Source organism: Dryobates pubescens, chromosome 4 (assembly GCF_014839835.1).
Source record: "Dryobates pubescens isolate bDryPub1 chromosome 4, bDryPub1.pri, whole genome shotgun sequence".
Taxonomy (NCBI): Eukaryota; Metazoa; Chordata; class Aves; order Piciformes; family Picidae; genus Dryobates; species Dryobates pubescens.
In genome coordinates, this window is record NC_071615.1 from 33,018,708 (window position 1) to 33,299,952 (window position 281,245).

At 48.1% G+C, this 281,245-nt stretch overlaps 9 protein-coding genes across 14 annotated transcripts in view; 5 read left to right on the forward strand and 4 right to left on the reverse strand.

Annotated features, from left to right (window-relative positions):
• The first annotated feature begins 4,576 nt into the window (after positions 1-4,576).
• Positions 4,577-26,584, forward strand: PIK3R4 (phosphoinositide-3-kinase regulatory subunit 4). The gene is made up of 20 exons (XM_054161054.1): positions 4,577-4,683; positions 4,907-5,688; positions 6,953-7,086; positions 7,258-7,840; positions 9,520-9,654; positions 12,818-13,039; positions 13,368-13,541; positions 14,712-14,857; positions 15,592-15,795; positions 16,530-16,731; positions 17,117-17,316; positions 18,195-18,405; positions 19,268-19,433; positions 20,073-20,237; positions 21,434-21,645; positions 21,899-22,030; positions 23,110-23,210; positions 24,285-24,373; positions 24,764-24,872; positions 25,987-26,584. Exons 2-20 carry the CDS (start codon positions 4,959-4,961, stop codon positions 26,155-26,157), a joined length of 4,086 nt encoding a protein of 1,361 aa, XP_054017029.1. The 5' UTR covers positions 4,577-4,683; positions 4,907-4,958; the 3' UTR covers positions 26,158-26,584.
• Positions 26,585-27,705: 1,121 nt separating this feature from the next.
• On the forward strand, positions 27,706-50,519 carry CAPN7 (calpain 7). 3 transcript variants are annotated; one of them, XM_054161056.1, is made up of 21 exons: positions 27,706-27,889; positions 29,532-29,640; positions 30,957-31,114; positions 33,287-33,354; positions 34,422-34,622; positions 35,269-35,355; positions 36,355-36,481; positions 37,134-37,219; positions 38,288-38,381; positions 39,927-40,073; positions 40,529-40,635; positions 41,658-41,778; positions 42,001-42,145; positions 42,537-42,636; positions 44,133-44,268; positions 45,077-45,152; positions 46,033-46,178; positions 46,806-46,868; positions 48,014-48,144; positions 49,050-49,142; positions 49,224-50,519. In XM_054161056.1, exons 1-21 carry the CDS (start codon positions 27,788-27,790, stop codon positions 49,366-49,368), a joined length of 2,442 nt encoding a protein of 813 aa, XP_054017031.1. In that variant the 5' UTR covers positions 27,706-27,787; the 3' UTR covers positions 49,369-50,519. The 3 variants fall into 3 exon arrangements, with proteins under 3 accessions (XP_054017031.1, XP_054017033.1, XP_054017032.1); XM_054161058.1 differs by lacking the exons at positions 44,133-44,268; positions 46,033-46,178; XM_054161057.1 differs by lacking the exons at positions 27,706-27,889; positions 29,532-29,640 and having other exon boundaries at positions 31,039-31,155.
• Positions 50,520-52,335: 1,816 nt separating this feature from the next.
• On the reverse strand, positions 52,336-97,602 carry SH3BP5 (SH3 domain binding protein 5). The gene is made up of 9 exons (XM_009908005.2): positions 97,495-97,602; positions 95,269-95,331; positions 86,326-86,454; positions 65,139-65,303; positions 57,487-57,617; positions 56,345-56,387; positions 55,560-55,779; positions 54,383-54,643; positions 52,336-53,743 (listed from the first exon to the last, which is right to left on the reverse strand). Exons 1-9 carry the CDS (start codon positions 97,573-97,575, stop codon positions 53,562-53,564), a joined length of 1,275 nt encoding a protein of 424 aa, XP_009906307.2. The 5' UTR covers positions 97,576-97,602; the 3' UTR covers positions 52,336-53,561.
• A 14,947-nt stretch (positions 97,603-112,549) lies between these two features.
• Positions 112,550-119,100, reverse strand: METTL6 (methyltransferase 6, methylcytidine). The gene is made up of 5 exons (XM_009908003.2): positions 118,718-119,100; positions 117,957-118,091; positions 116,668-116,838; positions 114,540-114,681; positions 112,550-112,957 (listed from the first exon to the last, which is right to left on the reverse strand). Exons 1-5 carry the CDS (start codon positions 119,012-119,014, stop codon positions 112,809-112,811), a joined length of 894 nt encoding a protein of 297 aa, XP_009906305.2. The 5' UTR covers positions 119,015-119,100; the 3' UTR covers positions 112,550-112,808.
• A 362-nt stretch (positions 119,101-119,462) lies between these two features.
• EAF1 (ELL associated factor 1) lies at positions 119,463-138,834 on the forward strand. The gene is made up of 6 exons (XM_054161059.1): positions 119,463-119,905; positions 123,166-123,260; positions 126,882-127,018; positions 128,935-129,101; positions 133,749-133,979; positions 135,888-138,834. Exons 1-6 carry the CDS (start codon positions 119,803-119,805, stop codon positions 135,932-135,934), a joined length of 780 nt encoding a protein of 259 aa, XP_054017034.1. The 5' UTR covers positions 119,463-119,802; the 3' UTR covers positions 135,935-138,834.
• A 7,303-nt stretch (positions 138,835-146,137) lies between these two features.
• On the forward strand, positions 146,138-159,360 carry MTURN (maturin, neural progenitor differentiation regulator homolog). Its single transcript, XM_054161060.1, has 3 exons — positions 146,138-146,480; positions 151,978-152,100; positions 158,877-159,360. The coding sequence occupies exons 1-3, from the start codon at positions 146,319-146,321 to the stop codon at positions 158,985-158,987; spliced, it is 396 nt and encodes a 131-aa protein (XP_054017035.1). The 5' UTR covers positions 146,138-146,318; the 3' UTR covers positions 158,988-159,360.
• A 39,323-nt stretch (positions 159,361-198,683) lies between these two features.
• ZNRF2 (zinc and ring finger 2) lies at positions 198,684-249,564 on the forward strand. Of its 3 annotated transcripts, XM_054161062.1 has the most exons (5): positions 198,684-199,314; positions 225,786-225,881; positions 242,726-242,831; positions 243,541-243,618; positions 245,563-249,564. In XM_054161062.1, the coding sequence occupies exons 1-4, from the start codon at positions 198,852-198,854 to the stop codon at positions 243,596-243,598; spliced, it is 723 nt and encodes a 240-aa protein (XP_054017037.1). In that variant the 5' UTR covers positions 198,684-198,851; the 3' UTR covers positions 243,599-243,618; positions 245,563-249,564. The 3 variants fall into 3 exon arrangements, 2 of the variants coding, with proteins under 2 accessions (XP_054017037.1, XP_054017038.1); XR_008462229.1 differs by lacking the exon at positions 245,563-249,564 and having other exon boundaries at positions 225,786-225,892; positions 243,541-243,557; XM_054161063.1 differs by lacking the exons at positions 242,726-242,831; positions 243,541-243,618; positions 245,563-249,564 and adding exons at positions 217,892-217,908; positions 220,676-220,802 and having other exon boundaries at positions 225,786-225,843.
• Positions 249,565-250,188: 624 nt separating this feature from the next.
• Positions 250,189-272,268, reverse strand: NOD1 (nucleotide binding oligomerization domain containing 1). 2 transcript variants are annotated; one of them, XM_054161064.1, is made up of 13 exons: positions 271,947-272,268; positions 269,615-269,789; positions 267,223-267,984; positions 266,181-267,096; positions 265,348-265,431; positions 264,280-264,363; positions 262,224-262,307; positions 260,212-260,295; positions 257,506-257,589; positions 256,858-256,941; positions 255,747-255,830; positions 253,493-253,719; positions 250,189-250,555 (listed from the first exon to the last, which is right to left on the reverse strand). In XM_054161064.1, exons 1-12 carry the CDS (start codon positions 272,148-272,150, stop codon positions 253,647-253,649), a joined length of 2,718 nt encoding a protein of 905 aa, XP_054017039.1. In that variant the 5' UTR covers positions 272,151-272,268; the 3' UTR covers positions 250,189-250,555; positions 253,493-253,646. The 2 variants fall into 2 exon arrangements, with proteins under 2 accessions (XP_054017039.1, XP_009906304.2); XM_009908002.2 differs by having other exon boundaries at positions 266,181-267,984.
• Positions 272,269-278,288: 6,020 nt separating this feature from the next.
• Positions 278,289-281,245, reverse strand: part of GGCT (gamma-glutamylcyclotransferase) — a 6,124-nt gene continuing 3,167 nt past the window's right edge. Inside the window, exons 3-4 of the mRNA XM_054161065.1 lie at positions 280,347-280,482; positions 278,289-279,288 (exon numbers count right to left, since the gene is read on the reverse strand). Coding sequence (XP_054017040.1) covers positions 279,139-279,288; positions 280,347-280,482 — 286 coding nt within the window. The 3' untranslated portion in view covers positions 278,289-279,138. The remainder of the gene's footprint in view (positions 279,289-280,346; positions 280,483-281,245) is intronic.

Below are 281,245 nucleotides of genomic sequence, written 5' to 3' on the forward strand. Positions count from 1 at the left end.
AATAATTTAGAAAAATACCCTATGGGCTTCTTTTTCCCTGCCCATTCCTGGGTTAACACTCCATAGGCTGTCCCATCATTAATGTTTACAAAGAGATAAAATGGTCTCTTCAAATCTGGCAAACTCAAAACTGGGGCGTTGACCAGGTTGTCCTGTAATACTCTCCTCTTTTCTTCATCTTCCTGGCCCCAGGTAACAGCTCCATCTATTACCAATTTTTGATATAAGAATTTAACCTTGCTACTATAATCTTCAATCCATTGTCTACAGTACCCCAATAATCCCAAGATTTGTCTTATTTGTCTCTTGTTCTTTGGAATTGGCATAGCTAAAATTCCTTTAACCCTTTCTGGATCTATTTTCTTTTCACCTTTGTTAATGTAATGGCCTAAATATTTAACTTCTTCCTCAACAAACTGCAATTTTGCTTTAGAAACCTTAAGACCCTTCAAAGCAAGAAAATTAAGAAGTTTAATGCTTTCTACTCTTACTCGTTCCTCTTCTTTTCCTGCAATTAGCAAATCATCTACATATTGTATCAATGTAATTCCTTCGGCAGGGTGGTATTCCTGTAGTATTTGCTCTAAAGCTTGCCCAAACAAATTGGGGGATTCCGTGAACCCTTGTGGTAAAACAGTCCATCTTAGTTGTTGTTTCCTCCCCGTGTCTGGGTCTTCCCATTCAAAAGCAAAATAATCTCTACTAGTCTCATCTAGCGGGCAAGCCCAGAATGCATCTTTTAAGTCTATAACACTGTCCCACAAATTTTCAGGACCCAATTTACTCAATAACGTATATGGATTTGCAACCACAGGGAAACGAGAAACTCTTCTTTTATTTATTTCTCGTAAGTCATGCACCAAACGGTATAGAACATAGAAACATAGAACATAGAAACATAGAATAAACCAGGTTGGAAGAGACCTTCAAGATCATCGTGTCCAACCCATCAACCAATCCAACACCGCCCAAACAACTAACCCACGGCACCAAGCACCCCATCAAGTCTTCTCCTGAAAACCTCCAGTGATGGCGACTCCACCACCTCCCCAGGCAGCCCATTCCAATGGGCAATCACTCTTTCTGTATAGAACTTTTTTCTAACATCCAGCCTGAACCTCCCCTGGCGCAGCCTGAGACTGTGTCCTCTTGTTCTGGTACTGCTTGCCTGGGAGAAGAGACCAACATCCGTCTGTCTACAACCTCCCTTCAGGTAGTTGTAGAGAGTAATAAGGTCACCCCTGAGTCTCCTCTTCTCCAGGCTAAGCAACCCCAGCTCCCTCAGCCTCTCCTCGTAGGGCTTATGTTCCAAACCCCTCACCAACTTTGTTGCTCTTCTCTGGACTCGTTCCAGCAAGTCAACATCCTTCCTAAACTGAGGGGCCCAGAACTGGACACAGTACTCGAGGTGCGGCCTAACCAGTGCAGTGTACAGGGGCAGAATGACCTCCCTGCTCCTGCTGGCCACACTGTTCCTGATGCAGGCCAGGATGCCATTGGCCCTCTTAGCTGCCTGGGCACACTGCAGGCTCATGTTCAGTCTACCGTCGACCAGCACCCCCAGGTCCCTCTCAGCCTGACTGCTCTCCAGCCACTCTGACCCCAGCCTGTAGCTCTGCATGTCCCATTCGGTTTCTTAACCGGTAATATTGGAGTATTAAATGGGGACATACAAGGTTCTAATAATCCTTGGTTTATCAATCTCTCTATTTCAGGCTTTAATCCTTTTCTACCTTTTAATGAGATCGGATATTGCTTGACAACAATTGGGTCTTCGGGGTCCCGTAACTGAACTTTAAAAGGAATAATGTTTAATTTCCCCACCGTTTCAGGGGTGTACCATACTTCTGGATTTATTCGTTTTTCATCCTCTATCCTTAAAGGACAGAGTTTAATCTTAATTTCTTCATTTTCTATTTTTAAATTTATGCCTAATTCAATCATTAAATCCCTTCCTAACAGATTATATTCCGCTTCAGGTACTATTAAAAAGTTACCTATCCCTATTTTTGTCTCTGTTTCTATTATTACGTCTTTAACCATCCCTACTTTGAAAGGTTCGCCTTTTGCTCCTACCACTAGTGCAGTGTCTGCAGACTTTTCACATCCTAGTGGTAGTTTCTGAATCGTTGATCTTTCAGCACCTGAGTCAACTAAAAATTCTACTTCCTCCAGATGGGGAACCTATTTTTAATTTTATCAAGGGCTCATGATGTTTTCTTGTCCCCAGAAGATAAAGCCCCTGACTCCCCTAATCTTCTCTAAACAATTTAATCGTTCTAACCATTCATTTGGAGACTCCTCCTTCCGTTGTCTCTCATTAAAGGCTTTATTGATATTTTGCCCTCTAGGGACAGATTCTCTAATTCCTTGGATAACTATAGTTCTCAAATCTTGCATATGTGTCCTATGATTAGGATTTTGATGGTCCCACTGGGGTCTTTGTAATGGCCATTTTGTATCAGCCTGTGGGCCCTGTACATATTGAGCATCCCAAATTCTCATGCCTGCAGTTCTTATCATATTTTTTTTTCTTCGGTTGTGAAAAGAATATTCAAAATGGACTGCATTTCATCCCATGTGTATATATTAGGACCCAAAAACTGGTCTACTTTTTCTGCAACTCCTAAGGGATCTTCCAATAATTTGCCCATTTCTTTTTTAAATTCCCTTACGTCTCCTGAACTTAGGGGCATTGAAATGAATCCCATTTGGGGATTTGGCCCTCCCATTGGAACTTCTCGTAAGGGAAATAGATTTTGTTGGCGTGTTCTACTTCTGGTACGGGGTCCCTCCTTAAATTCTAAATTTCCATCATTTTCCTCTAATGGAAAAGGAGGGGCTTCTGGTTCTGCCACATATGGTGGGGGTCCCACTGGTATTTCCTCAGTTTTTCGAGGTTTTTCCTTTTTGTCATCTTCCTCTACCTTAGATAGTGTAAAGAGGGATACTCCCGGTCCTCCGGGTCTAGTAACCCATATAGCAGCATATTCACTCTCCTCTTGACTAAAAGGAGATTTGTTATTAACCCATATATTCAACTTTTGCTGTACCCAATCTTCACTGGATCCAAATTTTGGCCACCAAACGGCCTGCCCAATCTTTTGTCCTCCCCAGACATCTACACAGTAGTGTATCATTTTAGATTTGCTCTTATTCCCTGTCCCGGGATAATATTTCCACATTTCTAACATAAACGCTAAAGGAGAGTCCTTCGGTATAGAAGGACGTTTCACAGGCTCAGGAGTCTTACTTGCTCCCTGACCCATCTTCCGGGGCGTTTCTTTCTCACAAGTTCAAATGCTCCCCCTTGGTCGTGGCTCCCGCTCTCGCGAGCAATGAGAAACGCGCTACTGAAGGGTCCACACTCGCTTGGGTTAGTCCGGACTACCGGCTGCCTCCCATTCACGCACACTCAACACCCCAGGAAATCTGACTCCGACCGAACGGATACCCCTACTAAATAGCAGTTACTTACGCGTCCTGCGTCTTCGTCCGGACTTTTGTGCACAAAATTTAAGGAGTCAACCGGTTTTTCCTCTTACCCTTCTATTTCAATTTTTCGGATCGTCAGTTAGAGACAAAACAGTTATTGAAAAGGAGGCCCACTGAAATCAGTGAGGGCGCCCACCTCCTTTTCGATCATTAGTTGTTGTCTCTATCCGAGTCACGGCACCAAATTGTTATAAAGGACCCAACTAGCCTTTGAAGTTAACAAATATGAATTTAATAATCAACAAAATAGAGCAGGGTAAGACAGCGCTGGGCGACAGGGGAATCACCGTTCCTCCAACTGCCGCAAGACAGAGCGGTTTCAACAGTCCTTGTATCTTCCTTTTACTTCCGTATTCGAGTCTTAGAAGACTCCTCAAGGCGCATGTCCAAGGTGTTGCTAAGGGGTCTTCTTCTGCCTTCTAGTGGTCTCTGAGGCTGAAGTTAGTAGTCTTCCTCAGGATCTTCTCATTAGTCTTTGTCAAACTATTCTAGGTAAGCAGTTGTTTGGCAGACTTCTACCGTGCGTTGCACAGCACCCCCTTTCAACATCCTCTTGCACAATACATTGACATGTAAGGGTTTACCTTGGCTTCTACTCCTACTATTGGTTACAGGTCGTGACCACAATACATCCTATGCTAACATAGATTGCTAACTCTATTGTATAATAAAACAATGGACAAACATTTTCTATAACAAACACAAGGGAAACTCTTCATCTGGACTATCAGCCATAGGAATCCTGTCCCCAGGGCAGTGGTGGAGTCCCCAGCACTGGGCATTGTTGGTACTCAGCTGGGCAGGGTGCTGGGCCAGCCTGTCTAGCGCGGGCTGTTCCCAAGTACGGCTGGGCCAGAGATCCCTGAGGCCCCTTCCAGCGCGGGGTTCTACGACTCCGGTGACTATAACAAACACCATCCAGGCCAGACCACAGTAAAAGCCCAAACTACGTGACCGAGCCGGGTCCGAGCGCCAGACCCCGAGCCGGCCGTCTGCAGGCTGCGGGACAGCCCCGCTGGCTGCCGGCCCGCCGCTCCCTCACAGCGCGGCGCAGGATGTGAGCTCACGGCCCGCCCCTTCCCGCCACCGCACGGTGCCGGTTCCGCCGCCCTGAGCCCGCCTCGCTCGCTCCCGCCGCCGGGGCTGGAGTCCTGGCTCTGCCTGGGCCGGGCGCCCAGCACCGCGCCGGTGAGTGCGGTGGAAGGGGTCCGGCGCGGCCCCGGTCCCGGTCCCGCCCAGCGCTTGCTGGGCGGCGGGGAGGGGTGGGCGCCGCGGCCCGCCGGAGCCCAGGGGCCGGGGGAGCGGCGGGCCCGGGGCAGAGGGGCTGGCGGGAGTGGGGCGGTGGTGGGGCTAGGCCCGGGGCAGCGCAGCGGGCCCGCGGGTTGTGACATCCGCGTTGTGTTTTGCGCAGGCCGGGGCGGGAGAGCCGCGGTGCGGGGCCGCGGCTGGGAGGAGGAGCCGCCATGGGGAACCAGCTGGCCGGTATCGCCCCCTCGCAGATCCTCTCGGTGGACAGCTACTTCTCGGACATCCACGACTTCGAGTACGACAAGAGCCTTGGGAGCACCCGCTTCTTCAAGGTGGCCCGGGCCAAGCACCGGGAGGGTCTGGTGGTCGTGAAGGTGTTCGCCATTCAGGACCCGACCTTACCCCTGACCAGCTATAAGCAGGAGCTGGAGGAGCTGAAGATCAGGTTACACTCGGCACAGAACTGCCTGCCCTTCCAGAAGGCCACCCTGACCGAGAAGGCTGCCATGCTCTTCAGACAGTATGTGCGGGACAACCTCTATGACCGAATCAGCACCAGGCCCTTCCTGAACAACATCGAGAAAAGGTGGATTGCTTTCCAGATCCTGACTGCCGTCGACCAAGCACACAAGTCAGGTGTCCGCCACGGGGACATTAAAACGGAGAACATCATGGTGACCAGCTGGAACTGGGTTCTTCTGACTGACTTTGCCAGTTTTAAACCAACTTACCTTCCCGAAGACAATCCTGCTGACTTCAATTACTTCTTCGACACGTCGCGGAGGAGGACATGCTACATCGCTCCCGAGCGCTTCGTGGATGGCAGCATGTTTGCCACCGAGCTGGAGAACATGAGAGACCCCTCAACCCCTCTGGTAGACTTGGCAAACAGCAACCAGAGAACCAGGGGAGAGTTGAAACGTGCAATGGACATCTTCTCTGCAGGTACATGGAGCCATCAGGAGCAACCAGTGTGTGGTTGATGATTGTGTATTGGGGTGCAGGAAAGCTTATTTGTTGGGTTTTTTTCTGGTTTGTGGTTCGGGGTTTTTTGTTTGTTTGGTGGTGGGTTTGGGTTTTTTTATTGTTGGGATTTTTTTTCCAGTGGGCTTAGAGAACAGCATGTGGAAACAACTGTTAATTCTAAGTGTAAGACCCCAACCCCAAACCTTTCCATCACAGAAAAAGCACAGACATAATCAGTACGGTACATAACTCACGTGCATCAGCATGTTATCTGAGGAGGGAAGTCACAAGCTGTCCCGTTACGGCTCAGCCCTGCCCTGCGAGAGAGATGGTTTTGCAAGCTACAGGCCATCAGACACATAGCTCCTGCCTCATGGGACCCAAGGGGAGGAAACAGTCAGTGATTCACCCGAGGTCTTAGCCAGCTTTTGGGGTAGTTTGTCAGCATTGGCTTTAGAAGCCTCTTGCCGTTCCATTTTCCTCGCAGGCAGGAAGTTGGATCACTAAGTAAATTTCTGTTGTAGTCCCACTCATAAGTACGAGTCTGACTGTGGAAGCCTGTCTCGGGCTTGCCTTGAGCAGATTGAAAGCCATAAGTTTGGCCTTTTTTTGTTTTGTTTTTTGTTAGCCTGAATGTAAAGGTAGCAGTGGCCTCAATTTATGAGCTGCTCTTACAGCCACGCTTGCAGGGTACTCCACTGATAAGATGCCGACTGGTAGGAGCGAACTGCAGGAGTGGGACCTTTGCAGAGCATGTGCGATGTACACAGCAGAGGGGCTGTAATAGGCACTGGTGTTTCTGGCAGTCATTTCTCCCTGTGATCATGAGCTTGTGTGAGTGAATGTGTGCTGCCTCCCAGCATCACTGTGGAAGTAGAGCTTCTTTACCTTCTGCAGCAGGGCAGCTCAGTGTGGAGCTGCTGCCTGATCCACACTGGCTTGCTGGCACTCTTCCCCCCCGTGACAGTGGTGTGGGTTCCTTTTCTGGTGGTGTGTTTTCCAGCTGGCAGGTGGCTGAAGCCACTGCCTCCTGTTTCCCAGATGCAAACTCCTCTGCTGTTGGTGTGTTTAAAATAAAATATTTGGGAGCGTAAAAGCCAGGTTATGGAGCTGTGTCAGCTCTTCTCCAGCAAGCTAACAGGCATGTAGGGTTTGCTCTTGTTTGCATATAGAAAGCAAAGGCAAAATGTCTGTGTATAACCTTCTGACATCTTTGACTCTCTTGTTTTGGTTTGCTCCCCAGGCTGTGTAATAGCAGAGCTCTTCACAGAAGGTGTACCCCTGTTTGATTTGTCCCAGCTTTTGGCTTACAGAAATTGCCTCTTTTCCCCTGATCAAGTCCTGAACAAAATTGAAGACCGCTGTATCAGAGAGCTGGTAAGGATGGGCGTTAGAAGCATTTTTGTGGCCTGTTTGAGGTTTATTTCACCTGCTTTGGTGACAAACTGCCCGTTGTTTGGGTTTGGGATGTTGTTTTATTTTGCTATAACAGATGTCCAAGCCTTTCACCTTTCTCTCCCGCCCCCTCCTACATTTGCCTTTCTCAAGGTCACGCAGATGGTCCATCGCGAGCCAGACAAACGTTTAGCAGCTGAAGATTATTTGAAGCAGCAACGTAACAATGCATTCCCTGAGATCTTCTACACCTTCCTTCAGCCTTACATGGCCCAGTTCGCCAAGGAGACCTTTGTGTCGGCAGACGAGCGCATCTTGGTCATACGCAAGGACCTGGACAACATCATTCACAACCTCTGCGGCCACCACCGCACGGAGAAGGCCGAGGGAGAGGCAAAGGAGAACGGGCTGGTGATCCTGGTGTCTGTCATAACATCTTGCCTGCAGACTCTCAAATATTGCGATTCCAAGCTGGCTGCTTTGGAACTGATTCTTCACTTGGCACCGAGATTGAGTGTGGAGATCCTTCTGGATCGCATCACCCCTTACCTGTTACATTTCAGCAACGACTCGGTGCCCAGGGTGAGGGCAGAGTCCGTGAGGACACTCACCAAAGTGCTCGCTCTCGTCAAGGAGGTACCACGCAATGACATCAACATTTACCCTGAGTACATCCTGCCAGGCATTGCACACTTGGCCCAGGACGAAGCCACCATCGTCAGACTGGCCTATGCTGGTAAGAGGAAGTCCAGTCAAAACTCCAGACCTTGGGCTTTGGAGTGTTTCCTTAACAGTGCTCTCCTCTGCTCAACATCACCACATAGCAGTTGTTTTTGTGTCAGTGAAGCTCCCCAGAAGGCTCAGAAGTGCCTGCAGGCAAAGAGATCTGTAGTCACTTCAACTGACTTCAGGTTGCCCAGGGAGATGCCCCCTCCCTGGAGGTGTCCAGGGCCAGGTCGGATGAGGCCTTGAGCAACCTTGTCTAGTGGGAGGTGTCCCTGCCCATGGCAGGGGCTTGGAACTAGGTGATCTTTAAGGTCCCTTCCAACTAAAACCGTTCTATGCAGCTACAAAACTATGAACTAGTGCAGGTCATGGCAGCTATGTCATGAGTGGAGTTACCTTAACAGGTGAGTATCCAGTGTGGATCTGTACCCAAAGTCAATAACCACATTTTAAAGAGTTGTCAAAGTGTGTTTGCTCTCTGCTAGATGAACTAACACTTTTTAAAGCTGCCATTTGTTGTTCTCTGTAGTTCTGCACGTCAAAGTGCTGGCCAAACATGGAGCTGTGCTTTGGGCTGTGGCACACAGCAGCTCTGCCCACTGCCAGCATAAGGAGAGGCAGAAGTTACAGCCCCAGAGAAGCAACCTGGGCTTTATTCCCTGAATAAGCAAGAGGGAAACCAAGAAAAGTTCTCCAGGTAGTCTTTGTGTAGCCTGTTTTGTGAGCAAGACTTCCTGAGCTTGCCCACCCTTTGCTGCTTTTATTAGCTTTATCTTCACTGGCATTTTATTAGCTCAGATTACTTAGAGTGGCAAGATTGAAGTGAATAAATATTGAAACTCCCTTGAAGCACCAGTGCTTTCAGAGGAATTCTTTCACAACATGAAATTTGATGTTCAGGGGCTGAAATTACCTTACTTGCTATGCAATAGACCAGCTTATGCCATAGCAGATGTTTTCTTCATACCTAATTCAAACACAAGAATTCTGCCTGGCTCAGGAAGAGGCTTTGAGGCCATGCCCATAGTTGCTGCTGTGATTAACAGATTTTAAGGATGTTTTGTTGGCTTTGTTATTAATGCTGTAAATGCAGAAGTCAGTGGAAAATATTGCAGGTGATGTTTTTGTTTACAAGGCAAGCTGATAAAACTGATTATAGACAATATCAAGCTGACAAATAGAACCCTTTGCTTTTGGTCACCTTGATCTTCCACATTTAAGGCTTTATGAAAGAACTATTTTTTCATGCCTCACTTTTGTTTGTAGATTAGGGGGGAAAAAACCCATCTTTTCCAGTCTATTCATAACTAGTTTTGAAATGGACTCATATAAAGCTGACCTTGTTAAATAAACTGAAATGGAAGAAGGAAAATGGCCTTTAAGTTCTATCAAGTTATTTAGTCATTAGCTTGAGATTAGGTGGGATTTAGGGCTAGTCCTAAAAGGCTGAAATTAGTCCTTGCTGCATTTGATATCCTCACAAATTTTCTGGTTGTTTACATGACAGAGGGACTGTGGGATTTGAGGTATTTGGTAGCTCCAAGCTGTTCCAGGATCACTTTGTGTCATTTCAGTTCCATTTGCCCCTCATGGCTGATACTGTCAGTAACCTCTCATCAGGTGGGATCATCAGGCTGTTGTAAATTGGCCAAGCAGAGCAATTCTTATCCAGAATGTTTTCCTTTGCAGAAAACATAGCACTGTTGGCAGAAACAGCTCTGAGATTTCTGGAGCTAGTACAGCTGAAAAACCTGAACATGGAAAATGAACCAAGTAGTGAAGAAACAGATGAAACATCTCACCCTAGTGACAACTATGACACAGGTAATGCCACTTCTGTTTACTTTGCCTGCTTATAACAGCAAGCCATGGGCCAAGGCTCCTCACTAGTACTCATCTGAGTCAACAACTCAACTGAGCCAACAGTGTGCACTTGCAGCCCAGAAGGCCAATGGCAGCCTGGGCTGCATCAAAAGCAGCATGGCCAGAGATGGAGAGAGGGGATTCTGACCCTCTGCTCTGGTCTGGGGAGGCATCACCTGCTGTGTCCAGCCCTGGAGCCCTCAACACAGGAAGGACATGGAGCTGATGGAGCAGGTCCAGAGGAGAGCCCCCGAGATGATCAGGGGGCTGGAGCCACCTCTTCTAGGACAGGCTGAGGGAGTTGGGGTTGTTCAGCCTGGAGAAACCTAACAGCAGCCTGCCAGTACCTGAAGGGGCTACAAGAAGGCTGCAGAGGGACTGTTTGCAAAAGCCTGCACTGGCAGGACGAGGGACAATGGTTTGGAATGAGAGCAGAGCAGATTTAGATTGGATGTTAGAAACAAGTTCTGCACTGTGAGGGTTCTGTAACACTGCAACAGGTTGCCCAGGGAGGCAGTTGAGGCCCCATCCCTGGAGATATTCAAGTGAGGCTGGAAAAGGCTCTGAACAAGCTGATCCAGTGGAGGACATCCCTGCTGACTTCAAGGGGCTTGGACTGGATGACCTTTGAAGGTCCCTTCCAACCCAATCTATTCTATCTTCCTCCTCTCCAAGAGCTCAGCCTTCCTGTTGAATGGGAAGAAAGGTTTGCCTCAACCAATATGAAAGCCTGTGTGTGACAGCTTCCTGCAGAAACAGACACCTCTCTTCTGGATATTGTGAAAGACAGAAAGTACATCAATGAGTACACTTTTCTTCTCCAAAAGTTCTCAAGGCATCATTTGGCTGTGATTCCACCTGCCTAGTGGCACATCCATCTCCACTCAGGGCCCTGTAACCCAGTCAGCTGCAGATCATGGCTGCATTCCAGAGACAGCTTCCCTTGAAGTGATAAGAGCAGTAACTTTGGGAAGCCTGTCAGGTGCCAGGTCACAGTGCTGTATTTTCAGTCATCCTCCTTTTCGTGTTCCTGTGCCTGGCAATCCTTGTGGCTTTGACTGCAGCTGCAGTGAGTGGATGCTGTTGCCACTGCAGCACAGAGCATGAGTTAACATCCTAAGGATGGCTTTGCTTTCTCTTTGGAAGGAGGGAAGGTAATAAAGGGCCCATGTGTCAGCTCCAGAGCCTTATAGTGATGCACAGATTTCCAGGACAGTGCTGGGCAAGTCTGCTAAGCTGGGAAGAGTTCGTGGTTACCAACTGTCATTTCTCTTTTGGGGTGAATGGATCAGTCTGTGACTAACCATGCTTGGTAACATCCCACACATACTCGAGTTGGTAGGGAAAAAGGTGTTGTTTTAGTTACCTCTTAGCTACATGCAGGATGACACTTCAAGAAAAAAACAACAACCTACCAGGACCAGACATAGGTAATGCTGTGAGTTCCTTCATAGGAAGCATGGGATGCTGAGAACGGCTGAGGAGTGAGAGGAAACTCCATTGTGTGGGCTGTATTTCTGACAGAGACTCTCTTCTATCCCTCAGAATAGCCTGGAGATTAGTAGCAGAAGGAAGAAGTTTCAATGGTTCCATTCTTTTTAACCTTTAGAAACCAAGCATGAGAAATTTGAACCCAGAAGGCAGCTTTTTCATGTGACTGACAGTCACAACAAAAGCGAGTGATCTGGTGTCCTGACTGCAGCAGCCTGCAAAGCCAGGACAGTGAGAGCGGGGAGCGTTGTGCTGGTTTGAGAAGCTCTCCTGAGCAGCTCTCAGCAGACCCAGTGCATTCACTCTTCTGTTACAGCCCTTTCATAGAGAGAGTTTTTCAGTTGCATCATGGAGCAGAAGCCATGGGGAAGGTCATCCTCATGTTTCTTATTGATCTTGTAAGGATAGCTGCTGATAGGGAATGAAACTGGAACTCCTCACTTTTTCAAGTGTGGCAGTGCCAGCGACGAGCAGTGTGAGCAATCTGGCAGTGCAGGCCTAGAGCCTGACATGGTGGTAGGCCATGCTCAGCATAAGTGCAGAGCCAGCTAGCAGTGTAGCAAACAGTGCTGTGCCTGCAGCATGTAAGTAAAACAAGACACTGGTAGCTATAAACATAGCAAGTTATCTCGGGACAACAGGACATGCACCCGCACCAACAAACCTCGCGTGTCATCAGGAGTTGGACCGATAATCTATTATAGTGTGATGTGTGGTCACTCATAGGGCGCCAATGAGTCCATGCCAACGAGGCACTCCGAGTTTATATAAGTTGTAGAAGTTCCCTTGCTGTGCACTTCTGCCTTTCCTACCCCTTCTTCTTCCATGCTATACTTTACTGTGCTATACTCTCACCATAGGCCTGTGCCATAGGCCTGCAATACTGGAACAATAAAGGAACGATACTAGATCATGCTGATCAGCTGTATTGATTCCAGTCTCCACCGCCGATATTTCAAGTGCTGTGTATTCCTCTCTACTCTTAGTGAATCCACTCTACTATCTACTTACTTGCCTGAAGACATCCTCTTGATCTGTTTTCAGCTCACAAATGGGAAACTGATGGTCAAAGAAACATAGCAGACCAGAACTGCCCTGAAGCATTTTGTTTACTGTTGTAATACTGCTGCTGGCTCATTTTGATGTTTCTTCACACCTGCATTTCACACACATATCAATAAATACATAAAATCAGCTGTCTTGTTTTAGTTGAAGTTATGAGAAGTTAGAATGTACTGATCTGGTAAGAAGGTCTCATATTTGTCTTTACTGAAAGTCAGGCATTGGAATAGGTTCCCCAGGGAGGTGGTGGAGTCACCATCCCTGGAGGTGTTCAAGAAACATGTGACCATGGCACTTGGGGACATGGTTTAGTGGCCACAGTGGTGTTGGGTTGATGGTTGGACTGGATGATCTTAGAGGGCTTTTCTAACTGAAACAGTTCTATGATTCTATGATTTCTGTACTCCGGTTTTGCCACCACCTCATGCCTAGTCTGAAGTCTTTGACTGGAGCTGTTGAGCTTCTGTTACGCTGCCCATCTCAGCAAGTTGGATGCTCTTAGGAAAGTCTGCCAGCAGCAGGACATAATGATTCTCATCAACCCAAATGCTCATTCTATTATCTCTTGCAGAGCTGCAAGCCTTGCATGAAATGGTCCAGCAGAAAGTTGTGACTCTGCTAAGTGACCCCGAGAACATCGTGAAGCAGACACTGATGGAAAATGGCATCACGCGTCTCTGTGTCTTCTTTGGGCGCCAGAAGGCCAATGATGTCCTTCTGTCCCATATGATCACCTTCCTGAATGATAAGAATGACTGGCACCTTCGAGGAGCTTTCTTTGACAGCATTGTTGGTGAGTGTTTGCCCTCAGCCAAACAGAAGAGGGAGATAATACTGTCAATAAATTAATTGTGATGTATCCTGGAAGCTGTTGACAGTCACATGAAAGTCTTGGTGAGACACTGGAACAGGTTGCCCATCTGTCCTGGATGCCCCCTCCCTGGAGGTGTTAAGGGCCAGGTTGGGTGAGGCCTTGAGTAAATTGGCCTGGTGGAAGGTTTCCCTGCCCATGGCAGGGCAGTTGGAACTGGATGAACTTTAAGGTCCCTTCCAACCCAACTGGGAGAGGAGAACCAAGGAAGAGCTGCTCTGGATTTTGATGTGTTCTTTTCCTGTTCCAGGTGTTGCTGCTTACGTTGGCTGGCAAAGCTCATCGATACTGAAACCTCTGCTTCAGCAAGGCCTCAGTGACGCTGAGGAGTTTGTCATCTACAAAGCTCTCAATGCTCTTACTTGTATGTGTCAGCTGGGGCTCTTGCAGAAGCCACACATTTATGAGTTTGCTTGTGACATTGGTGAGTTGAGGTGCTGGAGGATACCTTACTTTCCTGGTTAGGAAGAGAACTCTCAGTACTACATAAAGCTTCACCATAAGCCTAACTATCCAGTATGCAAACCTGTAGAATCAAAATTCTGTTAATGAGCTGTTGCTGGTTGGACTATGTCAGTGCTCAGAGCTCTGAACTAATCATTCTGGTGGAACAGATAGGAAGTATCCTCTGATTTTATACAGGACAGCAGCAAACAACTCTTAGCCCACACTCTGCTTTAATATCTTTCCTTGTTCTTCATGCAAACCTCTACAAGGATAAACTCCTGGTTACTCCTGAAGTTGATCAGGCACATAATGTGCAAATTCTTATTGGAGGTGGGAATCCAGTCCTGCAGACCATGCACAATCCTTCCTCATCCTGTTTCTAACGCCATAAAACCTCACTTAACAGAGCCTTCAGTACACAGTTGATCTCATTCCTCATTACACTTAGCAGTTTAATTAGGATGTGCCCAAGATTTAGCAGCTATTTAGGGAAAAGCAAGTACCAGCTGATCTTTGAGATGTAGCCTGCTTCTCCTTAGTGCTGTGGCTTTTCATGTGCACCTGGAATTCACAGAGTCACAGATTGCCTTGGGTTGGGAGGGGCCCTCAAAGCACATCTTGTCCAACCCCCCTGCAGTCAGCAGGGACACCCACAGTGATCAAGCTGTGATTATACCTCATGACTAGATTATGGTCCCTTGGTTATAGCCTAATAAAACCCATGAAATTGAGATGGACTTCTGAGTCTTGAGTGTTTTCAATATAAATAATGGCTGCTTGAGGGAGAGAGAGAAAGGAATGAAGTGTTTACCTAAAACCAGAAAAGTAAATCACTGGTATTAGGGATTCTCTATAACTGTCCAAAACAAGGTGAAGATTTACTCTTGGATTAGTTTCCTTTGCAAGTCTGGAGATGACAGGGATTGAAGTGCATATATAGGAAAAATATGGGGTTTGACACCAGCACAGGCACAGCAAAATCCATAAAAGAATTCCCCCAGTCTGAGTGTTTTAACCTTGGTGCCCTGCAGGAGGGAGGGCTCAGATTGGGGGTGGTTCTAGGGAAAGGAATTGTGTCACAAACTGCCATTTCCATGGCATGCACTTAATATGAATGCTATATTTTAACTGCCTGGTTTTCTTTCAGCACCTTTCCTGTGCCATCCCAATCTTTGGATACGTTATGGTGCAGTGGGATTCATCACAGTGGTGGCCCAGTATTTGAACATTGCCGATGTCTACTGCAAGCTGATGCCATACCTCCACCCTTTCATCACACAGCCAATAATACAGGTGATCCTTCAAATAGTGTGAATATATCTCCATGTGAATCATATCCTGGGCTGCATCCAGAGGAGTGTGGCTCGTAGGGCAAGAGACAGGATTCTATCCCTTGATTCTGCTCTGCTGAGACCCCACCTCCAATCCTGCCTCCAGTTCTGGTGCCCCCAGCATAAGATGGACACAGAGCTGTTGGAGTGAGTCCACAAAGATGATCCAAGGGCTGGAGCCCCTCTGCTGTGAGGATAGGCTGAAGAAAGCTGGGGTTGTTCAGCCTGGAGAAGAGAAGGCTCCAGGAGGACCTCATAGCTGCCTTCCAGTACCTGAAGGGGATCCTACAGGAAGGCTGCAGAGGGACTTTTCCTGAGGGTGTCTAGAGACAGGACAAGGGGGAATGGTTTGAAGCTGAGGCAGAGCAGGGTTAGACTGGAACTTAGGAAGAAGTTCTTAGTAGGAGGGTGGTGAGACTCTGGAATAGGCTGTGGCTGCTGACCTTGGGGGTGTTGAAGGCCAGGTTGGATGTGGCCTTGGGCAGCTGAGTCTAGTTGAGAGGTGTCCCTGCCCATGGTGGGGAAGTTGGAGGAGATGATCTCTGAGGTCCCTTCCAACCTGAGCCGTTCTGTGATTTTGCAGTTGTCCAGTTACTTTAGGTGCCAGCACTGTAGGGATGAGATGACAGGATTTACTGCTATCTTTCTGTGTTTGTCATCCTGCTCTGTACTGACTGGCCTCTTTTTGAATTGCAGATAGATAAAGAAATAGTGCTGCTAAGTGTACTGAAGGAGCCTGTCAGCCGCTCCATATTCGATTATGTCTTGAGATCAAAGGACATCACCAGCCTGCTCCGACACCTTCAGATGCGGCAGAAGAAGAGGACTGGCGTTCTCCCTGACTGCCCACCCCCAGAGGACCCTGCCATTGCACAGCTCTTGAAGAAGCTGCTTTCACAAGTGATTGGTTTTCATTTGTACTTTGAAAGCCAGGCTTGAGATTCTTGGGTGCTCTGTCCCCCACAGACCCTGAACTTCTGGTTGCTGCTCTGAGGGGCTTCCAGTTTGAGGTTCTGATCCTGCAAACCATTGACTTCATTGATTTCAGAATGCCCTTGTAGGACAAAGAATTCAGAAGTTAAGGGAAATATCTGCCGGAAACAGGGCAGCCTTAGGTTTGGTTTTCCCAAATGCATCCTCTTTGAAAGACTTCAGTTGTGTGTCTCAGGATTCTGACACATCTGTGATGGTGCCAGTGTCACAGAACATGTGCTGTGTGCTATGCTGAAGGGAAGAGTAGCATTTGCTGGAGAGACCTGCAAGTGACACTGCAAAAGCCACAGCGAGCTGGGAAGTGGTGTGGTTTTATGTGAAGAGTGGAACAGTAAGAATCACCCATGCAAAGTAGTGAGAATTGGGAAGAGGAAGGACTGCAGCTGAGTGTGCATGTGGGGTTTCCCTCCATTTTTCACCTGTGGGCTGCTAGCATGGCCTGGGTGGCAATGAAGCAGGTTGCACCAATATTAGATGCTCTCTTGCCCTTGCACAGTTCCTGAGAAGAAACAATAGCCTTACACTGCAGCAACTTGCCCAGAGTTTTGTGTGTCTTGAGTTCTGGGGGTATGTTGTCTTCATGCCTGGATGCATGTTCTTGGTCAAAAGTAAATCACAGTATCTTTTCTTTTGTTCTGTAGGGGATGACTGAGGAGGAAGAAGACAAACTGTTAGCACTGAAAGATTTCATGTTGAAATCAAATAAAGCCAAAGCCAATATAGTGGATCAGAGCCACCTGCATGACAGCAGCCAGAAAGGGGTGATTGACTTGTCAGCTCTGGGAATAACTGGCAGACAAGTGGACCTTGTGAAAACAAAGCAGGAGCCTGATGACAAACGTGGTTGGTATATTTTGGGGTGTGTTTAGGTACAGTATAGCCTTCCTTTCAGGGTCAGGACACTAAGGCTTTGCTTTGCTTGGCAAGTGTTGCCAGTAATTCAGCCTACGTAACCATCCTGCAGCCTTCTAGACAAAACTTCCCTGTCTTGGAGTGATTTATTGCATGAGTCAGCTGCAGGATTAATAAGGTGTAAGCAAAGCATTTACCATGTCTGTTCTGTCTGACTCCTAAGTCCCTGTCAGCTGCTCCAGCAGCCTGCAGCACATTTCTGTCTGCTCACTGTGTAAGCAATCAGTTGGCAGGTGAGCAGCAGCCCTGCACGTAGTCTGCAGGTGAGGACTAGCCTCAGTGATGTTTTTTTTCTCTCCCTCACAACTGCTTACAGCTAGAAAACATGTAAAGCAAGATTCAAATGTAAATGAAGAATGGAAGAGCATGTTTGGGTCCCTGGAACCAACTAACATCTCCCAGCCAATACAAAAAGGACATGGACAAACCACTGACCCTGAAGCCATGCAGGCTGGGAAGCCACTTCGTTCAGAGTCCTCAGCTGGCATTGGTGCCAGTCTGTCATCCTCCCCACAGGTACTGCTGGAAAATACTCCTTGCATCTCAAACTGAAGTGATTCCTTTGTTTTCAGGCCAAGTGGGACTAGAGGGATGTGGTGTTCCTGTTTCTTTGGAGGTTATTTTACACTGCTGCTGTTCCCTAACCTCTTCTGCAGCACAGCATCTGACTTGTGAAGCCTTGCTTATAAAACAGGATGGCAGCAAATTTAGTCACTGGAAGAGAAGATCTTCATTACCAGAGGGATGGGGTTTTGCATGAAGGGATGAGGTTTTGTGGATCAGCCAGGTATTAGGTAGGCTGGGAGGGAAGACTTCTCAAACTGCATGCCCTGCTAGGTGTTGAGGAAGAGAAGAGGTGTCATGATTTGAACTTGAAACCGGTGTCACATCAGAGCTGCATTTACACATCCTGCACCTGGAATGCCTACAGCAGGGTGGGCTGGAGGCATCTCTTGACACAGAACACTGTTTCCTGTTTGTTGACTAGTTGAGATTGACTTCTGCTAGCTTTAAATGAGTGTCTACTCTGAACTGAGAGGGAAACTGCACACTTTGAAAACCCAGAATAAACGAAGAGCTAACCTGGAATTCTGTTAGCCTTGAGAGCAGTGGATGCTTCTGTAGCAATCCCACTGAGAGGTCTGCACAGAAGATTGGCTCTTACAACTAGAACAGAGAACAGACTAGGCAAACAGGGAAGAGGAAGGAATGGTTAAGATTTTCTATGAGCAATCCCTTCCACTGTTTTTAATTGTTTTCATGCTTGATTATTTTCTTAGTGCTAATTCCTTGCACGTTGATTCAGTAAGAAAGATTTCTCCATTTCTCTCCAGTACTCTAAAGAGCAGGATTGATGTGTAAGGCATGTATGTGTAAGTGCTGCTGTGTTGCAGGCATCAGATGGGACAGTGTCTCAGCCCAGGAAGCCAGCCCTGCAGGTGCTGAGCAGCTCAGCCTCCCCCTCTTCACACCAGCTGCGTGTCACCACCTGCAAGTCCCAGCTGCAACAGCTGATCCAGCAGAAGCGTGAGCAGTGCAATGCTGAGAGGCTGGCCAAGCAGATGATGGAGAATGCTGAATGGGAGAGCAAGCCCCCACCCCCAGGTAAAGCACAGGCCACTGAGGTTATTGTACACACACACAAAAAGACTTAATTTGAGTCAAAATATCATCAGCTCAAGGCAAAAATGCACAAGAGGAGAAAGGGTGGCCATTATTATTTAGCTGCCTTTGACCAAGCTTGGCTCAGCCACATGTTTGCCTTCTGAAGGGAGTTCTACAGCTATGGAGCAACATCTGCCAGTGCAGGTAGCTGAGTTTCTCTGCCACTTGAGTGCGTGACAGGAAAAGGTTCCTAATCTGTGTCATGTTCTGAAATGTGCTGTGGTTTGTCCTTGGTTACCTTCATCTGCTGTTGATTCTTCACAAAGGCAGATAGAGGCCTGCTGGAAGTGCAACAGGTATGTCTGCAGTGTTGATTTTAGAGGAAAGCAGCTAAATCTCAAGTTCTCTTTGAAGGACTGGAGCTGTGGGATTCAGAAGAGCTTTTCCTTTCTCCTCACACCTAGGTGGAACCTCCTGGGTTCCGGCTTGTACCTGTTATTCCTTGTTCTGTCGCTGTGCACCACTGAAAAGAGCCTGACACCTTCTTGACACCCACCCCTCAGATATTTATAGACATTGATAAGATCCCATCTCACCCTTCTCTCCAGATTAAACAGCCCCAGGGCTCTCAGTCTTTCTTTGTGGAGATGTTCAAGTCCCCCAATCATCCTCATAGCCTCTGTTGGACTCTCTCCAGCAGATACCTGTCTGTCTTGAACTGGGGAGCCTAAAACTGGACACAGTATTCTAGGTGTGGTCTCGCCAGGGCAGAGTAGGAGAGGAGAGCCTCTGTAGACCTGCTGGCCACATTTTTAGTTCATGAAATCAACACCAAGCCTCCTGGTGTTGTTTGTCCCTGCAGGATGGCGTCCCAAAGGACTGTTGGTAGCTCACCTGCACGAGCACAAGTCTGCAGTGAACCGCATCCGGGTCTCCGACGAACACTCCATTTTTGCCACTTGCTCCAATGATGGCACAGTGAAAGTCTGGAACAGCCAAAAGATGGAAGGAAAAACCACTACAACTAGGTAGCTTTCAAACTGAGGAGGTTTGGGGACTTCTGGTTTAGGGTGCCAAAGAAAGTAGAGCAGAGAGCAAAAGATGAATTGCTTGTGGGTGTGCAGGAAACATCAAGTCATCAAATAGCCTGGTGTTGGTCTCTTGGCATACAGCTGGAAAATAGCAGTTTCAGTTTGTTGATATATATTGAGATTAAAAACTCACCAGCAGATGCAGAGGGGCTGCCTCACAGATGTAGTAATTACAGGCTTTTGGGTTTCCTTTCTGTGCACACAGAAATATCTCCTGGTGCTGCTGCTCTACGCCCATTGGACTTTTTGTGTCCTCCACTGGGCTGGGGTGCAGGAGAGCTGCATTGCTGGGGAATCTCAGGAGGTGTGGTGTGCATTGCTGCTGTGGTACAGACCAAGCTCAGGCCTTCATTTTACTGGCAGGCAAATGCATGCTGCTGTGGCTGGAGCCTGTCACAACCTAGAGTCCACACAGGCTTTATTGCCTTCTGACCTGGGAGCACTTAGGAAACATTATTTTCAGAGGTCTCTCCAGAGCTGTTGGGTTTAAACAGGTGTTTGAGAGAAGTAATTCTTATTCTTTTGAAGTGCCACCAAAACATTTCCTCTCTCTCTCCCTCTCTCTGTGCTGTGCAGGTCCATCCTGACCTACTCTCGCATCGGAGGCCACGTGAAGACGCTGACCTTCTGCCAAGGCTCCCATTACCTGGCTGTCGCTTCGGATAATGGTGCCATCCAGCTTCTTAGTATTGAGGCTTCAAAGCTCCCTAAATCTCCTAAAATTCATCCAATACAAAGCAGGTTTGTACCCAGAGCAGCTAAATCTCACTGCAGAGGTCAACCTTCTAGGATATTCCTCCCTTAGATCCCTTGGTTTGCTCTTTGTGGCTGAGCCAGGCTGAACTGAAAGGTTGCAATCCATTATCTTGCCCTGCTTCATAAAAGAGGGGTGAAAGGCCACCTTGCAGGGCTGAGAATTGATAGCTTTTTGTTCTTGGCACCTCCTGTGTCACTGGACTCATGAAGAGCTTGAGACACTCAGTCCTCAGTTGTCTCATTTATGCACTGGGGTTGGTAGTTTGTGACCATCTCAGTCACAGTGCTCATACTTGTGTCGTTTGGGAGATTCTTTAATAGGGCACTGGATAAATATTTACAAATGTACAGCATGTGGCTTGGCCCCAAGACTGCCATTTTTTCACCCAGGTTTTTAATGTGAGTAAGGTGGTAAAGATATGGGAGATAGGATAATATTGAGGGGAGTCACAAACCAAATTTTCCCTTTTGGTGTACGCTGCCTTTGTGCCTGAGGGGAGAGTCCCTTTGTACACACAGTGACTGGTGACAGTGCTGGCAGAGTCACATGGAGAGGGATGTTCCTGCCTCTAAGCTCAGGGCAGATGAATGTCTCATAAACATGGACATGAGTGGGAGAGAAATGTCTTGTACACTCACATCCAGAGCACACAGCTGTGTGTGTGCAGGAGCTGCTGGCAGCAAGTTAGTGGCCTGTAGAAGGCTCGCAGGTGCTGTCAGCAGAGGGGTTTGAGGAAGCACAAGCATCATTTGTATTGAAATGATGGAGTCATAGAATCATAATGGCTGGAAAAGACCTTTGAGGTCATTGAGTCAAACTGTAACCCAACTGCCATGACCACTAAATCATATCCTGAAGCACTACATCTACAGCTTCTTGAACACCCACAGGGATGATGACTCCACCACCTCCCTGGGCAGCCTGTTCCAGTGCCTCACCACTCTCTCAGTCAAGAAGTTTTTCCTAATGTCCAATCTAAACCTCCCCTGGTTCAACTTAAACCCATTTCCTCTCATCCTGTTGCTGGTTAGTTGGGAGAAGAGACCAGAAAACTGTTTCTGGCAGATGCCTTGGGAAGAGGCATGAAGAGGAAAACTGCTCAGGATTGGCTGTTGGAAGGAGTCTTAAACTTGGAGGGAGTCACATCTCTTCCTAAATCAGTTTTTTTTTGTCAACCCAGGTCCTTAGATCTGAAGGATGATGGCTGTGTGGTAGACATGCATCACTTCAACTCAGGAGCCCAGTCAGTGCTGGCTTATGGCACCGTTAATGGCTCTCTGGTGGGGTGGGATTTGCGATCGAGCAGCAACGCATGGACACTGAAGCATGACTTGAAGCTGGGCCTCATCACTTCATTTGCTGTGGACATACACCAGTGCTGGCTGTGCATCGGTGAGCCCCTGGTCCTCCTCAGCTTCCCTCTGCACTTTCTGCTTTTCTTGTGCTCAGGCTTTTGCTTGCTCTTGATTGGACTGGAATTCAAACCAGAGGAGAGAAATAGCTCCTGGTCTGTTTGTGGGAGCTGTTCTGCCCTCTAAGCATTGGTGGCTGAAGTCCACCTCCCTGAGCAAGATACGGGCACAAGGATACGGGCCAAAAACTGCCTGCTTAGCCCCTGATTATGGGGAGCTTTCTCTCTCCCCAGGAACGAGCAATGGGACCATGGCATGCTGGGACATGAGGTTCCAGTTACCCATCTCCAGCCACTCTCATCCCTCCAAGGCCCGGATCCGGCGCCTGCTCATGCATCCTGTCTATCAATCCTGGGTGATTGCAGGTAAGAGATGGCTCAGACTGACCTTACAGGGGCCAGAGGCTGTGACTAAAGCAGCCTCTGCTCCAGCTTTTGCTTCAAGTCCTGGGAGGGGTTGAGGCTTGGGTTTTTTTTCCCTTTCTTGTGTTTTCCTTTATGCTTAGCTTGGAGAGAGGAAAAAGGGAGGGTTCCAGCTTGTGTTCTGCCACTGTGCCCTTCCTGGCTTTGTGAAATTAAATGAAAGAGGGAGTGGGTTAGGTTGAGAAGGTTGCTGTAAAATATGAGTCATTTCAGTTTCATATTTTATTACTTCTTAGGCATCATTTCTGGGAGATAAAACAAATTTCTTGGAAAGCCATAGAAATAAAGCAAGCTCCTCTGTGCTTTCTGGTCTCTTTCTCCTCTGCTAAATAATAAACAAGTGACAAAGTGCAGCACTTGGAAATGTTATTAAAAAGTCCTTGCTGCCAGGCATCTTAGGCAATCCCTTGGACAGAATTCCTTACCTGTCCACACTAAACATGGATGTGAGACATCATAATAGCTACTGGACTCTCTGACTTTGCATTGCTGTCTTACTTGCCCAGGAGTAATAATTTTAAACTGGAGCAGGGCAGATTTAGGTTGCACATCATGAGGAAGTTCTGCACAATGAGAGTGGTGAGAGACTGGAACAGGTTGCCCAGGGATGTGTCCCTTGAGACATTCAAGCTCAGACTTAATGTGGACCTGGGCAGCTTGATCTAGTTGGAGGTGTCTCTGCTGACTGCAGGGGGGTTGGACAAGATGGGCTTTGAGGGTCCCTTCTAGCCCAATGCAATCTGTGACGTCCCTGGTGACCATCAATCCTTCTCAAAGAAAGATGGGAAGTTCCCTAGGGAGGAAACTGAGGGTTTAGTGCCTTTTAAAGAGGGTTGAAGATAAAAGCAAGTTTCATCTGAAATCTTAAATGAGTTAAACAAACAAAACACATACATGGCTTTACTGCCAGAGTAACCCAGCAGAGAGCAAGGGGGAGGTGTCCCTCTGTCACCCCCTCAGCAGCACACAGGCAGTGAGAGCCAGCCAGCCTGCTTACCTTGTTTCCTTGGGCTCCCCTGCAGCTGTCCAAGGCAACAACGAGGTCTCCATGTGGGATATGGAAACCGGCGATCGGCGCTTCACGCTGTGGGCCAGCAGCGCACCTCCGCTCTCTGAACTGCAGGTCTGGCCTCTCCTCCCCTTTCTTCTGTAACCAGGGCTAGAGCCACCCCAGACTCCATGCTGTGTGTCGTGCAGTCCCCTGGCTCCTGGCCCTGCCAGTTTGATGCCAGGAGCTTGCCCTGGGATTTGTTTTGGCACCATGGTTTTTCTGCTGTCAGAATTAGAGCTCTTTTCTACAACAACAGTGTGACTTGGATTTCGTTGGCATCTTCCCCTACCTGTGGAATGTACTTGCAACACTTGCTAGATCCAGTCATGTTCTCAGAAAAACCCTGGAAGGACTAAGGCAGAGCCAAAATTCAGGGTGTGACTCCTTGCTGTTTCTGGGGTGGTCAGCATCTGCTTCTCTGCAGGTTCTTTCTGTCACCCAGTGCCACTACTGCACTTCACTGCTGCTGCAAAGCATCAAGTTGCTCTTCTTCAAGTTGCTAATTGGGGAAGGAGCAATCTGAGCTCTCTCTCTTAAAACACAAATACATGCACAGAGTAACCACAGCTGCTTCTAGAAATGTCACTGCCGATCCGGAACTTTCCTAGCCTGAAATTTGTAGGTGCTGCAGAGACTGCAGGCTGAGTTCCTCTTGGTCACACACTTTGCATGCAGGGAACTTGAGATTCAGGCTAGATTTGTCACATGCCTGTCCCATAATGCCCTCATAGCAGAGAAGTTGAAACATCCGTGTGCTGTGCAGGTTGGTTTGCCTGCCTGATCATGTTAGGAACAATCTTTCTCATTTGCCATTACTGAGAAAGTAATGTCCAAGAGTCTAGAAGAGCTTTATGCAGAGTGCAATCTGGTGCACTGCTCTGTGAAACAAGGGATGAGAGGAAGCAGTTTGCATGGACACATTGTGTAGCCTGTTAGCAAGGCAACGGGCATTTGTCAGAGACATGGGGAAATGGGATGGGGAGTGGCTGGGTGGATGCAGATGAGTTGGTGGGTGGGTATGTGGATGGATGGGTGGGTAGATAGATGGATGGATGGATTGATGTGGTGAAGAATGCATTCCCTTTGTGAAGCATAGCAACAGCTGTTATTGATCATTTATTTTCCTATATCCCTTTTCCCTTCTAGCCTTCTCCTAACAGCATCCACGGCATATACTGCAGTCCAGCATCTGGCAACCCCATACTGCTGACAGCAGGCTCAGACATGAAGATAAGGTAGCAAACCTAACACCATTTTGTTTGACGCCTTCTCCTCCACCCCTGATGCTGTACTGAGTGTTGCTGAGCATTGAGTAAGCAAGCCCCAAGAAGTCAGAACAGCAGTGCTGGGGTGTGCAGCTTAGCAAGCACCCATGAGCTCAGCAAAGCAGTGCAGAGCTCAGTGCTTCTCTGAACTGTGTGCCCCTTTGTGAAGTCTTGATGGACTGTTTGGAGCAAATCAGTAACTCCTGTAAGCTTGGCATGAGTGGGGGTTCCTCTGAAGCACTACCTGCCACTGAGTGTGTAAGGATTTGTGCCTACTCATTTTCCTCATAAGGGCAAGGCAGCATCTGAAGTGCTGATAAAATTTAACATCTCAAGGTGCTTTTATGTCTCTGTGTCTAGGTTTTGGGATCTAGCCTACCCTGAGAGATCCTACATTGTGGCTGGAAGTTCCAACTGCCCATCCGTTTCCTACTACAGGAAGATAATTGAAGGCACGGAGGTGGTGCAGGTACCTGGCTTGCTTTGACAGCTTCCTGCTTGGCTTTTACTCTGCAGGTTTTGACTTTCTGGAAGGAGCAGCGCTGCTGGAGGGGTTTTGTTTCAGTTTGTTTTGTTTCAGTAGAGTTAAATAAATGCTACTTCAAAAGCTGACTGTCAGAAAAAAATCCAAGTCACTGAGGGTATACTCATGCACTGTGGCTGCTGAGTGCTTCAGGTGGAGTTCTTAATGATATTTGTGCAACTCAGTCAAACTTTGTCAAACCCCTGGGAAGCTAGGATGTATGTCTGGCTGTAGATTATTTTTTTCCCCTAAAGGACAATCAAATCTTAGTGTCATTGACAGAAGTGTGAGAAAAGAACCTATTCCTTTCCTAGCCAGAGAGCTGTAATAAACGTCAGTTCAAATCCTGCCTCCAGTTCTGGTGTCCCCAGCAGAAGGACACAGAGCTGTAGGAGTGAGTCCAGAGGAGGCCACAACGATGATCCAAGGGATGGAGCACCTCTGCTGTGAGGATAGGCTGAAGCAAGCTGGCGTTGTTCAGCCAGGAGAAGAGAAGACTCAGGGGAGACCTTAGAGTTGCCTTCCAGTACCTGAAGAGATCCTACAGGAAGGCTGCAGAGGGACTTTCCCTGACGATGTCTAGAGACAGGACCAGGGGGAATAGTTTGAAGCTGAGGCAGAGCAGGGTTAGACTGGAACTTAGGAAGAAGTTCTTCAGTAGGAGGGTGGTGAGACTTGGGAATAGGCTGCCCAGGGAGGTTGTGGCTGCCTCCTCCCTGGGGGTGCTGAAGGCCAGGTTGGATGAGGTCTTGAGCAGCTGAGTCTAGTTGAGAGGTGTCCCTGGCCGTAGTGGGAAGATTGGAGGAGATGAGCTCTGAGGTTCCTTCCACCCTGAGCCTTTCTGTGATTCTATGATTCAGGCTTGGGTTGTCTTTGCTGAAAAGAAGTGAACCAAGGAGTAATCCTAAGAAAACCATCAGAGAATGGATGAGTTGGGGTTGGTTGGTTGAAGAGGTTTATTTCACAGCCGAACCTCGGTGATGCCCCTCTGCAAATGCTTGCTTTTCTCTAGATGGTATTTCTCACCTTTGTTTTGTTTTTTGGTTTTGTTTTTGTGCAGGAAATTCAAAACAAGCAAAAAATGGGTCCCACTGATGAGACCCCTCGGAAGGGTCCGGAGTCTCTCCCTGTTGGCCACCACGATATTATCACAGATATTGCCACTTTCCAGACCACGCAGGGCTTCATCGTCACTGCATCCAGGGATGGGATTGTCAAAGTGTGGAAATGAAAGCTGTACTAATATATGTCTGTAAATATTTGTAATAAAGAAATAGTGTTACAATGAAGTTTTCAAGGACTGTTTCCAGGTCATGGAACAGAATGGACTTCATAAAGGTGAGGATAAAATGGGTTATCTGTATCCATCACTGCCAGCACTTCTTAACCACTTCTTCTCTTCAAGATGTTTGGTATCCACGTTTCCTTGACATACCAGGCAGCCTCTGAAGAAACTGTTCAGCCTGTGTTTGCCAACGTTGTTCTTCAGGGCTGTCTGAAGACCTTCCATATTACACACTGGAAATGTGCAAAAAAGCAAAGAGCTGGTGCAAGTCCTTCCACATCTGACTGCTTCTACGCTGAGTGTGAGGAATGAAGCAAGAGCCAGGGCACCCATGTCCCTGTACCTTCTACTAGCTCTAATAAAGTCCACTTGAGCTTCCCTCTCTGGTGCTTGGGTCTCTTATCTCTTGTTTTTCTGCAGCTATCCTGTGGCTTCAGCTGCCAGAGCCTTTGGGCTGTTCGTTGCACTTTGAGATCAGCTTCACCTCGGATCAGACCCTCAGCTGTGCTTCGGGCCTGGCACCCAGCTTGCTGTTGGTGTGAGTCTGATTCTCAGCTCTGCTGTTCTGGGAACCCAGTACAGCACCTCCAGGACTCCCAGAAATGGCCACAATGTGAAGCTTCGGAGGAAGCTGTTTGTCTATGAGAGGCAGCTCTTGAGGCCAAAGCGAGCCGTGCCCACGGACGGCTCTCCGCCCACTCAAGGCACTCAGCCCACTCACGGCTCTCCGCCCACTCACGGCTCTCCGCCCACTCACGGCACTCCGCCCACTCACGGCACTCCGCCCACTCACGGCTCTCCGCCCACTCACGGCTCTCCGCCCACTCACGGCACTCAGCCCACTCACGCCTCTCCGCCCACTCACGGCTCTCCGCCCACTCAAGGCACTCCGCCCACTCACGGCTCTCCGCCCACTCACGGCTCTCCGCCCACTCACGCCTCTCCGCCCACTCACGGCTCTCCGCCCACTCACGGCTCTCCGCCCACTCACGGCTCTCCGCCCACTCACGGCTCTCCGCCCACTCACGGCACTCCGCCCACTCAAGGCACTCCGCCCACTCACGGCACTCCGCCCACTCACGGCACTCCGCCCACTCACGGCTCTCCGCCCACTCACGGCTCTCTGCCCACTCACGGCACTCAGCCCACTCACGCCTCTCCGCCCACTCACGGCTCTCCGCCCACTCAAGGCACTCCGCCCACTCACGGCTCTCCGCCCACTCACGGCTCTCCGCCCACTCACGCCTCTCCGCCCACTCACGGCTCTCCGCCCACTCACGGCACTCAGCCCACTCACGGCTCTCCGCCCACTCACGGCTCTCCGCCCACTCACGGCACTCCGCCCACTCAAGGCACTCCGCCCACTCACGGCACTCAGCCCACTCAAGGCACTCCGCCCACTCACGACTCTCCGCCCACTCGCGGCGCCCCGCCCCTTACGGTGCTCGCTCAGCCCATTCCCGTCTGAGGGCCGCGGCGGGGCGGCCGGGGCCAGCGGCGGGAGGCGGCGGCGGGGCCGTGGGCTGGGAGTGGCCTTGCGGCTGCTGCGGGTGGCAGGAGCGGTAGGTAACCGGCCATGGACGCCAGCGCGCTGGAGCTGGACGCGGTGAAGTTCGCGCAGCTGGCTGTGCAGCGGGACCAGAGCGGGCGCTACCAGGAAGCGGTCTTCTACTACAAGGTACGGCGGGTGGCGGCCACCGCTTCCTTCAGGGCCTTGGTGTCCCAGTCCCTTACCACCCCGAGGTCCCGCTAGTGCTGGTAGTCCTGTGCCCTGGCCGCAGCCCCCCGAGGGCCGGGGCACTAAAGGGGAGAAGCGCGGCCCGCCGCCCCCCTGAGGCCAGGCCTGGCCCGGCCTTGCCGGCAGTACGGCGCGCTGCCTCTCCCGACCCTTGCTGGGCTTGCCCTGGGGACGAGAGCGCCGCTTGGAGGCGCTTTATCCTCAGCCCCGGCGGTTCCGCGCTCTGCTCCTGACAGCTCCCCGCCGGGCCTGGCGGCTCGGCCGGTGTCGGTCGCGCTGAGCGCCCTGGGAGCCGCGGGCGGGGCGGGCGGCTGGAGGCCGGAGTGAATCATCTCTGATTCCTGTGCAGCTTCAGGCTGGTGCAACCAAGGATGTGACGAGGCTGATCCGGTGCCGCTCAGTATCTGTAGGCAGCAGCTGGTGTGTGCTGACTTTGGTGCGCCCATCGTGCGTGTTTCACCAGTGTCGGGACGCTCGGGTTGTTAGGTTTACGTTTTGCGAAGTTGTGTTAAGGTTCCATACCCTCTGCCTTCACTTCTGCCTTGCCAGCGGGGGTTCCTTTGGAGGCCGCGTTTGCCCTTGCTGCAGTGCCCATGCCACAGCTTCCATCACCTCCCAAAGCCGTTTCCAGCTGTGAGGGGCCCTGTGCCTGGCCTTGGACTTCCAGAGCACTGGGGGGTCTTTGAAACGTGTTGTGGTGGTGGCCTTTGCATGAGTGTGGAAAGAGAGGAGGAGGAAGAGGTGGATTTGTTTTTAAGCTGGCTCTTAGCTTGGATGAATGAAGTTTACGTATGTGAGGTCTAAGTGCACAGTTCTCCAGGTGCTTCTGAGACTGTGGCAGCTCTGGCTCTTTGTTCCAGCCCTGCTGAGCCCTGCATGGTTTTCATAACTCTAGTGACTGGATGGGCAGCTTGGGCAACTGCAGGTGGCTGTGTGCAGTGTGGAGAAAGCCTTAATGCAGATAATGGGGGTCGGGGCCCCCTCCTGACAGGAGACTGCCATCAGGAGCCCGTGCTTTGTGTACATGCAAACATTCAGAAAGCACAGCTTGAGGAGCTGGGCAACTTCAAATCTGTAGATGTGATCTGACAGATTGATGTGAGCAGTACTTAAATAGAAGATTTTCCTAAACCAAAGTTCCACTGGGATTTGAAAAGCTTTTGTGTTGCTTTGCTCTCTTTTTTAGCAGATTAAATGCAAATAATGTACAAGTAGATCTGGTTTTTTGTCCCAACCTTAAATCCACATCTTTGAAAAGAAAAAGCAGGTTTTGAGCTTAACTGATTTCAGTGACTGCTTTATCTCCTAATTCTATGCACTGCTATAGAGACAGTCCCAAGATCCAGCCTGACAGACCTTCAAAATATTGCTTTATAGGTTGTCCCACGTGTGAGCAAACAATCCTGAACTCCTTCAGAACTTGCAACTTGTTCTTTCCGTCAGAGTTTTCCTGCTCTAAGGCTTATTGCAGATGTGGGGTCTGGCTTCTGTGCAGCGTGTGCCTGCTGTAGGCCCCCTCTTTGTGGCAGATAATTGTCTAGGCAGCAAACATTAACTTTGTCTCCAATGCTTCTCCCTGCAGGAGGCTGCACAAGCCTTGATTTATGCTGGGATGGCAGGGTCCAACTTGGAAAACATTCAAGAAAAGATAAATGAGTACTTGGAGAGAGTTCAAGCTCTCCATTCAGCAGGTGGGTAAGGAGCTTTCTAATTAAACTTCTGCTCAAATTAATGGAATGGAAAACCTTTCGGTGCTGTGAATTATGTATCAATAATCTCTGCTCTGGTTTTCATTGCTCTGGGTTTCTTGTCCTTTGTGAAGGAGCACCCCACTACAACAGGCATGTCAGTGCTGATGCATCAGAAAGGAAGCAGAGACTTCCTCCCTGAGGGCTTGGGTATGGGTGTGCTGTTCTTCTAAATATTCTTAGGAACCACACCTGCAAGCAAACCTGGGAAAGCAATTGAAGTATAGCAACAGAAATTGATCAGGAACAAGTCAGAAGTCACACCTGAGGCTCAGCTCATGGTGGGGTTGAAGCGAGTGGGTTCTGGTGTTTGTGTGGAATTGCCAACCAGGAGGGTAGAAGAGCTCTTTGCTCTTGAAAGGATTTCCTTGTCTGATCTACTTTCAGTGTTTATGCTTAGACCAAAATGTCACATTTTTGGACACCTGCAGCTCTCAGGATCCTAGAATCACTTGGCCAGAAAGGGACCCTGGGAGGTCTCTAGACCAGTCTCCTCCTCAGGGCAGGGCAGATGCTGATGTTTTTGACCAGACTGATTAGGTCTTGAAAAAGCCAAAGGAAAGAAATTCCCTGGTGCTGCTGTTTCCAGGTGCAGTTATCCTAGGGACTTGATTATTTTTATTTAATATCTAGCTGGATTCAGTTGACAGGCACTGGCTCTCACTCCCTTTATTTGCCTAGTGGTGAAGAGCCTGAATCTGTTTTCTTGCTGACCTTGCAGCTGCTGCCAGGTTGCTGTTGGGTCCCTCACAAAGCCATCTCTCCTGGCTGGAGAGGCCATGCTCCCTCAGCTGCTTTGGCTTGTCTAGGTCCCTTGGAATAGCTGCTGTGTGCTGGAGGGGTCAGTTTGGTGAGGTCTGCAGCCTTGGTGAGGGGTGCACTCCCTCTCCTCCTTTGGGGCATCAGAATCATAGAATGGTTTGGGTTGGAAGACCCCTCCAAAGGTCATCCAGTCCAACACCCCTGCAGTCAGCAGGGACATCTTCCACCAGAGCAGGTTGCTCAGAGCCTTGTCAAGCCTTGAATATCTCCAGGGCTGGGGCCTCAACTACCTCTCTGGGCATCGTGGGCAACAGCAGAGCTGTTAGATGAGGTGACACCTGAGGAACTTGTCCTGCCCAGGAGTGATACGCTTGCACAAGTGATGCAAAGTTTTATGTTAGTGAAGGTGTAAGAAAGGGACTATAGCATCTGCTTCAAGCTGCTGGTGTGCCAGTGCTGGTAAGGGAGTAAAACTAAACCCTTTCCCTTTCCTTTAGTTCAGTGCCAGAACACAGACCCCCTGAAGTCCAAGCAGCAGTTGGACCTGGAGCGTGCTCACTTCCTGGTTACCCAGGCCTTTGATGAAGATGATAAAGGCAATGCAGAGGAAGCTGTGGAGCTGTATACGGAGGCAGTGGAGCTCTGTTTGCAAACAGTATGTTAAGCCCCAGGGTAACTTGGTTGAATTACGTGATGGTAAGAAATTCTTCCACTTACACAAGTGACTGACCCTTAAGGGCTGGCTTAAAAACAAAGTACCTGGATTTCTAAAAACCATTGTAAAAGACTTTTTTTTATTCCTCCCCACTGTTTTTCAGTGTTTCTTCCAATCTTTGTAATCTTGTTATTTAACAACCTGCATTTATGGGGCCTTGTGATTTGGTTTTTTCCTGAGCCATCTTACATTAAAGACTAGGAATAGTCTGGATTTTTTTTTTCCCCTTCCCCCATGTATTCTGGAATATTTTTTTCCTCCCCCATGTATTCTGGAATATTTCCATGCCCCCTCCCCACTTCCATGTAAGCTGCATGTTTTTCCCCATGCTAATTTTGGCTGTGGAGCAAATACAACACTAAAACAGAAAGGAAACCCAGCTCAAGCTGAAGGTGCCTTGCTGATGTGTCGGCTCTATTACTTTATGACTGCATTAAAGGAAGTAACTGAAGGGACCCTTTTTGTGTAGCACTTTCTGAAAACATTAGTAGTAAAAAATACTACTTGATTACTCAGTCCTCAGCACTAAAACTGTTAGGAGTGAATTGAGTTCACACTGAAATTAATGACAAGAATGACCTGGCCATTATGTGAATGATGGAGGAGGTAATTACAGGTACTGCTTTTTTCCCTCGAGTCCAGTTGACTTCACTAACTCTTTACAGGAAGAGCTCACCATCATAATGTAACTCCACCAAGTCTGTTTTTCCCTTCTTTGCCCTTTTTGTCATATAAATATACCTGGGTTGTTGGGAGGGGACTGCTACTTTTGCTACATGTCAGAGAAATCATTCTCTGAATTCTGTGAACTGGTTTTCTGGAGGGTAAGAAGCCCTTGGTGATAGTGTAACCAGACAGAGGTGATAGAGCTGCCCTAGTTTTTCCACCTGAGCGGTTGGAACAGAATATTTTCAGTCTATCAGATAAAATCTTCCCTGGCAGCACACTCCTCTTCCTCTGCTGTGTTCCTGCTGCTGTGTCAGTGCATGCAAATATTGCTTGGAGATCTTGAAGTTAACCTGAAATTGTCTCTTATTAACTCACCTGCTTTTGTCAGGTGTCTCATAAGATACAGATGCTGCTGGAGTTTCTTTTAATCTTGCTTAGCATATTATTTTGTTGAGGTGACTCTAGGCTTTGTCCCTGGGGGTGATGAAAAGATGGAAGAAACTGCTCTCTTGAAGTTTTGCTGCTTTCTCCTTAGTGGAGAGATTTGTTTCTTCCTTAACTATGAAGTACTCAGAGAGCAGCCATTCTTCCTCTCCTGTGGCTGGCTCCTAGATGAAGGTGCTCCATCTCCACTGCTTGCTTTCATATATCTTCCAGAGTCTTTTCCAGTCAGCAGCTCCAGAGTGTTTCTAGTGGTGTTTCTCAGGGTGGAAGTAGCTTGCTTTTGTTTCCTCAACTGACCTATCCAAGTTGGAAAGATCAGTCATGGAATAAAGCCAGAACATGAACCCTGCTCATGGGTGCCACAGGAGAGGCCACCCCTCATGCTGAGCCTCTCACAGAGAGCTTAGCTTGAGCTGTCATAGCTGCCCTCCCAAAAGGCAGCAGCAGAAGTTGGCACTCTTGTGGTGCCCTGTCAGATTATTCTATGCAAGAACAAGATTGCTAGCTTCCAAGCAATCCTGTTCTGTATTTTATGAAAATAAGCCCCCAAAATTTTTTTCTGAAGTTACCCATGGCTTGACTCATTTGGGGAAGAGAATTGGAGCACCTCTAAGCTCAGCAGCATACCTAACTTCTGGGCTTGTCTTCTTTCTGCCCATATTGTGTTATGGTTAATTATTCTGGCAGATTTTGTGTGTACAGTGTTGCATACATAAAAAAATATCTGCCAAAATAATTAACCTTAACAATGAAGGCTTCCAAAATAACCACTGCTGTTGCAGGAGCATTCCCCAGATCAGCAAAATGATGCCTTGCTTGGTATGCTTTTTGTGCTGAGATTTAAGAAAAGACTTCTCGCCTCAAAATCAAACTGGGTTAAAAACCCAGCCAGTTATTGTTTGCTGTCATCTGTTTAAGTGTGCAATTGGGCAGACTGAGCCTATCAAACCTGTGGGTTTGGGGATTTTTTGATGTGTGCCTTTTTCTTTTGCACCTAAGGCTACAGAAACCTCAGAAGCAGGCCTGCAGTTGAAGCTGAAGCAGCTGGCTCGGCAGGCACTGGACAGGTGAGTGCTGCTTGCTGGCTCTGGGGTGCTGTGTGCTGGGCTCTGGGCAGAGTTGGCTCCTCTGCAGTCCCAGCAGCACTGCTGGAGGCAGCAGCTGGGGTGCCAGCCCCCTGGGCATCCCAAGACAGGCAGCCAGGAGAGGGCTGTGTGTGTAGGTTAGTGCCAGTGTACACCTTTATCTTCAGAGAGATAAACTGGGAGTGCTCTTCCACAGCTTTGAGCTTCTTTGGGGCTTTAGGTTGGAGAACGGGAAAAATTTCTTTGCTGCAAGAGTGGTCAGGCATTGGGACAGGCTGCCCAGGGAGGTGGTGGAGTCACCATCCCTGGAGGTACTCAAGAAGTGTGTAGATGTGGTGCTTTAGGAGTTAGTGGTCATGGTGGTTGAGTGATGGTTGGACTTGTAGGTGTTTGCCAACCTTAATGATTCTCTGATTCTGTGAAACCAGGGCAGCACCAGGGTGTCAGCATCCCTTCACAAGGCAGCAGCTTGGAAACTGGGACATGCCTACCTTGGGTGTGACAGTCTCCTTGTGTGGGCTGATCTAGTGGAGTTTCTACCTGGAATGAATTGCACAAGTGTAAGTTCAGTGTAACTTGTCCCACACCATCTGTGTGATGGCAAATGAAAGGCTGCCTTGGGGTCAGTTCCAGTGTAAGTTTTCAGCACTCCGCAGTCTGCATTGAAACAAAGCCCCTGTATTCTGCACATGTGGGACTGTCCAGCTGCTTAATGCAGCAGCAGCAAAACCTGGCTCCTGAAAACACAGTCTCCAAGCAGTTGAAAAGCTGGGCTGTGAGGGTGCTGGTGGGTTCTTACTGCTGTTGTGATAGACAAATCCTGAAGCAGAGGACACAAATTAGTCTCCTCTGTTTTGGTGGGCTTGTTCTGAGAATGAAGGAATGCTGGCATCAGAAATGGGCTCTTCTTAGGAAAAGTGCTATTGGTCAGCTTGGGCTTTGTTCATTGTTCATTCCACTTCACATGCTGGAATGTGAACCAAGCAGAGTTGAACCAGAGCAGCATTTTCATCACTGTTGTACACCAAATGCATTTTTATTCACTTCAGAGCAGAGGCACTGAAGGAATCTATGTCCAAGTCATCTCAGAAGGAGAAGTCAACGGCAGCTAAACCAAATCAGCCAGTCAGAACCTTCTTTCCACTGGGACCTGATTTCTCTTTGAATGACAAGCCACAGACCATCAGAGCAGTACAAGCCAGTGAACCTCAAGGTCAGAGGTACACTGCAGAGGAGATAGAAGTGCTCAGGTAAGCTGGAGATGAGTTCTTCCAAAGTGCTTTCATTTGTGCTCATGTCCTTTGTGCATCTCACACAGCTGAAGCAGGAGGTGTAGAACACAGGTTGGAAACCCAGGTTCTCCAAAGCCCACTGGGCAGTTACCCACACCCAGTGAATCCCTGTGTTCTCTCTGCTGATGTAAGCAGTGGCTGTCATTCAGAGCAGACTTTCCAGAGTGTTTTTAAACAACTTCTTGCAACTGCCTGCCAGGATTACTTCCCATAGCCTCACTAACCCTGCTCATTGCAGGGGGATTGGATTAGATGGCCTTTGGAGGTCCCTTCTAACTCAAACCATTCCATGATTTTGGTGTGTCGCCCATAAGCTACCTGACTGAGCTCATGAGAGATCTGTCTCCAAGATGCCAAGGTACAAAGATTCGTAGACTGCACAACTGCCTCTTCACTGGCAATTGAGGAAGCAGAGTGTTTAAAAACTCATTTCTGTTACATCCAATATCTTTTGGTGTCACTTCCATTCCAGGTGGAGTGTCTTGTCTTCAGAAGTGCTGTCTTAGCTTTTCAAAACTCACTTTGTTGTTACTTTCTGAAACTCAGCCTTTGAAAGATGATAGATAGGTTTGTAACAATCTCTCTGTTGTCTTATGTCTGGTAGGAAAACTTCCAAAATCAATGGCATTGAGTATGTCCCTTTCATGAGTGTGGACCTGAGGGAACGTTTTGCCTTCCCCATGCCGTTCTCGTAAGTGTCATTCAGTTACTGAACTCTTGGGGTTATTTCCAAAGCTCTCCCACTTTGGCTGTTTCTGGGTTTTCTCCTTCAGAGTTTGACACTAAGCTTTTAAGCATAATTCAGGAAGAGATAATTGTTTCCACTTCCCTTCTTCCAGTCTGATCTTAAACTGTTTAAACTTTGAGTCCTGAGTTCAGTTTTGGGGCTCTCAGTCCAAGAGGGATGCTGAGGCACTGGAGCACGTCCAGAGAAGGGCAGTGAGGCTGGTGAAGGGTCTGGAAAACATATCTGGTGAGGGGCAGCTGGGGTTGTTTAGCCTGGAGAAGAGGAGGCTGAGGGGAAACCTCATTGCTCTCTACAGCTCCGTGAGGAAAGGTTGCAGTGAGGTGGGGGTTGGCCTCTTCTATTTTCAGGTGGTGGAACAAGAGGAAATGGCATGAAATTGTACTAGGGGAGGTTTAGGCTGGACGTGAGAAGAAACTTCTCAATTGAAAGGGTTCTCCAAGTTTGGTACAGGCTCCCCAGGGAGGTGGTTGAATTCCCATCCCTGGAGGTGTTTCCAAGAGGCAGAGATGTGGTGCTGAGGGACATGGTTTAGCACCAGCCTTGGCAGAGTTAGAGAATGGTTGGACTCAATGAGCTTAAAGGGTTTTTCCAACCCAAACCATTCTGTGATCCTATAATCAAAGCTTATCTTGCTGTGCAGTGCTTCTGCATCTGTCTCTTCAGGCTGTAAGTATAAGGCTGAAAGTGGCCTTTTGGAGCTCTGGGCTGGCAGCTTGGGCCCATTTCCTGCTTCTACTGTGTGCTCATGAGCTTAGCTCCCTCTGCCTCAGCTCCCTGTGAAGAGAAGGTTGTGACTGGAATGTTTTCCAGCTCTGTGATGATTCTGAAGGTATTTTGCATCATCTCTCAGACATGTGTAAGCCTGGACATACCATGAAAAGTTTTTTCTGATCTGCTGTTGATCCATTTCTACTGTTTTTTCCTTTCCCCTCTTAAATCCAGTGATAAATGTGGGAAGTTACCCTTATCCCCCAAACAGAAAGCAATGTTTGCCAGGTGGGTGCGACCGGATGACATCACCAATAACCCCACCATGATTTATACTGTGTCCAGCTTCAGCATCAAGCAGGTGAGTTGTTCTTCAAGAGGCACCTGTGCCAGTAGCAGGTTATTGCAGGCTGTGTGAGCCCACCTTGTTCAGAAAGGAACACCCTGATGTGAGGGTGATTCCCTTGGCTCTTTATTTAAGACAGTGTCACTTCAGATTCCATGTGGAATAAACAGGTGTTAGCAGTGGCAGTGAAAGGCAGGAATTCCAGCTGGAAATCCTCTTTTCCTGGGGTGGTGCTGAGGGTAGTGTTTAAAAAAGCCAAGCTGTACTTTGCAGCAAATTGTTCACTTAACTGAACTGACTACATGGAAAAAAACAAGGGCAAGATGTTGATGTTTGAATTGGACAAGAAGCAAAGTGGCCCCCTGAGAAGAGTGGAAATGCCTTGTTCAGTGCAGAGCTGCGGCTGGCCCAGGCTGCTCTGAAATCGGCACTGGAGGGGGTTTGCCTGACACTGTTTTGGGAGGCAGGGAGTGGGTGAATGCTGAGGTACCTGCACTTTCTTCTGATGGCCATGAAGAATCCAAACTGGCTTGCTTTGGAGGGGGCTCACACTGAGCAGTTCCTCTTGGTTCAAATCCTTCCCCTTTTTCCTTCCCTCTCCTCACCCCCTTTGTCTTTTAAGTATCCAAGTGATTAGTAAATGTTCTCACTGCTTTCCTTTCCACAGACAATAGTATCAGACTGTTCCTTTGTGGCATCACTAGCTATCAGTGCAGCATATGAGAGGAGGTACAACAAAAAACTGATCACAAGGTAAAGAGCTGTTGCTTCCTGAGACCTTTTCAGACTTATCAGAACCACAGAACTGCTGAGGTTAGAAGAGACCTTTGAGATCAAGTCCAACAACTCACCTAGAGCTCACAATCCCACCACATCCACTCATCTTTTAAACCCCTCCAGGGCTGGTGACTCCAGCACCTCCCTGGGCAGCCTGAGAAGCCTTGCTGGGAAGAAAATTCTTAATATCCAACTTAATGCTGCTGAGCTTTTGCAATATTTCTGTGACAGAGTGAAAAATAGCATCTATGTCACCCTCACCTTCCTGAGACTCGTGTGAGAGGGCAGCCACCTTTCTACAGGGGCATGTACAGACCCTGGAGTCTAACTGCAGATGTGCTTTGGAGAGGGAATCAGTAGTATGGAAACTTTTGGTTTGGTTTTAGTAGAAATTTTACTTTCTTTCTGGGTTTCTTTTTCTACTTGGCAATGCCAGCTGCTGTGCAGTACACAACAGCCCCATCTCAGTCCCACTCAGCTGGCCCCTGTGATAAATCGTGCCCAGGTGTAGGAGGCCCTGCTGGGAGCCTGCTGGCAGACCAGTGTGTGGATGTTGTTCCTGGGTTATTTGGTGGTTGTTTTAACCTGTGCTGTTCAAATGGAACTTGTGTTCTTTACTGGAGCAGTCATGCACTGACTTCTCCTTCCAGTGTTTGACCTATTCAGGCAAATATTGTGTTTCCTCTGCAGAGATGTAAATATCCATTGTTTAATAGCCAGATAAATCTATGTGCCTTGCTTCTGTTGCCAGAACAGATGGGTTACTTCTGATTTATTATTTTTTTTCTTAACTATATAAACCAGAAAACTGCAGCAAGAGCCAGGCCTGGAAATTCAAACCTATTTAACAATCCCTGCCATTTTTACTAAGTTTGAGCTATTTCATTCCTATTTCCATCTCTCTGCTCAGTGTAAATTCCAGGCACAGGCTTTGTTAATCCCACTGGGTATGTACAGCAGTGTCACTTATGTCAGTGTCCTCCAGCTGTTGGTTGTTGATTTCTGTTTGGGCTTGTGTTTTTGTTTGTGTGTTTTTTTTAACAGCATAATTTACCCTCAGAATAAGAAAGGAGAGCCAGAATATAATCCATGTGGCAAATACATGGTGAAGCTTCACATCAATGGTGTGCCTAGAAAGGTAAATGGCTTGGGGGTGACTTCATACTGCTTAAGGCAAATATTTGAAAGGCTTTGTCTGCTTTCCTCTGAGGATGTCTGCACAGCAAAAACTTTAGATATGTTTTGTTGGCAAGTGGTGTTGAAGGAAAAATGGTACACTTTGGCAGCTGCTGCCTTGGGTGGTTTTTCCTTTCCACAAGAGAAATGTAAACGTGGAGCTAGACACTATGAAAGGGCTGTGATAGAACTTGTAGGGATCCTACAGGAGGGCTTCAGAAGGACTTTTCCTGAGGGTGTCTAGAGACAGGACAAGGGAGAATGGTTTGAAGCTGAGGGAGAGCAGGGTTAGACTGGATCTGAGGAAGAAGCTCATCAGTATGAGGGTGGTGAGACTCTGGAACAGGCTGCCCAGGGAGGCTGTGGCTGCCTCCTCTGTGGGCATGTTCAAGGCCAGGCTGGATGAGGCCTTGAACCGCTGAGCCTACTTGAGAGGTGTCCCTGCCCATGGTGGGGAGGTTAGAGTAGATGAGCTTTGAGATCCTTTCCAACCTGAGCCATTCTAGGATTACAGAGAAACAGCTGCTGGCTGCCAAGCACAGTCCATGCTCTGTTTCCTCATTAGGTGAGGAATATTTTGGTTTTTCTTCCCTTTTGATGCTGGGCTTTTCTGCAGCTCCTTACAACAGGCAGGAGACACATCCCAAGAGCATGCTTTCACCACCACTGTTTTGCACAGGGAGGAGCAAGGCAAGTGATCCCAGGTCTCCCAGTGTGAGCCAGGGCAAGTCAAAGCTGGCAGCAGAGCTCCCACTGTGTAGACCAGCAGCGGGTGGAGAACCATGGTCAGGTCTGGCTGTGTATGAGGAGCTGCATGTTAATGAGTTTGGGTTTTGAATTCCTCTGTTCTCTGACTCTTGAAACAGACATGCTTAGAGAGGGGGCATTGCTCCATTGGGAGCTGGGTGCCAGGCACAATGTTTTCACAGATCTAGCCTGCCTACCCAGGGCTCTCCGTGGTTGCTTTACAAGGCAGTACCTGTCAGACACACATCTGCCTCCTGCCTATCCCATAGCCACAGGTTTGCACAGGTACAGTTTAACACATCTGTGTATTTCCATCCTGCTGCATTGGCAAAACACTGACACACCTGTCTGGGTCTGTGGTGGTCATCTGGGGAAGCATCCCCTTCCCCACATCATCCTTTTATGGTGGTGAGTCTTTTCAGGACAACTAAATGTTCATTGAACTCAGCCAGGTTCCTAGATAACAATAAGGATCTTCCTTAACCATCAGCTTTTCTTACCTGGCATTGGTTTGCACATTTGCTGCGTGCTGAGCTGATCAATTCCTTAGCTTGTGTCTCCTCACCCTGGTTTACAACGTGTCCTTCAAGATCAAAAAGTTGCTAACTCACTCCCTAGGTAGATGTTAAGGCATTCTGGAGGCTTGGTGCAGTTAACAGAGAAACTGTTACACATCTGTTCAGTCAGAAACACTTTGGAATGCAGCCTCAAGGTAGCACTTCCAAGAGACTTGATGATGCCTTCTGTCTCTGGCACACAGGTGATCATAGATGACCAATTACCTGTTGATCACAGTGGGGAACTTCTCTGCTCTTACTCTAACAACAAGAACGAGCTGTGGGTGTCACTGATAGAAAAGGCTTACATGAAGGTCATGGGAGGATATGATTTTCCTGGATCCAATTCTGTAAGTGCCTATTGCTGCTTCCTGTCCTGCTTCTCCTTCACCAGCACCCCCAAGTCCTTTTCTGCAGAGCTGCTCTCAATCTCATCACCCCCAGCCTGCAGTGATATCTAGGATTGCCCTGACCTAGTTGCTGGACCTTGCACTTTGCCTTATTGAACCTCATGAGATTCTCCTCAGCCACCTCTCCAGCCTGTCCAGGTCCCTCTGAATGACATCCCATCCTTCAGAATTATCAACCACACCACTCATGCCTCTGCTACTCTGACATTCCACTTTGTTTCATCAGTTCACTTGAGGTTTTGGGTTTCTTTTCTTTGTTATTTGGACATGTTGTCCTAAACTAATCAAATAATGTCATTGTTTGGGTGTTGTTTGGTTTTTAATACAGTCTTAATCTTGAGCCTTTCTGTGCAGAGCTGTACTGTTACTGTGTGCATTTGATTTCTGTCTTTCAGAACATTGATCTCCATGCCCTGACTGGCTGGATACCTGAAAGAATTGCTATGCATTCTGATAATCAGGCTTTCAATAAAGACAGCACCTTCAGAATGCTTTATCAAAGGTCAGAGTTGGCTCTTCCCCAAGTCATGCAAATGCTTGCTGTGTGGTAGCTGTGTTAGCACTGCAAAAGCAATGCAGTGGCCACAGAGAGCATCTCAGTACTGCTAAAGCTGTGCTTTCTGGAAGAAGAAACCTCCTGGAGGAGGAGCAGCAGCATATCAGGACTGCAGCCAGAGCAGTTTCCCCTATGGTAACAGCCACAGCTGGCCTTGTAAATGCCAGTTCTTGAGCACTTTGACATCTTCCAAAGCAGTTTTATGCAACCAGTTTCTGATACATTTCAGTGCAACAGCAGGGAATGCTCTGTGGAGTGAAACATCCTTGAGGAGGGTGGATTTAGACTGGAGATTAGGAAGAAATTCATGACAGTGAGATGGGGGAGACACTGGAACAGGTTGCCCAGGAGGGTTGTGGATGCCCCCTCACTGGAGGTGTTCAAGGCCAGGCTGGATGAGGCCTTGAGCAAGCTGGGCGGTGGGAGGTGTCCTTGCCCATGGCAGGGGGTTGGAACTGGGTGATCCTGAAGGTCCCATCCAACCTAAACCACTCTATGAATCTATGAATTCTCTGATGGTAAGAGAGCATGACTCTTTCTACAGCTGGGAGAAGCTCTCAGCTGGTTGTCAACAGCTCTTCAGACATTGCAATTTGGAGGTGTGACTGCAGCTGGGGTGGGATCTAGCCATTATAGCATCACTGGTGTTCACCTCTGCTGAACTGGCAATGTGTTGATCTGTGATCCAGTGGCATTGCATGTGCTGGGATTTTAGCTGGGCAACAGCTGCTGTGTTTTCACAGCAGCAATTGCTATGACATTAACAACTGCAGAACTTGGTGGCTGTGAGCTGACAATTCAGGCCCTGCAAGGCCTGTGCCGGGGGGGACACAACTTCAGTGTAAGCATCTGCAAAAGTGTGGAAGCATCAACTTCTCACTCCTCAGCTTTCTTACAGTGCCTGGAAAATGGTAGTTTGCAACTTGGAAGCTTTTTAATTAAGCTCTCTTCCACCTCTCTTTGAACAGATTTCACAAGGGAGATGTCCTCATCACAACAGCAACAGGAGTGATGTCTGAAGAGGAAGGAGAAAAGTGGGGTTTGGTTCCAACCCATGCATATGCAGTGCTGGACATAAGAGAGTATAAGGTATGGAGTGAAACTGAGGGTGCCTGTTGGCTCCCTGTCTGTGATGGGTGGCTGCTGGGCTAATACAGTTTGTTTTGAGCTCCACTGGGAAATTCCAGGAAGCTTCATGATGCTGTATTTTTCTGGAGCTGTTGGTCCACCTTCCATGTATATATACCAACACAGGTACAAAAATCACCTTGAGAAGATGAATGCAGCCCATTTTCTATTGTACTTCTCTAGGGACTTCGATTTCTGCAGCTGAAAAACCCCTGGAGCCACTTGCGCTGGAAGGGTCGGTACAGTGAAAACGACACCAGGAACTGGACCCCAGACTTACAGAAGTACTTGAATTTTGATCCCAGAACTGCTCAGAAGATAGACAATGGTAACAGGCCTTTGAAAGTTACCCTCTTTTCAGATAGTCCCTTCCAACCTGAGCCATTCTAGGATTTAAAGGCAAGACCAGCAGACAGGGTCATCTACTGATGGCTTTCAGTACACCCGATCCTGTCACACCTGCTTACTGCTTGCAAACAAACAGTGCTCTGACAGCTTCAGCCAGTCCCCATTAAGCAGAGCCTAACTTGTTTTTCTTGGTTTAATTTGCTTTGTTGGGGTCTTAAGGTTCAGTTCAGGGGTTTGAGCAATGCAGACACTGAGTTTCCAGCAATGTTGGTTTGTATAAGCTGTGTCATTTGCCTGGAGAGAGATTTCTGAAAGGCAAGGTAAACTCAGGGTGTCTGGGAAGGCAGCAGTAACAGCATGTTCCTTTGCAGGCATTTTCTGGATCTCCTGGGAGGACCTGTGCCAGTACTATGATGTCATTTATCTGAGTTGGAACCCAAGTCTGTTTAAGGAGTCTACATGTATTCACAGGTTGGTCCAAGAGATAAAGCTGTGTGCCAGTGTCTCCCAGAATGTTGTGATGTGACATTTCCTTTCGTTCTTCCTACTTACAGCTGAGCAGGTTGCTGGCTCAAGTTCACACCTTTCAGTCTCAACCCAGACTTTGCTTTTGGTTACATCTGTAACATCCTTCAAACTCCAGTGACCTTGATGTTGCTGTGGACCTAAATCTGTGTAACCAGGCTCTGACCTCAGCCTCACATCCCTCTGCTGGAACAGAAAGCAGGTCTTTGACCAGTCCACCTCTAAGCAGTGAGCCAGCTGCTGTTTGAGATGCCTTTTCCCAGCCAGCTGCAGTCTGTGCAGGGTGTGTTGTCTCCACAGGCTGTGTTCTCTGATGGCACAGGAGTTTCATACCACTTTCACCAGCTGTAGTTACCACAAATAACCTTCTTTTCCTGCTAAACTTTTGTGAATGTGATCACAGAATGGTCTGGGTTGGAAGGGACCTCCAAAGCTCATCCAGTCCAACCCCCTCAGCAGTCAGCAGGGACATCCTTCATTAGATTAGGTTGCCCAGAGCCCTGTGAAGCCTCACCTTGAATATCTCCAGGCATGGGACCCTCTCTGCTACTCAGTATCTGTGACATCCAGGCTTTTTTGTCACCCAGTTTGAGGGTAAGGCTGTGTTTCTGTTCCAGAAGCTAAGGCTTTCTCTATTTTTCCACTGCATTTTGCCATGGCTTCCATGCTGGCTCTGTTGGCTCTGCACAAGCTGCTTCACCCAGAGTACAGCTGCTGAGCTGATCTGTAAAGGCTCCTTCCAGCTCTGTGTCCAGCTGAAATGTCCTGTGGGGGTGTGGCGAGGTGAGGGGTTTGCTGTGCCAGTGTCTGTCCTCACACTTGGTGGCTGTTGAGCCTCTGTGTCGGGAAGTGCCTGGCACAGTGACAGCTGCTGTAAAAAGTGGAGCAGTGATGGTGGTAACTTGAAGCTCAGTTGATGTTACTGCCTTCAGCCTGTGCTGTTGAGTTTAAAGGTGTGGGAGGGCCAGTGGGCCCTAGGAACAGCTTTGTCCACATCTGCATGCTTTGCCAGCACTTTCTGGTTTGCCACACCCGACATCCCTTCTCTAGGCAGCTCATGAGGTGGCAGCAGAGTGCCTCAGTTGTTCTTTGGTGGGGGGTTTATTGGTTTGGGTTTTCTAAGACTTCATGCAGGCATCCTTACAAACAAACCAGATGGTTTTTCTCCTAAGGGTCAATCTGAATAAAGTGGAGTGCTTCCCATGGCTGCAGTCCCCCAGCACCATTCTGCCTGGGTCCAGCAGCCTGATGGATCACTCTCCTGGTGAAGTCATCTCTGAACCCAGCCTGCAGTGCTCTGATGTGTGGTGTCAGCCCTCTTGGCTTGCAGTGGGAGGCAGCCATCAGTCACTTGGCTGCTGATCAGGGTGGCTGTGTGTTGGGTGCCAAAGCACAAGGCAGTGTCCTGCTCACCTGCTGGTGTCCATCTCTCTGACTTGCAGCACCTGGGATGCAAAGCAGGGCCCAGTGAAGGATGCCTACAGCCTGGCCAACAACCCCCAGTACAGGCTGGAAGTCCAGTGCCCCCCAGGGGGCGCTGCTGTCTGGGTCCTGCTCAGCAGACACATCACAGATAAGGTGAGGGGGCAGAGGGGTGGGTTATCAGCTGTTCTGTGTGCTGGGGGCATCCTCTCTAAACCTCTCTATGTGGTTTTCTGTGCTGTCAGTTGGGGGTCTTCAGCCTGGAGAAGAGAAGGCTCCAGGGAGACCTTGGAGGAGCCTGCCAGTACCTGAAGGCCTACAGGAAAGCTGGGGAGGGGCTTTTTAAAAGGGCTTGTGGGGATAGGATGAGAGGAAATGGATTGAAGGTTGAGGAAGGCAGATTGAGACTGGAGATTAGGAAGAAATTCTTTCCAGTGAGGGTAGGGAGACACTGGGACAGGTTGCCCTGGGAGATTGTGGATGCCCCCTCCCTGGAGGTGTTCAAGGCCAAGTTGGATGAGGCCTTGAGCAAGCTGGGCTGGTGGGAGGTGTCCCTGCCCATGGCAGGAGGTTGGAACTGAATGATCTTTAAGGTTCCTTCCAACTCATTCTATGAAGCTGTGAATTCATGTGGCTCTGCTTGTATCAGCAGGTTCCAGTAGCTACTGGTGTGTAGAGGTGTGCTTCACATTCAGCAGGTACACAGCTGGGTATCAGAAGATTAAACCCCCCCAGCACAGGTGTTCTGCACCAGAGATGCTGCAGTATCTCTGAACTGCTGCAAGTGCAACCAGAGGCCATTCATTTGGTGTGAGTTTTGAAGAACTGGCTCTGCACCTTAGTGCCTGCAGGCAGCAGATGACAGCAGGTGGTGGTCCCAGGGTTGATGAGTGCACAGGGGGCTGTGTGTAGCCACGGTCATAGCCCACAGAGGTCTCATCCCCACCTGATTTGTTTCCTGCAGGATGACTTTGCACACAATCGGGAGTTCATCACCATGGTGGTCTACAAGACAGATGGCAAAAGAGTTTACTACCCAGGTGAGTGTCCCCTCCTGCCCAGGGCTGATGGCTGAGGTGAAGGAAGAATTGCCAGGGACTTTGTGAGGAGGGAGGGCACTTCCTGCTTTGAAACCAGATACCTCACTCAGAACAGCCCTGAAGCAGCTCTTCAGCCCTCTCTGACCACCACTTCTAATCTCATGAGCTCAAAGCCCTTGAGAGTCCTTTGCTGTGGAAGTAGCTTGGTCAGGCTGCAGGGTTACCTTTGCCAGCTGAATGAAGCAGGTTCAGTCCTTGGCAGTGAAGCTGAGGTCTCCCCTCCCTAAGATCTTCATGGGTTTATTATTAATCCCTTCCCCTCTCCACTGTTGCTTTGTGTAAGAAAATAAAAGGACCTCATCCTGGACCTGTTGAAGGAATTGGCTGTATTCATTCCTGCTCCACTGAAATGGAGACATCTGGGAAGAAGCAAGTAGAGGCCAGAGATCAAAGGTCTAACTGACAGCAAATACTGAGCTGTTCAGAATGGGTCCTGCATGGGCATTGGTGCTGGGTGCAGCTACACTTCTGTTGTCTTTCAATCCCAACAGCACCACAGGCAGTTTCCTTTGAGCAGTGACACTGGTGGGAGATGGATCAGCAGCTCTGGCAGGGCTTTAAACTGTACTTCAGGTACAGAAGGTGTGTCCTGTCCTTTGTGGTGGACCTCTCTGGAGAACCAGAGCTGCACTGAAGATGATCTGTCATTTAGTGAGCGAATCTTGAGGCTCTGTTCTTCTGAGAGCACTCAGGTCTGCTTACAGCTTACCCTTGGCACCAACAATCCCACTCCCCTGGCCAAATCCACTGGCACAAAGCAGTGCAGAAGTTTTCCAGGGGAGTTTTTGGCCAAGAAAGTGTTCTTCCTGTTCTCTTGCAGCGGATCCTCCTCCCTACATCGATGGCATTCGCATCAACAGCCCTCACTACCTGACCAAGATCAAGCTGACCTCTCCAGGGCCCCACACCTTCACCTTGGTGGTGTCCCAGTATGAGAAACAAAACACCATCCACTATACCATCAGGGTATGTGCTGAGGCTCTGCTGAGTGCCAGGCTGCCCTTTATTTGCACAGCTTCTGGGCTGGTGCTGTTCTTGGGAGGGGGCTGTGAGTGATGGAGCCCTGGCTGCAGTGGTGGATCATGTTCTCCATGTGTAGCTAAGACAATACAGTGAGGGTGGGGTTAGTAATGGAAGCAGCTGGGAAGCATTTGTCTTTCCTAGAAGAAAAACATTTCCTGTCTCAGAAGAAGCCTATTTTAGGTCCCAGTGAAGATTTAAAGTTTCTTGACTTCTCCAAGCCCTTGCACCCAGTGTTTGGGTTTTTCTGTAACTGCAGAGTCCTGCAGTGGTTGGACTCGATGACCTTAGAGGTCTTTCCCAGCCAAAACAATTCTGTGTGGTGGTGGATGTGAGATGTCTTTGCCACTGAGAAAAGAACCACGCAGATTGTTCCCATTTTGATGGGTCTTTGAAGAAAAACTAGGCAGGACAAAGTCCTGTTGGTCCCAGCACTGCCCTGACAGGGTTATCTGAGGGGTGATATCATGGTGAGCAGCTATCTGAGAGCCCTGTGGAGGCAGCTCTGCTCATGTCAGGATTCCATATGAAGAGTACAGGACTGTGTGTGACCTGCTGCTGCCTTTCTCACAGGTGTATTCCCTCTGCAAGTTCACCTTCTCCAAGATTCCAACACCTTACACCACCTCCAGACGGGTGAGGAAGTGCTGCCTGCTGGGGGTCTCTGGGGGATGGTTTTGGGTTGGCTTTGCCATAGCTGGGACGTGCAAGGTTTTGAAAGGCACTGCTGCCCAAAAGCCAAGGGGGACCTGAGATTGTGGGCAGGGGCCATGCTGGCATGCAGTTGGGCTCTGGAGCTCAGGCACTGTGTGGTACCAGCTGCTGTTTCCAGAGCAGCCAGTGGCTGCAGAGCTTCCTGGGAGCAGTGAGATGATTCACTTGGTTCCATCAGAAGCCTCTTAAAATGGGGCTGAGTTTGGGGGAATGCTCACTGCAGGCAACCATGCTGGGGCAGGACCTCTGTTTGTTATGTTTCAAAAGAAGATGAGGTCTGTGGCTGGAACCCTCTGTGAATGAGTTGAAGGTGGCTGTTGGGTGGCTAACCACATGGAGCAGGCTCAGGTTACTGTGGATGGGGCAGGGGGCAGGGTAGGATTCTTGCCCTGTGGAGGAGTTTTGGGCACTGGGTAGGGAAATTAAATCTCAAGTTCAAATGTCGCTCCTTGCTGTGCTGATCTGCCAGGGAGGGGAGGGAGGTAAGAGGAGAAGGGGCTCTCAGCTCTGTGTGTGTGTGAATGCCTGGCCTGTGCCACAAGCCTGACCTTTTCTTGATGGCTAGCAGAGGACCCTGGAAACAGGTGGCCTGTTAAAGCTGAGCAGTGCTTGTCCTCCTGCATGGCTTTGTCCTTGCAGCCTCTGTCCCTGGGGGCATCTTGTCTCTGTAATGCTGGTCCTGAGTGTGGAGAGATGAAGGCTGGAGGCAGCACCTGCAAAGGTTACAACATGGGAGTGTTGTACTCATGTGCAAGGAGTGCCTGAGCCAAACACTGACAGGGGATGGGATGGGATGGGATGGGATGGGATGGGATGGGATGGGATGGGATGGGATGGAGGGGAGCGGGTCTGGAGTGAGATGCAGTCTGGCATAGCAACAAGCACTGGTTACTGAGTTAATGTAAGCTGAGAAAGTGCAGCAGCCTCTGAAGGAGCCAAGGTTTGGGCACTTGTGCTTGCCCAGCAGAGAGCGTGCTGCAAGGGGAGCAGCCTCTGGCTCTGGGTGTGTGCAGGAAGGGGCAGCACAAACCCTCAGTACTTCAGGTGTTTCTGTGCTCCTGTTTCAGGTGAATGGGCAGTGGAAAGGGCACAGTGCTGGAGGCTGTGGGAATTTCAGAGACACCTACAAGAACAACCCCATGTACCAGTTCCAGCTGGACAAGGCTGGACCCTTACTGATCGAGCTGCGGGGACCAAGGTGGGTAGAGGACAAGCAGAGTGTCACAGCCCTGCCAGCAGCCTCCTTCACCTGAGGGAGAGCAGGAGCCTTCTTCCCCTTCATTGTCAGGTCTGAGCAGAGCCAGACTCTTCCTTCCTCTTCCACTCAACAGTGATAATTGTTTTGCTTTGGCAGCAGTGCTAATGCACAGGATACCAAACCCTTGCAGGCTCCCAGACAGGGGCCTGAGCAGGTGCTGCAGCTCTGCAAGGGCATTGCCCCTGCCACTAATAGGCCAGGAGAAGTGTTCCTGTCAGTGCCCTGCAGAGTGGTGCTTTGACAGCGTTAGTGATCTCAAACATCAGTGCTGAGTGCTGCAAGGCAGTAACTTCTGCCATGCAGGCAAGTGTTTGCCTCTTGCAAAGCTGTGCACACAATGGCAGCACTTCTCCAGCCATCCTCCCCTCCTTGAGGAGACCCCTCTTCATGAAGTGCAGAGGGATGGCTGTGGATTTGTTCTGCCCTTGCAGCTCTTGGGTGGTTGGTCTGCACTGGGCTCATGGCTTAGCAGGTAGCAGCTGAACTGTCCCCACTTCTAGTGCAACAGGAGGAATTCCACTGAGCTCACCACTGTGGATTCCTCTGACAGAAGCTAGGTCCCACCCCAGGCTCTGTGACACTGGCCTGGCACCAGAGCTATCACTGCAGGATGAAGTGCTTGGCATGCTCCTGGCAAGTGTGCTTCATAGAGGCAAGTTCTGAACCTGACCTCTTCTGTTTACCTCCAAATTCTACACTCCTTGCAGGGGAAGTTTGACTTAACCTTTGTGCCACAACTGTGACAACACTTCTGGATGTGCTGCAGTGACACTGTCTGGTTTTGGTACTACTGTTCCTGGCCCCCTGCTGTCCCCCAAGACTGAGCAGTGTCATGTCTCTTGCAGGCAGTACAGCGTTGGCTTTGAGCTCATCACTGTGTCTACTGTAGCAGATCCTGGCTCCCATGGCTTCCAGAAGAAGAGCAGTGGTGACTACAGGTAATGAAGAGTTGATTTAGCCTTCCAGGTGTGAAATACACTTCAGAGCTTAGTTCTAAGAGGGAATTTCCTTTCTCCTAGGTGTGGATTTTGCTACTTGGAAGTGGAGAATATCGTTGCTGGAGTTTACAATGTTATCCCCACCACCTTCCTGCCCCATCAGGAGGGCCCTTTCTTCTTAGACTTTAACAGTACCTCTGCCCTGAAGGTGTCACAGCTGCAATGAGGAGACAAGCTGTGCTTTGCTGGTCAAAGAGGTGGCTTTGAGCTGTCCTGCAGTCTTGGAGCAGGTGAATAACTCTTACTGCACACAGGCATAAAAGGAAGGGATGTCCCATGCTAAAGGCCAAGCCGTGGGATCGCTGCTGGCCCCATCAGTTGTGGGGGGCAGTCGGCTGTGGGTTTGCTGCTATGGTGTTGGAGCAGGCACTGCTCGGCTGGCTCCTGAGCAGGCTGCAGTGCTGGTGGTGACATGAGCTGGCAGAACTCCATTTATTGCTTTTCTTACTTCAAATCAAAGCCCAGTGAGCTAAGGGAGTAACACTGAGATTCTCCTCTCCCGAAATCCAGGGTTAGGGGGTTAAGATTTACTTCAAAGTAAACATGTGAGGAAAAGTATTCTTGTGTGTTCTGCTTCTTCAGTCTCAGCACCAAAGAGCTTTCACTGCCTGCTTCTGCTGCTATCTTGAGGGCTTTTAGCACTGAAGTAGTTCTCTCATGGCAGTGCACAGTTGCTGCTGCTGAGGGCTGTGCTCAGCTGCTCTACAACATGAGGAAAGAAGGGGAAGGAGCTAGCTTTAGCTGAGGCCTCACTCCGGTTACTCCAGAGCTGTTACCTCATCACACAGTGGTACAGTACAAGGTACTCTGGGAGTCCTCCCCAGGGGCATTCAGGAGCTGGGCAGCAGAAGTGGGCAGCACACCCTGCAGCATTAGTGCCAGCTCTGCACCCAAAGGAGCACTCAGAGCCTGGCAGTCGCCTTGATGGCCCCAGGAGGCAGTGTACTCCCTACCACCAGCACAGGTGACAGGAACAAAACTTGCCTGTTGGGGAAGGAGCGTTGGAAGCCTGTCCCTCAGACCACAGCTGCAGAAGATGCACTTGCTGGTCCTATCAGAAAGTACAGCTTTGGAAAGGTGCCTTTGTCCTTGCAAGCTGAAGCCACTGAAAGACATTTGGCCAGTGGCAGCAGCAGGGTCAGAGCTCTTCAGGAAACAGTCAGCAGTGAGAGGAGTGCAGAAGTAGAGTTTGTAGGAGCCTGTTCTGTGCTCTTTCTCTAGGAGATCTACATCCAGTGCAGCTGAAGAAGATAGCAAAGCCTTGAATTTAAATTCTGCCTCACTGATCCTAAAATGCATTGGGTTTGTCTCCCCACCCCACCCCCAGGGTTTTGTCCCTTTTTTTGCACTGGGTTTTGTCTTTTTGCAATTGCACTCTATTTGACACAGGCCAGGCAGTGGATGGGGCTCACCCCCACAGCTGCAGCTGGTTCAAGCACAGTATGGGTGTCCCTTGATCACCCAAGCTCCTCCTCTATTGCACATACCCAGACTAGCATGTCCCTTCAGGACAGGACCCTTGAGTGAAGAATTGGAAAGGAAATACACAAACATTGTTACAGACTTTAGTCTACAGCCTCTGGCTGTGGCAGATTAATTTTTCCACCAGGATTTTCTTGCCTTTTTCCCCAGAAAAGCCCAGTTCTGGCAGCCCTCAGCTCAGAGCAGTGCCAGGCTTGGACAGAAGCTGTCCAATTGTTTCACAGAAGATTCCAGGAAAAGAAGGGGGAAGTGAACTCCTGCTCCAATTGCAGCACCTAGGCTGACCTTTTCTTTCCTCTCTGCCACGAGCATTTCTTGAGCCCTGTCATGAGGACAGTGGTTGTGTCACCTCACTTCCAGGCAGCCACTCATATACCTCTTCACCCTTAGGTCTCCTCTGCCTTTAACCATGCAATTCAAGCTTTTGAGCATGAAAAGACACAACCTCCTATGATATCCCAAGGGACAGCTGAGGATGGAAAGGAAGGATTTCATTCTCACTGATGGTGCAGGGGGATAACTGCAGGGAGCTGCTGCACAAGCTGACATTTTCCTTAGGACAAGAGCCAATGGTTTGAAAGGAGAGCATTCTAGGATTTCTCTTGTTTTTAATCCCACTTCAAGGCTACAGCCAAGCCCCAGTGCTGCTGCTGGCTGTAGCTCAGGGGGGCACAGAGCCTGCTGAGTTGTGTCAGACAGACACAGGTCAGTCCTTGGTTACTCTTGTGCAAATAGTTCTCAGACTGGATGAGAGGCAGGGCTATGGGTGAGGGGTACCAACAGCTTCTCTTCCCTCAGTCCTGCTCCCTGCAGGTTTCATCCCTCTGTTTGTACAGTGATGCTGCACCTGACCACAGGTCTGTGTCCTGTTAGGGGTAGGTTGTGTGGACATACCAAAGAAGAACAGCTCCAGGGTACCATTTGCTTTATACCGTCTCACTTCAGAGCAGCTGAAGTGGTCACACACACTTTGATACACCAGAGGCTTATTTTTATACCCATAAAGGCAGCCCCTTTCCCCTTACACTGCAGAATGCAGAGAGAGCTCCAAAGAAGTGGGAGTAGGGAGAGCCTGTCCCTTTGTCCTCCACCTGTCACTCTGTCCTTTCCACTGATGGCTTTGATGAAGTGTAAAATAAAAGGAATTTTCCACTGATTGATCAGAGATGCAGTTCTGCCTGTTTGCTTGCATGGGGGAAGGGGAATTTACCTGCCAGGCCTGGTGGACTGTGCCAAGATCCTTAACCCAAGCCAGAGCTGAGCCTGCAGGTCTTCAGAAGATGCCAAGGGACAACAGTGGAAGGCTGTGGCAGCTATCTCGTGTGGAATCTGCTTGTGGAAGCAGGTTTACTCTCCTCCAGTTCTGCATGGCTGCAGCAGGGGAGCACAGAGGTGTGAAGGGACAGAGCAGCTTCCTCTTTTCTGCCCTACAAGGCATTTAGGGAAACTTGACTAAAGCTTGGGGATAGGAATGAAAACTGAATCACCTGTGCAGGGTTCAGGAAGCTGGTAGGATGCAGCAGCTGTTCACACACCGCAGAGGATTCCAGTACCGCGAGGAGCTGGTGCCAGGCAGGGCTCTTGGCTGGAAGGGGGTACTCCAAGACAACACCTGCTGCAGGGAAAGATCTGGTTCTCAGCACCTGAGACGCACTTAGCTTGCACAGACTCAGAGTGAAAGGTGGAAAACAAAACTGTTTACTGTAGTGTGAAGAGGTTTACATGAACTGGAGAGGAGATACACGAGCTGTGGCGGGGACGAAATACAACAGGACTGCAAAAACAGAATAGAAAAGACCTGGGTGGGGCAATACTAAAAATCCCATCCAATGAGCAATATAAACTGACAGCTCAGATAAAAGGGGATCTCAGAAACGCTGAGCCACCAAAAACCAATGAGTCCTAGGATTTTTACTACCACTTATTAGCATAATTACCAGACACTACTACTGCCTAACGGCTGCTGGCAAAACACGCCTGAGCCCTCTCTAGTTTTTCTGGAACACTCCCTGCAGGGCACAGAAAATCCCCAGCCCCTGTCACAGCCCCCACACAGCACAATCTACAGAGAAGCTCAAGAACACAGAATCAGCTACACTGGAAATCCCTTTTTTCTTCATGCAGATGGCAGGGCAAAGCCCTGAGCAGAGCTGTCCTGAACACATCAATGACTCCCAGCAGCGAGCAAAAGCAAAGGGCTGGAGAAGAACACTTCCCAGGGCAGGGCAAGGGGCCAACCAACTCTTTGTTTTTGGTCACTGGAATCACTCTTGGTGTCCCAGCCAGACTCGGGCAGGCAGCTGGAAGGGGCCCAGCACCCTGAGCATTCCCATCCTGTCCATCTCTCCACACCAGTTCTTACAGATGTGACTCCACCACCAAGGGAGGAGCAAAGGCTGTCAGACCCCACGCATGCAACAGCTTTCCTAGTTCAGTGTAACACAGACAAACACAGGAGTTCAAAGACTATGCCACCTACATTCCAGAAATCCACAGCTATCTACAGACCATTCCATCCTACAAACCTGAAGCCAAACGTCTGGCTTGAATTTCAGCCCCCGCGCCAGGCACGAGCTGACACGGGAACTTCACTGGTTATTGCTTCAGCCAGGCTGCTACAAAACAATTTACAAAGTCTGTGAACTATCAGCACAGCTTCAATGCTGGGGAACTCATCCAGCCTACAAAGGAGTCACTGAATAAAGCCTTCAGCCCCCCACAGCGATTGGACGTCTTAAGTGCAGCTTCACATTCTGAGAGGAAAGGCTTAAGGTTTGGCATCTGGTATTGGCACAGGGTTCTTCAAACACTCAGAAGGTCCTCTAGAAATATTGATACTGCCAGTCATCAGGACAGAGGACAGGGCAGGAGGAGGCCTCAGCCAATTTGGGCAGCCTTCCTGCCAGCACAGATGCCCTCTTTGATCTTCATGCACTGCAGGGAGAGCTGCTTCATTCTGTTCTCCAGAGCCAGCCCTTCCGCGGAGCCGCTCCGCACGCCGCTCCTGCTCTTGCTCGCTCTGTCGCCTGTCTTGTTCTCAGCCCCTTCTGCCCTATCTCCTGCAAAGAAAGGATTAAACCAGATGTTAAACCTGTCTTTCATTCCACAGCTCCAGCCTTCAGCATGTGCTTCTGCAGCTTCCTTTGCCAAATCATAAATAGATTAAAATGATAAAAACAAAAGCAGCAGGAGCAAGAAGCTGTAACCAAGCCGAAGTCAGCCCTGTCTTCTGCACCACATCAGCAAACTACAGCATGAGCAGCCCGGGGTGGTGGCAACCCTCTAGCCTGAAGGGATTTGCCATCAAAGGCTGGCAGAGCCTGCAAGAGGCTCCTCTGGGCACATTATTTATTTTCTATTTCCCCTGGAAACAGCCTTAGAAATTCTCTGATTTTCAGCAAGCAGGGCAGTAATCAACAAACAATTAAATGCAGATTGTCCTCGACAGAAATGCACCATCAGAACCCCAAGCCTCTGCACAGCCAGAGCTGGGGAGCCTCCCAGCCAGCAGCAGAATTAAACCATGTCAGATGCCATCTGTAGGGCACAAGCTCCCAGGAGCTGCCCTCCCACGATGCCCCAGCAGGTCGGAGCTCAGGGAGCTGGTACCGAGCCCAGGGCATCCGAGGAGGTTTCCCTGCTCGCTTTCTGAAGCTGGGAAGCATCAGCCCGGGGCAGCCCAGCCAAGCCCTGCCTACCTCGCTCGGCCTCGCACTCGGGGGAGGAGGCGCCGCTGCACTCGCTGCGGGGCCCCAGCACCGGGAAGATGGCCCCGAACTCGGAGAGGGACACGGGGCTGGGCAGCTCCAGGCTGCCGGGTCGTGTGGCAGGAGGGAACTGAGCGGGCACCTCGCAGGGGCTCGTGGGGCCAGAGCTGAAGCTGGACACTGACTGAGTCTCTGAGTCTTCTTCAGATACCAGGCTGCTGCCGTTGTCATCCTCAAACACCTCCGAAGCCACTGCAAGGATCAGGAATGCTCCGGTTAGCAAAGCCCGGCCGCTCCTCTCCTTCCCTGTCCCCTCTGCCAAGCCTTGCCCCAGCATTTCACCAGCACCACACTCTGCTTTGAGGAAGAGTACACTTGCCAGCCTGCAAGACATATGCCCTGCAAGACCAGCTCTGCACCACCTGCTGCTGCTTCTCCTCCATGCTCCAAGATGTTCTTTAGGTCCTCACTGTTCCTGCTGCCCCTCTGCCCAGCTGGTGTTTTGTTCTCTCGATTTGAGCCCACCTCAGTCTGCAGCATCCTGATCCCAGCCCAGGCTCCTGGTTATTCCAGGCATTAATTAAAAAGCACATTGCTCCCACCTCTCCTCCCACCTTCACAGTTAAAATCCAATGTGAACCCCAAGATGTCTTTTTGGATAAGCCTCACCAAATGACACCAAATCAAAAGTGCCACACCCCTCACACCCCCAGATAAATTACCCTGCTCATCTTCACTCAAGCCTGGATTCTAATCAAAGCAAACTAATTCCACTGTCTGCCTAGAAGGAGCTGCATGCTCTTTGTTAGCAACAGGAGGAGGAATCCATTAAAAAGGTTCCATTTTGTACCATGCAGGGGTGCAGTTTCTGCTGAAGTTTAACATTTTTTCAATCATTGCTGCCTGTGGGATGGGGACAGAGGCAGGCTTTGAAGTGCATTCATTTTGCTCCTTTCACACAGCAACCTGAGTGATGCTAAGGGGACAGCTGCTGCACTCCAGCTCATTCCCCTGTCCCCTACTAAACAACCAGCTCCTGTGCCGAGCAGTACAGGTGAGCCTCAGTCTCACAGCACCCAGCACACTTCAGGCTGCAGAAGCTGCAGAGCACCCCTCAGGCCAGCCTTTCTCAGGATGCCACTGGGCCCCAGCAGGACTCTGTACTCACTAGAGATGGTGTCTGACTCTGGTTTGCTCACTGCCAGGTCTTCCACAGAGGCGTTGCTGCCTTCAGCACCCACGCCACAGCCCCGGGGCCCCATGGCGGCAGAGCGTCTCCTCTCGTGGATCTCATCTGAGATCATCTCCAGGTTTTTCAAGGCAGTCTTGTACTCTCCCTTGGCCAGGGCCAGCTTTGCCTGCAGGTCATCCACCGTTTTCTTCAGTTGCTAGCAAGGAAGACAGGCATTAGACATGCTCTGTGTGTCCCTGTGACTCAGCACTGCACAGACAGGCCACCACGAGCCAGGACTGCTAGGTGGGTGCTGGGAGAGCTCAGAATTCAAGCAGTGGCACTTGAAGGAGATGGCAGCAGGGCAAAGCACAGGAGCCAGGGCTTGCACTGCCCCTGGAGCATGGCTATGGCCCCAGCTGAGCACTGATCAGGGTCTCCTGTTGTTAGCATGCAGGTCCTCTCCTTAACATCTGATGCATAAAGCACAGGAGAAAGCCTCAAACCAAAAAGCAGAAACAAACCCCAGAGATTCCCAACTACAAGAAGCAAGGGCAGCCACATAATGCTGGCTCATTGTAGCATCAGGCTTCAAACACTCTTCTTTCACACCAGGAAACAAAGCCTCAGCCTTTTAGCTTTACAAGGTGCTTAGCAAATTGCTCCAGAGGTTGTGAATCAGTTTTGCACAGAAACACAACAGGTGTTGGAGCACTCTGGATGCAATTCCAGCATTTATTGCAAGCAGCAGAGTTTCAGGTGGCTCTCAGCTCCATGCCTACCTCTAGCTGGACATAGTACTTGGCCTTGAGTTCAAAGTAAGGTCTGTGGAGAAACAAGAAACAGTTGTTTACAACACTGGGACCGGAGTGGGGCACTGGGGAGGGGGTTTTGTGTTTCACTGCAAGGCCCAGAGCCTGCTGTCCAGATGAGAGAATACCCAGGTGTGCTCTTGGTGGCTCTCCTTTCCCCTCCATACATCCATTTCTAGTGGGCTTTTCACCCTAAATACAAACTGCATCATTCTGGGGTTTGGAGCTGACAGCATCATTCCCTCAGGCAAAGATTCACCCACCACTTCCAGCTCCAGGCACAGGATCCCCTCTGTGTCCATCTAACTGTGGAGCCCTCAGCACACATTGACCAATTTCACCAAAAACTCATTTTGAGATGGGAGGATTAAAAGCTAAACACAGCAAACAGATTGTTCAGACCAGCTACAGTCTGGAAACTTAGAGAAAGCAACTGTGAAATAGAAAGAGAATTAAGAACTGGTTACAAACAGGGCCAACATTTTAACCAGGCTGTGAGCAAAGAGCTGTTTCTGCAGCAGAACACATCAGATGCAGATGCCTTACTGAGGACACTTGCTGGCTTGCTGTTCAGGTCTGCTCTTTGAAGTGTGCTCCTGTCCCAGCAGCAGCCCTCAACAGGAAGGAAGCAAGCCTGGCATACAGCAGGCTGCTGGTACAGTCTCACCCTTTGGGGTTTCTGCCCCTTGCTTTGTTCCTCTCCTCACTAAAAATAAGAATTCAACTGCAAACAATCCCTGTGCTGCAGAACCTTCACATGGAGCTCTGTGCTTCTGGAGGGAACAACTGTGTGAATCCCACCAGCCTGTTTCTTAAGTCACACATCACCAAAAAGGTCAAGAGTAAAAAAAAGGGACCAGAAAAGGTTTCCCAGCCCATTTAGCTCAGCTGTCTATCAAGTTAGGTGCTTCAAAAGACACTTGGGACAAACACAAGGACAGATATCATCACCAGCTTTGCTGTGAGGCGGTCACAGGCAGGCAGGAGCCCAAAGGCAGAGGTACAGAGGTACCTGTGTTACCTGCAGAGGTAACACTTCCACAAGCCTGGAAGCCCCCAGAAGCAGCATTTCTCACCTCACCACTACACTCATCTCCAAACATAAAACATACTTGGACTTATTGATGGCTCTTTTCAGCTTCTTCTCCAGCTGCTTCATCCTGCCCATGGCAGCATTGTATTTGGCTGCTGTCTCCTTGTGAACCAGCTCACTTCTCGTTTTGGTCTGTTCCGCCTCCATGACCTTCAAGAGGGAAAATACAGGTTGAGTGGCAAGACACAACGACCCATTTCTTATCATTTCAATTAACAGCATCTTCAGAATCTGTCCAATCAGCTCCTGTCAGAAAAGTGTGGGTATAGAAAATAATACCTTCAAAGATCCTACTTAAGAGTTGCTGCTGAGAGGAGCAGCAGTGTGTTGGATTTGCACACACTGTTAGCTGTGACAGAGGTGCTGCATGTTCTTGCATGGTCTCTCTTACAGGAAGCTCAGAAGAGCCTCAAGTTTGGGGATCACCCATTTTTAACCCTTTTAAATACCTAGGAGCAAAGCAGCACTAGGAGATATCTCCCAGTTACAGTGAGCAGCTTCTTTCTGTTCCCTCTCCCAGCTGCCAGGCTGCCCAGCTCCCCACTGCAGCCCCACCACTCTGCAAGGGCTGAGATCTAGGGGCAGCAGTGGGAGGCCAGGAATCAGGGAAGCACAGAATGCCTTGGGCTGCAAGGGAACAGCTGGAGGAAGCTGGCTTCTCTCCTCAACAGCTGAGCAGCCTCAAGCCCCAGTTCTGACACTGAAAGCAGAGGTTCAGGCCGAGCTGACAGCCTGGATAGACGGGTGGGGAAGCTCCATGGAGCCCAGCCACTGTCCGGCCACAGAGAGGCTGCTCCCCCAGGACAAGCACTCAGCTGCTCTCCATGGCCAGCCCAGGCCTCCCTGGCCTGTTGGGCTGCAGGCCTGCACCCAAGCTGGCAAATCCTGCAAGCAACCATTTCTCCAAAGCTCTGTAAACAAGTACTCAGTGCCCTAGCATTCCGCAGCCAGCAGGAGTCTACAAAAGCAACAGGAAAAGCGAAGGTCCCTCCCTTGGCTGCTCTGCTGCTAACCCACAGTCACACTTCACCAGCAATTCCACCCAGGGAACCTCTATTGTGCAGATTTAAAATATCAGAAGGTCTGTTTTCTTTAATGCACTTGTGGTCAGGGAAGTAAGAAAAGCCTTTGTCATTGGTCTGGCAATGAGGAGGCAGCAGGCATCACCCAGAGGCTCTTGCTGCCACAACTGGAGGCAACATTTTGCTCACCTGCACACACATCACTTAAGGAAGCTACTACAGGACTTTAAACTATGAGAAGGAAAGGTTTCCAAAGAGTCTTTTCATCAGATACAGACAATACAGTCAGCTCCAACACCCTTCAGCTATTTTATATATTAAATTCACTTAAAAAGAAAGGTCAGAAAAAGTTTCTGTCAGATTCATAGCAGATTCCTCTGCATCCTGAAAGCAAGCTGCAGTCTCTTCTCTTGAGCAGCTGTTGGGAAGTTGGGTTGATGCCATGACTTTCCCTGGTGAAATATGTCAGGGAAGGCTGGTTTTGGCCTGGAAATGTCTTAAATGAAGACACAGCCTCCAAAGACTGCAGAGTCTGGTTTGCCTTCTTTGCAGTGTGGCAGCAAAATGCAATTTAAAGATGCTGGAAGCTACAAAAGAACGGAGCAGCTGGAATTTACCAAGGCTCAGTTAAACCTCAGCTCCTCACCATCCATTCTAGCATCAGCTTTGATCTCTGGGATGAACCTCATGACAACCAGTACCAGCATCAGGGTCACAAAGCAGGTTAGGTGTCCAGTGTTATGTTGATTTGGTACATACCAAACACTGCAGGAATGCCGAACCCTGTAGGGCTGGCGTTGGAGGATGACAGCTTGCCTACACCTCAGAATGTCTGACAAAACAGGGAGTTCGCTGCCAGCCAGACACACCCATGTGTGCTGCATCCTGTGAGGAATCAGTGATGCAGGGAAAACCATCTCCCCATGCTCCCTTGTTCATCTCTGGACATTCTGTCATCACCCACAGGAGCCTGCAGAGAGACCAGGGACAGCCTGGCCCCTTCCCCCAGGACAGCAGCTCAAGGTGCACACATGAGGCTGAGGACAGTACTCTGAAGACTGTGAGGTATCTCTGTGGAGATCCATCACCTGACAAGATGTGTTTAAACGTTTTCTTCAGAGCAGAAGAAACAAAGCTCCTCCACAGAAGCCAGATGGCCTGGAAATAGAGCAGCTCTCCACCAGGGCGGGTGGACAGAAACGGACCACAAACCTCCTCTGTATCTGGGAGGTTCAGTGTCAGACCAGCTAGGGGAAACCCTTGCCTTAGAAGAAGGACCAGGCGTGTCTGAGAAAGAAGCACTTTTATCAGATGGGGAAAAAACAGTCTCCTATGGACCTGTAAACAAGGTTTTGGTCACAGTCACCCAAGAGGCCATTTTGGCTAGGAAAAGGCACCGTGCTTCTACCACCAACCTTGCCCTCGTGGTGCTCCTAAGCACACCTGTTTCTTTCTCACAAACTCAAATGGAAGGGTCTTCTAGGGGAAGAATGGGAAATAGAAGAGATAAGAGGTCAGTAAACCAGGAGGAGACAATCAAGGATGCAAGGGACTGCTTTTAAGCCCTGCCTTTCCAGGGTGAATGTCTTTAGGGCAGGGAAGGCCATGAGTACTTTTACTGTTTCTTTCAGAGACTCTCCCCCCACCCTGTTTCTCCAGGCATTTCTATCTGCAGGAAGTGTTTCTCCTCCCTACAGCACCAAGGTACCCAGGCATTTTACACTGACAGATGGTACTTTATGGTGTAATAGCAAAGGGAGTTTCACAAGCCAAATTAAAGCAAGGGGGAGCATGCCGCCTCCCTCCTCCCTCTCCCCTCAGCCCTTCCTTTTCAAAAGGCCTCACGATCAAGAGCCAAAAAAATTCTTCTCCTTGCCAGAATTTATGAACTGAACATACCTCAGGAATGAGTGTAAAAGCAGAACCTTTTTAGGACTGCAGATTGCATCAGCAGCTAGGGACAGGCAGAAAAGGACCTGGGGGTGCTGGTTGACAGCTGGCTGAACACAAGCCAGCAGTGTGCCCAGGTGGCCAAGAAGGCCAGTGGCATCCTTGCCTGCATCAGGAACAGTGTGGCCAGCAGGAGCAGGGAAGTCATTCTGCCCCTGGACTCAGCACTGGTTAGGCCACACCTTGAGTCCTGTGTCCAGTTCTGGGCTCCTCAGTTCAGGAAAGATGTTGAGTTGCTGGAATGTGTCCAGAGAAGGGCAACAAAGCTGGGGAGGGGTCTGGAGCACAGCCCTATGAGGAGAGGCTGAGGGAGCTGGGGTTGCTTAGCCTGGAGAAGAGGAGGCTCAGGGGAGACTTTATTGCTGTCTACAACTCCCTGAAGGGAGGTTGTAGCCAGGTGGGGCTTGGTCTCTTCTCCCAGGCAACCAGCACCAGAACAAGAGGACACAGTCTCAAGCTGCGCCAGGGGAGGTTTAGGCTTGAGGTGAGGAGAAAGTTCTTCACAGAAAGAGAGATTGGCCATTGGGATGTGCTGCCCAGGGAGGTGGTGGAGTCCCCATCCCCGGAGGTGTTCAAAAAAGGATTGGATGTGGCATTTGAAGCCAGGGATTAGTTAGTCATGAGGTGTTAGGTATTAGGTAATAGGTTGGACTTGATGATCTCTTGAGGTCTTTTCCAACCTGGTTGATTCTATGATACAAAGAGGAGCAACAACAAAACCTGCTCCCCCACCAGCACCCCACTTCATCTTCCCAAAGCAGCTCCTGCTCTTCTGGTCACATGAACTGTTCTCCAGACATCATTAATTTCTTGACCAGACCTCCTCTGACTAAAGTGGAAGTTTAGGCAAGTCACTGGGATGTACAAAATAGTGTTCTAGACACCTGAAACAGATGAGCTAAACCCCAGCCTGTCTGTGAATAAATGGACACCCAGAAATAAAACACAGGACTTTACCTGAAAACACAGCTCAGGTGAAGAGCAGAAGCAGATGAAGCAGCTGCCTGACTTGTGGCATTGCACCACAACCCTGTGCTTCACTGAGGTCAGCTCACAGCTTGAGCACAGACATGAAAGGGATTCCTAGGTCTGCATAGGCAGGCACGCAGCTCCTGCCCAGGCTCAGGCTGTGCCAGGGGAGGTTCAGGCTGGATGTTAGAAAAAAGTTCTATACAGAAAGAGTGATTGCCCATTGGAATGGGCTGCCTGGGGAGGTGGTGGAATCGCCATCACTGGAGGTTTTCAGGAGGAGACTTGATGGGGTGCTTGGTGCCGTAGGTTAGTTGTTTGGGTGGTGTTGGATTGGTTGATGGGTTGGACACGATGATCTTGAAGGTCTCTTCCAACCTGGTTTATTCTATGTATTCTATGTATTCTAACTCTGGAGACAGCTCACACTGAAAGGGCAAAGCTGCTGAGCGCCAGCCTGGCCTCCCTGTGCCCAGCCATGCTGCTCCTGCCTGCCTTGCCAAGTGAAACATCTGCCATGTGCCATACCTCCAGCCCACCCAGGATAAGCAAAGTTTCAGCAGCTCCCCCATTTCTCATCCATTTCATTCTCTGACTACAAAGCCTTGTTTACAGTAAGCCATCAGCCTGGCACATTGAAAACAGCCTGAACAGCTTTTCAAGCTACAATGAAATCACAAAGCAATTACAACATGCAACCCTTATCTCCATTTCCTCCCAGGGAATGCTTCCTGTTAGAAGCCTGAGTCTCTGTCCACATCCACTGGGTCAAGTGCAGCAGCAAGCTGGCAGTGTTTCCATCCACACCTGTACAGAACACAAGTGTCTCCTTTGTTCCTTGCCTGCCCTTTTCCTTTATGTTTGCACTGCTTGCCGGCTACCTACTGCTACAGGGCTCAGGTTTGGTTCCAAATTCCAGATCTATTCAACAGTCTTCTCCCTCTGCCTAAAAACAGCAAATAAAACCAAATTGTTCTCGCACAACATTCCTGTCAGCAGAGCAACAAATGAGTCCACAGCCCACTCCCAACAGCTGGCACAGAGGCCTTGGCCATGTCTGATTCCCTGCAGTACCAGGCCCAGTGCAGGACTGTTCCCTGCCCAGCAAAGCTGTCACTCAGAAACACAAAAAGCTGGCAAACTGAAACCCCTAGAATGCAAAACAATTCTCCAGGAGTGGTTCTAAAGGTGGAAGTGGAGGAATTCTGCTTCTTAACCCTCAGGTAGGGCTTTTTCCTCTCAGCAATTCCTCATGTAATTACAAGCTACCTGTCTGAGCTCTCAGCAACACTGTGTCAGTCAAAGACAGCTCTTGCTCTCGTAGATGCCATCCTCTCACCTGTATTCTTTCACAGCTCGGTAGGGAATCATGATGAGTTCTGTTCCTTGAGAGCAGAGTTATTCAGTTACTCCATTTACCTCACCCAACACTAAGGACAGGCTGAGGGAGCTGGGGTTGTTCAGCCTGGAGAAGACTCCAGGGGGACCTTAGAGCTACCTGCCAGTACCTGAAGGGATCCTATAGGAAGGCTGCAGAGGGACTTTTCCTGAGGGTGTCTAGAGACAGGACAAGGGGGAATGGTTTGAAGCTGAGGCAGAACAGGGTTAGACTGGATGTGAGGAAGAAGTTCTTCAGTAGGAGGGTGGTGAGACTCTGGAATAGGCTGCCCAGGGAGGCTGTGGCTGCCTCCTCCCTGGGGGTGTTGAAGGCCAGATTGGATGAGATGAGCTCTGAGGTCCCTTCCAACTTGAGCCATTTTATGATTCCATGATTCTAAGCACTGCACTACTTGCATGCCCTGAACCCAGCAGGTATTCACTCTGCTTCTAAAGAAGCTCCAGAGTCCCACCAAGCACACACTGGGCCTATTCAGTCAGGACTCCCAGCAGCATTTCCATCCTTCTTGGCTCCAGCCCTAGCCTCAAAACCTCCACCATAGCCAAGAAAAATCACAAAGCAAACTTCAGGTGCCCTGGATAGGTGTGGATAGGTGCCTTCTGGAAGAGCTGGATAACATGCTTTGCATTCAAGGAGCCATCAGCTGCTCTATCCAATCCAGTCTGTGCCCAGATGATGTCATAACCACAGTAAATAATCCTAAGGGCTCCATCCACTGTTCAGCTGGAACCAGCAGAGACAGTGTGGTGTGAATCAGCCTCCTGGCAAGCAGATACTCTGCTCTCAGCAATGACACACACCAACACCACCAGCATGACTCCAACAAACGTGGCCAGCCAACCATCTCCTGCTCTCAATCACTGGCTTTGCCCATCTCAGGTGTCCTCCTCTTGCAGACTGTCAGGGTTGTAGGAGGATACAAAGATCCCTTTCAAATATCCAAAGCAAAGAGGAATTCATTTGAATTCTCCAGATTGCTAGCAATTCTTTCCCACCCACCCCAGCTCAGCTTTTCCTTATGCCAGCTAGAGAGAGGCAGCTGATCCGTGGTTGCTGTCGCTCCCCACCAGACCTCAGCAGCTTCACAGTCTGGGGCACTAAGCAACCCCTTAGATGCCTCCAGTTTTCTCACCTACCTATTCTGAGGCTCCAAAGCTGTGCCTGCTTTTCTGGGCTTTGCTGGCACTGAACAGGTGTGACAGGAACAGCACAGCTGCTGGTGTGCTGGCGCTCAGGCTCCCTTCAGGAGCACACAGGCTACCAGAGCTGTGAGCAGGACAGGGGCAATAACACCAACAACACCCTGGGGCTTGTTTTCCTTTTTTAAATACAGACCAGCTTCTCCATCTCTCCCCTGCACACAGCCAACATCCTTTCTGCTCCCTCTTTCTCCAGCTGGTTTGCACAAATCCCTCCGAAACAGAGGCCTTCTTATAACCCAGAAACTTCTGCACTGAGGGCTGCAGGACAACATCAACATTGTGTGGCCCAACAGCATCTCTGAAACAGCACCTTCAGCTTCTCTGGCATACCAAGGGAACTCTGACAGATCAAAGGGGTTTAACTTTGAGGTTTGGTTCTTCCATGTTAAATAAACAAACCAAACTAAACCGACAACAACAAAAACCCACACACCTTTTTTCTGCCTCTTGGGGATTTTTAATAAGCAGGGGGGAAGGCACAGCAAATGACAGGAAAATTCTCCTGGAGAGCTGCTACAATGAATCCTGCCTTTCACTGTCAGGTGGTACACCTCTTCTGTAGGCTTAAAAAGACTTTACAAAGGAGGTGCTAAGGCCTTGTCTAAATCTGGAAGTTAATTCAGGAGAGAGCTGTGTGCTAGTTTCAAAGGCAACGCCTTCTTGGGCAATTGCACATTCAAACCTGTTTCCAGAGCTTTGCTCAGCTTACTCCACACTAAGGACAGGTGGATTGAGACTGGAACATGTCCCTGTTTTCCAGAGTAAGAGTTTCCACAACGTCTGCATTCGGGAACAGCCATCCCTTTGCAACTACCCTGGCATCACTCCAGATGCAGACAGGCCTTAAGACATTGTTTATCCCTATTATACAGAAGGTAAGTTGCTTTTTTCTTTAGAGAGCTAGCCCACTAGCTGCTAGCACAGCCAGCCACAACTAGCATTGTCCCAACAGCAGCCCCAGGCCCAAGCCCTTTAACCTTAGCCCTCAGAGCTTTCTCTGTCTCCATCTCCTACATGTCCTGTAACTGGATCAATACAAAAAGTCTGGCCTTTCAGAATCTAAGCCTTATACACCACAGGAGAACACAAAAAATGGGGAAAACAGATGTTGGGGCAAGCTTGTACCTACCCTCTGAGTAGCATGGTTGAGCATCTCCTGCCAGGCAGAGTCAAACTGGCGTTTGTCATCTTCCAGCAGCCTCTGCTCGGCGAGGGAGATGGTCTCTTTTGCAGCTCGCAGCACTTCAGTGGCCCTCTGGAAATCCTGAGTCGCCCTCTGAGCTTCCAGCTGGGCCTGCAAGACAGAAGTTGGGATGAGATGAAAGGACCCCTCACAGTCGTGCTTAGGACACCTGCCACGCTAACCTTGCGATTTGAACAAGGCTGCACCGGAGTTACTGCTTCCCAGCTTTTCACTCCTCACTGGAGCAAGCTCTGCTAAGACAGCAGCTCCCACCCAGGCAGGTCATTTGCAGAGAGCTGTCTCACGGTGTTCAGTCAAAAAGCACACAGCTGATGGCCTACACAGGAGCACCTGGCTCAGAGACATGATGGAGGCTTCATCGCCAAGAAACATAAGAAGGGAAAAGGTGATAAACAAACCTGTAGCATGTCAGGAATACACTGGGAATGGCACTCCTGAGTTTAGTCAGGATGCATTTTGATCCAGTGCAGCATTAATCACCCTGAGGAAACGTTTTGGAAGTATTACATTGCTATAAAGCACTGAGGGGGTGGTTGCCAGTTCTGTAGATGTTCTCCTGCTTTGCTACAGCTGGGATTCAGCTGGTGCAGCAAGTCCGCAGAAGACAGACACAAAGGTGACCACGGGCATTCACCACGCATGTAAAACACAGGTGAAGGCCCTGCTATGTCCTTTGCAAACTGCTGCTTTTTTCACCAAAGTAACACAAAGTCTGTGCTTGAAGGCAGCACTTTCCACTGCCTACATGGAAGCAGGGGAGAAATCTTTTGGTGAACCACATGGGTCTTGCTGTGAGACAAGACTCCTCCAAACAACACGTGCCCTTGCCAGCAAAGCAAGCATAGCTTAGAAACCATCTCATCACTGAGATGTGATCTCTATTCTTCTGAACCAAAACCAATTCTCTGAGGCACTGCATTACAGACCACCTTCAGCTCTCCTGAAGGTTCGAACAAGGCTACCCAAATCCTTCTGAGCAGTTCCCTCTTGCAGGCTGGAGCCAGCTCCAGCCCCCCGGGTCCCGAAGGGAGCAGCGAGCCCTGGCCTGTTCAGCCCAAGCAGGGATTGCAGCCAGCAAAGCGGGGTCATGCTGCAGGGTTCAGCAGTGCCACCCCACAGCCCAGCAGCCTGCAGTGCTGCCCTTCAGCACCAGTGATAAGACTCCAGTGTTAGAAATAGGTGACTGCAACAAAGAATCTCCATAACCAGTGGAGTGGTGTTGGCTGGGGCTGGGTTGGGTGTTTCAATAAGGTACTGTCCTCCCTTTCACTAGTCATCACTGAAGGACTGGCAGTTCCAAAACACAGGCTTTCAAAAATGTGCCTTTCACATGGTTTTCCTTCAGAAACACTTAATTTCTGTTCATTTGCTGTCTCTTAACTTTATCAGCACTTTACTGCTCCAGAGCCCCTTTGAGGTCAATGCACAAATACCTTGTTTAGCTCACAGCCGCTACCTGAGCTTTTCTACATAACCTGTTTCATCAACTTCACTTAAAAGGAGTATTTTGGAGCTGAAACACCACTCTTCAAATTGTAAGCTTCACATTCACATTTAATTGACCATCCAGCACTGTGAAGACTCTATTTACACTTCAATGATTCTTTAAAAATAAACTGGAATTACCCAGTATATTCCTCTGGGAGATGTCTTTGACCTGACATGACTGACAGAACAGAATGATGAATAAAACTGTACATGTCATGGCACACAGAGAAGGAGGGTGAGACTGCAACAGCAGAAAGGACTCTGACACACAGAACACTAAACTGAAGAAGATGGAAGTCTTAGAAAGAAAGGGAGAGGGTTTAGTGTGAAGCAATGGTGGGCATTTGGGAAGTGGTTAAAAATCCCTGATATAAAATGGGAAATAAGTATCACAGTATCACCAAGGTTGGAAGAGACCTCAAAGATGATTGAGTCCAACCTGTCACCACCAACCTCAAAGTGGAGCAATGGTGATTTTTTTCCAGCAAAGAGCCAGCACCACCTGTATCAAATACCTTCCCACCTGAGACAGCACAGTTATTGGTAAAGGTAATGGAGAAAGTCCTTCCCTTCTTGCCTTCTGGCAGGGGAGACAGACTCCTAATTTAAACACAAGGCTCAAAAGGAAATCAAGTCCACTAAGTTTCCCTAACAACGACCTTCAGTTAATGCTGGGGGAAACTTCAACCCACCACAAATAGCAGTGAGCTCTTCTTCCTTCCTTCCCCCTGTCACCAAAAGGTACTTCACCCCAAAGTACCAGTGGAAAAAACAGGAGCTGTGTGTCAGAGGTCCTTCAGCTACTGCCTGGGGAGGGAAATCAAAGTCATCACAACCAGTGCAGTTATTTCCTTCCACCCAAGGTCCTTGCTGCACTTCCTTCTGAAGTGGCTGCTGGTGTTTTCCACAGAAGAGACATTCTCTAACCATGCCCTCTGTTGTGTTCAGGCAGGTGACACAACCTCACTCTGCTAAAGCCTTGTGAAGAGCCAGGGCGCTGAAGGGTTAAAATTCCAGGTACACCCCAAAGCACAGGGAGCTCTCTGGGTCCACATCAGTGGGGGAACAGCATCCCAGTCTCTGTAAGAATGGTTGCACCCCAATCACCACCCACCAGTCTAAATGTATTAAACATATGTCATACATTCAGGACAAACCTGATTAAAGACTATTTGAATTTAACCACTAACTAACCCAAGCCATGGTACCCACAGACAGCAGGGAAGTCACCTGAAGATCTTCAAACTAAGCTCAACCTGAGCTGCCAGCAAAGGGCACAGCATGGAGCCTGAATCTTGGCCTCTGCTGAACCCTATGAGCATTCACAACATTTTTTTTAACTTCTAGTGTTTGCCCAATGCTAGAAAAGGGATCAAATGAAACCAAAGGCCAAAAGTTTTCCACAAAAATACCTTGAGATGGGATTTTGAAGAGTGAAATAAAATGCAAGACTCCAACAGGAACCTGCACCAAGCTGAAGATGCTGGGAGGAAGAGCAGGGCTGATTTTCATGGCACGACCTGTGAGAGGGATCCAGGTCCCAGGAACTCAGAGTCAGTAAGGCTGTCAAAGCCCAGCCCCAGTGCAAGCTTCAGCTCCATGACTGCCCCACCAGGAGCAAGCCCATCCATGCAAAAACCAGCTTACAGACAGGCAAACAGCCTGGTGACCTACTGCTAGCCCAGGCATGACCACACCAGCCCGGGACTCCTTTTGCAATGTGGGTTCAGAGCAGAGCCCAGGGGAAATACAAGTGTTGGAGAAACGCAGTTTCCTCACCCTGACTGCATCAGCACTTCAATGTTTCTGCTGGCCCAGATTCACAGGTCAGGAATCAACGCAGGTAAGCCAGCAAAAAGTCTGCAGACCATTCAGAGTGAAGTTAGTAAATCCCTGTGGAAAGCAACACTCAGTGTTAGTTTGCCCTGCTAGTAGCTCATCTGATGAAGCCACAGTTGGCTGCGCAGCAGGAAAATGTTCTATGTGATAAGGAAACCAGAAGCTAAATTTAGAATTCAGCTCGATTCCTGCTTGCACCTGGACCTGCAGGACATGAAGAGCTGAAGCTGTCAATAGGCAGCCCATAACTCTGGCCATGTTGGGGCTCATGCCCCGCGCTGCTCTGCCACGGCAGCTTGGAAACACAGGGCTGGGACACAAAATGCTTTGTGGTTTGAGCAGGAGAGTTGGTCCCAGCCACAAGTCAGCTTTAGCAGGTTTCTGAAGGTAGCTCACAGTCTTATTTTAAGCAACTTGCTGAAAGCTTGGGAAAGCAAAAGGCCAAATACCAGGCTAAAGAACGATACTTTAGTCATCAGAGAAACATCACCAGGTTGTGGTTTTGCCAGTGCGAAAAAGGACACCCCAACACTTCTTAGTAAGCAGCCAGGGAGTAATTAGCCCTCATTTGGAACTCCCTCCAGCACATACAAGCTGTCATGCACCACCACTGACAGACTGCTTACAGGCTTTTGGTTTCAAACCCTCATTCAGGGTGGAAGAGAGAGCAGCCATGTTCCTCACATGCTGTTAAGAATCAGAGAGCACAACGACAGCTCATGGCTCCATCTGACCTCCTGACACAGCCTGTGAAGCTCAGCATCTCAGACAGTGGCTGCTGCTCTCAAAAGACCAGAATTCAGAACTCCCAGGAATGGCTGCAAACCAGGCTATTTTGCTTTCAAGCACAAACTGCTATTCGAGTTGAAGGAGGTTTAGTCCTGGGACAGCACAAGGGAAAATGTGCTGGGGATGAGGGCAAAAATCTCCAAGGGAGGCTGGAGGCAAGTGGGATGTCAGCTTTCTGCCTGCCACCCATATAACTGGTGCTTGATGGAGCCTACTTGACACAAATGTGAGTGTACTTTCAAAAAAGTCAGGAGGAGGCCAGTGAAACTCCCTACTGAAAATGAGGAAACCTTGGGAAAGCCTTGGCAGCTGGGTAACCTGTGTCCCAGCAACCACTGCCACAGAGACAAGGAGCTCCTTATGCCTCACCATATGAAACATCAGCTGAATGTCTTCATCACAGCAGACCCTTCTCCTATCAGAATAAAATACAATGCAGGACCCCTTGAGAAAGGCAACTAAGCAGCCACAGAGATCTCAGCTAAGGAGAATCCCAGTGTCACAGCAATGTGTCACACACCAGCCACCAGCTCCTGCTGTTGTGTTCCTCCCTGCTCTGCAATTCCACAGGCCACAAGCACCCTGCTACAGACAGGTATCCCACAGCAGTAAATCCTTTCCCTACAGCAAGCAGCACACCCAGGAGTCCTGCTCTACCCACTCAGTCCCCTCCTCTCTGACTTTCTTCAAGGCCAAGAACTTTCTTGTTGCCACTATCCATCTTTTGCTCCTCCCCACAGGTCATCTCCTCTCCCCAGCTCACCCACCACTCTCTCCCTAGTTCCAACATGCACAGCCCCAGAGATCCCAGCCAGCTCCCGGTGTGACAGGCAGCAGCACCCACAGAAGCAAATGGAGACCTGTGGAATCTGTCATCTTCTAAACCCAACAGTGCTGTGAAACCAAGGAGAGGCTGACAGGGTTCACCACTGCAAGCTGCTGAGGTGCTGCTGGAAGCAGCCCCATCCTGGCAAATGCCAGGGGGATAAAAGCTGCATCCTCATGGGCAATCCTAGTCCTCCCGGTCTGCACAGGGCCCTGTGCAGCAGAGAGCCCTGCACAAGAGCTGGGTTCTGTTGTTAGCTAAAGACAGGGATGGAAGCAAAGCTGGGCTGAGGCAAGGCAACAGAGGAAACAAACCCAGGAGTCTGTTTCAAAGCACAGTGGCTCTGGAAGGGCAGCAGCATGCAGGCAGATTTTCAGGCCAGCAGGTACAGCTGCCTGGTCACTCCCACAGCAGGAAACCTGTACTCTTTAGTTAGGAAATAGAATCCTCTGTTTGGGCCACACAGCTTTTATTGCCCCAGTTCCCCTTCACAGCCAGAGCTCTTCAAAGGCTGACCTAACAGAGACCTTTTCCCACTCTACCCCATACAGCTGGCATCTTCTGTGATAACATCAACCCAGACACATGCTCCTCTTCCTCATTTCATCTCATCTGCAGGTTTTGGCTCTGCCTGCCTAGTCATACAGGGCTGCAGGGTATCACTGACACAAAACTGGTGCCTCATGGCCACAGCATTCCTCCAAGGCTAGCTGACACTTAACACCCCCTGGCAGACCCTGCCCAGCCTCTGCCCCGTGAGCACAGGGACACACAGCTCGCAGCCAAGCCAGACTGCCAGAAATAGAGGCAGAGGGTACATATTGTGGGACCAGGCCTCCTTCAGCCAGGGCCCAGGTCAGAAGTGTAGATATATTCCTGGGCAGGATGTCACTAGCACAACCAGCAGCTTTCCCAGGCAGCAGAGCCACTGTTTTCAACACTGGCTTCTCATTTATCCAGGTGAGCCCAACTCACACCATGCTGACAGGGATGGCACTCACCATGCTAGCTCCTCTGCCTTACTGCCAGTAAAAGGCAGGGACAACCCCCATTTGTGAAGCCAGTGCCAGCTGGAGTGAGGGGAACACAGCAGCTGCTCAGAGCGGGACACCAGCACACCACGTGCTGCCCAGAGCCTCTGCTGGGACAGGCACTTGTTTGTCTATGTGATACCAGCCTCTCCCACTCACTAACCTTTAAAACAATGGTTTAATTGCTACCAGCTAGCAGAGACTTGCTCACCACCACACAGATAACAATTAACTGTGTCTCAGGCACTCTTCAGAAGGCAGCAAGCATCAGATGTCTCCACTCTGGCTCCTCACCATGCTCTTCACGATGCCCTTGCAGTTAGTTTATGTGAAGTCCAGCAGGGAACACGTTTTTAACAGGAGCTTCCCTCCATCAGTTCCCCCCCCAAGAGCTGGTGGCACTGCCTGTCTTCAGGGATCACCCTGATCACAAACTGCATCACAGCATCCTGCACAAGCTTCTGGCAGGGCTGAGGATGGCAGGATCACTGCTCCCTGATGACAGCACACCTGCCTTGCCCACCACTGCAGCGGACTCAACAGTTCAGGGTCTGCAGAGTGAAGGAGTTCAGTGCTTGCTGCAGCATCCACATCAATGAGCTGCTGAGTGTTGCCCTTCTGGCTCCAGTTTCCCTCAGCCCCTTTCAATGCAGCTGGCAGCCAGCAACCAGAGCAGCGGCCAGATGTCAACACAAGGATGCTACAATGCTCAACAACAATCCTGACACCAGCACAGCTGCAGCCCCAGCAAAGACAACAGTCAAAAGAATGCTTCTCAGCAGTACTGGACAACAGAATATAAAGCATCAGCCCCAGGCAGCAGCTTGGGAGTTCAGGTTGCAGTTTTAAGTCTTTCTTACCAGGAGGGCAGCATGAAGATGAGCTTGCAAGCTGAAGGTGAGCCTGCAAGATAAGTTTTTCCAAGGTGTTCTCATTCATGCTCACATCCTTTGTGCACCTCACACAGCAGAACAAAACAGCTGAAGCAGCATGTGTAGAACACAGGTCGGAAACCCAGCTCCTCCAAAACCCACTTTGGGGTTACCTACAAACAGTAAATTCCTGTGTTCTCTATTCTGTGACCCACAGCCATGTCACTTAGGCAACAAACTTCCATCTCTGGGGGCTTTCAAGCCATGGCTGATGCAATCCTGCAAGGGTGACAGTTCTGCTTTCAGCAGGAGGTTGGGATCAGATGGCCTCCAGAGGCCCTGTACAAGCAGCATTTCTATCAAACACCACCACTAGTTGTTTGTTGGGGTTTTTTCCCTGGAGTTTCTCAGGATAAAAGAACCTTGCTGCCAAAAAACTTGCAGCAATGCTGCAGATTCTCAGAGCCAGGAGTTTGTTTTCTGGAATGATCAACCCAGTGATGGGGTTAGGAGGTGGGGGTTTGTTTGCTTGATTTAAGGACCATGACCTTCCTTTCCCCTCTCCCCACAGACTAAGAACTCCAAGCCAAATCAGAACAGAGAGGCAGTAATAAACCAGAAACCTCTTCTTGCTATAGGCTGTGTACAGATGCTTAGAAATAACTTACAAGATCCAAAAGCTGAGGAGTGACCTCATTTTGGCAGATCCACGAGGCTTTGGGAGCTATATGTTAATCTGTGATGATTGCACTGCTGACAGCAGAGTCTCTCAAGAGTCTGTAACACCCTTGTATTCTTTAAGCTGTTTATTGAAAAACTGTAAAGTTGTACATGACTTAAATCTTGCTTTTTCAAAAGCAGGTCTGCAGATTTGTTTGGGTGGAAAAGGTGGAGGGGCAGGGGAGATGGTGAAAATAAGCCATGCTAGAGCTTTTTGGAGCACAGACTATTTCCACCCTGCTGCTTAAGTAATGAAATGCCTGTGGAATCTGAATGGTGGGGGTTGGAAGGGAGCTTTGGAGATCATGGGGTTCAACCCCCATGCCAGAGCAGGGTCACACAGGAAGGGGGCCAGGTAGGCTTTGAGTGTCTCTGCTTTCAAGTAGATGTCTCGTTCTTGTGCTGGGCTTTGTGGCCCCATCCATGCACCCACCTCACCCCTTCTTACAGCTTGTTACAGAACTGATCTGACTCCTGCCTCTGTTTGATCTCCCAGGCAAACCTGTAGTCTATAAAAAGGCCCAGGAACAAAGAGCAGACCTACAAAGCATGTTCTGGGAGACATCTAGCTCTGTGTTAAAGTTAGGTGAGAAGTTTAACTCCCTTCAGACAGGATCACAAACCTTACTCCAAGGGACAGAAAGCTCAATGCACAACCAGCAGTTCCCTCCATTGGCTCCTTCTGCTGCCCAGACAGCACAGTTGGGTCTCCTCACAGACAGACTCCTACCTCCCTTAACAGCTAAAGAGAACATTTCCTGAAATGCTGGCAAGATCAGTCCTGGACTGGACCAACCAGCAGTTCCCTCCATTGGCTCCTTCTGCTGCACAGGCAGCACAGTTGGGTCTCCTCACAGACAGAATCCCACCTCCCTTAACAGCTAAAGAGAGCATTTCCTGAAATGCTGGCAAGATCAGTCCTGGTCTGCACCAAATAACCAGCTGCCAGCCCTTCACTTCGCTCTGGTGGCTCCCATCCAGACTGTGCACAAGGATTGGTTGGACTTGGTAATCCTGAGGGTCTTTTTCAACCTGAATATTTCTGTGATCTTGCAAATCAAGGACAAGAACATCACCCCTGAGCTGATCACCACCACTCTGCACTCTGTCATTTGAAGCCTACTGGAGTCCTCTCTGGGTTTACATCGATTTAGCTCCTTTCCTCTCAGGGGTAGAGAGGCAATGCTCACTCAGGCACAGGAGGTACTACACCAAGCTTTTTGGCCTTCCCTTGTCTTCCAGGAGGTTGTTGCAAGACACTGGTCAGTTTGGGGCTACTCACACTAATTAACGAGCCGCTGGCACCATACTATGACAAATTCATCATCCTAACACCATCCAGACACAGCTTTCATGGGCTCTCACTGCCCTCCTCTTGTTGGCTGTGCCTTTGTTTGTGATCAAAATGATAAAGCTGCTGCCTTCTGAAAGAAGGGACCACAGAACACATCCAGACTTTCTTCCCCAAGATAAAATATCTTAGAGAAAAAAGCCAAGCTAATCCTCTCCTCCAGCAGGCACCCCGAGAGCTTAGGCAGACTCGGTGGGTCTGGGGTTTACAGCTGTGTTCTAGGTTTACAGAGGCTCCACACACTCATCCCCACCTGGCAGCAGCCTCCTTTGCTGAAATCAAACACAGAGGCAAGGACCAAACTCCCACAGACACAGGCTGCAAGATGCACACCTCCTGCCTTAGGGGAGTCTGCTCATTATCCAAGATAATAAACATTAAACACGTAAGAGAGGCAGCAGATTCAGGAGAAACACCAGATCCTTGTCTCACCTAATTGCCACCAAAGCAGCAAGTGTCAGTGAGCAAAAGTTTCCAGAGAGCTGGCAGGGGCTCTGCAAGAACATGAGGCAGGTGGGTAGGAGTTTCACCTGAGTGATAGGGCTGTCCTGGACATGTCCTCCCTGTCCCCAGAAAGCCTCACACCCACCAGTAACTGCCAGTCCTCAGCAGCAGGGACATGCTCTGGAAGAAAAGCCCAGGCTGACCTTGTATGTCTTTGCCAGCGTGCTCACAGCCACTTGCAAGTCATTTTCCTAAGGGGCTTGATGAAGAGAAGCAATCTCCTGACCCTTCACAACCTCTCCTTGTAGAATTATGCATGTGAGCAACAGGCCTGCTTCATTTAAAGGAAAAGGTTGGAGGTGGTGGAGGTGGACAAATGGAGGGCTAAGTCCATGTAGCAGCAGGAACAGACAGTTCTGGTTCTACTTCACAGCAATAAAATCTGAGGAAACCTAATAATGACCTTCCAGTACCTGAAGGGGGCTACAAGAAGGCTGCAGAGGGACTGTTTGCAAAGGCCTGCAGGGACAGGACGAGGGACAATGGTTTGAAATGAGAGCAGAGGGACAAGTTCTGCACCATGAGGGTGCTGGAACACTGCAACAGGTTGCCCAGGGAGGTGTTTGAGGTCCCATGCCTGGAAGCATTCAAGGTGAGGCTCAACAAGGCTCTGGGCAACCTGCTCTAGTTGAGGATGCCCCTGCTGACTGCAGAAGGGGCTGAACTAGATGAGCTTTGGAGGGCCCTTCCAACCCAGACCATTATATGATTCTATGACTCTTGAAGAGCAAACTTCAGTACCCTCTGCCAAGTGAAAAGACCCAAACATAGCATCATAGGATTGTTAGGGCTGCAAGGCACCTCAAGGATCATCTAGTTCCAACCCCCATGCCATGGGCAGGGACACCTCACACTAGACCAGGTTGCTCAGAGCCACATCAGCAGAGAGAGTTGGAGATGGACATACCTTCCACATCCTGGCAGCAAAATGCATTTTCTAGCAGCAGAACTGCAAGTTTGCTGCAATTAAGGGATTTTTTCTTGCAGCAACTGAGTCAACACAGAGCTGTTCCCACATGTGCTACCGAGAACTAGACTCTTCAGATCATCTTTTCCAGCAAGAGCAGACAAGAGCTCATAAATGCACACTGTCATAATGAAACAGCCAGAAGGCAGCATCCACACAGGTTTGTTTCAGCAGCAGCTCCCAGCATGAGCATTTATCACATCCTAACAAGTTCCCCATACTTAGTCCCCTGTGCACCATGAAGATTGTGGTGGCTGAACAACTTCCCTGAAGCTGTCAGATTTGTGCTGCCTTCAGCAGCCACCCCTGAGCAATCGCCATGCAGAGCAGGTACACAGGGTACCACCCTGACCTCAAACCACCCTGGCTCAAATGTGAGCTGCTATTTTTAACAGATGATCCTGTCTGTGGCTTGCAGTCTCTTGAAATAGCCTTTACTGGTGGGCCAGAACAGATTAGGAGGAGAAACAGCAAGAGAACAAAGCAAGGCAACCTTTCCTTTAAACCCTCAGGGGCTTGCCACACGCTGTAGGTTTGCCTTTTGACAACAGCTATGCAAAGTGCTCCAGCTGCACAGTGGAAGCCACAATCTGACTCTCTTGAGGTTTCCAAATTGAAGAGGGAGCAAAATGAAGTTAATCAAATCTTCAGATGCCAGCAGAAGAAAAAGGAATTCATCTTAATTTGATGTCCCAGCACCCTTTGAGAACTGCTTACCCCTTTCCAGCAGCTCCAGCACCTGCTTCTGCAGCCGGAAGCACAATGCCAGCTCACCTGTACCTCTTCTGCCTCAATCAGTACACACCTGATAACCTCCCCCCAAACTCTCCTGCCCAAGCCCTCTCCTTGTTACTCCAAAGAGTAGAGGACATTTCTACACCAACTTACCTCAGTACTCAACCACTTAACATCTCCTTGCACAACACTTTGAGTATTTCACAACAGAAAAGGAAAAAAAAAAATCCCACACAACTTTCTTGAAGGATAGGCAAAATAAGTAGGTCACTGCATGCTTGACAATTAATGGAGAGGAGGTTAAGCAGCCAGCTGGCTTTTTATTGGCATCCTCCAGAAGAGCTAAGAACTGCTGGAAGCTTTATGGGGTTGGAGAAAGTGGGAGAAAGAGACACAAAAGAAAAAAGAAGGTAATTCTTTTTCATTTCTTCTAGCTAAATGATTCAACACACTCAGATGAAAAGAGGACTTTCTTCTGCCTCTGGAAGGAAAAGCATTAGAGGGAAGAGCCTCTAATTCAGAGTGCACAGCTAACATATTTACACCTGGAACACTCCAAGACACATCTTCTACTCACCCTCAGAACACCAATTACAGCTTTTGCATCAATAGCTTCTACAGACTAACCACCCATCCAGGGAACAGTATTCACATGGAACTAAAAGGTAGCATGGATGAATACCAACCCAAATAATTAGACATGTGGCCCAAGGCACAGAAAGCACAGAGAGACACAGGTGGTGGTCTGGCTTTGAGGGGGCACAAGAACATGTGCTCTGCTCTCAGGAGACCTCACCTGCAGTGCTGTGTCCAGCTCTGGAGCACTCTATACAGGAAAGACATGGACCTGATGGAGCGGGTCCAGAGGAGACCACGAAAATGACTGGGGGCTGAAGCACCTTTGCTCTGGGGATAGGCTGAGGGAGCTGGGGTTGTTCAGCCTGCAGAAGAGACAGCTCCAGGAAGACCTTAGAGCTGCCTTCCAGTACCTGAAGGCTGCAGAGGGGCTGTTTGCAAAGGCCTGCAGTGACAGGGCGAGGGGCAGTGATTTGAAATGAGAGCAGAGCAGATTTAGATTGGATGTGAGGAAAAAGTGCTCTACAATGAGGATGGTTGACCACTGGAACAGGTTGCCCAGGGAGGTGGTTGAAGCCACATCCCAGGAGATATTCAAGGTGAGGCTTGACAGGCCTCTGAGCAATCTGCTCTAGTGAAGGATGTCCCTGCTGACTGCAGGGGGGGTTGGACTGGATGAGCTTTGGAGGTCCTTTCCCACTTGGGTCATTCTATGATACACAGAATTTAACAACAGAGGGATTTCAATGGCCAAGTGGCTAAAAATCAGTTCCTGCTACCCCAAGGTGCCGTGAACTTAGCATCTGCAGGTGGTTTGCTAGAGCTACCACCTAGTCTGCAGGAAATGAGGAACACTAAACATGAATCAGATAAGGATTTCTGCCAGCTCATCTGAGAAGTAGCAGCTGTGGTGTCCCCAAACATGGGGCAGATATCCAGCTGCTCAGGATTAAGAGGGCAGAAGCCTCCAGCCACACTGACCTAGTGTCTTGCGTTAGCAGGGTTGACAAGATAAACATGTTCAGGAGCTTCCCTTCACAGAGCAGATCTTTGGCCTAACTTTCCATATCTGAGCAGCAACATCTGTCACCTTCTCAGAGAAGCTGTCCTCTTTAAAGACAGCCTGTCTGAGACACTCAAACACCACCCTGCACAGCCAGCTGAATGAGACACAACCCAAAAACAAAACTGAGGTCTTTAAGCAAATAAATAACAACCATCAAATAAGCCAGGCAAAGCTCAGCTGGAGAGCCAGGAACACCTCCCTAGGTTTTGGCACAACTTTGACCTGAAGGGCCCCTCAGTTCAGGAAGGACAGGGAACTGCTTGAAAGAGTCCAGTACAGAGCCACCAAGATGCTGAAGGCAGTTGAACATCTGCCTGTGAGGACAGGCTGAGGGAGCTGGGGCTCTTTATCTTGGAGAAGAGGAGCCTGAGAGGTGCCCTCATTCATGTTGATAAAGATGTGCAGGGCATAAAGATGTCCAATGATAGGACAAGAGGTAATGGGTGCAAGCTGGAGCAGAGGAGGTACCATGGGAACAGAAGGGAAAACTTTTCCACTGTGGGGGTGACAAAACACTGGAGCAGGCTGCCCAGAGAGGTTGTGGAGACATTCAAAACCTATCTGGATGTGTTCCTGTGTGACCTGCTCTAGGTGACCCTGCCCTGGCAGTGGGGTTGGACTCAATGATCTTACGAGGTCCCTTCCAACTCCTTCTCTAACTCTGTGAAAAGGCAACAGAACCATAATGCAAGACTTAAAACACAGCTTTCAGGTTTAAGCACTCAGGTGGAGCAAACAGAACACCTGGAACATGAGCTTGGTGTGGCAGCAGTGGGGCACTGAGCCATAGGTACCTGAAGGCAGGCTGTGACTCCTACACACACCTCACAGGGTCTCAGTCACATGTGTGTAAATGTGGTGAGAGCACAAGAGGCACTGCCCATCAGATTTGGAGTGTGGTAAAACACTTTATTTATCTAACCCAAAGTGCATCCTACTTCAGAAATCAGGTTGCAGAAACTCAGTGGACTCCCTGGTGGAAGCCCAGGAAGTGACTCCTCACCCCCCATAACAAAATGAATGGCCCTGCTTGGCTTTGCTCTCCTCAGCTGGGTGTCTGACCACAGTGTGTGGAAAGGGAGATGAATGTCCTGGGAATGCCCCTGGGGACCACAGCAATGGGAACTGCACACTTGACCAGAGGGCTGACATCACACCAGCGTGGTTGGCCCAAGATTTCATCATGTCTTTTGTAACAACTAAATGGAAAAGCTGGTGGGAAAAGGGGGTTCATGTCTAGAGCAGGTCCACAGGGAGCAGAAAGGGAAAGGGGACACAAAATTCTTAGATACAGCCCACAGCCTCTAAGCTGCATCCTTTCAGGCACCACTTCTTACGCTGCACACCAGCTGTGCCGTCTTTTTCCAACTGGGCTCCCCAGCTGCCCTCATGGCACCTCCCACATCTCCTTTCCCTTTGGAGCACCCCAGACAGCTCTTCCCAAGCAGAGATTGTGCTGCCTGCCTCCTTCTCTTGCTGGCCTGCCCCAGAGCTAATCAGGCCATCACATCAGCCTCCTCCCCACAGACAAGCTCCTCCACCACCAGGTAAGCCCCAGGTCAGGAAGGGAGCTGCTCCTCTGCCTCTGAGTGCCCTCTTCACCCCACTAGGCTAAGTAATCCAAAACCAGCTCACAGCCACTTTGCAGGGCTGACTTACACCCCAGAACAAGCCACTTCTCACACCATTCACCCCACCTTCCCAAACCAGAAATCATCATCTCCTGTCCTCACATTGAGGGGCTCCCAAGAGCCTTAAGGCAGCTGCCATGCAGCAGCTTCAGTGAAAGGGCACACTCAGCACACAGACTACAGAAACACAACCCATGCTGCCAGCCTGGGATGATTCCTGCACAGCCAGAGGAGCAATGTCCATACAAACAACTTCTGCTGGCTTCATCACCACAAACATGGGTGGAAATAGTCTCAGGAGGCAATGGAGGTATTGTCCAATTCCACAATGAAAGGAGTCATGGATTCATAGAATGGGTTGGAAGGAACCTCAAAGATCATCCAGTTCCAACCCCCCCTGCCATGGGCAGGGACACCTCCCACCAGCCCAGCTTGCTCAAGGCCTCATCCAGCCTGGCCTTGAACACCTCCAGGGAGGGGACATCCACAGCCTCCCTGGGCAACCTGTTCCAGTGTCTCCCCACCCTCACTGTCAAGAATTTCTTCCTCATCTCCAGTGCAAATCTGCCCTCCTCACTTTCGCACACCCCGTTTCCTGCAGCTTTGTCCAAATGCAGGATGCCAGGGAGCCCAGCAGGAGAGCCCATTAGCAGCTGCACTGCACAGCCATCCATACTCACCAGCACTGAAATGCAGCGAGGGGAAGCAAAGCAGAGGGTGCTGGGTACTGGAAGGATATGTAGAAGGTTTGTCAAAAGTCAGTTTCCAAGTTTCTGGATCCTTGCTCTGAAAAGGTGAACCCACCAGATAGATTTTTGGTTGCTAAGCAGTTAGCCAGAAGCAATCCTTCAGCCAGGCAAGGTCAGCTGGTTGTTGCACTGCAACCATGTCAATGATTTTTGATTTTTGCTGGCTCTGTGGCAAGCTGCCACACAGGAATGCAAATCTGTCTCAGTTCTGCTGACATTTAATTTTTGCTGCTCAAGTTCCCTTTCCCTCCACTTCTTTTTGCCAAGATGAGCTTGCCAGATAATACAAATCAGCCTTCTCAAATTGTCTTAAACATGAGCATGAGGACTTCAGCTCCTAAAAGCAGTGTGAAGAAGGAGGTTCCTTATAGCATGGCTACTGAAGGCCTGGATGCCCACCACTGCTGGACCTGGACCCAGGAGTTGTCACCCTCCTGTCCACAGCAGAGCCAGCTGGTGCTATGATCCATTTAGCTCTCAATCACTGAGTGAATTTAGATGGGAAGCAGCACTGGCAGGAGCAGAGTTTCCAGTTCCCAATTAGGTTTTAAGGATGATTGGCAGTTCTGAACCTCCAAGTTCTGTGAATTTAAAAAGCAGCACCTTCTATGCCTTAGCAGGAAGGACTGTTGGACATTCCAGCATGTTCTTCCAAGGCTTTTGAGATGAAAGGGTGCTGCTTGAGAAGAAGCAGGGAGAGCAGCCCAAGAGGAAGCAGGACATGCACATCCTGCAGCACACTGCTATCTGAGCACTGCTGCTGATGGGTCCCTTCGTGAGAGACACCCTGTATGTGACTTGGCTTGCCTGAAGCAGGTTTTCTGACACTCCTTTGTAAAAGCTGAATGAGGTGGAGGTGGAGGGGAACATCACAAAGCAAAGCCATGTCCCACCCAAATAAACTCAGTCCAGGAGCTGAGCAAAGCATCCACACCCACTCCCAGTCTGAACCAATACTGGGGACAAAACATCCTGCCTCAGTCCAAGAAGAGCAGAGCAACAGGAGTGAAAGCTGAACTGAAAGCAGCACTGCCAGGGCTTGTATTTGGGTTAGGGGCACCACAAAGGCAGGGGCTGCGTTCTCTGTGGGGCTGGCTGGGAATAGGTTTTTATCAGATATTTTTCCAGCAGAAGCAAAGCAGAAAGGCCAAGTCCTCCTGTGCAGCTTGGCCCCAAGCTCACAGGGATGACGTAGGGGCAGCAGTGCTTTAATGGCCCCTCTCACCCAGTGACCCCAGAGAGCTTTCACTTCCCTCACTGAGCTGGGCTCTGCCGCAGCCTGACAGCTCCACCTCACATGGGAGCCACAGAAGCACAGAATGGTCTGGATTGGAAGGGACCTCCAAAGGTCGTCCAGTCCAACCCCCTCTGCAGTCAGCAGGGACATCCTCAGCTAGAGCAGGTTGCCCAGAGCCCTGTTGAGCCTCACTTTGAATATCTCCAGGCATGGGGGCCCAACCATCTCCCAGTCAGGAGGGAGAGGACTCATTCACCAGCCCAGGGATGGATGCAACAGACCCCACTTGCTTCTGCACAGCATTCTGGCCCTGGGGAGGGAGCATATTTCTCTCACTCCTGCTCAGGCACCTCCAGCCCTGCAAAATGTCAACAGTGGCTTAGACAGTCCTTAGCTCAGAGATTCAAAACCTGTGCTATTGTTTGCATCATTGATGTTTCCTGGCATACTCACCCTTCCTCCCCATTACCTTTGGGCAAGAAAAGGCTAATTCTTTGACCAGGAAACCAGGGAAGCAGATTGCTAGCAAAACAAGCAAGCAAACAAACAAATAACTAAAATCAACCCCCAAAGCCCCCAACCAAAGAGACAGGGGAAGATTGAACTTCCCAACATTGAGAACATGGTCCACCTTCTGGACTACAGGAATTTCACACTGCTGCAAGGTGGTCACTGCTTGCTCACACAGATTCACAGATTGCATCAGGTTGGAAGGGACCCTCAAAGGTCATTTTGTCCAGCCCCATGCAGTCAGCAGGGACACCTCCAACTAGAGCAGGCTGCCCAGAGCCACCTATTTCACACAGACCCATAATTCTCTGCCATATGCCAAGTTCTTCCACTGAAATGTGCATGATGACATCAGCTAAAGAACATGAGAATCCAGTATGCCAAATGCACACGCATATAAAAAAGTCCTTGCAACAGAAATACATTAAAATTTGAATCACCACAAAGGTGTCCTGGCAGAAGTTGCATGATCTCTGCAGAGACAAGCATGTCAGCTCTCAAGTCAGCCCCACAAAAGCCAAATATTATTGCTCTGGTGCTACAGACAGCACCCTGATTCCCCTTGCCACCACTCCAAGGCACTCCAATCCTAACACTAAGGGACCAGTTTTGTTAAAGCAATGTTTCACCCTGGGACAGCCCAAGCTGAAGCTCTCTTGGCACACGTTGCACAAACAAGATGCTACAGGACTTTCTCATGGGAGAGTTATTTTATTTTGAGTTCACCATCTTCTGCCAACACCAGATTGCACAAGATGGGGATGAGGGCGAGTAGAGAAAAGGCCTCAAGGTCCTAAAGCTTCTCCAGGGAAGTATGTGTACAGGGGAGCTGGTTTTTTGCTGACCCATCAGCACCCTCATACCTTTTCAATGGGTTTTATCTTCACAGATGAAGGATTTCCAGCAGAGGGCCATGCTGGTGCCAGCTGAAAGCCAGCTCCTTGATACGACTCAACACAGCTTGCGCTCGTCCTGCGAGTGACATCTTAACCCCCAGCGCCTCTGGACAACTGCATTCCTGGCACTGATTACACAGCTCTTTGCTACCAGAAGACTTCAGCTTAGGGACCATATTTTTACTTCCCTCTACTAAAAACAGCAAACACAAATTGACACTTCCCTTCCCCTGTAAGTGCAGCCATGCATTTTTCACTTATTATTTAATCAAAGAAGCTTCAAGCACCCAGAACCCTCTGCTTGTGTTCTCGGGCAGCCTCTGGCCCTGAATCATAGAGTGGGTTTGGGTGGAAGGCACCTCCAAAGGTCATCCAGTCCAACCTCCCTGCAGGAGCAGGGACATCCTCCATTAGAGCAGCTTGCTCAGAGCCTTGGCCAGCCTCACCTTGAATATCTCCAGGGATGGAGCCTCAGCTGCCTCCCTGGGCAACCTGTTGCAGTACTCCAGCACCCTCATGGTGCAGAACTTGTTCCTCACATCCAATCTCAATCTGCTGTGCTCTCATCTCAAACCATTGCCCCTCATCCTGTCCCTGCAGACCTTTACAAACAGTACCTCTGCAGCCTTCTTGTAGCCCCCTTCAGGTACTGGCAGGCTGCTGTTAGATGTCCCTGGAGCCTCCTCTTCTCCAGGCTGGACAACCCCAGCTCCCTCAGCCTGTCCCCATAGCAGAGGTACTCCAGCCCCCTGATCATTTTGATGGCCCTCCTCTGGACCCTCTCCATCAGGTCCATATCCTTCCTGGGCTGAGGGCTCCAGAGCTGGACATAGCACTGCAGGTGCTGCAGGTGAGGTCTCCCCAGCACAGAGCAGAAGGACAGGATCCCCTCTCTCCATCTCTGGCCACACCGCTTTGGATGCAGCCCAGGCTGCCATTGGCCTGCTGGGCTGGAAGCACCCATGGCTGGCTCCTGCCCAGCTTCTCCTTCAGAGGCCAGATGTTATTAAATCTGAACAGGAAAATATCAAGCTGTTCCCATGACCTCTCTACAATTTTGCAAATCAAAGTAAGGATGTGGACTGGCACCTGAGCATTCATATTCTGCTGCGTTCCTCCAGCTTCATATTTCCCTATCCACTCATCCCTTCTCCTGCTTTCAGACGGCAAATTTGCTCCCAGGGAAACAAAACTTTTCTAGGCCAAATTGAGAGTAGAAAATCTCTTGAGGCAGATGCTTCAGTGATACTTGGGCTCAATCTTTCCCATCTCCTGGTTCCCAGATAAATTGGCAGTCCTTCAGTGCTGACACTCCTCTTGGCCCTCACACTTTCTTTGTCAAGACGGTTTTAAACCTGAAGCCAAAGGCAAACCAGAGCCAAGGGCAAACCAGAGCCCACCCTTCAGTTCTGCTTGCTGGGCAGATACAAAGAGGGAACTCTGCTTCACGACCAGCTCTGTAACACAAACTGGAAAGCAGAGAAATGAACAGTTTGAAGGGGAATCTCTGCTGAAACAAACAGAAAGGCTATCAAAGAATTCAAAGAAAATGGAGTGCCTAGCAAATCAGCAGATTTGAGATAAGTGGCCTTTCAACCCAGCTGATGACAGAACAGATTGAGAGAAAAATAGGGGTGTCTCTAACAAAGACAGCATGAAACCTACCTACTAAAAATGGTTTTAAAAAACTTCACTCAAAAAAACACAATCACTTTCCAGGCCAAGGATGTAGAGGAGTGGTTCTACAAATCCAAGGACCTTGAGAAGTCTGGTTTGCTGTGCTCTTGCAGAGCACCTTTGAGCAGCATGACTGAGTAGATTCCACTGGCACCAAAGACAAAGGAATGAAAAAGAAACACCCCCTTTCAGGCCATCATCTCCTGCCAGCTTCAGGACAGCACAAAGTTTAGTGCTCTCAGGGCCTGATCTTAAAAAGCTCAGAATCATCTGACTTTTTGATACACATTTCTACCATTGACTTCTCCAGTTCCAGTACTTGCAGCCCTCTGCACCCTGTGCCTCACACTCCATGACTGTAAATGCCATGGAAGAGAGGGCTGGGGAGATTTTATTTGAATTTTTGCAACTGAACATACTCATTAACAAAATATAAACAGTTCCTTGCTGTTATGCTATTACTAACCAGCTCGCTACTGGTCTATCTCCACCACTCCCCAGATGCCCCATGAGCAGGGGCTGCTTCCAGAGCAGTTACAGATCTGCCTGCTAACTGTGCTTTCAAGCAGAGTTTACCTCTTTGCCACCGCTGGTCTGAAGGATTGAGCTTAACAACCTCAACACATCACCCTCCACTGCCCGAGACAATGGCTCCAGAACAATGCTGTGCAATTTAAAGGATCAGCATGGGCATGTATTGTCTTGCATGCCAAATCCCATCAACCACATCCCTGCTTCATGAGCTTTCGAAGCAACAAAGCTTGCATTCATGCCCACCTTTTCTATGCCTTGTTCTGAGAATCTGTTCTCCTTCCTTCCTTCTCTTCCTCTTCTGCTACAAGAGATAATAGAGCTAGCACCTAGCAACAGCCTGTCCCTCAGAGAAAACCAAAAAGCCTCAGGCAGCACCAAAGCCACCTCAGACACCAAGCAGAGGCACTGCCTAAGCTACCACACTCAGCTGGCAACTGCTCTTTCCCCAAGGTGAGCAGCTGCCTGACATCTCAGGAGCTTTCCCATGTCCCCTGCAGCAAGTAGATCACATCCCTGCTTCCTCTCCTCAGCCACACAGGCCCCTTCCAACCAAAAAAAAAGCTATTTTAGTTGCCTACCCGTAACCAAGCACGGAAGGCAAAGCCTCGACGACAGCATAGAAAGCAGGACTCACTTTCTCAGAAACCCAACACCTTAGAGCCACATTTAGTAATTCCTGCTTCAGCTCCTTCTAGTTGGTACCCAACCCTGCAGGCTTCCCCAGCTCTGCCCCACTCCAGCCTCCTGCCCAGCAGGTTCCAGTCACAGCCAGTTAGCTACTGAGCATTTTGCTTTAAGAAAAGGCAGGTAGAGGAAGCCTGCCCTGCATTTTCAAACAATCACAACGACTGACAGCAAGGAGCAGGGCTCTGAAAAGCCACTGACAACGAGTGGAGCACAGAGCTAGGCTTCTGCTACTGACAGTTTGTGTTCCTAGACTGTAGAACGTGTGCAGCTGTGAAGAAAGACACTTTTGTCATCAATGCAACTCAAGACATGGGCCAGTGCCAGCCAAGGACACACACTTTGGATGTTACCAACCCTGACTGCATGGCTTTCCTGCTGTGTGCTCTCCAACAACCAGCACAAGCTTTTAAAGGCAGAAACTTCTCACCTGCCTGGCCACCCTTCGTGCTTCCCAGTAAGGTTTAGAGTCTTCCACAGCTTTTCCAATCTTCTTTACCAGTTCATCCAGCTTTACTGTGGCTTCAACCAGCACGGAGCGGAACTTCTGACGTGCATCCTTTGGAAAGCATGGCAGAAAGGAAAGAAAAGACAGAGGTTAGAGCATTGAAATGTATTCCTCCCTGTTGGTTCCCACCTTCAAGCTGCTCTTAGAGGTCTTTTCCAACCAATTCTACGGTTCTGTGCTCTTGAGATTCGCACTGGAGCTGGCACATTCAAATCGGGTACTGACGTTTGGACTGAGCCAGAATCCTTCAGCAGAGCTAATAAGAGGAAGCCAGAACTGCACCTGAGGGGTGTTTGCTTCCCAGAGGCAGCTTTTATACAAGCCTCTGCTAGATGTCACTTCTGGCAGGGCCACTCAGGGGAAACACCTTGTAGAAGGTAAACAAGCAGCAGTGCAACAAGTTCTGAGAGGGAGTTCAATGGCAAAGACATTTCCTTAAGACAGAGCTAGAGTAGGACTAGCAGCAGGCCAGTCCCCTCAGCATCTCCTGCACCTATGAGTGGCACACCTCTGGTACTGCTCCCCTTGAGACACCACTGCACAGTGCAAGCCAGGATGGACAGGAACAGCTGGACACCTCCTGCAGTCAGTTGTCCTTTACAAACACCCTACCTACTGCAGCAATAGCAGCAGAAAGGTCCAGGTCCCCGTGGCAAGACCTCCTGCCACAACAGCCCCTCTTTTCGGCTGTGCTTTGTATCAAGGGCACCTACTTTCCATCTGACTGTTGTTCTTATTTACTGCAGGTAAGAAATCAGATTCCAGAGGTCCCTTCCAACCTCTACCACTCTGATTCTCCCAAGCTCCTGCTTCACTCAGACCTTTACCTAGCAAAACAAAAGGACAATTCCTGCAACTCACTGCCAAGAGCAAAATAAAACAGCACTCCAAGTGCCACAAAGCTCTTCTAGCACAGCCCTCAAGTCTCAGTTTGTGCATTCTAGCCCCCTGCAGAATGATGCTCTCCTGGCAGAAGCAATAGTCAGTGACAGAAGGAAGTGTGCAGCCTTAGGGACAAACTTGTGAGTCACACTCACCACTTCTGGAGGTTTTTGCAGAAACCAGGTGGGTTTGTTTTTCTCATGGCTGCACTGAACACATACACACACAGACCAGATGAGCTCCAACAGAAGCAGTGCAGCTGAGAAAGGCCACCTCAGACACACAGACCACCTTTCAGAAGCAGGTTTCCCCCTCTTCCATCTTCATTCAAGCAAACCTTATTACTGACTGTGCTACAGAAAGGTGATGATGAGAGCTGCCTGGCCTAAGTTCCCAATGTCCCCTGCTTTGATCTGCTCAAATGGAGTGGTGACAAACCTTTGGGAAGCTGGAAACAGAATCACAGAATATCTTTGGCTGGAAGAGACCTTGAAGATCATCTAGTCCATCCTTCAACCCAGCAGTGCAAGGAAACGAGCTGACTGAGGCACTTTATCCCAACGACGTGGCATATGGTGCTAATAAAAGGAGCAGTGGAGACTTCCCATTTAATTTCTAGTGTTCATAGCCAGACTGTCACTGCCTCCTGCTCTGGCAGGTAAAGCATCACCTAAACAGGCACAGACTCCCCTAAACAGGCACACCTTGCTTCCCAACATCGTGGTCTACAGCTGCACAAGCTCCAGCCTCACCAGCTTCCTTCCTGGAAATCCTTAGCACTTTTCTGTCAAATGATAGCCCTTACAAGCACAGTTTCAAGGATCATGACAGACTTCTACCCCATGAATGCTTTTGCTGCCAAAGTTCACTGTTTCCACCGGCCTGCAGCGCACTGCTACTGCAAGAGGAGCCACAGCAGGCATCCACACCGCTGCGCTCCGGAGATCCACCCTCAAACCTGGAGGGAAACAGCAATACAATGTCACACTCGTGCTGCATCTGCTGGAGGACACAGCAGGCCTGCTTTCCTCTCTCATGAGTGATGGTGATGAGCTCGTGTCAGGTGCCAGATGCCAGGCACGTAACTCTTTCTGCCCATCACACCAAGTGTGGATTTTCCAACAATTTTGGTTTCAAAATGAACTTAATGTATCAGCCAGGTGCAAAGCATCTCGGCACCAAGCACATCCAAGTTTCATTTACAAAGGTTGCCCTATGACCTTTCTGACAATTTGATGTGCAGAGCTTTCAACAACCCATTAAGCCTGCCTGGGAAACTGCTGACTGAGAGACAGCCTTCATCTGTCTCCAAGAGGCAGGTGGTATCCATACCTGGTTCCCTCTGCCACAGAGGCCTCCCAGCTGCACATGAAAAGCATCAGCATCAACACCAATGTCCAAGAGTGAAATCAGGTGAGCTTCCCTGTTACACACACACCAGAGATGTACATGCAAGCCTGGAGACAGGGGAGGCTGAGGAAGATCTCATTCCTCTCTACAACTCCCTGAAAGGAGCCAGGTGGGGACTGGGCTCTTCTCCCTAGAATCAGGTGACAGAAGGAGAGGAAATGGCCTGAAATTGTGCCACAGGAGGCTTAAGTTGGATATGAGGAAAAATTTCTTCCCTGCAAGAATGGTCAGGGATTGGCACCGGCTGCCCAGGGAGGTGGTGGAGTCCCCATCCCTGGAGGTGTTCCAAAAACATGTGGCCATGGCACCTGGGGACATGGTTTAGTGGCCGTGGTGGTGTTGGGTTGATGGTTGGACTGGATGGTCTTAGAGGGCTTTTCCAACCTAAACAATTCTATCATTGTATGTGCCCAGAAATCTACCTTAGAGCAAACAGGCTGATGACATCTGCAACATCTCAGGTGCCTGAGCAGTTCAAGTAAACCAGATTGACTACAGACCTTAAAAACAAGGTGCAAGGAAGGGGTTAAGTAATATCTCAGTTTAAGCATGGAGGAAAAGTTGGGGCTTTTTCCCCACACAGCAGGTAATTTGCCAACTAAGAGCAACAAAAATTGGGGGTTGGAAGTTGCTCTAAGCTCCTGCTTGCAGACAGTTACAGGGACTAGAAATACACTGGGATTTTTTAGTCCTCTTAGGAGAAGGGAGAGGAAAACAGGCAGGGGGAAGCACTGGGTGCTCCTTCCAAAACAAGACTTCTCTCCCTAACCCTTCCTCCTTCCTTTAGAGGCTCCCCTCCTTCCATCCTGGCTTCAGGAATGTGAATGAAGTGAAGTGCTTTGACTAAGGTGACAAAACTCTTTCCAGAGCCACAGCAGAGGAAGGAGCCTTTCATTACTCATCCTTGGCTGAAAGCAGAAGACAAAACAAGCAGCAGCCCACACACGGGAGCCATTTCCTATGGAAACAAGCAGACTATAAAGAGACAGAGAAAGATTTGTCCTGCTAGAGCTGGAGAGATCCATCACGTTTGTATATGACACTCCAAAAACCAGCAGGACACCAGCCAGAGAGCTGCTCCTCCCTTATCTGAGCACTCTTCTGGACACCGGGAAATGCCACAGAGGACTGCTGATAAGGCAGCAGCTGTCTCTGCAGAGATGCCTGCCCAGGCCAAGCAGATTCCTGCCACTGACAGCCAATTAATCTAAAACTAGTAAGATTGAGGATTTGGGGTGTTTTTTAAGTCTCCTTCAAATTCTTGTGTGTGACAGGACCAAAGCTTGAGCTTTACCCCAGAAGGAAGGATTTTAGTGAGGAAGCAAAAAAGGCAACTCAAAAGGAAACCTCTCTTCCCTTCTGAGAAGAGTTCAGACACTGCCAAGACTCACAAGTGCACCACAGCTGATATTGTCCTTTCCTTTGGCTTGAGCCAACACCAGCCCAGAGTGACCTTTAGGATAAATCCAGGACTAAATGTAGCACAGTCAACAACAGGGCTAGAGGACCTCGACAAGCACAGCAGAAGGATCCAAACCAGGCCCTGTTTGAACACAGTGCTGCTCAGCTCTAGCTGTCACACACAAACACCAGCAAGCTCACATCTCCAGCACCACACACACTCTAACCATGGCATCACAGAATCATGAAATTCCAGAATGGCTCAGGTTGGAAGGGACCTCAGAGCTCATCTCCTCCAACCCCCTCCACCATGGGCAGGGACACCTCTCAAATAGACTCAGCTGCTCAAGGCCTCATCCAGCCTGGCCTTCAACACCCCCAGGGAAGAGGCAGCCACAGCCTCCCTGGGCAGCCTATTCCAGAGTCTCACCACCCTCCTACTGAAGAACTTCTTCCTCAGCTCCAGTCTAACCCTGCTCTGCCTCAGCTTCAAACCATTCCCCCTTGTCCTGTCTCTAGACACCCTCAGGAGAAGTCCCTCTGCAACCTTCCTGTAGGATCCCTTCAGGTCCTGGCAGGCAGCTCTATGGTCCCCCTGGAGCCTTCTCTTCTCCAGGCTGAGCAACCCCAGCTCCCTCAGCCTGTCCTCACAGCAGAGGTACTCCAGCCCTTGGATCATTGTGGTCCTCCTCTGGACTCATTCTAAGAGTTCTGTGTCCTAAGATGATGTTGCTCCAACCTGGCAGTAACACAGGCAGCCAGGGCTCACCGGAACCATGCTGAGGACAGCTGGGACTCCAGCAGCAATTTTAATGACACATGCTGTATTTTCCCTCCCCACAGTGCTGAGGTCGTTTCATCTGAAGTGTACTTTCAGGAGCCAAAGTGCTGTTAGCTGCACAGGCAAGTCGCACACCCTTGTGAAGTACATCTGCAGCTCCTGGTGGCAGTTCAGATGGAAAAGCATTCCCAGTAAACAGTAACAAAGCCCACACGGATCTCTGCTGCAAGCTGTTTTGCTCAGCTCTCCACAGCCACTTCAAACACCAAGAGGGACATCAGCAAAGCCAAGTGTTAAGTCCCTCAGAGGACTCTTATCATCCCTTGGCTGTATTGCACTTAGCATCAGCAGCATTATGGATTTTAAATCAAGCCTAATCAAAGATTCATTAACAGGCAATACATTAACACAGCCTATAACTACCAGCCACTTAGTGCCCCTTTAACAGCCCCACAGCTCCTGAGCAGGCTGCAAGCATCAGCAGGTCAGGGTATTGCTCCAGCGTTTTTAATAGGATAGGTCAAAGGAATGAAAAATGAGGAATTATATGATGCAAAACAATAGATGTAGCCAGTTTGAAGGTACCTGTTCAAGTCATGCCATGTATGTAAACTCTGCCCCTCACAGGTGGTTTGGGTGCAGAACTAATTTTAGAAGATAAAAGAAAAGCAGGCTGACCAACTCCAAACAGAAGCCCTCATTTTCCCACCTCTGTAAGCAGCAAGTCCCGTTTCCCACCCCAGTCAAACACTGGCATATCTGTGTCTACACCCAGACAGCACCAGAGCATGGGCTCAGAGTCCCAGAGGTGCCCACTGATGCCAACCCCCATAGCACTGTCACTGGGTAAAGCAGCATCTTGACTGCTGTTTTGCACGTGCAAAACAGGTGGGGTTTAGAAGCACTTCCAGGCTTTTTCCCAGTTGGTGGGAACTGGAGACAGGCAGCAGTCCCTTCTGGAGAGCTAGAGGAAGCGCAGAACAGGCCTACAGCACTGAGGTGCCTCAAGGTTACTCTTCCTGCTTATCAGGGAGTACATCAAGCCACTAAAACATGGGCAGCTTTTTCTGAATTTCCTTCAGAGAAATGGACCTTCTCCTCAAACACTCCCACTGCTTTTCCTGATTATCCTGGGAAAAAATTAGCAGTGGGAATGTATGGACCTCAAAAAGCGATGCCACAGGAAGCTGCCAGTCAGCATCCTGTACTGGAAATAGCCTGATGATGCTGTCCATGTTCCATTAAAGTCAGCTACCATCAAAGACTGAAAAAGGTGTGTGGGGGAAATCATAACAGAAGAATAGGATAAATAAAACTGCACTGTCTGGCTGCAAAGAGCCACCACACCTTTCTAATAATGAAATCATAGGCAAGAGCAGCAGCAACACAAACTAGGTAGCAAAGAGCACCCACAGTAGCTCCCAGCTATCAAAACAGCAAATTTGCAAAGGCAAACTCAGTGTGGCTTTACTAAAAGTGACCCTTCAAAGGCAAATCCAGCATGGCTCTACCAAAAGCCCACATTCTCAGCAGCATTCCAGGGTTTGGGAAGTCTTTGAAGCAGAATGATCACAGTTCTAACCACCACCTGCTAACCTCTGGATTCATCCTGTAAGGCTGCTGGGCAAAGCTTTCTTTTCTTGCCTGATGTATGAATGAAGGGATTTTCCTCTAACCACAACTGCTGGGTATTTTTAGTGCCTTTCCTCTACAAGCAATCTTAAGTCCATTTAAAATGCATTTATCCACATGTATATAAATCAAGTCCTGTTCACAAACTGCATTTGTCCTCAAAGTCTGAGCAGATCAAAAGCAATGACAGCCTCTCCAGATTAAAAACTGCACAGTTGCATGATACATAGAATAGAATACATAGAATACCACAAGCTGGTTTCAACTCAAGAAGATTTTTTGGATGAAAAGCAAAGAGGAACTATCCATGAATGTAGGAGAAGCCTATTTTGGATGGTATTTCAATTTAATTCCATCAAGCACTGCTTACAATAAGTACTACAGGCAGATCTGCAGGAAAGATTTCATGACATAAAGGTTTAAAAAAGCAGCACATGCTTGTGCTCTGCATCATCCAGCACCTGGCACTGATGACACAAAGGTAAAAAAGTATCACATACTCATGCTCTGTACTATCTGAGGCCTGGTATGTCCTGGGCTAAGCACACAAAGGTGTTAGATCCAGCTCAGACCAAACACTGCTCTTTTCTTGACAGTGCCATACCCAGGAGCCTTTCAGCCCTTAGAGCAGATCATGTGTGCCACACACAGTGTAGCCTCACATCTCCAGGCTCCACATAAATAGTTTTGGACACATGAATAATTTTACTCAAGCAGTAAAATCCCATCTGAAGCTATTGGGACTTATTTCATGAGCATGCATTTGCATTATTATTACTGTTCTATCTGCTTTGTAATGTGTCCTCAGCACAAGGTTATGAGAAGATTGATGAAATCCAGGCAACTATCCATAGCACCATCCTTCAGTTCCAGTACCTCAGCATGAAATAAGGAGACTGAAAAGATCCAGGATGATATTTTTTCTATGTATATAAAGAGCCCTGAAGCCAAATGAATTGGCACTGTTCCATACCAGTATGCCTGATGATTTTCAAAGTTCACTCATAAAGTTTCAACCAAGCCAGTGACACTGAAGGGTTTTCACAGCTGAAATACAGTTTAATTTTGCATAACAAATAATCCCTCTTTCTACCTAAGCTTATTTGCCACCAAATGCATGATCTACATGCCACAAAGCACAGAAAAATGCAGATGAGTTGGGAGAAGAAAACAACCACATGACAAGGCTGCTTTGTCTCCAGAGAAGTTCATAACCTTGTGCTCTGCTTGGTGCACACACAGTGGATGCTCCAGTATCTTAGAATCATAGAATCAATAAGGTTGGAAAAGACCTCAAAGATCATCAAGTCCAACCTTTCACCCAAGACCTCATGACTACTAGACCATGGTACCAAGTGCCACGTCCAATCCCCTCTTGAACACCTCCAGGGACAGTGACTCCACCGCCTCCCCGGGCAGCACATTCTAATGCCTAACAACTCTGTGAAGAACTTTCTCCTCACCTCGAGCCTAAACTTCCCCTGGCACAGCTTGAGACTGTGTCCTCTTGTTCTGGTGCTGGTTGCCTGGGAGAAGAGACCAACCCCCTCCTGGCTACAACCACCCTTCAGGTAGTTGTAGACAGCAATAAGGTCTCCCCTGAGCCTCCTCTTCTCCAGGCTATCTTAAAATACTATCAGCAACCACCCCATGCTCCAGGTACTCATCCCATAAAAACACACACAAGGGAAAACTAACCAAGCAAAAACAATACAAAATCAAACACAGACTTTGACATTCTGAAGATGAAAACCAGAAATCTACAAATGTTACTTCTAGAACGTTCATCACTGCAGCTTCAGTGTTTTGATACAGTAATCAAGATGCTCAGAGAGGTAGTTGAAGCCTCATCCCTGGAGATATTCAAGGTGAGGACTGACAGGGCTCTGGGCAAGCTGATCTAGTTGAGGATGTCGCTGCTACTGCAGCAGGGGCTGGACTAGATGACTTTTGAAGGTCCCTTCCAACCCAGACCATTCTATGATTCTATGAATATTCCAACATTACCACAAATTAATTAGGATGTAAAAAACCAAAACATTATATGCCAGTTTCCCTTTAGCAGCACATTCACCTTACACTTCCACCAGCTTTATCTTCTTTGTTTTGCAGTTAACAGAAGAAAATGTATAGACAAAGAAGTAGGACCCTTAGCTTTGATTTGTTAGGGTTCCAGAATGTCTACCAAGTAGCTGCAGCTCAAGTTTGGGGCTTTAGAAACAACATCTTCACATTATTCTATTTGATTTACATACCCAAGGAGACCTCTCTTTCCAACTAGGAAATCTTTTCCTGCAACTTTCTTCAATTCCTTTCCTCACTCAGAAAGAGGGAGGAAAAAAAATAATCAAAACTACCAAGCTGAAAAAAAAAGACCAAAGGGCCAACACCAAGCAGAAGATCCTGGCAGGTAATGGTATGGCAAACATTTCTCAACTCAATAAATGTTCACTGTCTGTACAACAGGAACAGAACCCCAAAACAGTGACTTGTGAAAACAGAACCTGTTTAAGCTTAGTTTCAGAACCTAAAACCAGGGTTGGGCAGTGGCGGGTAGGGTTCTCCATGCAAGGTTTTTACATCCCTCCACCTCCCTCCTTTCTGTTCCAACTGTTAGCTCAAGCCACACCCCTAATAAACCAGCACCAGACTCTTGCTGTCACATTACCATTCAGGAGGGAATCTACTCAAAAATACTGTTCTGCTGCCCATAAAATCCAACATGCAGCAAAGGAAAAATGAAAGGATGAATTCTGTACCTCCAGCTCCGTCTCCCTCCGATTGATAGCATCTGTAGATTGATTTAATTTCTCCAGCTCTCCCTAGAAAGCAAGAAAGAAAAGTCAAATACATATTAAAAACAAACTAAAGATCAGGGGGAGGAGAAGAGTCTGAGAAGGCTCATCCAGCACACAAGGGCTGTGGCTCACAAACTCAGTGAAAAGAGGAAACTTTGAGACGTTTAGAATAACTTCACCACTGCTGCTGACAAGAAAAATAATCAGAGCAGCTCTACAGTTTCATTTTAAGGCAGAGTATTTCCTGTGCTGGCTCATTCCTTGTCACCAAACATAAATACAAGGTACAGCAAGTTCTGTCTTGTTAATCAATACAGCCACTATCTGCTGGTGCCCAGCAAGATACACACACCCCTCCCAGCAGCACTGACATAAAGCTGGTGCTGTCACGGCAGACTTCCAGGGAGAGCACAGCATTGATAAGAGGCACAGCTTGCAGCAGTAGTAGCGTTTGAGTCCGGATTTTACCAAACCATTCCAGCACACAACCAGTCCATGGGACACAGGGTTATGTTTACATAGCCTGCCTTCCAGTCAACGTTCTGATCTCTTAACGGCAAAAACAAAGGTGCTAAATCCCTCAAATAAATATTTACTAGAGGTAGTGTTGGCACAGACGAAGTTACCACCAAAACAAAGCTCCTTCTTAATGACTTCATTACCACAAACCCCCACTCTCAGAAGCAGAATCCAGTGGATTTCATTATCTGAGCAACGTACTACTCTGAGTGAGATCCTACAGCCTCGACTGGGGTGTTCTCTAACTCAAATGTTATTTAATTTTCAACCAGTGTAATAGAATCCTCCCCAAAGCCTTTAGCTGTGTAAAGCCACCACCGTAAATTGATTGTCACTTGTGCCATTTCCCTCTAGATTACAAGAACTGCTCTGGTTACAGTCAGAAAGGAATTAATTGCAACATCTTAGCTCTTTTCTCCTCAGAGGTCAGATTGCATTCCCAGCTCCTGGGATTCAGAAGATACATATTTACAAATCCGTGTTTTCTGGAGCAGGCACTCATAGGGGAATTGCCCAACTGCCCTTTGCTAAGAACGCCGCAGCTCCTGGGGCTGGCACAGCCTGGTTCCCAACCACACAGAACTCAACAAAAGCCCTGCTTGCCAGCAGCGTGCAATCCAGGTACGTGGGAACGTGTCACAAGCTGAAGAACCCGAGGCCAGAATTAGATCACTGGGCACTAAGGGAGCTCAGCTTCACAAAATGAGGCCAGTAACAGGCTACCTTTTCCGGAGAATCATACAATGCCAGGTTGGAAGGGACCCCCAAGGATCACCTGGTCCAACCTTTTGGCCAAGGGCCTCACTCGCTGCAACCATGGCTTGTGAATTTTGCAATTGGTCTGCTCAGCTCTGGAACAGAAATGCTCGGGATGAAGAGAAGAACGGCGACCCCAGCAAGGAGGCCCTGTGCCAAGGCTCCAATCCCCTCAGCAACGTACACACACGCCTATAAGCACCCGTGGCAAGCAGCCGCAGCGGTGCTGGAGGCAAAAGCCATCAATCTGCGGAGATCTAAAAATACCGCTCAGCTCGGGGGCCACGGCGAGCTGCGGCGAGCACCGGGCAGTCGGTCACGGCCCGCTTTGGGGCTCGAAAGCTTTGTTCAGAAGCCACCCCCACAAAATAAAAGCGTTTCAGAAGGCGCTCGTAGAGAGGCAATAGCAGCTTCCCTACAGCCCCTTTTTTAAACGAGGTCTAATGATTTAAAATCACGTTCAAACCCGGTGTTTCCCCCCTGTTACGAGTTCCTGGGCGCTAGCCCTGTCGGCGAGTAGGGTCACCCTGTCCTGGCCAGGGATCGGGGTGCAGGGGTCTCGGCGGCAGCCCGAGAGAGGCCATCGCGGAGCCCGGGCCGTGGGGTAACAAAGGATCGGGACCGGGGCTGCTTCCCCCGCGGCCGGCGGGCGCCCGGGCACCGGGGCTGCTCCGCGCCGCCTCCCGCACACGGTCATGGCCATGCACATGCATGTGCGTACACATACGTGTGACATGCACACGGACACACACACGCGTGTGCATGCACATACGTGTACACACACAGGCGGGGGGGCGCGTTCCTGCGGAAACACGGGCCGGAGGCCCTGACTCTGACAGCCATTAGACACCACAGGCGCTAAGATAAATTACGACAGGAAGCCCCCCGCCTGAGGGCCCGGCCGGGACTTACCTGGATGCGGGGGTCCACCTCCTCCTCCTCGGGCCGCGGGCCCTCCTCGGCGGCGCGCCCGCGCCTGGTGCCCGGCTCCATGGCGGCGGCGGCGGCTGCTGCTAGCGCTGCTGCTAGCGCTGCCGCCGCTGTACCCCGCTGTTCCCCGCCGCTGCCTCCGGCTCCGCCACTGCCTGCCGTTGCCGGCCCCTCCTCCGGGGGAACCCCGCCTCCGGGGGAACCCCTCCTTCCTTCCCCTTCCCTCCTTCTCCGCCGCACCCCCGGGCCTTTGTGCGGCCGCACCGCACGGAGGGCAGGCGCCGCAGCCGCGGGCTTTGCTGGCTGTGTAACGCTGTCGTCCCCGCCCCGTGTCCGTGCGGGGCTGGCCCCGTCTACCCCCCAGCAGAGCGACCCCGCAGCTCTAGCGCCCGGCTCCGAAACGGGCAGGGGCAGGAGCTGCCAGCGGTACCTGGCAGGGTCGCTTCTGCTTTTGTTTGTTCCCCTTCTCTCGTTCTCGGCTCTGCCAGGCCCTGTTGGCGGCTGACAGGGCTATGGAGGAGAAGAGGGGAGAGAATGGGAAGAAATTAGAACGAGAAAGCCCTTCCAACAGCCCTGGCAAGGGCAATGAAGCCCAGATTTGCATTGTGTAGCAGCGGAGCGAGGCGTTGCTGTACCTGCTGCGTGCAGCAAAAACAGACACACCAAAGACATGTCCCCTTGACAGCTAAAAGAGCCTCTTGCCAGCAGCACTGCCCCTGGCTGGCAGCGCTCCTCAGAGAAGGGTCTCTCTAATCACAGCGGCAGTGCTCAAACTATTCCCCAACCACCCTCTGACTGGGGTGCGGCGACAGGGATAGGCTCCAGCTCCACACCCCGCTGGCCTCAGCCACCACTCAAACCCCTCCTGTGCAATCTTTCCTCCCTTCTCACAGCAACCCCAGGCTGAGACCAGAAGAGATTCCCTCTTCAGCAAGCGGGACACAAAGGTGGTGCTTCGTCTTTGCTCTCCTCAAGATGCAGAGGACACAGTCCCACCGGAGCACCTGTCCCACCAGAACACCTGTAGGAAAAGCCAGGCATGAAGTTTGGCCATGCTCAAACCACTTGGCCACACTGAATCTCTTCCCCACTCCCTCTGGGTAGGGAACGAGTCATTTCAAACAGATGAGGAACCTCTCTCCACCTTACAAGTATCACCTTTGAGATACTCCATTTTTGTTCAAAAACTTCTCAAAAGATTAAAAAAAAAAAAGAAGAATTTACAAGTTTCTGTGTGGTGAAGAAGCTTTACTTGGGAGACTCAAGATGGGGAAAAAAAACTGTCAGCAAAGCACAAGATAAAAACATTCCTGCTCCTGAGGAGGTGAAAGCAAAACAGTCAGGCTCTTCCAAACACTGCAAAGAATAACAAAAACCAACCAAACAAAGAAAAACCCCAAACCAAACAAAAGAAAATAGGGAGGAAGAGGTGAGTGGCACAAACACTTGAAAACAGGATAAACATGCACCAACAAACCAAAATAATCCAGGAGCGGAGGAGGCATTGCCCAAACACAGCTGGGTGTTTTGCAACATCTTCACTTCTCGCAGCAGCAGAAATCCTGGGAAGGGAATACAGCCCCCAAACCACCCACAGCCAAGTGTTTCCCTGCTGTCCACGGAGGGAACTCATTCTCAGGATGGTTTGTAGATCATCTCTGAGCAGACACTGAGCAGCTGGAATTTGCATGTTCAATAGGATCAGCTGGGAAGAAGCAGGCATCAGTGATGGAGCTCTTGGGGAAGCACACGGATGGCTGTGCTTAGTTTAGGGGAGGAAATCAAAGTGAATGGGTAGCGTAACTTCAAATCCTGGTTCCGAATGGGTTTTAAGGAAGGGTTGGAGTGGTTTGGATTTTTTCTCTAAATGGCATCTCACACTCAAACTTCTGCTCATATTCTGCTCATGCTTGTCCTCAAAACCTGCTTCTGCCCAAGCACTCAAATTTGAGGGCAAGGCCCTCAAATACAAATCAGAGTCCATTTCCTCCTCAGAAACAAGAATCTCCTTTCTGACCACAGAGAGTGTGCTGAGCAGAGTCCAGGGCTAATTAACACTCATTTAATTCCTGAAGAGACATCTGCAACTCACAGAATCATGGAATGGCTTAGACTGGAAGCACCTCAGAGATCATCTACTCCAATCTCCCTGCCATTGACAGGGATGCCTCTCAATTAGACTTGGTAGCCCAAGGACTCATCCAATCTGGCCTTAAACACCTGCAGGGAGGAGCCATGCACAGAATCACAGAATCTATCTGGTTGGAAGAGACCTCAAAGATCACCCAGTCCAACTCTGGACCCAGGACTGAAGGGTCAACACTAAACCATGTCCCTAAGTGCCAGGTACACACAGTGCATGAACACCTCCAGGGACAGCAACTCCACCATTGCCCTGTGCTGCCCATTCCAATGTTTGAGAACCCTTGCAATGAAGAAATATCTCCCAACATTCAGCCCAAACCTCTCCTGGTGCAGCTTGCATCCATCTCCTCTAGTTCTGTCACTTGTCATAAGGGAGAAGAGGCTGGCACCACAGCCTCCCTGGGCAACCTATTCCAGTTCATGGAAACCTTTGTGGAGAAGACAGGCTGAGAGGCAGAGCCTGGTGTACAGAAAGTTGCTGCCCCTCTGCTCATGGTGACTGCAGAAATTCTGCTCTCAAAAACTCCTCTGGGTTCACAGAGTATGGTGGTGGAAGCTGATTTCCAACTGGCCTCAAATATCGAAGCACTCTTGCAGTTTGGTTTTAAATAACTTGCTACCAAACTTGCAAAGAGGAGTTATATGCACTCCAGTTCTGAGGAGAATCACAGAGTGGTTTGGGTCGGAAGAGACCTTAAAAATCATCCAGTTCCAGCCCCCTGCCATGGGCAAAGAAACCTCCCACCAGCCCAGCTTGCTCATGGCCTCATCCAACCTGGCCTTGAACACCTCCAGGGAGGGGGCATCCATAACCTCCCTAGGCAACCTGTTCCAGTGTCTCCCCACCCTCACTGCCAAGAATTTCTTCCTCATCTCCAGTCTCAATCTGCTCTTCACAGACAAAATTCTGCATATCATTTCCTAACTGCCCCCACCCAGAACCTGTGCCCTTCTTGGCTTTCAGGAGCACATCACACATGTTAAAAATGCCTTCAAACATGAAGCAGGACCTCTCCCACAGCCACTGTGCCCTTGAAGAGCTGCTCCTCCAGAGGCTGAGCACATGCACCTTCTGAAGCTAAAGACTTTACATTCCCTGGGTGCACACACAGTGTACTGCACACTTAAGAAGTGGCCTCAATCCAGACCTTCTCTGACTTGTTTCTCAAGTGAATTTTCACCCCTCCATGCTCACAATGGGCCCAGCATGCTCCTACTCTGCACTTCAGGAGGTGCTGGAAATCACCTCACTTATTTTTGGCATGGTTTGTGAGATGCTATGGCTTTAGGAACGTGCACACAAACCACATGCACAAGGATGCCTTAATGGAGCTTGAGCATCTGTAGTGCACACAGCTGTAGATTTCCCCACCTACAAGGAATGTATTTAAAGAAAGAGGCACATCCCAAAATACCCTTTAATTTCACTTCTCCTTAACAAGCACCATTTAAGGATGATTAAAAATACGCTCTAGGCTTCAGAGGGCTACAGAAAAAGGACGCTCATTTAAAGAGGTGCAATCTATTTCCCCAGACACTCTAATCTTAATATCTTTCATAAAAACAAAATCCAAGGATTTTAGCCAAGTTACCTGCTGGGCCAGCTCCTACTGGACAGGCATTTCTAGCCCAGGAGCTCCTTTCCTAACCCTTCCCTCACACTGTGCTCTGCTCTGGGCAATCAGCACAGAGTCATCTTTCAGCTCACCAGGAAAAGGGCTTCTGGGCACAGGCAACACTTCTGAGAGGTGTTTTTGTGACACTGGTCACTGGCACCTCCCTGCCACCAGTCAGGCATCTCCTAGGGAGCAAAATCACCACACACATGCAGGCTGGAGCACAGCTCTGTGTCTAAGCAGCCTGGTGATCACCGAAAGCTCTCTGGCCGTGGACCTCACCTCTCAGTAAAACCTTGCTATGAGACAGGAAATCTACCTGTACCCTGTTTTAGGCTGCTGAGCACAGAACACTAACTCCCTGAGCCTCCAGAATACCTTTCACCAGAGCATCTCAGAACACTCCTTCAAGCATGAGCCACCCAGGAAAGCTTTCCCTTTGGTTTCCTGCAAGAATCCCATTCCTTACAGGAGCTGAGCAGTTAAATAGAGGGGAACAGCACAGCTCTGTCAAGTGCAAGGATGGCGCAGAGGATCAGGGAAGCAGATGTCTCTTCAAAATGAACTTTCAAGCAAGGGGCCGAGCAGACCAGGTAGCTACAGAAAGATTTGAGGCCTCATTATCATCATGACAACCTTCAAGATGAAACCCTGGTCTATATCTAGATAAATAGACCAAAAACACTGTCTGCCAACCAACAGGGAGCTGCTGCTTCTGAGCTGTGAAGGCAGCCTGGCAGCCAAGAGGGCTGCAAATCCCAGAGGTGGGGACAGACCCTTCCACAGCCAAGCCTTACTAGCAAGGTGTTGAGAAAGGAAGCAAGGGACCACGAAAAGATCTTACCATAGCTGACTGATCTGTAGGGGGATGACAGGAGAAGTAGGTCATGAGGTTTGTGGTGACAGGTTGGACTCGATGATCCTCGAGGTCTCTTCCAACCTTGGCAATACTGTGATACTGTGAAATGTTTTCCCTTCCCTCCTCTCTAGCTTCTTTCAGGTGCCTTACACTCTAAATTACCTTGTGCCAGAACACATGAGCTTAGCAAGGATCCAGATACAGGCAAAGCGGTCAGTCTGACAAATTCCAGTTGATGCCTGCAAGAGCCAAAGCTTCCACACTTCAGGTGTCTCTTTCCAGATATGCATGGGAATACACAAGCCTTTAAAACACTTGTTGTGATTGGGATTAAATTAACGAGGCAGGAATTACAAAAACATAGTTATCTTTATTTTCCTGAAAACCCTGATGCCAAATTATGTACAAAACTGATAACATTTATTTACAGTCTATTTGGTCGTGAATTCTACAAGGATGCTTATGGGCAACTTTGGTACGATTTACAGAGTTCAGAGAATGGGAAAGGCTAAGCCACAGAATAGCTTCACCCCACAAGCCAGGACCTTAGGGAAAGCCAAGGAGAACGCCGGCTGTACTCACCAGGGCGGAGCAGGAATTTGGAGATGGTCCCTAGGGCTCTCTTCGCTGGCAGGCTCCAGAGCCGCGAGTTTGTAATCCAGTGTGTGGCTCACGTGGCACAGATCCAAAGGGAAAGGGACCCACCAAAATCAAAGTGTCCTTGGACACAGCTGCCACGAGGCCAGACTCGTGCAGCAGCACTGCCTGAGCAGTGCAAGGGAAGCCACACTGCCGGCCTGTGCCGGCCGACAGCCGCAGCGTTACGGCAGGCAGGGTCACTCCGGCAGCAGGACCCCAGGGCAGGCAGGTCCGGGGAGAAGCCAGGTCTGAGCGCTGACCTCTCCAATCTCACCACCAATCCAGACGAGAGCAGAGCGAGCCCAAAATGAGCGCCAAAACTGATCCAAAATGGGCACCAACAGGGATCCAAAATGAGCGCCAAAACGGATCCAAAATGGGCACCAACAGGGATCCAAAATGAGCGCCAAAACTGATCCAGAATAGGCACCAACACGGATCCAAAATGAGCGCCAAAACTGATCCAGAATGGGCACCAACACGGATCCAAAATGAGCGCCAGCACTGATCCAAAATGGGCACCAACACGGATCCAAAATGAGCGCCAACAGGGATCCAAAATGGGCACCAACAGGGATACAAAATGAGCGCCAAAACTGATCCAGAATGGGCACCAACACGGATCCAAAATGAGCGCCAACAGGGATCCAAAATGGGCACCAACAGGGATCCAAAATGAGCGCCAACAGGGATCCAAAATGGGCACCAACACGGATCCAAAATGAGCGCCAAAACTGATCCAGAATGGGCACCAACACGGATCCAAAATGAGCGCCAAAACGAGGGTGGAAATGAGAGCCCAGAGCGCTTTCTGGTCACTATTTAAGATTTCCCTGGACAATGTGTCCAGTGCCAATATATCCTGGGTGCAAAGCACCCAGCCAATTACAGCTCCAAATCCCAGTGTGGACTTCTCCCCACGGGTGAATGCCTGTGAGGGGCTTCAGCTCTTGGCAGGAAGGCTGGAGCCTTTTTACCTGTCCCCCAGCGGGAGGGGAAGGCAATTTCGCGCCTTTGTCTTCCCTCATCAAACCTCTTCTGGTGGCGGTTGGGGAAGGGGGGTGTTGGAGCATCCTGTAACAATACTCACATTAAAAACCACAAACTGTTTCAGCTTTGTAAAGGTGAAATGCGCCTGTGTACAAAGCCCCTTTCCCTGCTCTCCTACCAGTAATAGAAAGATCTTCTGCCCCCCACCCACTGCCTGGCAGAGTCCCACTCTTCAGAGCTTCCTGTCACATAAAGCCTGAGTGATGGAGCGCGCTGTGTGTAGGAGTGAAGCAGAGCCTGGTTTAGCACCCAGCTTCATGTACCAGGAGAAGCATCAGTCTTCAGCAGGAAGAAATAAAGAAGATAAGGAGGTAAGTATATAAGCCTTCAGAAAACCCTGCCCAGGAGGACCCCGGGAGCCTGACAGGTCATCCTTCATTAGCATGGGGATGGACACAAGTCACTGGGGACTATGTTTCCCTCATCTGAAATGTGTCCCCCGAGCCTCCCTTTTAGCTCCTTTGGCCTTTCCTCCTGTTTCCTCCCATTCTCTAACTTCCTCCCCTCCCATAGTCCTTGCAGGGAGTTGTTGACACCAGAAGCCCTGCAGGCATCCCTGCGCTCACACTGCCAGAACTCTCCTGGGATGTGAACTATCTCGGTTCCCTGGAAATGACAAGCATGGTGGGTGGGGGGGTTTGGGGGGGTGGGGTGCGTTTCTGTAGTGGGCAGCAGGATTTTACCTGTCAAAATTGGTTCCGAAAGGGTACTTTTCTTTCTCCAAACTTTTTACATTGCTTTTGGTAACAAAGGGGAGTTGAGGCACAGTGCCTAGCCCAAGGACGGCTGCTGTGGCCAGAACTGTGCCAGAAAGTGGGCTGAGCCACTTGGGGAATCATCATGGTCACAGCCACAAGCAGATAAGGAGGAAGGCAGCTGAGGGGTTTGGGTTGACAGATGTGTGAGGATCATCCAGCCCTGTTCTGGACAAGGGTCCACACATTGGAAGATACTCACATGTAACATGCAGCCTTCTCAAGAGCAAGCCCACCAGAAAGGAGATGGATCTGCCTCCATGGTTTCCCCCTTGAGGAAGGGTTCTGTGTGCAAAGCACCTAGGGACCTAGGAGGCTTGTCTCTGACATCTCCCACACAAAATGCAGACACTGTCAGCAGTGCAACTGCAGCCCTGACACCTGGGGACAAGAGCTACTCCAGCTCAGCCTGGCATCCACATTGCTTCCCAGTGCCAGCAGGTGGGACTGGGAAGGAGTCTCAGCATGGCCAGAGCTGCAGTAGTGCAATGACAGTGCTGGGGACCTGTGGAGGGTGCAAACACAGCGATGTCCTCTCCAAGCAGCAGGAGATGAAATTGATTTTCCAATGCAGGCATTTGCAGAGAGAGCAAAAGGAACAAAGCAGATGCCAGAAGCCTGCAGTATAGCTCCCCCCTTTCAGGCACCCCATTGGAGCAACAATTCTCTCAAGGGGAGAAGGGAACAAAAGCAGGCACCCAGCAGCATGCCAGTCTTCACAGACAGAGTGGCTTGAGCACTGTCTAATCCTCCAGAGAGAGGAAACAGCATTTCCTTTGTGCCAGAGATATCAGAAGGGTGGGAGATGGCAATCTCCACTGACATTAACTTGATTAAAGGAGGGGCATTTCCCTGAGCAGGCTTGGTGCAGAGCCAGCTGGAGAGGCACTGCTATGTAAGCAGCTACTACTGTTCATACCCAAAGGAGGGGGTAGCTGGGAACTCCTGTAAGAATATATGGGCACCAGGCATGCACCCCGACTGGAGACTGCACATCACAGCCATCCATCAGCTGTACAGCAATGATGCAACAGCACAGCAGCAGCAGGGTGAGCCGTGGGAGCAGCTAACAACTGCCCCTGAGTCTCCCTTAATTTGGCTCCTGTCTTCTCTTTGCTGCAGTTACATAATTACTGGTGCCATGAAGGAGGAAGTGGTGACCCTGGGCTGTCGTTACAACAACTGCAAACCTTCTTGAGCCACTTCCTCAGCAGAGAATAATTTCTCTATGTAAATTGGATGCAGAAGTGAAAGAAAGGAGATAAGCACTCTCAATAAAAATGGTAACAGGAGCCTGCCTTTAGTGAAACCTTCCTTCCGCTCACAGCATTGTTCACATTCTATTCACATACTCTTTCTTACTTCTAGATACCAGACAGCTGTCACTTCACACTGAATGTAAAGTCAGCTCCTAATACACCTTTAGGTGCCATGCAGCACAGGTCACCTTGAATTCACCTTGCTGTGTCAGCACATTTCACCCTTGGGTTGTGTCTAAGACACCTCTGAAAGAGGAAATTGAATGGTGTGCCCCTGCCTGGATGTTCAGACCTCACCACAGGTCTAAGCTATTCTTTGGGGTCAGACACTTCTGTTGTTTGTGCTTGGTCCATAAGGATTTCTGAAGTGTTTAAAACAGTTGCATGTCTTGCCTCCACCTTGTGGAAAATGGGAAGGGAAAACTCTAATAACAGATCTGAAATACAACCTCCAGTCTTGTACCAGAAGCAGAGAACACCAAAGCATCCCTCATCCCTTCCTGAAGAACAGAACAGTTATAGCCACATCCCCAAGCAGCTTTTGCACTGAAGCCCTGTGACAGCTGCTAGGGAAATGAACACAAATCTATGGCTGCAAGCAGGATTGCAATGGGGAGGGAAATTAAGTGTCACTTTTCACACAGACTAGAAAATGACAGCTTGTCACATCCTTCAGTAAATACCCACAGAAGTCAGACCAGGCAAGATGCTGCTTCACCTTTTGCCCTGCCACAGCATTACAAAGATGCAGATTAAATACAAGACTGTGGCTCCCTGTCCCCTGCTTACAGAAGTGGCATTTGGATCATATCACACTCAGGAACACCAACAGCAATGGATCACAGACAGGAGCTCAGCTCTGCCAAGCTCCAGGGAGCCCCTTCCCTCACTGAAAAGCCAGCTTGACATCTCAGAGCTGGGGACAGAGGCCAGAAAAGCCCCAAAGGGTGAAGGGTGCGAAGTAACCCCTTATGGAGAAGTAGGATTGCCCACAGCCTTGTCAGCAGCAGAGACAATGTTATCATGACTTGCCTACACACACAAACCATGGCAGAATGCAGCACAGCCCTCTTTAAGCAGACCAAGACACCCAGAGGAAGGGCACCCTTAGTTCAAATCCCCCTGGGTTTCCCCAGGGACAGGAGTGTGCCCAGGGACAGCTGCTGCAGAGTCACCCACACACTATAACTTGCTTGCCCATCTGAGCCTGTAGGCACAAAGGTGAAGACCCTTCCCTCCCTCTTCCAGTCCAACAGGCAAGGGCTCATCACATGGCAGGGCACAAGGTTTGCTCCTACCTGCAGGACAGAGGAAGAAGCACGCTATGAAACTATGGATGGAAAATCACCTTCTAGCAAGAGGTTCCTTGGCTCCAAAACCTGCTCCAGATGCACCACAACCCTGCAGCCTCTCTTCCATCCCAGTCACATACAAGGCTGGAGATGAAGGACACAGCAGAGCATGCCTGGGACTCAAATACCCAAGCGTCATGCAGCAGGTACAAGATGGATCTGACCTCACCCCCACATGGAAAAGAAGCAACACCACTTGAAGCTCTTTTGAAGCTGCTGATGCTGTTTGCAGAGGGTAAGAACAATTGCAGCTCTTTGGGGAGGAAAGGGGCTCTCTACCAAAAGCACATGAAGGGCCACAAAAAGTCTGCCTCTCACACCTTCACCTCGAGGAAACACTGTGTGAACCTGAGAGCTCCAGCACAGCCCCTTTCACCGGCGATGGCTTCTGCACAGGTGCACCTTCCCCACACCCAAAAGCCTGATTCAAGCTGTTGTGCACCCTGTGATTCAGAGGGCAAAAAGGGAATTATTTCAGATCCCCTCTAAAGAGATGGAGAACCTTCCACCCACTCTCCCCTGTGCTTTTCCAGCGAGAAGCTGTTCCTAATTGGTACCCAAGTGAGCAGAGTCAGATCAGCTCCTCTTCAAAGGAGTGCTGCTTTTTCACCCTGATGAAAACAGGTGCTACAGACTTCACTGACAGGATCTGATCTTAAAAATCACTGCACTCAGGCTTTGGTGGAGCCAGTCTGCTGGAAAGCATGCACGGACTCCCTTGTTGCTGAAGCAGGAATCATTTATTGGTACAGAACTAGCAGTTTATATAGGAAAACTCAAGCAGGCTAAGCAATTCCCTGACATTTTTGCATCCCTGTAGCTAAATGAGTTTTCTTCTTTGATAAGCAGCTGTCCAATGTTATCTTCATCCCATATCAGGCTGGGCTGTTGCAGCATGGAGGCAAGCGTCCTTCTGTCTTAGGCTGCAGGTTGTTTACTGCAGTCAGCTCTTCTTTATCATCAGACCATTCTGCCGTTACCAGCCGCCTGTTGTTCTTTCTTGTCCTGAAACCTTCCGTAGACACTTTCTGCTTTCCTGCACCACTCTGATAATAGAGATGTGTGGCTGAAGCACCTCCTAATTTTACAGTATTTTGACTACAATGTAAATAAATGGTGTGTGAAAATAAGCAAAACTTGAGGAACTTGGACGCTCGTGATGAATGCCGAGGGGCTCAGAATTCTCCTCTGGAATGTTATTGGTCTATATTGTCCTACTTCTCCACAAACTTAACCTTTAAAAAACTTTTAAAGGTACAAAAAAAAAAAATCCACCTTTGACATTTAGGATTCTGACCTGACTCTGCTTTCTCATGCAAGGGATAAACTTTAGTCTTTCAGGAGTTACACATTGACAGCCTGATTTCACAACGAAGGACATTGATCCTTCTTCTACCCACACAGAAAAACAAGCACACTCTAAGAAAGCTGGATTCTACTGTTTGCAATGAGAAGCAGCTTGAACAGGAACAGGAAAGGCACAGGAGGAGGGTGGTAAGCTGTGTAAAGAAAGGTTATTGTGAGAGCTGCAGAATTCTTCACACTGGAATAATTTACTAAGGACACTGAAATACTTTGCTACTCAAAGATGGCTTTCAGCAGGCACTGGGAATTGCACAGGGTCCAACTGGAGGGCAGCTGGCTAGAGCCAACCCACTGCCTGTTTCAAAACAGAATCACAGAATATTAGGGGTTGGAAGGGACCTCTAAAGATCATCCAGTCCAACCCCTCTGCAGTCAGCTTGCTCGGAGCCTTTTCCAGCCTCACCTTGAATATCTCCAGGCATGGAGCTTCAAGCACCTCCCTGGACAACCTGTTGCAGTGTCCCAGAACCCTCATGCTGCAGAACTTGTTCCTCACATCCAATCTAAATCTGCTCTGCTCTCATCTCAAACCATTGTCCCTCATCATTGTCCCTGCAGGCCTTTGCAAACAGTCCCTCTGCAGCCTTCTTGTAGCCCCTTTCAGGTACTGGCAGGCTGCTGTTAGGTCTGCCTGGAGCCTTCTCTTCTGCAGGCTGAACACCCTCAGCTCCCTCAGCCTTTCCTCACAGCAGAGGTGCTTCAGCTCCTTGATCATTTCCATGGTCCCTCTCTGGACCCTGTCCATCAGGTCCATGTCCTCCTGCGTTGAGTGTTCCAGAGCTGGATGCAGTACTCCAGGCGAGGTCTTACCCGAGCAAAGTGGCAGAATCCCTTGTGTGACCTGTCCTAGGTGCTTGGACTCGATGATCTTTCGAGGTCGTTTCCAACCCCTACCATGCTGTGATCCTCCAAGGCAGGTAGCACTGGTTGGTGGCTAGTGCCACCTTGTGAACAACCTCTCCAACTCCCATCCCTCACCCTCTTCAGTGGGACTGTGCCTGTGCAAGAGAGCAAAGACCCCCAGCTTTTGCACAAATCAGTAACTTCATGGTAAGAGCTCCACATTTAGACATTAGACACAACACCGAGCCCCCAGCCAGGACAGACAAGAGCTTGATAAAGCAGAGAGAAGAAAGTTCTCTTACAGTACTCCTGATGCTAAAAGAGGCCATTCTTTTCCTGCTGCACTGCAAACAATGCCCATTGTCACCCTTGCTCAAGAAACACACCTCATGATACCCAGGCTTTGCTAAGCACCACTGCCAGAAAGATTTTTCTTTCTTCTTTTAGGGAAGTTTCTTTAAAATCTGGGTTTCTTCTGTACCTGGGCTTCAAACAGCTGCAAAAAACAGGGCTGCATATCAAGGAGCTTATGCTCTAAACCCAGCAGGCTGCCAAACACAGGGATCACCTCCGACCTCCCTATGGACTCTAAGAGGGTGGATCTGCTGTGTTCTCACCAGGAACAGACTGGAAAGATGGGAAAGATGAGGCCAAAGGCAGCAAGGGACAGCAGACATCAGGTCAAGGTCATCAGCAGAGGGGAGAGATGAAGCCAAGAGCACCAAAGGATGGGAGAGGTCAGGCCAAGGACATCAGGAGAGGAAGAGATCAGGGCAAGAGCATCAGGAGAGGGGAGAGCTCAGGCCAAGAGCGTCAGGAGACAGGAGAGCTCAGGCCAAGAGCAGCAATGCCCTGCTGCAGCACACCACCACTATTATTGCAGTCTCTGCTCCAGATAACACATCACTGTAGCTGAAGCACTTCTGCTTTAAACAAAAACACCTACTTTGTATCCCTCACCATGGCTTTTGTATCTTCTTCTGCTCCCTGCCCACCACCCACCCCAATCCCACGGGTCTGGAGCACCTGCTTCATGTGTTTGTAGGCTCAGTTTTGGCTATGTTAGTGGATCCTCTTTCCCTGCCACCAAAGGTCAGCAAGAGGAGGGATGCACCAGACCTCCCATCCAAAAGTGCAGTTCCCTTTACCACTTTGAGTGCTCTGGAGGAAGTCAGATGAAGTTTTCCCACTGACCTTGACAGAAGGAACCTTCTACCATGTTCATTTCAATCTGGGGAAGTATCTTCCAGTGTTGCCCTTTTACCCAATCCTTTCCTTTACAAGGATGCTTCATGGTTACCTCTTCATCTCCTAAACTTTGAAAAACTCGATGGCTGTGGCAGCAGGGAAATCATAACACTTAGAACTCATACTAAACATAGCTGCTGGTTTCCTAGTGATCATTTATCACTCCATGATCCTTCCCCTCTTCCCTTTAGGGCAGCAAGTGAGAGGCAAGGCTTGAAATCACCCAGGAAACCAACAACAGGGTTGGGAATGATGCTCTTGCTTTTCAAACTGCAGTGGAAAGGCATTCAGGAGCCATGTTCTGGTGCAAGCCGGGGAAGGCCGAAGGGTTGGGGGGAGTAGATCCACCCTACTCAGCACCACCACAGCCATGTGGCACCCCATCAGCTATGATGAGGCAAGGATTTCTTAGAGCTGACTCAACTTCCTCACACTTTACCACAGTTGCAAACACTTGCAATGATTTAAAGTTCACAGAAGCAGAGGCATAGAAACCAAACAAAGCTTTCTGACCATTCACAGTTGTCATAAATCTGAGGTTATCATGAGATACCATCTGAAGGCCTGGCTGGCTGGGCCACTAATGCACACTGCTTTATTTTCCCAGTCTGATTGGAAATGAGGCTGAATGAGAGATAAAAAAGTTGGAATACTGCTCTCCCTTCAACAGGTTGGTACACAAAAAGGTTGCTCAAGTGCAAATCCACAGAAGCACTAAAGCTACAGCCAGCCACAAGCAGCTGTAAAAATGAAGCCAATGGCTGCCAGCAGCTAAGCCTATGGGGCTGACTCAGACCTTCTGAGCAGTGTTTTTAATACCTGCCTACATCTCACTTCCTTTCTGGGATGCCTTGGCATATGCTGGCAATCACATGGCAATGTGAGGAGCCTTCTCACAAGGCAGCCCTTCAGCCTCCATTCTGTACCTTGCAAACAGATTCAGTCCCTCCCCAAAACAGGGACACCACCAAGGAAAGTCACAGGTTGCTCAAGACCTTGCCCAGTCCAAGTATTTCCAAGGACAAAGGTTTCACAGCCTTTCTGGGTCTTATGCCAGTATCTGACCTCACCTCACACACACAATAATAAAAATCTTTGTATTTCCCAGGAATTTCCCTTGTTGCAGCTCATGCATGTTGCACAAGATGGGCACAGCCCATTTCACAAGTCACCAGAGCAGCTGTTCAACCTGCAGGTGAAATACCCAGACATGGGTTTGAGATGTTAACACCCAAGAACAAAGGAGAGGCTCTTTCTGCAGTGCAATGCACCAGGGCTGCTCCAGGGAAAGGATGAGGTCCCTGCAAGCTGGTCAGTCTGTGGCAGGCTACGAGCCATAGCATCAATACAGCGGCTTTCAGTGACAGGAACATCAAAGACCAAGACATTTCCTGAGAGTGGGGGGAAAGAATGAAGACCTCTGCTCAGGAAAGAAGAAGCCAATTACATTGGAGAGCAAATAAAGAACTTGTGGGTCACAGATTCAGTTCCAAATGGGAAACTGACTTGCAAAACCTCAATTATTTCTGCTCATCAAACAAAAAATGTCTGAAATTAAGCAGGGATAAAGACAACCTGATCCTCTGACAACTTCCTTCAAGCATGAAATGAGACAGCAGAGGATCTTGTTTAGAATGTAACTTTTGTTTACATAGCTAAATGCTGAGCACACTTAAAAGATACCATTATTAAAATATCAAAGCAGCTTATGCCACACCACTCACTGAGTCTGTCTCCTTCCTGTATCTGAGAAACTATGCTCAGAAGTCCTACAAGCACTGAAAGCAGATGAAATACTGCAACTTTATCAGGCCACAGAGAGCATCAAGTGATAGAAAACACAGAATACTTCCTTTAAAAAAATAGCTTTTAATAAAAAAGGAAATAACAATGATGGTAACTAATGAAAACTATCTTTAATCTGCTTGACTTGATCTTCCAACAATGCTGCACAGGATTTACTTTAGAAGTAGGAAGATACTGCATCACTCCACCATCTTAGATTTGAATGAGACAAAGCATTCCTACTTCATATCTGAGGGTGAGGACCAACAAGAGGTACTGGATGCAGACACCTCTTGTTCACCACAGAGATGAGTGCACTGGGAGGAACTGTGCTAGCTTCCACTCCACACAAGCAGTGCTGTTGCTCATCAGCTAGAGCTTCATGTCTTACTGAGAGGCTTTTGGAACTTGCTTTGAAGGAAGACCCTGGGGACACGCAGCTCTTCTTTCCTGTTCACCGTTTCTCGCTGCACGTACTCGTTGGCCACTTGCTCGTAGCCCTCAGCCCTGAAGAGCTGAGACAAGAACTCTGCAAGAGAATTTAAAAAACAACCAGATGAAGTTTTAAAACACCAGTAAGCATCTGTACAAGGACACTGTTCTTATGTGCTGCAGCATGGAAATCAGACAGGCCTTCAGATTTCCAGCTGTTCCATGGAGACACGGATCCGCTTCAGAAACACCAACACAAGCATGGCAGCTTGGACAGCAGGGGCTTGCCTGAGGGATGCAGCTGGGTGTCCAAAATCTGCCACACCTCTTACTTTCACTGGCCCTTGTCACTCCCCTTGTGCCTGACACCACTGTGCTTCCACTGCCTGCAGCTGACGCTGGCCAGCTGAACACATCACTTCATTTAAAGGCTGCCTGAGAGACCACCCTGCACTGCCAAGCATAGAATCACAGAATCATAGAATGGTCTGGGTTGGAAGGGAGCTCCAAAGATCATCCAGTCCAACCTCCTCTGCAGTCAGCAGGGGCATCCTCCACTAGAGCAGCTTGCTCAGAACCCTATCGAGCCTCACCTTGAATATCTCCAGAGATATCTCAAGGTCCACAAGAGGGCCACAAAAATGATCAGAGGGCTGGAGCACTTCTGCTAGGAGGAAAGGCTGAGGGAGCTGGGGTTGTTCAGCCTGCAGAAGAGAAGGCTCCAGGGATACCTCCTGAAAGGACTACAAGAAGGCTGCAGAGGGACTGTCTGCAAAGGCCTGCAGGGACAGGACGAGGGGCAATGGTTTGAGATGAGAGCAGAGCAGATTTAGATTGGATGTGAGGAACAAGTTCTGCACCATGAGGGTGCTGGAACACTACAATAGGTTGCCCAGGGAGGCGGCTCACGCCCCAACCCTGGAGATACTCAAGGTGAGGCTGGACAAGGCTCTGAGCATGCCACTCTAGGATGTCCCTGCTGACTGCACTGCTGGCTCATGGACAGCTGCTCACCATCCAACAGCCCCAAGTCTCTTTCTTCAGAGCTGTTCCCGACCCACTCTGCACCCAGCCTAGGGCTGTGCCTGGGATTGGCCTGACCCAGATGTACGACCTTGCACTTTGACTTGTTGAACATCTAAGTGAGTGTCTAAGGCAATTCCTTCATGTGTCTGTGCTTCAATTTCTCTGCCTCCTAGAGCATTACAAGCACTGAGTGACAAACTGCTTACTCACACATCACATGGAAACACGTTTTGCATGATCTTTACTCAAAAACCAGGAGACAAAGTCACCACAGCTAGCAGCACTGTCTCAGCAGGACTGGTGCACAACCTTCTTTGCACAGTCATCATGGTTCTGCTTTAGAAGTCACTGACTTCCTTAGCTGACCTCTCTGGCCTCTTCAGGAAGCCTCACCTCACATACCAGGAACAGCCTTGCAAAAGAATGATGCCAAAGAACTGCTGAGTTGCTTCATGAATTCTGTTACTGAACATCGGTCATCTTCTCTTAGACAACAAATCTGAATGGAACTCATCAAATTCAGAAGCTGCTGCTCTTGGTGCATTTTAGCACATCTGGGCAAAACAAGACCTCCACAGGCACACTGGCAGTTCTCTGAAGAAAGCTGAAACAGCAGATTCACAGAGAAGAAGGCACACTGCAGGATGTCTTACCTTCAGTGAAAAAGTAGGATCTTGTCCCATCTTGTCTAACATAAAAGTTTTCTCCCAGCTTGCTGCCAGACTTGAACCTGAGCATTGCGTGGTCGTACAGCCCATAGTCTCTGAAGAGGACACACTTGCCTGGTTTCAATACCTGTCACATAACACAGAGGTGCTACCATGAGGAGAATGGATTTAGCCATACATATCTTTGTAGACACAGACAGACACATTCAGATACAGCCCAGACAAAGCATCGTAGTGATAGACATCTTCAATTCATTCCCTGTGCCACACAACAGCTGTCCAGAAACTGGATACTCTGCTCTGGTGTGACCCACACCTCCAATACTGCCTCCAGTTCTGGTGTCCCCAGCAGAAGGACACAGAGCTGTTGGAGTCAGTCCAGAGGAGGCCACAAAGAGGGTCCAAGGGATGGAGCACCTCTGCTGTGAGGACAGGCTGAGGGAGCTGGGGTTGTTCAGCCTGGATGGGAGAAGGCTCCAGGGGGACCTCATTGCTGCCTGCCAGTATCTGAAGGGATCCTGCAGGAAGGCTGCAGAGGGACTTTTCCTGAGGGTGTCTAGAGACAGGACAAGGGGGAATGGTTTGAAGCTGAGGCAGGGAAGGGTTAGACTGGATCTGAGGAAGAAGTTCTTCAGTATGAGGGTGGTGAGACTCTGGAATAGGCTGCCTAGGGAGGCTGTGGCTGCCTCCTCCCTGGGGGTGTTGAAGGCCAGGCTGGATGAGGCCTTGAGCAGCTGAGTCTAGCTGAGAGGTGTCCCTGCCCATGGTAGGGAGGTTGGAGCAGAATGATCTCCGAGGTCCTTTCCAACCTGAGTCATTCTTTGGATTGTGTGCTCTTACAAACACCTCCCATGAACAGCAGACCACAAACTCTTTGAAGACACCTGTTTGGGTGCTGATAAGCTATATAAACTTCTAGCAGAATTTTTCAAATGCAGAGGAAAGAAGAAAATACACAGCTTAACAACAAGAATTGAGTCCTAATAGGGCATCTTCTTTATTGGGTAATGTGCAGCCTAGTACCAGCTTTTCCTTAAGGATTAACAATAGAACTTAGAATACCATGAGGGTTTTTTTTTACCCCACATGTGAGGAAACAAAGTTATTGCAATATAAGAAGAAATTCAAAAAGGAGCAATTTCAGGAAAACACATTGTGGGTTTGAGGGTCATCACCTCTCTGGTGATGAAACCAAGCCATGAAGAGCTTAAAATGTAGAAATACATGGACCAGTGGCCACGCTGACTTTAGACATCTGATGCATCCAACTTCCCTGCCTCATCAAATACCAGCTCTATTTGTCAGTGCAGAAAGGGAGTACTTGCCACTTTCAAATTAGTGCAGAACCTACAAGCCAGACAAATGAGCCAGGCATCTCCAGAGAGAAAACAATAATTAGCCTTTTCATGTGCTCCAGCAAAGCACCAGTCCTCACTTTGGAGAGCAGCTGGAGAAACACCAACAAAAAAATCCACCATTCCCTTTCCAAACCACTGGTGATGAGCCAAACAGGATATCTGACAACAGAACCCCCCAAACACACACACTGCATAAACACAAAACGTGTGGCCTCTCTCCCTCCCCAGTCAGTGCATGAACAAGCTCAGAACAATCCCAGCTCAGCTGTCTAAAGCTCCCTCCGGATGTCAGCAGACAAAGGCAGCCCAGGCAGATGAGGCTCTCCAGATTAACACTGATCTCTGAGCACTCCACTTCTAAACCACTACAGATCAAGCGTGTTTAGCAGTGACATCCCAACTGCAAGTCCCTGCATCTTCTGGAAGTCAGGCTTGGTTCACTGCCATTCACCCCTTACCAACACAGACCTTTCTGCACTCCAAGGACCTTATCTGCCATGCAGGGCTAAGGAGCTGAGCCACCCTGTTCTTCTGTGCATGGCATGCAGCAGGCCAGAAGCCAAACAACGTCACAATGCCAAGAGAGGGAAGAAAACACATTGCAGAACATCTTCTAGCCCCATATAATATATGAACAGGCCAATGGAATACAGTATTAAAGATCACCATTACAAGAGGAGTTGTTTTCTCAGGGAGAAAAAAAAAGTCCTTTCAAGCTAAAAAGAAGGAAAGTGCTTTAAAGGCTGTAAACTTACCTTGTAAATGTTCCTCAAGACAAGATGCATTTTGTCAGGATGAATGGCAGACAGCACAAATATCAGTGTGACAACATCCACAGACTCTGCTGGTATGTGCTGGAGGAGATCATCTCTGGTCAGGTCGCACTGGAACACTTGACACCTTTCTGGGCTGTACAAGGCATTTTGCTAGGGAAAGGAGAGCAAGCTCTGACTGAAAGCTGGCACCATGAGTTAGTGCAACACAGCAAAACACTTGGGAAACTCACCAGCAGAGCAACACAAAACATGACAGCAAAAGAACATTAACCTCCAGCAGGTGGCTAGCAATCAAATTCCTTGCTGCACACTACCCTAGAGAACCTACAGCCACTAGAACAGACTGTTGTCAGGAACCTGAGCAGAAATGGGTAGTAAGACAGCCCAGAAAACATGCCAGACCTGGTTTACTGCTGCTTTTACTCTTCAGATGTCATTAGAAGAAATTCTGTATTACAAGGTCATCAGAGTACAGCTCTTGAGCTCCAAGCAGACTGCTACCAGTTGGGGTTCATGGCACACATCCTGCACCGGGTTGTTCTATCCCATAGTTTGGCTGGGTAGGAGGAAACTTGGCTTTGTCAAGAAAGTTCAGTGCAAGCCATGGAAGCAGCCTCAACAAGGCCATCCAAAGCCAAGGGTACATACCACCCAGTCTCATGAATAAGCACACCCCCGTATTCCTAATCAGGTTGCCCAGGGAGGTGGCTGAGGGCCCCACCCCTGAAGACATTCAAGGTGAAGCTTGACAAGGCTCTGGGCAATCAGTCTAGAGGATGTCCCTGCTGACTGCAGATGGGGCTGGACTGGATGGCTTTTGGAGGTCCCTTCCAACCCAGACCATTCTATGATTCTAGGCCACACATTTCCTGGACAGTAATACTCATAGCCCTGTTTTCAAGGCTCTCCTTGGGACTCTCCCTGCCCCACAAACACCAAGGGCAAGCTTCCATCCCAAACAAACTCTGCTTGGACTGCACAGTCAGCAGAGAGAGCAGTGCTCTCAAAACCCCCAGTCTTCACCAATCATTCAAGTAACACACATACATTACCATAATGGTACAAGTGGATGCTGAAAAAAATTGGTCTTGAGGAACAATTTGGCTTTTTGGCCAGGAGCTCTACCAAAATGGGTCAGTCTCCATTTTCTGGCAAGAGCTATCTCCCCCTTCTCACAAAAAATAGAAGAGAAGTCTGTCCTTCCAGTCACTTGTCATTCCTGGAGCTTCTAAAGACGCTCCAGAAAAAGTTCCAAATATCACACCAACCTTCACATACTCAACAGCTCTAGGAGAGAAATCACAGGCGTATGCAAACATATGCAGATCCTCTTCCAGGAGTGGAAACAAGCAGTTCCCAACCCCACAACCAGCTTCCAGAATGGTCAGTTTCTGATCTGCAAACTGGGGAAGAAGAAATGCAAGATAAAGCACATTGGTTTTGTTCTCACGACATGAGCAGACACTGTTCAGTCAGCATTTAAAATGCTATGATCAATTGTAATTGCCTTTGATTCAAAAATGGAAGTGGGCAGCCACTGGATAATCTGACATTACGAAACAGAAGCCTTGACTTTTGCAAAATCACCAGTCTTTTCAGGATATCTTCGTGTTTCTTTAGTCATCCGCCCCTTAAGCAATCCACAGCCTCTTGCATCATTTCTGTCTTGCCTTTCATCCAGCTATAACAAACAGCAGATGCATCTGGCTACTCCCCTTAATGATGCTTTGCAATTAGCCAGTAATTCTACTTTAGTGTAAGGCGGTGCTCTGAAGTGCACCAAGCTCCACCTGCCAGTAGCACACACAGTGAGACAAGGTGTCTATTTAGAACACAAAGATGTATTGCACATTTTACCCTTAGCATCCAGGACGGGTCAATTATAAACCAAAACTGAAGTGATACATCTGATTCTGAGGAGGGGAGCTGTGATGTAAGGGAGAGACTACACTGCAAACTTCAGTGCTCTGTTATAATTAAATAATGGAAACAATCAACCCCATCTTATAGGGGAGCACATAGATCTCACCTCCCGACATGCTTTTAACTCTTCAAACTCTCTGGTTGTCCAGTGCCTATCTTTGAAGAAGTTGGTGCTGTTTCTTTTGTAGAATAGATCCCAGTTCTTCTGTGCCTCTTTCTCTAGTTTCAGTTGCTTGAACTCAGACACCACAACCTGATCTTTTGCCAGTCTCTCAGCTTCTTCTGGGCTAAGGGTTCTTGCACTATGGCCTTTTCTTTGGGAAGCACCATCTTCAGTACACGTTGTTGTTATGTTTAAGCAACTGGCTGATGTGTTTTCTTGTAGCATTCTAGATTCTTTCATGCAAATATGAAAGCCAAAGACCCAAGGCTGACTTTTTTTTTTCTTTAGTATATGTTTTCATTATTTAATTTAGGTAAAATGAGGACCTAGAAGCAGAAGCAGGGGGGGAGGAGGGAAGAAAAAAGAGGAAAAGTTACAGTGTGCACTTATTATAGTTTTGGATTTAATTTAACATTACTTTAATCCTGCACACCCCAGCAGGGCCCACGCAGGCAAAACGTTGGTACTTCCTCATAGGACAAGTTGGAAAACCAATGAACACCCAACGTGCTCCTTTCACTGCCGGCTCTGCGCCCAGAGAGCGCTGCGGAAGACACTTAGCACCACGCCAAAGGCGCTTTAACAGCAGCCGTTCAGCACACAGAGCCTCTCAAAGGTCTTTAACCCAGCCCCGAGCCCCCAGATCCCCGCTCTGTGCGAGCCCGCTCCCCGGCAAGGACATCGGCTGCCCCCTAGCTCTGCGCCCCGACAGAGGCCGGGCCCCTGCCATACCGAGGTCCCCGGCAGGCAAGGCCCCTCCTGCCCGGCCCAGCCCTGCCCAGGGCGGGCAGCGCCGGGCTCCCCCCTCGGCTGAGGGACGCCCCCCGGGGACCCGCGCCCCTTCTGCGGGGCCAGCGGCCGCCGCTCAGCCCAGCGTCCCCGCCTCGCCCCGCCGTACCCAGCGCCGCCGGCCCCGGAGCACTTTCCCGGCTGCACTCGGCCCCCGGAAGGGCGCCGGGCGGCAGCGCACGGAGGAGAGGAAGGGACCAGCCGGGCCGTGCGGGGAAGGGACGGTACGGAGCGGGGACATGAACGGCTCGGCGAACTCGCTGCTGGACAAGGAGGAGCACCCGCTGCAGCTGGGCGAGAGCTTCGAGCGGCGGCCCAAGGCCTCCTTCCATACCATCCGCTGTGAGCGCCGTCCCTGCTCTCCCCCGGGCCCCGCCGCGGCCGCCCCTTCCTCCCGTTCCCCTCCCGCTCCCCTCCCACTCCCCGCGCCGCGGCCCCTGCCCCGGCAGCGCTTCCCGTCTGCCGGGCCAGCCCCTCCTGCCAGCGAGTCCCCTGTCCCCGGACCCCTACCCGCCGAACGGCCCCGGGGCGGACGGCAGCACCCGTCCGACGCCCCGCCACCTAGCCAAGGCTTCCTCCTGGGGTTCTTCCGCGGCTTGTTGCCCGCTAAGGGCCGTCCCCGTCCCGCCACGAGGGAGCCTTCCTCTCGTCCTGGTCGCCGCTGCGCCTCTCCGCCTCATTTAAATCGCCACTCCAAGCCTTCGGTCCCCCTCAGCGCCGTTGTCCCGTCCTCGCCGTGTGTTTTTCCCGCGGGAGCCGGCGGGAGGGGATCCGAGCTGGGCGGGCGAGCAGCTTGTGAAGCGTTTCCCGAGAGGGGCGTCGGCAGCACGACGCGACCCTGCCCGCGGACACTGGCGCTGGGTTTGTTCCGTTGTGGCAGCTGCAGGGTGGGTGGCCGCGGGTCGCTCGGACCTGCCGCTGAGCCTGCAGCGGAGCTCGGCTGGACCGCAGCCCGGGCGCCGTGAGGCATGGGGCAAGCAGTGGCCCCGATAGGGCAGGCAGCCGCCAGCGACCCCGGCCCAGCTGCCAGCCGCCAGTGGCCCCGACAGAGCGGGTAGCAGCCGCTGTCCAGGAGAGCCAGCAGCTCAGACGCTGCCTCATCAGTGTCAGACAGAACCTGGGCAGGGTTTCCAACAGTTCAATAACTGGAAGCATATCCATGCCTTTTAGTCACCAGATAGTTCAGTTGCTCTGTTCTAGCACTGGGCACATTTCATTTCCTGTCAGAAGACTGAAGAGAAACTCATTGTGTCTCTGTACTTGAATTCTGTGGGCAAGAAATTGCCTTTGCTTCCCCTACACGAGAGCAATGTTTAAAATGAGTAGTAGGTTGCAGCAGATAATCTCTGAAGTCCCTTCCAACCTAAGCCATTCTATGATAAATCACCAATGAAAGTAACACTATACTTAGGTTTCAATGGCTCTGTGTTAAGGTGGGGGAATTTATATGGTTAACAGTAGGATTTTTGGTTAATGATGCATAGTCCTAGGCTCAGCCTCATGGCCTATGTCCATACATTACAAGAAAGTAATTTTGATGATTCTAAATCACCCGAGAGCAACTTGAAAGCAGAGCTTTCTACCCTGGGCCACTCCCCAAGCAGACGGTCAGTGGCTAAAGCTGTTTTGCTCAGTAGTAAGCTCTGGCTAGTGGACCAACACTTAAACTTTGTGCTTCACCCCCCTGTTTATGCGTAACTCCCCCACACTAAAGGATCCCATCCTGTGGGTCTGGTGCATGTACCCCTTTATACACAGGAGTAAATTTGTTAAGGGATTGCAAAGCCAAAGCTCTTCAGATGACAGCTGGAAGAATGCAAGGTTATTTCAAAAGAGCCTCTGTGTGTTGCATTTTCTACCCATGGCTTTCAAGTGAGATCTCTTGAGGTCCTGGCGACACATTATTTTTTTCCCCCTAACTGTTGATCTGGAATGATTTATCTGGGATCCCAGCACTACATTGTTCTCGTAATCCTCTTCACCCAAACTACAATAAGAGGATTTTGCAGGCTAAATCTGTTTTGGCCTTCTTAAAAGACTTCATTCCTTTCCAAAATGTTTATGAAACACTCTACTGGAAATAAAAAATAATAAAAACAAAGGATTATCCCTGGGAAACATGTCTTAAAAACAGGAGGCTTTTGGAGGAAGGACTGCACTTGGGTGGACTTGGAGAGACATCCATGCGTGGTTAGCCAAGCACATGCACCTAGTAAGCTGTCCAGATGACAAAGAGTTTGTTGAGTCTTTGTGTAGAGTAGCTGTGTTCTGCTGCTTCCCAGGGCGGAAGTGTGGTAGTGATACTCCTTTTAGCTGTAACTCCTGATCCCTTGTTGGCAAAGGCACTGGCTCTTGTGTAGCTGGTTTGTTTTATTTAGCAAGCTTGCACATGAAGAAGGTGGGAAGCAATGGCTAGGAATAGATTGCTCAGATGGAAATGAAAGGTATGATTGGTCTGGCAGCTAAGGCATCAAGATGAAGTCAAGTGTGCCTGCTTCTGTTTGTTGTGCTGTCAGAGTGAAACCCAGTTAGACGTTAACATCTTCCTAATGAGAAGCTATTGCAAGCTGGGGGTTTGGGTTTGTTTTCTGCAAGTGTGCTTTTTGTAGTGGAATTATTGCTTAAATTTGTTCTGAGATAGTAATTTCTTAACTAATACAGTAATTAAAAGCCTTGATGGTGAATATAATTGCACCTCTTCATACCCAGAGATGCTAGAACTGAATGGAGGCTTATCTTAAACCCACACAAAGCAAACCAACCTTTGTTTGCCTGCTTTTAGTTCACTGTCAACCTCTGTGAAAAGATTACAGCTTCTGATAGTTCTGTTTGTTTGTTTAGTTTTGTGGGGGTCTTTTTATGGCTCATCAGCATGACAGAATAATGGGGGGGGGATAATTTTAAGTTAAAATGCTCTTAGTTCAAATAAATACTGAAGTGCCTTGTATGGGGGGACAAAACATTCTGTACAATGTGGCAAAAATACTCCAGATTAAGGTTAGTCTAAAGCTGTCGGAGTCTCACCTTGGTCATGCTTTCCATCTGCAGTGGCTTTGGACTAAGTAAGGTCAGCACCTCTTTTTCTCTCATGAGTGAGATCAGAGGTCTCCTTTGCCCTTGAGGAGGTATTGTAGAGGCAAGATGGCTGTTAAATAGCCAGAAATGCCAGTAAGGCTGCAGGAGTTGGTGTCACTAGATTGGTCTTTGTCACAGAAGGAGTCCTCGGCTTTGGAATTGGCAGGAGCCACGCAGAACCCCAAGTCCTGAAGCTGATATTCTTGACACGCATGGTACAGTTTTATACCTGCTTGCAAGCTCTGTTGTCAGAGCCTGAGCTTTGGAGAAGTCTGCTTTTGGTCTTCATGCACAAGGTGTAAAACCTTCCTTTCATTTCACAAAGGAGGTAGAGAATCTACATTCTACAAGGAGTGCCCTGAGCACAGGCAGGTTGGGGCTGGTTGCATTATCCCACCCCACCGCAAATGCTGGCGTGTGTTCCAGCATCAGCTGCAATCCCAATCAGTGTGCAGTGGCTCTGGGCAGGGCAGGGTGACACTTCTGAAGCCTCTAAGAAACATAATCACAATTGTTTCCCTCCTCAGATGATTTTAAGCCGGCATCGATTGATACCTCTTGTGAGGGGGACCTCCAGGTCGGTAAAGGAGACGACGTAACCATCACCCTGCCCCATATCCCAGTAAGTTTGTTACATGTGTCTTTGTGTGCTCTCCAGGGCAGCCGCTGTCTGAGGGAAATGTTCTTTGCACTTTTGTCTGTGTTAATATGAATGGATTTGGTGCAGCCAGAGCTGTGCTGTGTGCCCTTGGGGAGGGGCTGTGCCATTGAATCTTTGTAAAGGGTTCTGCTTGCAGGGTTCCAGCCTGCGCTTTGCTTTTGGTGCCTTCCTTCCTACTCTCCTTTGGATCGCAAGAAGACTTTTGCCTGTTAACAGAAACCATGTACCTGGCTTCCATCCATTTTTGATGCCATGGCTTCAGGAAGAAAGGCAGAGTAGTTTGTGCTTTAGTCAAGCCTGGCTTCTCAGAAGCCAGAGGCAGGCCTGTATGCTCTCTCTTCCCATTGCTAAACTGTCCAGAGAGTGCAGAGCCTTGGCTTCATTGGTGGGAGCAAGGAGCAGTCCTGGTGAGTGGTTGCCTATCCACTTCCTCCTCAAATTATGCTGTAAAGATCTTCCCTGTGAGAGTGGAGGCCAAACAGCAATAAAACAAGTGATCAAACTGTTTATAGCTGCAACTGGTTTGTAATTGAAGCCTCAGTGGTTTCCTTACCGAGACAAAAGCCAGTGCTTGCCTGCTGGCACGGAGGTGTTTGTGAGCTGCAGTTAATGCTGTGTGTCAAGCCCATAAAGCAGAACTGTCAGGGATCAGTGGCATTGGTGGTTGCAGGGGGCACCAGGCATTTTGAAAGCCATGAGTCAGATCCTTTTGGTGGTGTTTATTCTAGCATGTTGGGGTTTAATTAGTAGGTGATGGTACTGTGATAATTTTCACTGAGTGAAGCTCTTTGCCTGCTTCCTCCCATTCTTGTTTTTAATATGGCTTGGGTCACCTTTAGTGCAGCAGGATGTCAGCTGCTGGGGTTTGCCTATAAAAACAATGAGCATGGCAGTGCTGTTTGAGAGCAGGATTCACAGCAGTGGCCTTGGACTGAGTGGGAACAGTGTTGTTCACTCACATTTTGTGTCCAGCATCTGATGAGTCTGGTTTGTCCTCCGGTGAGCACGAGCAGTGTCAAGCTTCAGCGTGCTCAGGAGCCCAGGCAGCTGAGGGTGCTGACCACACTGCTCCATGTGTCCTGCTCCAGGATGTTGTCACCTGCTGCAGACTGAGAGCTAGGGAAGGTAAGACATTCTGGGATGGTTTCAGCCTGACAGGATGGACTAAACTGCTTGGATCCTGCTTTGGTTCTTGGTTGTCCAATGACTGGGTAGGACTTAGATTAGGAGTTGTGTTTTGAAACTTGTCTAGTCCCTGAGGATACCTCTGATGATTTGTTCAGTGGAGGTATTTTGGTGTTCCTTGCTGCTTGGATAAATTGAAAGACTACATGTGGAATGTGTTTGCTACTGGAGCAGGCTGCCCCAGAGAGGTTGTGGAGTCTCCTTCTCTGGAGACATTCAAAACCCACCTGCATGCATTCCTGTGTGAGCTGCCCTGGGTGATCCTACTCTGGCAGTGGGGTTGGACTGGATGATCTCTGGAGGTCCCTTCCAACCTCTACCATTCTGTGATTTAATGCCTTTAATAGTTGTGAATAATTTCTGTTTGTTAAAAAACCCTGATGCACGGAGACAAATTGATTCAATGTCACCTCTTTTATCTGCTTCCTCCTTCTATCCTATGATCAGCAGGATCTGTGAAACACTGGTTTTGGGGCACTAACATCAAACCTAAAGGTTTCATTTCAAATAGATGGGTGGGGCTGTTCATTTGCTTAAGCAGGGTTCCATTTCTGCTTATTTTTTTAGCCAAAATCCCAGTCTTTGCTGAGTTAGGAGACTTCTGGGTAGCAGGAGGACAGCAAACAAACGCTGATCAATTTGCATTAAATTTGTGCATTATACATTTCCTGGCTTAGTTGTCAACAGCAAGCAGGATCTGACTGTCAGCTTGCTTTTTATTCTCTTAAATGTTCCTTTCCTCTCTCAAATGCAGGAATGATAAAGATGTGACATGCCTGTGAAGAGCAGGCTTTCTTGAGACATCCTTTCTGCATCCTATCTGTATCTCTCACTGTGCCTTTGTTGAGAATTCAGATTTTTTCCCCACCCTTACTGTTCTGAAGCTCTTTTAAATTCAAACATCATTCTGTTCATTAGCAATATGGAGGACAGGAACTGCATTGAGTGGCTAAAACTGCACTGAGTGGCTAATTCTGTTCATTAGCAATATGGAGAGCAGGAACTGCACTGAGTAGCTAAAATCTGACTGAGTTTCTGCTGCTCAGAATAAAGTGTGAAATGAGAGTGCCCTTTTCCCGTTCTCCCTGATTTTGGCTGCTTTCCTAGAGCATGTCCAAATAAGCTGGGTTTTTTTGCAATGTCTTCTGTACAGTAGCTGTACATTGCAGAGAGGTCTGAGGAGGTCTCCTAGCTGAGAAGGTGTTTCTGTGTGTCCCCTTTGAGTGGCATGTCCTGTGTGCTTGCTGCTGACCACAGATCTTCCTCCTCTTAGCCCAGGTCTGGGGACGCAGCACAGCTGGGCACAGGTCCCAGCCATACAAGCCTGTCTGTATTGCTCCTCAGCCTGGGCCATGGGGACATGGCTCTGTGGGGATTCCTGGAAGATGTTACAATATCCTGTTTGCTTTGGAGAAGATATGTCAGTATGATGCTGAGGGGACTGAAACATCACCTCTGAGGAAAGACTGAGAGTATTGGAGCTTTTTTGTCTGGGAAAGGGATCTCATCAATGCTGATCAATACTTTAAGGGTGGGTGGCAGGAGGATTGCACCAGGATTTGTTCAGTAGTGCCCAGTGACAGGATAAGAGGTAAGGGGCACGAACCTGGACATCAGAAGTTCCGTCTAAACATCAGGAGGAACTTCTTAAATTTAAGAGTGACAGAGCCCTGGAGCAGTCTGCTCAGAGAGGTGGTGGAGTCTCCTGCTCTGGAGACATTCATAACCCACCTGGATACGTTCCTGTGTGACCTTCTCTAGGTGACCCTGCCTCGGCAGTGGGATTGGACTTGATCTCAAGAGGTCCCTTCCAATCCCTACCATTCTGTGAACTGCATTGTATCCACATGCTGATCTGTCTTTGAAGAAGGCAGCTGTCCTTCCATAGATGGTGACAGTTGCTTGTGATCCACTATGAAAATGCTGCCCTTTTTATACAGATAGAGAAATAAATACAAAGCAGTTTAAATTACTTTTTTTTCAGTTGACCAAATATTTCTTCAGGCAACAGTTCTGCTACACAAACAATCACAACTTTATCTCTTATCCAAAGCCATGTTTTCTGAAGGAGAAACGTCAGGAAGATTTCTGACACTCATCAGGGCCAATTATGCAAATTCTCTTAGGTTACCATGTGGGGAATGAGTCCTGTAAATAAAGGCAGCCAAGGAGAACATGTTTTGTCCCTGCAGAGATGTTTGAAATGCTGAAAGGCACGAGGAAATGTCTGATGTGCTGCACACAGCTGTATTTTTTGCCTTCTCATGAACGAACATTTTCTGCAGGAGCTAAAGATTAACTGCCCAGCCTGGTGGTCAGAGGGCTGCCTAGACTCATTTATCATAAACGTTGGGACAGGGAAATCTAACCAAATGTGTGCTCTCTCTTTGATACCAGGGCTCCACTCCACCCATGACTGTGTTCAAAGGAAACAAAAGGCCATATCAGAAGGACTGTGTGCTCATTATCAATCATGACACTGGGGAGTACGTGCTGGAAAAGCTTAGTAGCAGCATCCAAGTCAAGAAAACAAGGTAAAGCTGGGGACAGGGCTGCTGATAAGCTTAACTCTTGCTGAAGTTTCTTCTTCAGTCTCTTTTGAACCAGAGCTCTGTTTTCTTTTCTTTTGTAGTGGTGTTTAATTACCAAGCCTTACGGGCTTCATGTGGCCAATTATCTTGCCTAGAAATGCCACTAGGAGTGTGAATCCAAGAGTAAGGAATCTGGAAATGCTCTATTGCTGAAAGGACATAATTACAGTTGGCAGTGAAACAAACACCTCTGATGATTTGAAGCTTTGGAAGCTGGGATATGTTTCAGGAATCTCAAGTTAGCTGAAAAAGATCATGAAAATATTAGGGCTGTCCAAAGGATTGTTGGAATTTTGGGTTGTTCCCCACAGCTTCCTGTGGAAGCAGTCATGATGCTTTACTAATATGCTCCTAGGGAGCAAGAAACACTCATCCCTGCCTTGGGTCAGTAACAAATAAAGTGAAACATAAATCCAAATCATCCAGCTGAGGAGGAACTGTAGAAGTAATGGTGGTGAGGTTTTGTCTGCAAGAGCTGCTGAAACCAGAAACGCTCTCTGACTCTATATTCTTCCTTCACTGTACACAGTGTGTGCAGCTAGAACATTTTTGGTAGCCTTGCTGCTCTGCAGATATCTGTTGTCCCTGATGGTGTTTTTTCAGCATCACTGGACCACAGGCTGTTGGGACCTAAAAAGAAAGCAGTTATTCAGACATCTCATGAAGAAGAATCCTTGTTCTTGTTCTGGGCACTGGTGAGGCCACAGTTTGAGTACTGTGTTCAGTTTTGGGTGCTACGGTATAGCAAAGACATTGAGGGGCTGGAGCAGGTCCAGAGGAGGGCAATGAGGCTGGTGAAGGGTCTGGAGAACAGGGCTGGTGAGGAGCAGCTAAGGGACCTGGGGGTGTTCAGTCTGGAGAAAAGAAGGCTAAGGCGAGACCTGGCTCTCTACAGGCTCCCTGAAAGGAAGTTGGAGTCCCTTCTCTCAAGTAACTAGTGATAAGATGGGAGGAAATGACCTCATGTTTCACAGGGGAGGTTTAGGTTGGAGATCAGGAAAAGTTCTTTTGCTGCAAGAGTGGTCACGGATTGGAACAGGCTGCCCAGGGAGGTGGTGCAGTTCCCCATCCCTGGAGGTGTTCAAGAAACCTGTGGCCTTGGCACTTGGGGACATGGTAATTCTATGTGGCCTAGGTGGCAGAAGGTTAAAAGGAGGATCCAGTGCATATTTTGGGTTTTATAGGAGGTTGGAATTAAATGACCTTTGAGGTTGCTACTTTCACTGCCAAGGATATTGAGTGTCCTACAGTCTCCATCCCATCCCTGAGTTAGTGAAAGGAAGAAGTTCCTGACCTGAACTGAGCAGCTAAGCACAGTGTCACGCTGGAGGCTATTTCCCACTAAGGAAACAGCTTAAACTGTTTTGAAGGGATAGTAGCAAATGAATGAGAAGCAGGAATGAAATGCTTGCATACTGCATTTAGCAGCAAGAATGATTGCTCCAGTTGAGTTGGCCTCTAAGAGAGATGGGTTTGAGACGATGTAATTGCAAGTGAGAAATTTCATTCTTCTGCTGTGGTTGTTTTCAGCAGGGTTTTGCTACGAGTGGATTGGTTTTGTCATGCAGTAACTTTATGTTATTATGATTGCTTATTGGTTTTGAAAAAACACAAATGCTCATTGCTGAATTAAAGCCTTCTTTGCTCTTCAAGAAGAGAATTTGGCACCACTGAACCAGTCTGGACGGAAAGGACGTTCTGCAGGGGTGTTGCAGTGCGGTTGTGGATGCTGGCTTGTTAGTGAAAGCAGGAGTTGCTTACAGAAAGATGCAGTTCACTGTCTAAAAGGAAGGCGTGGGTGACACCCCAGTGCCAGGATGTTGCCAATGCTGATGTCTGTGGTGGGTTTGTCTTTGCAGAGCAGAGGGTAGCAGTAAGATTCAGGCCCGGATAGAGCAGCAGTCTGCCCGAGCATCTCAGCCTCCTTCACAGTTCAGAGCCCCAACCAAGCCAGCAGCTGGGCCCAAAACGTCTCCTTTGAAGGATAACCCCTCACCTGAGCCTCAGCTGGATGACATTAAGAGAGGTAAAGAAGGGTTTGTAGTTTCTTGAGTTTGGGCTGGGTTTGCCTTTCCTCTTTATAATAAAAAACCACGAGTGTTTATAAAACTGTGGGAATGTTCAGGGAGTAAAAGCTGCTACTTGACAGGTTGGTTATCTTTATACCTCATTTTAAGGCATCTGAGTGAATTATTGATGCTCCTCTGCCAGCACAGATGTTGATACTGCAGTCTGCCCTAGCATGAGAGAACCTCCTTTTCTGGATAGTTTTCTTTGTTCCAGACTGTTTCTCTATTCTGAAAAGCAGTCAGACTAAGCATGAATTGGGAAGTGTGTGGCTGGTTGCTAGAGCAGTTGAGTGGCAGCAACCACAGATGCTAATAGTCTGAGACCTGGTTATGCAGCCGTGGCTTGGAGGAGCTGTCCTGCACTGAGTGGAGCTGCTGCCAGTGGGGTGGAAGGGCCGAGTGGCTGCGTTCCCACCACCAGGCTGGAGCTCCTCCTGTGCCCAGCAGTGCTGGCTGGGGCAGGATGAGAGAGCAGCCCTGCAGCTTCCTCCTCTGCAGCCTTGGTCACAGCTGTCACGAAGCTGCTGTGCCTCTGCTGAACCACCTTAAGGGGCTGGCTGGCTGCCCTCAGCCTTCTGCTTAAGCAGTGCTTTGCCCCTATGCTTTGCTGCAGGCAGGGCACGCTGTCTTTGCCTGTGTCTCTCCGTTCATGCTGGGGTGGTATTTGGCTTGGCTGTAAGAAGAAGGAAGACTTCAAACTGAAATTTTGCTTTGGTTCTCTTGTGTTTCTTCTCTGGCACCAGATGCAGTTATTTTTTGTAGAAGGTTGTTCTTTTTTCTGGGTCTCTTTCTCTTGTTTTGTCCCATATAGCTATTTTTGCTTGTAGACTTAGCCTGTGTTAATTGCCCAGACTCTGTTAATTACCTAGCAGGGATATTTTTTTCAGCTCAGGTGACATTTTCACTGCTAAGCTATCTGTATGTTTGTATAGGTGCTGGCTGGCCTCACTCTCTGGCAGCAGCAGTATTTGCAATCCCTGGATGCTGGTCAGCAGGCAGAGTCTCCGTCTGAGCGTGTTAGCCACAGTTCCCTTAGCTGCAGTGCCATTTTTATTTTCTGTGTCATAGGTAAGGAGAAAGATAACAAGTGATAAGAACTTAATCAGTTGTGGATTTCAAATGTCTTTTCTCAGTGTGTGGAGTAAGTTCCTTCACCCCTTGGGGCACACCTTGTATACAGACAGCAACTTGTAAAGCTTGATGACGTCGGTCAGCTGTGACATCTCTTCTCCAAAGACCATTTCCTAATGGGCTAAAATAGAAATCACATTGGTTAGAACTCTCCTAGTAAGTTTTTCACCATCCAAATAAATAACTTTTGAAGTTTTATTTCCACAGTCAAGCAAAAGAACACCTGACTTGTACTGAAAAAAAGGACATCAAGTTGGTGTTTTATAGGGAGAGTCATTCAAGCCTCCATAAGAGCACAAATACCTGGGCAGGGATATTTTTGCTTGCAGTATAGGCTCTTTATAACTTCTTTCCAGCATTCATTATCTAGAGCATCAGCATTTCTGAGCCATTTATATCATAAGAAACTACTTGGGAAAAGTAGAGCTAAAATGGTACCATTGTACAACAAAAATAATTAGTAAAACCTGCCTGTAAAAACTGTGAGATAATCTGCAGTGCTGTTACCTGCCCTCAACCTGTCTTCTTAGGAACAAGGGCTTGTAAGTTCAGAGGAGACTGTTTTATAATCAGATAATCATAGAATGGTCTGGGTTGGAAGTGACCTCCAAAACTCATCCAGTCCAACCCCCCTGCACTCAACAGGAACATCCTCCACTAGAGCAGCTTGCTCAGAGCCTTGGCCAGCCTCACCTTGAGTATCTCCAGGGATGGGGCCTCAACCACCTCCCTGGGCAACGTGTCCCAGTGGTCCAGCACCCTCATGCTGCAAAACTTGTTCCTCACATCCAATCTCAAATCTGCTCTGCTCTCATTCCAAACCATTGCCCCTCATCCTGTCCCTCCAGGTCTTTGTAAACAGTCCCTCTGCAGCCTTCTTGTAGTCCCTTCACATACTGGCAGGCTGCTACTAGGTATGCCTGGAGTATTCTCTTCTCCAGGCTGAGCAGCTGCAGTTCCTTCAGCCTTTCCTTCTGCCAGAGCTGCTCCAGCCCCCTGATCATTTTCATGGCTTCCTCTGGACCCTGTCCATCCAGTCAATGTCCTTCCTGTGTTGAAGGATCCTTTGTACAAAAGAAAGACAAAGCATAAAGCTGAAATTCTGTGTTTTTTTCTTTAATGGGCACTGCACAGAACTGAGAATCCCCAGAGAAGGTGGCTGAAGGATCTCTGGTGCAGTGACTCTCTTGCTCCCAGTGTGTGCTACTTCAGGGAGTGGTAAGACACAGCCCCAGTGATGGTTTTAAGGTAACCTCAGTGCAAGTTTCTGCTCTCCCCCAGTACTCTCAGATGTACATTCCCAGAGCTCCCCTCTCAGATGAGCTGGGAAAGGAACTTGCAGGTAGGTTAGTTCCCTTTTCCATTACACAGCTGTCCAAACAGTGGCACCTGAGGACAGAGTCAGAGTCTGTGGGAATTGCACCAGTCCTCCCCTGCATGAAGAGAGGCCTTTGGGAGGCTGTGTCTAGGGTCCTGCCCCAGAGGAATCTTTTTCCTGCAAGCTATTATGTTGTCCTCCTGCCTGAAGGGAGCAAAAAGAGGGTAAGGGCTTGTTCTTTTGAATACTTGGCTGCATCTGATGACATTCCATCAAGCAGTGAACATTCTCAGACATTCCCCACAATGCAGCCATTTAGGTGTATGAAATAATCAGGGTTTATCAGATGTGTTTGACCACCACAGAAATTCTTTCACTAACATTGACATAATTACAGCATGCCCTACTTGGGGCAGGGGGAGGAAACAAAGAGCCCAAAAACATATTTCTGCTTTGGAGACCCTAAATTCAGTGCTTCAAAATCTGAGCAGCTTCTTGTTTACCTAAAGTCATACAGGCAGTCTAGTTTGGGATCTGGATTTAGGAATTAAATTGAGGAGCAATCCCACTGTCTTTCAATACCCAGCATGTGGCTGCTGCCTTTCAGCAGCTCTCCCTTGCCGCTGGTTCAACCCAAGCATTTGAAATTGAGCTCTGAACTTTGAACAACAGCAGGTTAAAAAGTGTCAAAAGGAAATTGAATTTCTCAAACCAATACATGCTGAGCTAGATGAACTCTCCAACAAATAAAATGGAGGCTGAAAAACTTCCCTGGTCCTCCATTGTGTTAAGCAGTCCAAAGAAAATGGACCTGACTAACAAAGGGAAGAGTTCCAGTTGCTCAGACTTGCTCCTGCAGGGGCTAAAGATAAGAAGCATTGAAACTGTGCCACTTTCACCTGAGAGAAAGACTCATTTAACATGAGCTGGCTATGCCATGCTAAGAAGCATGGTCCCTAGCCAAGGAGCTTGGGCTTCACCTCACTCTTACATGCCTGTGACCTAAGGTGAGTGACTCCTGGCAGCTGTTTTCCTTTGGTCACGTGGAGATGACAATGCCTCATCTCTCCCTGCTTTCTTTAGCCCGTGCCTTCTGCCGGGCAAGCAGTGAGTGCTAACCCTGTGGGTGTAGAGCTGCTAGCAGAACAAAAGCCTCGATGCCGAGTTTCACATCCTGTGTTTAACACCTGTGAATATTGTTCCCTCTTGGAAACCTGCCTAGGTGAGCTAAGCCACTGGATATTCCACTTTGTTGGTGGATACAACAGAATTGTTCTCTAATAGTGTTGAGGGCACTTAACAGTTGGGACAGATGTAACAACGTGGTGTGATTTGGGGTGACAACCTTACTGGCCATTTGGTAAGCAGCAGTTCAGCCCACACTAGCTGCGGTGATGGGGTGGTTGTGGTGGTGTTCCACTGTTTCTTTGCAATGGAAACCCTCAGGTGGGTGTGTCTGACTTGAGTAACTCCCCAGGCTGAGAGCAGTCTGTATTTTCCTGGCTTCTCATAAGCTGTATAGCAGGTTAAGGAATTATTGCCACTCCCCAGCATGGGCAATATTCCCATTTGTTCTCATCTGCCCTGCTGTAAAGTTATCTGATGTCATTCATCTGCTTCTGAGGTTGCTTTGCAATGAGATCTGTGCCTTTGCACTGCAGCAGTTTCATACAGGATTGGAAGTCAGGGCAGGTTCTGTTGTGATCATGCTTATTCCCCCCCCCTTTCTGTGCTGTCCAAAAGCCTAAATGTCACTGACAGCTGACAGCTGAGGTTCCTCCATCTCAAGATGCTTTTGTGAAAATGGGCTGGCTGTTGGCCTGTAGAGCTCAACCAGGAACCCTATTGTATGTAGAGCATATAACTGCAGTGGGAAGGGCTTTCAGGAGTGTGAAGTATGTAAATTAACAGTAGTGGGGAGGTGAGGGGTTAGGATACTAACCTGTGCTCTTTGCTTCTTTAAGTTCAGCTACAACAGCTAAGCAAAAAGGCTTTCAGCATTGGTTTGTTTTCCTTCCTGTCTCTCTCTTTCATGTGAGATGTTTTGATGTGAGAAATTAATACATGACAAAATGGTTGCATTTTCATATTCTTTCCCCCAATTCCATGGGGCCCTGTTGCTGGTTTCAACCAGATGAATGTCCTTTGATTTCAGAACTGAGAGCAGAGGTTGAGATTATTGAGCAGATGAGCAGCAGCAGCGGAAGCAGCTCCTCGGCTTCAGAAAGCTCATCTGGGAGTGAAGATGAAAGCTCCAGCAGCGAGGGGGAAGAGCCAGCACACGTGTCCCCTTCCCAGCCTCCACACCAGCAGTACAACAACAGGAATGCTGTGGCCAACGGCACCAGCAGGCCACAGGGGAGCAACCACCTCATGAACACACTCCGTAAGTGAGGGCTGCGGGGGGCTGCTGGCACCGCTCCTTTCCTTGGCCTCTGAGGCTAACTCTGTGAAATGGCACTGGCCAGATTTTTTTGTACAGAGGGCCAAGACCTGTCTGAAGGTGTGGAGATCGCTGCAGTTTTCTCTAGATCCTGCAGGTCAAGAAGCATCACTGTGGGAGGATCTGGAGCCCAGGAGGACAGGAATTACTTTAATGTGAAAACACAGATTAGATGTAAAGAGTGGGGTTGTCATGTGTCAGTGAAGGGTCTGTAAGGTGCTGTGAATAACACAAAGCTGTCTGGTGGCCATACAGCCTCTGAGGTCTTCCATGATAGCTGTGTTGCTTTGTCACAGGGTTTGCTCTCTGCTCACAGCACCCTCTGAAAAGTGCAAGATCTGTTTCTAAAGCAGGTTGTTGCATGACTCTCTCTGGAGGGAAAGCATACCACTCGATTGCTCTTTCCTGATGCTAGATCAGCTATATTCTCATTCAGTGGAGTTACAATAATGCAGTTACAAGCATCTACAACTTAGTTATCATTAATTGTTCCTAATTCCTCCTGAGGCATGCTTGCATTCATCCTTTGACAGCCCCAGGAGACTGGTGGAGTTTAAACATAGAAAACTGTAGGATTCCCAGCCTGGAGGAGACAAGTGCATCACATGGGCAGCACTGAAAAGGCCTGATGGAGAACTGGAGAGGCCTGGCAATCTTCCTGGCAGTCAGGAATGCCTCAGTGGAATCCAAGGATCAACATTACCCTGTTCCTGGTTGTGAACTGCCTCTTTCCAGCTTCTCCTGGACCAGGCAACAGTATTGCACATGTCAAGAAGCCTCTGACTCCAGAAGAATTTGGGAGCTGGAAGGGTAGCTCCTTTTCTCAGGCAACAATTCTTGTCTTTGGATTTAAAATCCTTTTGCTGAGGGTTAGTTTGTGCTTGAGTATTCAAGTCAAACCCAAGTTCTGGTTTCATAAAAGGGGAGGGAGGATGGAGAAATCTTGCAGAATTGTTTTCACAGGACCATGGGAAGATGCTTGTGAAGAGCACAAGCATGATTCTTGCCCCCTTTTGTCTCCTCCACCATATTCCCAGTGCTCAGCAGAGCAGGGTCTGAGGCTGTAAGTTTGATCCATGTCCTGGCTTCTTTTGTCTGTGCTCTTTTTGCATTCTGGAGGGGCCCTTCACCATCACAGCATGTGTCAGCTTTTCCAGCCCATTGCCTTCAGCTGTGATGGCTTTCACTTTCCATTTGGTTTATTGACAAGTGGAGGCCTCGCCTTGGCTACCCAAATGGCCTAAACCAAAAATATCTGTTTCAAAAGGGACAGGAGGGACAGGGAGTTCCCCAGTGCTGTGTCCAGAGCCTGGCTGGCTGGAGGCTGTGGAATACCTGGCACAGCTGCTGGCATGGGGAGTGCTCTTCTCCCACCAGGGAGAAGCTTTGGTGGCTGTGGGAGCAAGGACACTGTTCAGTTTTGCCTGGATCTGGCCTGGTGTCAGCTCCATGCAGCAACTAACATTGTGGTGAATGGAGAGCAGCTCCATCCAGCTGTCAGGTGATGCTTGCTTTCGCTTCTTGTGCTCTTCAAACCCTCCCATCTACACATGACTGTTCTTTGCTTGACTGCCATGAACAGGTTCTTTACCATGAGGGCGGTGGAACACTGCAACAGGTTCCCTGGGGAGGTGGTTGAGGCCCCATCCCTGGAGATAGTCACAGTGAGGCTCAACAGGACTCTCGGCAACCTGATCTAGTTGAGGATGTCCCTGCTTACTGTAGAGTGGGTTGGACTAAATGACTTTGGAGGTTCCTTCCAGCCCAGACCGTTCTGTGATTCTATAATTCTAAACCTAAGTTAACAGCTACTCACTGGTGCTGCTTTGTTGTTTTCTTTGTCCCCCTTAGGAAATGACTTGCAGCTGAGTGAGTCTGGGAGCGACAGCGATGACTAAAGGCTGGGCTTTTGCTCCTTCTGTTACATATCCCTGAAGAACTCATGTACCTGGAAGTGATCCTATGGCTTAAGAAGAGGAGTTGGCACAGGGACAGAGCTCCACATGTGGAATTTTAATAGGAAAAAGGCACAGCCCTACAAAACAGCAGCTGTGGAGGGCTGCTTGACTTTGTGAATGAAGTGTACATTTTGTGTATATTCTTATCCTTCTAAAGCTTTAAGTAGATCATGTACAGTGGGGAAGCCAAGGTATGTTCCTATCCATCACCTCTAAGTTCAGTGTGTAACTATGTGATGTCATCTAAGAGTTTCTTGTTTGTAGAAGACATTCAGCCCATCATGGCTTTGAGGACTTTTGTATATAGGGTGAGCATGAGCCAACAACTGAGTTCCAAACCCATGCAGGAGCTGGTGTGTGCACTGAAGTGGGTCAGTCAGCAACTGAGTTTGATGATGAAGTTGATTTCTTTGATTTGGGACTTTTCTAATGCCTTTTTATTGCTATTTATGATTGATTTAATGAACTTAACTTTTAAAGAGTTGGAAACCAGAAATGATAAACCCATGTTCATCACAAAGCTTGCTGCACCAGTGCCTTATAAGCAGTTTATTTAAAGAGGGCTTCAATTCCTGCCATCATTCCTGGAGGAAGCAATGCTGACACTTCCTCAGATTGCTTCTGCAAATGGGGGCTGCATTTCACATACAGCAGCTGGGAGTGGGATAAAGGACGGACATCAGTCACCTGAACACAGACAGACAGGAATGAGATCAGCATCTTCTTTTGCAGTGGAAGAATCTTGTTTCACACACTCAATCCTAGCCTTCAGAAATATTTAGGATCCCAGTTACCACTCAGATACAAGACATTGGACTTAGGGAAATTGGCCTCTTCTTTGCAGTTTCCGGGAGAATGCAGAGAGCAGAGACAACTAAACAATTGGTAGTGAGACAGCAGAAGTCTCTCTCCCACCCCAGTTGTCCAGGCAGACTTTGATCCAGGTTGTTTGCTGGACAGGATCTCTGTGCTTGGCAGGAGTGCACAGAATGTGCAGTGTTTGCCTAGGGTGAAATTCACCCCTGTTCCAGGGGGTTTGAAAGGGGCTTGGCTGGGTTATCAGTAACTTCTTTTGCTCGCATGAAGAATGAGTGGCAGTGGAAGAGGAGCTCGAGCACCAGGCTGGCTTTTTTAATCCAGGCTTCACTGGCGTAGGAAAAGTGGTGCCACAGCTGTGGTGCCATCCTGAGGAACAGGAAGCTGAAGTGGTGGCCTCTCCAGTCTGCAGGGTCTGCTTTTGTCTGCCTCTTAGTTTCTGGTTTCACTGCTGCTTGTTTACTGAGCTCCTTCCTGTTTTTCATAAGGTGTTGAAGAGCAAGGGGACATTTGAAGGGAGCTTTTCTGGCCTGGTTTATTTTCTTGTTGCATCAGATACATATCTAGGCATATTTTTGCATTCTTGTACATACATTTCAAAAGATTTGGGTTTTTTAAAGTGATTTGTGATGTGGGTCCATGTTTGAACAGACAGCTATCGAATACACTTGATGCAAAGCCACAGCTGCTGGGTTTTTTCTTTCTGATTTCCTCCCCCCCTGTTCCTCCTCTGACAGCAGCACTGCTCTGATTTAACAAGCTGGTATCAACAGTGGTGGGGTGTGCAGGGCGGGGTTACACTTGGGTGCAGGAGAGCTGCATGGTGGCTGATGGTCTAATTAATGCTAACGCTGCTTCTGACTTCTCCCCAGCTGAAGATGTGGGGAAGCAGAGAGGCATTTCTCTGGTGCCATTTCCCAATTCCTGCAGCTTACTCCTGAGTTTCTGAAATGAAGGAGCAGCAGGGCAGTGTTCTCCTGGCTTATCTTTCACTGGCTGCTCCTGCACTCTGACATCCAGGGCATGTCACAGGGAGTTTACTGATGATGTGAAAATACAATGTATGAAACTTCAGAGGATAAGGCACTACCAGGCTACAGGGATGCGGATCGCCAATCTAATGATGGTTTCAGATCAGCAAGTGGGAAAGCTTCATTGTGAGGATCAATTACTGCCTTGTTTTGTGTCTGTACTCTAGGTCATGTTTCCCTGCTATCCCTCACTGAAAGATTTCTTCCCCTCCCTGTTTGTTGGCGACCAAATCAAGATCCTATGACACAGCTTCAGCTGTGCTTGGCCACCCTTCACCTCCCCTGGAGATGCTCTGTATCAAGGGTGGCCAGCCTGCTGTGGTTTAGCCCCATGTCCTGACTGCAGCACCTGACTGCCCACAGGGCTGGTGAGTGAGCTGGTGGCCCACAGCCCACTCATGGACAGAAGCAGGACAGTCCCTGTGTGTGTGACCAGTAGCCAGCCTGTCACTTCCCTGCCACCATGTCCTGAGTGGCTCCTGGCAGCTCCTGCCTGAGCAGCTCTCTGGAGTCTCCGCCTGTCCCACGTGGAATGTTTTGGGAAGGAGAACTGCATGGAGACATCATCTGGAGGCAACTTGTACGGCCAGGAAAGGCAGCTGCCACTTTGTTCCCTTTCTCTTAGTGTGTTTTAAAGCCATTGCCAACCTGGCATTGTGACTGGGGGGGGGGTCTTAAAATGTCGTTGACTACCAAACTGTGCACATTGCCTCTCCCTCCCTGTTAGATGGTTCTTTATTTGCTCATGATTGGTGGCAGGTTTTATTCAGATGGAAACTGGAATTCAACTTGCAGAAAAGCAGCTCTGTAGAAGGCTTTTAATTACTTGGCAATATCTTTAACATGCTGGAGAAGTCAGTTGGCTAAAATATGTTCTGATTAAACCTCTTAATGAAACCAAGTATTCCTGATTATTGCTGGTAGGGTTTAATCCTCTAGGATTTTAGCACCAGCAGGTCTTGCCACCTTAGGCTGGTTTTTCCACATCAAGTAGAAACATCCCTAAGGTGCCAGTTAGTTTAGGTGTGAACTAACTCTGCACATGGAATGCAGCCATCTGAATGAACTGAAATGGAGACAATATTGCTTTGCCTTTGTGGGTGAGATGCCTGCTGGGGATGGTGAGGTGAGGAGTTCAAGGCAGCTCCAGTTACTCACAGTTCTTCTGTTGAGTGACCTGCAGTTTGGCTTGCCTTGAAACTTGACCAGAAACATGGCCTGCTTATGGCTGCTCCCATAGCTAGAATTGCTTTAAGAGTAGTAATTGATAATGACTTAGAATAAGAATGGCTTGGGTTGGAAGAGACCTCCAAAGGTCATCCAGTCTAACCCCCTGCAGTCAGTAGGGACATCCTCCACTAGAGCAGCTTGCTCAGAGCCTTCTCCAGCCTCACCTTAAATATTTCCAAGGATGGAGCCTCAACCACCTCCCTGAACAACCTGTTGCAGTGTTCCAGCACCCTCATGGTGCAGAACTTGTTCCTCACATCCAATCTAAATCTGCTCTGCTCTCATTTCAAACCATTGCCCCTTGTCCTGTCCCTGCAGACCTTTGCAAACAGTCCCTCTGCAGCCTTCTTGTAGCCCCTTCAGATACTGTCAGGCTGCTACTAGGGCTGCCTGGAGCCTTCTCTTCTGCAGGCTGAACAACCCCAGCTCCCTCAGCCTGTCTTCGCAGCAGAGCTGCTCCAGCCCTCTGATCATTTTCCTCTGGACCCTGTCCATCAAGTCCATGTCCTTCCTGTGTTGAGGGCTCCAGAGCTGGACACTGCAGGTGAGTGTGTGGAAAGTCAACGTTTCAAATTTCATAACTAACAAGTCTGTTATTTTTGTAGTAAAAACTTTGGTTTCCAGAGGGACAGATCCAGTCACTTGCTTCTCTGTTGGCCACCTGCATGCAGCAAACCAAAGCAAGAACTTTGCTCTGTGAGTGCCCTCCTGACCTGGGCTAACCACTGGCATGGAGGTAATTTGTATGACCTGGGCCCCTTCCAGCTTCTCTGCAAAAACTCTGAAGAAACATTGCTTAATCCCAGAAGGAGCATCTTGAGCTTTACTGAGACACTCTCAGTATGGCATTAATCTATGAATCATGCTGAATAACAACATATGATCAAAGAGCTAAGAATTAATCTCTCTCTTTTCTATTTTTTAATATGTTTTCCCACAGGAGGAACTCCCATTTGCAGAGCACAAGGAGCATTCCTGTGTAATGCACACAAGACTCCATCTCATACGGTGCCAAATGACTGTGCCAGGTCAGAAGGGAGGCTGCCAGCAGCAGAGCCAGGGCTGGGCTGCAGGTCTTCTCATCTCACCCTAACAACAGTCTCATGCCCATGACATCAACAGGGACTCACCCTTGCAGGAAGATGTCCCAAAAGACTGAGGCTGCCAACCACTCTGGCTTTCAGAGAAGAGCTTTTAGTTGCAGACGAATCATAGAATCATAAAATGGTTTGTGTCAGAAAAGCCCTTAGAGAGCATCCATTTCTAACCCCCTGCCATGGGCAGGGACACCTCCCACTAGGCCAGCTTGCTCAAGGCCTCATCCAGCCTGCCTTTCAACACTTGGAGGCTCCACAACTGCTCCGAGCAACCTGTTCCAGAGTCTCACCACCCTCGCCAGCAAAATTTCCCCCCGATGTCTCATCTCAAACCAGCTTCTTCCAGTCTGAAGCCATTTCCTCCATGCTTTTGTTGAAAGCCCCTTTCCAGCTCTCCTGCAGAACCCCCTCAAATCCTGGAAGGCTGCTCTAAGGTCTCCCTGCAGCCTTCTCCAGGCTGAACAATTCCAACTCTCTCAGCCTCAGTCTTCAGATCATCTTTGTAGCCTCTTCTGGACCTGCTCTAACAGCTCCATGTCCTTCTTGTGTTGGGGGCATCAGAGCTGGCCCCAGGACTCCAGGTGGGGGTCTCAGCAGAGCAGAGGGGCAGAATCGCCTCCCTCTACCTGCTGCCCACCCTGTCCAGGACGGGGTTGGTATCTGGGCTGCCAGCACAGGGTGCCAGCTCATGCTGAGTTTCTCCTCAGCTCTAAGTCCTTCTCCTTATCTCTGCTCTCCACCCATTCTCTGCCCAGCCTGGATGTGTGCTTGGCATTGCCCTGGCCCAGCTGCAGGACCTTGCACTTGGCTTTGCTGAACTTCCTGAAACTATCATTGGCCAACCTCTCAGGTGTGTCAGGGTCCCTCTGGATGGTATCCAGAGTGATCATTGCTTTTTGCCTGTGGAAGCTTAGGCTAACTTTGGGCAGGAGAAGAGAGCTTCCTTTGCTTGTGAGGTGTTGACCTGGCCAGTGTCACTGCTCTCACTGCCTGTGCTCTCCATGTAAAGCAAGTGACTGTCACAGAAGTGATGCTTCTAACATCAGTGTGGACCTTCTGGCACAGCAAAGGCAGCAGAAGCTAGGGCAAGGTCTGGGCCAGTGTCTACACTCAGGAAAGGGCCCTCAGGGAGCGATGTGCCAGACCCTGCAGATCTGTGTCAGCTCACACCAGTGCTTGTACCAGTGTCAATTTTCCTCTGCCTCTCCCAGCCCTCAGAAGGAAAAGAACTCATTCTAGCTACAGTCACAATTCTTCATCCAAACCTGCTTGTGCCCAGGAAGCTGGTATCAGAGCCTGCCTGAAGCTGAGGAAGTGGAGTCTCTTGCAATAAATTTCCATCTCTAACTAGATGGGAAGTGTTGAATCCATTTCCATATGTTTAAAATAGCAGAGCATTAAGGATTCTGGCACATGAAGCAATCAACTAATTTGGGACTATTATGAGAGTATCTTTTATAGTGGTGGAGCAATTCATCTGGAAATCAGGGACAGTCTGCAGCTCTGTGCCCTTTCCACGTCACAAGGGAAGGGAAAGTGACAAGAACTCCTGCTTGTTTGCTTGGTGGTGCCTTTGCAAAGTCACCTTTCAGCCCCCATCAGTAACACCCCCACGCTTGGCTTGCCTGGCCACACAGTCTGCTGTTGGCTACACAAACAAAAGTGTTGGCAGACACTGCCTGGTGAACAAGGCAGGCCCTGGGCTGTACCAGCCCAACAAGATGCAAAGTCAGAAGCTGAGCAGTGCTCTCCTCCCAGCTTCTCTCAGCCCTGTTCCCAGCCTGGGCTCTTGGTGCCACATCTCAGGCCGTGGCTGCCTGCTGATCCTCAGTTGGCCAGCCCTAAACAAAGGTCACAACTCTTCATTCCTCCCATTGTCTCAACACTTCAGATGAGTACCAGATGAGTTTGCAAAGGGCACTGATGGCTGCTGAGCCTCCAGCCCCTGGTCAGAGTGTTGCAAGGAAAATCAGCTTCTGTCAAAATAAGCTCCTGTTGGGTTTACCTGCCTGCAGAAGGATGAAGGCTTTGTGCTGGGCTTTGAGGGTCAGAACAGAGCTTCAGGTGAAGTGATCCATGGCAAATCCAGCCTCTTGTGTCACCCTCAGTTTGCTGAGTCATCAAATGCTTCCATCATCTGTCAGTGCACTGCTCACAAGTGTAGTGTGCCGTGGATTTAATCAATGCCCAGCGCTGCCGAGCCCGGAGACGCTCCGCTGCTCCTGCACAGCCCCCTGCAGCATGCTGCTGCTGCTGCTGGTTTGGGTGCCTGGAGCAACAAAGACTGCAAACCTACCTGCCTGCAGCACCAGGAGGATAGCAGGACACCAGCAGAGTCTCCTTCACATTTAGCACATGATCTTCCCACCCCTAAAAAGCAGTGACTTGGAGGAGAGCAGCTCTGGGGTTGTTTGATGATTTTTTGAAGCGCCTGTTTTGGAGCAGGCAGTGCCAGCAGGGGAAGCTGCTTGAGCAAGAGGATTTTGCACAGCCCAGCCCTCCAGCACTATTTGTGTGCCTCATTTCTTACTGCCAAAGCAGTAGGATGTGCAACCACTGACTTCAAAGGGAGGATGTCAGGAGTTGTGGGAGCAGCAGGAGCTTTATTCTGTGCAGATTCATCTGTGCAGATAACGTTTTGTGGTAGTCTAAAACTTAATTGAGAACCTGTGCATTTCTAATCCATCTTCCCTCTAATTCACATCTTGGCTTGGCTTGGATCTTTCTTCACAGTTTTCCTCCTCTTTCCTCAACTCCATTTACCATGGCAATGGGATTTAAAAACAAATACAAAGAACCCAAGCAACCCAAAGTAAAGAGGCAGCTACAGCTGCATCCTTCATTAGAGACAAGAAAAACACAAATGGCTGGCTGGATGCTCTGAAGAGCTTGATGTCCTCTGGAGCAGGGAAGTCTGGTGGGGAACAATTTGCAAGACACCAACATGCTGGCTCCTGGAGCCCAGCCTCAGGGCCAAGGAGGTTGCGGTAATATGTGGGGGAAGGATGCCGCACCCCATGGGTTGGAAGTACGGTAGCAGCCCCGAAATGTTCATGTTTCACCAACCTCAGCAGTTAAAAACTGATCTGCTAGGCAATAGCTGCTCAGACTGAATCCCCGGTAGAACCCAGCACTGCTGTGCTGCAGGAGGACGTTTAATGTTGCCAAGGGGTCAGTGAACACTGGGTAGAGCTGCAACGGTGCAAGCACCCCTGAAAGCTCTCCACAGACCAGAGGACACATGCTTCATCACCTCTCAAGCAAGAGCAGTAGTGAAGGCTCTGGGCACAAGAAATGCACATTGTGGATGAACCAGTACTGGTAACAGTCAGAAATATTTTCATTTTCAAGGTCCTTGGATTAAAGAAGGTCTATGGAGGGTTGGCTGTGAGGGGATCAGACCCCCTCACCCACTTTTTCCCTCCTAGTATTTCTTGATCCTTTTCTGGAGCAAGGGGACAGGTTTTTCCTTAGGAGAGAACTGGAAGATCAGACACTGACACAGGACAGCAGTGAAGAGTGAAGCTCTAATCATCTACTGGAGCTTACCCTGCTGACCCTTCTGTGTTTAGCTGGCAGGGAGACTGCAGGAGGGCAGCGGGGCTCCTACAGCTGGGCAGGCACAGGAATGCCAAGTGCTTGGCAGGTCACCAGCAGCAGGCCAGTGAGAGTTCTTCACAGGAAACACAGAGGAAAAAAACATTGAAAGTAGCTGGGTCATGGGCTGGACTTGTCCAATTTCTAACGCTTTCTAGAGCAGAACAGTGGGTCAGCGTTTTGGGAAGACACCACAGCTGCAGGCAAGTTGCCTTTGTCTGACGTTTCAGAAACGCTTCTGCTCCTCCACCTCCTGCAGCTTCTCACTTCCCTCCTCTGCCACTTTGCCTCTCACCATTTCATGCCACTGTGTCCTGGGGGAGTAGGGAACAGTAAACACCCAGTGAAGTTACCTTTCTTCTCTTCCTCCCTTCAGCACAAGGCTGTTGAGTTTCCAGCCTTCTAGACCATGCTCATCACCAAGCATCTCAGAGGCAAGGGCTTTTGTGAAGGTCGCTTCAGCGAGGCAGGGACCTAGCACTTTAATAAACTTCCCCTCCACACCTCCTCCAGTCCATGCAAATGGCAGAAAATTGATTTGTCCACTCCACCCTCATGCTGTCATTCACCTTTGACATGACAATTTCATTTCTGGGAAGGTGGGCGACCTGCACAGAACTAGAACACCCCTGTAAAGTGCCAACATTTCTATTGCTGATCCAACCAGCACAACTACAGCCCTGCATATGCTCTCCCTTCCCAATTCTCTCCATGCACTCTTCAGAGGGAAATGTCAGCTCCAGCAGGCCATCTGATGTGACCTAGCTATAGCTCCCTGACCTCGTGGTGCCCTGACTCAGGGTTATAGAAAGCACTGGAGCTGATATGTCCTGGAGGGAGGTAGAAATGGAAGCACATCCCCAGATACCTCCCCTCTGGCACAGTTTGCCTTCTGCCAGCTGACCCTGCTGCATCAGACAGCTTCTTACCTCCCCTCTCCAGCAAGAGGGAGGACAAGACTTGGCTCCCACCACCATGTCCTCATCCAGTGCCAACACCATTTCAGGGAGGGCAGAAAACAAGGCCAGGTGTCGGGGCAGTGCAGAGAGACAGCAGGACTGAGATCAACCTTGGTGGCTGCTGAGCTGTGGAGGGAGAGACGTCTGCAGAGGTGGTGGCACCCTGCCCACTGGTGTCAGGCAAGCCAACAATGCCACCTTTCAGGAGAAAGGGCTGTAGTTTTCCATGGCCCATTTTCATGCTAATTATGTAAATATACTTGACACCAAACACCCAGCACTGAAGGACTGTTGCAGTTGCAGAGCTCTGTCCAGGACTCAGACTTGCACCCCCAGGGCTCCAACAGCCTGTGGTCACGTTTGGCTTTCTGCAGGACCCCTGCCTCCCAGGAAACAGCAAGGGTGTCAGGATTTCCTTCCTAGCTGTTCAGGATTCACCACTCCTGCCCTGGGCTGCCTGAAAACCCACAGGTCCCACATAACCCACGGGTGGGAGCCCCCATGAACCTCCCATACTGCCAAGGGTGGCTGCACAGGTGTCACTGCACCCAGCTCCCCAGGCTCATTTCCCCCCAAAAAAGGAAGGACCAGGATCAGTAGTGACAAGATTCAGAAGTCAGTGGTGCTTTTGTCCCTGCAAACTCTTCTGCCTGCTTCCACACATGGGCTCCATGCTCCTTGGTCACCTCTATGAGATCTTGGGCATCCAGCCAAAATCCCACTGAGGTCTGGAGGAGGTTGGCTGTGGTACAGCAGACACCAGTGCAGATCTAACACCCTTTATGAAGGCAGCTCTGGTATCTCAGATGCTTTGCTAGACATACAGTCACTTGGGATATGCTAGGGAGAGCGACAGGAACCTGACTGCAAATCCATCAGTCCCCAGCACCATGGGCACAGCCAGTAAAGCTTCCCAATGTCATGGGGTGAGTCCATCTGCATTCACAGAACCACAGACTGCTTTGGGTTGGAAGGGACCTTGGAAGCTCATCTAGTCCAAGCCCCCTGCATTCAGCAGGGACATCTGGAACTAGAGCAGGCTGCTCAGAGCCTCAAGCAACCTGACCTGGAATGGTTCCAGGGATGGGGCATCTCCCACCTCTCTAGGTCAGGGGGCAGGGTCTCACCACTCTCAGGGTCAAACATTTCTTCCTTCTCTCCAGTCTGAATCTCCCTTTTTTTTAGTTCAAACCATCACCCTGTGTCCTGTCACAACAGGCCCTGCTCAAAAGTCTGTGTCCGGCACTCCGATCGGCCCCTTCCAGTGCTGAAAGGCCACCACGAGGTCTCCATACAGCCCTCATCCAGTCCCACAGCCACGGGGCGCCAGCCCTCCCCGGAACAGCCGGGCAGCCAGCCGGGCGCTGCCGGAGGACCCGCTCTCCAGGCCGGTTCTGGGGCGGGGCTTTGCTGACAGCGGCTCCCGGGCGGAGTTTCGTCCGAAGGCCGCTCGTCGCAGCCGGTCTCACCCCGCGGCGGCGGGGCCGGACCTGGCAACCGGCAACCGGCATCTGGGACCCGATAACGGCGGCGGGGCGGGCGCGGGGCGGCGCACGGGGCGGCGGGCGCGGCGACAGCGAGAGCGGCAGCGGCGATGGCTTTCGAGGCGCTGGCGGAGGCGGCGGAGCGGTGGTGCGCCCGCACGCCCTTCCAGCTCATCGCCGCCGAGGAGACCGAGCGCCGCATGGACTTCTACGCCGAACCCGGCGTCTCCTTCTACGTGCTGTGCCCGGAGCCCGCCTGCGGCGACAATTTCGTGAGTGCCCCGGGAGGGGACCGGCCACGGCCGCGCGTGGGTACCTCGGGACGCTCCCCCCGCGCCGTCCGTGCGGGTCCCCGGTACTCGGGGGAGCGCCCAAGGGGCAGCGCCCGGGGGGCAGGAGGGATGCGGAGATGGAGGACGGCAGGGCCGGCGGTGGCGGGGCCGCCCGGTGGCGGGGGGCTGGCGGGATTCTCCCCGCCGCTCACCAGAGCCTGCAAAATGGAGTCCGCTGCCGGCGGGGGCGGCCCCACGGGCAGGCTTCGGGCAGAGACACCCCCGGCCTTTCCCTCGGGCAGGCTGCGGGGTCCGGGGGGCAGGTGGGGTGAGAGCCCCTTCCTCGCGGCTCCCGCGCCCCGTGGGGGGCTGCAGCTGCCGTTGCCCCCACGGACCCTCCATCCTGCCGGGGGGCAGGGGCAGGGCCGGGGCAGGGCCGGGCGGGCGGGCACGGCAAATGGAGAACGGGCAGGAATAAAATGGAGTCAGGATGACAGAAGGGCCGCGCACCCCCACACCCCCGCGGCTCCCCCGGGGCCGGAGCCGTGGACAGGTGCGTGCCGGGACCGCCGCTCTCGGAGCTCGGCGACAAGTTTGTGCCGGAAAGGCAGCGGCCGCGCAGCCCGCGGCTCCGGGACGTGGCGGGTGCCGTTGTCGACCCTCCCGCCGGTGAGCGGACCGCAGGAGGACTTACCGAGCAGTGCCGGCTTGCCGCGGGGCCGTGGTGGGGTTTGGGGTTACCGTTAGAAGCCACCTCCTCTCACTTCCCGTTACTGCGGGGGTGGTTTGGGTCCTTCCCTCGCCGCAGCAAGGGCCTGACCGGTGCCTGTTAATTCCCCTCCCGACGGGTACGGGCGGGGTGAGCCCGTTCCACAGATGAGTGCGTGGAGGCCGCAGACAAGAGACGTCTCTGGGGGCACCGATCCCAGCGAGCAGGACAGTGGTGCTGTGTGTCGGACAGGTGGGCGTGCTGGGTTCTGACAGCAGCTCCCTGGAGTTTGGTGGTACAGTTGTCCAGGGATACAGGAGACCTTCAGCTGCAGCCCTGGATGTGGCCGTGAAGCATCTCCGGGAGTGGATTCTCCTGGACAGAGCCAGCCCCACACGGCGTCTCCCAGCACCCAATGCTCCTTCTCATCTAGAGATGCCTGTGCCCAGGCGGGGCTGTGTCTGCTGTACTCCTGAGCAGGGACACACAGGAGTCTGCTGCAGGAAGAGGCTAAAGCTGTGGTGGGATGCTGGTGGAGTCGGACATCACAAAGAAAGCTCCTCATGTTGCTTAGAGCTGTGTTGTTTCTTTATGTCCTGATCAACAACTGAGCCAGCTCTTTCAAAACTAAACCTGGCCAACTTTGAAGAAAATCTGAAGCAGTTTCAGTCCCTATTCCCATGCTTCCAACACTGGCCACTTCTTGTGGATTTGCAGCCTCTTTTTTTTGGCAAATACTTTGATTTCAGGGTTGCTGTGGGAAGGACTCTCCACCCAAAGCCACTAGTAGTGACACTGTGTGGAAGGGACTGATGCTGTCAACTGCTGAGTATAAACAGTGGAAAACTAGAGGCAGGGGTTTCTTCTGTCTTCTTTGTCATGAACTTATGGCCCTTTTTGTAGTACTGACAGGACAGGTGTCATTCTTAATCCTCTCCCCATTGATGGTGTCTCTTTAATGTGATTAGAACCACTAATGAGCTGATGCACCAGCATTGTGTCTTCTGCTCCTCCTGCACTATGGGGCTTCATTTCTGCTCCCAGCTTGGCTATCTGGGTTTCTACCGTCATTGTCCTTTATTTATGTTCCAGAAGACAAGTTTCTATACACAGTTACAGACTCAAGTTTGTTTTAAGGAGACTTAATACAAGCCATTTCTGATTCTCATTTGTACTTGAGCCTCCTGGCATGGCTCCAGTGACACAATGGGGTGTGAAAATGAGTAAATATCAACGTAACTCACAGTGACACGTTTTACAGCCTTCTGTGCACTCTGTGGCTCTTGTAAAGGAGCCTCACACGTAATAAGCACCTGGTGCCTGGTAATTCTTGTTTTCTTCCTTTACATCTTCATTTCATAACAAAGTGACTTAAAAAGCTATGTAGGAGGTGCCAGAGATGTCCGTGATAACCCACTTGTGAGGAGGAAATGATGAACTTAAAAGGGAGGAGGAGAAAAACACAGCAAGGTTGCCAAATGCAGTCTGGGAGAGAATAACTCTGAATGTGGCAGAAAATCAGAGATTCCAGGTCACAACAATCATATGGTTTTCATTTCCTGGAAGGGTATCTTTGGGCTAGCTTTTCAACATGCTAGGGATGTGGAAGACCCATCTAGATGCCCGTTGACTTTTTCAGTAGCACCTTGGACATTAAAGCTCTCTGAGTCAGTGTTTCAGACAGCTGAACTGTGTATGATTTTGTTCCCGAGGCTCACGATGCTCTCAAACATTTAATTGGACTTGTATGGCTCTAATCAGTGAGGGTGAGGGCTGCCATGCTCTTCTAGTAGTCTGTGTTACTGCAGGATCCAAAGTAATCAATAAAGCAAACAAAAATGGGGTGCTGCCTTGGTGCAAGATTTCCTGTCAAGTATTTTAGAACAGAGTTGGTGAGTCTGAATATTTTCTGCAAAGAGAAGAAAAGAAAAGAAACAAGGAAAGAACCACCACTTGCTGCATGCTGCCATACTCCACGGATGAGCTGGTTAGAAGGTGGTCCAGCAAATCATGCTGGCATCCAGCAATGCTGGATCATCTGAAGGTGTGCGGGAAGCAAACCCCTCCAGATGCAACCCCTTGAATTGCCTCAGTGATGTGCAGTGTGTAGACACTGAACTAAATAATTCAACCATGCCCCTAGGTCAGCTGAGGTGGAAATCAATGGCTGTGTTTTTGTAGTGATACAAAGCAACTGTGAGCAAAACCAGGCAGGCCTGGTACACACATACTCGGGTGGTGAAGTTAATGATGTTTTAATTGCACAGCCACAGCCAAGTGTGGTCCATGGTTTGCTGGCAGAGCACTTCTGTTGCAAAGAGACCCTCAGGTATTGGAGAATCTCCAGGAAAAGCATCTCCAGATATGCAGCCTTGCTGGCTACTCCCAACTTTCCAAGCAGGAGGTGAATCCCTGGATCATGCTTGTTTTTATTTTGAGAGGACAGAATCCCTGTTGTAGGTTCCTCTGGAGATGGGTGAGTCAGTGGTGAAGCTCAGTTCCTGCACTGTCCCACTCCCCAGAGAGCTGTGGCTGCAGCTGAACTTCCAGGTGTCATAACCCTGGTCCTTGCTATGGTTGAGTTTTCCTGGGGAGGGGGAGATGAAAACAAGCCCTTTCTGAGTGAGCTGCATGCATTAATGGCACTTTCGTAGGGCATTTGTTGCCACAGTCAAAGTTCTAAGTCTTCTGCAGATGTGAAAATTCTTGGAGGCCTCATGATGCTCTACAGAACTCTCCCCAGAGGCTCAATGATGAGTTACTCACTTAGGCTTTCCCTTCTTGATAAATCATCTTGTTCTGCATTACTGCTGACAAATTCATACCAGAGTCTAAAAGGTGCTGCAGCTTCAGAGGAGAGTGCAAAACCATGGTAGGACAGCATGGGGTTAACTTTCCCTGGGGAACGTGCTAGCTGTTATTCATAAAAGGGCAAAGCCTGATTTTCATTTAAGTGGAAAGCTCCTGTGTATAGCTCTGGTCATCAAAAGAAGCCACAATTTAAACAAGAATCAGGATGTTAACAGTCAGCATCATCTGATACCTATAAACAATTACAGCAGGTCTAGCTTGAGCCATCAATTACCAAGCTGCAGCATCCAGCTCTCCAGTTTGATGCAAAGATTAGGAGGAATTAAACAACTGTTGCTAACCCCAAGTACTAAGAAATGATGGGTCAGACCTCAAATCTCAAGGCTGTTCTTCAAGTGCTGTGATTTGAGTGCTCATTTGATACTTTAAAGAGGGTTCCTTTTGAGTTCACTTTGTGTACCTTCTGGATTTTTTTAGGCCATAGAAATCACAAAGTGCAGACTTTAACTTTTCATGTTGTAAACAAAAGCTGAGATGTGGCTACATATTTATAGGGCTACAGGGATGGCACCAAGTATCATGAGACTTGTGGGATGTGCCTTTGAGAGCTGGCAAGCCTGTAAAGAACTCACTGCCACACTGCTTAGGAGATGACTCCCGTTATATGGCAAGCGCAGAACCTGCTCAGTAAGGCAGGGCTCTCTTCCTAACAAAACATTTCACTGTGTTTGTGCTTGTGAAATGCAACAAGCAGCAAAGAAAATGTAGGTCAGGGGAGGCTCATAGCAAGGCAGCTACAGTTGTCACCTTACAGACACGGCTGAGGAGACATTCAGTGGTGGTTGCATTTGGCAAGGGCCGAGATGCCCCCTGGGTAGGTGCCACCACTGCATCCCAGGCGGGTGCCACCGCTGCTCGGGGAGGTGATGGGCAAGTTTTGTGTGAGGGAGTGCAACATCTGCCCCTCTTGCTCTTTCCCTGGATGTTAGCTGAGCTGCAGAGAGCGCCTCCTCTTTCCTGCTGTAAGCATCACTTGCTGTTTATAGCACAGGGAAAAGCTGCTTGGCACGTCGGGGAAAAAGAGCTGCTGTGCAACAGCAGAGGTGTAAGAGTCTCAAAGCAGCTCTTCAGTGTTACTGCTGTGACAGGCCCGTGCACAAAGGCTTCAGCAAGGTCTTTAGAAGTCTGCATGAGCCGGTGCTGCCCTGCTGTGTCAGAGCCTGAGTGCTTCCACCATTGCTCACCAGCCCTGTTTCAAACAACCTGATAGCAGCAGAACAAGCAATGGTTTGGGGAGAGGCTTCACAGAGCCAGGCTGAGGAACCAGCATCTTTGAAACAAGAAAAAGATGGGAGGAATATCCCAAATGGGTTTAAATGTGACTGCCCAGGAAGAAAAGGGAGGGATGGAGGCTCGAAGTGTCAGGATGTTGCGAGTGCCCAAATGTTTCTCCTTGGCCTTGTGTCTAACCTGAGGGGATGTTTTGCATCTTTTCTTCTGTGTTGTCAAGAGTATTGCACATGAAGTTCCACCTGCAGAGTCACATCACACTTGCACTAACACCAGGAAGACAAATGTCTTAGCTCTTCCTGAGGGCTTCATTACAGCACATAATGCAGAAGAGAAAACCCATGGTGACTTCCAGGTCTGAGCAGGGCTGCCAAACACCCTCACCTGTAAAATGCACATGCAGAAGGCATGCCTGTCCTCTACTGCCAGTGCAGCCATGAAGCGTTTTACCTCCTGGATCCATTTCCCTGCTTTCTGATGCTTCATGTTCATGAGATGAAGGTTCCTCCTCAGAAGCATGGCTTCTGTAGCAGCCTGCAGTGCCCACCCCCACTGCAGGCCTGAGCTGCATAGGCCCAGAGTCCTTTGGCAAATGTTTACAATGTGGCACCTTGTAGAAGCACATGGAGGGCCCAGTGTGGGTTCCTGCTAATGCCTTTCTTTTCTTGTGTTGCTCTTGGCCTTCAGCATGTGTGGAGCGAAAGTGAGGATTGCTTACCCTTCCTGCAGCTCGCCCAGGATTACATCTCCTCCTGTGGGAAAAAGACACTCCATGAAATACTGGAAAAAGTCTTCAAGTCCTTCAGGCCAGTAAGTGCTTCTTTTTGACTTGTGAACATTGATAGTTGCCTGTGGCTTGTGATAGCACCGAGTGGAATGAGGTGGTCTTTCTTCTGCAGGGACTTGTGTCTGCAAGGTCCTGCACCTAGGCTGGGGCAACCCTTGATTATCAATCCAGACTGGGGGTGAAAAGATTCAGAGCAGCCCTGCAGAAAAGGACTTAGGGGTCTTGGTGAGGAGAAGCTGCAGATGAGCCAGCAATGGGCACTTGCAGAACAGAAGGCCGATGGCAGCCTGGTCTGCATCAAAAACAGAATGGCCAGAAATGGAGAGAGGGGATCCTGCCCCTCTGCTCTGCTGAGACCTCACCTGCAGTGCTGTGTTCAGCTCTGGAGCCCTCAGCACAGGAAGGAAATGGACCTGATGGAGAGGGTCCAGAGGAGGCCACAAAGATGATCAGATGTCTGGAGCATCTCCCTGTGGGCCTGTTCAGCCTGGAGAGGAGAAGGCTCCAGGCAACCTACAGGAAGGCTGGGGAGGGACAGTTCAGAAAGGCCTGTGGGGGTAGGATGAGGGGCAATGGTTTGAAACTGGAGCAGAGGAGATTTAGGTTGGACATCAGAAGGAAGTTCTTCACAGTGAGGGTGGTGAGACACTGGAACAGGCTGCCAAGGTTGACAGGTTGAGGCCTTGTCCCTGGAGCCATTCAAGATCAGGCTTGATGCGGCCTGCTCTAGTTGAAGGTGTCCCTGCTGACTGCAGGGGCATTGGACAAGATGACTTTCGAAGCCCCCTTCCAACCCAATGCAATCTGTGAATCTCCAGGAGCTGCCTGGGGCTGGGCTGTTGGCATGTGAGCTGCTTCCAGGGACTGGAAATGGTTTCTTGGAAGGCAGCTGCCTTTTTATTGGCACCTCTGTGCTGAGGGTACAGGAGGCCAGGCCGCGTGGGAGACGATGGCTGCGGCTTCCAGCGGCACAGGGGCTGTGTTCTGGTGCAGCGCTGGCGCCGAGGGATGGGAGGCAGGACTTTGTGGTGGACTTGTTCCTGGCAGTGGAGCTGGGGAGATTGGCAATGATCTGAGCAGCAAGAGTAAACCTCTGGGAGGCCGGAATTACAGCCTCCCCTCAGAGTGGTTTGGTTTACTTTAGGACTGGCTTTTTTCTTCCCCTGCATGGTCCAGGTTTTGTTAGGACTGTTGCCATTTGGTATTTGCAAATTCCAGTTTGGCCGCTGCTTGAGAAGAAGTTGGAGCAGAAGCTGAGGTTTGTGGGGAGGAGATTTGTATTCTTCTGTTTTGCTGCTGCTCAGCTTTTGCCATCCTTGTTTAACACTAAGGCTTGGTTCAAAGCCTGGGTTTGGTCAGGGTGAGGTGATTTAGGCCAGCGGATGTTGTTTGTTTTTGCCAAGTCCTTCCCTGGCACGGCCTCTCCTCTGAGCACCTGGGGCTGGGTAAGGCGCTGGTGCAAAGCAGGGCAGAGGATCACTGCCAGAGCTGTGCTCTCATGATATCCACAGGAATGCTGATGGATGGACATTTTCATACTCAGCTGGAAATGCAGAGCTTTCCCCCCTCCTTTTCTGGCTGACTAATTGAGAAACCTGAAAGTGTATCCCAAGCTTTCAGAGAGAAAGGGGAGGCCTGCACATGAAAACTCCTCCCTGCCTTCCACCCTTGCATTGTCTTATGTGGACCACCACAGCTGGTCCACATAAAAGAGCATCGTTTTAAAGAATCCTTTGAGAGGCTGGAAAGAAGTAGAACAGATGCAGACTTTTCTTAGAAAGGGCTGGAAATCTGATCCATCAGCACAGCTGCTTGGAATTGTGAAAACATACAAAAATATAAATATGTTTCCCAGAACAATATTTGGCTCTTGGATCTTCATAGCTGTTTTCTCCTGATCTGAAGAGCTGTGCCTTTGAGGAGAAACTTGCCTTGGTTTAACTACAGAGGGCTTCAGAAAAACTCAGAGACCTTAATTAAATTGGTACAGATCACTTATTTCATTCAAACCACATTTATTTCAGCATCTCTGAAGTTCCTGAGGAATTGGCTTCAGTCAAACCAAGAGAAAGTGCTCTTCAGAGGGTTCAAAGCAAGGGGAACCATTGCACTCATTTCATCCAGGCCCTTCTGCTAAAACATGGCTTTCCGCCCCATGATTCCCACAAGCAAGCACATCAATTGTGGGTCTTTCCCAAAGACACTCAGCCTTGATGGAAAGTCTTCAGGTGATTTAAAGGATACAGCCCTGCTGGGCTCCTTTTCTCCTCGTCATTAGTTCCGCTCCTGTGAAAAACTCTTTTGTTTACAATCTGCATGTTTTCAGTTTTGCTCCCTAGCTGCTGAATTTCATTATGCTTTTGTCTGCTCAAACCCAGCATCCTCAGCTGTCAGAGACCTCTTGCAGACTGTAGTCAAGTCTCTCTTCATTTTCTCTTGGATGAAGCACAAAGATTTAAGTTTCTCAAATGTTCCTTTGACCTGGTATTGAGAGATTTGCATTGGTGTGACAAAATGGGGTTTGTCCTTTGAGGGATGGTTGTGTGCAGACAAGCCTAAGAAGGACTGGATTGACGCTATTCCCTCCTTGTAATTAATAAAAATAGCACCTGCATGGTAGGAGAGATTTTTAAAAGTGAAGGGTGTTACAGCATATGTATGGAAACAATCATCTGTCACCCTCAGGGCTTTGCCAGGACAAAGCCACCTTCCATCAGCCGTGGGAAATTATTTCTTTGGGTTACTGCATTCTGTTCCCCGTCCATTCTCTGCTAATAAGCCCTGCTCAGCGGTATCAGAGCATTTGCAGGGCATTTCTTCTCCACTGCCTATTGCAGGGGGGTTGGAACTAGATGATTTTCAAGGTCCCTTCCAACCCAACCCATTCTATGAATCTCTGAATTCTATGAAACTATCTGCTGTCAGAGAGCAGTCTTGCAAATTTCAGTTTGAAAAGTGGCAGTTTAGGAAAAACTGCTGCTGAAGGTCAGCCTGGGCTCTTCAGAAGGGTCTGATGGTCCTGGCTGCTCACTCTGAGACACTGAGGAGAGACCAGGTTTTTAGCATGTGCTTGGTAAGCATCTTCTGAAAGTATTTTTCATCTTGGTATTTCCAGCTGGAGGTCTGAGATTATTAGACAGTTGGGAAAGTCTTTGCTGGAGTCCTTTAAAAGGAAGAGGAGACCATGGTAGTGTACCCACAGCTCCCTGTGCCCTGGTGCATGGCACAAGCACCTGCCCTCCCTTAACCAAGGGCTCCCAGACCCATTTTTGCCCAGTACCTCAGCTCACCCGTGCTCCACACACTTGTGACAGCCCAGCCAAGCCTGCACAGCCTTACCCTGGCCTGGAAGGCATTGAGAGCAGGGATGCCCAGCAGCTGGCATCCCTCTCGGTGCCAGGCAGAGATTTCCCTCTGTTGGCTGCTCTTCCCTGGGCTCAGGAGGCAATGAGGGTGGTCTCAGGCTGCTCCCCAGCTCTCGCTGCTCTCAGCCGTCTCTCTGTTACGTTTTATGGGCATAAGCACAGTGCCAGGGCAGGACATTTATTTAACCAAGGCTTTAAAACAGTGTTGGTTAACCCCCAACAGCTAAACCTCATCTGTCAAACCTGCTCTAGGCAAGCTCAAACTGTTTCTTTGCTGAAGGTAGTGGTGGGTGAGTTGCCTCTGCCCATCACTGCCTTCCTGGGTCAGCTTCCACAAAACTCTGTAATTTGCCTTATTGTCTACTTATTCAGGGGGCATCCCATAGTGCTGGACACCTTGCAGGTGCATGAAGTGATATCAGTGGCACTGGACCCAAGTATCACCATTTGCCTAGACCATCCCAGTTGCTCTGATGCCCTTGTCTCTCTGGTGCCAGCATGTCCGTGCTGGTGCTTGTAAGCTCTGCCAGGAGACTGAGACCTTCACACCAGGGCTTGGCAGAACCAAGTTATCTCCAGCATGGCATTGTGTTACCCACTAAAGCCTGGTCCTGTGCTTGCTTTGTCTTTTTTCCAGCGTGTTTTCACACCAGCTTTTGGTAGGATGCAGTGGCACTCTGCTGCCATGACTTCAAAACTGCTGGGTTATTTCTGTAAAATTGGGGCACATTGAAAGAGGTAAAAAAGAGCTGAAAAATGCCTGAGGGACATCACACCAAATGGCAGAGTTTGCAGAGAACCAAAACATGAAGTCTTACAACTCAGCAGCAAATTCCATGGCTCCCACACTGAGTTCACCTTCATCTGAAAGCTGGCTTCTGACCTGGGTAGTTTGCAGGGTGCAAGCCATTTATTTATCCCAGTGAATCCACACATGTCCCCGTGACCTCTCCTTTGCCACCAGCTGGGTACTCTGGCCAGGAGGAGCAAATAGATGTAGTTCAGGTGGTGCAGCTGCTGGTGGTTGTCCTCCCTCTTCACCACTCTGCTGTCTTCCTTCTCCCCATGTGTTCCCATCGGGCAGTTTTGTTCCCCTTGACTGTTTGAGTAGTGTGAATCAGCTCTTTCTTTCTACATCCTTTCCATGTTTTACCGCCTCTCTCCTTGTTTTTGCTCTCTGTTGAAATCCTTCCATGGGTGCTGCACTGCTGATACTTTAATATATGAAGTAGCTAAGGACTAGAAACAGAAACTAGTGTTTGAAAGGAGATGAGTTGGGAGTTGTTCCAGGGTCAACTCAAGCCACTTTCATCATTCTACTTTGTCCTCATCTTTTATACAGACTCTTCTGCTTTGACCCAGTGTTTGCAGAGCTCTCTATACCCTCACCTCCCATACTTGGACTCGAGGATTTGTCACTGCAGTCTGGAGAGCAGTGAGGGGTTAGCAGTGGTCCTGTGGGAAATGGAGAGGTGCGACCCCTAAAAGCAGGACCTGTATGACCGAGGTTCTTGGTTCCTTGGAAGATCCTAAAATACCCTTGAGAGAACAAAACTATCCCTCTCTTGAAGGAACATCCCATCCCTTTCCTTCCTACACCCCATGAAACCAGTGATGTCAGCAGCATCCCTCTTATTCAGCCTGTGCCAGGGAGAGGAGAGCTGGGTTTCCCAAGGGTGCAGGGATGTGTGGGAAGCAGGATGTGCTCCCCACCCTTCTGCTCCACGTGTGTCTTGGCAGTTCTTGTGGTGTATATTGTGCTTTCCATGCTAATTTTACAGTTTCCCATTAAATGAAGGCCTGTGGCTCCTTTTCCTGCAAATCAAGGAGGAATTACAACCAGAGCAGGGCCAAAAGTGATCAAAACTGTTTCTGCTGGGTGTTACAAACAGAGCAGGATAAGACTCACATTTAATTTGCATACACCAAATGAGTTTAGCAAAAAATAATACTGGTGGATAAGAAGGTCTGGAGGACTTGCCTTTGCATTTTTAAAACTAGAGTATTTGAATTGTATCTTTAGAATCAAGCAAAACCTGACAATAAACCAATCAGTTTCATGTTAAGCATTAGATTGGGAAGATGTTCATGCCTGGGGATGTTTATTCCTTGTCCTGCTCAGAAAACAAGAACATTTTCAGCTGGAGGTCTCTCCTTAAGCATTGTTAAAATGCAAAGGAAGGGGTTTAGTCAGCATCACTCCTGTCTCAGGGCTGAAGAAACCTGGCAACTACAAACCTGGTTTTCTGCTGGTGGCTGTGAGGGGATGCAGGCTTCACTGGACCCAAAGGCTATGAGGGATGCCGGCTTCACTGGACCCAGAGGTTAATTCTGTGCCTTAGCCTTCTACCCACTGAGTAATTCTGAATGTCAGTCACAGGTTACATTAGCACAGGTCCCTAAAAAACTGCCTCATCACAGCCCTCTCATGTTCCTCCTACCAGCTAGGCAGTGCCCCCTCCTCACTGTCTGTCTGGATTTTGCCTCTTCCATGGCACTCTCCACAGAGGGTGCTCCGTGCATCATCTGTGCTGCTCTTGCAGCCCTGGCAAGCTGGACACATGGCATTCCAAATAATGCCTGGTGTGTGGTTTTGCTTTGTGGATATTAACAGCTGCTGGTGGAAGATCCTACTCTGAGATTTCCACAACAGATGCATTATTTTGGCTGTTATTTGGTTTATCTGTCTTCTTGACTCCTGTTTGCTTGGCAACCATCTAGAGGAGAGGGGAAAAGTTCAGGCATCTCTGTTGGCTCCTTTTCCTGTGGTGAAAAAGTGACCATTGGGTGGAGGCATCCAAACATTGTCCAAGGAAGGTAGGCTGAGGATTCTTCACAAGGCCAAAGCTAATTTGCAGAAATATAAAGAGACTTGGGCAAGTTTGAGTTGCACACAGCTATGTCCCACTGCAAGGGCTTCACCCAGCATGCAGAGCTTTGTCTGGTGTGGTGGGATGAAGGGTGAAAGAGAAGCACTCGATGTGGTGGGATCTGTTGGGGTTTTAGGGACTTCTTGCCTACTCCATACTAGCCAGTTCTGTGTGAGGATGCTTTCTTCTTTGGCTTTGCAGGGTTGCCAAAGACAATCTTAAAGCAAGATAACTCCTGCTACAGTATTAGCACGGTTCCTTCTGAAGTTAAACCACTGCCAAGGCTCAATTCCTGATATGACCTCAGGGAAGAAAATGAAGCTTTGTGCAAGTACTTTGCTTTGGTTGTATTTGTCTTCTGGTCCGTGAGCTCTGTACTTGGTGCGAGGCTGCATTTTCAAGTTGTTCTGCGTCTCAGGAGGAAGAGAAAGGGAGTCAAAATGGTTATGCAGGACTATTATTCCAGGTTGAGGGGTTGTCAAGAAGTGGCTCCCAGGCATTGTGTGAAGATGTGCAGTGGAGCTGCACCAGTGAGTCATTCACAGAATTTTCTCTTCTTCGTAGTTACTCGGGCTTCCAGATGTTGATGACGATGCATTCGAAGAGTATAACGCAGACGTGGAGGAAGAGGAACCCGAAGCCGATCACCAACAGATGGGTGTCAGTCAGCAGTGATTGTCTGAGATGCTGAAACATTCAGAAGCCTTTGGTGCCAGGTGGGCTCAGGTGGTCCCACGCTAGCTTGTTCCGATGAGCACATCACATGGGGATAGCTGGCTCCCAGGATCAAAGTTTTACAAAACAGTTCAAACAAGCAAACAAATAAAATTCAATAGTAGTAACCTGTGATCAGCTTTGCCAAGAAGTGACCTGACTTTCGCTCCTGCTTCAGTGGGTTTGCTATGGAGTTGTCTTGGTTGCACCCTGCCATTACCAGCCTAGAAGTAGTTTTGTGGCTGAGTTGTCTCTTCGGTTTGTGTTGGAGAGCAGTGAACGTGGAGAGCTGAGAATGTAGGGACGTGTGATGGGAGTGCCAGTGCTTGGTGGCATCACCCCAAGGAACCCAATGCAGAGAGCAAGCAGCACCTGCGCATTTCTTTTCAGTTCAACAGCTATGGTTTTGGACAAAGTACCAAACTTGGAGAGTTTTCTCCTGAAAAGCACTAGTTTAGTAGTGGCTGGTACTGCAGAAGTGCATGTGGAGGCTTCAAAATATAATAGGAAGTGGGAAATACTGGGGAGTAGCCAGGCTGTCAGTCACATAAACATCATTTTATTGACACGTCCCTGGAGCTGGTCAAGGCCAGGTTGGATGAGGCCTTGAGCAGCCTGGTCTAGTGGAAGGTGTCCCTGCACATGGCAGGGAGTTGGAACTAGATGACCTTTTATGTCCCTTCCAACTCAAACCAGTCTGTGATTCTCCGATATGATTCTATGGCACCAGAGTTACTGGCACTGGATGAGTAACCAGGAGGAGTTAGTGTCAGCAGCATGCGGCATGACCAGCCCTGGCACCCCAACACCATTTCATCCAAAGCCAAATGCTGCTCTCCTACAAATCACCTGAAAACAGCCATCACCTGTCCTGCTTCTGCATGGCAACCAGTTTCAAATGTTGCTGGTTTTGGTACGCTGCATAATCGTGACTCAAACCTGGCACCACGGGGAACTGAGGTGCAGCTTCACTGGGGAGCCATGAGGGCATAAACCAGGGCCTGGCTCCTGAAGTGGTGCTGAGCCTGCTCCTCCCCCTGGGCTCTCCATCTTCTTTGGAGGAGGTACTAAAAAGCTACTACTTTGGCTGATATAAAAAACACATGAGGTTTTACTGTGCTGAGGACTTGCTCCCCAGAAGGGTTTGGTGGGGCCTTGGTATAAAGGAGAAGACCCTGCTTATTTTTCAGCTGTTTTGCTTAGACGGCAGTGACTGCAGGATGAGTGCCAGACTGTGAATACGCAGCGTCGCTTTATTTACTCGCTTTTTGTACTGAGAATAGGAGAAGGAAAGAGGACTGTGCTGTTGCTCAGCTGTTTCTACAACTCAGCAGAGTGTTTCTAAATTTACTCCTTTTTTTTTTCCCTATTATTTACAAGTCGTGAAAGGAAGGCCCCATGCTTCAAAACCTCTGTTATGCAGAATTAGCTCTATCAGATGACAGGTGAGTGAAGAGAAGATGCTTGGGCAACTCCTAGAAACAACTCAGAGCATTTTGAAAATCCTATTTTGGGCAGTGTCTCTTCAATACATTTTTTTTTAAAGACTTCTGTTTTTTCAGTGTAACCTAAGAAATCAAGTTTCCGTTTCTGATGATGCAATTGATGCAGAGCAATTGATTATACCAGTCTGGGGCAAAGACCTACCATATCTGGGACAGTGTGTGGTACCTGAGGTGTCTGCAACACTGGCAAAAGTCAGACTTTAAGAATATTTAAAATAGAATAAGTGGAAGAGAAACAGCTCAATGCAGCCTGGCATGTTCCTTGGGCATGCAGCACAAACATGGCAGTCACAGCACATTTTCTCTGGGCTGGTGATGTGAATGCTGTGGCACCTCATTGTGTAATACTGAACAGCAGCAATAGGCTTTTTGCTTACTAAAATAAAGTGTAAGCCCAGTTCTTTCCATCCTTGCTCTAAGTCCCTAAGTTTTTCTTTCCTCTCCAGCTAAAACAGATGCCATAGCCTGAAACAGAGCTGTGCTTCAGGAGAAGCTTTCTCTTTGTAGCATCCAGTCCTCTTGTACTTATATTTTGAATTTATTGCTGGTTTTATTTTGCTGGATGGTGCTACCCTCATTACCTTAAGGAAGGGAACTCACAGCACCTAACATCCTACACAATGACTTCCAGAAAGGAAAATAAAAACTTCAATGGAAAAAGTGTCCCAAGAGACACAGAGTGTAGAGTAATTTAAGGGACAGGACCTAATAGCAGCCTTCTAGTACCTGAAGGGGGCTACAGGAAGGCTGCAGAGGGACTCTTTGTAAAGGTCTTCAGGACAGGACGAGGGGCAGTGGTTTGAAATGAGAGCAGAGCAGATTTAGATCGGATGTGAGGAACAAGTTCTGCACCACGAGTGTGCTGGAACACTGCCACAGGTTACCCAGGGAGGTGTTTGGGGCCCTATCCCTGGAGGTATTCAAAGTGAGGCTCGACAAGGCTCTGAGCAACCTGCTCTAGTGGAGGATGCCCCTGCTTACTGCAGAGGGGATTCAACTGGATGACCTTTGGATGTCACTTCCAACCCAGACCATTTGATGACTCTCTGGTTGTGGCTCATAGCAGTATAGTTTTGGGGTTGGCTTGGTCTGCTGTAACATAATGCAAGGAATGGAGGCTGGAGGCAAAGCCCTGCCATTCAGATTTGCTAGCTGCCTGCACTCATTTCATTTAGGTGCAGGTGGCTGGCACCACCTCCACAGGCACGTACCCACGCGCACCCCTGCATGCTGAGCTGTGGGGTTGGCCAGGCTGGAAAATTGCCCTCTCCCTCTTCATGGGCAGGTAGTTTTCCAGCCGGGTCAGTCCCACTGTTTGGTTCAGTATGTGGCTACATGCAAAGTGCCTGCACAGCCAAGAAGAGGGTGCAGGGTGGAGGTGGGTGGTAGCTGAGGACCTGCAGCTGGAGGCACCTTGCAACCCTTGCACAGTGTTAGGGGGCTGAGGTGCAGGACAGACAGGATCTTAACTGAGCAAAGTGCCGCAGAGAATTTGCTCTGCAAGTATTGGTGAGAACTGGGTTCTGGGTGGCAGTGGGACAGGCAGGAATCCATGAAATGAAGACCAGCTGTTGTAAGACCCAGTGGTTGTAATTGCTTCTGGGAGGGCAGGGGGTGCTGCCCTTTGCCACCTTTCCCTGCATACCGACTGAGCGTTAATGCGGCCAAAGCAAACATAACCTGTAAATGATGCAGATTTATCATCTTCTGTATGCACTAACTCCCTTTATTTTGGAATGCCATGAGCCATTTGGGTGACTTCCACACCAGGCTGAAGTGCTGGAGAGCCAGGAGGCCCTGCACAATGGGCCAGCTCAGCCCTCCTGGCCTGAACACATGGAGCTCTGCTGCTGAACTGAAGCATGACCAGGCAGCAGTGAGGATCAGCTGGAATTTTATATGGAGAAAACTGAATTTCCATGTGCATTAAATGTGAATGAGCATTAATATAAAATGTATTTTATCAAAAAATACTGATTGCTTACCTTGACCAAGTACCTTCCTGTATTGCTGTTACTTGTTCCCTGCTTACCAAACGATGCCAGAGATGCAGAACTGGTTTCATTGTATTACAAAGTATTTTTGCATATTATTTGTATTTTATTTTTCCCTCGCTCCTCCCACAAATTGAGGTTAGTAGCTATCCAACAGTTACTCCAGGGGGTGGCATGACCCAGTGCCTAGGCTGCCAGACAGAGACACAAGTTCTGCAAACACCTGCATAAATACTTGCAAGCCTGGGGACTCGTTGGGAAGATGTGGTTCAGAGCTTTGCCATCACCTTGCCTTCAGTTTAGGTGAGTCTCAGCAGCTGGCAGGCCTCCAGTTATGCATCTAGGCCTCCAGGAAATTCAGTGGAAGCAGGGTAACTCCTTTGGAAGTTCCACCTTAAGCCTTTTGGAAAAGGGACCACTAGTATTATTTGCCCACTAGCATGTAAAGTGCTTTTAGATCTGTGGGTGAAAAGAGGTGTGCATTATCATTACCTGTCCCCAAAGCAAACCATTAGTGAAAGGACACAGAACAACATCCCTTGTTCCTCACCCTTCTCTCATAGGCACTTCATGCTCTAGCAAAGTATAAATGTAGCAGAGCAGAGCAGATCCTCTTGGCAGAACTGAGGCTTCTGAGCACGTGTGACATGAATGCACTTGGCAGAGTGCTGCTTGGGGAATGAGAAGTACAAGGGGTGCCAGAGGAAGAGCACAGGTGTTCTGTGGAAGAGAGCAGTCCTTTTTTAGGTGCCAAACCCAGGATCTTTTCATGGGGAGCCATGCCTAGCTAAATAATCCAGTCTCTGCAGATCGTGGCCTGTTGAAGCTTTCCAGGCATCCAGAAAATGGGACTTGTCTGGGGGCCATGGTGGGAGCCTGGCCCAGCCTGCAGGTCTCTTCCTCAGCACTCTCTGGTTTCAGCCTGGCCACAGAACATAGGAGATCAGGAAGGATCCCTTCAGGGGCTCAGGCTGGATGTCCCTTTCTGTGGATGACCAAGCAGAGGGGAACGCTGTGCTTTCTCTGCTCAGTACTGGCAGGAGCTGCTCTCCTCCCCGGCAGCCTGTGGCTGCAGCTGGGAAGCCTTGGCCTCGCTCGGGCAGGCCAGACTCCAGGCCACGCCTCTCAGACCTCTGGCAGCCTGGGCTTGAGGTGCTCCCTGCAGAGTCACCAGGGAGCTGAAGGCTCAGGAACATCACTTCCAAGGCAGATATTAAAATACAGATACAGCTTAAACATGGTCCTTACCTCCAGCAGGAAAGGCTGAGAGCAGACCCTGCCACCAAGAGGTTTTATCAGACTCTCGTACCTGAGTGGGGCCTACAAGAAGGCTGCAGAGGGACTGTTCGCAAAGGCCTGCAGGGACAGGACGAGGGGCAATGGTTTGGAATGAGAGCAGAGCAGATTGAGATTGGATGTGAGGAACAAGTTCTGCACCATGAGGGTGCTGGAACACTGCAACAGGCTGCCCAGGGAAGTTGCTGAGGCCCCATCCTTGGTAATATTCAAGGTGAGGCTGGACAAGACTCTGAGCAAGCTGCTCTGAGTGGAGGATGTGCCTGCTGAGTGGGTGACCTTTGGAGGTCCCTTGCAAGCCGAACCATTCTATGATTCTATGATTCTGAGACTTGCTTAAGTTTCCCTGTTAGTTTCTGATGCCTGTGGCAGATGTATGAAGGAAACTACTTCTCCACAATCACCAGTGAGCCAACTGATCATTTACCTGCTCTGTGTTTGCCTTTTTTCCCCTTGATCATTTTTCTCTTAAGGCAAGGCAGTTCCTAAAGGCAGCCTGGCACTATTGCAAGCCCCAGCTCTGCTAAGGCATGCAACGCTGTGCTGCTGGCGTAAGCCTGGCCACAAGCAATGCCCAGGCTGACAAAAAGTGTCTTCATTTGTCTGCAGAAAAGAACTTCCTTGAACTCATTCCTGCTGACTGCAGTAAAGCTAACTGGATTCATGTGAAATGCATTGAACTTTGAAATTCCCCTTCTGTACCGACGTGCCACTGCTCATGCAGGCAAAGCTCAGTGGTGGCACTGCATGTGGAGGATGCCTGCTTTCATCTCCAGGCAGAGTGGTGGAACTGTCAGCTCTGGATTCCAGGCCTGCTTTCATCTCCAGGCAGAATGGTGGAAACATCAGCTCTGGATTCCAGGTAGTGCAATTTTTTTGTTGTCAAGATTTCCTTTACTAATGCAGGGACCAGTCAGACTACAGCATGTCCTCCTCAAGCAGGAGTCATGTTGCTCCATGGCTGACTTTGGGGTGCTTTCCACCATTTTTCTGGCTGGAAGATCTCTGTCTTTGGGCCTACAATGCTGTGAAAGGGGTCATCAAAAGAGGATGCCTTTTTGTTCAAGGCTTTAAAAGCTGTAAGCCTTCAGCAGAGCACTGCCTTACTTTTGATCCTCCTTCCTCTCTCACCACCAAGGCATCAAACCCAGCAGTTGTTACACTATCAGCTTGCCATTAAAGAGCTTGCCAGACTCTGGTGACTGATGGAGTCTTTTCTCTGTGAGCAAAATCAGCTGAACGCGGATTTCCTTGGCAGAGGGAGTGAGGGACTTGCATTCTCTGGGCACTGGCAGTGTGTGGTGGGACAAAGGTGTTGTTTGCAGGTCTTTGGGCACTGAGAGTGAGCCCTGCTCTGTGGGACAGGACCCATGAGCCGTGGAAGGTTTTGGTTTGGTGCAGCTTGAGGCAGTGGATTTGCTGTCAGAAGGGAACTGGTGATGATGTTTGTGGACGAGCCAGTATTGCAAACCTCCCAGGTCCTCTGCTGCTTTGCACAGATTAGGGAGACATCTGTTCTAATTAAAAGACATGGAACAATGCTGACATGAAAATGTGTGGTTCTGTTCAACTCATTTGCCTCTTTTATTTAAACACTGCATTTCTAATTGCTACTTTGACATCTTCTCATGCTGATTTAGTTGAAGAAATGCTGCCAGTTGTAACCTTTTGCCACAAGTCCTGGTCTGTGGGTAGAAGAGTATCTTCCAATGCTTGGGAGAGCTCTTGCCTTGTAGTTTCAACACTTCCCAGGGCACGAGTGCTGAGGAGGAACATGCCAGTTACATGCCCTGTGGTGTGTCCAGAGCCCTTATTGTTGTCTATAAAGCCAGTCCTGTGGCTGGTGGAGTACCTGCCAGGACTGACTCCCTTGTGTTGGTGCATGGTCCTGGGAACACAAGCCCCATAACCTCATGAGAGACCTTTGCATATGGTGAAAGCCATGGTGGCAATTAGTCTTTGGCTACAAATGCAGCCACTCTTGTGGAAGAGGTGATGCTCTCAGCTTGCTTTCAGCTACTCGGAGCCCACTGCCCACTCAGGTGTGCTGGATGGAATTCTTCCTTCATCAGAAAGTCAAATCAAGTGAACTTAAAATATTTAGATAGCAGCTCTCTGCTAAGATGGACTTCAGCCCAGGAACAAGAAGCTGCCCTACTATGGTGAGGAGCTCCCACAAAAGCTGGTGGCTGCAGCTGGAGACAGTCTGCTGTTTGCACAGCTGTCACCCCAGCCCAGGCCTGTCTGCACTCCAGCTCTCCAGTCATGCCCAGCTTTCCCCAGGTGAACCAGATATTCCAGGGCTGTGCCAGGTTTGGGCTTTGTGTGAAGGAGAACAGACCAAGGAAAGCCATGCAGTTGCTGCTGCACAGTTCTCCTCAAGCAGAGGCAGCTGGGAGGTGCAGTTACCCCCCAGCAGTTCCATGTGCTGTGTTAAGGAGCAGATCACATTTCCTGTGTGAATTTTCATGTTCCTTCTCTAAGTCAAGATTCTTGCTTCCACCACTTGTTCAGCGAGTGATGGGATGCTGTGGAAAGCACTTTTCACTGGATTCCCACTGCCTAGGTGTACTCACCCCTGCTTTGCACCACCGAGTGCTGTGGCTGGGACACCAAGGCAAGGGTTTTATACCTTTTGCTAGACAAACCGATAGGGAAGAGGGTGAAAGCCACGAGCTCTCAAGTGCTCCTCCACGTCTGGGTTTGCGCAGTCCCCTAGAGGTCAGCAGAGCCTGGATTTTGCAGCAACTCGAGCCCAGGTTGAAGGGATGGTGAAAGCGGTTTGATGATGGCCTGCTAGACCCTGCTTTGGCTCCCTTGCAACTTCAGCTGTTGCTGGAGAAGGGATCAGGCTGTGAAAAGAAAAAGAACCGGTCCATGAGGCAAAAAATCCTGCTTTTTGGGGGGGTGAGAGCTTGCCTTGGGGAAAATGATAGGGAGGAGCAGGGAGAAGCAGCCTGAAGATAGGTGCTGGCATAGTCAGAGCTGCACAGGGCGGTGGGAACTGGTGCCTGCACCTTTTAGCCCCAGCGCTGCTCATCCCCCCAGGGACCACGGCTGGGCTGCACTGCATCAGGAGCAACATCCCATCAGAGTAAGGTCCACCACAGCCGTGCTTTGTGTCTGTGTCTGTGTCTGTGTACTCCAGAGCTGCAGTGGTGTGGCTACTGGTCACACCAGTCTGCTCTCAGCCTTGAGCTGCCTCCCCGAGCCATGCTGGCCTCAGCCATGCTGGTCTCAGCCATACTGCAGACCAGATGTGACCTCTTCACATGCCCAGATCCTTGCACTCCAACCTGCCCTGAATAGGCACACATTTTATCTGTCACCCATGCCTGATCCTGGGTTCTCCCTGGACCTTCTCAGCTTCTGGGACGGAGTGGCCATGTAAGGGAGCCAAGCTCCCTTACATTCAGATGGCTTTGAGGCTGACAAGCTGGCCACAGATGGCTACTCCACATCCAGTCAGCTTTCCACAGTGGCATGAGATTGGCAGAGTTTTGGCACGAGGGACCAGCACAGACATAGGCTAAAGGGTGGTGAGAAGCAAAGGGATTTGATGAGAGCTGGGATCTGCAGGATTCCTTCAGGAGGCTGTGTACTGGAAATGCAGCAACTGACACAGAAAAACAGTGCCAGTTTGTATCCCATCATGGTGTCCCTTTTGCTTAGTGACAGGAAATTTGGGGGGCAATGATGATGATGATGATGATTATATTACTTCTTGTCTGTTGCACTTCTCTTTGTTTCTGAAAAATCCTTATCAAGGAGGATTTTGAGCTGCCTGTGAGTCAGAGAGCAGCAATGGTGAGTGGCAGCGTAGAGCTGAGGATGCCCTCTTTCTGTCTCATGGCAAAGGCTGCTGGTGGGTCACCCAGCTCTCCATGGGCTTCCTGGTTGCAGTGCCTAGGATGGTCACCCATGATGTCAGTCACGTCTCTCCTCCTCAAGCCACAGGCCACAGAAAGTGTACACCTTAGCCTTGATGACTTCAGCTGTGGGTCTGAGCCTGTGTGAGCCTTCTGAAGCCAGTGAAGCAGCAAAAAAATGCTGTATGCAAAGCCCAAATTGTGAAGCACAGCCCGGTGGGTCCTTTCTCACCTCTGTGAAATGTCTGAGCCTGAGGGCAAGGCAGCTTTCTGTGTGCAGCAAGCCACAAGCTGAAGATGTGAAGTGGGGACAATGAAATGCTTCTTGATGCCACTCAAATCATGCAGCAAAACATCCTTCCCCTGGTGCCCCCCACATGGCTGCTGTGGTTTTCCAGCACTGCAGGATAACAGGAGGCACCTTTCTGGGAACCATCATGTCAAGGCTCTTGTTAAATTCCTTTAGGCTTTTTCAATGTGCTTTTTCTTGTCATGCCATCCAAAGCAGGGAGGAGGAGGGGACTACCTGCAGAACCGGTAATGTGATTGCTCATCAGGCTTCATCAGCCCTCCCTGGCTCCTCCCAAGCAAGCTAATGAGCTAACTTGGCCCGTGCAGCTCCCTTGGCAAAGGTGGGCTGTAGGCCAGCACCAGATGGGGGTTCCACCAGACTGGGAACCTGCTGCCATGCAGTAGCATATAAAAGAGCTCAAGAGGGAAAGCAGGGATAGACTTTCCATCTCTGGACTAAAGAGGCAGTGTCCCAGAACTGGGGTGGGGGCTGATTATGGAGGGAAGAAAAGCCATCTTTGTTACTGTGGAGACCAAGCAATCAACAGCAGCTTGCTACTTCTCTTGCTTCTCAGTGGGCATGCTGGCACAGTCAGCCCCACCAGCAGCATCAACCTCATGCCATCCCAGGCCAGCTCGAGGGAAGGGGGAAAGAGCTAAGGAGGAGGCATCTGAAAGATCAGAGATCCCACCTCACAGTGGTTCAGGAACTGGTGATGTTCCTGAGACAAGGAAAGGGAGTGGTAAAAGGGAGATGTGAGAGGACCAAGATCAGGAAGAGTGCATCATAGTGAGGGGCTAGTGAAGAGGGGATGGATGGGACTGGAGAAGGCCTTCTGCCAGCTGAGTACAACCTGGCTTGGCCAAAGCAGGGAACAGAAGTGGACATGGAGTAAACGACTTGATCCAGAGGCTGGTTCTATGTGGAAGCAGCAAAAACCTGGTTTAATTTCCCTCCTTCCCTGTGATTGCTTGCCTTCCTTCAATGCCATATGGCATGTCCTCAGAAATGCCAGTACCTGCTTTATTTTAAAGAAATATGTTTGGTGGCAAAGGGCAGGGACTGGAAGTATCCCAGGTCTGCAGGTGGGCAGTGGGTTTGCATCCCTTGGGAATACACTGGGCAGAAGGAGCTTAGCTCTTCTGCAGTGGCTGTGACCCCATGGCAAGTCAGCACCCAGTGCCACTGGTTTTGATCACTGATAACCATGCTCAGAGGTGAAAACTGTGTGAGAAGACAGCAGGTAGTTAAAGCTGATTTTACTGGCATAGCTCAGCCCTTACATAATAAAGTCTCATAAAAGAGCAAAACCCCAGTTGCCTCTTCAGCTTGCTCAGTCAATCTGAGAGCTGATTTTCATCCAGCTCCTGCTCTGTTTGTCCATTTAGCCAGCTGCTTTATGGCTGCACAGAGAACTCCTAAAGATGTTCTAACAAAACCAGAGGTGCCTCAGAGGGCAGATGACAGGGAATGTACCCTGGATGACCTGGCTCTGATGCAGGAGGACTGCACAGCCTGACTCACAGCCTGGGCAAAGGTGCAGGTGGGAAGCCAGGTGCTGACCAAATGCTGCTGGAGCCAGCAGCTGGGCAAGCCCCAGCAGAGGCAGGGCTCTCTGCCACAGCTCCGTTGGCATGTGCTGTATGCAGGGCAGGCAGCCTGGCAAGGCTCCATATCCTCAGCTCCCCTGCCTACCAGGGTAGGAACTTTTCTCCCCATTCCTTCCCTGATCGTTTAAGTATTCCTGGCTTCTTGGGATGGTTGGCTGCTCCCAATGCCTCTGGTACAACTGTCTGCAGAACTGCACTGTGAAGTGAGCTGGGCTAAGAACCAATCAGGGCAACCAGGTTAAGAACCAACCAGGGCAACCAGGTTTCTGGTTTCTTCTGCAGGGGATACTTTAAACCTCAGTCACAGTAGCAGCTTGCTTACAGCTGTTTCAACTTGAGGAGCAGGGAACAACAGCACAAAGGGATGGGAACAGGATGAGTGGGAACATCTTTGTTTGGCTTTGCTGCCAAAGCTGGCAAAGCAACATCCCTATATCTCAGCTTCTCTGTAAGCTCTCTCTGCTCTTCCCAAGCTCCCATCATTTAGCTGGCAGATTCCTGCATTGCTTGAAGGAGCTGCATTGACCTTAGGGGCCAAGCCCCTCTCCATCATTTTCCACCAGTCCTGGCTCACCAGAGAGGTCCCAGATGACTGGAAACTGGCCAGTGTGGTCCCCATCCACAAGAAGGGTTGGATGGAGGAACCTGCAAACTCCAGGCCTGTCAGCCTGACCTCAGTGCCAGGGGAAATTATGGAGCATATTATCTTGGTGGCAATAACTGCGCACCTGCAGGACAGCCAAGGGCTCAGGCCCAGCCAACATGGATTTAGGAAGGGCAGGTCCTGCCTCACCAACCTGATCTCCTTCTATGATCAGGTGACTGCCTGGTGGATGTGGGGAAGGCCTTTGACACTGTCCCCCACAGCAAACTCCTGGCCAAGCTGTCAGCCCATGGCTTGAACAGCAGCACTCTGTGCTGGGTTAGGAACTGTCTGGAGGGTTGAGCCCAGAGAGTGGTGCTGAATGGTGCCAGATCCAGCTGGCAGCCAGTCACTAGTAGTGTCCCCCAGGGATCAGTGCTGGGCCCCATCCTCTTTAATATCTTCATTGATGATCTGGATGAGGGGATTGAGTCAGTCATCAGCAAATTTGCAGATTACACCAAGTTGGGAGCAGATGTTGATCTGTTAGAGGGTAGAAAGGCTCTGCAGAGGGACCTCGACTGACTGGACAGATGGGCAGAGTCCAATGGGATGGCATTCAACAAATCCAAGTGCCAGGTGCTGCACTTTGGTCACAACAACCCCATGCAGAGCTACAGGCTGGGGTCAGAGTGGCTGGAGAGCAGCCAGGCAGAGAGGGACCTGGGGGTGATGATTGACAGACAGCTGAACATGAGCCAGCAGTGTGCCCAGGTGGCCAATGGCATCCTGGCATGCATCAAGAATAGTGTGGCCAGCAGGAGCAGGGAGGTCATTCTGCCCCTGTACACTGCACTGGTTAGGCCACACCTTGAGTACTGTGTCCAGTTCTGGGCCCCTCAGTTTAAGAAGGACATTGAGACACTTGAATGTGTCCAGAGAAGGGCAACAAGGCTGGGGAGAGGCCTTGAGCACAGCCCTGTGAGGAGAGGCTGAGGGAGCTGGGGTTGTTTAGCCTGGAGAAGAGGAGGCTTAGGGGAGACCTCATTGCTGTCTACAACTACCTGAAGGGTGGTTGTAGCCAGGTGGGGGTTGGTCTCTTCTCCCAGGCAACCAGCACCAGAACAAGAGGACACAGTCTCAAGCTGCGCCAGGGGAAGTTTAGGCTCAAGGTGAGGAGAAAGTCACTGAGAGAGTCGTTCGCCATTGGAATGGGCTGCCCAGGGAGGTGGTGGAGTCACTGGAGGGGTTCAAGAGGGGACTGGACGTGGCACTTGGTGCCATGGTCTAGTCATGAAGTCCGTGGTGACAGGTTGGACTTGATCTTTGAGGTCTCTTCCAACCTTGGTGATTCTGTGATTCTGTGAAATTGTTCATATAGTTTGGCATTTATTCTGCCATGGCATATAGGGACTATCATCAACATTAACAGGAATGACACATCCATGCTGCAGAGAATGATCTCCTTAGTGGCTAAACAGGAAAGCTGTTTATGTGAAATTGCAGGCAGCAGGGCAGCTTAGCAATGCAGTTTTTCCCCTGATAAAACTGAGACTCATTTCAAAACAGGAAATTAATTTTCCCTCTTTTTTTTTTTAATGCATGCCACAAATACATCACCAACTGCTTTGACCATCCATTCAAGGTCTCTGCTGTAGGTGATGTATCTCCTGCTGTGGCCAGCAGGGCAAGAGAGGGGATTTCAGCAGGGCAAGAGAGGGAATTCTGCCCCTTTGCTCTGCTGAGACCCCACCTCCAATACTACTGCCAGTTCTGGTGTCCCCAGCAGAAGAATGACACAGAGCTGCTGGAGTGAGTCCAGAGGAGGCCAGAAAGATGATCCAAGGGCTGGAGCACCTCTGCTGTGAGGGCAGGCTGAGGGAGCTGGGGTTGTTCAGCCCAGAGGGAAGACTCCAGGGGGACCTTAGAGCTGCCTTCCAGTACCTGAAGGGATCCTACAGAAAGGCAGCAGAGGGATGTTTTCTGAGGGGGTCTAGAGACAGGACAAGAGGGAATGGTTCAAAGCTAAGAGAGAGCAGGGTTAGGCTGGATCTGAGGAAGAAGTTCTTCAGTACATGGTTGGGGAGAATCTGGAATAGGCTGCACAGGGAGGTTGTGGCTCCCTCCTCCCTGGGGGTGTTCAAGGCCATACTGGTTGAGAGGAGTCCCTGCCCATGGTGGGGAGGTTGGAGTAGATGATCTCTGAGCTCCCTTCCAACCAGAGCCATTCTGTGACTGTATGATTCTGTTTACAGGAGTGTATGTGCTGTAGATGCCTTAATGTAACATCTGCTTCTGACTGTGTTTGAATGATGGCTTCTGAACTGACAGAGAGCCTGGGACAACATTCGTCTCAGCTCACTCCTTGTGCCAACCCACGGACAGCCTTTGCAGGCTAAACTTAACCATTCAAAGTTTCTCTGCTGGAAATCAGGAGAGAACAAGGTGATTTGACAGAAGGATGAAAGCATGCAGTGGTGATAGGTTTTTGATTTGTAGAGGTCTAAGCTACTACCGAGTATTTAGCTGTATACAAGAAGAGAGTAAAATCTGTGTGCTTTTCATGAGAAAATTCAGATCAGCTGTACTTCAGCTCATGCTGTTCTCTCAATAATGAAAGTTCTGGCTACAGAATTGCATCAGTAAGGGTAGAAGTTCTTTGTTATGCATTTTAATAAACACAGCTAGAGAAAATGGCAGCTAGGGAAAAGAGTTGAATGGAATCCAGCAGCAGCAAGGCTTGGGACTCTCATTTGGGCTGCTGCCTGCTCTGTTACACATCCAGCTCCTCAGCAGATGCACAGCCACTGCTGTTTGTTAGTGTTTGGAGAGGACATACCGATCTCAGGCACCCACCAAAGTGCAGGCAAGCCACAAGCCAAAGGAGCATCATCCTGCATATTTTGTTTAACAAACAGCCTCCTGTAGAAGACATGTATGCTACAGAGCAGTAATTAAAAGCTTGTTGATTATGTCTGGGGTGGAGAATACACCCAGGTCTGTGGCACTGTGGTGTAGCAGAGAAGGTAGCAAGGCAGGGACTCTCCATCAAGGCCTAATGTAAAGGGAACCAGCTGTTGGGCTCTCTCTGCCCTTGCACATCTGTGCTGAGCTGTCTTCTCTGCAATGCCTGGTGAGATCCACCTACCTGCCACCACAGCACCAGCCTGCCCACTGTCTCTCACCAGGAGAAGATGCTCAAAGAATCTTTGTCACCTTCCTCTGGTGCCTGTGTGCACCTGCTGCTGTGTGTGCGGCAGCTACGGTCACGTAAACCCTTTTGTGAGGGTTTTTACAGGGACATGAATGACTGCTTCGGGTCTGCTCTTTCCCATGGAGATGAGGGTTTGGAAAGGGCCCTCTTTTCCCAGAGGAGGCAATTAGTTAGACCACAAATTTTAACACAGGCTGTATCCTGTTCTGCCAACGCTCATCGAGAGCTGCAGCAGCAGCCAGGCAGTGTGGCCGTCGAGCTTTTGGATTCATCATTTTCTAACAGGACCTGGCCCCTGTGGAACGTTCATAAATAATTAACCCTGCTGGGGGAGCAGGAGCCAGCTCATTGCCACAGACCTGCAACAAAATAGACAACAGAACCTCAACCAAACCCCAGAGGTTTTCCAATTAGTGGTGTGAAGCTTTCTACTAAACTGAGCCCAGAACAGAGCTTCCTCTTCATGCTGCAGAGGAGAGGGGAAGGCACCAGCACCCCTGGGGGTCCTCAGTAATAAGGAGAGGGAGGGGGAATATCTGGACCCCCGATGAGCTTGGATGGCGGGAGGTGAGTGAACAGGTAGCTTCACTGGGAGCCTGACAGCTGCAGGGCCTCTTGGCGCTTTGTTCCTCTGCAGCCAAGATGACAGCCTCATGTGCCTGCCTTCCGGACGTGCGCTTGGGATCCCAGAGCCCGCCAAACAGCAGGGCATTAAGGGAAAACAAAAGGTGGCTTTCTTCAAACTCAGATTGCCTCATTTGCAAGTGATCTGGCTTTCACTGAGAGCAGCTTACCTGACTGGCTCACTCCTTGCTGTGTGAGGGGAGAAGGAAATGGTCAGGAAAGACGCCCTGCGTTGGCAGCATTGGAGAACAAAGCTGCCCTCTCCATGCAAATGGAACTGCAAACCAGGGAGCAATATGCTCAAAGCTTTCTCATCCCCACCCTTCCACCCTCACCTGTGCCAGCTTCCCTCCTGTGTGCCGACCTTGTGCTGGCTGCCATCATGCTGCTGTGACCTCCCCAAGTCCACTGCTGCATGTGCCAAAACTCGCCTGGATACTGGAAAATTAAATGGAAGATTGCAGGGCAGAAGGGCTAATTAAAAAGAAACCAAAACAAAGAAGCCTGCTTTACTGTGCAAACCCTTGAGAGGAGATAAAAGCTGAAGGGAGGTGCTTGCTGGAATAATAAAGCCTTAATGGATTTGGGGCTATGTCTAATACAAAGCATTGTTTGGGGCTGCTTGATGAAGTTAATTATTTGATAAGAAAAATCTAATTTATAGGGACACTGCCCACAAAGATCATCCTGTGGAGGAGTCTGTATTGCTGTCATGCATAACTACTCTTTTCAAAAAAGAAAACAAAAGAGACTAGAGAGAAAAAATGTCCTTTAGGTTATCATTTTATTTTATACAGCTGGCAGAATTCTTGCTATGTGTTAGCTTCTCTTGTCATTGTGTCTACTCCTTGCACGCTTTGTTTGGCCTCCCAGCAGCTCATCAGGAATAAAAAGAAGCTGGAGAAGTCTTAATTAAAAAAAAAAAAATATATTACTGGTAGCCATGACTGTAAAACAGCAGCAGGAGTTAGGAGCTGGCTAGATAGAAGGCAGGGACAGGAGCCATCTCCATAAGATCCTGTAAACACTTCATTTATTTCCAGTTTGAGAGTGCTCACTGAAGGGAGGAGGGAGTAAGACACATCATTCTCAGGGCAAATGTGTTGCTTTATTGAGAAGTGACAAATCAGGAGTGACAGCAGGTCTGGACACACCAGGGGATATTAAGAATAGCACTAGACTCTCTAGACCTCACAATATCAATGTCTTTATCTGAGCTTGCGGTTTGAGCTTCCTTTGTAGGCCCTGGGAAGGGCCTGAGTCATCTCACCTCGATGCAGACATCTACAAGGGCAGATGACTCATCCCTTACAAGTACCAACTTCACTGAGAAGGGCCAGCTCTGATGGAGACATCTGGCGTCAGTGAGATGACTCCCACCTTGACTGGACAGACCACCGTACGGTGCAGAATAGGAGGGCAAAGAAAACCTGCTCAGCCCCTGTGTGATGTGCTACCCTAACAGGTGCGCTGGTGAGGAATTTGTGTCTCACATCCATAGACATCAGCCAGAGCAGAAAGTCACCATTCATTCAGGACTTTCCTGGATGCCCCCATCCCATGGGAATGGCAGCCCAGATCAGCTCAGCAGAGGTAAGGTTGTGGGTTAGATCCTGTGGGCCAGACTATGAGGTTGTTCAGACCAGGTGGCTGCAGTGGTCAGTTTTGGTCTGAGCACTTGTGTGAGCCACACCAAGAGTCATAAGCAGCAGGGTTTTGGTGTTAGGCAGAAGCAGGCATCATTGTTTTCAAACTCCTTGTTTTCAGATACCATGCCATGTCCTTTTCAGATTGTGACAATGACCATGGCCACTGGTTCATCCACAGCCAGTGAGATGCAACTACAAGGGTCTGCAAGAGATCACCCAGGGCCTGCTGTTTGCTGTATCACTGTTGCATGCTTAGGAGGCAACGTTTGTAGCACCACACCAATCAATGATATCCAAAGAGCAGGTTTTCCCCCCGACCAGTGCTCCAATCTCCCTGAGCAGCCAGCTCAAGAGCAGTGGACAAGCTTACCAGTCTTGGTACCATTCTTTCAAACCAGCAGTAACTGCTGCATTGCAAAAGCAAACCTGCCACTTAGTCATCACCAAAGCTGTCTTTGGAAGGAATGAAGCCAAAATGACTGCATGTCTGATGTTGTTGTTTCTGCTCTCCTCCCTGGATGCTATCTTGGGCTCTGAGGAGCTGCCTAACCCAACTTCTGCAAACACTGCGCTGATGGATGCTGGGTCTGCGCTGCGTGGCTATATCGTTAGCACTGAGGCTGTGGTGCAACAGGTTCCCCAGTGCAACAACCTGATTATTAACTGTACCATACTGTACAGGAGCTTTATGTTAATCAAAGACAACGTCACTCAGCTTCTGAAGCCTTGCACGAGGCTGATTAACTACAGCTCCACAGCACCAAAATGCAGAATCCAGTTTTCATTTCCTTCTCCTGCAATTAGTGCCTGAAAATGCATTTATCATACCCAGAAGTCACACCTCAATGGGGATGAGGGGACTGAGGATGGAAGTGGAGCCTGAAGTGGCCAGCCAGCTGAGTAGGAGCTATATAGAGCACTCCCAGCAGATGCCCCTTTGAAAGCAGAAGTTAACAGTGCAGCCTTGAAGTTACCTGCTCAGGACTTAGAGGGATGGAAAAAATAAAAATCAGGGCTTTTCTGACAACCTCACTCCAGGTACCTGACTCAGTATGAACAGGGACCAAGTTTTACTCAGAACAGGACCTTATGGTTGCTCTGAATCTTGTCCAGCCTGATCTTGATTATCTCCAGGGATGGGACCTTAACCATCTCCCTGCGCAGCCTGTTGCAATGTTCCAGCACCATCATGGTGCAGAACTTGTTCCTCACATCCAATCTACATCTGCTCTGCTCTCATTTCAAACCATTGCCCCTGTCCTGTCCCTGCAGGCCTTTGCAAACAGTCTGTCTTCAGCTTTCTTGTAGGCCCCTTCAGGTACTGGCAGGCTGATTTTAGGTGTCCCTGGAGCCTTCTCTTCTGCAGGCTGAAAAACCCCAGCTCCTTCAGCCTGTCCTGGTAGCAGAGATGCTCCAACTCTTGATCATTTTTATGGCACTCTTCTAGGCCTGCTCTATGACGTCCTTGTCCTTCCTGTTCTGAGGGCTCCAGAGCTGGGCACAGCACTGCAGGTGACATCTCCCCAGAGCAGAGCAGAGGGCCAGAATCCCCCCTCTCCATTTGCTGGCCACACTTCTGTGTTTGAGAACATACAAGAACAGGAGCTGTGTCTGCAAAATGTGCATTTGTGTAACAGCCAAACCCTTTTCTCAGAACTCTGATAACAGGAAGCTACTAAAATAAAACACAAAGTAAATGAATAATTTAGAGATCTCATTGGTGTGACTCAACTTCATAAAATATGTGTATGTGTGTGTGAAGGGAAAGCAAACTGACCCTCAGATGAAGTAAAAAGCCATGAGCTCACTGTGGAGGGAAAGCTATTTTTAGTAAAGTTTAAAAGAAATGCTCTCTGTTCAAGGCTTCGTACCATGCTCTATTAAATTCTGAGAGTGAAAACAGGTTCTGATTTAAGAGGAGATGGCACAGCAAGATGGGATGTGTCAAAAATGCGATTGTAGATTGTATGCTGATGCTCTGCTCATCTTTAATTTGTTGGAGGCTGACCAAACAGGGAAGCTGTTTGTAGGGAGGAGAATCTTAACCCTCAAGAGTCTGTTTCTGCAGCTCTTACAGACAGCAGTGATATTCTCCCCCTTGTATAATCAATAGGGCAATTGTTAGTTAATGTTAGTTAAGAATTTCCAGGAAGTAAATCCCCCAAAGTATAGTTATAGAGTCCCTGGGGCTTGAGGTAAGAGCTGTCTCTGCAAATTAGGCCACAAAGATCAACACCACAAATCACACAGCCTGAGACAGTCTTGAAGATCCTCCCAGCAGCCCTCCAGTCCCTGCAAATGGCTTTGTGCTTAGCACTGGAGCTGTTCTGGAAGTCATCTGCTGTACATGGCTCAGTCCTTCAACCACAAGCAGGCATTCTACGTGTTCTAGGGCACAATTCTCAGTTCCCTCAAGATGCCCTCTTGTTGAAGGCTTTGCTTGTCCTTTGAAATCACTCACAGGCTGTGCACGCACAGTGTGCCCTACATCTGACTTCACCCCTACACAGATCCAGGGCAGACCCAGGGCTACAATGGTGCAGCAGCTCAGCTGGCATGTGTGCAGATCTGCAGCTGCTGGCTCCTGCCTGCTCTTCAAACACTGGAGGAACAGAAGCAGCTGGAGTGCAGGGAGATGAAGCACAACACCCCTCCAGGAGTGCTGGCTGCCCAAGCACCTCTGCTCCCCCAGTGCTGGGCTGGTGAGTGTAGCCAAGCCAAACCTTTCTGGGCCGTGGTGGATTCCTGCCTGTAAATCATTGGTTTCTCCAGCCCAGCGTGGGCACCCTGCTTTGGTCACCAGAGTGTTGTCTGCTGTGCCCTGTAGTGCTTCTCCAGGTGTCAGTTCTGAAAGTGGCAGCTGTGATGCTGGCAGGGTTGGGTGTTATAAGCTGTCTGACAACCTCATTGCCCAAGTTCAGCCCTTAGTGTGCTGCAGGCAGAAAACAAACAGCATGGAAAGCAGCACAGTGAAGCTTACACAAAAGGGTTTAACACAGGAACATCTTTCTCCATGTCCTCAGCTGGACCTTCATCAACTTCAGCAGTTATTCCAGCCCACATCAGCTGAGAACACAGAACACTACATTGTGAATTGCCATGCCAAATTCCTGTGGGCACTAAGCTTTATTTTCTCATGTCTTATATTCCTCTCCATTCACCATTCTCCAAAAACACCTTTTGTGTTGTCTGTATCCACATCAGCACCAAGTCTGGTGCCAGATACATGGAGGCTGATGGCAGGGTCTCCTGGAGCCAGTCATCAAAGACCTGGGAGGAACCTTGTCTCCAAAGATATAATCCTGTATGTCACAGAGGACAAAAGGACCAACCCTGCCACCCTGAAGGAGTAAGGCTGTGTCCTCTGACACAAGCAGCAGAGGAAGGCCATCAGGTGAATAATGGCCTTGCTAGGGGGGAACGGCTTTTGCCCAGCTCTGAGAGCAAGGTCCAGCATTAAGCCTGCCATTTCTGCAGGAGGGTGCAGAAGCTACAGCAGTTCCTCAGGTGTGTGGAGGAGTCCAGGTGAGGACCAGATTGGCTCTGTGTCCTGGTTTTGCTGGGACTAAATCCCAGGCCAGCCACAGGCTGCAGGCCATAGCAGCTTCAAGTCATCCAGGACAGCTGACTGGAGTTGGCTATGGGTACCTGCAGACCATGCACATCACAACCAGTATAAAGGAGAAGCTTGCTGAGGGTAGGGGCTCCTCCTGCTCTTCATTCCTGAAGGTGCTTGTGTGCCATTCTGTTCCTGAGGACTGCTTTCCAGTTTACTGTGACCACTGCTAGGCTGTGTATAACTTCATAGACTTTATATTTGCATTAGCATTGGTTTGGCTGTTTCATTAAATCCATTTTCATTTCAAGCCTGTGGGTCTCCTCTCCTTTTCCTGATGCCTCTTCTTGGCTGGCAGTGGGGGAGAGGGCATTGACTGGCAGAGCAACTGCTCTAGTTCTGCCCCAGATATGGGGCTTTTGACTTAGCCCTGCTGTTCACTTTGGGCTAGCTTTGCTGGTCTGAGTCTTCTCTGCTGTGGCTTCCATCCATCAACATCCACATATTTACACAAGAGCACAGCTTGTCATGAAGCATCTTTTGTGTTGTCTAAAGACATGTCACTTTGCCCTTGCCAAATATTAGCTTTGTGACTGCACGCTTCTCCTGACTCCTTTTGGAATGGCCTCACCACATTCCCCCTAACACCCTCAAGTGTCTGTTGTGCAAGGCTGTGTTGTGTTCCCACCTGCAGTTTGGGTTAACAGAATACAGCTCCAGATCTGCAAACATCTGTGCAGCTCCACAGCTCTACTGGATCCTGTTGACAATAAATAGCAAAGGGAAACTAAACAATGCACTTCTGCCTGTGAGGAAAATGCAGGCTGGCTGCATTTCTGAACTCACTTTCTGGGAGCAGCTTTGCCACACACCATCCTGTGATGTCACTGCAGGCTCAGACTGCAGCTGATGAAAGGTCACAGATATCACATGAGATGTGATTGATACAAAACACAATCTCCATGAAGGCCTGCACCTACCTACTGAGGACTGGGATTAGGAATCCCCTGTAGATATTCCCATATTTAATTTTCTTCAAACAGGAAAGGTGGGAAGCAGATGCATCAGGGTGAAGCTTTTCATTGCTACTCTGGGCTGAAGAGTCAGCACAGGGAGTTGCTTTGAGTCTTTAGCTCTCAGAGGAGTGGGAAAGGTTCAGCAGCTCCTGGGTGGCCTTCAGCTTGTTTCAAGACCAGGATATTGTGTATAGGTTGAATCACTTAGAATGAATAAACAGCAACTCAGAAATAAATTATGAATGTAATGTGCAGGGTAAGTGACCTCTAACAGCAAACAAAGCAGAACTTTTGATCTTCTCTCTGGAAGGTGTCCTTTGATTCAGTCTGTTTGCAAAATGATTAGAGGAAATGGGATACAGTGCACAAGCTTGGGAGCAGCAAGAACCAGGCACAAGAAAAAACAACTGAACATAAGGCAGGGGTGGCAGAGAGGCCATATGGAGAGAGCTTGTCTCTGTTTCACCAGTGCTTCTTTCCTGCTGGTGTAAACTGCTGAATGAAGTGGAAACAAGGGTGGGATGCAAAAGAGGAGCTGACTGATTTCTACGACTCCCTAATAACTGGCTGGCAGGTTGGCACAGGTCTCTAAACACTGCTAATCACTTGCAGACCAAGATCAAAGAGTAAAGAGGGCACAGTTCACCTAGCTGGACATTTGTGCAGGGCTTTGACTACCTGAAGCCTTCAGAAAATTGTGTTGTTTTTTTTTTTCCTCTTCTCATCTCTAACCTCTTTTCACCTCTAACCTCTTCCCACCTCTGTTTCCTTCTAGACTTAGTCATGTACTTGTTAGCATGCTGCTCTTCATCACATTAACCAGGGAGCAGAATTTCAGCTCATTTCAGTTTTTTTTCCAAGAGGAAATCAAGCCAAAGGATTTATTTTTTACTATTCCCTTCTTTCCAAGTGCTGAAACTTGGTATTGGGTGAAATAGAGAAAAAACAAATATCTTTTTGGCAAAAGTGGGCATTGACTGGTCCTGTGCCTGACCCTCTTTCATATTTTGCCTCCATCTGAACATAGTGGCTTGTAATTGGGAGCCCTATGGAACCAGCAATCCAATTGTTCTGGTGTAATATACAGTTCAGATCCAAACAGACAGATATGGGCATCCCATAACCACAGAGCAAGTGAATCTGTACAGCAGCAAAAATTTCTCTTGCCCAGATATCCAGAGCTGACAAATATGTCTGACACCTCTGCTAAAATGGAAGTGTGATGCATAGCAAACAGCTTGGAGGAAGAGTAGCAATCAATACATTGAAGACCAGAAATGAGAAATAGGGCTGGAGATGTAGGAGTCCCTAATGAAGCAAGGTGGTCAGGCCTCTGGTGGTTTTATGGATCCAAGCAAGTCATGCATGGGATGTTCAAAATTCCCCTGAAGATGAAGTTCTGCCAGAGCCCAAGCTGACCCTAGGTTGCTGTTACTTCTTGGCTACCTGCCTCTCTGCCCCATGAAGCCCTGGCTGGATTTTCTGACTCTCCCTCACACTGGAAAAACCCTAATCAGTGAGCTGCTTTGGAGAGCTAAATTGGACTTCCCCTCCCTTTGTGAAATGAGTTGCTAGTTTCTCTCTCTCAGCTGGGTCTCTGTATGATCAGGCAACTGTCAGTAAAGAATGAAGAGTGCATCTGAGGGAAGGTGGAAGGAAACATCCAGATGATACCAAACTGCTGTGGCATTGCAGCTTTAGGCACAGGATCCCACTCCCTGTGTGTATGTGGATGTTTCAAAAGACACACTCACTGCAGTTGTGAATCCTTACTTTGACAGAGGATTCTTGAAACACTGGGTCCACTTGCTTCATGAGTTAACCTCCTGGAACCACCACACTTTTTGGCATTTAAGCTTCCTATAAAGAACAAAAAATGCTCCTATCCATCATGGTGGTTCATGAAATCTTAGTAGGACCCAACTGTGCATTGTTTTCTTTCTTCAGCCTGAAAACAGTCTGAAACAATACTGAGGAGAGAGGAAAATGCTGCCCCAAATGCTTGTTTCCATTCAAGCTTTGACTCAAAACTGTACTGACACCATTAGAAATGTCAACATTTGATACATAAAACATGAATACGTTTTAGCAGATGGAGAGGAATGGAAATGAAGCCAAGATGCTGTGGAGGCTGGGTCTGGAATTGCTGGAAGAAGGAGGATGTAGAAAGAAGAGATGCCAAAAAGGAAGTAGAGCAGAAACAGAGAAAGGAAGATAGGAAGGAAGGGAAGAGGAATCAATCCCATTGAGTTCTGCTGAATCCAGCAGCAGCGGCAGAGTGAAAGACAACAGTGCCATTACCTTCTGCAGCAAAGGCTTTGCCTTTGCTCATTCTAGGAAGCTTCATTTGAGACAGGCAGGAGCAGTGCTGTGGACAGAAAGCACAACACTCACCTGTACTCATGCAGCAGCCCCTGTTCCACACACAGGCGTGGGCTTTCATCCCCCACAGGATGAACAGGATACCTCCTGGTCAGAAACAGCTGAACTAAACCAAGCCCAGGAACCACCTAGTTTAGATGAACAGGAGTAACCCACAGCCTAAACCCAGCAGCTAGATCAGTGTTTAAAATGGCACTAAACTGCTGAAAGGGTTTTGGTGCAACCAGAAATGACAAGATTGAATGGATGTGAGATGCTGCCACTCATCACTCAGGTGTAAATAAATTTATACTGCTTTTTCTTTCAAAAGCTCTTCAGAATGCAGCAGAGACGTTCAGTAGGGATGAACCATTGCAAACCAGTCCTTCCAATTCACCAGGGATAGCCATATTTACAGAGGCTAATAAAAGGGTGCCAGAGGGTAAGATGAGGAGGAATGAGTAAAAAGGTAAAGGTGAGATGGTGTACTCTGGAGACCAGCTTACCAAGAGCTACCTGTGTAGCAAACAGGCACAGAATGTGATTTTCAGAGATCCCTCCACTTTTCCTAAAGAGGAGCTTCTGTGAACCTTCTTTCTCCTTTCCTCACCTTCTCCTTTCGCCCATCTTCTCCTTTCTCACACCTTCCCCTTTCTTCCTCTTCCTATGGTGTTTTGTGCTGCATACTCACACATCTTTTCTTAGAAACACAGTGGATTTGTCCTGAAGTCTCTGCATATAAAAGCTAAGTTTATTGATTCATGTTATTCACCATTCTAGTGCTTTTCTTTCTCAAAATATGAGAGAACAACCACAACTCAAAAGTTGCAATCAATTTCCCAAGGAAAACAAAGGAATCTTTCCCCCCCTATTTCAGAGCCTTGTAACCTCCATTTTCATAGAGAGGATCAGTTTGTCTGCTTTTGGTCTCAGAATTGCTTATTTAGCCTTCAGCAAGTGTTGTGCACGAGCATAAGTCTGCCAAACTTGATTTATGGTAAGAAATAATTTTTCTGTTGTCATAGAAACCATTGCAAGATGATCCAAGCACGAGTCAAAAGTAACGACGAGTGAGCCGCTGGGTTTGCCAGTGAAATTTCCCTCTCTGTGGATGTCCCACTGGTAATTTCATTGTCCCCTAGGACAAAAGGGCAAAAATATAGCATCTGGAAGGATGGCTGAGGAGAAAAATTTGCCTAGAGGATGGCTTCAGTGTCGTATTTCCCAGTCCAGAATAGGATGTGCAGCCCACACAAATTCTACAAGGCTGCAGAATGGGGAGCAAAATAAGCATTTCCTTTGAACACCAGACTAGAAATCCCCAAACCTGTCCTAGAGGCCCCTGTGCCATGATGGAGAGAGATGGAATCATTTGATTCTCTTCTGACAGAGGTTTGCCTCCAGCAGCAGGAATGGATCACAGCCACAGTTTGGTCTCTGCACAGCTCTTGCCACTGCACAAATTTCTGCTCTAGCGAGAGGAAGCATCCACCTGGACAGTTATAGATACAAGGGAGTAAAAGAATCAATGAATGCTGATCATGGTGACATGTTCACCTGAAAACATCTTCACCCTCACCTGAAAACATTTTCACCCACCCCAGCACTGCCTGCCCACGAGCTCTGTGACTGGGAGCAAGCACCTACAGTCTGCATGAAACAAAGGATCCTTCTGTGCAGTGAGAGCACAGGGACATGCACTGCGTGCCACAGCATTCACACTCTGTGCAACCCCACCATCACTTACTGACATCTTAGGGATGTTTATCCCCAAGGTTTACAAGGGCAATGAACACTGCCAGTGCTTGCCACTACAGCTGTCAGACTGACTTGAGGTTCATTCCCAAGGGGAATCTATTCCTGCATCTGCTACTGTTGGTTCAGCTTGCAATGGGCTTTTGCCTAAAGGGTTATTGCTGGGGATCTGTGGCTTCAGAAAAAAACAAAAAGGCAAAAAGATGAAAGGGTTACTGCAAAAAAGTCAGGAAACCTTTAATGTCTTGTGCAGGCTTGGAGTTCCTCTAAGCAATGAGTGGAAGAGCCAGAGGATTCCAGTCTGGAACGCTCCCCTGCTGCAATTAGTACTGGAAACAGGCCAAGAAGAGGAGGACATAGACAGATTACATCTTATTTTTGCCTTTAATGCTGATCAGTTGCAATATGTCAATAATTACAAGAGAGTTCAGTGAACAAATATTGCCTCTTTTCCCGCTGCTGCGCTGTTCAGATGTTAATTTCCCCCTATTAGTTACCATTTGAAAATCTCTTCAGGTCCCTTCTGATCTGAAGCTTGCTGATCTCAATTTTGCCAGCGTGAGAAACAGAGGTAGATCTGGCATTGATACTGACTCCTGATGAGGTAAAAGCAGCTTTTAGCTCTCAGTCTGCCATGGATTGTGGAAAGTGAATTCTGAACTGACGTTTTGCAAACACAGAATCATTTGGGTTGGAAGGGACATTCGAGATCATTCAGTTCCAACCCCCCTGCCGTGGGCAGGGACACTCTCCACTAGATCATGTTGCTCAAGATCTCATCCAGTCTTGAACACCTTCAGGGAGGGGACATCCACAACCTCCCTGGGCAACCTGTTCAAGTGTCTTACCACCCTCACTGTCAAGAATTTCTTCCTAATCTCCAGTCTCAATCTCCTCTCTTCCAGCTCAAAGCCACTGCCCCTCATCCTGTTTCTACAAGCTCCTTGAAAGTCCCTTCCCAGCTCTCCTGGAGCCCCTTCAGGTACTGGAAGGCTGCTCTGAGGTCTCCCCAGTTTTTCTCTCTGTAAAATGCATTCTTGTAGGCTTTCCATGCAGCTTTCTCCTTGTTGTTAAAGGAAAAAGTCTGCAGAATGCAAGGGGCAGGAAAAGAGCTGAAATAAAGGTCATTGATGATTGACATGGATCTTAGTAGACATTTGCTCATGGGACAGTGCTTGCTGGAGTCTAGTTAGAAGAATCTGGGTAGAAAGCCTGATTGTTTGCTGCTTTCCTCCAGCCACACAAAGGCTCCTGGAGGATGGGAAGTGAAAAGAAATGTACATTACTGCCACAATTATTGTTGGTAGACTGTAAGTGTCTCTCTGGCATCTCTTCCCTTCGTGCACATGGACATGTCTCTTTTTATGTTCACTGCCTGTCCACAGCTTGTCTTATCCATGCATCTCATTATGTCTCATTATCACATTTCATTCCCATGCTCTTTATAGTGCAAAACAAGGTGTGTATTTGGCTATGAAAATGCTGGAGGGAGTGAGGGTGTTTTTGCAAGGGAGATGCTGTGTTACCATGTCAATCACTGCTCCAGCTCTTTCATACCCTTGGCAGATTAATCCTGGGTAAGCCTCAACTGGGATGCTTCTGGCACTGGGGAAGCTGAGATCTGAACAACAGCTTCACAGCCCAGGTCCACTGGCATGTGATTCACAAACCTGCACTGAAGGCCCAAAGCTTTCCTTCCTCCATCCTGAAGATCTGCTTTGCTGTGGGAAGATCGTCTTTCCAAGTTAACTCTTTCACTTTGGCCCCACATATAATCCTCCTTTTTTTCCCAGAAGAAGGGTTGGTGTCTATTAACCAGCCTAGCAACCAAAACAGGAGCAGAGGGCATGAGTGGCCTCTCCTGCAGCATTATAGTACCTACTGACGCTAGCTGAGCATGCAGTTCCTACATGTCATTCAGGCTCCTGCTGCAGTTGGCCCCCCATAAGTGTGAGGCTGCCAGGGTCTCTTGGAGGAAGTTTTCTTTCCTTGGAGGTAGCAGAGCATGCAGAGGAACTACAGCAGGAAAGACAGAGGCATCTCTCCCGTCAGATAAGAGTAAGAGCAATGCAGACACAGCATGGCAGTGGCCGCTCAGAAATGCCTGCTCAGCCCCATTCAGTTGGAACAGTGATGGCTGCTGAACAATGGTGGCTGCTGTGACCTGAGATGGAGTCGTCATATGTTCAGCTGCCCCAAAAGGCAGTGACTCCTGAAAACAAGTCTTTATCTCACCTGTATGCCCAGATAGCACTGCCTTGCCTGCTAGATCCTGGGGCAATTATAGGCCTGGCACATTCACCAGCTGTTTGCAGAGGCTCTGCTATGTTATGGAGAGGTGGAGCAGGAAAATGGCTGCAGGGTTAGGAGAAGAGTGGCAGCAGCAGGCCTGTGGGAGAGAAGGGGTGCTGCATTTGATGAGATACGAACACAAACCATGCTGCTGCCAAATCGAACGGTTCCTCTTGATAGGTTTCATTTTCTTACTAATAAACAGTGACTTAAAGACAGAAGAAGATAATAATAGGCCCTCCTTTATATTCTAGAGCCTCACCCTTCTCCCTGCTGTTTGGCACCGTGCCCATATCCAGCAGGCACTTTCAGATGCAGATTTCTCCCTGAATAGGTATGGCAGGGCTCTTTGTCCTCATCTCCCCCTACCTTCATTAGGCTGCTCAGCTGTTGGGGGCCTTGCTCAGATACAAGCAAACAAGGCCAGGCAAGAAGCAGTACAGAAAAGCCCTCCCCCCCCCCCCCCCCCCCCCCCCCCCCCCGAATGCTGGGTAATTACCATACAAATGGAGGAACACCCCAGCTATGCAGAGTGGTATCTTTATGAAGCAAGCACAAACTCATCACCACACAGCACTTAGGCATCAGTTAAAATTCATCCTGCACAGGCTGGATAACACAGATCTGCACACACTGCAATGGAGTCACTTAGCATCTGCAAATGGTTTATAGATGTCTCCTGAGATAGGGGCATTGCCTGGGGTGTAGGGAAAATATCTGCACAGAGAGGTGTCAGCAAAGCAGTAAGCTGTGACAAGAAGACAGATGGGGACAGACAACTTGAGATGCTCCCCCATTCGTCTCTGTGTGTGTGGCTCAAAGGCCAGTGGTCCCCAAGGATTAACCCAAACCATTCTGATTGGAAAATGTCAGTTCAGAATTCACTTTCCACAATCCATGGCACATTGAGAGCGAAAAGCTGCTTTTACTTCATCAGGAGTCAGAAGCAATGCCAGATCTGCCTCTGACAAAATTAAGATCAGCAAGCTTCAGTTCAGAAAGGACTTTTCCTGAGGGTGTCTAAAGACAGGACAAGGGGGAATGGTTTGAAGCTGAGGGAGAGCAGGGTGAGACTGGAGCTTAGGAAGTCCAAGCATGATGAGACTCTGGAATAGGCTGCCCAGGGAGGCTGTGGCTGCCTCCTCCCTGGGGGTGTTGAAGGTCAGGTTGGGTGAGGCCCTGAGCAGCTGAGTCTATTTGAGAGGTGTCCCTGCCCATGGTGGGGAGGTTGGAGTACATGATCTCTGAGTTCTCTTCCAACCTGAGCTATTCTGATTCTGTGAGCTAAGGATTTGACTGAGATAACAAAATGCACAATTAGCTTTGACTGTTCGAAGAAAAGTGCAGCAAAATGCAGAAGAAGGAGCTGTAAAACAGTTCCCCCCACCCAAGCATGCAAGAACCAGCCCAGCAGAAAAGACCATCATCCCAAAAAAATAGAAACCAGAAGCAGGAACAGGAAGTCCCTCATGTTACAATCTGAACTTCAAGCCCCATTATACTTTGCTCCAGACAGCACTTTAATCTTGAAGCTGGCATGGTGGCAGCATGGCATTGAGCATCAGCAGCAGATTGAACTCAAGCCATCACACCGATCTCTTCTCCTTTTCCTGATCCCTCTCACCACTGGGGAGGTGTTATGGGTGACAAAAGGCACTGCTGCAGTTTAAATATGGGTCAAACAGAGACAACAGTGGAAACAACAAGGCTGATCATTAAACTTGTACCAGTGCTCTGAGTTGGCAGTCAGCTCAGTTAGCAAAGGGTGATAGAGACAGAATTCCTCACTGCTGGCTGTGGGACTGATCAGCCTTGACAATGCTCCACCTTTGCTCTCTAAAATGAGGTGGAAGGCTCTATTCAGGCAAAAGGCAATGCTGTTTCCACCTAGCATACTCCTCCTCTCATGAGTTTTCCCTTACAGATTATTAAGGAGCTGTTTTATAGAACTTCCTCCTCCCTCTTTGCCTCTGGACTCCCAGCTCACTCCCATCTCATTACTTCAGTTTTGATGCCCATGAGATGTTTTAATAAGAATTAATTTCCTACCTGGGGAGCCCTAGTGTGCATTGCATGGTGATGTTAATGAACTACAACAGGTGCTGCAGCACCTCCTTGCTGGGGCTTTGTGATAATTGTGCAGCAGCATTAGCAGTAAATGCTTTTATGGCAGCTGCTGATTGGCAAAATATTATTAGCTAATAATTCCTGGATAGGTCACATCTACAACCCTCCAGGTGAATCCAGAAGTGGCTTCTCTGACCATGACATGTTTTTAAAGCTCTGTTGTGCTGGGTGTGAATTTACAGGGGGTGTTTGTGGAATGGTTTCCAGCATGTTCTGTGCCTCACGGCCCTACTTAGCAGGTTAGCATTAGTGGCAGTGTGTGCTCGCATTTGCATAACTTGGATGCCATGACTCCTGTAAGAGCTCTGAAGCTCCCAAAACTGCTCTTATCATGGGGATCTATAACATGTATTGACTTTCTGTGCTTCTTAAGGTCCTTTTACTTAGTGTTTGAGCTTGTTATAATTTTATTGACAATTGGTAAAGATGTACAGAGTAAAAATGAAGGAAATGACTCACCAAGAGACAAAATGACCCGCAAGAGGCTCGGTTGCTGCTCTCCAAGCACTGCACACTCTTTCTGATTCCTTCCACTGGGAGAGAATTCTTCATGTGAATAATTTTGGATTTAATGTCAGCTTTTAAATAGTTTTTAGCATCTTTATTCACTTGCAGTTTTCCATTCCCTTGCAAAATTCCCTTCATAAAAAGGCAAGTGCATTAAGATTTCTCCTCCACCCTCCACTGCAAACAAAGACCTGAACCCAAGACTTGGCCTGAGCATATCAGTAGATGCACATAAATCAGGTGAGATACAGCTGATGAAAACTGCATTGTCATTTTGGCAGACAGAGAAAACTCTCAAATCATCAAATATGACTTTAAACATTATGAAGTCTGGAAGGATTCTGGAAGTACTAATTTTCAGATAAAGGCAAAAATAATTACCCAAAATATAAGGAGGGTGCTAAAAAAAACCCCAAAACTCTTCAGTTGAAGGGGATTTAGATTATTTCCTTCCACTGTCATTGTCTAAACCGCTGCACTCCATAACTGTCATTGTGCACTTACATTTTCCTTTGTCACTGAGGACAGCTTGAATTAGAAGTTGTTCAGAGCCAAATTGTGAAGCATCAGGATATCATCTTGGATGTGGTGATGGATTAAAGCAGGGCTGCTGCACCGTGTCTCCTAGCCTTGCAGAGCAGGTGGCTGATGGGCCTCCCAGCAGCTCCCAGACTGAATGTTCCCCAGTGATGTATTTTTTGCTTTATTCTAACATGTCAAGCTCTCCATAGCCTTCTGTCAGCTTCAGGCCAGGCTGCCAGACTCTAAAATAAAGGCTGGTAAGGCTGGCAGCTGTGTCAGCCACCCCAGCTTCACCTGCTGCTGCATGGTTGTGTACATTGCCAGAACTCCTTCATTCCTACCTCATGGGCAACAATTGTTTATAAACCCGTTCTACTGCTCTCTAAAACTTGCTCCTTCACTCCAGCTTAGGGATTTGTCAAAGCCCTGAGTCACTAAAAGGCCTCACAGAGACTCTGTGGCTGGAGTTGTGGTTCTGCAGCCCTTGCTGACAAGCAGCCCTGCCTGACAAGCAGCCCTGCCTGACAAGCAGCCCTGCCTGAGGCCGTTGTGGACAAGAGGAAACAGTCTCAAGCTGTGCCAAGGGAGGTTCGAGTTGGATATCAGGAAATATTTCTTCACAGAAAGGGTTATCAAGCACTGGAACAGGCTGCCCAGGGAGGTGGTGGAGTCACCATCCCTGGAGGTATTTAAAAGATGCATGGATGTGGTGCTTAGGGACATGGTTTAGTGGTAGTGGCTTAGCAGTAGTCATGGGGTTGTAAGCTCTAGGTGAGTGGCTGGCCTTGACGATCTCAAAGGTCTCTTCCAACCTCAACAGTTCTATGGTTCTGGGGGAACAGGAGCAGTCAGGTGAGGAATTTAATATTAAGCACAGAACTCTAAATTATTTGCATTCCACCTAACTCCCTATTGCCCAAAATATTTTTGTAGTGTCATTAACAGTGTTCTGCACAATGTAAATCAGTGCTCTTAGTGAGGATTGTCTCCATTATTGCCTAGTACTGTGCTGAAAAAAAACCCTGATTTTAATACTCTAAAGGCTTAGGAACCATGTCAGCTGAAATCTATGCATACTGGGTGCTCAATCCCTACATCAAGGATGCTCTGCACACTAATCCCCTTTAACATATTTGTGGCACCTGCTTGAATAATTTGCCCCCACCTAATTGTGTGTCCTTTAGGTCCTCTTGAAAGCTGAAAAGCAAAAGCTGTATGGCACTGCCTTGAGCAGCTGAGTCTAGTGAAGAGGTATCTCTGACCATGATGGGGAGGTTGGAGGAGATACTCTCTGAGGCCCCTTCCAACCTAGGCCATTCTAGGATTCTATGACTGTGATGTGATGACATCAGTGTTGAACTGATTTAATTCAACATCATTACCATATATCTGGAATTTCCTCCCCCCCTGCTTTTAAATTTCAACAGGGAATTTTCCTACATTCCTTTATACTTTTCCTGGCATTTCTTTCAAACTTTCATTTTCTTTGCCTTTTCCTTTCCTCTTTCCTTTGTCCCCCTTTGCCCCCTTTATTTCCCCTTCCCCTCTTCCTTGTTTTCCTATGCTGCTCTAGTCTATTCTACAGTTTTGGCTTTACCATTCTATTACTTTTCATTTGAAGAAAACTCTAGACACGTGACACATTTTTGCATGGCTTTGCTCTTAATAATAATCCTGGGACAAGTTTTGCACCCTATAAATTTGGGCGGATAAATTTAGTGTGATTGCACTGATATTAATGGAATTCAAACTGACATCAGACTCTAACTCTCCATTTTAATAGCTGATTTGCATGGCCTCAGCTGTGAGACAATTTGTCTTAAGCTGCCATTAAATGAGGAAAGGAGTATTTTTGACTGAGTATGCCAATTATTCCAGCTTATCTAGTGAGAGGTGCCACATGCCTTCTCCAGCTCAGCCTTAATTTTTGACAGCTACTTATGCTACTTATTGTCTAACTGGGCCTGCCAATCCTCCCTGTACATCCCAATCTGTCCAGCCCAGACACTAGAGTCTGAAACACTTTTAAAAAATCTGCATATGGCTGTTGATTACAAGAGATGGGGGTGGGGAGAAATACAGCCTAAGTGTGCCAGTATGCTTAGTTCTGGATAATTATTGTTGAGAAAAAGCATTGCAAACCTTCAAAGAAGGAATTATATCTAAGTACTTGGGCTTGCTGACTGTAAGGGGAGGAAGGGTACTACAGTCAGGATGAAAGCCACATTTCCTTCTGAGGCTTTCACACTCACAAGGCAGTAAGGGCTAAATCCAGTAAGGGCTAAAGATTTATTTGTTGCTTCCTGTGCTGTGAAAGAGGAGGAGGTGAAAACTATTACCAGGGAGTATCAAATGGTGGGGGATAGCAGGCTGCTGATGTGCCCCAATGTACAGCACCAAGTTTCTGAAGGATGTCCTCACAGGTAGCATTGGCTGCTAGGTTAGGACCTGCTTTGCCTCAAGGTAGCAATGGCTGCTAGGTTAGGACCTGCTTTGCCTCCATGCAGAGGAAGAAGTTTCCCATGCTGGGTCCTGCTGTGAAATCCCGATTGCCAATACCAGGATTACCTCTGTGGAGGAGACATCTGCCAACCTCTGCTTAACCTTACAGCAGCAACTTGCCAAGCAGCATGCCAGCATTTGGACCACAGCTTCTCAGTGGGTCTGGCAAAGCTCTGACATCTGCCAGGAGACATCAGCCAGGACCAGGAGCTCCTGGGATTCAGAGGGGAAAAAAAATCCACTGATCTCAGTGGCTTTGGATCTGTTCCTTTGCTCATTTCCTTTGATGATTTATACAACACGAAGGTGCATATCTCACTTCTGGAGCACACGGAGCACATGGCTTTAATCTCACAATTTCCCTGGTGACAGGGGAGGAAGTGTGCTGGCAGTTAAGGCACTGAAAACCACTTCTTACTCTGTACATTATTATTACTTTTTACTTCCCCATAGAAAGTAGAAATTACAAGGAGAAATCACAAGTATCTTATTTTCCAGTCTTTGTCTGCCCTTAAAGACACAGTGAAATACTACAAAGTGCAAATGTTTTTGTGGGTGTAAAAACGACAATAATGTTTTGTATCAAAGTGGGAGGTAAGGTACATTAACAGCTAAACAAGTGACCTCTTTTGCTAAGAAAAGCTTAGAGAGGGAACCTTTCCAATGTACCAGGGAATCCTCTTCTCAGAGTGAAAGGTGAGAGTATGTCAGCATTGTGAAGTCTTTGTAAAAGCAAGATTACTGGGCCATTGGCAGCAGTGCTCTACTAGTGACACTGCTCTGGACCAAGTCCTGCAGTAACAGCAGCTACAACCCAAACTGATTTTAAGTCACAACTCCAGATTCCTCCTATCCTGAAGAGGAGGTTGCAGGGGCAGCCAGGAGTTGCTAGCTGAGTATCCAGCTGTCAGACCCAGTACCCTGTGCAGTTCTGCAGGACATATTTCTTCACAGAGAGGGTCCTCAAACATTGGCATGGTCTGCCTGGGGCAGTGGTGGAGTTGCCATCCCTAGAGCTGTTTAAGCAGTGTGTGGACCTGGTGCTTAGGGACATAATTTAGGATTGACACTAAACTTGGTTGAAGCTTGGACTGGGTGATCTTTGAGGTCTCTTCCAAATGGATGTTTTCTGTGATTCTGTGGATGCCCTCGCAGCTCTCAAATTCATGCAGTCAGAGCACCTCCAGCCTACTGGAGAGATCCACAAAGCACCAGGTGCTTTTCTCAAAGCAGGAGGGGAGCTTTGCATTGGTTTTAGACTTTCATTCCCCTCCAACATCTTTTTTCCTCTTTTGTTTTCTCACTGGCTACTGCGATTTTTTTTCAGCACTAGATGTCAGTGTGGACTTGTGATACTGGATTGCTCTGCATTTTTCCTTCTGGAAGAGAACAGCCATCCAGAATATCTCTGTAGCTTGATGACATGCTGCTTTTCTTTACTGTTTGAACTACACGTGGAAAGTGTAGAACTGCATTCTGTCCTTGACTGGGAGTAATATGGCTGCAACAGGGCCTTCCCCATTTTGTGCTCACATTGTGTCTGAGTTGGAGAAGTTACCATGACTCAAGAGGAGAACCTTTGTTTAGAAAATAATAGGAAAATAAAGATAAATGGTTCTGAACTACCTTGGTAAGTTGTGACCCTGCTAAGATAACCTTTTGCAGGTGCCCCACAGGGACTGTCAATGCTGTTTCTAACAGGACTCATCTCAGTAAGAACCTACTGCCTAGAAAGACATTGCATCATCTTGCTGCACCAAACTGGTACAGGAACTGCTCTAACTTGACCCTGATTTATTATTTGCCTGACATTTTCTGAATACTGAAGTGAAACCAGCTTGGAGCAGAGCAATTAGCCAGGAAATGTATGGTGGTGGCTCTCTGAAGTGGTGAAACAACTGGTTCCTGTCACTCTTTGCAAATCATTTTGTTTCTTGAAGAAATGTAAGTCCCTCAGTCTAAATTGTGAGTGGTTTCTGTGCTGCTATGAGAGGGCTGAGGAAAATGCATGGAGCACCGTGGCTCCCTGCATTTTGCAAGCAGCAATCTAGAACACTACAATGCTCCTCTTGCTCCTGGAGAAATACGAACTGGGGAAGGGAGGAAGCAGGGTCACAATTCTGATTTCTCATCTCTTACTTTCACGGGGTTTGGCTTCTGTCAAGTAGCTCTGAGCCAACACAACAGATGGAGCCTTTCACACCACCTTGTGCTTGGCTTACACCAGGGCTGAATCACAGAAGCTGAGGCAGAAAACGCTGCTGGCAGAGAAGGTGAAGTGCAGCTCTCTGACAGTCCCCCTGACTCAGTGTAGCTGTGGCTGTGATCTAGGCCTTCAGAAAAACCCAGCTCTGTGCCTTTGTATTCTTCACTAGACATTAGCTGATCAACTATTACCCTGAAGCATACACACATTTTACACACAGCTCTGGATTGCTGCCTCTCTGAGCAGCTGAACGCTTCAGAAGTCTCTGTTTTCAGTAGCTGAGGAGATGTGGTGTGCAGTGCTGTTTGTTTTAAATAGCTGAATAGCTGCATTGATGTCTTCCAGCCACAGCATGCCCCCCTGGTTGAAGATCTGCACACAAAATCTACTTGCCCAAACCCTAGTGGGAGCCCAATCTCACTGTTAGAAACCTCAGCTCTATGTTATGAGTATCATTACTCTTTAAACCCTTCTCTTTCAGAAAGGAGTCCTGGTAGCTCCAAACAGCTCAAACCTCTGGCTGACTTTGTTGGTTCAGGGTCAGAACTCTTGTCCAAAGGAAACCTTGCTTGAAACCTAGTTTCAGTGTCTATGTAAAAGCTACCAAAGAAGGGAGCAGGAGGGGATAGAGGAGGATCTGTTTGAACTCAGATGCCTGTTCCACTTACCAGCACACATTTTCCAAACCAGGCAATATTACAAATCCACAGTTAAATTTGTGTGCTGAGGGCATGCTGCTACCTGGTATGTTCAAGGAAATTAATCAATAAACAAATTCATTATTTTCACTTGCTGATAGACAAAGCAGTGCAACCAGAAATAAAGTGGAGGCATGCACAAAGAACAGTAGCTGTATCTGTATGTGTCAGCCAGGTTTTTTCCACTATGCTGGACAAGGAACAAAAGGTTAGTTCCTGTTTTGTGCTTACTTAAGTAGGAGTAAGATCCCCTAGATGTGTTTCTGCAGGAACAATATCAGCATTCACTCATCCAGGCCTAGAGAAATTAGTTTTTATATAATGACCCACTTGCCACTGAGGCCTTGAGAGCTGTGGAACTATGGTGAGCAGCAAGATGTTCTACGTTCTCTTTGCACTATTCCTCTTCTCCCTGGTTATTTTCTATGCTGGACAGGAAATTGGCATTTCTATGCAAACTACTCCTGGAGTGTATTAGTGAACAAATGGGTGGAGGTCACAGTGCCAGACACCAGCATGTGGTGGCTGTAAGGCTTAACAGCTCTCAGTGGTTTGCTAGAAGAAATGCTAGCTTGAAAACCTAACTGTACTGTTGGCAAGAGAAAGCAAATTTCCATATATAGAAACATTTCTATTTAACCATTTTTAAGGAGAGATAGGAATGAAAGAGGGAAGAAAGCTGGTCCAGAAGCACGTCACACTGCTTTTCTTAAGATGTTCTTTGCGGTATCTGTCTGGTTTAGACTCATCCTTGATAGTCAGAGAACAGCCCTAGATGCAAACCAAAAAGTGAAGCTCCCCCAGCATTAAAAATCATATTGCACTGGGAACGGCCACACTCTGCAAGAATGGAATACAGGTTGTCTTCTTGTCATTTATTTTCTGTGAAAGCCTATGCTGCTAAAGAGAGTTCTCTGTAAGACTGAATAACTGTTTGGATGTTTGGGTTTTTTTTTCCTCATGGACTTAATCACTTAATCCTATACTGAAAAAAAAAAGTGTATTCAGAGTCAACTATAATTTGTATTTAATACCTGCTCAACCCTTACACCCACTGTAAAGAAATCAGAAGTGCTGTGGTGCTGTGTACAAATGCACTAGTTTCAAAACTCTGGTTGTTCTAGCAGCTGACCAGCTTCACTGGTACTCGGAAGTGGGAATTCTAAAAACCCCACCAAACTCTGTGCACGTACTCCAAACCTGCTCTGAACATGCAACTGCCATTTTGCAAGCAGCAGAAATTATGAGTCATGTTTGTAACATCCTTTGCCCATGCAGATTCTTGGAATCTGTCAAGATGGGAATTCCTGAGGTAGCTTTCCCTTCTGAGGCAACATTAATAGGACCTCTATCTTCTCCATGACTGCTTGTTTTCTATACTCTTAGTGTCTGTGTGAGACTTGGCTGAAGCTGGCCAAGGGTGTCAGAAGTAAACAGCAGTGGAGCACACCACACAGACCAATTTTACTTTTGAAGGAAAATGAGCTGCAAAGTGTTCATGCTTGATTTGCCTTTGAGTGTCTACCACCAGCAGCACAGACTGCAGCTTATAACTCACAAGTGGGGATGGCATAGCTTGGGACGGCAGATTATCAACCCCAGCTGTCTGCCTGGCACCCAGCATACAAAAGACCAAGCTGTTTGTCAGACAGCTGTGGAATTTCTGCCTCTTAGTGCAACTGGCAATGCTTTACAGCAGCATCCTCTAAATGGGGTTCAGATTCTTCATGAGGATCTCAGCCATCCAGAAAAGCAGTGTCAGAACAAAGAGTTAGGGCTGGAAACCTCCTCTGCCATCCCAAACCTGTTGTACCTCCACTTGCAAACCAGGTTGTGAGCAGCACCTATGCCAGAAAGCAACTGCAGTTGTAATGGAGATGGAGAAAGGGAGGATAAGTATCAGAGACGCCCTGCATGTACACATGCTACATTTACACACTACACACGCATAACGCAGAACAATGCACACTTAGTAATTCATGTACTTGTAACAGATGTAGTGCCAATATTACAAAATACTTTGTATGTTAATGAAGGGTTTTATCTCTTTTATTGTCTTATGAAACAGCTCGGGTACTGTGCCATTGTGACACAGGCATCGATGCAGCTGGAAGCCCTTCCCAGGCGGTGTTAAGAGCCCTAAGATGGTGCCCAGAACTGCTCCATGGTGACGTGCAGACAATCATCCACAAAACCCAGACCGACTGCAGGGATCATGTTCATATAAATTCAAGGTAAATGACTCGATGTCACACACCTTTAAAAAGCAAAATAATTTAATGTCTCTGATCGATTTCTTATGAGCAAACCGAACCCGTTATCCACACCGAGATACTTCACAGGGCCGCCGCTTTTGCCTGTCAGTCAGTGCTCGTGTGAAGCCCTCATCGGGAGCTTTGATCTGAGCGAGAGGCTGAGGTCTGCAGGTTTTCCTCTATCGGCTGTAAGTCAAAGATATAAGAGATTTTCATCGGTTTTGCCCAGCTTCTCCCCAGCAAGCCCCCTTTCTCAGGAAAGCTCCCGGCCAAGGTCACGGTCCCCAGGCTGAGAGCAGGCCCAGGGCTCGGACGGCTGGGCACGGCCCTTCGCTGGAGCCTGCCTAGAGCCTTGCCGAAGCTGTCGGGGCGAACGGGGCAGCCTGCTGCCTCGGCAGTCGCCCCCTGGCCTTGCCCACTGTGTGGAGCCGCCTCCCGCCGCGGTCGGCCCGCTCCTGCACCTGGTGAAGCTCGCCCCAGCTCCTGGGCCAGCGCCCAGCCCATCCCAGCCCGGCCCGGCCTGCAGGACGGCTGGCCAGGGCTGCAGCTCCGGTACCCCGCGGGATGCGCCGCAGGCGGCTGGCACCACCCCGCTCCCGCGTGTGAGCGTCCGTGTCCCCCGGCACTTCCCGCCTCAGCCCCACACTCCGAGCAGCCCCGTCACGAAGAATCCCCCTTCCGCGGGAGATGGCCGCGGCAGCTTCGCCCAGCGCCCGCCCACCTGGCGCTGCCCCGCACCTTGCGTGAGGAAACGGGACGGAACGGGGCGGGGCAGCGGGCTCGGCTCGCCGCGGGAAGAGGGGAGGGAGTGGTGGTGGAAGGAGAGGCAGCAGCCCTTGCCGCCGTAACCGTTCCGCATCCCGCCTGCTGGTGCCGCCCCCAGTATGGCGACATTGTAGAGGAGCGGCTGCGCCGGGGTGGCCGCCCCCTCCCGCCTCCCTCGACACAGGCACGGCGCGCCGCGGGCGAGCGAACGGCCTCGGCAGCGCTGCTGCCGCCGTCGCCCCCCACAGGGCTCAGCGGCGGCGGCGGAGGAGCAGGATGGCGGCGACGGGCGCGGCGGCGGCAGAAGCGGCAGCAGCGGCGGCGGAGCCGAGCGGCCACGCGGCGGGAGCCAGCACCGTCCCGAGCAGCTTACGGCGGCGCTTCAGACCCGCGGGTAGCGGCCGCGCCGGGGCCGCCAGCTGAGCCGGCTCCCAACGGGAGGTTCTTCCCTCGCGACACCCACCCACCAGGGGACCCGTTCCCCTGCTCCGGCGCGTCCTCTCTTGCCTCCCCCGCGCGACTCGCACCTCGGATCGCCCCCGCCGGGGCCGGACTCCCACCGCTCCCGGCCGCCGCGGGGAAGGCGGCGGCGAAGGGCACCGGGCAGCGCCGGCCGGCACCGGGACCATGGGCGCGAAGCAGAGCAGCCCCACCGCCGCCAACGGCCGCACCCGGGCGTACTCGGGTGGGGATCTACCTTCCTCCAGTAGCAGCAGCAGCGGCGGCGCTAACGGGACCGGCGGGCGCTCAGCGGGCGCCGGCGGGCGGTACTCGCACCTGGCGGCGGCGCCTCATGCCGCTCCCGGCGGTGCGGCGGCTGCAGGAGCAGCAGCGGCGGCGGGGAGTGCCGCGGGAACGGCCACCCGGAGCCGGTCCTTAGGGGGGGCCGCCGCCCCTGGTGCCCGGGCCGCGCAGTCCGCCTTCAACATCCCTCACAGCAGCGGCCCTTACGGCTCGCAGGACTCAGTCAGCAGCACCCCAGAGGAGGGCGGCCGGGAGCGGCCCGCGGGGGGCGGCGGCGGCTCCTCCGGAGGGCCCCGGCTGGTGATCGGCTCGCTGCCCGCCCACCTCTCGCCGCACCTGTTCGGAGGTAAGGGTCGGCTAGGGAGCGGGCGCGGCCTCTCCCGGGGCTATGGGTCCGGACTGGGTGGAGGATCCTTAGGGGGTTTCTGCTGCGGCTCTCGGTCTAAGGTGGAGCGAGGCATGAGCCATCGCTACAGGGATAGCAGAGGAAGCAGGGGTTGGAGCCGGGCCACTGTCTCCCATTGTTCGGTACGGGAGCTGTGGAAGGCGGGGGCTGAAATGGCACAGACCCCGCGGCTGGGCCGTCGGGATAGCTGAGGAGAAGCGGTGCGGGCTCCCGCCGGCGGCTGCAGGCTCTAAGAGCTGTAATCGCTGCCTGTGTAAATACTCCTGCCTGCTACTTACATGATTAGAGTTTAATTGGATCATGTGTCTCTGCCGTTTATTCTAAAATAGGACCGAGCCCCTCTTCAGGTGCTGACTAACGTGTGGCCCATGCTTGTTCCTCTTTCTGAGTTCTTGGATTCTCAGTTCTGAAAGTCGATTCAGGCAAATGGAAGCTAAATTATGTTTCTTTGTTTTGTTTCCTCTGAGGAGATGAGACGAGCTGGATAGCTTGCAGCACCGGCACCTTGTAGTCTTGGGGACAGCCTCATGTGTTCTTGAGGCAGGAGAAACGTTCCTAACCTTTGAAATTACCGAGGAAGCTGAGGCCCTTTCAGAGGCGTATTAGGCATGGAACAAGTTGTCATAGGTTTTGGTTTGTTTGCTTTTTCCCGTGGTTTTGAGATGAGTAGGACTGATGTAAGACTTGTGTTTTACTGCCTGTAAGTAAAGATACCCTATAAGTTGCCAGCTGCTTTCAGAGTTGCTGACTCCTTTCTGTACTGCTTATTCTAAAGGTCTTCATGCAAGTCAAATGTTAAAGTGCAAGGTGACTTTTTGAATAGATAATTGTAATACCTGTCTAAACACTAACCAGCTTTCCAGAAGGTGTCTTTGGGGAAGGAGAATGCTAATGTCAAGTTCCCGCCTTTCTGTGCTCTAGTTAACGTGTTTGTGAATGCTCGTTATAGCAGGTTGAATTTTCTTCTTTTCTGTAAAGCAGTCTGGTTTTAGCCAAAGAAGAGCTTTTTTCAGCTCAACCCTTCTAGAGTCCCAAGACTTCTGTCCCATGTTGGTGTGTTGACCTGAAGAGAGCAGAGCTGTTACTTCCTAGATCTGAAACTGCCTCCTCCCAGCACAGTGGCTGAACATTAACAGAAAGCTGTCAACCCCTATTCTAATGAAAGCATATTTGCCCTTAGGAAAGAACACACAACTGTTCTCACAGTAGCAGGCTGCTCGGTAGCAAGGCTTTGTTGTGAGCATGCTTGTTGCGTTATCAAGGTGGTTTGTGGGGGAAGAAGGTGCCTGCATTTCTTTTAGTGATGGAAGGATGCCCTGCCACTGAGTTCTATGTGGTTCATGCTAGGCACAAGGCAGTCATTAAAGCATGTAGCCAGGTGTTGCTCAAAGGTAAAACATTCTTTTTCTTTTTTTCCTCCTTGCTTAAATGTTGTCTTGCAACCTGCTTTGCTTCCAGGAGAGACTGGATTAAATGTAAATGCTGTGATCAGGATCAATAACCTAGGAAACTTTATTCAGCTGCAGGAAGGTCTCTTCAGAAGAGCTCTGAATTTCTGTGGCATGTAGTAATCTCTTAATTGCTGTACCATACCATGTTTTGTCTTTTGCAGATTTCTGAAACTGGCATGCTAAAGGGGATGTAGGCTGCAATGGTGCAAAGCTCGATGCTTTTCCCATTGAGGCAAAGCACCAGGAGTGGTACACTCTGCTCGACTGCTGACTAATAAATAAGGAATGCCATATGTTAGGGGTTGGGTAGCAAGTTTCAAGATACACTGTCCTTATGTGATCACAAGGTGGTTAGGAATCTACTTGCCTTTTCTACAAATCTTGGTGTTTCTTATCAGGTTAAATAACTGTTTAATGATAAGACTGCACCACCTGTGAGCAAGGCCTCACTTGAAACATTGGGGTTTTCAATTTAAATATTCTCTGGTGTAAGTGATACATTCTACCACATAACATTGATTCTCAGCATCCTTGGTTGCTTGCCTTGTGTTTTCTTGACTCCATGTCATAACTAGATGCTTGCAATGAGTAGCCCCACTGGAGATCATACATCAGAAGCATCAGCATGGTGAAAAATAACTTGAAGCATTGTTTTTGTGCCGATGGTAACTAGCTCAAGCTTGTCTAGGTGTGGTATCTGGTATTTATCTTATGTATCCTAAGCCTGCTTGAAGTCCCCTCCCTTGTTTTGTAACTTGCAAATTAGCCGTATTGTTTCTTTGTCTCTTGAAAACTAAAGAAATAGACTTTGAGGATTAGCATAGCAGTTGTATGAAAACTAAAATGAAAAAGAAGAAAAAGAATAGCTTCCACAAGCTGAACCAAATCTGCAGCTATTTGTTTGTTATGCATGCTGCTTCTCTTCATCAATCAGTGACATGTGGGTGTTGCGTTTGTTAAATGACTGTAATTAATTTGCTATTAGTGAAGTACAGTATTGTCATTTTGACTGAGCAGCTTTGCACATGTATAAATATTAACTCCTTCCTGTAACATGCTTACATCCCTACTGTACTTGGTAATGTGCCCTTTGAGCCAGGAGGTACAGTCTTGTGTTCTGCATGGTAATGGACAGGAAAGTGTGATCAGTTCTCTCTGGGTGCCTGGCAGGGGAGCGGCAGTCACAGTAGCTTTTCCCGGCTGTCAGGCTCTGACCTCAGCCGGGGGCACCTTTGTGATCAAAGTGCAAGGGAGCAAATACTGCTGTATGACCTCCTGTCTCCTCTGGGGAGAGTTCAGGTCGCTAAATGGTTGGTCTGGCAACAAGAGAAATGTACCTGTGTTTAACTCTCTGCTGCCAGTATGCCTGCAAAGAGGCTTAGAGCTGAGCAAGACCCAGTTTCCCTAAGATCTTGCAGCACTCTAGATGCAGAGGCCAAACCTGCATCTGATGTTCAAGTGCTTCCAGCTTCCTTGAAGGTGATGATGCTGTTAGTGGGAATCCTGAGCAGCAGTTTCCTGCTCTGTTCCTCAGTGAATGAGACTTCCCTTCTCTCCAGCCCCAAAGTCAGTATTTTTCTTTTAAGAGCAACCTGTAGAAGAGTTGGTCCTGAGATCCACAGCTTTTCCTCTGTGTTTTTAGGCAGTAAGAATGCTTTCCCAGCCTGTTGGTGCTTGCAGCGAAGTTGCTGCTACAGGTATGGTATAGCTTGGGTTTGCAGCAGTTGGTTCAGCTGGAAATGGGCCAGCTTTTAGAATTTGTTTTGCTTTGGGTAACTGCTGATGCGTTGCTTCTGTCACTTTAAAATGTTGACAGCTCCTCAGAACCCACCTCTGCTGTTCCCATCATAAGAGGGACACAAAGCTGTTGGAGGGAGTCCAGAGGAGGGCCACAAAGATGATCCAAGGGCTGGAACACCACTGCTATGACACTCTTGAGGGAGCTGGGGTTGTTCAGTCCACAGAACAGAAGGCTCTTCCAATAACTGAAGGGATCCTACAGGAAGGTTGGAGAGGGACTTCTCCTGAGGGTGTCTGGCAATAGGACCAGGGGGAATGGTTTGAAGCCAAGGGAGAGCAGGGTTAGACTGGATCTGAGGAAGAAGTTCTTCAGTACATGGCTGGGGAGAATCTGGAATAGGCTGCCCAGGAAGGTTGTGGCTGCCTCCTCCCTGGGGGTGTTGAAGGCCAGGTTGGATGAGGCCTTGAGCAGCTGAGTCTAGCTGAGAGGTGTCCCTGCCCATAGCTCTGCGGTCTCTTCCAACCTGAGCCATTCTGTGTATTCAAATTTAAATCTCTTCCTGTGAATATTGTTGAAAGACAAGAATGAAGCTTTTAAGTTTTAGTTTTCTTGAAATGTCTGTTGGGGAAGAATGTGTAAAAATTCAGCTGAAGATAGCAGAAATGTTACATTTTGAGTCGTCTTCATCCAAGCTCATTGACCAGAGACCATACAAAGTATTACACAAAGTCTCCTGTTCTATACCATCAAATACAATTTGATAGGATGTATTTGTGGACAGATTTTTAAACTCTTGGTGTTGTTAGATACAACTGTTGACAGCTTTCAAGACATGGATCAATAATTTGAGGATGAAGTTGTGTCTTTTCAACTTCATCAGGAGAAGAACTTAATTAGGAGAACATTCTTTTCAAGTCAAATAATGATCAGGCTTTTTTAATGAAGGACTTTAACAGTGCAGGATTTATGGCCAGCTACTGAACATCCATAGCATAGAATGGGTGAAACCTTGTAGGTCTGTTAGAGTAGCAGTGGTTTGTAGTAATAGCTGGTGAAAGTAATGAGAAAATTCATAGATTCATGGAATGGTTTAGGTTGGAAGGGTCCTTAAAGATCATCTATTTTTAACCCCCATGCTGTGGGCAGGGACACCTTCCACTGGCCCAGTTTGCTCAAGGCCTCACCCAGCTTGCCTTGAAAACCTGCAGGGAGGGGGCATCCATGATGTCCCTGGGCAACCTGTTCCAGTGCCTCACCACCCTCACTGTCATTCTTCATTCTATAGAATTCTGCATTCCATAGAAGAAAGTTCAGGAAAGCTTTGGGTTGTAATCTGAATTACTTGTTGGATTGTGGGAAGCAGCTATCCGTAGAAAAATGATGTGAAGCCTTGGAAAAGAAGGTTTTTAGATGTACCTCTTTGAGAATTAGGAAGGAGTGTAAGAGTTCAGTCTAATAAAAGTGATACCTTCTGTATGCAAATCCTGCCCTGTCTCTGAGGTGTGCTGGCACTGCTGTTAGCTGTTGTGAACACAAACAAGCCTGTGGGCATTTTCAGGTAGTTTTGCTGTAGCGGTTCATAGATGTTACAAGGTGCAGAACAATGAAAGCTGAGGCCGTCTCTGCCCTGGTGTTTGGATTTGTCTGCTCACTTGGCTGTACCAGTGAACCTCAGTCATATCTGTATTTGCCCACTTTGGAAAAAGGAGAGGTATAACAGGGAGGCTTGCTGGAATCAGCTGATTGTGGAAGGTTAAAATGGAAACCACTCTGATAGCTGAGAGAAATACGAATGTGTGTGCATGCAGAGACATCGCAACCACAGACTGGGGTGAGGTAGATGTGCACCTCATTTTCTCATCAGGTAGACCAACGAATTGACTCCAAAGTGAGAGAAGAGTGACTTTTGCAGCCTCTGAATTCAGGCAGAGGATGTTTTGGAAATGTGTTACTGTAAACTGTCCTAAGGCAGAGGACAGGAAAAAGTAGCAGAAAGTCCAAGACCACAACCCACCTGCCCCGGCTCAGTCAGGAGAGTGCTTTATTCTCAAATGTTAAGTGTTTGGACAAATGAGCTAAAAGAACTGTTTAGGTCTTCTGGTAGTGAAGGCCCTGGGACCCCTGTCTCGTTTCCTTCAGTTGGAGATAGATCTCTGAGGTGATGAGTGGCTTGGGGCGCTGCAGTGAACACTGAGGTGAGTGATAGAGGATCTTTGAAGGGTTTCTTTTCCTTGTCCTGCCTGGTAGACAGAAGCAGGTAGGAGAAGCCAAATAAAAAAAAATGGGAGCACTGCATTTAGGGGAACAGTGTAACTAAAGTTGTGAAGAGAAGGAAGCAGCCCAAGTGTAATGGCATATATAAATATTACTTTTGGCTATCAGCCCTGCAACAATACCTGGTTGAGCCTTTGCAGTGCCAGTTCAAACAAAGGCCTTCCTCTTTGATGTCTTCTGAATACCTCCCCAACCCTGATATCTTGACAGTGTGCTTCTCCTCATCTTCTCTCACCTAGCTTCAGACTAGTCTCCAACAACCTCCCAGGTACAATCAATCAATCATAGAATGGCTTGGATTGAAAGGGACCTTAGAGATCATCTGCTCCAACCTCCCTGCCATAGGCAGAGACACCTTTCAGCTAAACTTGTTTCCTCCAGGCCTCATCCATCCTGGCCTTGAACATCCCCAGGGAGGGAGGCATCCACAATCTCCCTGGGCGACCCATTCCAGAGGCTCCATGGTCTTCAATTCCAGACTAATTTCTGGTAATTTCTTTGTCTCATAAAGCAAGCCTTTTGTCACTGTTAGGAAATCAGAACTATTTTGAAGACACATTACTTACCCATCTGTTTGGGTAAGTTCTCTCCTCTTCTTGCCAGATGCTCATGGAAAACTTCATCCTGTAAGTGTTCTCCATCTACCCTCTTAGCCTTTTGTTTTGAATTTTTGGGTAGGTTTTGTCTGCTGTTTTGCAGATATGTGAACCAAATTCCTGTGATTTTTGCACTCTTTCTGCAGTGTGTCTATTGCTCATTAATGGTTTATTTAGTTTCAGCAGAGAGGTATGGTCATTTCTACAGGTGGGGTTAATTTACTGTGTTAATAGAACATGTTGCTCTTGCAGATGTTTTTAACCTGTGAGAAGCAGCAGTGAGAAATCTTGGAGGGCACCGAGTTTCCTTTGCAGCATATCTTTAGAGACATGTATCTTATCAATCAAAAGAAAACAACTTTTATCTACCCCACTATTCCATGAGGAAAACCAGAAGAGCACTTCTTAAGCATCCAGGAAAGTGGGAAAGTGTAATTTGCGGTCTCCCCTCTGATTACTTATTTCTTAAACAAGTGCCTGTGTTCCCAAGGACAGTTTTTTTAATCCTTCTAAATGATCATTAGGACTTCCATAAGGGTGTCTTGGTGTGCATCCAGAGCTCTTTGATGTCTGTTGTTTGGTAGGCTTCAAAATCCTAACGCTTGCAGAAACGGGAGGGTAAGGCACAGCAAGAACAAGGCTGCTTCTCACTTTCACTCAGGACAAGCTGCTTTTTTCTGTGTGGAGATTGGGTAGAATTGACTTGGGAAGAGAGGACAATCTTGGGATGCCAGACTGCCTGCCAAACAGCACGAGGTGCTGTGTGGAATTAGACCCTTGTTACTCATCTTTAGGAACTGACCTACCTGGGTGTTTGCTGCTGCTTCATCTGCTGTGCCTGAAAAACAGACCACCGCAGGCTGGGAGCAGTCCCCAAAGGGTGGGTGTGCTGCATACCACTGTGGGTATTTTTAGTAGCTTGTGTTTGCCGACTGACTTAGTATGCTATAAATACCCAGTTCTCCTCTGGCACGCACTTTGCACGGCTTCTAGTAACTTATAATAAATTCACCTAAGAACAACGGCAGGAAAAAATGAGCTGTTAGAATTTATTTGGCTTTCCATACAAAGTGGCGTTTATAGAAAACAATTATTTAGCAACATTTGAGCTGCAAATGGCTTTTAAAACAAATGGTCTTCAAAAACACATCCTAGTCAGGCTGCCATAATTAGTCCCCATGTCAGATTGATTTATGCTGTAATTTCATGATGGCTTTAAACATTGAAGGTGGAGTTTTGGCTATGATGGGTTAGTTGAGCATCTGAAGTAGCAGCAGCACTACATTATTCATTTATTTATTGTAAATGGCAGCACTAGCAGGTTGCCTAAGCATAGATTCATTTGAATGGTTTGGGTTGGAATGGGCCTTAAAGATCATCTAGTTCCACCCTCTGCTACCGTGGGCAAGGACACCTTCCACCAGATCGTGTTGCTCAGAGCCCTGTCCAACATGACTTTGAATGCTTATAGGGAGGGGACTTCTTTACTAAAAACTTCAATATCCTTTTAAAAGAAGGGTTTGTGTAGGATTAAACCAGTGATCAAGTCACACACTGCAAGAGTCACCTACATTCATGAACATAGGCAATTCTTTGGGGAAAAAATGGAGCTTTACAATATCACACAGTATCACCAAGGTTGGAAGAGACCTCAAAGATCATCAAGTCCAACCTGTCACCACAGACCTCATGACTAAACCATGGCACCAAGTGCCACATCCAATCCCCTATTGAACACCTCCAGGGACAGTGACTCCACCACCTCCCTAGGCAGCCCATTCCAATGGTGAACGACTCTCTCAGTGAAGAACTTTCTCCTCACCTCAAGCCTAAACTTCCTCTGGTGCATCTTGAGAATGTGTCCCCTTGTTCTGGTGCTGGTTGCCTGAGAGAAGAGACCAACCCCTTCCTGGCTACAACCACCTTTCAGGTAGTTGTAGAGAGCAATGAGGTCTCCCCTGAGCCTCCTCTTCTCCAGGCTAAACAACCCCAGCTCCCTCAGCCTTTCCTCACAGGGCTGTGTTCAAGGCCTCTCCCCAGCCTTGTTGCCCTTCTCTGGACATGTTCAAGTGTCTCGATGTCCTTCTTAAACTGAGGGGCCCAGAACTGGACACAGTACTCAAGGTGTGGCCTAACCAGTGCAGAGTACAGGGGCAGAATGACTTCCCTGCTCCTGCTGGCCGCACTATTCTTGATTCAGGCCAGGATGCCATTGGCCTTCTTGGCCACCTGGGCACACTGCTGGCTCATGTTTAGGCAGCTGTCAATCAGCACCCCCAGGTCCCTCTCTGTCTGGCAGCTCTCCAGCCACTCCGACCCCAGCCTGTAGCTCTGCATGGGGTTGTTGTGGCCAAAGTGCAGCACCTGGCACTTTGATTTGTTGAATGCCATCATGTTTATTTTTATAAGGTATAGGTGTATAGACCTTTGCTTGAGTTGAAATATAGTTAAGGCAATTGCCTTTTTTTAATTACTGGGAGTCAATGCAAAAAGGGGAGGGACACATATCTTGGTAAAACACAGATTTCTCTGTCCCAGTTTTGAATTAGACACAAAATTGAAGGAAAGGCTCTTGCTGAATTGCTGTGAGTGTAGCATGACTGCAGTTCTTCTGTCCTGCTGAAATAAAAGCTCCCATGGTGTACATGAACAGATGTGGCCTTTGTGGAGGAAATGTAAAGTGGGTAAAGCTTTCCATGTTCCCTATAAGAAGGGTCTGCTTGGAAGTACTTGCTGCAGATTGCCTGAGCAGAGAGTGTTTGGAGAATTTTAAAAAGAAGTCTTGTGTAATGAAATCTGGACCAATGTGGTGAAGTTCTTTCAGAAAAGAAACTGTTTCCCTGCTAAGGATTCCAGATGGTTCCCTGAAAAGGAGCCTTGGTCCTTTCCAACTCAAATTATTCTATGATTCTTTCTATAATGCTGATTGTCTTTGGTTCTGTCATTTTCACCCCTTTGCACATTTTGGTCTTCTGAGATACTTAATGCCATCATTGCCACTGTGCCCTGAGTTTTAGTTTTACACATCCCACTCTTTCCACTAATGTGTTGAAAAGCTGAAAGTAGACCTATCCATGAAACGAGGTTAAACTCTGTCCCAAATAGTTGAACTCTGTCCGGAGTGTTGAATCACAATCAGAGAAGCACAGAAGGGACCTCAGAGCTCATCTGCTCCAACTTCGCCCCCATGGGCAGGGACACCTCTCAACTAGACTCAGCTGCTCAAGGCCTCATCCAACCTGGCCTTGAAAACCCTCAGGGAGGAGGCATCCACAACCTCCCTGGGCAGCCTATTCCAGAGTCTCACCATCCTTGTACTGAAGAACTTCTTCCTCAGATCCAATCTGACCTTGCTCTCCCTCAGCTTCAAACCATTCCCCCTTGTCCTGTAACTAGACACCCTCAGGAGAAGTCCCTCTGCAGCCTTCCTGTAGGATCCCTTCAGCTATTGGAAGGCAGCTCTAAGGTCCCCCCTGGAGTCTTCTCTTCTCCGGGCTGAACCACCCCAGCTCCCTCAGCCTGTCCTCATAGCAGAGGTGCTCCAGTGCTTGGATCATCTTTGTGGCCTCCCCTGAAATGATCTAGAGCAACATATGAATGAAGACATAAAATTAATGTCTGCAGAGGGGCTGTGTGCTGTCAAATAAGCAGCCTTTGAACCTCTAACCCAGCTGTCCTGACATTTGGGTGCTGCATGAGAAGTGTGCAGCCATCGGCTTGCTTCTGAAGAGCTGAGTTAGAACGAAAGCTAACTGCACAGTGGTGTATGTTTGCTACAGCTCAGCCTTGGTCTGCTTTATGTCTGAGTGTCTCCTATCCCTGTATTTGTGTGCTTTGTAACTGACAGGATTTTCAAAGATGGATGATGTTTCCAACAGGCAGAAATGTGGTGCTGAGAGATGTGGTTTAGCCCCACACTTGCCGGAGTAAGAGAATGGTTGGACTGGATGATCTTGAAGGTCTTTTCCAACCAAAACAGTTCTATGATACTGTGCTACTTCTTTGTAACTATGGATGTGGAAAGCCAATGTTTAAAATGTTTCTGAAGTGAAATACAGTACTGAAATAATCTTCCAGCTTGGCGGACACAGAGGTTTCATTGCTAACATAATAAACCTTGATTTTCCTGCACTTGCTAAGACCCAGATCCAGCAACAGCATGCAGCTAAGGAGTGGAGGAAATGTTCCTTGCAAATGTGGGGCTAGTTCTGCTGCAAACAGCAACAGGGAGGCTAACACAAATCATGTGGTGTGTGTGGTGCAAGTGGGGAGCAGATGTTTGTATTCAAAAAGTGGCTGGCCTGACACAACTCACAAAGGGGCACCATTAGAATGGATGAAAAACAAAAGCACCCTAGGAAATGTTAACCTCAAAGGATGTCTCTTGAAAGGGAGGCCAAATTTGTAAGTAAGAGAGAAGAGGGGGTGATGTCTGTATGAATTGGGGGCACTTCTTATGGTGGTCTTCCTTAGTGGGATGCATGGAGAGGTATGCTGGTCCAGGTGTTTTCCAGCCTCTCAAGCTGTCGTCTTGTGGCAGATCAGAGCTGTGTGTGCAGGTGTGTTGTAGAGCCTCTCCTGTGTTTCAGTTTGAGACATTTTTCTTTTTCCTAGAAAGACACAATTGTGGGTATTATGTTCAGTTTGCATTTTAACTTGATTATCTTCATTCTTGTAGCAATAGTTGATGTGTTAATGGAGGAGGAATGCTTAAGAGAAACACACAGAGACACTTAATGAGTTCTGTATCAAACAAGCAATTTTCAGGGCATTCTTTATTTTAGGGTATCTATTTTTAGGTATTTTCTTGTCTCCAGTCTTTCTAGCTTTCACTTCTCCAAACTTGAAAATTGCAGTGTAAGTTTCCCTTTCTGTTAGCAGTATTTTGAAGGGTACACAAGTTAAAACTGGTTGAACTTGCTTCCTCAAAGTCCTAACCAGTTACATCTGCTGGACATTGAGCACATGGCAGCAAAGCCTGTCACCTATATGTCAACACACTGAACTCTAACTCACTCAGTTTTGAGTTATGCCTTCCAGGTTTGTCAGTTCACACAATGACACACTTGTCATGCCCTGCCAGATGTGAAATTTCATACAGAAATAGGAGAGGAAGAAAAGCTTCAAGTCAGTACCTTGTTTCTTCTTGCATTTTCACCAGTGTGGTTTTTCCCTGATGTATTTAGCCTTGTGTCCCTCCAGGCAGTGATGATAAATGTACCAGGTACAATGCTTTGAAGCTCTTGGGACAGCTCAGACACTGTGAAAAGAGCTTTATTGAAGCCAGCAAGTCTTCATGTACAGAACTACAAATCTACCTTGACTAGCCTAATCTGGCTTGTCAGAAACTGACAAGGTCCTGCTGAAGGAGAGGACCTCCTTCTGTAATCTTAGCACCTTAGAATAGAATTAACCAGATTGGAAAAGACCTTAGAGATCATCAAGTCCAATTCATCACCCAACACCATCTAATCAACTAAACCATGGCACCAAGTGCCTCATCCAGTCTCTTCCTAAACACCTCCAGTGATGGTGACTCCACCACCTCCCCAGGCAGCCCATTCCAATGGGCAATCACTCCTTCTGTGAAGAACTTCTTCCTAACATCCAGCCTAAAACTCCCCTAGCACAGCTTGAGAGGCTGTGTTCTCTTGTTCTGTTGGTGGTTGCCTGGGGGAAGAGACCAACCCCCACCTGGCTACAACCTCCCTTCAGGTAGTTGTAGACAGCAGTAAGGTCTGAGCCTCCTCTTCTCCAGGCCAAGCAACCCCAGCTCCCTCAGCCTCTCCTCACAGGGCTTGTGCTCCAAACCCCTCAACTTCTGTCATCTTGGCATTCATGTCTTCAAATTGTTGGATCTATAGCCCCCTGCAGAAACTACGAAATGTGAAAGTAATTCGGATGTCTTTCCTCACCCTGAAGCTAGTGCATGGTGTGACAGTTGACCCCTGTAGCTGAGGATGGGGAATGTCACTGTGAGGACCTGTCCGCAGAGGGCTTAGGGTAGAAGAAAGATACTTTGTCAGCCCTTACAGTCAGTTATCACTGCAAGCAGTACTTCAACACTGCATTTTCATTTCTCACACAGTGTGTTGGAAAACCCACAGGCCTTGCTCTTGACATCTAAATGAGTGTCAGAATTGTAATAGGTTAGTAGATACACAGTAACTTTGCACAGAATGGTAGGGGTTGAAAGGGACCTCCATAGATCATTGATTCTGCCCCCCACTGCCAGAGCAGGTCACACAGGAAGGCATCCAGGTGAGTTTTGAATGTCTCCAGGGACAGAGACTCCACAACCTCTCTGGGCAGCCTGCTCCAGGGCTCCAGCACCCTCACAGTGAAAAAGTTTTTCCTTAATGTTCTTGTTGCACCTCCTCTGCTCCAGCTTGCACCCATTGCCCTTTGTCCTGTCACTGGATATCCCTGAGCAGAGCCTCATTCTGTCCTCCTCACACTGCCCTTCACAGCTTTATAAACATGAACGAGGGCACCCCTCAGGCTCCTCTGCTCCTCCAACTTAACAGAAAAGGGCTTACAAGAACAGATTTAATTCTAATGAATGAGGTGTGGGTGAAACTCTCTTTTTTGCTGATTGTAGCACATGAAAAGGACCTTGAAGTTGACAGTTGCTTCCTGGCACTGGAATGTGGGAGCAGCTGGGCTTAGCCCTTTGGGAGCAGATGCTGTTTATCTATTATTTCTTAACTTCTTAATTGAGAAACATCCATTTCCTTGGGTCTTTTATTTTGACAACTAATTTTACCATTTGAAGACTCACAGTCTCAAGCTATGCCAGGGGAGGTTTAGACTCGAGGTGAGGAAAAAGTTCTTCACTGAGCGAGTCATTCGTCATTGGAATGTGCTGCCCAGTGAGGTGGTGGAGTCACCGTCCCTGGAGGTGTTCAAGGGGAGATTGGACGTGGCGCTTGGTGCCATGGTCTAGTTGTGGGGTCTGTTGGGACAGGTTGGACTTGATGATCCTTGGGGTCTCTTCCAACCTTGGTTATACTGTGATACTTCCTAATGAGCAAATCATTCTTAACTATTTCACAGCTAATTCTGAGTTTTGAATGCAGAAGTTTGCAACTGATGCATTTTTATTAGCAAATAAGTTCTTTCTTCCTCACCATCAGGAAGGGTTTTTTTCTTCTTGATTGTACTCAACCCTTTCAGGTGACTGGATACAATTCCAACAGTATCTGTGGCCTTGAAACATAACCAAAAAGGTCTTTATTGCACTATTATGGTTTAGCATCTCTCAGGTTTTGTATCTGCTTACTTTGAGGCACTTAGAAAGGTCTAATTTGCAGGACATGTCTGTCAGAAAAGGAGCAGGGTGCTAACGAAGCAGATGACATTTAATAATAAAGTCACTGTCTCAAAAACCTGAAGTTGCTGGTTTTGCCTAGCCAGATTCAGGAGGATAGATTGATAGGAGAATTCAATAAAGCCAGAGTTATCTGACTCTTTGTGTTAGCTAGTAAACTTGAGGGTGCAGTCTGGCATCCTTGTGTAAGTAAGAAAAGCCAGCTGCAATTACTCTTCAAAACTCAAAGCACCTGGTTGGGCCATCACCAATTTCTGTGACACAGACAAAAGTGCAGCTGCAACTGTGTGTGCAAATTTGCACCAGGGCTGCAGAGACAGAGGCAGATTTCAGGTTTTTTATATACTTGCATAAACTTCATCATTCCTTATGCAGACTGAAATTAGTGTCACTGTGTCTTTAAGATGTGAAACCTGCCTCGAGACCGAGACTGCAATCCACTAAACGAGCTGGATTCTGGGCTGGCTGCCTCTTGTCATAGTAGATCTGCTTGTGTCGTTACCGTGGTGTTTCGCTAACTGCACTAATTAGTCTGTCGTTAATCCCATTGTAAATCACGGCAGATTGTTCAGTGCTCGACGTGCTCTGGAGAGCCGTAAGGCAGAGACCGCGCAGGGCAGCGACCGTTCAGCACCCGCGGCCGGACAGCTCCGGGGGGTCCCAGCTGCTGCTCCGGGGCGGGGGCTCCCTGCTGGTACTCCGGCAGACGGAGCAAGCCCTTCTCAGAGTGGTGTCTCCGCTGCTAGCCCCAGGCCGTCAAGGTAGGCTGCTGGTTTCATTAATAAGACCGAGGGTCTGCGATATCCCCTCCATAGCGCCGGGTCCTTGCGGCGCAGAAAGCAGCTTTGGCAGGGTGAGAGGAGAGCAAGCAACCTCCCCCCGGAGTGCTGCTTGTGCCCTGCCTCTGGCACTCTGACTCCCAGCCTTACAGCTCCCATGTCTTGGTTCTTTTAGAAAAATCTTATCTGGGTTTCAGAAGTTCAGTCCTCATCTATTTGTTTGCTCTCATCCCAGAACATAGATTTCTTGCCACAGCCTTCCCAGACTTTGGTAAGCTAGCTTCCTTGTTCTTAGTTTCACCTCTGGTGTTTGTTTTTCATGTGGTTTAAGGACTTTCTGAAGCCAGTTCTCATCTTATACTAAAAATGTTGTTAGTTTCATAGTTTCAGCTGGGCTTCCCTGCTTGGTTCCTTCTAGTAAGTGGAAGTAAAAGAAAAAGCAGGTTATAGAGATGCTTTATGTTATCACACTGTTACATTTTCTTTGATGCTATGTGACACTACTTTTTTTTTTTCCCCTCCCAAATGAGATGGTTACAGTATTTGACCTTAAGTAGTTAAAAAACTGGAGAAACTTGTGATATGTTTTGAATTAGTACTAGAGAGATGCCTTGAGCAGCAGGAGGCTCACTGAAAGGTTAACCTTTCAAAATAACATTAGTTTTTCTCGACAAAAGGTTAGCAAGCACGGAGGTGACATTCTGAAATATTTGCAGATGGTTTTGCATCCAGTAATGCTGAGGTACCAAGATCAGATCAATCTTCTGTGTGGAGGAAAAAGAGCAAAACATCTAAATATTTAATTTCATTTAAGGACTTTGAAAGCCAAGCTGGAAAACACAGCAATGCTTTGATTCATGTGTGAAAACAGCATTTTAAAACACTTCAGTGACCTTTGTCACTTCTTTTTCTGACCCTGCTGCAGAGGTCTGTGTGGCTTCAATATTTCCCCCCCGCTGTTAAGTGCAGTTTATTTAAGGTAGCGTGTGCTTTTTGTCCTACTTACTGTTAGGTTTTTACAAATGTCTTGCAGGATTTTCCTTAGTGATGGCAACCCTAAGTAAACATTATTTTCTTTTTATGCTGAAGACCCTTTTGTACACTGCTATACCATTAAACCAGCTTCTGGAAGAACATCAGCAGCTTTGTTCAGTGTGCCACTAAACAAATGGAAAGGGAAGCCACAGGATTTTCCTTTAACTCGCTCCCTACTGGAAGAAGTAAAGTGAACTTCAGAAGGAAAAGACACTGGTTTTGCTGTTTCATTTGTTGGAATACATTCATTTTGACTTCAAACTGAACGATGGCCATAATTAAATAAAGTTTGTGTTAGACTTTCCTCAGTGTCCTGCAAAAGCTGTGTTTCCAAATCAGTTGTCCCTAACTTACAGAATCATAGAATCTCAGGTTGGAAGGGACCTTGAGGATCATCAGGCCCAACCTTTATTGGGAAAATGCCAGGCTAGACAAGCTGGCCCAGTACCCTGTCCAGCTGAGTCAGAAGTTTCTGGTGTTGGGGACTCCACCACTTTCCTGGGGAGATTTATGATGGTCCTTGTTGTGAAAGATTTTTCCTCTTGTGTCTAATTGGAATCTCCTCAGTAGCAACTCGTACCTATAACCCCTCATCTTTTCCACATGAATCCTTGTAAAGAGGGAGTCTCCAACTTCTGCACAGCCATCCTGTAGCAACTGGAACATGGTGATAAGGTCTCCCCTCAGCCTTCTTTCCTCAAGGCCGAACAAACTCTGCTCTCTCAGCATTTCCTCATATGGCAGCTTCCTAATCCTTGGACACCTTTGTATTCCTTCTCTGGACCCTCTTCAGCCTCTCCACATTTTTTTATACAGCAGGAACCAAACCTGGACACAGTATTCCAGGGTGGGACAACTTTGCCTCTGCTGGTGCTGCCCTTGTTGACGCCACCCCAGCATCCTGTTGCCTCTCCTTGCTGCTGCAGCACACTGGTCACCCCTGTTGAGCTCATCCACCAGGAGCCCAGGTCCCTTTCCACTTGGCTGCTTCCCAGCTTCCCAGCCAAGTGGATCCCAACCTGTGCTGAGCTCCTGGGTTGTGTTTTTCCAGGTGCAGAACATTACTTTGTCCTTGCAGAACTTTGTCAGTTTGTTATTAGCCCACTCTTCCAGCCTATCCAGCTCTGTCTGCAGGGTGGCTCTCCCTTCTGAAGTCTCTGCTTCTCCACTCAGTTTGGTGTCATCAGCAAACTTCATCAGGGTATGCTTGATCCCTCCTCCAGATCACTTATGGAGGTACTGAACAGTATTGGGCGGATCCCTGGGGAACCCTACTTGTGGCAGATGGAAAAGGAGCTGTTTGCCAGCAGCCTCTGGGAGCAAGCAGCTTGTCAACCAGTTCCCACCCAGATCACTTCTCTGGACCTTAACTTATGGGTAACTTTACAGGATTTAGGTTGGACCTTGGCCATATAGCTGGGAACTCTGGCAAGAGGTTGGGTAATTTTCAGGGCCGCATGACACACTTCAATATTACCATTTCCCCCCCACCTTAAACTTGCTTTGTTGGAGAGATGATTTATACTGTGATTTCATTTATAAGGCAAAGGATTTGACTGAGCTCACCTTCTTGATGGTATTTCCCAGGTATTTTGGCTTCATAGGTTTGGTATAAGCACAGTTTGCTCCTGAGGAGTTACAGAAACATATGGAGATCGGACAGTGAAGGAAGCAGCGTTCATGGTTGCTTGGATGGAGGGGGATGTGCTTAAGGGTGGAACCTACCATGGGGGTACTTTCACTTTCTTCTTGTAAAACTGTGAGAAAATAGAAATTGATAATAGCAGTTGTCATAGCTGGTGCTTCTGTATCTTTTACTAATTCACAGATTTGTCAAATGGTTTGGCTTGGAAGGAACCTTAAAGATCATTCAGTTCTAACCCCTCTACCATGGGCAGGGACACCTTCCACTAGAACAGGTTGCTCAAGGCCTCCTGCAACCTGGCCTTGAACCCTTCCAGGGAGGGGGCATCCATGACCTCCCTAGGCAACCTGCTCCAGTGTCTCCCCACCTTCACTGTCAAGAATTTCTTCCTATTATTTAGTCTATTCGTAATAGCTAGCCTAAATATACCTAAATTGTTTGTGTAGAAGCTGTTTGTCCATTAAAAACCCAGTCAACCACAAAACCAAACCCACCCTCTTTGTAGCTGCCCATATTAATACATTTGAGATCTGGAGATTTGTCAAAATTGGTTTTAAAGACTCAGATTTGTGTATCCCTGCTCTTGCCCAAGCATTCATAGATTAGAAGACTGTACTTTGAATTTCTTCCAGAAGGCTTGCTGGGTTTATTTTGCTGGATGGTACTACCCTCAATGCCTTAAGGAAGGGAATTCACAGCACTTAACATCTATACTATGACTTCCAGTAAGGATAATAAAAACTTCAATGGAAGAAGTGTCCCAGGACACACAGAGTTTAGAGTAACTTAAGAGACAGGACCTAATAGCCTGCCAGTACTTGGAGAGGGCTGCGGGAAGCCTGCAGAGGTACTGTTTGCAAAGACCTGCAGTGACAGGACAAGGGACAATGGTTTGAAATGAGAGCAGAACAGATTTAGGGAGGTGGTTGAAACCCCATCCCTGGAGATATTCAAGGTGAGGCTGGAGAAGGCTCTGAGGAAGCTGCGCTAGTGGATGTTGTCCCTGCTGAGTGCAGGGGGGTTGGACTGGATGACCTTTAGAGGTCCCTTCAACCCAAACCATTCTGTGATTTTAACTCTGGGGGAGAAAAAACAAACCTAAATAAATAAACAAACAACTCTACTTACTCTACATTCACCAGTTTCAAGTGAATAAAAGCAAACTAGTCCATAGGTTGAATGTTGCCCTGAAGAATTAAGAAGTTGGTGCCCTTCACGAAGGATTTATGAGAGCTAAAGAGGGAAGGCACTGGAGTATAATAATGCAGGGAAGTCTGCTGTTGTGCTTAGGTGATAAAACTTCTTGGATATATGATCAAAAATGAGATGGAAAGCACAAGAAAAGAAGCATGCTTTGAAACATTTGTCAGTGACTTTCTTGAAACTGCTTTTAATAAGTCTAATTTTTCTGTTGTGCTGAATGATAAATGTAACCCTGTCCAGTTTTGCTATTTTGCTGAATGTTGCTGTTGAAAGAAATGAAGTGTTACTGTGTTTAGAATTGAATATCTATATCCTGAGAACATCCCACATAAGAATTTACCTTTTTAATTCACATTTATTGTTCCCAGTTCTGATCTTGAATATTTCGTACTCTGACTCTTTTTTTTGGTCATTGATTGGTTTTCCCCTTTTTTCTTTGCCACCGCTACCTCTATTTCTGCAGGAACAAGTAGGTTATTGGTAAGTATTTCAACTCAATCAGACTTTACAAAGTTTTGCCTTAGTGAGGACTATTTTTTTTTTTTTCTTTCACCCTCACTTCCTTTGGTAAAAACTTTGTAGACAACAGACTGAGTGTCTGTAAATGCTGTGCTTTTTCAGGTCTCCATTCTCGCCTTGTCTGTGTGGTAGAGTAATAGTTTTGAGATTTCTCCAAGAGACTCTGTCTTCTGCATGCTTTCAAGCAGCATCATTATCTGTGCTGTTTTCTCAGATGCTGCCTCCTCCTGGGGCTTGCTCCTTTGTTCCTGTCTGCTGCGTTTCAAGTGCAGTGTTTACTTTGTCTCTCCCACTTACTTACTTTTGTTTTTCATGAGACCTCGTCTGCATTTTTTGGCCACTTTGCTCAGAAGACTTCTCCGCGTCCGACCAGACGATTGGTTTCATGTGTTCGGTTTAGTCATCCCTGTCAACCATTTTCACATCATTCCTCTCTTCCCTTTTAGCTATCATGAAACACACTCTCAGCATGGTGTAGCCACCCTCCTCTCTCTTCTTATCATGCCTCATGTAATTTTAATCAGATTTGTTGCATTGTTCAGTGTGAGATTTCAAGATATTTATGCCTGTGCCTTTTTAAATAGTAGGACTCGAATCTTTCTTCTGATCTTGGAGCAGCTCTTCCAGTGCTTCCTCTGAAAGGTGTGAATTCTAATGGAAACTTTCTCTTTAACCCAAGAATGTTTGTGGAAGTAGTGACTTTATTGATGGTGTGAAGAAGGGGAGGGGAGCACAGACAAACTGGTTCCCTGTACTTAAACATTTGTAGTTGTCTTGCCAAATTACTCGGTTATTCCAGGAGAGCCTGCTTCTGGCAGCAGAACAGAATCGCAGAATGTTAGGGGTTGGAAGGGACTTGCAAAGATCATCCAGTCCAATCCCCCTGCCAGAGCAGGATCACCTAGAGCAGATCACACAGGAATTCATCCAGGCGGGTTTCGAAGATCTCCAGAAAGGGAACACTGTTACCCTGTCTGAATTCCCTAGCTTTCATTGTGAAATGATGAATGGAAAGCCCTTTGTACCAGGTGTTTGAGGAAAATATTGCTCCAGGCAATGAGAGGAAAAGGGGGGAATAGGAAAATGAAAGGGGGGGGGGGGGAGTTTACAGGTTGAGGAGAGACCAGGGATGTGAGAGGAATTTTTCCTCCTTCAGGTGTGATAGGAATATCTCTTAAGAGTTTTAAGGCATTTCATTTGCATCAAGTTTTCAGACCTCCAAGCTGATTTGTAGTGAGTTATTTTTTTGTCATCTGGTAATGCAAGACCCAAGCTTGTTTGACAGGTTAATCTTGCCTTGTGTGTAAATAAAGTGCATTTGTGCCCCAAACCCTGAGCCATACTTCCTCTGTTGCTTTCTGAATGAGGTGATTGATTTGGCTCCGAAGTATGTCCCACCTTGGCTTAACTGCATATTCTGACAACTTTGTTGTCCTCTACACAGCCCCACTGTGTACCCCAGCCTCTGAAATAGTGCTAGGGCTGCTTTCTTCCCATGCTACTGGGGTTACTCTGCCGCTGTGCCCAAAAGGGGATCTCACTCTTATCTCTGCTTGCTGTAGATCTGACCATGAATAGAAGTGAGGGAGAGGAAATGTTTCTTTCCTTTGTTGCCTTTGATTCAGATTTTGGAAGGGGGTCATCACATCTCTCTGAGAAAGTGTGTTCTCTTGGGTTCTCTTCCCTGCCTCCCTGGGGACAGATGCCATGGAAATTAATGGTATTCTTCTGGGGAAGGCCTTGTCGATAGCTGGAGGTTTTGGTTGCCAGTTGAAAATATGCTTCTTGAACATAGTAAGCTAAAATTGAAAATCAGCTGCATTTAGGGTGGGGCTGAAGCCTTCTTTCACATGAAAACTGAGGCTCACTTTTAGCTTTAAACCAGCCAAATACAGCTCCCAACATGAGTTTATGTTCACACTCCTCTGTCTTCTGCTGCTTGTTTCAGCTGAGAAATTTCTGTGCTGGGGATGCGACATGGCTGAAATGCAGTTAATGAAGTGGTTAGTTAGAGTGAACTAAGAGCTTACAAGCCACTTTACAAACTCCTCCTTAGTCTGCTTGTCAGTTTGAAAATGCAGAGACCAGGAGTTTGGATGGAGGGGGCTTGAGCATTTTCTCATTTACCTTGGCTGCAGGTCCCTATGGCTGAGGAGATAGGGAGGTAAAACTCCCCCACAAACACAAGTGGAACTAAGGAGGTCTTTCTCCCACTCTTTGGGTGCTTGCATTCATCTAACATCCACTCTTAAAAACCTATTCCTCTGATAGCAGATGTTCTTGGTTTCATATTAGGAGGTGGAACCAGCCTTTCTACAGGTCTTTCCCTGCTGTAAATTCATTTTCTCATTTGCAAGATATTTAAGCATGGGGCTTTAAAAATATCTTTAAATGGTTGCATTTGTTGTGCTTCAGTGTCTAAAAATGTGCAACCGCCAGTTGCAATCTTCACCCCACTTTTACACTGGTGTTAGACGCCTGAAGTTGTGCAGATGATGCAGGCTTTATTTATCAGTCTTGTTCCATTTATCTTCTTCCTGTACTGCAGTATTGTTCAGTGATTGCTACTGAAGGTCTCACATTCCCAAATACCAAGAGGAAGAAGTTGTGTGGTAAGATTCTCTCTCATACTTTGTTGCCTAGGAGATGAAGTGTTAACCGAAGATACCTTCTTTAGTTACTCCACAGGCTGCTTAACTGAAATAAGTTTGGGTGTGTTTTGTTTTAGCATGCCTATGCAGGCTTTATTTGTGTGCCAGTACTCTTGCACACCACCTCACCCCATCATATTGACTGGATGCAGTGCTTCCAGATTGGTCCTCCTTGTTTTCCTAAGCACTGAAGAACAAGTGCAGGTACGTAAGGAGCATTTGTCAGGCGTCTTATTGTCAAATCCATGTTCTAAAAGCATGTGTATGCAAGGATTTCTCTTTTCTTATGTCTTCTTTAAATGGGAATCTAGATGGAAACACAAGAATACAAAACCTTAAAATACAGTGCATTGCATACTTATTTTGGTCTCATACTTTCAGTTTGGTTTTGACAGTGTTCCAGGTGAGATGTTTTCTGCTGAAAGCTTGTTCTGATCAGACTGATGAAGCCTTTTGCATTGGTGCAGCTCTTATTTGTGGCTGGTTCAATATTGACCAAAAGGATCCTTCCTGCCTCTGTGCCAGTCTAATACCGCTTTAACTCGTTTCCTTTCTGTGCAGTTCTGTAACACTGTGCTGCGTTGTCTGGAAGCTCGTAACAATTTTTCTTCCAACCACAAAGCAGGTATTCCAGAATGAGCTCCAACATGATCTAGCAAAAATTACACAGAGGTCCAGGAATGTATTTGTTGGATGTTTTTTGTTTGCTTCACTATGCACTGGACTGCAAGTTAAATAGTCTGATGTTTGCAGAGTAAGGCAAATACAGTAAGGTATTAATATGAGGTTGAAATGGGTATGGGTAGAATTAGTGGCCACCTATCAGCCTGTCCCTGTGCATAGTTTCCCAGCAATGAAAGTTATGAGTTTGGTAGAGAGATGGGGGATGGGATTCCATGGCTACCTGGAGGTTCATTTCCAAAAGACAGTGGAGCCTGAAGGAAGTGATATATACAATGGAGACTCAGAGAATTCATCTCTCAGTAATGAACTCCTGCAAATTTACTTGTTTCAGACTTTCTGTACCCCCTTGGGATTTTCTGGTAGCTGTACTCCAACTTTCTCTTCTCTCTTTTCTTCTAAGGATTGTAGATTTTAGCAGTGTGTTACTTTCAGTGTTGTAGTCAAGGCTGTGAAACGAGATGCTGGGACCCTGTAAGAGTTTGTCTCCCTGCCTCTTGTAAAAGTCACCTAGAGATGTGTTTTTTTAGAGGACACTTCATGTGATGCCGCCTCATCCAATGACTACTTTTGCTTTGTTGTCCCAGTGTCTGTGCCTGCATTGCTTATCTGCAGAGCTCAGTCAAACAAGGCAGGGAGAGAGCGAGTCATGTTTGACTTGGTGCTGATTGTTAAAGTCATGTGAGACTTTGTTCAGGTTATCGGAATTGTTCCTTGAGACTGATGGTGAGAACAAAAATGGGCTATAAATGTTGGTAGCCTGCTGGGCAGAAGTACAATAGAGACTTTGTTCTGTTGGAATGCTTAATTGTAAACTGGGTCATGGAACTATTGCCTTCTGATTTGAGGAAAGGTGGGGAAACCCCCGCTTTTCAAAAGGACCTTTAACTGCCTTGTGGACACTGTTGATAGTCCACTTAGTTATATTTTTCAAGCACAGTTGAAAAGAAAGTAAATATTGTGTCTGAAGCCAAAATAATTTGTTCTTTTTGGTTACTAAAGGAGTTGGAAATGGTTATTTCCTTCCAAAACATACACCGTACACCTCTGGGGAGATGGCTACATCTAGGAGCTGGCTGTGGCAGCAGAGTATTGTGCAAGGTCCTGCATCTGGGTCAGACCAATCCAGACACAAATCCAGGCTGGTGCAGACTGGGTTTAGAGTAGCTCTGAAGAAAGAGACTTGGGGGTGTTGGTTGCTGAGCAGCTCCCCATGAGCCAGCAGTGACCTCGTGCAGCCCAGAAGGCACTCTGTGCTGAGCTGCATCCAGAGAAGCGTGGCCAGCAGGGCAAGAGAGGGGATTCTGCCCCCTGACTCTGCTCTGCTGAGACCCCATGTCCAATCCTGCCTCTAGTTCTGGTGTCCCCAGCATAAGAAGGACACAGAACTGTTGGAGTGAGTCCAGAGGAGGCCACAAAGATGATCCAAGGGCTGGAGCACCTCTGCTGTGAGGACAGGCTGAGGGAGCTGGGGTTGTGAACAGCCCTCAGCCTGGAGAAAAGACTCTGGGAGGACCCTAGAGCTGCCTTCCAATAGCTGAAGGGATCCTACAGGAAGGCTGAAGAAAGGCTTTTCCTGAGGATGTCTAGAGACAGGACAAGGGGGAATAGTTTGAAGCTGGGGCAGAGCAGGGTTAGACTGGAGCTTAGGAAGAAGTTCTTCAGTCCAAGGGTGGTGACTCTCTGGAATAGGCTGTCCAGGGAGGTGGTTGATGCCTCTTCCCTGGGAGTTTTTGAGGCAGGGTTAGCTGAGGCCTTGAGCAGCCAAATCTAGTTGAGAGGTATCCATGCCCATGGTGAGGAGGTTGAAGTAGGTGATGTCTGAGGTGTCTTCCAACCTGAGCCATTCTGTGATATTGTGAAGGCATGAGAAGTCAGGTTTCATTTGTATTTGAAGACTCGTTCAGCTGGTGTTGTGAGCTCAGGCTCTCTTCCCACTGTTATGCCACTCTCTGGCATGCAGCTGATGCTAGTCACTGGAAAAATGTCTTTTCCACAAAGAAAATTTTACCACTGGCAGCTAAATTGGTCCATGAGGCTGACTTAAGTGTGATGTCCTGTGCTTCTTTGTTTCTTCAGTGTACTGCTACAGCAGTCAGATATCCCAGGCTAGCTGTGTCAGGAGGATAATTGTAGAAGTGTTGTGTTCAGATCCCTCTTGACACTGGACAAGCCACAAGCTATTTGTGTTGTCAAAGCACTAAAATATTGCCAGCATGCAGGCTGCTTACTGGGCTTAAGGGCAGGTACGTGGCAGTGTAAGCACAACCATCGGAGTGTTCTGGGTGGATAACTGGAAAGATTTTTCACAGCTGTCTATCTTAAAGCATGGTTTTAATTGAAATGGTAATAAGAATTATTGCAATCATCATATTTACCCCTTCTCTCCCTGCTGTTTTATTTGGATTCAAGTATTCCCTCCAAACATTCCTGGCATATGCACCTTCTTAAAAACACTCTTAACTTCAGCTTAGGTCCTAAAGGCCTGTGGATGTCATTTACTGCCCCTGTCACTCCCAGTTAGATGTATTGATGACCCTGGGGAATGAGCTAGGAGGGTCCCTTGTTAATGACTGTCCCAGTGCTTAACTAGCCACCAGCAGAAATGTTAGCTTGCTGTAATGCAAACACTTTCTGCAGACATAGTCTGCATTGTGTAAGGACGTTAGGTGCTTTTTCACATCAAAAAAATACTATCAGTTATGCCTTATAGAAGCATATGAATAATGCCTGAGGTTTAGTAGGTTTTGATTGGACTTAGGAGCAATCAATTACATGAGGCTTATACAGGCTGAGAGAAAATTTACCCTGGGCCAGTTCTGGAAGAAAAATGTGACAAAACGGATAGGGATGGCTTGGGGTGTTAGAAGGACTGAGATGGTGGTTGTGATTTTAGTCATGCTGAGGCGCAGGCTGGGTGGGAGTAGGAGGCTACACAGTGGCTTGGGGTCACTTGCAAAGCTTTCTATCAGTAAATTCATCCATTTATTTTTTTTTTAAACCAAAAATAAAAAGTGTTTGGCTGTTGTGTGCTTAATAACCTGTGGTTGTAACTGTTGCTTGTAAAGCTGTGAGTTGGGGGAGGAGGATTTAAAAGAAGGTGAGGAGAACAATATTTAAACCAAAGTGTAAGACTGACACAAGTAGAAACAGATATAAAGTGCCTGTCAGTAAAAGGGGAAGAATCAGAACTGTGCTTTTATCTCAGGAAGTGGTTTCCAGTACATGTGCAGCTGCTGCTTATAGTTCCTCATGGGGGTTAAGAGTTGTCTGCTTTGACTTGCTTCTTAGTAGCTGCACTACAGAAATTAACATCTTGATCTTGCTAAATGAAGTCCATTACATCTCTCAAGTGCTAACATGTCAGGTTGGTTGCTTGTTCTACATCTGGATAATAATTAACAGGAAGGATCAAAATTCTCAGGCATCAGTAGCTTGGAAGTGGCAGCATCAAGTCCCTTGTCATCCTTGACTGACTCGGTTCAATGTGGACTCACAAGGTTAGAAGTACAAAAGTAAGGGGCAGCAAACTAAAAGGGATGGGAGCAAGCCTTGTTGTGGGTGCTGGTGGAACAAAAGAAAAAGTTGTTCCTTTGCACTGAGCTTGGGTTTACATATTTTTGCCATGTATTGTCCTGAAGCTCCTTACGAGTTATTACACACCAAAATCCCCGTTGGTGGCTTTTTTGGTGTCTCGGCTTGTGTGTTAATTATTCAGCTTCTCAGAACCAGCCAAACTTTTTTCTGTGGACTGTAAAACTTACCCAGAAAATCTTGTCTTTAACTGGGAGACTGCTGTCTTTGGTGATGACATGAATTCAAGAATTAAGCAGTTTTGTCATGGACTATCATAAAATTGCATCACAATCCAGACTGTCTTAATTATTCTTTACCCCATATTGCCTCAGGCTGTGACCTCACAACCTAACTAAAGTTATGCTTGGCTAGGATGAGAGAAGTCAAACAAATTCAGTGCTACAGGAACTATTAGTGATTCAGTCCTTGAGTTAATGTTTCTCTTGTGCTCCAGACTGGTAAAAGCTGCTGCAGGTTGTGTGATGAGATGTAAAACTCAGCTCCTTAGTTGGACTGCTGCTCCTGGTAAAAACAGAAATGTTAATTCAGGGCTCCTGCCCAAGTTCAGACTTTAGTGGCTATGTTCTCTACGCATTCCTGTTTTAGTAGAGTCTTGCTATCCTCTTGCTCGTGTTTTAAACTGTTCTTAGCCTTGTTGGGAGGTTTGCATTCCAGAGGTGCTGCCTTGTGCAATAGGCAACAGAGCAGCTTGCAGAAACAGTGATCCATCTCGAGCTCTTTGGAAATGATTTTAATATAAGAAAAGTCAAATCACAGCTGAGAAAGTACCAGCTTTCCCTCTCCCCCTTTCTTCCTTTTAATGTGTGCAGAATAGTTTTTGTTGGGTTGTTTTGTTTTGTTTTTTCTTGAATGTACCTGTTTGCAATGTGGTTGAGTGGACTGACACTTACATCTTTTTATTCTCCATAGGATTCAAGTGCCCTGTATGTTCAAAATTTGTGTCTTCTGACGAAATGGATTTACATCTTGTGATGTGTTTGACAAAACCAAGGATAACCTACAATGGTAAGAAAGAAGTAAGCTGATCATTCTTTATTAATTTTAAACATTAGTGTGGTAAGAATCCTTTATTTAGTGGGGCATTCTGGTAACTACTTCAGTGGAGTCAAATTCTATAGGGCGTCTGCTTGTAGTTTATTATCATTTTTTAAAAATTAATTTCTAAGAATTTGGTCTTTTTTTAGTACTGCTTGCCAGTGCAATTTACCATCCTATTCTCTGTCTAGATAGCAGTAATGCTGGCCCTTAATTGCCAAAATAATTTGAGCCATGAAATGGAATTTCAAAGCACTGCACTCAGGAAAATAATTTTATTTTTATTTTCCTCCCTCCTTCCTTCATGGTGTTACCACACACACAGGTGAGAAAGTTGACTTCATCTAACAAAGAGGGCTTTGTTTCTCTGTATTTTGCCTTTTTTAAATTTAGGACTGAACATCTGCCAAGATAAGTTGTTAGAAATCTGTGTAGTGAGGGATGTTTGAGCATCAGGGTGAAGCAGGCTGGTCACCCCCGTCAGGGAGGGAAAATGCACTTGGGATCAGTTAGGGTGGAACAGGAGGAGACAAGCTGCCAGAGAGCAAGTTCTGGCAGTTACCAAACTGATGGGATGTGCACAACTGATGAGTTGGCTGAAATCCTTTGCTCCTGCAGCTTGCTACATGAGCACACTCAGTTACAGAAGGTAACATCTCTGTGGTGGTGTGATGTTCACATGCATCACAGTGGTGCCATATTCAGACTGTTTGCCTGCACTGTTTCTCTCGGCTGGCACACTGCTCGCTGGACCTCTGCTGGGCCATCTTCTTATCTTTGCACAGTCTGTTAAGTGAACAAACTTTGTATAAGTAAGCAGAAGTGAAAATCTGTGAGTGGCATCTGAAGCCACTCTGGATAATCTGCAGCATGACAAAAGCAGTTGTGGGCAATACTATATGAGTTCTGAGCAGCAGTGTGTTATTTCTTAGTTTGGGGGTGTCTGCTGTACAGAGAGCCTCATACTCATTCTAGGAATCATTTTTATAAGCTTAAAAGGAGAAAGTAGATTGATTAGTGGGAGGCACTTACTTAGAAGTGTGGTCTCATTCTCATAACACTTCATAAAAGTGTGCATTGATCCTTGTAACTGCAGTTGGTTAACTCCCAGAGTTGTGGACTACATTTTAAATGTTAGCCTATGGCTGGAAATTTGAATTACTGCAGCACTGAAAAACGGAGGATGTGGCTTCAGAGTTGTGCAACACACAGTTGTGACTTTGTGGCATGATTGTAATCCCTTTAATGAGACTAATGAAAGAATTAACTAGCAGATTGCTAACTTAATGCTGCTCTGCTTAGAGGCCCCCATATGAATATCTATATGCATGCTTTCTTTTCCTGAGCGTTTTGCTGTTTGCCATGATGATGAGCTCAGTGATGGATCTGCTGGATCTGCCTTCTTGTCATAAGCCACTAGAAAGGCATCTCAAGTTTTGCTTGAGAGAAGAAAAGGTGCTGCTATCAACTTTTGATACCTTCTTTCAAAGTGGAAGGCATATATGATTTAATTCCTTACTGTTATCTTGGCCTTATGCCATACATATTTAAATAGAGGTAAGCAAGCATCATTTGGTGCTGCTGGTTTCCCAGTCCTATTACCACTGACTGGAAAAAGATATATATATTTTTTTCTCCTTTTCTTTCTTTCCTTTTTTCCTCACCTTTTTTCTCTCTGAATTTTGTGTTGCAATTAGTTGAAGGGAGTGCCAGACTTGGCAAGTGGTGAGATGTTTAAAAATTGAGCAGTTAGATTGAACTGTTTTTGTCTAGTTCTGCTCTAGATATCTGCAAATGTGCTTGTTCTTCTGGGAAAGAACAAGGAGTAAATTGTATGTATTTTGTAACTCTGAGAGGACAAGCCTTCCTTCTTTTAGAACGTGAGTCTAAGGCGTACAGTCTTCCCCAGAAAAGTCTTCTAAGACTGTTTAGCTGTGACTTAAAGCTCAAAAAAATTAATGAGTCCTTCCAGCCAGTCTCTAATTGCTTTCTGAGCTACTTTTGTGCATTGCACTTAGCAGTAGAAAGGGTCAGTGAACTGCAAACCCTGGCAGCTGTCTAATTTCTGCGTGTTTTCTGAAAGAGACTGGTTAGATTCTTCCCAGTTCTATGCTGGAAACTGTGCTAACTTTCATATAAATAAATCAGTACATTTTTATTAGTCTTATTCTTTCAGAATCATGTGACTTGTCTGCAACAGAGATCTCATTGCTGACTCCGTTTGTCATGTAAAAAGAGCTCTTCTGTTCTCTGTGGAACTTTGTTGCCAGTATCTCTTAAGCTACTTGTGATGGTCACACATGATTCAGTATCTAGGCATTTTGATACAAAAGCTAGTTGAATTAATGGTAGTGTGCAAAAGCATTGTGGTGATTGGTGTTAATGTCTTAAAAAGACTTGCTTTTCTCAGCAAATAAAAATTCCCTTTATGATGTTGCTTGCTGGGGTGCTGAGAAGCCTGGGTGGGTCCCATGCAGTGGTTAAGGCACAGGTTGCCAAAAGCCAGCTTTATGAAGACAGATTTTTTGGGAAAGCACCACTGAGCTTCTCCAGAGGTTTAAGTGGGGTCCTTTGCACCATCCCATTCAAATTTGCCACAGTGATTTATGCAGGGATTCCTCCTAGGAACTGCTCTGTGGAAGATGTTCCTCGGAAGGTGGCCCTGCGCTTTGGTCAGACAGTGGCATTTCCTCAGTGCTGCGGAAGCAACTTGCCTTTACCCCCGTGCTGCTAATAAGATCCTGTCTGGTGAAGTGTAGGGCTTGAATATAATTATTGTTGATTTTTCTTTTTTTCACCAGAAAGTGCTTTATAAACATGGAGAAGGCACATGGGGGAGACTTTGGGTGCTTGAGGTTTAGATGCTTTGCAACAAATACAACCAATTCCTCTTGAAGAAACCTTTGCTGTTGGTTCTGAAGCCATTCTGGTTTTCCTTTTAAAATGCCATTGTTTGTTTCTCAGAAGACTTCAAGACTTTATTGTTATTAAAGGACCCCTGTGAGATCAGGGCCTGGCAGCAGGCCCGGCGGGGAAGCCGGTGACCCTGGGGAGAGCCAGGCAGCTCACTGGGCCGGCTGGCTCGGCAGGCCAGCCTGGCCTCTTTCAGAAGTTCTGCCTGAATTAGCACATTCCTGTGGAATACTTTGGTTTTCATCAAGTCAGCACTTTGTGCTGGAACGCTGTTCTACTGGAAAGTCTCTAAGCGGGTCTCGTCCAAGCCGCTCGCTCGGGGTGGTGCTGCTGTGACCTCCGTGCTGCTGTGAGCTCCGCGCCGCTTTCGCTCCGGCTGCTCTGCAGCTACCTCAGACGTGCCAGTGGGGCTGCTTATTGGATTTACTGAGGGTCATTTTAAGGTGAAAAGCTTTTGCTACTGTAATTTCAGAGAGGGAGAATGTTGAGACATCCAGTGTGTGAGCCGCTGGAGGTGTTTTCCTTACTCAAGGTAATGACTTTGCAGTTAATTATTTTTAGATTGTGGTAAGTGGATTTTTTTTTTTTAGCCTTTTCACACCAACAAAATAGCAGGGGATCAAACATCACAGGCAGCAGGGGCTGCATACATGATTTTATATTTAAAGTTTCTTCAGCTCTGGTTTGAATGGAGGATTAGTATGTGGGAAGACTGTTATGGACGGAATATTGAGAATTAAAGTGGTTTTACTGGATGAAAAACATGAGCAAACTCAAGGTGCTCTTCTGGCAATGCCCTTTGGCTTCTGGGGCGCCCTCACACCAAACACAGCCAGCCAAATATTGCCATGCTCTCCAGCCAAATTCAGAGCAACCTGGGCCACAAGAGGCCCACTGATGTAGGCTAGCCAGGCTGCAAAACAGGGGTTTGTCACAAGGATTTAAGTACACTGTCTGCTGTAAATAAGTTTGAGGTATTGGGTTAAATTTTGTGAGGAAAGAGAAATGCTGGTGCTGCTACCACAGGCTGAGGGCTGCCTGGTGAGCTGCAGTCTGTGTGAGCAGTACTCCTGCCAGAGGAGCTGTTGACAGCTCAGTGACTGCCACAACACACATCTCGATCAAAAGTAGAGACCTGAAGATTGGCAGGAGTCACCCAGAGGACTAAACAAAACTATTTTGGAAGCATTCTTTGTGAATGAGACTGACCTAATTTTTTCAAACCTAAGTTATAAGCTTTCTTGATTGTGGCCATTTCAGTATCTTTGGAGCAAGCTGCTTGTGCTTGATCTATTATTGCTTATTGGAAGGGGAAAAAAAATAGTGCACCTTAACCTGCTGTTTGGACCACCAAAATCCATGATTCCGGTAGTTCTGCCCACTGCAGTGATTTCATTTCCTTGGTCACTTCTGTACACAAAAATGGGAGAGTGTTTGTTTTACTCAGCAAAGCTGACACTGTCAGCTGTTCTAACTGATGCACTCAATATTCAGTCTGGATTGAAAAGAATTGCTAACTTCAAGTTCACTTTTCTGCTAGGCTTCCCGAGATCATAGACTGAAAGAGCTTTCAAAAGGGCATCTTGCCAGTCTGCCTAGAAAAGATTAAGCCTTCCTCCTTGTCCTCATCCTTTAATAGGACTAGACTTTCAGCAAAGCAGTGCAAAATAACAGCAAGGCAAATCAGTTCTTTCATTCCAAGGTATAAAATTCTCCACAGAATTTCTTGGTTCTTCCATTTCTGAAGTTTACCAGGATTCTTGGCTCTGCCCTAGCTGGTTCTGGGTTGTGTCCTCAGGGGTGCTGGGGAGGGAGAAGAGCCTGCTTCCTAAGGTAGTACACCGATATTCTGTGCTTGCAGTTGAAATAGTGACATTTACTCTTGTGATCTTGTGTACTCCTGAACATCCTGCAGAGTACGTAGGAGGTTCATTCAGTTTCCCTGATGCTTTCAAACTGTTTTCCTCAGCAGTTCATGAAAATAATTAGAAGCTTTGAACATCTGTTGAACTTTGAGATTTTGCTCAATGTGGCAACAGAAGAACACTGCTGTAGTAAATAAAATTCTTATCTCAGACATTTACACTGCTGTGAGTCTGTGAGTTGGTATGATACCAGCTCAGACTTTTCACAGCCTGCCTTGCAAAGCATTATTACAATTTTAAAGAGGGAAACTGTGCTTTAAGAACTTGATTAAAATACAGAGATTGGTTTGTACTTCCTCCTTTTGGGAATTGTTGGCAACATTTGAGCAAGGAGAAAACTTTCACTGGCGTTGATTAGTGTAGGCTTTGGGTAGCCGCTCATCCAAACCAGACTGCCAAGAGGAGCAGTGGCAAACTCTAACCCTTCCACTCTGCTACTCAGTAAAGCTGTGTTCCCTTCCACTCATCCCAAGGCTTTTCAGCAGTTTTTGGAACCTCACAGAAGAGCATCACTTCAAGAGCAATCTGCTACTGTTTGGGTTTGTTGGGAGGTTGTTCAGAATGATGAATGCCAGCAAGAACAAGAGGACACAGTCTCAAGCTGTGGCAAGGGAGGTTTAGGCTGGATGTTAGGAAGAAATTCTTCCCAGGAAGAGTGATTTGCCATTGGAATGTGCTGCCCAGGGAGGTGGTGGAGTCACCATCACTGGAGGTGTTTAAGAAGAGACTGTATGGGGCACTTGGTGCCATGGTTTAGTTGATTAGATGGTGTTGGGTGATAGGTTGGACTCGATGATCTCAAAGGTCTTTTCCAACCTGGTTTATTCTATTCTATTAAAACCACCCAGTAGTTCAGTGTGTGCCTGCCTCCTAAATGGGGTATGACCTGCTTTGGTGACCCCTTTTCAGCCTCAGTGGATGAGTTGAGTCAGTTTGTGATTGCATGGAGTTATAGCTCTTCTAGTGGCTAAAGGCTCTTGCCTTTCTTCCACATCCACAAACTGTCAGCCCTCTGCTATGGAGTATAAAAAGGAAGGTGTGTATTTCTAATGGTGTGGCTGTGCAGAAAGCTCCTGAAACAGGAGCACAGTGTATCTGAGAAGGAAGTGTGTCAAATGTCTGAACAGCAGTTCCTGGAACTGCAGTCTGCCCCGTTGATCTTGGTGTGCTGGTGGTTCAGGTATCAATGTTGCTTTTTGTGTAAGAGCAAGGGAGGCATAGATTTGTAAAGAAGCTACAGCACCTCACTGCCATGGTTCCAGCTGGGATGCTCAAGAGATTATCCTGAGTTTTCTTGCTGTAATGCAGTAATGTCACCATGCTTGGATCCTGACGGGGAGGGCACGCTGCAGACATCACATCCATTTCTATCTTAAACTGTTCTCTGATTCATTGTGAATGCAACTTAGACTTTTCACGAACCTTTAAGGGGAAGGGTATTTGGTGGGTGATTCTCTGCATGTTTTCCCTTGAGCCAGGCCTGACTCTGCTAGACTGAACTTCCTGTGACAGAAGTGTTGAGAGTCACTCCTGGAGAAGAGAAGGCTCTGAGGAGCCTTATTGTGGCCTTCCAGTATCTGAACGGGGCCTACAAGAAAGCTGGTGAGGGGCTTCTTAGGGTGTTGAGTAGTGATAGGACAAGGGAGAATGGATCCAAGCTAGAGGAGGGGAGATTTAGATTAGGTGTTAGGAAGAATTTCTTCACTGTAAGGGTGGTGAGACATTGGAACAGGTTGCCCAGGGAGGTGGCAGAAGCCCCATCCCTGGAGGTTTTTAAGGCCAGGCTGGATGTGGCTCTGGGCAACCTGATCTAGCGGTAAGTGTCCCTGCCCATGGCAGGGGAGTTTGAACTAGATAATCCTCGGGGTCCCATCCAGCTGTGACAATTCTGTGATTTTGAGAGAACAGCTGTCAGTGTCACCTCATACTGAATTCAGTTTTGAGAGTGAGACAGCTGAGGCCTTTCTGTTCTCAGCACACTGGAATTGCATACATGTGCCACAGGAATATTTTGTGTGCAGCATTTGATAAATACAGTACAGCTTTTGACAACCATAGAACAAGCCTGCTTGTTTCTGGAAGAAGTAGAGAAACCAGAATCATTCACGTGCTGAAAGCTCGAGTTGTTCCTCTTCCTTATGGGCTGCTCCTATGCTCGGCTGGCGCTGCTGTCTTGCTCGGGTACTGACAGCATGCAAGTCAAGTGACAGTTCTTGCCCTAGAAAACAACAGACACACCTGTGAAGCAGTGCTGCAAAGAACATCTGCGAGGGACAGGAGGAGCGATTCAGCTGGGGTGAGAAGAGGACTCAAAGCCTCACTGCTCTGCCTGTGTCGCTGTGCTTCTCTTACATAATGGCAGCGCAGTGCTGCATGCGGTGGAGAGCTGAGGGACTGTGACTCTGCACCATGTGATGAGGGCAGAGAGGAGCTACCTTCCATGTCTTACACTTAATCAGTCTTTAGCTTTGAGAGGTCATTCAGAGGATGCCATAAATCGTGTCTGCAACTGCTGCAGTCTTGTGACTGCTGGGAATGTAGCTTCAGGGGAAGTAACATTCCTGGTTTGTGTGGGAATTCTGCAGGCTTTAAAGCTGGTACCTCTGAAACCTTGAGATTTTACTCAGCTGTTAGCAGCAAGCTGACTTGTTTTTTGTAGTTGCCTAGTGGAAATGACCCCTTTGAAACAACAGAGCTTTTCCTGATCTGATCTTACAGAACAGGTTTAATTGGCTGAATTTTCAAATAAAAGTACTTGAAATCTTGAGGTTTTTAAAGATAAATACCAAGCTACATCTTTCTGAGACTGAGTGATCTGTGTAGGAATTTCATGGTATTTCCTTCTCTAAGTTCCCCACTGTTTTGCAGGAGCTAAACTAGATTATTCACAGATCAGGACTTCTTTTTCCTGAAGAAATATAGAAGAATTAAGCGACACTCCCTCTTGCTCAGAAACTGCCTCAGGAGCAAAGCAATTGGAAGTGTTGCCTGAGATGGCATTTGTCATTTATTGTTTCTTAAGATTAAAACCTTGCTTTAGAACATGCTAGCTTTTGATTACTTCAGTAGTCTTGTGCTTCTGAATTTCAGACTTGGCCCTTCAATGACAAATGAAGCCAGTCTAGCTTCTGCAGGGAGTTTCTGTGGTAGAACAAGTCAACTCTTCAGAAACAAGCTGGGTGAAAACACTTAATGTGGTAGAATACTCTTACTTCTAACCTGTAGTGATAGGGTGAGGGGTAATGGTTTGAAATGAGAGCAGAGCAGATTGAGATTGGATGTGAGGAGCAAGTTCTGCACCATGAGGGTGCTGGAACAGGTTGCCCAGGGAGGTGGATGAGGCCCCATCACTGGAGATATTCAAGGTTATGCTCTGAACAAGTTGATCTAGTGGAGGATGTCTGTGCGGCCTGCAAGGGTTTGGACTAGATAACCTTTGGGGGTCACTTCCAACCCAAACCATTCTATCATCCTATGATTCTGACTGCTGATACCAGGGAAGAGGTGAGCAGTTGTTAGTACTCTTAACAAGATCCAGTGATTCTAGAAAAGGCTCTCCTCTAGACTCTCTCCAACAGCTCTGTATCCTCCTTATGACTGGGACACCAGAACTGGATGCAGTAGTCAAAGGAGCATCTTACCATAGCAGAATAAAGGGGCAGAATCCCCTCTCCTGTCCTGCTGGCCACACTCCTCTTGATTGTGCTTGCTTTAAAGTATAAAGGGAAGTTTATTGGTGGTTTTTTGGGTTTTGTTATGTTTTGTTTTGTTTTTATTATTCCTGTTCAAATTAAAGACCCATCTACTTGTGTCTTTCTGGGATAGTAAGCACACCGTGGTACCTCTTAGCACTAGAAATGCTCTGTCTCTGTGCTTGCCAGGATAAATTATAACCCTGGGTTATGGCTTACTGCAGAGTAGAAATACTGAGATAACTTTGAAAACTCTGAGTCAATGTTTGATATTATCAGAACTTTTTGCATTCAGGCATGTTTTGCATTACACCTATAATTGCATCTAAAATAGGAATAGCTTGTAAAAAGCAGTCTGTCTGCTGAGAACAGAAAAGACAGCCAAGTGAAAATGAGGCAGTGATTTATATCCCTGTCCTATGTATGCATGTTGACACCAGGCATTCACTTTTCACTTGGAAAAGTCTGATCTTGAGCCTGCTGGGAGAAGCACCCTGCAGACCTGGCACCTGGCTGCCAGGGGTGGTGGTAAGCCAGACTTTGGCACACTGAATTTTGGCAGCAGTGTTTTTATTGTATGCTGCTCAGTAATGCATCACATCTTCTCTAACAATAGCATCTTAGTCAGCCACACCTGTTTTCTTCTCCTCTTTTCAGCTTAGGCTCATAGCTTCATCTTTCATGCCATCTTCTTCAGTGCTCCCTATGTGTTCATTCTGCTTTAGATCAAACTCCTGCAAGCTTGCACAGAAAGGAGTCAGTTGGCCAATGTTAAAAGACTGGAAAAAAGACTTGGCAAAGCCCATTGTACTCAGGGCACCTGTAGGAATAGGAACTTGGGAAAGGACAAAGTGAACAAAACATTGAATCAAATCCTGCATCCAGCTTCAAAACAATCCACCATTAGAGTGTAACCCATGTTGCCCAGAACAGCTGGCTGTATCTGAGCTGCTCTTCATTCCCTCCATGCCTGTTCTTCACTGACACTATTGTCCTACTCTGCTGTGAAGGTTTTTAATTCACTCACTTCACCTAAATTGTGTTAGATGAGAGTTTTCCTGGATTTCATTAGACCAGTGTGTGTCCATCACGCTTTTAATTTGTTGCAGACCATTACTAGAATGAAACTTCTCAGTTGAAAATCATTGCAAAGCAATTTCTCTGGCTTCTGACCATAGTTTCAGTCATAGTGAATGGAAAAGCTGCTCTGCGATCTTTTTGCTCCCTTTTCCTGTTGGGATTAAGTGTAGCCAGTTTAAAAAGCTGCTGAAGTAAGAGGGATTAGGGATTTCCTAACCTCAGTGAGGATTCTTTTGTACACTCACACCAACATCCTGCACTTGTGAGATGGTTTCCAATTTAGATTTTTCCTTCAGCTTGATCAGAGACATCTGCTTTCTGTTGTAGCTACTCTGCCACATCCAGGCTCCGCTGTATTTTCCCAGCCTTAGTGAATGCTGTTGATGATTGCATCCACGCAGGGTTTGCATCACAGGCATCGTAGCTGCCTGCCTTCTGCCCATAAAGCTGTTTGAAGAGAACTGTCTCTCCAATGGTAGGTGAAAGGAATTCTTCACCCTCCTCCTGGCCACAGTGCTATCTTTTCCTCATTAAATCATTAACTCAGATTCCCAAGTGATTTACTACCAGAAGAATCATCTGTAGGTAATTCTCTTGGGGTTCATGTCTGGTTGGTTGTGGTGGGAGGGGTTTTTTGTTTGTTTTGGTTTTTTATTGTTACTGATTTTTTTTTTAACCTTGCATAAAGAAGTCATCTGCTATGCAAGGCAAGCTGGACTTCAGGCTTCTCTCTTTTTTTTTAGTGTCTTTGTGGTGACAAGACTTAATTTCTGCCTGTTGCTCTCTAAACTATGGCTCAGACTGGGTCTCTGAATTACAACCCCAAGTTCTCAAGAGATCTGAATTTTCCATCCATTTTAGCAATTTCTTAGTGTTGGTATGGAAAGTAGCCCTTAAATATTTTGCTTCATTTCACTTCTCAAAGATAAGAAGCATTGCTTAGCAAAGAGTAAAAATGGTAAAAAAAACTGCATGCATAGATCCTGTACTGGTGATATTCTTTGTTGCCCATTGCTGCAAGATTCCTTCATCCCAGATGCCTGTGGGAAACAATCCTCTCTAACTGCAGTGGACTCTGTCAGGGTTACATGCTGGTTACCCCTGGCTGTTTACTGAAGTACTCCTCCTTTCCTAGCATATTGGTGGTGTAGGGTCCTCTTTTGATGGGTAAACTGAGCCTTGAGAAGGGTAATGGTTCTGATATAGAGCCAAGGAGGAGGTATTCCCCAAGTGACAGTTCCTTCCACTCTTTCCTAAGGAATCTTACTTGGTGCTTTGTTTCTCGTGGGATTACCCCTTTATGTGCTACTTTTGATTTGACTCCTGGCATGGAAAATTAATACCCAGCAACCTGAGATCTCATGTAATGTTGATTAAAACCCAAGGAAACCGCCTAAAAGCAGCTTCCTTCTTCCATAAGCTGCAACAAGCAGCTTCAGAGGTCTGGTTCGTGGGGTGTACACCATGGTGTATGGGGTGGGGTTTCATGGTGAGGTGCTAGTTTGGTAGTGCTGCATTCAAGGCTTTTTCACACAGTTGCCTTCTGATGAGATAGTATTTAGGAGTATTTTGTCTCCCAGGAGCAGTGTTTCTGAAGGGACATATGGAAACCTAAGAACAAACACAGCACATCAAGGAATGCTGTTGGAGAACAAATTACCCCTTGAGTCACGTGAACCAAAAGTACACATCAGTTCACTTGGAGTGGTGCAGGGTGGGTAAGGCTGGCACAAAGTCTCTTTACATCATGTTCCATAGGATAAGATGTTTATTTGTGGTTGGTTTGTGAACAGGTGCAGCTCTTTGGCCCATAGGTAGAGTAAAATTGGACAGTTTAAGGATGTGGTACTTACAGCTGTGGTGAATGGAAGTTAGCTTCAGAAGTCAGTGCAACAGCTGAAAGTTGTATGGCTGTCTTGAAATGAAACCATCTCAAGGGCATCTCATACTGCAAGCAGGGTGATTGAACACAAGCTTGGAAGACTGCAGCTTAAGCAGAAGTTTCAGAGTCAATCAGATTATTGTCTCTGCATGGAGAGCAGATCTTAAGTCACTGTGGGAACTTGCAGTCACCCTGGTTATGAATCTCAGGAGAGGAGCACAAGAAGTTTCAGGTCTAACTGGGTTGATAGATTTTATCTTGTATGAGTAAGTTTTTAACCCCAGTGCTTTCTCCTAGAAGTGAAGGCTGATCAGGGTGGCATAGGAGCAGCTGTGGATTGTATCCATACAGTTAGGACTGTACAGGCTTTTGTATTCATCCTGCTACCTAAACTATGTCTCTGTTGCTACTATTTTAGTTTTTATATATATCTTAAAGAAATAAAGAGGAGTATTTTTTTTTTCTCTACCACATACCTGATCCTTATCTGTCTAAAGAGGAAGCATCTAACTGTTTCTCAGAATTAGCTTCTAAATGCTGAGAATCTCCCACATAAAGCTAAATCCAGCTTTTCAAACATTGGGATTGCTGAGAAACAACATTTCTGCAGGTACCTCTCACTAGCTGGTGCTGTGATACCAGCAATGCCCCTCAGCCCTTGCTCTGCAAATGTCTCTCCTGGGTGGCTTTCACTATGCTCTGTGCGCTCTCTTCCCTTTACTGTGTGGTTTAAGAAGAGGGAGCCCCAAAGACTGTAGGCATTGTTTGTGCAGGAAGTCTTTCATGATGGGGATGTTTGCATATAGGTACCTCAGTCTTGGACCAACACTGAACAGGGTGAGAGGGAAGGGGATTACACTGGATTCTGGATAGGAAACTGATAGGGCTGCTGTGTTGCAGGAAGTGAGGAGTGAGATGCCAGCCAACATCCTCCCCAGGTTCATCAAACGCTTTGTCAGCATTAGAGTGTCACATTTGTTGTAGCTGGTTGCTTTGCTTTAGAGAGGTTATGCTTTTGTTCCATGGTGGTGGGAAAGGTGTTTGAAGATTGCTTCAATTCTAGGTATTGCCATGCAAGCTGTGCAGTGGTGTTCAGGGTTGTTGTGCCTGTCAGAAGTGCACAGAAAGCTGCAATGTATGGTTAGCATGTGGGTGTTTAGTTTTTCCAACAGTATAAAAGCGAGTTGGGATTGAAGTCAGATAGCAGAGATGAATTCTGAATTTCCATGTGCTCAGCGTTCTGGTATTGTGAATCCTTAAAGCCACTTAGCTGTGGTTCAAGTGAAAACACCAGATGTTAAAAATCCCCTTCCCTCTGGTGCCTTATCTAAAGGAGATTGCTTGTATTAGAGCAATAAGAAATGTTTCTGGTCAGGAATCCACTGCTGCTTCAGAAGGACCTCTTAAGAGGGCATGTTGCTGAAGGCAGTGCAAGTTTAGTTCCTGGGTGTGAATCAGAGAAGCACAGAATCATCATCTCCCCTTCCCTTTAGGTAATGCATTCATGTGAATGTTGTGATAGCATCGATGAAATCTCCAACATTTTGGGGTTTTGGGGTATTTTTTTGAAAGATAAGAGAAGAATAGAAAAACAGTAATAGGTAGCTGCTGAATCATTCTGCTGCAGGAAAATCTGGGAACAAAAGGCTTGTCCAGGCTGCAGTGGTTCAGTGTAAAATTATTCCATATCAGACACATTTAAAGGCTGGTGGATGTTAGGAAGAAGCTCTTCACAGAAAGAGTGATTGGCCATTGGAATGGGCTGCCCAGGGGGGTGGTGGAGTCACCATCACTGGAGGTGTTAAGGAAGAGACTGGATGGGGTGCTTGGTGCTATGTTTTAGGGGTGCTGGGTGATAGGATGGACTTGATCACCGCAAAGGTCTTGTCTGGTCTAGTCTAGTCTAGTCTATTCTGCCTTAAACTGGCTTTGTCTGGTGCTAAGCCAGCGGTGGGTACTGGAGAGTGCTGTATGAAACAAGAACAGAACACAGCATGACCAGATTTGCCTGACAGGTTGTTTCACTCCCTTTCCTTGATCTCAGATGGATTATTTGACTCACCAACCATGGTCAGAAGGAAGCTGGACCCAAAGTGTCCTAAGTCCACAAAGGATTTGGTTTTGATGTCATTGCTCTACAGGTGTTAGCAATTATGAGCATAATTACATGGGTTGGGAGTCTTGTGAACATGCAGTGTCAAGCTTCACCTGGGCATTTTTAGCAGTTGGGTACTTTGCAGTAATTCCTGCAGTATTTGCACTCTGCTCTTGCCTGAGAGCCTGCTAAGAGCTGTAAGGTTAGCACAAGTAAGTGGGCGATGCCAACTCATTACTTCAGAAGCAGAAGAGCTTTGAAACCTGTTGACAAAATCTCTCCTGCAGGGGTGGCAGAGCTCTACCACCTTTATGAGGCCCTGTCCACTGAGCCGTCACCCCCGTTCCCAGCAGCTCCCCTGACACCACCAGGCACAGCCCAATGGGTGCCCGGCCACTTGCTCTGCAGGGAAGGCTGGGGGTGATGGCAGGGAGGGCAGCAAGCTGCTTGTGCACCAGGGCTGGTGCTGGCCGGAGGGAACTGAATGGCACTTGGGGAGGGCATGGGAACACTGGAGGAAAGAACACTCAGGAGACTTGTGCCAGGGCTGGTGGGAGATACCAACGTTTAAATGGGCATCTTGTCCTAGTGTTAGCCCAAAGGTGCAGAACCTTGCTCAGCAGGAGCTCAGATCCTAGCACTGGCTCTGAGTGTGTGATAAGCCAGACATGTACACTAGAGTATGATGTGAAAGCAGCTCATAGGAACCTTTTCTCTTACAAATTGGACCTTTGGTTTTTGACAGCTTTTTATGTTTAGTCATCAAATCTTCACTCTTGAGGCTGCTAAGTAAGGGATGTTGGGGTTAGATTCACTGGAGGCATCTTAGCGTCATTTTGGTTTGGGTGCCAGCTGCTGATCTGTTAAAGTGACTCCATGGGAAAAAAGAAAAGACTTCTGTTAAGTATGCTTCATGTGTGTGATACATCTTTGCATTATTAATGGTGCTTCTCCCTGCAACCTAAGTGTGGGTAGATCTGCTCACAGGGCTTTGGGCAAACTATTGTGCTGAGCCTCAGCAGCAGGGCAATACTGTCTGAAGAGTGTTTGCCTCCTGGTGTCAGATATTATAGTGCCTTTTTATTAAGGAAAAAAAAAAAGGCAGAAAACCAACCCAAACCCCTTGAAGAAGTGTTTATCCTTAGCACCCTCTCCTGGGCAAATTCTTAGTGTCAGGATTTTATAAGGACAGATAAGAGCTCTGAAGATCTCTTTTCATTGCTTCAAAATGCTTTGTCTTTTGGATACCTTTAATGTTCTCAGAAGCTTCTGTTAGAACAAGAGGAGCAATTTCTTACCAATAATGTTCCCATGGGTTAAGTGCTTTTTGGGTTTCATTTTTTTCATTGTGGTGGATATATATTGCTTATGATTTTATGGTGAATATTTTTCTATGTAACAGTTCACCTCCTGTTAGATATTCTTCACAGTGTTCTTAGTATAAGCAGTGAATACAGCAGAGACTGAAGTAATCCCTGTTTGAGAAACCCAAGTGCCTGCAGGACAGCTTGCTGTCATTCAAAGGGGAACAAAGCAGGCCTCATTTCACTTTTTGCTGCCATAGTAGCTTTTTATTTTCTGCTTGTAATTTTCTGTGTGTGGAGTGCCACAGCACTGAATATTGGAGCCACTGGAGAGAACAGCATAGGGCTGGTGGTTGGCAACCATGCTCTGCATAAGCAGTTCCATTAGACTCCTTTAGGTTAAGAGGGAGAAGCTTTTCCCATGAAGCTGTGGCAGTATGAACACACAGGCTTCACTTGGCCAAGTGTGCACCTTTGTAGCCTGGCAGAGGTTGCCAACTTGGTGGCTACCTGGTCCCTTATTGGAAATTATTTGTGCCCCATGAGATCATGTCTAACCGGGATGTAACTGCTTCTGACCAGTGTAGCCTTACACAGAGTTATCACAGAATCATAGAGTGGCTCAGGTTGGAAGGGATCTCAGAGCATCTCCTCCAACCCCCACCATAGGTAGGGACACCTCTCAACTAGACTCAGCTGCTCAAAGCCTTATCCAACCTGGCCTTGAACACCCCCAGAGAGAAGGCATCCACAGCCTCCCTGGGCAGCCTATTCCAGAATCTCACCACCCTCCTACTGAAGAACTTCTTCCTAAGCTGCAGTCTAACCCTGCTCTGCCTCAACTTCAAACCATTCCCCCTTGACCTGCCTATAGACAGCCTCAGGAAATGTCCTGTTTCACTTTGTGCTCAAACTGAATTCTGCATCCTATCTTCTGGCTCAGAGAACTGTCCAAGAGAGGAGGTTTTCATTAAAAATAATATTCTTCCCAGAACTGTCTGTGTAAAAGCCAACTCTTGCAAATTCCAAGTAACTTTTCTTCTCCTCCTTTGTTATGGGACTTGGTAGTGCTGGAAAATCTTCACTATCTGCAGGAATTTAGGATCATTAGAGCTCTACAGCACTGATATTTTCCTGATGGATTACTCACATTGGTAACAGTTGCATGCTTTACATTGAGGAAAAAGTGGCTGTGATGTGGTAGAATGTACTGACATAGTGAGCAGAGGAGGTTGGAGGTGTGAAATACAAGCACAGACAATGCTGGTAAAAGGAAGCCGGGACAGGGGACAGATGAGTAGGAGAGCAGAAAAAAAGCAAATGACAGACGAAGTGTTTAGAAGATTAATTACCTCCAGTGTCCTGCCTGCCTAGTTAATAACCTCTAGTATCCTGTCAAAAAAGCCCAAAACATCTTCAGGCTTGAACTTCACCTTCCTAGTGAAAACCAAACAAGTGGAAGAAGGTAGAGCTAGGAAGAACTTAACCAGCACCCATTTTCAGAGTCCTGGAGGTGTTATGTCCCACTTGCACGAGGAACCCAGCTCTTGGAGTGGTCAGCACAGTGTGTCTGCTGTGGCTGTGTGGTTCAGAGTGCAGCCTTCCAAGGTCAGGTAAGAGCAGCCTCTGTGCTGTGGGAGACAATAAACTCCAAAGGAATACTGGCTGTTATTACAGCCACGCTCCCATACGAGACTTGAGTTCTTGGAGTTATGGCTGTGTTCTTCAGGCAAGAAACTGAGTCATAACCATATTTTAATTTGAGCTGCTGAGAAGCCTTCCATCAGGAATCTGTGGTTGATCCCCACCTTGACAGGGCTTTCTGCAGGACAAGAAATACCTTGTGTAGCTGTCCTTAAATACAGAACATTGTGCTGGTGGCAGCCTTCTTTTTAACCAGTGGATTTTGTGCTCTTTCTTCAGAGGATGTTCTGAGTAAAGATGCTGGGGAGTGTGCAATATGCCTGGAGGAGCTGCAGCAAGGAGATACAATAGCACGGCTGCCTTGTCTCTGCATATATCATAAAGGGCAAGTATTCCTCAGGGTGTGGGGAGTCATCCAGCAGGTTGCATTAATAGGTAACCCCTCTTAAGGGGCGCTTAATATGAGCACTAAAACTTAGCTGCTTTTCCCACTAACAGAAACCCCACCCCAACCAGCAAAGAAATAACAGCAGGAACCCTAAAGATGTTTTTTAAATGGCATCTTTCTGCATCTCCACCAATGTATTGGAAGTACTTTTTCCCTTCCATGGTCATCTTTATGCTTGCAGGAAAAATAAGGGAGGAGTAGACATCCTGGCTGGGGAGCTTGGGGTCTGTTTAATGAACTTCTGTCAAATGCTGGCAGACATGGGTGGGAGCTGGGGGGGGAAACACTTTTTAAACCCACTGCCTGTTTGTTTTCATGAGTGTCTGTTACTACATGAAGTAAAACATGAGTAAAGATGATACAAGCAAGTGAAGTAAGCAGTGTATAAAAACAGTAACTCATCAAATGCTTCACAACTGGGAAATGTAGTTTATCAACAAAGAGATCGGTTTCATATCCAACTATTAGTGTGGTTTGGGTGTTATTGAAATTTCCTGGTGATGTTTGTATGTACATACACTCCTTTGCATGATGTCAAAGCCTACTAGTCATTGAAATGATGATTAATTTATATTGGTATCTTACTGCTCAGTGTTGCTGAGATACTCATGGCAATTCTTTTTCTTCTTTGTCTTCCATCCAACAGCTGCATAGATGAATGGTTTGAAGTAAATAGATCTTGTCCTGAGCATCCATCTGATTAAGACCAGATTCATGATTTTAGGTAATACACCTTTTTAGACATGTCCATTTCAACAATAAAAGAAAATCTGAATTATCTGAAAGAACTCATTTGTGAATTTGTCACGAACTCAGAACTGCAGGGTTGCTCAGTAAGTATTCATGTGTGTTGCCATATATAAAAGGTTTCTGCATCCTTTACATGGCATGGTCTGAAATGACGTATTCTGGGAAGTGGCAAGTCAGTGCCAGTAAGGTTTCAGCATTAACATTTAATGAAGAAACCACAATTTTGTAATTTAGGGCTGTTCCGTGAGCATTTATTTCTGACAGAAGGCTTCCGGAATCACATGAAAAACTTGGAATTAGATATTTTCAAAACCACTTCCATGTTAAAGCATTCCAGAATGTTTTAAATATAAAGGATCATAGAATGGGTTGGGCTGGAAGGGACCTCTAGAGGTCATCTCCAACCCCCTGCAGTCAGCAGGACATCCTCCAAGCCTTCTCCAGCCTGATCCTGAATATCTTCAGGGATGGGGCCTCAGATATCTCCCTGGGTAACCTGTTGCAGTGTTCCAGCACCCTCATGGTGCAGAACTTGTTCCTCACATCCAATCTAAATCTGCTCTGCTCTCATTTCAAACCATTGCCCCTCATCCTGTCCCTGCAGGCCTTTGCAAACAGTCCCTCTGCAGCCTTCTTGTAGCCCCCTTCAGGTACTGGCAGGCTGCTGTTAGGTCTGCCTGGAGCCTTCTCTTCTCCAGGCTGAACAACCCCAGCTCCCTCAGCCTGTCCTCATAGCAGAGGTGCTCCAGCTGCTGATCATTTTTTGTGGCCTCCTCTGGACCTTCTCCATCAGGTCCATGTCTTTCCTGTGCTGAGGGCCCCACAGCTGGACACAGCACTGCAGATGAGGTCTTAGAAGAGCAGAGGGGCAGAATCCACTCTCTCCATCTCAAGCAAGGCTGCCATTGGCCTGGGCTGCAAGTGCTCATTGCTGGCTCATGTCCAGCTTCTCCTCCACCAGCAACCTTAAGTCCCTTTCTTCAGGGCTGCTCTCAATCTCATCACCCCTAGCCTGCATTGATATCTAGGATTGCCCCAACCTAGGTGCAGGGCCTTGCACTTTGCCTTATTGAACCTCATGAGATTCTCCTCAGCCTTCCTCTCCAGCCTGTCCAGGTCCTTATGAATGGCACCCATCCCATCCTTGAGACTTACCAACCTCACCACTCAGTTTGGTACCATCTGCAAACCTGCAATTACTTGATTGTTAACATTCTATGCATCCCATCTCACAGGAGCTCACATTTCTCCAGCTCACAGTTTGTGTTCACGATTGCACAGCTGCAATCAGTGTCCAAGGTTTAAAGGATTGTTTTATTTTTTAGTGGACTGCCTCAAAAACTTCATCTTACATTAAAGTACTGCCCCTAAGCATTTTGCAACACTCCAACAGTCACCAGAAATCTTAGAGAAATGGAGAGATATGAAGCTCTGGCTGGTAGCTGAGGCTTTGGTTTTGTTGTTCTGATGAAAAGTGAAAAAAAAAAATCATCTTCATCTAAAGACTTCATCGTGGGCATATTTTTGTTAATTTGTTTCACTTTGCTTCAGGAGTCTAAATTGCAGCTCCCAGTGCAGTGCTGTGCTTGTTGCAGGGGTAGCAGAGACAACCTGAAGGAAGGAGGAATTGTTTTCACCCCAAGGTAGTGTTAACCAAAATGAATCACCCTGTGTTGCCCCCAAGAAGTGAGCTGTGGAAGATAGCCCACATGCTGTTTCTGAACACATTTGTCTCTGTACAAGCTCATGGTTGTCTAACCTCATGTCAAATTCCATTTGCTTCTCTTCCCAGCAGAGCTGGTGCTAACTGGGGGCTTAGGGAAGAGGGAAGGAAAGCACAGTGGTTGTGCTCCTGCTGTGTGTGTTATGGACTGAAATAGCTGAAGTGATGGCACTTTGTCTTCTGCTTTTTCAATAGCTGCTTCCACTGATCAGACAACACAGGAGATGCGAGGTTCCCTTGCTGAGCACAGCGTGCCTGGCTTGAGATCTGCAGTTCTTTGTGGCTGAAAAAAAGGCAAAGATGGACAGTGAGACAGGAAGAACACTGCAGACAGCAGTTCCTTGCCAGCAGAGCTTGGTCCACCAAACACTCATGCAAAGGACACACAGGGCTTTGGAAAATGCTGCACGCTGGGTAACAATCAACTCCCCACAGACATTCCTGACACTCTTTTGTACCGAAGGCCAAAGTTCCTCGTTTCAGCCTCACTTGTGGTTCTGTGGTGAAGCAGGTTATTGGACATGTTTGCTGCTGCCTCAGGTGGGAGTGGAGACACGAGATCCGTGCTGGCTGAGCCCCTGGCAGGAGGATGGCCCCGCTTTGGAGTGGGAATGTGTTCACCTTCTTGTTGGCTGAAGAAGAGTAAATGGCAAACTAAATATAATCTAACAGTGTGACCTTAATTTGCCGATTTCACACTCTGGTTTCTGTTGTTCTCTTTTTTCAAGAACAAAAAAAACTTCTCTGCATAGGAATATGAGATTTCCAAACTTTCTAACTAAACCTTTGTCACAATGCAGTCCAAAGAGTGAAACCAAGGCAGGTAACTGATTTATGTCCATCACGCTAGAGGTTGAAATCTGCACATCGTATTGCTGTTTAATTAACTCAAACTTCTCTTTTACTGCTTGTGAGTAACAACAACAACAACAAAATAATGCAGCAAAGCAAAATCTTAACAGCTATGCAACTTTTTTTTTAAATAGGAAAAGAAAAAGACAAATAATGACCAGTTTTAAGTGCTGCCAGTTAAGGTAATTTGTTTAACGGGTATTTTTTTAAAGATGTTTCAGGTAATTATTATTTCGTTTGTACTACTCTCATGTCCAGGCTGCCTCCTGAACTGCAAACATGGGCACAGTGAGAGGTTTTTATAGGCATGGGTGAAATAACATCGAGGTGGGATTTGTGTTTAGGTTTTTCAAACACAGAGTTTTTATTTCCTTATTTGAATGTTTTAGGGGTTTGGGTTTTTTTAATGGCAAGATCCATAGTTCTTTGCATCCTTGGCCTCTTCACAGCACCTGACAGCGTGCTTTGTGGCTTTGTTTTGGTTTCATTTTGTTTAATTTATTAATTATTTTCCTGGTTTAGATATTGGTCTAACCAGGGCTCTGCAGGGTGCAGTAGAACTGTGGAGAAGTTCCCATAAAGTATCAGAGTTAAAAAAGAAAGCAGGGAAAAAGGGGGGGGGTGTGAGAATAAAAAAGATAATAAACTGGAACACATATCAGGGCACAGAAGCATAGTTTTTATATCAAGAATTAATCAGAGTAGAAATCTGAATAGATTGAGTCACCTGAATTTGCCAGCACAGGGAAGAATTTCTGACTGTTCTTTGTCAGGGACAGCATTTTTAGTGGGTCTTAATAATTAAAAGAAATTGTACAACGCTTGGAACATTTTTCTTCTACACACAGAATTCTGCTTTTCTTTTTTTTTCCCAAACACTTATTTCTCTCTTGCAACTGTGATTCATATCAAAAAGGGCAAAGAACAAGAGCAACTGCTGCTATCTGGAGACCAAGTGCAGTGCGTGCTGTTAAACTCTCCTGTCTTGCTTGCAGACAGAGCATTTCTTGCCAGGGTCACACTTTCTCCTGAATGTTGCTCTGTAAAATGCCTTTGGCATACTGCAAATCTGAAGGAGTCCAAACTAGCTGATTGTCATCATCACCCCTGCAGTTTCTATATTTTTTGGGCTTGCATCACTAGTTTCAGCTGAGCCTGTAACTGTGGGGCCCTGTTGTATTCTCTTTTTCAGTGGGAGCAGATTCATTTTGTCACACTTGTGTAGTCACATCCAATGTACAGTTGTTCCCTGTACAGATTCCCTTTTTTAGCCAACAATGTTTGTGTTGCCTTGCATTGTCCTGGGGAGAAGGGAGGGGGGTGAGGAATTACAGCACCCTGGAATACTCTAATAGTGGTGTTGCCTGCAGGGCCACTTTTCCAGTGTTTGAAATTCATGCTGTCTTCTGAAAGGAAAGCATTTGCATCCATTTCATGTTTCCTGTTGGCTTGATGCCTACAGAAACTCACCTGTAGCAATGTAAAGGGCGTAGGTAAGTGTTTTGGTGTCCTGTGCTCTGAGGTCATAGATAGCCTTTGGCTTGGGGATTCAGTAGGTAAATATTCTAAACAGAAATCTGTTTACACCTTAAGCTCTGTAGTTCATATTTCTAGTTCCTTTACTGGTTTGGGTTTTTGGGGTTTTGTGGTTTTTTTCATAACCCTTCATTTTCTGTGTTCAGATGCAAGAAGCTGGTTTAAAGACCCAGCAGTTACTTCTGCTGCCCCACATTTAGGAGCAGTGTTTGAGAAGCACACCACAAGCAGCCATGTGTGGTGATGCAGGCAAGAGGCTGTTGCTGCTTCTATCAGCACAACAGAGCAGCAAGAGCCTGGGTTATTTGAGGAGCTGATAGCAGGTCAGCCTTAGATATCCCCATTTGGCATTCTTGGTGTCCATAAATCTATCCTGAAAGCCTACAGGAGGTTTTTCTTGTATTAAAACTTGTAATATAGACCAAACCTAGAATGACCCTGGAAGCATGAGAGAGGTTCCGAGGTTTGAAGATGTCTGTGGAGATTCCCCTTAGTTAGCTTTCTGTCACCAGCTGTGCTGGTCAGTTGGCAGTGACCATGCAGCAGCTCTAGTTGCAGGCAACACCTTCATTTTGCAAACATCCTCACAGTGCTCCTGAATCATTGTGCTTCAGAAGGGGAAAGCAAACACCAAACCAGTCTCAGCTGAGGACCACCACATGAGAAGCAATAACTTGAATTCCAGTGTGATGTGCTTCTTTCTGTAAATACATTGAGATTGCCAATTCTGTGCTGTTTCAGAGTATTTCCTGTCCTTCCCTAAGTATGTAAGGGTGTGGAATCATTCCCATACTCAGGTCTGCCATAAACATGCTGCTTGCCAGAAGGGCCACTGGTATGAGCAAAGCAACATGAGAGGTTGTAGCCGGAAGAGCAGGACGTGTTACGGATTTGCTACAACCCAGCCAAATGTGTTGTGTTATTTTTTTCCTGCAGCAGTCATTAGCTTGTGTTACTTCTTGTCCTTCAGAGCGCTCTGCATGAGAAATTCACAACAGAACTATCTCCAGGGTTCATTTCCTGAATGTAAAATTTAGGATGTTTCTTCATTTAAATTAACCTACTTCTAAAAGCAGGTCGGAGGTGTTTTGGCCTGTGGAGCGGGGCTAGGGAAAGCCCAGTCCTTGCCCTCAGGATGTCTCAAGTTGCATTTGGTTATCTTACCACACAGTGTGGCTGACTTCTCAAGCAGCCACCTTGTGTTTTGTGAAGTCATTTTCCAATGAAGCGCCAGAGCTGCTGCTGAGAGAAATTCCAAAATGACCTGGCTGTGGAGCATTACGAGCTGCTGAAGGCTTGCTCAGGTAAACCATTGCAGGAATAGCCCACATCTGGAAAAGACTGCACTTGGGTCTGTCTTTGATCTAGTAGGTTGGCAGTGTACAAGAAGTAGAAGGCAGCAAGCCTGCTAGCTGATCTTTCTGACAGCTTTTAATCTCTGTACGTTTGTTTGAGAGACTTTTGCCCTTGGGCGTGCTTTGGCAAAGATTTTGCAGCGATAAGTAGGGTTTGCTTGGTTCTGGCAGTGTTTCAAGTGTAAGTAACCTGATGTTGCAAGAACATAATCTGTTGCTGAATCCTGTTCCTCTTGTTTTCCCTAAAATCTCTCTCTTTCATTGCTAATTTGTTGTATTTAATAGTAAACCCTTCTCAGCCTGACTGGTCACAGGCTCTCAAGGTGTGAAATGATAACAGAAAAGAGATGTCAAATTGTGGTTCTGTGTTATTCCTGTGTATGTGAAGCTGAAGTAATCAGGAATTCTCTCCTAGCAGATATTGCCAAAGCATGATAACTTCCAAGGAAGCAGGGAGATGAGATGGCTTAGCTGTAGAGGGGGATGTTATGATAGACTAATTGAAGTTCAAAGCTGCAGCATCACACTGAAGGAGCAGAGATCCAGCATAAACCTCATCACTGGATGGCGAATCGCATTCTGGCTCTCCCTATCCTCCAGCAAGTACCTCACTGGTAAGGAGCGGAGCGTCCACGTTCCCTTTTCTTACATCATCCTTCCACAGAGCTGCCCACGAGCTAGAGGGAACTGTGTGCTAGCTCCCCTAATGCCACCAGTACACAGAGTGGTAATGGATGTGATGTCTTCCTTCATTACCTGGAGCAGAAATGGGAATGTAATTTGCAGCGTCTGACGTAAACCATGTCTGTGTGTTGGGTTTGTTTCTTTTTTTCATTGAGCAGTATGATTGCAAGTTGACTTCAGTTGTCCTGAGGTACCCTTTTCAGTGGTCTGCCAGTACATAATAATCATGAATGAAAATATTTTTTTATTGATTTTTTTTTTGTTGTTGTTGTTCTTTAGGTTGTCCATTTTAACATTCCATTGGTGTAAAATATGTACAAATACATGTAATAAATCTTTTGAAGCACAGCTTTCTCCACAGTTCCAAATCATTTGGTTTGGTTTTGTTTTGTTTTTTTAAAGCCTTAGTGAAAGAGGCATCGCTGACGCAGAGCTTCTGTATGCCTGTGCTGCAGACCAAGCTGAAGCAGAGGAAGGAAAAGCAAGGCATGGTGTGTAGTCACAGCTGGAAGAGCAACTACACCTGTCTAGGGTTCCACAGGTAGGAGCTGCAGCCCTTCTGGGCCAGTTCTGGCCTGCAAATTGGCTATGTGACAGGCTGTCATCCAGCTGGCCAAGGACAGTCACGGCAGAGCAAGGCTCATGGAGCTGCTGTCTTGCCAGGGTGGCTGGAGGCAAGGTGATTCTGGTTGATGTGTCTGCTGGTGATCTTCAGCAGGCGTGATGGCCTTCAAGGTTAGCATAAATTACAGCTGCCAGGTCTGGAAGTGGTTTTAAGAGAAAAAGGTAGGGAGGAGAAAGTGGATTTCAAACAGCCCTTTCTTATCTCCTGGAAAGCTCCATCAAAGCATCAAGCTAGCTTAATATACTGCTAGTTCCTTCAGTTTCCTCTCCCCAAATACTACTCTAGCTTCTTCCCAAAACACTTAGTTTTCTCTGTAAAATGAACCCCTGCCAGTGAACCCCTGGCTGGGCAGTGTGGATTTCCTTGCCCTCAGTGGTCACCAACACTCTCCTTTCTGTCCCTAAACTGCTGCTTGGAAACTACAACAACAGGCTCCTGCAGAGGTCTGCTGCTAGAGGAGGCAATTTCTGCCCAGAGCAGCAGAAGGCATTAAATTCTCCAGCTGAGTTCCTTGGCAAGGGCAGAGCCCTTTGCTGGTACCTGCCTGGAAACCTCCACCCTGGGCAGCAGCTGCAGCTAAGGCAGGCGTTGGGTTGCCTCCAGTGCTGCCTGTAGCAGCTGGTGTGGGCATGAGAGACCCAGCTGGCTGTGATGTTACTCCACATCTTCCTGAGGAGCCACAGCCTATGTGCTAGGAGTGAGAGAAATGTAGAGGAGGCACAGGTGAGCCATGTGCTCCCAAGCACATGCAGGGTTTGGATGGTGTGTGGTGTGAGTCTGCTGGGGTGGGGAGGGTAATTTTATACCCCATCCCCTACACTAGGTGGGAGCAGTGCTGTGGCTGCACTGAGCAAAACCAGAGTGCATTTCACCAAGGTTAGGTGGAGCAAGGGTGGGGAAATGCAGAGTCCCCTGTGCAGGCAGAGAACGCCTCCTTGTGTTGGTGTGTTGCTTCTCAACCCAGGAGGGTGCTGCTGCCAGCAGGCTGGTGGGAGCTGCTGGTGGGATGTGATGCAAAGATTTATGCCACAGGTTCCTCTGAGGCTGCCTGCCTGTCCTTGCTCACTGCGGGGTTGAGAGAAGCCTGGTGTGGCCAAGGGCTGCTGAAGCACAGTGACACTTACAACTCTTGGCAGTTCTCTCCATGGGAGGTGGCAGTGTTAATGCATTAATTACTGAAGTCTGCACCAAAAGACAGGTGGATGTAATTAATGAGGAATATGCTCAGAGCTCCTGTTAATCTAACTTTCCCCCTCCACCCCAATCACCTTGTGGGGAGCCTGAATTCTTCCTGCCAGGAATTCCCAGGGTTTTCTCTTCGATCTTTAGCCATATGATGGAAGCAACTGGTAACTAGAGCCATGTCTGGCTTTGCATCAGAAAAAAAATCGGCTGGAAGTCATTCCAGTGCAGTAGGTGCAGGATTTCATGTGTGGAATTTCAATGTTGGCATCCCTTGGTATCAAGTCCTACCCTCTTGCCTATAGCTGGCATGTCAGATGTGCCACCTCTGCCCCAAGTTGTTGGGCCTGGGCAGCAATACTGGCCCCAGGCTGTTCCTGGGGGCTGTCAGCATGAGATGGTGATGCTGCAGCAGCTGGAGCTAAAGCAGGGCAGTTTCTGCCCTGACTTTTGAGTCCCCTGTGCTGGAAGGTCTTCTCCTTCTGAGGCTATAAGACCTGAGCAATGTCTGCACCTGGAGGCGTGCAGGCTGGAGCCTGCAGATCTCTGCAAACATCCCCTGGCATGTTTATTCAGCTGAGGAGGTTCCTTGCTTCATCCCACCCTGCAGGGAGAAGGATGCCTGTATCCAAATAGCCAAACGAGGCGTTGGAGGGCACTGCTTGTGAGGCAGTGTGCAGCTTGTGCCTACCATCTCCTTGCCAGCCAGCCAGTGGACAACAAATAGCCTCAGCAAAAGCCAAGTGAGATGGAGTGTGCCTGCCCTGGTTTAACAGGGCATCTGTTTTCTGAGGGGATGAGATCAGGGATGTGTGAGCAGGGAGGAGGGTTTGACATAAATAAATAATTACACAAAGCCCATCCTCAGCTGACGCAAGATGACTCACTGCTTGTAAAGGCAGGAGCAGAGAGGAGGCAGACATTAAAAGCACAGGGAAACTGCAGGCACTTGGTGCCTCTCTGGATCTGACCTATTCTCTTTTGAGTCATCTTTTGTGCCTAGCTCCTGCCCTGCTTTTCATTTTCACCCTGATTCCAGATTTCTTCCTTTGACTGTGTGTTTAAATGTGCTTCTTGAAGATGGCTTCAAACAGAAGGAAAAGGAAAATGCCAAGCCTTGGTCAAGCTTTGTCACCAAGCACGAAGACCATTGTGGGGCCATCCCTTCTCTATGCAGCAATGAGGCATCCTCAGCCCCCTGCCTCAGTGGGCCTGAGGGAGCAGCTTTCGTCTTTACCTGGGCTAGGACTGGCATCTACCAAACGGAGGGTGCCAGAGTCTGGCAGGTACTGGGAGCTTTGTTTGCTCCACTCCCTGAGGTCCAAGTCTCCTGGCTTGCAGGGCTTTAGCAGCTAATGAAGTTGCTGCCTTTGGCGTACAGTTGAACATAATTTAGTTGTCTGTAAAGGGTCTGCTGGAGCTCTGGCTCTCTGCCATGTCTGAGCAAAGGGGACACTTCTGCACCAGGGCCAGGCTGGTGACAAACTATGTGGAGCTGGGCTTCAACCTGCCACCACTCACTCTGAGGCCCTCTTCAAGCTGCTGCAGTCCTGTAAGCAGCCCTGTCCCTCATCTAGTTGAAGGGGTCCCTTCGAACCCAATGCAATCCGTGACTCTGATGCATCCATTTCTCAGCAACCACCCAGCCCTGTCTTCAAGGCTGCCTGGAGCGAGTGGAGAAAGAAAGGCCCAACTTCTAGGCAGGAAAAAGGTTTTCATGTTCAAAGCAGCAGCACCACACTACTATTCTAGGGACATCCTGTAATCATTTCCAGTTCTGAAGCAGACAATCCTGTGGGCTCGGGGAGTTTGTGCATCTTGCACCCTTTCTTGCAGAGATATTGGTGTGTGTCTATATTTAGTGTATAAAAAGAAGTTGGCGATTACTTACCCAAGTTTGGATTTATTCCGTACACTGAAGTTATCAAAATGCAAACACCCGCCAGCAGCTTTGCTCTGTAGTGCTTTGCATTCCAGCTTCAAAGCACCACACAACATCAACTTCCCACTCAGCAGAAGGGTTAGGAGTAGCAGAGAGTCCTGGCTCAAAAGCAGATGATCCGCTCTTCACTTTCAAAAGCTTTGGCCTCCTCCGGGCTGAGCCGGTTCCCGTTCAGACTGGAGAGGAAAACCAAAAGGTGTGAGGCTGCTGCCCGTCCCATGTCACATCACCCATCTTGTGTTTTTCAAAGGGTTTGGAGCAGAGCTCACAGCTGTGCAAGGCCAGGAGCTGCGTGCTTCCAGGGGAAGCTGAGAACTGGCCACAGAGCTGCTACTCCCAGGCTGCCTCCTCAGGAATAAAATCTGAACCCACAGCTAAACTTCACTGAGCTAAAATCAATGTTGGACACCCAGCTGTTGCCATTTCAGCAAGCAGCTGAAAGTCCTCAGGATGGAGTGAAATTTAGATAGCCTGCAGAGCATCTTGTGTCCTCCCTAACAACATGGGAAGAAAACTCCGTGAAGAACAGTGGCACTACTGATCTGAAATGACTTAGAGCAAACTCTTCAAGTCTTACTAGAGAAAGTTAATCTATGTTGATGTTCACACCCTTGACAAGGAGCAGCCTGCTCTGTTCAGCTTCTAGCAACATTGAAACAATTTAGACTTGGGAAATTATGGTCTGAAAAGCCAGGCAAGAATCAAAAGATAGATTCAGGGGAGATGTAGACCTGGAATGGGTCCAGAGGAGAGGAACAAAAATGATCAGGGGCTGGAACAGCTCTGCTATGAGGACAGGCTGAGGGAGCTGGAGTTGTTCAGCCTGCAGAAGAAAAGGCTCCAGGTAGATCTAACAGCAGCCTGCTAGTGCCTGAAGGGGGCTACAAGAAGGCTGCAGAGGGACTGTTTGCAAAGGCCTTCAGGGACAGGATGAGGGGCAGTGGTTTGAAATGAGAGCAGAGCAGATTTAGATTGGATGTGAGGAACAAGTTCTGCACCTTGAGAGTGCTGGAACACTGCAACAGGTTGTCCCGGGAGGCATTTGAGGCCTTATCCCTGGAGACATTCAAGGTGAGACTGGAGAAGGCTCTGAGCACGCTGCCCTAGAGGATGCCCCTGCTGAGTGCAGGGGTGTTGGACTAGGTTACTTTTTGGAGGTCCCTTCCAACCCAAACCATTCTATGATTCTATGAATTGACAGCTCTTCTGCAGATGAAAGCTGCCAGTGGCCTTTGGAAAAAGCATCTTTCACATCTCCAGGGAATCCAGTAGTCAGACAGTGAGTCACTGTCTTTCTGAGCAAGAAGCCAGTGTCCTTTCTCCAAAACAAATATATACACTTCAAACTAAAGTTCACACTCAGTAATAAAACAGCAGTGCTAAACCCAGCGAAGTTCTATTGACTCCTGAGCTCCCTGGGGTGAGGGAAGTAATGTGGCACTTGGCTTTGTGCCCTACAATGCCCAGGTATGATTATGGAATGCCCATTTAATCTCAAACAAACATTTCACATGAAGTTAATCTTCTTGTAGTTTAGCATTTACAGAGCATTTGGAGCACCGCCCAAAGAAAATCCAGGCACAAATTCTACCAACTAGTTTACTCATGCTCATTAAATGGAACCCTCTCCTGCTTGCTGGAATTTGGCTCCTGAAAAGTATGGAAAAAAAATCAGAAGCAGCAAAACTTGGCTTAAAAATGTAGGTCCCAGTTCTCCAAGCACACAGTCTGTGACTCTCTGGTGCAAACAGATCATAGACTCCTGGAACTGTTTGGGTTGGAAGGGACCTCCAAAGGTCATCCAGTCCAACCTCCCTTCACTAGAGCAGCTTGCTCAGAGCCTTGGCCAGCCTCACCTTGAGTATCTCCAGGGATGGAGATACTCAATGACCTCCCTGGGCAACCTGTTGCAGTGTTGCAGCACCCTCATGGTGCAGGACTCTTTCCTAACATCCAATCTAAATCTGCTTTGCTCTCATTTCAAACTATTACCCCTCATCCTGTCCCTGCCTGCCACTATAACACACAGAGAAGTTCCAGTACCAGGAGTGATTTTAGCTGTTTGAAGCCCATAGCTGGAACCCTTGCCTCCCATAACCTTGCTCTGAATTCTCTTTTTTTAGGCTGGAAAATAGTAATGCAAAAAAATGCTTCAGGGAGAAAGTAAGTTTAGAAAGTGAGCCTTTGAGGAAGGGATCTTTACCAGATTTCTTTAATAGTTGTGTTCTCCTTGAGTGCTTCACTGAGGTGCTTCACCCCTTTGGCTGTAATCTGATTCTGGATAAGCCTGCGGGGGGGGGAAAACGGCATTTCACATTAAACCAACAGGGAACTAACTTACAACACCTGGACACTCTGCATTCAGCCTGCTGTCACACAGCAAAGCTCTCTGTATGCCACAAGGTGATGGCTGCGAGGATGGCATACAGCACTGCTCAAATGTCCCACAGGTACCTTCAGAAACAGAGCCCAGAGTCTTTGTCTTTTCCCTCTAATCTTGCAGGCGGTTGCATTCTGGAGATACTGATCTTGGTCACACAGCTGGCAAGTTTCAGCTAAGGACTCCACTGCTATGGGGTTGTGACATTTGGACTCTTGGAGAGAGCCTAACCTTGTAGCTCTCTTTTCTTATGAAGAACACTAAGATACTCTTTTAAGTGCCACACAGAGATTTCTTAGTACAGATCCCATGCAGGCCTAGTGTTTTAGCAGCTGTGATCTAGAGACTGCCAAACCCTCCTGTCTTGTTGGTCAGCCCAAGAAGATGTCTGCAAAAGGCAGCGCTCAGTTTGACTCTGGTGTGAGCAGGTGCTGGTCCTAGTGAAGCCATCTTAGCAGCTATAAAGTCTCATCTGAGCTGAGGGAAAATAAAAGTGATGCAGAAGATCTTCAAGTAGCACAAGTGATGAAGCAGCAGCCACTTCCATAGTATCATGATAAAGAATCATAATCACAATATTCCATTGGATTATTATATTCTATCTTAATCATAATATTCTATTCTAGTTGTCTGCTTGTATTTATTTTTGAAACTTTTGTCTTTGAGGCCAGGGCAGTTCCCCTGAGGAGAGATTAAATCAATTAGTGGCTTGAAATTTGCTGGGACACACAAACAGCTTCACCTCTTCCCTGTGTGAAAGCAGGTTCCAAATGCTAGACAGCAACTCGATTAACTTGCCATTAGAACTGTCCACAGCCAGTCAGCTGCATCAGGACCATGCACAGAAAGCTTACTGTGACCTACATAGACTTGGAAGGGGAAGTTTTAATGCAATGAATGCCAAAGAGCCATGGCTCTTTGGAATGTAACTCACCATAAATGCACCAGTTTCTTGTTGACCTTCAGCATCTCTGCAAAACTCATTGCTGCCTCATCATCCAGCTCATTTTTAGTCAGCCTAAGTGGGAGAGAAAAGTTTCCCTTAGAATGCTTGTCTGTAAAAGTTTCAGCCAGCCAAAGGGGGATGTCCTGTTTCTGCCCTGAGCAATTTGTAAAGGCTGGACACAGAGAGATACTGAAGAAAAGCCCTGGAGGTAAAAGAGACAAAAGTATCAGATCTTTATTTCTCAGAGTAGTGTGCTAGTGATACCTTCTGATGATGTTTTAGTGTCTGCAAGGTGGATGAGGTGTAGTAGAAAAAAAGTAGAGAGGTTGAGACAACACTGAAGAGTTGCAAAAACTAAGCAGAAAGAACATGACTTCAGATAATGGACCTGGAAGTGAGGGAAGATGGGGAAAGCAAGATGGAGGGAGCAGGGCAAAGCATGACATGGGACAGGTGCTGCTAATCCATACTCACATCTACATTCCTCCAAAGGGATGTATCTCATGTCTTGCTAGTGGTGAAAGCAAAGGGGATGAGAGGAGGGAAAGCAGGAGATGACAATGAGATTGCAGGAAATAAAATAAGGCTGCAGCTCTCTCTGGAGAAAGAAGAGAAGCAGATCCCAGTGTCAATTACCAGAATATTTTCACTGAATTGTTGTGTTGCAGAGCTTCAGCAATGCTTTTGCCTCCCTCTGTGGTGATGCCATTGAGTGCAAGACTGTGAAGCAAAGATAGAAACGTGTAAGAAACAGCCAGCACCCCTTGGCTCTTCTTCCGCTGCCAGAGGACATCCTGCACCACCTGCTTCCCACTTGTACAGGTCAGCATTTGGGCATTTCAAAGGCTCACACACTTCACAAACCAGCAAGTCCTTAGGGCTTTTACAAGTGGTAAGAGTTCCCAGGCTACAGCCTTAGTGCAGGTCCATCATGTAGGCCCTGATGTTCCCTGTCACTGACCTGCACTCTTGGAACTGACAGCCGAGTTGCACTCAGTGCTTTTGAGAGTCAAGACTTTTAACAAGGAGTTGTGCTTAGCAGTACAGGGGTTTTCCCATGCATTTGTCATCCCAAATCCCTGTACCAACTGGGCACTTTGTTCTTTAAGTCTTTCAGTCACCTGAACACCTAATTCTTCCAAACACCTTCTGCTGTGCATGGAGAGCTGAGCTTTCCATTAGAAACCACAAACATCTCCTAGCCTGCCCTCCCTTCCTTCAATAGATATTGGCAAAATCATCCAGTTGAAGTTATGCTCCAGGCTTTGAGAGTTCAAAAAAGAATCCCCCTGCCCAAATACCAGGCCAGAGCCTATAAATAGAATGTGATGTCATAAAAAGGTAGAAATGAGGATCAAGGAGGGCAGTGGCACAATAGGTGTTAGGATGAGTCCCTCCCAGCTCCAGCTGAAACTAGGTATGCTCAGTCCATCGTGAATGGGCCTGAAAATGACAAATATCCTGAAGAGAACTGAGGGAGCAAACTGATGTAGGAGGGACTCTCTCACATAATCTTTGCACAAAGCTACCACTGGTGCCAACTCTGATTTCAAATCATGAAGCAAGATTAACCAGTAGAAATTACAAAAATAAATCCAAGTGCAGAGCACAATTGCAGAATGGTTTGGGTTGGAAGGGACCTCCAAAGGTTATCCAGTCCATCCCCCCTGCACTCAATAGGGACATCCTCCACTAGAGCAGCTTGCTCAGAGCTTTCTCCAGCCTCACCTTGAAGATCTCCAGGGATGGAGCCTCAGCTGCCTCCCTGGGCAACTTGTTGCAGTGTTCCAGCACTCTCATGGTGCAGAACTTGTTCCTCACATCCAATCTAAATCTGCTCTGCTCTCATTTCAAACCACTGCCCCTCATCCTGTCCCTGCAGGCCTTTGCAAACAGTCCCTCTGTAGCCTTCTTGTAGCCCCCTTCAGGTACTGGTAGGCTGCTGTTAGATCTACCTGGAGCCTTTTCTTCTGCAGGCTGAGCAACCCCAGCTCCCTCAGCCTGTCTTCATAGCAGAGGTGCTCCAGCCCCTGATCATCTTTGTGGCTCTCCTCTGGACCCACTCTATCAGGTCCATGTCCTTCCTGTACTGAGGGCTTCAGAAAAGACTCACCCTGCACAGATGCCAGCAAGGCCTAGCCCTAGCCAGCACAGTTACTCCTCCTGATCTTTTCAAACACATTTACCATCGTGTTTGTTCCTGTCTGAGAAACCCTCAGCTCTGCTTCAGGTACAGAATGTTTCTTTTTCAAGCTTAATGCATCTGGATGGATTCTGCAATTATGGGAAGAGGGCTACTTCAGATAGCTTTTAAGTTTAAACAGATCTAGGTCACTGCACCTGTTTGGCTTTTAATTTTTAAACTCAGCTATCTGCTGGCAGAAGGAAGGATGAGAAGGAAGGACGAGGCACCAGCTCTGAAATGCCAGGAATGAGAAGTGGCAGCACTAAGCTCTCCAGAGCTCCCTAAACTCCCCAGGTGCCCTGTTTCTAAAGACACTGGTGTCATGTGCCACCTTGTGGGGAAACCAAGGAGCCTTGTCTGCTACCTTGCTGTGGAGACAAATATCAGTGTTCACCAGCAAGCCAGGGCTCCAGCTGCATGGAGGGACTGGCAGCCATCTCCCCAACCTGCATCTGTAAATCCCTAGCCAGCCTTTGGAAGTCTGTTAGGGAACAGGCTGGTTTACACTGGCTTATCCCTGTGCTGTGCTACCAGCTTCACCCATGCTAAGACCTCCAGAAGGCTACTTTGAGATGAACCCACTCTGCACCCAGCCTAGATTTGTGCCTCAGATTGACCTGGCCCAGATACAGGACCTTGCACTTTGACTTGTTGAACCTCATGCAGTTGGCATTGGCCCACTTCTCAAGCCTGTCAAGATCCTTCTGGATGGCATCTCATAGCTCCACTGGACTGCAGGATGAGCCTGAGTTTCAGAATGCCCCAGTCCCTATGCAGTTTATCACCTAAAGATTACTTTGCAAAAGCTGCTGCAGCTTCTCAGCCCATGCCGATTCTGAGCTCATGCTCCCGGATCAAAATGGTACCCACTGACTATGGGCTTCTACATGTGCCAGGAACTCTCTGCTCCATGAGGGGAGAAGGTGCAGATAGAGGGGAGGATGCCAGCCCTGCAGCATTTTGAACGTGCTTCCTGGCTTCACAAGGCTTTTGGTTCAATCCAGCCCCCTGCTTGCACCACAGGCTGCTGTTACACAGCGAAGGCTGCAGAACCAGATGGCATTCCAAGCTAATTCTTAGTGGGAAGAGCCATCCCTTCAAAGTAGGATGAGAAGGCCAGCACTGTGCCAAGCTGCGTGGTTCCACTGATGTTTTACCTCACATTTGTTAACCTGGGGTGGTTCCTCAGGGCCTCTGCAAATGCCTTTGCTCCTTCATCTCCAACTTGATTACCCCACATCCTGGTGAAGGGAAGACAAGAGATGTCAGGTGTGCTGCCCTACTGCCCTCAGAATTGCACTCTCCCCCTTTCCCTCCCCCTCCAATTCCTTCACAGTCATTCAGGCTTGTGAGAAACCTGGCAAGAGTCCTCGTGCTAAGCCAGCCACCTTCCACTCCCTGCACACCACACCACCAGCCTCTGCTGACTCACCAGTACCCTAAGGCACAGCAGCAGCTCTAGGAGACAGCCTGCTGCAGCAGGAGTGCTTTTGGGCTCACCTTGTGCTGGCCAAACCCTCTGCAGCCCTAGAGCTTAATGGGCTAAAGGAGCTGCCATCATGAATGCATCAAGTCCTAAATGCTATCATTTTTCTGCTCAGCTTTTCCTCCCCCTGCCCCTGCTGCAGCTCTGCTGGTAGCTGCTGGGCACAGAGTGGCCTTTGCACAGTGCAAAGTGCAGCTCTTGGGAAAGACTTCCCAGATGCGCTGCTGCACAGGGGCCCACAGCCAAATGGGTGACTTTGTGACCTGCTTCTACAAGCTTCAGTCTCCTTCACAACACTCTGGCAAAATGGTTCAGTGTCACAGCCAAGTGCTATCTCCTCTCTTGCCGGCTGACAAGAGGAAAATCAAAAACTCACAGGGGCTCTTCCGCACCCTTGTAAGGATCAGCGTTTCCAATGGCAAAACAAGCCTGGCTACTCAAAGGGTTAAGAGGAGGTAAAAGCTGCAGGGATTTGATCAACCCTTACTAGCAGTACCTGCTCAAATCTTTTCTATGCAGACCAGCCACTCAGAAAATTCACCCTGCATTGTGAGGTTTGGAAGCACCTCTGCTGAGGTGTAAGGGGTGGTTTTTAGCAGAGATCATGGCTAAATGACTCAGAGCCACACTCAGCTTGATGGCAATTAGCTGGCAGCTCTTTCGTAATCAATTGAGCTTTATGGTATCTAAACACATCTGCTTCCAGTAAGTTCCCCAGAACTTCTTGTCCTTTAGAGGCCATACAGTTTGTTATGTAAATGCTGCATATATTTGTCTAAACGTTTCTGTCCAAGCTATTTTCAGACCATTTGGAGGGACTATTTCCTCCACGGGAGAAAACTGGAGCCCTTCACTGAAACCACAGCAAGTACAACACACCAGGCCCAGTTGAATGACAATGCAATGGACTGTATTTGTGAACTGTTGTGGAACAAGGGCATTAAAGGCCACAAAGCTGATTGTTCAACTCTGATTTTCATATTTAAGGGTTACTCTGATACAGAGGTTTGAATTCCATGTCTTCAAGCATTAGATTCTGAGAGGGGTTTGCCAGAGAGGGGAAAAAACCCAAATCAAACCTTCAAGCCTAGCACCTCTCCAGAATAAGAGGACAGGGACTAAGAGTTTAGGGTACATTCAGACCACTCTCCAGTGACAGCAGACTCTTCAATTAGGGACAGGCTAGAGAGGAGGATGATGGGAATTCCTTTCTGTTCTGCCAGCTTGCAACTTTATCAGACCCAATGCAGAGGGTGTGACAATGACAACAATGACACTCAAGATACACTGCCAATAGTCAAAGCCATTCAGGCTTCAAAACGACCAAAATATCCCTAGAACAGCCCTGCTGCATTAAGGGAAGCAGCTTTACACACTGTCCTTTTGTTAGCTTGCCTCTCCTTTGAGGGTCTGTCACAAGGAGAAAACAAAAAACCCAAACAACCCAAAACCAACCACAGCAAAACCCAACCTGAACATGTTGAGGCTAACAAAGCAGCCCTCATTTTCCCTTGGAGTGGAGAATGTGGCTCTGCTTCTGCACCACTTGGTTGTAATGCTGCCGGTGTGGGGGAAGAAATAGCAGAAGGAGAGAAGATAAGGATGAAAGAAAGGATTCTAAGGCATTTACAGATACCTTGCCAAGCCCAAGCCCTGAGCTCTGCTCGTTAGCACTGAACTTACCCAATTTCAAAGATTGTCTTGCTCTTCTGGATGGCCTGGGCAAGGCATTTCCCTCCTTCGCTGGTTATCTTGTTTGCCCCTATCCTGCAGGGAACACATGAACTGGTGACACATCAGCTCTTACACCACCAGCTCAGAAAGCAACCAAGTATTTAAGGCTAATTAACTCTGGAGGCTAGCTACAGTTATCAAAGGCTAAACCAGAGCAAAAGAATGCTGCAGGCATTTGACCTTTGATTAGAAGTCATCATTTTATGTTGTCTTTCACACATTTTGTATCTCAGCCCTCCACAGCAGAAGTGTTTCTGTCAGTTCTTGGGCCTGGTGCTCAGTATGTCAGAAATGAGCTTTAAGGAGCTGATCCCCAAGCCAAGGGTCCCTGCCAAGTTTTCAGTCTAGTTTGTACCACCAGCAGTTGCTACAGAGAGGTGAATTACATGAAGCATATTTCATGATGCTACAGGGAACAACATTTCGTGTGGCTGCAGAGGAGGCTGCAGCTGATAACCATAGAATGTGACAATGCCAAGACTTGCTCTTCAAAGCACAGGCTGTAGGTAGTGGCAATGGTCAGTGCAGCCTTGACTGTCCCTGGCTGGCACTCTGTTGAAGGCCTGTGGGTTTTCTTTGTCCTGAGATAAGTCTCAACTGCTATACATTGATAGAACAAACCAAAAGCCCCTCAACCCCACTACATTTGTATCATGTAGAACTGGGGAGTTTGACTGACTTCAGGCAGATGAATAGATTCAGATCCATAGAACAGTTTGGCTTGGATGAGACCTTAAAGATCATCCAGTTCCAATCCCCCTTGCCACGGGCAGGGACACCTCCCACTAGCCCAGGTTGCTCAAGGACTCATCCAACCTGGCCTTGAACACCTCCAGGGAGGGGGCATCTACAACCTCCCTGGGCAACCTGTTCTAGTGTCTCCCCACCTTCACTGTAAAGAATTTCTTCCTATTCTCCACTTTAAATCTGCCCTCCTCAAGCTTCAATCCATTCTCCTCTCATCCTATCACCACAAGCCCTTGTAAAACGTCCCTTGTGGCTTTCTTGTAGCCCCCTTCAGGTACTGGCAGGGTGGTCTCAGGCCTCCCCACAGCTCTCTCTTCTACAGGCTGAACAGCCCCAACTCTCTCAGCCTGTCCCCCTCTGATGATCTTCATGGTCCTCCTCTGGACCTACTCCATCAGCTCCATGTGCCTGTTATGCTGGGGGCACCAGAACTGGATGCAGTACTCCAGGTGGGGTCTCATGAGAGCAGAGCAGAGGAGCAGAATCACCTCTCTCATGCTGCTGGTCACATTTCTGAACACACACTGTACCTCAAAATAATCTCTGGGGCTCCTATGCAGCCTGCAAGTAACCATCTCCACACAGGCTCTTCTGTGCGAATTAAACAATCCACCTGCTGTGGCAAAGCAGTGACTGCAGAGGAGGCAAGTTAGAGACCAGAACCCAAGTGTCCCTGGGTGCTGACATTGCTGTAATTACCTCTATTTTCTGCTCTGGTCATAATGAACCCATTGGTTAATGATCTACCGTTGTGACAAACCTGTGCTGTGCATGGCCAGACACTTTTCTGGGGAAGTTCCAGGAATTACAGGGAACAGCTAATCAAGTGGACTTGGGGAATTCCAGAGTTCAGGTAAGACAGTGACACAGCCTGACTCTAGTGGCCCAGAAAAGATGAGATACAAAGAAGTCTGGAACTGAATCCAGGTGAATCTACCTGTTGCAATGGGCAGCAAGGTTCATGCACCTCTTCAACCTCAGTCAGGTGCCCAGACTGAATTTAGGTAAAGAACAGGTCTCAAGCTCGCCTTTTGCTTATTGCCATATTCCTCCACTAAGGACTCTGGACTCAGCAGTTTCACCTGCTACCATTCACTGCCAGACTACTGTAAAAGAACAGTCAACTGCAACCTAAGTTATATTTTACTGGAAATATGACCTTTGTCTTTTTTCCACTCACTCTCCCACTTCAAGTTGCTTTACCTGAGTTAGGATACTGTAGATGGGAGGGGAGAGGGGGCAATAAAATCCAACATACTTAACATATTCAAGGCTTGAACACTCTTCAATGAGTTTTGCAACATATTTGGCTCCAACATCAGTGATTTGATTGTTGTATAAGCTTAAAGAAAAATCAAATTGGACAAAAATAGGTTATTCCTGCTGTTACTTTAATATTTACAAGCTGAATATTTTATAATGCACACATACCATCAATATTTTCTTGTATGGCTTTGGACACATTCACAGTTGTTTTTATTTCTGTTTTTATAGACAATTGATATTGCTAAGGGCTAGATATAAAATACAAGGAGACCAAATTGTAGATCATGGGAAAACAGTTACATGATTGCTTTTTTAATAAGTAGCCTCCCCAAGCAAACAAAGCTTCCCTTTATTCCTGTGCTAGTACAGAAATCATATTACCACAAGTCAGAAGAATGGGATTTTTTCTGTCTTTTAAAAGTCATTAAATCCCCTTGCAAATATGACTGAAGATCAGAGAGCTCAGCAGATGTGCTTCCATTAGGACACTAAAGAAGGGAGGCAATCCTTGGTATTCACGTTTGCTTCTCCAAAAGTCATTTTTGTGTGGCTGCTTAGCCAAGAGCAGGCAGTCAGGGCTGGTGGCCCAAAGCTGGGCTCTTTACCCAGTGTGCAAAGATCAATCAGCACAAAGAGCTGAGACTTATAGAATTCATAGAATGGTTTAAGTTGGAAGGGATCTCAAAGATCACCCAGTTCCAACCTCCTGCCAGCCCAGCTTGCTGAAGACCTCACCCAACCTGGCCTTGAACCCCTCCAGGGAGGGGGCATCCACAACCTCCCTGGGCAACCTGTTCCAGTGTCTCACCACCCTCACTGGAAAGAATGTCTTCCTAATCTCCAGTCTAATTCTGCCCTCCTCAATCTTAAAGCTGCTTCCTCTCGTCCTATTACTACAAGCCCTGAGTAACATCTGAACTTAAAATGCTGCTTTTCTTATGTGCAGCAAACGAGGAGCTAGCTGCGGCTTCCAGCCCACCTTTGTGTGCCAGTACTGTCAGCAGTGCAGCGTTAGTTTCTAGTATCAATATCTAGTGTTTTGCTCCCAATTGATACATACCCCAAGAAAGTCACAATTTGGTACTTGGAGAGTTCTTCACACAAGATCCTTACTCCATGATCTGTAACCTGATTTACACTGAGCCTGGAAAAAAAGAAAGTTTGAATTGATACGATTACAGTTGTGCATCACCCAGGAGTTAACAAGTGACTGAAGGTCATTAAGGACATTAGGTCCTCATGCCACCAACTTCATCTGGCTCACTCCAAAACCAACAGAAAACAAAAAACCCTAGATCTCCAAGGTAATGCTCTGGAAGTTGTCCATAGGACTGAAAACACCCCTGGAGGTGCTGGTTCTTGAGAAGCTGGACATGAGCCAACGCTATGCAAATGCAGCCCAGGTGGCTAAGGGCAGCCTGGGCTGCATCAAAAGCAGCCTGGCCAGAGAGGTAGAGAGGGAATTCTGATGTCTGCTTTGCTGAGACCTCATCTGAAGTGCTGTGTCCAGCTCTGGAGCCCTCAACACAGGAAGGACGTGGACCTGTTGGAGCAGGTCCAGAGGAGGGCCATGAAAATGATCAAGGGGCTGGAGCAGCTTTGCTACAAGGACAAGCTGAGGGAGCTGGGGTTGTTCAGCCTGCAGAAGAGAAGGCTGCAAGGAGACCTAATAGCAACGTGCCAGTACCTGATGGGGGCTACAAGAAGGCCTGCAGAGGGAGAGGACTAGGAGCAGGAACGATGGTTTGAGACGAGAGCAGAGCAGATTTAGATTGTATGTGAGGAGCAAGCTCTGCACCCCATCCTTCTCCACTTTCAGAATCAATTCCTTCAGCCCAGCAGTTTATGCAACAAGCCACAGAAAAGCAAGGCCCTGCTCGCCAAGACTCCTACCTGATGACTGCTAGCTTGCTGAAGCAGGGCAGCAGCTGCTTGACTCCATAGTCATTGATGTTGTTGTTGTCCAGGTCGAGCGCCAGACGCTTGGGGAAGTGGTGCAGCAGGAAGGCGATGGCGCGGCAGTCGGCGGCGCAGGCACCGCAGTAGGTCAGCTTGATGTAGTTGGCCTGCATGCGCCGGGCCGCCAGCCTCCCCACCTTCTGGCTCTGCATCTCGTACAGGCACCGCAGCACCCACACAAAGTTGGGCTGCACCTGGATCTGGTTGTAGGTTGGGAGGTTGGAGCGAGTGTAGCTCATCAGGTGGGATTTTGTGCTCTCCCCAAAGTAGGTGACCAGCGTCTTCCTCTTCCTTTTGATGACCCCAGGCAACGTTAAATGTCTGAGGAGCTTCTGTTTGGCTCTGGACAGCAGGCCGCAGAGAAACAGGTTGGTGAAATGGAAGTGCTCGTTATTCTGGAAAGGATCCCTCTCTGCCCGCTGCTTCTTCAGCCAGGGAATACGGAGGCAAGTCAACTGGGCAGCCTCAGTGGAAGAGCGTTCACTGAAGAACTGAAGCAGCTCCTTGGCACTCACCTTCTCTTCAACAACCAGGAAGAAAGCTGTGAAAAAGGACTGGAGGGTCAAGTGCAAGAACTCGTAAGTGGCCTGATCATCACAGCCACTGTAACCTTTAACTGTCCTGAGAAAGCCCAACTGCAAATCTTCCTCGGAGATGTTTGCTATTGAGACCTCCTCCTGCTTGAAGATAAAGAAAGAGTTCTCCATCCCCTTGTATGCCAACTTGCCCAAAGTCAGAAGAGTTTCCTTTCTCAGTTTGAACACCTCTGCTCGGCTCCTGGTGTTGTTCCTCAGCAAGCTCGTTTTCAGAGATCGGTTCAGATGGACTTCAATCATGAGCAGAAATACATCTGTTAATGTAACAGAACAGTCTGGAAGCTCCTGGCTGTCAAACATGGAATGGAACTGTTCATAGCTTTTAAAGATAATCCAACAAAATAAAGGCACTGAGCACAAACTGCAGAGATTGGAGTTACCTTCCAACTGGTCCAATACCAGCGCTCGCAGCCTCTCATCTCTGAAGAACATAGCAGTGTAATCCTTCAGGTTACTGCAGGAGAAACCACGCAGCAACACTTTCTTCCTAATGATGTTTCTTTGGAGCTCAGTTCCTGTCCTAGCTGTAAGAACCTTCTTGGATCCCTTCAGAAGCTTTCCTCTGAGAAGGCTTACCAGCAGTGCCAGAGGGTGGATGGGTTCGTCAGGTGAACACACCTCGGGCACACTGCTGAGGTCAAAGCTGGAATAGATCTCATCGAAGCCATCAAACGTGAAAAGAACAGTGTGAGGGAATTGCAAGATGTGATGGAACACCTCCATGGGCTCCTGGTCTGGGTAGCAATTATATTTGAAGAGCAGGTCTTGCAAGCATATGGCTTCATCTTCCTTAAAGCAACTAAACATTCTACAGCGGAAACGGAAGTAAAACTTGGCCCCTATATCCAGTTCTTTCCTGGCCCAAAGGCTTTGGATCCTTTGCAGCAAGATGGATTTTCCAATTCCTGCGTCACCAAAGACGTAAATCGTTTCTCCATCTTCATTAATTAGCCCAACTGCATCATCAAAAAGGGCTTCTAATTGACATACTTGGCCTAGGCTCTCATTGGTGAAACTGACCAGCTCCATGATACTGGGAGCGTAGATATCTTCCAGCAGCATCTCTTCCCTCTGGCCATAGGACATCACAAACTTGGAGTCCCGGCCCAGCTCATCTCTGAGCTTCTGGCAATACCTGCTGACTGAAAAGACAGTCAATCAGTACCAAAAAGGCTACCAGTAAACATCCTATCCATACAATGAGCACCTTGGCAACTCAGAGCGGGTAATAAGCAGAAGTCATTCTAATGTAGAATTGGCTCTTTGGCAGATTGCTTCTATTGGTGCTGCCATCCTCACCCTCTTGGGAAATCTGGGTGCTGATGAAAGGTCCTGTGTAAGCCACCGCTTGCTGAAAGCTGTTCCTGACACGGCAGTGATGTGAGGGGCTGCTATATGTGAAGCAAGTTCAGAGGAGGGCCATAAAAATGATCAGGGGCTGGAGCACCTCTGCTATGAAGACAGGCTGAGGGAGCTGGGGTTGTTCAGCCTGCAGAAGAGAAGGCTCCAAGGAGACCTAATAGCAGCCTGCCAGTTCCTGAAAGGGGCTACAAGAAGGCTGCAGAGGAACTGTTTGCAAAGGCCTGCAGGGACAGGAAGAGGGACAATGGTTTGGAATGAGAGCAGAGCAGATTTAGATTGGATGTGAGGAACAAGTTCCGCACCTTGAGAGTTCTGGAACATTGCAACAGGTTGTCCAGGGAACTGGTTGAGGCCCCATGCCTGGAGATACTCAAGGTGAAGCCGGAGAAGGCTCTGAGCAAGCTGCTCTTGTGGAGGATGTCCCTGCTGAGTGCAGGAGGTTGGATTGGATGACCTTTGGAGGTCCCTTCCAACTCAACCCATTCTATGATTCTATGATCTTCCAGCTGATATTCAACACCAAGCTCCTGACCCTTTGCTAAAGGCTGTTCTCCTCTCTGCAAAGACTTGTGGAGGTTGTTGGTCACTGCTGAGTTGAGGCATCTGCCCTCCACTGGATCTGTATTTTACCTGCCATTTCTATCAGGTGATTATTCTTTCCTAACTTGTTTGTTCATTTTTATTACTGTAAAGAGAAGGCATGCATTTTGGAAACCAGGTACCAGACACCTCAGACAATTTGACCAAAAAAGGTCTTGGTTATTGCACAGTGCTGGCATGGGTTTTCACTGCCATAGAAACTTTACTTCAGATGGGGGCAAAATAATTATATATAGTATGAAAAACCTCTCAAAAGGGGAAACATTCATTTCTGCAACACTTTGACTTTTGGTATAACTCACCATTCAGGATCACAGAATAATTTGGAAGGACCTCAGAAAGTTTCTGGTCCTACCTTCTGCTCCCAACAGGGTCATTTACGAGATCAGATGAGGTTACTCAGGTCTTTATGTAGTTGGAGACCGCATGCCCTCTCTGGACAACCTGTCTCATTGTCTGAATGTCCTTGTCACACACTACTGGCTACTCCTCTGCCAAAACATCAGAGTGCTGCTAATCAACTGTAGCAGGAGCCTAGGAGACAGGACAGCTGGCACAAGGTGGCGACGCCATTCTGCTGCATATCCTCCAGTGAAGGCGAGAAGAGCCTGACTTGAGCAATTCAGAAGGCAATACATCAACAGGGCTGCTATCTCCTACAGTGGCCTTTTAATTCTGTGCCTACCACAGCTGGTGAGCATAGCATCTACACAATTCTCTCCCCTGGCTGTGCCTCCCTTGACTCTTTTCTGTCATCTGGGTAGAGCTCCCTGGAGTTCTAAGGGTAGGGATACAGATGCATGGCCTTACCTGGATCTGTGTTTACCACAGGTTTCCTACAGATATACTCTGAAGGCTCATAACCTATTTTATCCAGCCAAGGCTGAAGTTCATAGTAAGCATCAGTGACTTTCTGCAGGACAAGGATGAAATATTCTGAAACTTCTTCTCCCTTGCTTTGAACCAAGTCCAGAATTTTGCGAACCTGCAGAAAGAGCACACAAAAGGTCACTGACACATAGCATTTTATCATACTTACACCTCTGAACTGCTCCAAGATACTTTTTGGGATGGAACAGGGGATGAAAATTAAATCTGGTGCTTCAAAAACCTGAATTCAAAACCCAGCTCTGAATTTGAACCATCACAAAACTCACCTGCTATTTGTATTTGGATGTTGCAAGAGAATTGACTCTGCAAGTTAGTCTGATCCCGTAGCTAAATCACACGCTAACCAGAGACAAAAAGGGTAAAGACCATGCCTCAGGAAGGAACCTTAGGGATTTCATCACCCTGGCTAGATCCTGTATTTTAAATCCCATGCTGGTTGAAATAAAAAAAGGATGGTTTCTCAGTGTCCTGAAAATTCATCCTCTTGCTTGTAAATACTCCAGTCACGCCAAGCTTCACCTCAGGATCCAGCTAGATCCAGAGCAGGCTAGGAAGAGTATCTCTCTGGATCTTCATGCAGATCCAAACCCCTGCAACTCTTCCTTTTCACACAGCAACTCACTTCTACAGGCTCTCTGTATACAATGGACTTGCTGCTTGCAACTCACTAAAACTGATGGCTACCAGGCAGGGTCTGGAGTGGCTCAAGAATAGGCTTTACCTCTAAAGGCAAGGCAGAGTCTGTGCAAGAGGGCAGATCTAGCACAAAACCTTCTGCAAGACGGAGCTGGCATCTGGGGGCCCATTTTGAATGTATGGAGCCTCTTCTTGCTGGAAATGAATGAAACCAGAGAAAGGGTTTCTAGAGACTGTAGTCTCCTGTGGGTTGAAAGGCAGCACAGCAAATAGATAGGATTTGCTGACAATTGGTATGTCCTAAAGAGCAAGTCTATGTGGACTCCCAGTGAGTCCACTTCACTTACACTACTGTGGCCTGCTCTCTGACTGCTCAGACTCCTGATGCGGGGCATCCCCCTCAGCTGTGTCACAACAATCATGTCTATTCTGTGAAGCAGTAAGAAATGGACATGCTCATACAGTATGCATTTATTCAGCTCTGACCCTATACACAGGCTGAGCACTGTGCTACCTTTTCAGCTTGCCAACAAGAATGATTATTTGATGAAAATCTGCACTATTAGTCAAGTCCAGGCTCTCCAAATCTTTTATGGTTTGCCTGCTTTTAAGTGGTGACACTCTTCTGAACCTGCATGACTGGCTGGTCAGAGAAAAAAAGGAGTTTGCTTGAGGTCATGATGGAAAGCACAGCTCTGTACATGTGATCATTTTCTCCTGTCAAAAGACCAAGAAATAATTTTTCCTACTGATGTCCAAAGGTGCATCAAAACCCCCAGATGTGCCAGGATAGATCAGTTTTCATATAAATATTTACAACATACTTATGTCTTTGAAGAGAAAGGAAGGTGTGCACATGAACAGCACACAATCATTAACCTGCATTTCTATCTTTGCTCCTCTACCAGTCCCACAGCATCCTGAAATAAACTTCCTTTACAATACTCTGCACAGTAATGAAGGTTTGCTTGTAGCAAGCTGCACTCAAGCAGCCACTGTGGTCACCTCCTGGAGAGGACAAAGCTACAGCTAGGGAGACAGAACAGCACTTATCACAGGATCACAGAATGTTAGGGGTTGGAGGGGACCTCTGGAGATCTTTGGGTCCAACCTCCCTGCCAGAACAGGACCACAGAATCCAGTGCAGGTTGCAAAGGAACACATCCAGAGGGCCAGAAAGCCTCCAGGGAAGGAGACTCCACCACCTGTCTGGGGAGCCTGTTCCAGGGCTGTGACCCTTATAGTAAAGAAGTTCTTCCTCACGTTGAGGTGGAACTTCCTGTGCTGTAGTCCTATCACAGGGCAGAAGCGAGCAGAGGCTGTCCCTTCCTTCCTAACACCCAGCCCTCAGATATTTATAGACATTTATTACATCCCCTCTCAGTCTCCTTACCACCCAGCTCATTCTTACAGCTGCCAGTGGGCCGTACAAGCAGTAGCAGCCATGCTGGAAAGAGATGTGCTGGAAACACCTGTCCAGAAGGAAAGAGGTGGGGAAACTCCAAAATAACAATGATTAGAAAAGTCAATGGATGCAAAATTTCCAGGTAAGCCCATGGGCCCTAGCTGTAAACTGAAAGTGACAAAAAGCTGGCTAGAGAAATGCAAAGAATACCTTATCTGCTTGAGTTGGAAATTGGACAACAATCTCTGCATCTTCAGTGGAGAAGTAGTCATTCTTCAGCAAGTTGTCAATCAGACACTGCGTGTTTCGGATTGTGCTGACCAGAATTTCTCGGTGTACCTTCAGCAAAGCAATGAAGGATGGAGGACTTGCTCCTGGGGGCTTTTCCAAGTTAGCACAAAGGTGGCCTTCCATAGCTGAGAGAGTGAGAAGCTGCTCCACCTCGCCTCATCTTTGACAAAGTGCCTGCATGCAGGGAGAAGTCAGCCTGGAGTTGGCTTTGGGGAAACAAACCATCTGTCCTTCACCTTACTCAGCCTGTCAGAAGGAATTGGACAGAACATCAGTTTAACCCCTGCCCTGTGCAGATACATCCTTCAATTAGCCATCAAACCCAACCCCTGCAGAGTATCGTGACCAACTTCAACAAAAAGTTTATTTTGGGGGTATTTACATTTATTTGGTCATGTTTTGGACAAAAAAAAAATAATATCCCTACAGCAGGCAATCATCCCTCTGTACCAGAGCTTTACTCCAACACCACCACTGCCATCTGCTTTATTAACTGCCTGCTCTTAGTGCATAATTTAATCCTTTTCATTAGCTTTTCATGTTTCAATAGACAGAGCAGGGCATCTCTCCAAAACATATCTGGACAAGGAAATAAATGGAATAAAATTGTATTTCACAGCAATTAATTTCGTAGGAAGAATCAATTTAGAGTGGCAACTCACTTGGCTTTCTCTTTGCTGTGGCAACAGACCCTCAACAAAGTGTTGCTGGTGTGGTAACTGTCCCTGTATTGAGGCCCTGCAAACTCTCAGACAGTTCCAGCTAGGCTTGGAGAACACATTGAGCTTCAGGGCACCAGGTTTGAGAGGCAGCAGTGAGGCTGGGGCAAAAACAATGACCAGATGTTTCTATGAAGAAAGCAAATGTAAACTGATGCTAACAGGAGATTTCAGAGGTAATACACCACTTGGGGGCACAGAGCACTTCACATTTCCTAAAGCTACTGGTTCAGACAGCATGTATCCCTAGGGAAAAGAAGGCTTTGGGGGAGCTTAGAGCTGCCTTCTAATACCTGAAGGGATCTTACAGGAAGTCTGGACAAGGACTCTCCTAGCAATAGGACAAGGTGGAATGGTTTGAAGCTGAAGGAGAGTAAGGTTAGACTGGATCTTAGGAAGAAGTTCTTCAGTGAGAGGGTGGTGAGAGAACCCAAACCATTCTATGATTCCATGATTTCAACAGCAGTACATACCTACACTTAACAACCATGAGGCAAATCAGTGTAGCTCCCCAGGATTTCAGAAGGCCAATATGTCTTAGCTTACAGCTGCTGACCTGCACAGATGCAGGTAGCTCCTGCATTAAAGAATTGAGTCCTGCAAAGGCTGAGACCAGGCAAACCCCTAGCACAACTCTTTTGGATCACAGCCAGCTCCCGATCTGCCAAACTCTCTCAACCAAAGAGAATGTAACCAAGCGATCTGACTTTCTTTACCACATGAGTGACTGACGGCAGTTACTGGGGAAAAAAATCAGCCTTTCATTATGCTGTCAGATGAAGTGACTGATATCTGAGTCACTCAGCTTCCTAGGAGCCACACTGGCACACCTCTTTGTTCCAGAAAGCTCATTTCATAGATGAACTCTATCATGATGACCAAAAAATGTTGAAAACTTTATTTGTTCTAAAGCTTTAGCAAGCTTTTAAAGAGATACAGTCACCTTAAAGCACTGGCAATAGAAACACTAACCCTTTTTTCTCAAGATACTGCCTCTGCCTAACATTCCCTGTTGCCTTTGGTTATTCTAGGACCACATCATCCTAGTGCAGCATTTTCCTTCTTCCTACTTTGTGAGAAGAACTGAGACAAACCCCCAGGAAATACTAATCAACCAAAGTACTTCATGTGTACAGAAGAAATAAAAGTATTTTCTTCTCTCTTTCAGGTCCATTTACAAAGAGGATAAGAAAAGAACAAAGAAATACAGCAGAAGGACAAGAATAGGGGAACTGTGCAAAGATCAGGAGGTCTCCAAGATGCCTGCCCTGCAACTAAGTCCAAGTTAGTACTGAACCTGGTTGTTACTGGGAGGGGCATGCATTTGTATGCTGCAGAAGACAGCATGTCCCCGTCCACGCAGTGTGATGTGCAAGAGAGTGGAGAAACAAAAGAGCCATCAAAAAATAATATAAAGTGAGGGTCCCTGAAGCATTCTCCTCTCCAGCCAATACCCCAGCTCCCTCAGCCTGTCATAGCAGAGCTGCTCCAGCCCCCTGATCATTTTTGTGGCTTCCTCTGGACCCTCTCCATCAGGTCTGTGTCCATCCTGTGTTGAGGGCTCCAGAGCTGGACACAGCACTGCAGGTAAGATCTCCCCAGCGCAGAGCAAAGGGGCAGAATCCCCTCTCTCCATCTGTTGGCCGCACTACTTTTGATGCAGCCCAGAAGGCCAATGGCAACCTGGGCTGCAAGTGCCCATTGCTGCCTCATGTCCAGTTTCTCACCCACCAGCACCACCAAGTCCTTCTCTACAGGGCTGCTCTCAATCTCATCACCTACAGCCTGGACTGATCTCTAGGATTGCCCCAACCTAGGTGCAGGACCTTGCACTTACACTGCTAGGTTACACATCAGGTGTGTTTAAGGGTAAATGCTTATGCAGCTTATAAATCTGCACTGAAGGCACTTCCATAGTAGAGTGCACACAGAGTGTTGTCTTACCTTAGGTACTCCAGATGCTGGATTCAATTCCAGTACAATTCCTGTGACCTGTGTGGTATCAATCATGGGGACACTGTTGGAGAAGACTGAGATACACATCACTGTGAGCCACCTCAGTGCACTGAACAAGGTCTAACAACAGCCAGTCTTGAGAGCTACTGCCTCATTTCTGGAACTGTTCCAGTTCTGAAAGGGCTATGAAATTATTATTTTTTTCCCTGAAAACTGCCTTAAGGCTTTAACAATCCTATTTAGAAACCCTTTTTAAAGCCAGTTCTAACAGCAACAGCCTGTGAACACATCTATTTACAGAAATTAGCATTATCATCCAGGCTTGTACATAGAGAGCTATGCACACAGGCAGAAAGGGACAGATTTGCAAACCTGATGCAGTTGCTGCAACAGAAGAGCACCTAAGGAGAAATGGAGAGAGACAAGAGCAATGATACATGGGTGAAGTAAGAGTCTAGTATGGGAGGCAACAGGAGAGATGCTTATAGGGAAAAGCTTCCTATCTGGGAACAGAATGGACTTCTTGTTCCTGAGAGGAAAAACAAAAACCAATTATTTACTCAAGAGGTTCCTTCCTTCAGCGTTGGAGAGAAAATTCAGCTAGACATTTTGAGGACAGCAGCTAGTGTCAAGTGAAGCACCAGGAACTGAAAAGAACCAGAGAGCAGAGCACTCATCCATCAGTTCTAAAGACAAAGGAGAAAAGACAGAACCTTGGCCAAGTTAAGCATCAATGGGAAGAAGCAGCAGCAAGTCTGGCAAAAGATGTATATTACAAGCATGCATAGTTGAGAATAACAAAGAGGAAGCAAGAAGAGGATCAGGCCATGAATAAGGAGAGAAATGAAAGAGAGAAATGAAAGTTGTCATAGTAAGATGTACGGTAAAAGTATCAGTGCTTACAGTAAGGTTTGTGTAAGTCATGCCAATAAACTGCAGTGGTGCTGATGGCCTCTACAGGAAGGCACTGGCACTTCTATCTAGTGGTTCTTCTGACTTTCCTCTGTTCTCAGCATTGTGCAAGCATACATTTATATTGTTCCTAGCCCTGCCTTTCTCACATGGTCTTTTCACGGAGATCTTGCTCTTCTAGAAGCACTGATGGCTGTTCAGTGTCCAGGGCTCCAGGTCCTCTGGCAGCTAAGAATATACTGATTTCTCACAACAAGGTCTTACCAAATGTAAATGCTGTAGATAAAAGTGCTGAAGGATCCTGAAAAAGCACTTCCACTTTTGGGTGAACTCAGGAATTCACTCCTCATGGTTGTTCCCAAAGAGACTGCATAGGATGAAGCTCTGTGAAGCAGCTATCCATTACAGCAGCCAATTTAAGACCAAATTAGAATATTTCTGAAGAGATGAAAACTCAGTCAATATTATCTATTCTGTAGTCTTGCTATTCTGACCACAACTATTCCTCTGAACTGCCTGTGAAAGAAGGTCCTGTGCCACATACCGGGTTACCCACTGCCAGCAGCTGCAGCATCTCTGGGACTCTCTCAACACCTCGCAGCCGGACAACTGTTGAGGCACCGGCACAGACCCCAGTGTCAGCCCAGGTCTAGTGGAGTCCCCCTTGGCTTAGCCTTCTGGCCGTGGCATGCAAAATACAATCAATTGCTCTTAGAGAGGTGGCTGTATGAAAACTCTGTTTCATCTGAAAATCTGTACCCTTTGTGTCTTCAAGGCAGATTTGTTTCCTCAGAAAAGCTTTTTTTTGTTTGTTCGTTTGTTTTCACAGCGTCAGCCTCCCCCCTGCGGAGTCGTTACAGCAAGAGGAGAACTGGGGACTCTGGCGTGTTGTGTCGTTAACGACGGCAGGCCAGTCTGGCAGGCCAGCCCTAACCGCGCTGCTGGCTATCGCCGGCAGGGGCAAGGAGGTGACAGATTTCCACGGGGCGCTTCACGTGTGCACATGCTACACACACGACACCTCCGCCCCTGGGGACCCCGCCACCCGCGCCGCTGCCGTCCGTTGCCGGAAGGCGGCAGCTGCGGGGGCACTCTGCCGGCGCCGCCCAGCACCGCCGGCCACACCGCAACCTCCTCCCCGGGGCAGGGGAGGCCTGCCGAAGGAACACGGAAGTCCTAATGTTTTCAGTTCAGAACTTCGGCAGGAGGCAGACGCCAGCAGGAGCCGCCGGGATGCAGCCCTTCCCCGCGGCGACAGAGCGCTTCGCTTTACGAAAAGCCGAAACTTCGCTTCACAGGCTCCAGCCCCCTCCCGCCGCTGACCGCAGCCTAACGCCCTCCCTGCGCGCCGCCCACGCCTTGCCATCGGCAGCCGCCGGTCCCCAGTGGCCATCGAGGCGGGCAGCGACCGGCCGCGCTTCTCACCCCTGCCTCTGCCCCGGCACTCACCGCAGCGGCGAAGCGAAGGAGATGCAGGCACGAACGGGGCGGCGGCCGACCTCCAGCCCCCGTCCCGCAGGGAGGGAGCTCCCGCCCCACCCTCAGTCTCTCCTCCCAGGCGGGAAGTGGCTCCGCCCTAGGGTGGCATGGCCGATGGCCTACTCTTCGCGCCCAGCGCCTTTCCCTGCCCAGTCCGGCTTGGAAAGAGGCTTCCTGCCCGCCAGAAGTGCCGGGGCCCGCCTCTCTCCGGCCCTCGGGAGCTCCCGCCGTTTTGCTCGACAGGAGGCGTCAAGTCCCTTCTGTTCCTGCGCCCCTCAGGGAGGCTGCCAGAATGTATTATTTCCTTCGCGCAAGAGAAGTTTAAAAAAGCTTTGCCCTCCATCCTTAAATTATATCCATTAAAAAGGCAAATACCTAATGGAAGTTCTAGTTACGTTTTCACACCAGGCAGCTTTTGCTTACACAAGCGACACACTCCTGAGGCAGGCATTAAACAGGGGAGAGGTCTAGGCATCGCTTTTTATAGACTCTCTTTATTGACTGTTTCAGCGCTAACAAAGTACATCATCTATTACAGGCACCATGTCCCACTCTGGAAGTGGGCATATAGCAGCCCTGGCAGAAGTTTACAGATAAAAATAAGCAAAGTAGACACAGTAAGTCTCTTACTTTGTGATGTTCTTACCTAACCAGGCACACAGAAGATAAGCCAAAGTTTACCTCTTTGACATCTTCAAGGTTGCAAATTTTTCCTCTTTCCTCACAGGCTAACTATGAGGGTTGCCAAGCACTGTGAAGATAAAGTACTATAAACCTCACAAGAGCTCCCAGATATGCAGGAGATGGTCAAACTTGTGGTGAAAAAAGAACAAAAGAGAGGCCAAGTCTGTTCATCTAAGGTTTAAGAGACAAACAAAACCATGAAACAAATGCACTTGGACTCACAAGGTACTTCCTGATTTCACTGGACATGAGACCACAGCCTAGGTAAGCAACATGCCAGTCAAAAAGGTAATTAAAAAAAACACACCTGGAATTACCCAATTAAAATGAATTCCCTAGAATCTGTTGGTAACACCTAACCTGTCACCTATGATTATTACTAGACATAGAAAGGAGGAGACCATTAAGCTTTGAATGAATTCCTTTGCTGAATATTGCCTACAGGTCTGGGTTGCTTTTTGAACCAACTTTAAAAACGAAGATCGTTTTTAAAAATACATTTCTTTTTTTAAACTATATAAGCAGGAAATCCTAGCTTCAGATAGGATGAACTTTAAATCATTAGAGAATTAGCAGTGGAAGAATCATAGAATGGTCTGGGTTGGAAGGACCTCCAAAGGTCATCTAGTCCAACCTCCTCTGCAGTAAGCAGGGACATCCTCAACTAGATCAGGTAGTCCAGAGCCCTGTCGAGCCTCACCTTGAATATCTCCAGGCATGGGGCCTCAACTACCTCCCTGGGCAACCTGTTGCAGTGTGCCAGCACCCTCATGGTACAGAACTTGTTCCTCACATCCAATCTAAATCTGCTCTGCTCTCACTTCAAACCATTGCCCCTCATCCTATCACTACAGGCCTCACAGTTTAGTTTTGGTTTAGTTGGGCTTTAAGTCAGTAGCAGTGGAAGAAGTTTAGTCTTGGTTTAACAGTTTTGAGTCTACTTTGCACCTAACAAATCTTTTAAATTCTTGATATATATGTAAAGCATTCATAAACAAAGGCCCTGATCCTGCAGCCCTTAATTCCCCAAAAGGCAACTACAGATGCCAATACTCATCAACATGGCCATCCTCATATAAAGAAGGTCAGTAAACAGGACAGAAAGCACAAGTGTGCATGCAGCACTGCATCACACTCACAGAAAGAGAATTCTAAACCTGCAAAAACCTTCGGCATGTACTCAAGCTCCACAAACAAATTAGTTACCAGTGACAATGTGTCTTCAGACTGCAAACCATGTCTAATGGCTTACTGTAGACACACAGCAAAACTCATCTCTTCCTGATAAATAAACTGCTGATCAACACAGGGAGGAGAGGTGTTTAAATCAAGGTGAATGGTCAGGCAAATGCAGAGATATTCTATGCAGAATTTATTTTCTTTGCTTTAATAGCAGCTTCAATCTCTTCCATTATTGGCACTGGCCCTGCATAGTTATTAGTTTCAATAGCTTCTAATTTCTTCTGATAGTCAGTTGGCAAGCCATTCTGTTTTGCACCCATGCAGATAACCTGTAATAATAAATAACAACAACAACAAAGCCTTCAATAATAGTGTTAGGAAGGAGAGAGCTCTTCAATCATTCACTCATACAGAAACAACCACTTAGGATAACAAGAAAATTAATTCCAAATAATGTTCTTTGTAGCTAAGGATCACCAAAGCTTTCTGGAGGAACACTAAAGCCTTTAATAGTGTTAACAAAATTGGTCTGAAAAAGGCTTGTAACTACCATGCCCTAAGATTCTGAGATGTCACCAACATGCACAAGACTACAATTAAGGATGAGACCTGCTTTTTGTAACCCTAGCTAGCCTTAATATCAGTTAAGAGCAGGCAGCACACTTAAGGTTTAACTAGCCAGAGCCCTGTTTCTTTGCTTTCAGTAGAAAGTCAACATGTTACAGTGATGCCTATCTGCAGCTGCCAGCAGCTGCATGATTCCAGACATGTGGTCATGCCACATGAGGCTAGGCCAGCATCAGATGTTGCACAGTAAGCAGGTCAGGCCTGCTGTGTGACCAAATCATGTGTCTCATTAGTTGGTGTGCAGCAGAACAGTGTTGAAATGCTGCTAGCTCACCAGCCACCAAGTGGGAAGGCTGCAGTGCTCTGCAGTGGTGCCAAACACACTGGGAGACACTGGTGGAGTGGCTGGACTCCTCTATTGTATGGCAGTAAGGTAGCTCAATAGACAATAGGGATAATCATTGTCCTTGAGACTGGAAGCCAGATGCCATCTTCTCCCCAAAAGAGCTTCCCTCTGTCCTTAGAATAATTTTTCTATCAGCAGCCTTCAGAAATCCTTGTGTCACTCATAACTAATTCATGAGTTAAACAGAAGCTTCATGTGGGGTGTAACTAAGCCAAAAAAATAAAAGTGATTTAGTAGGACTTTAAGAGCTGCCAATCTTCTGCAAGCATCATTACACTCTTACATTGCACAAAGTTACATGTTTATGTCAATTACTCATGCCTTCCATCCACTGTAAACACTTAAATAGGACAGAAGTACTGCATTATGGATTTCTGGTTGTTCTCTCCAAAATTCCAGGGATGCAACACCTACCTTTTTGTACTGAGGAGAAGGGGGCCCACAGACATAGTCCTTCATCTGGTAGCTTCGACAGGTGAGTACCTTTCCTTCTTGAGTGTGAACATTGACTTCTATTGGGACATAAATGCCACCTTCAACTCCCTCTTGCCTGCAAAGGGCATACATTCCTCTCATGCCAAGTAACTGATGCATCTTTCAAATACACAGTGCAATTAAACATCTGCATTTACTACAACAGAATTCAAAGCAGGAAACTCATCTGCACTGTCAACAAACATAAGGAAAAGCAAATAAGCATATTCCAGTACTTGTGCACACGTGTTAGACATCCAGAAGTAAGTTTCTAAAGCAGCAGCAGCAGCTTTCATTTTTCTCATCTCAGCTCTGTAAGATGACTAGTGGTTGACTTGCAAAGTTACAGATTAATTACTGTGGAAGTCTAGTCATCTACAAGAGCAACAAAACTAAGATTAGCAGAATTAATGAGCCAGGCACATCTCACTCATTACCTTCTACTCACATAAGGAAAACATTGCAAAGTTTTATCTCGCCAATTGTGTTACATATGAATAAGGGGAAACTGGGACAACTCTTGAGATGAATCTTCCAGTGAGTAATCCAATAAAGGCTTTTTTGGTAGCAATAAGATAGAACAGGATAAACCCCACCTCTTCAAATTTTTTTTTATTAGCAAAAATCATGCTGTCTGACAAAGATAAACTCAAAACAAGACTACTTGTTGTCTTGACCTATTAGCAATTAGCCACTAATAAAATTCTGAGGGATCTGAACGGGCTGGAGAGGTGGCTGAGGAGAATCTCATGAGGTTCAATAAGGCAAAGTGAGGGGTCCTTCTCCTAGGTCAGGGTAATTCTAGGTATCAATGCAGGCTGAGGTCATGAGATTGAGAA

Bases quoted from the DNA above. Each gene is read 5' to 3' on its own strand.
- PIK3R4 (XM_054161054.1), top strand. From the start codon at position 4,959: ATGGGGAACCAGCTGGCCGGTATCGCCCCCTCGCAGATCCTCTCGGTG. The intron at 15,796-16,529 runs GTGATTGGTTTT...TTTGTTCTGTAG, and splicing joins TGAAGAAGCTGCTTTCACAA to GGGATGACTGAGGAGGAAGA. The intron at 16,732-17,116 runs GTTGGTATATTT...AACTGCTTACAG, and splicing joins GGAGCCTGATGACAAACGTG to CTAGAAAACATGTAAAGCAA.
- CAPN7 (XM_054161056.1), top strand. From the start codon at position 27,788: ATGGACGCCAGCGCGCTGGAGCTGGACGCGGTGAAGTTCGCGCAGCTG. The intron at 38,382-39,926 runs GTAAATGGCTTG...TCTGGCACACAG, and splicing joins TCAATGGTGTGCCTAGAAAG to GTGATCATAGATGACCAATT. The intron at 46,869-48,013 runs GTGAGGAAGTGC...CTCCTGTTTCAG, and splicing joins CTTACACCACCTCCAGACGG to GTGAATGGGCAGTGGAAAGG.
- SH3BP5 (XM_009908005.2), bottom strand. From the start codon at position 97,575: ATGGAGCCGGGCACCAGGCGCGGGCGCGCCGCCGAGGAGGGCCCGCGG. The intron at 95,332-97,494 runs GTAAGTCCCGGC...CTTGCTTTCTAG, and splicing joins AGGTGGACCCCCGCATCCAG to GGAGAGCTGGAGAAATTAAA. The intron at 54,644-55,559 runs GTGAGTACAGAG...TGATCCTTGCAG, and splicing joins AGAGTCAGACACCATCTCTA to TGGCTTCGGAGGTGTTTGAG.
- METTL6 (XM_009908003.2), bottom strand. From the start codon at position 119,014: ATGAAAGAATCTAGAATGCTACAAGAAAACACATCAGCCAGTTGCTTA. The intron at 116,839-117,956 runs GTTGGTGTGATA...TCCTTTCCCTAG, and splicing joins GAGCTGTTGAGTATGTGAAG to CAAAATGCCTTGTACAGCCC. The intron at 112,958-114,539 runs GTAAGACATCCT...ATTCTCTTGCAG, and splicing joins ATCCTACTTTTTCACTGAAG to AGTTCTTGTCTCAGCTCTTC.
- EAF1 (XM_054161059.1), top strand. From the start codon at position 119,803: ATGAACGGCTCGGCGAACTCGCTGCTGGACAAGGAGGAGCACCCGCTG. The intron at 119,906-123,165 runs GTGAGCGCCGTC...TTCCCTCCTCAG, and splicing joins CTCCTTCCATACCATCCGCT to ATGATTTTAAGCCGGCATCG. The intron at 123,261-126,881 runs GTAAGTTTGTTA...CTTTGATACCAG, and splicing joins TCACCCTGCCCCATATCCCA to GGCTCCACTCCACCCATGAC.
- MTURN (XM_054161060.1), top strand. From the start codon at position 146,319: ATGGCTTTCGAGGCGCTGGCGGAGGCGGCGGAGCGGTGGTGCGCCCGC. The intron at 146,481-151,977 runs GTGAGTGCCCCG...CTTGGCCTTCAG, and splicing joins CCGCCTGCGGCGACAATTTC to CATGTGTGGAGCGAAAGTGA. The intron at 152,101-158,876 runs GTAAGTGCTTCT...TCTTCTTCGTAG, and splicing joins TCTTCAAGTCCTTCAGGCCA to TTACTCGGGCTTCCAGATGT.
- ZNRF2 (XM_054161062.1), top strand. From the start codon at position 198,852: ATGGGCGCGAAGCAGAGCAGCCCCACCGCCGCCAACGGCCGCACCCGG. The intron at 199,315-225,785 runs GTAAGGGTCGGC...TATTCTCCATAG, and splicing joins CTCGCCGCACCTGTTCGGAG to GATTCAAGTGCCCTGTATGT. The intron at 242,832-243,540 runs GCAAGTATTCCT...TCCATCCAACAG, and splicing joins CTCTGCATATATCATAAAGG to CTGCATAGATGAATGGTTTG.
- NOD1 (XM_009908002.2), bottom strand. From the start codon at position 272,150: ATGGAAGGCCACCTTTGTGCTAACTTGGAAAAGCCCCCAGGAGCAAGT. The intron at 257,590-260,211 runs GTAAAACATCAG...TTTGCTTCACAG, and splicing joins CCCAGGTTAACAAATGTGAG to TCTTGCACTCAATGGCATCA. The intron at 253,720-255,746 runs GTAAAGATCCCT...TTTCCTCTCCAG, and splicing joins ACAACTATTAAAGAAATCTG to TCTGAACGGGAACCGGCTCA.